The 288,358-nt window shown below is 38.0% G+C and overlaps 2 protein-coding genes across 5 annotated transcripts; one reads left to right on the top strand and one right to left on the bottom strand.

Annotated features, from left to right (window-relative positions):
- The first annotated feature begins 45,398 nt into the window (after window positions 1-45,398).
- On the top strand, window positions 45,399-59,159 carry LOC306878284 (catenin beta-1). 4 transcript variants are annotated; one of them, XM_079430533.1, is made up of 17 exons: window positions 45,404-45,567; window positions 51,526-51,570; window positions 51,705-51,929; window positions 52,223-52,476; window positions 52,569-52,807; window positions 53,028-53,229; window positions 54,083-54,227; window positions 54,312-54,415; window positions 54,518-54,544; window positions 54,954-55,292; window positions 55,408-55,566; window positions 55,737-55,856; window positions 56,246-56,396; window positions 56,702-56,823; window positions 57,104-57,164; window positions 57,955-58,180; window positions 58,406-59,159. In XM_079430533.1, exons 2-16 carry the CDS (start codon window positions 51,558-51,560, stop codon window positions 58,161-58,163), a joined length of 2,370 nt encoding a protein of 789 aa, XP_079286659.1. In that variant the 5' UTR covers window positions 45,404-45,567; window positions 51,526-51,557; the 3' UTR covers window positions 58,164-58,180; window positions 58,406-59,159. The 4 variants fall into 4 exon arrangements, with proteins under 4 accessions (XP_079286660.1, XP_079286662.1, XP_079286659.1 ...); XM_079430534.1 differs by lacking the exon at window positions 54,518-54,544 and having other exon boundaries at window positions 45,399-45,567; XM_079430535.1 differs by lacking the exon at window positions 57,955-58,180 and having other exon boundaries at window positions 58,406-59,158.
- LOC306878283 (serine/threonine-protein kinase ULK4-like) lies at window positions 59,159-281,092 on the bottom strand. Its single transcript, XM_079430532.1, has 37 exons — window positions 280,676-281,092; window positions 280,442-280,579; window positions 280,226-280,325; window positions 279,739-279,878; window positions 278,585-278,753; window positions 278,352-278,453; window positions 278,166-278,249; window positions 278,005-278,080; window positions 277,568-277,672; window positions 276,090-276,187; window positions 275,497-275,566; window positions 274,672-274,738; window positions 272,789-272,896; window positions 272,588-272,648; window positions 272,221-272,414; window positions 269,842-269,888; window positions 268,864-268,942; window positions 258,577-258,684; window positions 249,517-249,600; window positions 218,811-218,972; window positions 217,714-217,896; window positions 211,475-211,602; window positions 191,989-192,122; window positions 191,472-191,593; window positions 184,127-184,183; window positions 182,949-183,000; window positions 182,551-182,645; window positions 179,414-179,465; window positions 174,634-174,814; window positions 173,106-173,198; window positions 161,081-161,129; window positions 147,427-147,532; window positions 130,861-131,027; window positions 119,951-120,043; window positions 97,406-97,591; window positions 65,474-65,559; window positions 59,159-59,428 (listed from the first exon to the last, which is right to left on the bottom strand). The coding sequence occupies exons 2-37, from the start codon at window positions 280,577-280,579 to the stop codon at window positions 59,320-59,322; spliced, it is 3,885 nt and encodes a 1,294-aa protein (XP_079286658.1). The 5' UTR covers window positions 280,676-281,092; the 3' UTR covers window positions 59,159-59,319.
- Between the last annotated feature and the right edge of the window lie 7,266 nt (window positions 281,093-288,358).

Below are 288,358 nucleotides of genomic sequence, written 5' to 3'. Positions count from 1 at the left end.
AGCTGAACATATATTTGTTTAATTAGTGACACTTAGCCTGCATGTTAAAATCGTTATTTGTATGTGGCAATTAACATTATTTTTTAAACCTTTATTTGGATATGGCAACATAATATCATGCTTTACAATATTTCTATGAATAAATCTCTGACAGAGACCCCTATCAGCCAATCACTGTGTGCATATTTAGTAAGAATGCTGACGTCGTCCATAGCAACAAGGTCAACCCCGCCCTTACTCTTAGCTTAAGACTTCTTTCTATTCCTTAGTAAAAGTTTGTCTCGGCAGCTTTGTGAATCGGTTTTAAGAGAAAACTCTTTGCTAAAAACTTTTAGTGCTATTTAGGAGAACTCTTAGTGGTGAGATAAAATATTTTGTGAATACGGGCCCTGGTTTGTAAATACTGTCATAATTTAGAAATTATAAATTGATCATTAATAAAGTATGAAAATAAAATTATTAAACATTATAGATATGCTCAAGAACAAAACATTTATAGCTGTATTTATAAACTGCTTACTAATGCCTATTAATGCTTGAACAATGCTTTATAAAGGATGAATTGACTATTTACTATTTACTTAGCTAATGATTCATAGTGTGCAGTTATTATAAAGTGTTACCAACTATTTTATTCCATTTATTGTAAATTATGCTTAAATCATTAGCTTTTTCAGTATATTAAAACCCTGGATGATTTGGGATCATAAAAGAGAAAATAATTTCAACTCGATGGGAGTGCTGCTGTATGATTCCATGCTAACGATCCATTGTAAATACAAGTGCAAATTACTGTAAAAGGGTTTTCCTTTGAGGAATAAGTCAAAATTACCTTTCTCTCAAAATCAATAACATGCCACAGTTTTCTAGAGAGATTAAATTTAATTTAGCCTGGAATATTCGATCAAGAAAAGAAAAAGTAATTTTCTGGCTGTAAGTGATTACATATAATGCTTGCTTTTTTATTCTATAAACTTGATAGAATGGATTTATATCTGCACAGAAATTATACGCAAAATACCTGCTTCAAGCAATACATTAAACAAGTACTGGAAGAAAATAGGAGAAGCAGCAATGTGGTTTACAAAAGTTAACTGTAATTTGGAGTTATTTCAAGCTATCAGAAAGCCAGAGAAGCTGAGAGAGAAGAGCCTAGCAGCTCTGTTCTTCTGTTGCACTGATATCTGAATAACTGTCTGCCATGCATAACAGTGGAGTGACAGAGGAAGGAAAATCACCTGTTTTGTTTTGCATAGATAACTTACACTCTGATAGAGCTGTCTTCATCTGACAGCTCAGCCTGACTGCAAATATCAAACGTCACCAGGGTCATTTCTCTCTCTGAAAGCAATTAGCCTCAGTCTGGTTCCAGCAGTACCCTCAGTATAAACTTGTTGTGCTTTGTGCTCTGTGACAGTTCAAACCAAACAGTGATATATTGTGTTAAAAATACTCAGAATCTATCTATCTATCTATCTATCTATCTATCTATCTATCTATCTATCTATCTATCTATCTATCTATCTGTCTGTTTAAAAACATGTCTGGCCATTTTTTCCCTTACGTTAAAAGTGAATGGATTATAAAGTTTCAAAATTATAAAGAACAATATAAGTGGTCAGTGACTCGCGTGCTATTCTAAATCTTCCAAAGCTGTGCAATGTGTTACAACAGACTGAAACTAGAATCTATTTGGATGCATAAATTACATGACCAGAGGTCCAAAAAAACAAAAAACTTCCAAATGCTTAGACCAGTAATAATCTATTGTTTAAAAGGCCATCATATAGACACATTGATCCAGTTATGAATACAAAAACATAATTTGCCCAAGCAAAAACTTTAGCTGGGGATCTTAAAATTGTAAATTATCCATTTGTTCATTTATTCAATTATTGGGGAGAACTACTGCTCAGCAGCATCTAGAGCAGATATATATCAGTAAAACAGCAGAGAGGGAACGGATTAGGCAGATACGAGATTCCATTGAGTGAAAGTCCTGACTCTTCTCTTCCTTTCAGTGCTCTATAGTTTCTGCTTAATGAAGCTTAGATATGTGTAGCTCAAACTCATTGAGTTTCCATTCATTCCTGGAGGCCAGTGCGTGTCCTTGCCTCTGACATTGAAAACTGAGTAGGCTTGCCGATTATAGACAAAGAACCGTTTCACAAAATGATAAGAGTTAGCATTGAGTAACATTTGTGGTGACAACTTGTGAAAGGGAGAATAAAAAGAAGTGAAATTCTGTTCTTATTGTGCTCAAGGTGATTAAAATTGTGAATTTAGATAATATGAGGAAATTTAAGGGCACCTTGCAGAAAAGTAAAGTAAACTGTTTAAATTAGATTAAAGGTGGTTCCATAGAAAATAGACATAACTTTATGGTCTATAATCAGGGATTCAAACAACTGGTGGGATGAGAACCCAAAAATTAGTTACAGATTTATTCGAACAGCAACAAATGTATCAAATTAAATTCAAATTAAATTGCTGTAAACACAATGTGTTTTTTGTTTTAAGAAACAAGTTTTACTTTTATAAAATAAATAATTTAGGTTTCTGTGTTTTTAGTCAGCACTCGATGTGCAATGTAAAATCAGAGTCCTGAAGCAAAACCAGTCGAAAATCACAGCTCTATAGCACCGACTCCAGTCCTCCCCCTCATATAAAATAAATATTTGTTAAACACACTCCTCCTCAAGCTCGTAAAATTTATAGAGAGGCTATGCAATGGCCTTGGCTCACTGACTACTGGATCAAGTTCATGTCAAGAAATTTAAATTTTCAAAACACTCCAAAGATGAACAACTCGCTCAGAAACATTTGTGGGTATACAAACATCGGCAGAGCTGGCCCATGGGGCTTGCTGCTCGAGGTATCCTGGGTCCAGGGTTCCGGGCTGCTTGACACGCAGGAGAGCGAATCACGGTAAGCTGCAGAGACGGGGAGAGGCGGAGGTCAGTTCATGCCTGTAGGCAAGCTCATTTGCATGCGTTTAGGGGCGGGACCTGATGGTGCTCTGTTGCAGGCACACTCAGCAGAACATAGTTTACATAATTGATGAAATATGATAATAATGCAAGCTGGCGTTGGCTTGGCAGGCTGGAGCAGCTCCCAAGGAGCTAGGCCTGGGCGAGCCTTAGGATGTGTGGCAGAGAGAAATGGAGAGAGTGTGAGAGATAGAGAGAGACAGAGATTGAAGCCTGGAGCAGAATTTTTTGGGAGGTCTTGTTTGTGGATTGACATTCCTCTAAAGACCACAGTGGCATCGCCAGTGGTGGCCTGGTTGCCTTTGTGTGGTTAGTATCATGAATATTTAACATACTGCTGTAAGGCACCCTGAGCCTTCAAGCTAATCTGAAGACTTATTTCTGTGGTAAACCAATAAAAATATACAACTGAAATTTTTGGTGTACACATACCATGTTCTTATATATAATATTTGATGCAAGTATGTATTTAGAGTACTACCGCATAAAATCACTTGGTAAATATTTTAGAATAGGGAACACTTATTCACTATTAACTACAACTTTTCCCTCAATAGATTCCTAATTTGCTGCTTATTAATAGTTAGTAAGGTAGTTGTTAAGTTTAGGTATCGGGTAGGATTAGGTATATAGAATAAGGTCATGTAGAATAAGCCATTTATGTGTGCTTAATTACTACTAATAAATGGATAATATTCTAGTAATATGCAACTAGTTAAGAGACCCTAAAATAAAGTGTTACCAATCGCTCTAACCCAAAATGCATTCATTATATTTTAGTTTGAAATGTTCCTATTACAATGTAATTACATATGCAATTACTACTGAACGAAATGTATTTAAAAGTGTATAAAGTACACGTATAAAGGTTTAATTATTAAAGTGTAATTACGTACTGAATGATATTTAACAACATCTACAGTACTTACTATAGAGTTAGAATTTACTTTAGGGTTAATTGCTTGTAATTATACACAGTTTACTGTATTTCTTCAGAAAGTACATGTAAGATATACAACAAGGAAGTGTTTCCTTGTTTTGTTGTGCTACATACAATTATAATATATAAATACTTTTTTCAGTGTCACTATATGATTAATATTGCTTTAAAACGTGTGGTTACTAGTACAACCTAAACGTCTATGATTAATACCATCCAAACCAAAAGACACCATTCAGTTATCATTATTTTCCTTTTCTAAACATCACACTTTAAGAAATTTGGTTGTCCCTTTAATCCATACTTTATGTAAAATGTAAAAATAAACTAAATGTATGCCGTCAACATAATATTTGCATACTGAATTGCATACTTTATAATATATATGTTATATATGTTTCTCCTAATATTCACCTTTACATTGTGTTGGGTTAATGTAAAGGCAAAGCGACACTAATGCAGAATTTAATTTATACAGAAGTAAAGTTGAAAACCTAAGCATAAATAAAACGTTAACACTATTCTTTGCCTCCATGCAAGCACTGGTATTTACTTCATGAAACTGAAATCTAGTTACTTTTGTTATTAATTATGTATAGCCACTGTTGGGGAAAGTTACTTTTAAAAGTAAAGCAATACAATATTGCATTACTGCCTAAAAAAGTAACTAATTGTGTTACTTAGTTGCTTTTTGCTTTTTAATATGTTACATTACTTGCATAACTTTTTCACATCTATGCTGGGCTTGTTTGTTTGTTTTTTAATATAAAAACATTCTATTTTTGGCAAATGTAAAAGCACCTTTACACCAAAAGTGAAAAGAGTAAAGAGCTAAAACAAACCATTCTGCTGTGCAGCCATTCTGGACTGCAGAAGAATAGGACGCAGGAGAAGAAAGTTCAACACTTACTTCACCAATGAAATACAAATGTGATGTTTAACAAAAGTCTTTTTTGCTTATTCGTACAGTTGAATAGGATCATCAAAGGTCAGAAGCAAAAATGGCATTGAAATGGAATTAAACACTTAAAAGATATTTGTGTTATTTAGCATATTTAATTATGCAGTAATTATTAGCATCATAGTAGTTCGCATTTCACTGTTTGTATTCATTTTGAGAAATACTGAATCTATTTTTGTGCAAGTGAGATGAGTAAATACATGATTTAAAAAGGAACTGGGATATGTTTCATGTAAATTACAAAGCAATGCATTACTTTACTAGTTAATTGGAAAAAAGTCATCTGATTCGATAACTCGAACTCGAGTTATTTGTAATGCGTTATTCCCAACATTGTGTATAACATAATAATACAGCAGAATTTTCTTATGGTACAATGCAATAAAAGAAAAATACTCTCTCTGGCTCTATTTCTTTCCATATCCCAGTGCCTTCATTTCTGAAACGCAACTGTTTACGGACAATTTCTCAGTCATTCCCACAGAGACACAAAGTCATGCAGTCTCGTTCTCTCTCCCCACGCACTAGGTCACGTTGTCTGCGCCCTGCTCTCTTCACACCCCAGCATATGTTGCAGCAGAGCCTGGATCAGTGCCACATGCTAGCCTGCTGCCCCAGCTCCTCTCCCTGCTCTCCGCCACCTGTGCTCCCTCCCTCAGCGCCTGGCTCCGGGCTCTCTGGCGCTGACACACACCTGTGACTGGGAATGATTCTCCAGCTGAAGCCTCTCCTCCACCTCCGAGCTGTCACTCATCCAACTCTTCCACAACACAAATTTTATAGACAACCCCCATGGAAACTCTAGACAATCTCCTCAAATTAAGCACATCAACCCACTCCTGTCAACTGATAGGAAATTCAGAACAGTGCTGAAGTAGGACAGCAGAGATTTATTTTCATTAGGATGTTTTCCAACTCACCCACATGTCGATCCAAACATGTTTGACTTTCTTTCTACTTCGGAACACAAAAGGAGATGTTTTGAAGAATGCCCATACTGCTTTTTTCCATATTTCACTATAAACTAGTTGTTTATTAGCGTGCATTTTTATTAGTACTTTTATAGCACATATTAATGCCTTGTTCTGCATGACCATATTTTAGATCCCTTAATCCTACCCCATACATAAACTTAACAATAACCGTACTAATGTAACGGTCAGTGGTTGTTGTCACAGAGGCACAAGACGAAGGTATAAACAAAAAAGTAATCTTTAATAAACAGCTTCAACACACTTAAGACACTATATTTACTCAAGGTCGGACAAACATAATGGCAAAACTGAGGACTTATAAAGGGGAGGAACAAACGAGGAAACAAGGTAATTAATAGAACACAGGTGATGACGATAATTAATTAACAGAACTAGGACACAAACTAAAGCAGGAAGAACCAAATAAGGAATAAACAGAACAAAACCAAAACTGACATATTACAGTATCTCCCCCCCCCCCCCCCCCCGGAAGGTGCGTCCCGCACCGTAACAGTAACATCGGGGAGGGGGGGCGGGCGTCCTGGAGGCTGGAGCAGGACCAGGATAGGATAGGGAAGCCTCCAGGACGGATCAGGAGCCTTGGGAGGCCATGGCAGGACTGGAAACCCGGGAGGCCATGGCGGATCAGGAGACACGGGAGGCCATGGCGGATCAGGAGACACGGGAGGCCATGGCGGATCTGGAGCCTTGGGAGGCCATGGCGGATCAGGAGACACGGGAGGCCATGGCGGATCAGGAGACACGGGAGGCCATGGCAGGACTGGAGACCCGGGAGGCCATGGCGGATCAGGAGCTTTGGGAGGCCATGGCAGGACTGGAGACCCGGGAGGCCATGGCGGATCAGGAAACACGGGAGGCCATGGCGGATCAGGGTCCTTGGGCGGCCTTGGCGGATTGGGGTGCTCCGTGGCCTTGGCCCTTGGCCTGGCCACACAGACTGAGACTATATGGCCCCCCCCCCCCCAAATTTATTTGGGAAAGTTCCCCTCTGGGGGCCACATTGGAGGAGAGGGTTCTTGAGGGCGCTCTGGAGGAGCGGACTCTTGGGGGCGCTCTGGAGGAGCGGACTCTTGTGGGCGCTCTGAAGGAGCGGGCACTTGAGGGCGCTCTGGAGGAGCGGGCGCTTGAGGGTGCTCTGGAGGAGCGGACGCTTGGGGGCGCTCTGGAGGAGCGGACTCTTGGGGGCGCTCTGGAGGAGCGGGCACTTGAGGGTGCTCTGGAGCAGCGGGCACTTGAGGGCGCTCTGGAGGCGCGGAGCTGGACGAAACCAGCGGAGACGAAGGAGAGCTGGACGGGACCAGCGTAGATGCAGGAGGGCGCTCTTGCAGCGCGGACACTTGAGGGCGCTCTTGCAGCGCGGACACTTGAGGGCGCACGGGAGGCGCGAAGCTGGATAGAACCAGCGGAGACGAAGGAGGGCTGGATGGGACCAGCGGAGACGCAGGGGGGCGCTCTTGCAGCGCAGACATTTGAGGGCGCTCTTGCAGCGCGGACACTTGAGGGTGCACGGGAGGCACGAAGCTGGATAGTACCAGCGGAGACGAAGGAGAGCTGGACGGGACCAGCGGAGATGCAGGAGGGCGCTCTTGCAGCGCGGACACTTGAGGGCGCACGGGAGGCGCGAAGCTGGATAGAACCAGCGGAGACGAAGGAGGGCTGGATGGGACCAGCGGAGACGCAGGAGGGTGCTCTGGCAGCACGGACACTTGGGGGCGCTCTTGCAGCGCGGATATTAGAGGGCGCGCTTGCCGCGCGGACATTAGAGGGCGCTCTTGCAGCGCGGACATTAGAGGGCGCTCTTGCAGCGCGGACATTAGAGGGCGCACGGGAGGTGCGGGGCTGGACGGGACCAGCGGGAAATCAGGTGGGCTGGACGGGACCATCATCGCCGTAAACGGCGCAACGTTCATCGCCTGTTGCGGCGGTTTCCACATCGCCGCGAGCGGAACATCCTTCGCCGTGGATAAGGCTCCGGCTCGGGGTCGGAGACTCTCCAGACACCGGATGATGGCTTCTCTCCAAGTGAGGTCGGAGGTGTCTGGGAGCTCTCGCTGCTGGTGGTGCGTGAGCCCGAGCTGGAGCAGCATCTTGAGGGTCCCATCTTCGAGTGAGCTGGTGAGGGCAAGAGGCGCAAAAGCCAACAAAAAACTCACTGGATCCTGGATGGCGTGGGCTAAATCAAAAAACTGTGCGAGTTCGCCCATCTTCTGTGTAGGTCCGATCTTCTGTAACGGTCAGTGGTTGTAGTCACAGAGGCACAAGACGAAGGTATAAACAAAAAAGGAATCTTTAATAAACAGCTTCAACACACTTAAGACACTATATTTACTCAAGATCGGACAAACATAATGGCAAAACTGAGGACTTATAAAGGGGAGGAACAAACGAGGAAACAAGGTAATTAATAGAACACAGGTGATGACGATAATTAATTAACAGAACTAGGACACAAACTAAAGCAGGAAGAACCAAATAAGGAAGAAACAGAACAAAACCAAAACTGACATATTACAACTAAAAGCAAATTGAGAATTTATTGAGGCAAAAGTCACAGTTAATGGTCCCCAAACTAAAACGTGACCCGCTAATTTTTTTAACTAGTCTAGTTTCAAAAATATTATGATTTTTGGACAATGTTCCAAATCCTCTTAAGTTATATGATGGTTTTATAATTTATTCATTGTAATTTGATTATTTATTTCTAAAAGTGCATTTTCAAACTTAGCACATTGCTGTGAATAAGTTTCTTTCTTATGGCTTAAAAGATGTGGAATGTACTGCACAATTGGGATGGACCACATTTATGATGCTTTTCATGGTGCTTTTTCATTCTCGGCCCACTTTATATTGAGTGTCTTCAGCAGTGACATGTACTTATTGGTACGTATTTCGCGTCTCGCTAAAAAGTGCACCCAGGTATATAAATTCCATGAGACCAAGTAGCGACCACCAACCTAGTCTCATGGCATTTACGTACCTGAGTGCACTTTTTAGCGAGACACGAAATACGTACCAATAACTACATATTACTGCAGTTTCAGTTTCCTAAAGAAACAAACACTGTAAAACTCCAATACCTTTTACTCCTTTTCACACAAATTTACAGAGTTTAGATAAATAAAGTGTATTTTTCGCACAATTACTTTAAGAATATCATGTTACGACTTCAAAACAATATTAATATGCTGGGAGATTTAAAAACTGATACTTTTGAATGTTAGCATCGCACATATCCAGCCTCATATCTATGGGTTTTCATACACGGAAAGTTTGTTCGGTAGCTCACGGAGTACGGAGCCGTACTTAGAAGGCGAGGAGCTCCAGTTCAAATCCTGTGTAACTACGGTTCGACAAAACAGTTCAAATCTGCATAAAAGGAAGTTGAAATGGCACGGTTGCATCAACAAATACGTTTTTATACCAGTTTTGCATTTGTTAACACTATCGGGTAGGTTTAGGGTTGGGTTTGGTGTAGGGCATATTTCCAACACGATAGAGCATTAACTTTTAGGGACAGACCCCGGATATTTCAATTCTGAACTGCTGCAGTACATACCTATATCAACATAATAAAAACATGCCAGGTTTCACGTATTTAACCTGTGTTTTAGCGTCACTCAGTGGACATTTCTCTTTGAAACTGCGGCGAAACGTGCAGTAAGGTACGTAAAACGGTGTCGCACAGAAAGTGCACAGAGGTACGTATTTTTATGAGACCAGGTTGGTAATTACAATATAGATCCTACTCCTACCTCTTAACCAACACTTAAACCTAACCATACCATGAAACCTGTCACTAACCTTACCCGTATCCCATCCGAATAGCAGTAATACAATACAACATGAGCACAATAAACACATTGTGCTATAACAATTTTTTTTTTTTTTTTTTTTTTGATTAAAGTACGTTAAACAAAAATGAGACCTTTTTCTTTTAGGAGCTTGAACGTTCCTGGCCATTATATGCTTTCATTGTATGACAAAGAGCAGCATGAACATTCTTCAAAACATATTCTTTGTCTAAAAAAGACAGTTATATGTGTTTGTAATAACATTAGGATGAATAAATTATGACATAATGTTTATTTTGGGGGAAACTTACAGTATACCTTAAGTTTCACTTAATATGATATTTTCAAAGACCAAAATAAAAAGACATCACATAAGCACATGTACAGTATATACAATATCTGAAGGTCAGGTTACAAAAAACATTTTTTTGTTAGGCAGCGCTACTGTGGAAAAACTGATCTTTTCTTCATCTTTAGATGAATACTCAAATCAATTGTAAGGTCAAGCTATAAGATCCAATTCAAAATTCAACAGAAGCACAGAGTTCTTCTGACAAGCAAGTGCTGTGAGATTTTGATTGTCAAGTCAGTTTTTTCCACTACAATCATGATCGTTCCATAGACAAGAGGAACGAAAGGACTTTGTGATAATCCTCAGTCACATTGACCCACAGGGACTGAAAGCGTGTTTGTGTAAGTATTCATCTCTTCCTTATAATTTCAGATGGTGCATTATCATTCACAGGACGTCATGAAGCTGGGGGAATGGGGATTAATGGGGACCTTATTGAACGACATCTTGATGAATTTACACGGTCTGAAAATACCTGCAAGCAATGATTCACTCTGATAACGTGCTCTAAGCAGAACAAGTTTTCAGATAACATCTGAACATTTAATGCCCTGGAATATTTTGAATGGGCAAATATCAAGAGACTATTATCACCAATAGCTGCTACTGAGAACCTTAACAGCCTTTGCATCAAACAAACATAAATGGCAATCTATTCTGTGTTTTGAACTACTAGAATTCCAGCAGATTATATGTTTATAGACAGGATTTAAGTACAACTGTAGGGGAAAAGTAAGAATAATCATTGTACTACCCAGAAGTTGTTTTTCAATTCATTTTAATTATACAAAATAGTGTGATTTAAAAAAATACAAATAAATAAAAAACTGCCAAACAAATTGTATTTCCTAAAACAGGTCATAACGAAGATGCTTTTTTTTTTTTAGATTAGATTCAACTTTATTGTCATTTATGCAGAGTACAAGTACAGAGCTAATGAAATGCAGTTAGCATCTAACCAGAAGTGCAAGAATATAGTGTTTTATATACATATAAGTGCAGAGTAAATGAAGATATGATTTACAGAATGTACAGTGGAATTGCTATATACAGTATTGTACAGTATTGAGCAGAGTATATACAGAATATAAATAGGAATGCAATGTAGGGATTGTATGTACATTATGAACAGAGCAATGTAGGATTATATACATTATGAACAGCAGAAACGTGAGAACAGTGGTAATAAATAAATACAGCTGGATGAGTGTGCAAAATATTGATAGGACAATGTATTCTATGCAAAATAGCAGTAGTGCAATATTTTATAGAAATATTTTACTGTGCTTTGTGTAGTAACAACTTTATACAGTTTATAGTGTGATAACTTGTACAGTCTGTGCAAAATAAGAGTAGTGCAAATGCATGTGTGTAAAGTACTGTGACCAGTGCAGTAATAAGCAGGTGCAGGTTAGATTGGTGGTGTGGCGTTCAGAAGTGTCACAGCCTCGGGGAAGAAGCTCTTCCTGAGCCTACTAGTGCGAGAGCGTAGGCACCTGTAACGCCTGCCGGATGGAAGGAGGGTGAAAAGTCCATGGTTAGGGTGAGAGGCATCCTTGATGATGTTTCTTGCCCTGCCCAGACAGCGCTTATAATAGATGTTCTCAATGGAAGTTAACTGGGTGCCGGTGATCCGTTGAGCAGTTTTCACCACCCGCTGGAGTGCTTTGCGGTCAGATGCGGAGCAATTGCTGTACCATACTGAGATGCAGTTCGTGAGTATGCTCTCAATGGTACAGCGGTAGAATTCCACAAGGATCCTGGGATTCAGGTGAACTTTCTTAAGGCTCCTTAAGAAGTAAAGGCGCTGCTGTGCCTTTTTGACCAGAGTAGAGGTGTTATGGGACCAGGTGAGGTCATCAGAGATGTGGATGCCAAGGAACTTGAAACTCGACACACGCTCCACTTCAGCTCCGTTGATGTAGATGGGTGTGTGTGCATGACTCCTAGTCCGCCTGAAGTCCACAATGATCTCCTTTGTCTTCTGGGTGTTTAGCTGTAGATTGTTGGTGGCACACCACACAGCCAGGTGCTGCACCTCATCCCTGTAGGCTGATTCATCGTCATCCTTGATCAGACCTACCACCGTGGTGTCATCTGCAAATTTAATTATGGTGTTGGAGCCATAAACAGGAACACAGTCATGGGTGAAGAGGGAGTACAGGAGAGGGCTCAGTACGCAGCCCTGTGGCACGCCGGTGTTCAGGGTGATGATGGAGGAGGAGAGGTTATCTAACTTGACGGAATGAGGTCTGTTAGTCAGAAAATCTAGAATCCAATTGCAGATGGGTGTGCTGATTCCAAGCTGGCTGAGCTTGGAGATCAGCTTGGAGGGGATTACTGTATTAAATGCAGAACTGAAGTCTATGAACAGCATTCTCACATGTGTGTTTTGACTGTCCAGGTGGGTGAGGGCAGAGTGAAGCGCTGTTGAGATGGCGTCCTCTGTTGACCTATTGTGGCGATAGGCAAATTGGAATGGGTCCAGTGTAGCAGGGAGACAGGATTTTAAGTGGGATGCAACCAGTTTCTCAAAACACTTGGCAATGATGGGGGTGAGTGCAACAGGACGGAAGTCGTTAGGGACCGAGGCAGTGGAATGTTTCGGTACTGGTACGATGGTGGAGGTTTTGAAGATAGTGGGGACAGTTGTTTGGGCCAGGGACAGATTGAAAATGTCCGTGAAGACCTCAGCTAGCTGCTCCGCACAGGCTTTAAGCACACGACCAGGTATTCCGTCAGGGCCAGCTGCCTTCCGTGCATTCACCTTGCACAGAGTGGAGTAAACATCTGATGTGGAGAGAGTGAGAGGCAGTTCACTGGGTTGATGCTCAGCTTTGAGTGAGATCTCCTTATTATTTTGATCAAAACGAGCATAAAAGTGATTGAGCTCATCTGGGAGGGAGGCAGAGCTGGAGGGGGGCACAGAGTTAGGTGGTTTGTAATCTGTGATAGATTGTATGCCTTGCCACATACGTCGGGGGTCTGAAGAATTGAAGTGTTCTTCAATCTTCTGTTTGTGTGTGAGTTTGGCCTGGCGGATACCCTTCCTCAGGTTGGCTCTGGCTGAGCTGTAAGCCTCCTGGTCTCCAGACCTGAAGGCTGCATCTCTTGCTTTGAGCAGGAGGCGAACCTCTCTGTTCATCCAGGGCTTCTGATTGGGGAAAATTTTTATTTTTTTGTGTGTGGTCACTCTGCTCACACAGCTGTTGATGTGCTCCATGACAGAGTTGGTATAAATGTCAATGTTAATCTGAGAGTTTGTGGTGGCCTGGACAGCAAACTCACTCCAGTCTGTGTGCTGGAATTTATGTGTGCTGGAATTTATCTAAAGCAACTTACATTGTATTCAATGTATACAGTCTATGCATTTTATATAGGCATTTGATGATCTTGGCATTGCAATTGCCAAAATGTTTTGCTTTTTTGAAAGTCGAACTGTAACTCGACACTTGTCAGGGTTATGATTAGTTTGTGTGTCTGGGTCTGTGTGCGTCTGTGTGTCTGTGTGTGTGTGTGTGTGTGTGTGTGTCTGTGTCTGTGTCTGTGTTTGTGTGTGTGTGTGTGTGTTTAAAGAGTTAGATTAAAAAAAAATGAAAAAGAAACTTTTAAAAGTATTACATAACAATCAGATTCCCAGAGAACAGCTTGTTCAAAGAATTAGCGTAATTGTTGCTAGATGTCATGTGTGCTTTTAGTTTATCAGGTCTTTTAATCTGGCCCTCTGCACATGTGGGCTGCAGGTTTGCGTGCAAACCAGGCAACCAGAGGTAGAACAACACTGATTGTCATCCTGCTGACTTCCACAAAAATCTGGGTTTCTTTAATATAAATAACAATTTTAAATCGGAAATGAATTTGAATGAAGATGACGTTGGAAGTTCTAAATGCACTAATAAATGGGCTTTTAGTTCATATCTGATTGCTTCGCAACCATCTATATGCTATTATACTCCTATACGTTTACAAAATTAATCTTTATCAGATATACAAATTGCATAGTCTTTCTCTTCCAGAAAAAAAGGACAGAAAATATTAATGACTCATTCTGCCATCCTATCATATGCACATTTTGACCAATCAAATGGTCTTTAGAATGAACATGTCTCCCTTTCTAATACTACTGGCCTTCAACATTGACAAGTAGCAAATCTTACTCTTTAGGCAGGCATTGATGAGGTTTTTTTATAGTATTTTTCTGTACATTTAACTTCTATAAATTAACATTATTTTTATCATATATGAGCATTCAAGTGAACTCAGTGAATTTAAGTCAAGTCAATATTATTTATATAGCGCTTTTAACAATGCAAATCGTGTCAAAGTAGCTTTACATCAGCTTGATATAAAGCTGGGTGGCTTTATATCGGGGAAATAGTTTGTCGAAATAGTGTCATTCTCCTCTGGCCAGACAAAATCAGCAGTTTAAATCTAGGCTAAAGCAGAATCAGATTGTGCAAAGGACTCATCTGGTTCCTGTGGTCTTGTCCTGATGGCCGTCTTGGAGACAGGGTCTTCACTGGGGAGCAGTCTCTGGGGTTCATCTAGGTGTCCTGGCTGTAGAGGTCATCTCTAGGTGCTGATTCACCATCTGATCTGGATACAGTCTGGATCTGGGTGGCTACGGTGACCTCGGAATAAGAAAGAAACAGACTAATATTAGCGTAGATGCAATTCAAGAAGAATTTTTCAATTTAAGAATGTACATCTTCAAGCTATTCAAAAGGTGAAGATCAACAAGATAAAAAGACTTTCCTTGTGAAAGGCACAGATGAGAGTCTGTAGAAACAGTGTCACCCCCCCCCCCCCCCCCCCCCCCCCTTGACTGGCATCATCTGCAGCAGTGACGTCCAAGTGAGTCATACTGAGACTCTGATAACATCCTGCAGCTCTCAGTATCAGTTCCATGCAGTGTGAAGTTCTTGAGTACCTTTCCATGAAGATTCTGTTTTCTCAGGCTGATAGGAGATAAGAGATAATCAGCATCTTTATTAAACTGTTGCAGTTCAAACGGATGGAAATCTGCACCATTGAACTTGAATTTTTGGTGCATGAATTCAAGTATTCAATTGGATTCAACACTTCCCAAAAACACCCCAAATTCAAGTTCAACCACAACCCTCAAAAACAACCACTGTCCTACTTAGGCTCTCCTAAGAGGCTCCTCTAATCCACTCTGATCACCTGAGCCCAACTGAATTCCACATTTTTACCTAAACACACCTGACTATTTCCCATGCACAAGCCTCCTCCATGTTTCCCTCATCGTTTGCTTCCATTGTTCATATAGTTTTTCCCCAAACAGGAATCTGACCCAGCTGAGACACTACGGATTTGGCATTGATTTAGATATTTTGTCCTTGAAGCCAACACTCACCTAGGGGCAAGCAAGGAAGGGCCTGTCTGGAGCGACCAGCCTCCATTAGTTGATCTGGCTCAACTAGTTGCAGATGAGGGACAGACTGGGCCTGAGGTGCTGTCAGAACCCATGTGTTAGCTAAACGAGTCTGACTTTTAACCCATCTGCTGAAATGACTGGGTATGTCCCTCAACGCGGGTGTGGTGTTTTGTGGCCAACATGTTGCCGCCACCTGGCCCTCTTTCTTAATCCATACAATCACACACACAAACATGTGAATGCAAACACTTTAGCTTTTATATCTTAACTTCTCTTTTAGAATAAATCAATCATGTATGTCTGTGAATTTTAATGCATTGGGCAATTAAAGAGTATTTTAATTTTAACTGTAAAAGACTGCAAAAAAATGCTAATGTAAAAACCTGTTAATTGGTTAACGTTAAGTTCCCTTACTGGTGAAAAAATTTAATAGAAAGCAGTGAAAAACAGCAAATTGGCACTCCCAGAATTTTCTGTGACAACCAGACAGTTGATGTTTTTTACTGAAAAATATGTTAGTTTTTTTTATCTTATCGGGATTTTATGTTACATCATATGTTGTTATAGTAACATTTATTGAATTATTTTAGTGTTGTGTATGCTACCGTGATGGTGTAGCAAATTAGCTCAATAGGGAAATGTATATAAAGAATTACAATTAATTATGATTAATTACAATTATTTATATCAGCTGCCAGTAATAACTGTAGCAGAATTAAATTGCCATCAACTAATCTGTTCATCCAGCAAACATTCAGTGTAAGTTCATATCAACTCTAAGAAAGGATATTTTAGTGGCCACAGAAAATACTTCCATACAGTATTAATGCATTAGAGCATGTAGTAAGGATCAAAAATTGTAAAGGGACATTAATTTGCAAGGCAAAATCAGAAACTCATGTAATTTGTGAGTTTTATTAACTAAACACTTAACACAAACTAGTCCAACAAACAAACAAACATACATACACTCACTCGTACATACAAAGGGGAGCTAAAGTGGATGAATGAAACCAGAGAATGCAGTTTTGGTTGAATGGAAAGTCAAGGCCTCAAGGCCTGGCGCAAAACTTAAGGGTTGCTGAGGAGTTAACATCCTCCTCATCCTCTTAGGATCTAAAAGAACTGCAAACTGGCAGGTGGGTCACTGATGTGAGAGCTTTATCTGCTATAGCGGTCACTCCTTTCGGGTGTCAAAGAGCCAATGGTGTCTTGAACTTTTGGAGGGAAAGTTTACAACTCTTTGTCTCTGAACATGGCAATTTGCAATTTTGCAAATATAAGTTATACAATTTAAGTTAAATCTGTAAAACATAAATGTTGTTGCCATATTTTTCATGGTAAAGTTTTTAGTTTTTTTCTAACTGTAAATTTCACAATTGTATTGCCTATAATTAATGGAAAAGAACAATAAGAATTGTCTTGAAACATTTTGTTATCATCTAATACTGGCTGCCACTGACAGCTGGCCTTGTAATTTTTGATGCAGAAAAGGGCTAAAAGGTTTTCAGTGTCCTGTGGCTGAATGTTAATTAAAATTCTCAAAGTATAATAATCTTATAATTATCTCTTCTACGCGGCCCTTGCTCATTTGAGCGGCTAGTGTAAATCCCACCACTGTAAACACGATCTTAATTTTCCTCCCAAAGGATTTCCTCTTTGGCACAAGTGCAGCTATATCATGTAGGATCCAAGAAAATGAATGAAGCCCCCTGGCACTGAATCTAGTTTATGAACAGTGTCTCATTTCAATTTAAAAAAAAAGTATTCTGAGTTACAACACCAAATGCGCTGTCACTTTTTCTCTTAATAACAGACAGATGGGAAATTCCTTCCACCGGACACTCAGTAGAACTGATTGTCAGCAAATAAACCTATTATGTGGTTTTTATTACATTAAGTTGTTTTTGAAAATATATTTTCAGTGCAAAAAAAACTGTCACCCTATGATATGTAGAATGAAATTAGCATGCTTCCTACGAAAAAACAAAACAAAAAAACTGTTAGCTATGCTCAGATCTGACCAAGAATAGCATTGCTCTGCCGTCTTTGTCAGCCTCCAGTGCTGAACCAGGCTTTCTGATGGACTCTTGGGGTCCGCAGTTTATTTTTCCACACAAAGGTCGAGAAAAGCCTGTAGTCCAACAGGCTAACTGCCAACAGGAGCTCCTGCAGGACTCCTGTATTTTCCACCCCAAATGGAGCACCATCACCAGGGCCCTGGCCCTCACCAACCCTGACATCTGTGTCCCTGCTGCTGCAGAGTTGCGGTTCCTGCGTCTGCATGTGGACGTGCAGTAAATGATGGGTTTGTGAAGAGCCGTGGCATTGACGGATGGTATGTGGCTAACCAAGCTCACATAATTACAGGACCAAACTGAGGCTCTGGGGCCCCGCCTGGCTTTCTGGGAAATTGAAGCGCAGATGGAGCTGTAGAAGAAACACCAGGAAAAAAGTGGCATGTGTAGCCCCAATCTACTGCCATTTGGAATGGTGCGTGCACCATGTGCACAGAACAGCCATTTTTAGATCATATTGAGTTAGCGTTTATGGAATTTGAAGAAGTCCTTCCCTCTTCTGACTCACTCAAGTGCTGAGTTGTTGCCAACAGGTCCAGGAGCCTCAGGGCAAGATAATCCTGCATAAAAGGTTCAATCAATGACGTAGATGGGTATAAGTAAACCTTTTTCAAAAATGATAGTCATCTTTGAGCATGCAAGGGATGTTTTTGGATCCCTCTGAATGTCTGACAGGTTTCGTTATATTGATTTATTTTGTGATGGTCATGAGTAATGAGTGCACCATTCACCACTTGCCTCAAATTAGCAGCACGTGCTCCCTCAACCTACAAACATCCTTCATCCCAGCTGATGTTCAATTTGTATTCCATTTTTCCAACACCTCAAGAATAAAAATGAACACTTCTTTCTAATGCGCAAGGCGAGGTTTTCCAGAGGAGCCTGCATCATTATAGAGAAGGGAAAGTTGCAGAGAATTCCATTCCTATTATGCGCTGATAATAATTCAGTGTTTCAAACATGAGCTCTCCTTAAAAAGTCACCTAAGTGTCTGAGCTCTAAAGATTGGAACAAAGGGAAGAATGTGGCAGCCCTGCGACTTGACACTGCACCCGACTTGCTCCAGTGAGTCATGTGCTTAAAGGGGGATTAGAGATAGAGACTGAACTTACTGTCTGCAGCATGGCAGACTGCTGGCATATAGACACCTTTTGTTTGTAATTCATCCACTTAGTTTTAAAGAATAATTGGAGAATCCTCAAAGAACACTGCTGCATCCTTAACTTTCACAAAATAAGAAAATAACAAAAATGTTACTTAATTCCATTTGCTGTAATTAACTTAACAGTTCTTTTTCATCTTTAGTAAAGACAAGTATATACTTTATAGGCATTGCTGTAAAAAATGGTGAGGGGGGTAAGGGGTGCCACTTTTTAGTCAAGGTGTTGTGTATGTATGGGGAAAGGAGACTATTTCCTAATTACATTTATTTCATGATGAAATTAGAAGACAGCATCTATAACAAAGGGCCATATAAAATTTAGACACAATTTACTTCTACTAAACACAACAAACTTGAGCATTATTATTATTATTATTATTATTATTTTATTATTATTATTATTTCACAGTCTAACCATCAAAAAAGGTTGGTCTTTTCATGGACTAGTTCCTGAAACTCAGATGGCATAATTTGAATTCATAACTTCATGGGACAAATCATTTATAATTTTTAGTTTGAAAGGCCATTTCTATTTTCCCAAGCCATCTCAAACTTGTCCTCAATCTAAACCTTTCCATCAATACAGTGTAATATTATGTCCTGTATTTTAAATGCACTTCTCAATCAAATGCAGCTTTATGTGATGGCCCTTTCTAAATATATACACACACCGTGGACAGTTTCGTAGATTAAGGGGGTGACATCATTCGTTTCAAGATACTGTTCCACACTGCATTCACAAAATTTTTTTTTTCAAAAATAGACATGAAAACAATGGTCTAATAAATTAGATTCCCTACTAATTACAGTGCATTCTTCTGTGGAGATTTCAAGTAACTGTAATAGCAACCTATGGAAAAGTGTGATTTTTTTCTCCCTCTGGTCTCAATATATATATATATAATAGAAAATTAATACATTATACAAAATTGTGAAAGGTGCTTCTTTGTATTAAAAATCATGCTGGGTGAATAGTGGGACATTAAAGCTTAATTATCTTTATCATTTGTGTTTTTGTGTGTATTTTCTACCATTAAGTTCATCCTAGATGACACAAAACTTCTGACATCATTCTTTTCATTCTTCTTTAGCGCTGATATCATTTCAGTGGGTGTGTCATATACTGAAATAAATAAAGAAATACATAAATACATACATACATACATATGTTAACTTCAACAATAATGCTACCAGCTGCAAAGCATTTTTAAGTTTTCTCCACATCGGTAGTTGTAGTTGTGCCCATTAATTTTTGACAGTTAGACTGGTTATTCATCCAAACTCATATTTTAAGTTAAATCAACCTTCCTTAGCAAGTACAGTGCCTTGCGAAAGTATTCATACCCCTTAATTTTTTTTCACGTTTTCTGTTGCTGCCTTATGTTAAACTGCTTTAAATTACTTTTTTCCACATCAATCTGCACTCCATACACTATAATGGTAAAGCAAAAAAAAAAAAAAGGTTTTTAACATCTTTGCAAATTTATTAAAAATAAAAAACTTAAATGATTCCATTGCATAAGTACTCATACCCTTATCTGGCACAGTTGGAATTTAGCTCAGGAGCATTCATATTGTCTGTAGGTGTTACTAGACTTTGAGTGAAGGTAACCTGTGGCAAATTCAATTGAATGTGTATGATTTGGAAAGGCACACGCGTCTTAATAAAAAGGTCCAACAGATGATAATGCATATCAGAGAAAAAAAAACAAGCCCTGGGGTCAAAAGAACAGTCTGTAGAGCTCAGAAACAGGTTTGCATCAAGCCACACATCTGAGGAAGAGTTCAGAAAAAAATTCTGCTTCATTGAAGGGTCACAGAAGCATGTAGTGTCTGTTACCCTTAATGGAAGAAGTTTGAAACAACCAGGATTCTTCTTAGAGCTGGTCTCCTGGCCAAACTGAGCAACTGATGGAGAATGGCTTTGGTTAGAGTGGTGACGAAGAACATGGTCACTCTAGTTGAGCTCCATGATCGTATATGCAGATAGGAGAAATCTACAGAAGGCAAGACCCAATCCTCTCTTCAGTGTAGACACATGAAAACACACTTAGAATTAGCAAAAAAGCAGGGTTGAAAAAAACTACTATTCTAACTTTAGGGAAAATTCTCCACAGTTGTAACACCTGGAACAAATAAATCTCCATTTTGATTAAGGTAATTAAAATGTGACCCCTTTGCTAAAATATGTAAAATATATATATCCATACAAAAGTGACCTCAAATTATACTTTTTTTTTTTTTTTTTTTGGTCATGACTTGATCTCACAATCAAAAATTGCCATGGTAACAAACATGTTTGAATAATGAATAATATAAAATGAAAAGAGAATCTACACTAAGACTATACAACAGACATACAGACATACATACTGAATAAAGACATTAAAATATTGAAGATTATTCAGGTTGCTTGAACACCATGAGGGTGATAAAGAGGTTGAATGAGGACATCTGCACAGCAGAGGTCATACTGGTCATCTCATTTGCACACTATAATTTACATACTGGCGAAAAAGTGTCTGATAAGAAAATGGAAAATTCACATTAATATTACTGTCTTGAAAAAAAATGAACACATTAAAAAACAAATTGCACCAGATAATACTAATAATTAGGAATAAGAAATAATGATCTTTGGTCTCTGTTTGGCTTATTGCAATAATCTCGGCAGCTTCTCAAATTAAATTAATTGTGTCACGAAACTATGTATTTATAACCATGTATAATAGAATGGAATTATTGTATTACGTATAATGTGAACACTAAAGGAATAGTTCACCCAAAAATGAACATTTACTGAAAATTTTAGTTTATTTCTTTGATTTGGAGAAATTAAGCATTAAATGTTCAGCTGAAAATATTTACCTTTTAAAAATATGAATTATTATTATTATTAAAAGTTATTTTTATTTTTTTCAAAGTGGTACTCAAATGACAATTTCCTGGTCCTTAAATATATTTTTATACATTCAGAACTGCAAATGGATGCATGTAAGGTTGTGTGCGGACAGGTGCTATAATGCATGGACCATAACAGCTCGTTGATTGCCCTGCAAATCAAGAATCTACTGGATGAGGCTGAATCTCATTGAATTAATCACAGGCTGGCGCAGGAGGTTCAAGCTTCAGAGCACATCACACTTCACTGACTGACTATTACAGAGGTATTCACTGTTTCAGGGTCATTGGGTTATTTAGGAACTGTGAGATGAGCGAGATTGAGTTGTCTTGATGGTCATATACCTTGCATGACAAATAGCTGGCAAGGGGTTCTCTCTCTTTAGACACCCTGCTGTGGAAATGTCCATACCCAATATCCAGGACTCAAGCTTTCATAAACAATATAATAAAAGGAATCCTTGTTTGTTGTACAGTATATTTAAGATCTGCTCTACTAAAAATAACAGTAGTTTAACAATAGTAGTTTAAACAGACATACGTTTTAAGTGCCTTAAACTATGTAGGCTACTAGCATTAAAATTAGACATTTGATATAAATGCACATATTGTGTACAAATTTCTGAAAATATTTCAACTAACCAAAACAAGCATCTTGAGAAGCACAACTTTGAAAGTAAAATTAAGAAATGTGCATTAACGCGATTTTACCAGTGTCGAGAGGTGTTGTCAGGCATGACATGATTTATTTATACTAATCATAATAAATATAGTTCATTAACATAGCTGAAGACTGCTTAGGGTTGCTAAGTAACATAGCAATCAATAATTATTCTAGAACTGGACATCCTAATTTCGATATTTCATGTGGATGATTCCATTAATGCTACATGGTTTTAATGTCTATGTAACGTGTCTAAAAGATATTTTACAACAGTTTTAAGCATATTTCATCCAACCAGATTATAGTCTTTGGTAACACTTTACAATTAGGTTATAATAGTTACATTAACTAACAATGAGTAACACATTTGTTACAGGACGTATCAATCTTTGTTAATAAAAAATAAGCTCAGGTCCATTAAATAATAGTAGTTTTTTGCACTTAAATTTACACTGAAACAAAAGACAAAAGTATCAACAGATTTTTTTTTTTTCTGTATTGTGACATATTTTAATGAAATGGATTGTCAAAAAAAATGTAGAGTGTTCAATGCATAAGTTGCTGATTGACTTGAGGCAGATCTGAATGCAAGCTTGCAGTCGATTGTAAGAAAGAGGAAGGGTTTAAGAGTACCCTCTAAAAAATGCTGGGTTAAATACAACCCAGCACTGGGTAAAGTATGGACAAACCCAGCGATTGGGTTGTTTTGACCCAGTGGTTTGGTTACTACCCAGAAGGTTGGGTTGAACATTTAACCCAAATGGTTGAAAACAACCCAATCGCTGGTTTTGTCCATATTTTACCCAGCGCTGGCCTGTATTTAACCCAGCAATTTTTGGAGTATACTAAATAACTTGAGAATCTGGCATACATTACCAGAAGATCAAGTTATGGCATTATAATTCACAATTAAATGGTCAAAACAAAAATGAAAAAAAAATGACATATGCATGGATAAACCATTCACAAGATTTATATTTTTTTTACAGTTAGAAATTTGTTTAATTGCCAAATTTAATGTATATACATATTTACTCTGAATGCCTAAAACAGAGTTTCTGCCTTTCTTAAAACATTTTGTGAGTTTTCACTTCCTAGATCTTAAAGTAATTTATTTGCTGGAGGCCTGTACAATGAAGAAAATATTCTTTTTCCAGCACTGACCTACTAACGACACAACTCTTTCATCTGTGGCTCTGCTAACATCCCTTAAATGGAAGGAACAGTGTGGTTCCAAATACATCACATTAGCTACATACTATAACATTACAGTATAGGCTCATTTTAAAAGATGCCTTCAGATCTTTCAGTGCAGGGTCAAACTAATGAAGGCCACTTTTTCCCAGAGCCGCATCTCAGTGTCAGAGACTGTCAGAGTTATATTCTGGCTGTGTGTGTGAGGTATGGAGGCAGACACTCGCACTGGTCCCCTGAGAAACCCCCTGAAAGAGCCTGCAGTCAGAGTCCCACCTGTCAGGGATGAGCTTTGGCATATCCGTGTGTGTGTGTGTGTGTGTGTGTGTGTGTGTGTGTGTGGTAGCGGATGTTGCGCAGGCTTCAAATTGGTCCCTGTGGTGGGAAGCACTGTGCTTTTCAATATCTTTCCCATGTTGTCTACTTCATGCTACAGCAAGATTTGACTGCCTTCACTCAGTGTACATCAAACTGTGAATGAACAGTGAAAATACTAGAAATACAGTTTGTCCTCTTTTAATGACAAATTTTGAATAAAATCTACCTGATTATGATACATGCATACAAACATATGTACATACATACATACATATATATATATGTGTGTGTGTGTGTGTGTGTGTGTGTTTATATATAATGAACATTGTCCTATCTGTAAATTTATTGAAAATGAATTTAGAATCCATTTTATGGTTGTATATTTTACATTTTTAAATTAGGTATTTTGCGGTGTCCTTGTTACACGTTACATATACTTATTATTATAATAAAAATAGGTTATGCATAATTACATGCAAGTAACCCTAAGCCAAACCCTAATCCTAACCCTAACCATACAGTAAGTACATGTAGTTGATTAATATCACTTCTTAAATGTATAATCACACTGTAAGAAGGACACCTTAAAATAAAGTGTAACCTGAAATTTATTTTCAGGGTGAAGAATTGTTACTTTTTGAAAAAGTTTGAAAATAATTATTAAAACTGTAGAGCCTTAAATTCAAACTTTTTTTTTTTTTTAACATAATGAAACCAACATGACAAAGAGTACATTTCTAAGAATCTTGCACATGTTTCAAATAAGATTTCTGACAGATTTTTTTCTTTTCATTATCATGGACACTCTTATATGGCATTGATCCATTTTCACAAAGCTCTAAGCTTGACCAATATTAATGTGAGCACTGTGAAAGTAAAAATGTGCAGGCCCAGTTCTGCCGTGATCTGTAAAATGCTTTTGTTGGAGTAATTTAAGTTTGCCAGGATAATCCAGTCACATTAAATCATATATAGACTTAGATAATAGCAGTTAATTTATTTGTTACCAACATAGCACAGCACATTTTAGATAATCAGACAAAGACTTTTAGTCTTTACTAATCACACTGATTTAAAACATTTTAATGATGACTTTAATAGCTAAAAGTGAAAATAAATTTAAATGTAACTGATAATTTTAGCTATGATAACAAAGCTCCCTCTTATCGTCACAGTAAATGCATTTCATAATCACTGCATTTACAGTCAGAGTGCCCCTTTTGTATGGAATGTTGGCAGGAGTCTATCAGCAGCTGGCTGATATGATACACAACAAAAGTCCAAGAGATCCTCAGACTAAGAATGGTGTGGCTGATGACTAACAGTCCCACTGACCTTGTTGTGCTTTAAATGGCAGTTTTGGTTGTCAGCACCTTCTTTCGGTCAGTTCCTCAATAGCCGACTAAAAAGAAATAGAGGCTCAATCCATGAAGGTAGAGAAAATAAAACAATTATGGACTGTTGCTTGTACTTCGGACAGTAGTAATTGAAAATTAGGACTGGCACTTTTGGGAACTGCGCTCCAGCTGTACAGACCTCAACAGTCTATCATTATCCCAGTCTCTGCCAAGCCACAAACACCAGATCCAGACTTGTCAACATGTCGTACTGCAGTTTTAAGGGAATTTAAGCAATGCCTTGAGCGTTTCCTGCTCCTCAGCTGGGTCAAGAGTTTGTCAGCAACCCGAGGACATCACAACATCTAATGATTCAGAGCGTTAAAACGCAAATGCGGATCAATGCAATCAAAACTCTTCGCTGCTTGCTTCACCATAAAAAAGGGGAAAATAAATCAATGTCCTAAATAATGAATAGGTATATTTTTAGCAGTAGAGTTACTGTGGTAGTTTATAATTACTGGGTCATTTCTGCTGGACGGTGCGTGGAATAAATTGGTCATACAACACGAACGTTACCAGTAAATCATTTGTTTGCAGATTCTAAAAGAACCTTGCCACAGTCTCATACATTTAAGCATCCTTGATTTAAACTTGATTGTTGCAGTAGGTCTTCCTGAGAAAAAAAAAAAAAAAAAAAAAAAAAAAAAATATATATATATATATATATATATATATATATAATTAAATGCATTCAATGCATTGCTATTTATGGCTTGGAAATTTGATTGTGCTTAAAAGTCTTAATGGCCTGTAGCTGCGGTATAATTGCAAATTGCCTTGCCAGTATATGCAGTACAATAATTTTCAGAAATTAAAATAATCAATAAAAAAGACTGCAAATAAAAACTGTTACAAGGACAAATAAACCAGCCTATAAAGCAAGCCACCGCCGCAATAACCCCAGTCACTTTGAAACATATCATACTACAGTCTTGGCATACACAATGAGCTGAGAAATACAGCAGACGTGTGTATATGAACAGATTATTTGTGGGGAAAAAAAAAACGTTTTGTTTTTGTTTTTCTAAATGGCAATGTTGAGTGCATTTTCAGTTTTTATTTTTATTTTCTAAACCTTATTTTAGTTTTTCATGGGAAAAGTGTGTGCATTCTATACAGAACTCAGTAAGGATATTATGCATGATGCAAACACATATAATCCAAATAATACATGAATTGCCTTGAGGCTAGACAATGATATTTACTATTTTGCTTGCTTTACAATAATGTACATCAAGAATCCTCATATCCTAGTATAAAGGCTCACGTTAAAATAATAAATGCTGAAATAATTCAAGAAATGTTTTCTAGAAGATTTTCTCAACAGTATAATACACCTTGGTGATATAACTTTGTGGTCTCAGTATATATTATTAGTTCCTTTGTTTCAAATATGTATAACAGACCAAACTCTCTCTCTCTCTCTCTCTCGTCCTCATACCTGTTTCTGATGCTTGTTTTTCTGGGCAGTCTGGAATTCTGTTAATGCAGAGAAAGAAGTCTCGGCTACAGGTCCGAAGTGCTGACAGCAGCACTGAAAGCCCCTGGAGAGAACTCACTGATCAAATTATTGAGTCCAGAGAGTCCTGCCAGAGTTCAACAATGACTCTTAATGCCTTTTTTTTTTCTCCACCTAAAGGTTATGGTCAAAGTGGAGTGAAAATGGAGTTAAATTTGGACACAAGACCAAATTTAATCATTATAGACACATCCTTTTGATGGATTTGATTTCAATCATATGTATTCTATCATATATATATATATATAATACCATTATGGTAAATAATTTATACTGTAAGGTTTTTATGTTGTTTTCTCTAGAAGAGGATTTGCACTCAAAATGATTTATTATTTTAGTATAATATTTGTTTAATCCCCATATATATGTCTGTCCATCCAGAATGTTGAAATAAATAGGTAATAAATTATATATTAACTTAATTTTCGAATTTCACTAGCTGCCTGCTTTCCTGCTAGAGGTGTTAAAAAAACATGGGAAAACAACTTAGTTTCCATCATTCAATTCTCCATAATCAGAAAGGCCCAAAGTGCATCTGAAGTGGTTAAAATGGAATATGATCACAGGACACGGCTAAATGCAGAACGGATTTCTGGCGCTGCAAAAAAAAAAATCGATCCGTCAGCCAAGAAGCGTGTGTACATACATGTTGAAAAATCAATGAGCAAATAAATAAACATAACAGCCAGAGAGCAGACAGACCATCACCTCCAAAAATCTGGAGATGTTTCAGAGAAGCTCAAAGAAAGAAAACAACAGGGGGTCAGTGGATGGAAAAAAGAGATAAATTTAATCTATGTCTTAAAAAAAAAACAACAACAATAAAAGAGAAATTCTTTGAAACAGGCCATCAAAGCCTTCCTTGTCAGAGGTGGGCGTTAATATCCAATTTGTATATTGAACTGTAAACTATGGTTTGTTGAGCTGTTTATTTACAGAACAGCTTCATTTAAAGTCAGAGTGTGGCTGCATTGTCCGGCGTTGCTGATTGTCATCGACAAGATGCTATGGATGAGTCAGTCTATTCAGACAATCAGAACTGCAGGATTAGTCGTGAGTTGAAGACTAGTGTCCAAGGAGACTGACAAAACATCAGCGTTCATCTAATCCTATAGTAATGGAGGTTATCAAAGCCACAAGCCCAAAACTACTGAAGACGGCCCCTCAGCTAAATCCATTTGCATGACATTACGCCTTCCTAACAATGAGCATTATGGCCGTATTGGTTTAAGTTTGCACAAGATCTCATGGAGCTTTACTAGCATTCACCGGGGGGGGAAAATGTCAGTACTAGTTGTTTTACGTCCTTTATAAAACTTGGGGATTTCAACAAGTTTATTCTGTAAAAAAAAAACAAATTATATTAATATACTTCATGACATCTGATGATTTAAAACACTTAACCCAAATTAATTTTATTTTATTTTATTATTTTTTGTCATTTCATTTTAAAAGTACAGTTTCATCTTTATTATTATTTAGGTTTAGATTAGTTCAATGCCAAACTACCTATTTAAAAGAATTTCATAAAAGTGGTCCCATTGTATATTAGGTGGGCTTAACTACTATGTACTTACATCAAAAAAATAAGTACAATATACTTACTGTGTTCACTTTTGCTGCTATTAAGGTGGGACAGGTTGGTGGTATGGGTAGGCTTAAGGGTGGGTTAAGGTGTAAGGAATGTGTCAACAGTGTAATTATAAATGCAGTTACAGAAATGAATTAAAGATTAAATTACATGCAGCTTTTAAAATATAAATACAATGTAAAAACACATATGTACACAATAAGTGAATTGTGTCAAATGATTAATTTAAATGCAAGTACATAGTAGTCAAGGCCAACTAATATAAAGTGGGATCACAAAAGTAAACTGTTTACTTGAAATTGCAAGTATTAATATATATAGCAAAACTGTTACATTAACTTAATCATTTCAGGAAACAAAATTAGCTATTTAATTGTCCTCTTCCTAGACTGTTTTGGCACATCAAACGCCCTTTTGAAGAAGATGTGATGTGCAATTTGTAAATATTATATATTAAAGTATAGTATAAAATAGGAAATAAAAAACTGCACCGAAGTACATCTCTGCTGTTTCATATTTTGCTGTTGTAGCTACCAGTCAGGGATTTGTCCAAATCAAGCTTCCTGTATCCGAAAGCGAACATGGCACCCAAAAACAGATAAATGTAGACAATGGTATGTGAGGAGCAGCATGTTCCCCCTGCTTTTTATCCATTTTTTTTAATCTCTGAATTTCTTCCCTGCTTCAAAGACCATACTGTGCACAGTTGGGGGGCTTCAAAGCTTCAAGTCCACAGAATTAGGGGAGAGAAAAGCAGCTTCTGCATTGCTGACGGCTCAGAAATATCACAAGGCAAGCAAGTAGAAAACCTAAATTTTCCTCTCCCTCTTAAGAAGAATGATGTGTTTCACCTGCATCATTTAAACTGAAGATATGGATGTGGTTTTCTCCTCTGGATGAGATTAAAGGTGGACATTTTTGACCGAGCCAGACCAGCTATGGCCTTTGTATGGCGCTTGTTGTGTCCTGTTCAACATTAAGTCAACTCTAGGTATGTTGGGTGAAAATGCTATCTTGTGATACTTCAACAGTCTTTGTCTCATAAAAGAAGTATTGTGCTAAAGCTAATAGAATTAGCATACAAGGTGGAATGAGTGTTTGGGTTTGTAATGAGGTCGCTGTGAGTGGAACAGAATGCGATAAATTGTATTTAGAGCGCTGGTGAAGGTTTTGTGTGCAGAGTGTGATGTTTTTACTTCAGATTGTTTCCAGATTTTAGAAAAAAAGTAAAAGTTCTTTAAGAACTTTAGCTAAAATTGCTACTTACCGATGTCTAAGGACTAACTTTAATCTAAAAAAGCTGGTGCAGGCAATTTCCGATTTCAGACATTATTGGTGTATCTAGCCAAGTTAGGTGGGGACCTGATTGTTCTCTCAGCTTGCATCTGTGCTTTCTCTAAAATTTAGTCCCCAGCGCCCTCAGCATTCTCCGAACCCCACCGCTCATAATTATGCATCACTGGTCACATTTGTTGGGGGAAAAATATTGTGACTGATGTAAAATAATTAGTGTGCTGTGAATGGGGCAGCTCGTTGCCAGTGCGGGATCAGTGCTGGCTAATGGGCTGTGAAAGGAGATTGCTACCTAGCTGCGTTGTGCCTTGCGCTACTAAATAATGCAGTATGTGCATGCACTGCACGATGGGCCGATCATACAGAGACGCTCCAGCACCCAATTATATTTTACCTGCCAAGGTGACACGCTAGCTAATGCTAATAGTACCTCATTACCTCCCCCCAACACAACCCCCCCCCCCCCCCCCGCTCCCCGCAAAAACTTTTTTTTTTGCATCAAGATTTGGTATTTACTATACTGAATCCTAATCAAGTGAGTTTGTCTCAGTTCGAAGACTGGTAGTGTATGAAAAAATAGCTTTCGTGTGTCAGCTGTCAGCATGTTTTGCTTGCGATACACTGTTTACTATTAGAGAAGCAGGAAATATTTTAGACATATGGTAACACTTTGATAAAATGTGTCATTGTTACACGTTACATATATATTTATAGTAAATTGTAAGTATAATTACAAGCAACTAACACTAAACATTAACCCTAAAACTATGTTTTAATTAATATTACTCAGTACTTGTGTGTAATTGCACTTTAACAAGGACACATTCAAATAAAGCGTTATCATTCACGGCAAGCGATTGTAAATTATAGACTACAAAATTCAATAAACGCAAGCTGAAATTGTATTCATATAGAAATGTATGTAAATTGTCTCTCTTCTACAAAATGTTATATAAAATGTGTTAAAATAAATATGTTGAATAAAATTTAATTACATGAAACTTGATAACAAATTGTTGTCATGTTTTAAATTTTATGTGCCCTGTTATTAAGCTACTTAAGCATAATTTCACAATTTCCACTTCTGATAAGTAAACTGACAGCCTGCCTACAAGTTGCATGTTAAACTATTTATATTTTTCCCTGTGGTCATTCTGTTCACTATCAGCATCCCTGCGGATACATCTATTTCCACCTTCATCCTCAATAACATCTTAGATATTCTATAGTCACAATCATTTATATGCATTGTATGGTTATTTGACATATACTGCTGAACGTATTGCAGTATACATTTCCTCACTGAACAAGAAACAGGCGTAAAAAATCTTCTTAACATCTCCCGCAAAAGGGTCTGAAACCGTGTCCTCAGAAGAAAAATGGCATCAAAATTTCAGAGTCCTGAAAAAAGAAAGAAAAGTAACAGTGCCAAAGGTTATCTGTTAAACAATAGGAAGAAAAGGACATAGGAGTTAAAAATAAAATAACTTTTTTGTTATGCCGCAGGTGTAAAGGAAAAATAAACAATCTAAAAAAGCAGATTTTGAATAAATAAAATTTTAAATATAAGAGAATCTGTTTTCTGCATAATAATAAAAACAATGGTGCCAACTGAAAAATAGAGTCATTTTTAAAGTCTCTGATTCAGAGGCCTGTTCTCACTTTTCAGTATAGATCAAATTTCCAGCTTCATATTTGTGTACACAGCAAATACGTTTAACCCCGGTTTGACACCCCACAACCATCCAATTAAAGCAGTACTTGATGGTCCATTCATCCGAAGTGCTTTATTCACACTTTCAATGATGAGGCTAGTGGTATAGTTCAATCTCGCCGTACGGCTCTCATCATATTACATACACTTAATTTTGCCTGAAATGGGCTTAATTTGTCACAGCAATCACAAATAAATGCTGGATCATTCCTACATTAACATTGGAGCTGTAATATGCAGTTAAAGTTTAAAATGCTTTTCAAGATCCAATTTTCAAATAAAACGCTCTGTCTTTATCACTGATTAAAGACAACACCTGACAAAGTGTCTGTTGTTCACCTTTGCTTATTAAACAGGAATAATTGTTAGAGAATTATTGTATTATATTTTAAACAATAGTTGGATGTGAATGATGACGTGCACTTTTCTTAAAACCTAATTAAGTTTTTTATTTTCCTTTTATAAAAATACTCCTTTTGGATTTCAAAATATATTTGCATCTATTATTATTAATGTTATGAAATTATATTCTTCCTAATGTTAGTAGAAAACTATTTTCCATGAACCTAAATCCATATGTCTGAAGGAAAACGCATCATTTAGGCAATTATTAAACTGTCAAAAATGTCAGATAACTGATAACAAGGATTTTTTTGCAAACACTAGACAGTGTAGTAAATGTTTACCGCAAGCATATACCTTGAGAATATATATTTGCTTGTAATGACTTTACTTACTGTGTAATTACAGTGTAATAAATACTGCAATTACCATAGATTATTGTTTTGAACACAATATTATAAGCATATAATTTTTTCTCATGTAGCCTATCTGCAGAGTCAATGCAGCTGTGTACAATCAGGGCTGACAGATTAATTACATCTATTTAATTAAAATCTAAATTTGCATATATCCACTGGACAGATACAGATGCTCTTCCTTAATTTAGGTTCCTGTAGTATTGCAGACCATAATGTATTTACTAGTACTAGTACTAGAAGCTGTAATTATATTCCAACATATATTGAAAAATTATAACTAGTGAAATTGTGATAAAATATGTATTGAACATCTTTCAGTCATTTATAAAGGTGCATCATGTTTAATACGTGATTTAATAAAATAGTTTAATAGTGCATAATGTGGAAACATAAAATATTTATTTTGCAAACCTATTAAATTCTAATAAGATATAAATACAATTATGTATTCTCTTTTATTTGCTCCATCTATTTACTCACTTAAAAAAAAGGAATTAATAAATAGGATACTTTGGAGGTGTCTCTATTTTAGTCACCACCCATTTCAAAGACATCATCTCACTTTTTAATATAATCCAAATATGACTTTGAGAGGCATCCTGTTTTTAAAAGTATACTTGAGCTTCATATGGTAAAGAAAAGCATTAAAGTTCACTCACATCCTACAATCACCGTGTTTCTGTTATACTGATCAGGCAGTTCTCTTGTGTTTCGACACTGATTCATGACCATCTGCTGTTTTCCTTATTTTTCCTGATAATCAAAAAATTAAAAACCTTAAAAATTAACCGTCGCCCAAATCTGTGTTAAATTGTGCCAAAGCTTATTGAACTGATAATAGCAGCGAGCGGGCTGGCTAAGAAACACACACACAGACACACACACAGACACACAGACACACACACAGACACACAGACACACACACAAACACGCACACACACACACACACACACACAGACATAGCAGATTACAGTCAGGGTGACCGGACTCAGGCATTCTAATGGTATTGATTGAAAACAGCAGGGGGTCCAGGGGCTGAGAGCATGAGATATTCACTCACCTGCAGTACAAAGTCACTCTCTCTCGCTTTCTCCTTTTCTCGTGTACACACACACACACACACGCGCGCACAAATCAAATCCCATTTGGGGCTGCTGTTAAACTAGCTCACTAAATTGGCCTGCAGCTCTCGGTCTAATACAGCAATAATGTCATACTGCGCTTGTTTACTCTGAATTTTAATTTTCTGTTTCGTTGCTTCTGGTTATTTATGTTTGCGTTATCACGTTCACTTTAAACTATTGATAAATTGGTGTCTCAGCTTTCATACATATAATTACTTCAGGTAACACACCGACCAAAAACACTGAACCAGGGAACATCTTGGAGAATTCCCACAGTCAGACATACTATAATATAAAATGATCATGCTTCATTAAAAAAAAAAAAAGGATTACAATTAAAAATGACCCTTGAAAAATGGCTTTCTGGCCCTTGATCTTCCAAGGTTGAGTTGCCCTGTATTTTCATTATTTAGTATATAAATATTTTTAGCTGACTAGAGTTCAAGTGAAAATTATTGACATATTTGAATGTGTTTGTAAAGTTTTTTGCTGTTGAACAGATTAATAGGAAATGCAATGATAGAAAATAGTCTTGCTATAATGTTGTTCAAATGACTTGAAATAGAAAAATCAAAAGTATATTAAAGTATTTTTGTATTAAAGACTCAAAAAGCAGACACAATCAATTCGTCAAGTCAATATTATTTGTATAGCTCTTTTAAACGATGCAAATTGTGTCAAAGCAGCTTTACATGGCTTGCTGTAAAGCTGGGTGGCTAATGGTTAGAGAGTTGGACTCTTAATCCAAAGGTTGCGGGTTCGAGTCTCGGGCCGGCAGGGATTGTAGGTGGGGGGAGTGAATGTCCAGCGCTCTCTCCACCCTCAAAACCACGACTGAGGTGCCCTTGAGCAAGGCACTGAACCCCCAACTGCTCCCCGGGTGCCGCAGCATAAATGGCTGCCCACTGCTCCGGGTGTGTGTTCACGGTGTGTGTGTGTTCACTGCTGTGTGTGTGTGTGTTCACTGCTGTGTGTGTGCACTTTGGATGGGCTAAATGCAGAGCACGAATTCCGAGTATGGGTCACCATACTTGGCCGTATGTCACTTCACTTCACTTTATATCAGCTTTACAGTATTTAGACGGGGAAATAGTTTGTCGAAATACTGTCATTCTCCTCTGGCCAGACGAAATCAGTCAGGATACAATCTGGATCCGGGTGGCTACGGTGACCTCAGAATAAGAAAGAAACAGACTGATATTAGCGTAGATGCCATTCTTCTTACGATGTAACAAGTACATCAGGTGTTTTGGGAAGTGTTCCCGGTTCCGGTTGACCTAATTAATGCAGCCTAACAATCCTTTAACGGATTTGAATTATAGAAATGCGATAGTGTATTATGTGTAAACCAGGTTAAAGAGATGGGTCTTTAATCTAGATTTAAGACAGAGTGTGTCTGCTTCCCGAACAGTGTTAGGTAGACTGTTCCAATTTTCCAATTCACAGTAATTCATTGTTCTTTTATTGATGAATCACAATCTAGTGCAGATAGCCATCTACAATCTGTACAATAATCGTCTTCAAACAGGCCTCTTACAGTTTGAATGAAATAAAATTTTTCAAATTGTATATTTTAAAATTTGCTCATCCATAATGATGTCTCCGTATGAGTAAATGCATTAAAATCTTCATCATCACGGTTATATTCATTTCCAATGCTTCGATGCATTTGTGTGATTATATGTGGAATCTCCCTGGAGTCTTCAGTGAACTGGAATTGCCGGAATTGCTGATGCTACCATTTCATAATAATATTGAAATGATTTGAATGATAGCGGTCACAGGGCACTCGTCTATGAGGATGAAATACTTGAGGTGTATGAGCATGTGCATATTACCAAAGATTCAACAGAACCATAATAGATGGGGAAAGAAGATGTCTACGACTGATTCATCTAAGTTATAAATAAAAATTCTCATCTATAAGTACCAAGGTGCTACACATAAGTAGGGTGAAGCCGGGGAGAGTTACTAAAATGTGACAATTAAATGTTGTATTTAATATCTGGAATTTCAAGTTCAATGCAAGTTAAGCTTTATTAAAATAATAATGCTGATTACCACACAAAAAAAAATGAATGAATGAATGAATGAATGAATGAATAAGGTTGATGAGGCACTTACAATGGAAGAGCTGATTTTGAAGCATTAATACACTGAAATGTGAAGCATATAATTTATAATAATAAAAAAAAACTTGCTGGACTGTTTAAACGTTTTGGGTCAAAATATATATATTTTTTATTGTATTGGAAAAAAGTCTGTATTATTCACCAAGGTTGATTAAAAATGCAGTATAAACTGTAATATTGTAAAATATTGTCACAATTTACTGCTTTTGTTTTTATTTATTTTATGAAAATGAATTTTATTTTACTTCTGTGATGTAAATCTAGATTTCCAGCAGTCATTACTCCAGGCTTCAGTGTCACGTGATCTTTCAGGAATCATTCTTATATGCTGATTTCCTGATTTTCGTATGGGAGTGTACATTAATTCTTCTGTCAAAACTTGTATTCTCTTTATTTTTACATTTGTTTTGTTTTATCTGTAGTTGTCAAATGTGATATAACTTAACACAGGAAAGATTACCAAGCTATTTTTGTTTCCAAACTAAAGTCATATCATGCATATTGTTTGCATCTAGAGGAATTTTAGAGGAAACATCTTTGAAATTTACAGACTGCATCCATTTACTTACATTTTAAGCACAGCACTGTAACCTTGATTTCTGCTTTTTACAAGCACTATATGTAAAATGATATTAAATACCAAATTTTTAGCCTGCTTTTGGCTCAGTGACTGTTAAATCTGCTGTGAATTAGTTGTGTGAATGTGTTTAGTGCTTGTGTGCTTGTTTTTGTTTTTTTAAAATAAAATAAACCTATCGCTAGGATGCACGTAGCGTATAGTTTTGCTCCCATGGATTGATCAAACTCTGCATCTGTGCATGGATGTTCATGTTTTCTAGCTTCTGCATGTGCCACTTGCTTGTAATTTGACATTGTGGATTTGTGTGTGAGTGAGTGTGCTTCTGAAAGTGCTCATGTGTCCATGTATGTGTATGCTTTGTGTGTGTGTATGGGGGAAGGGGGCTTAGTTAGAGTTCCTGGAGGCCTGGCTGGCCAGCTTCAGAAGCTCGGCCTCAGCCCAGCGCAACACAGCAGGGAGTCCTCTACAGAACCCAGGAACAAATGTCACCAGTTCTCAAACCCCCCAACCAACTAGACCTTCCCATCCTCCTAGCCGTCAACACACACACAACTGGTCTTATCAGGGCTTAGGGAGCAGGGAGAAACAGAGGCGTTCCACCCTGCAAGAAAAACACATGCAACAGAAGCAAGCAAACGCTTTTCTTCACAGCTGTTGAGTAGATAATTCTAGATTTTTAATTTAATTTGAAGACGATGCTGCTATAATGTTTATTGATGAGTGAATTCTCTCCCCTGTTTTGTTGCCAGCTTGTTATCGGTAAACAAGATGGTGGCAACAGGTACAAAGTGTCGTTCTGCTAAGCTGTTCTCGGTTAGGGATTCTTCAAAATAACCTCGGCCACTGGGGAAAATATGAAGTGAAGGAGAGAAAGGGTTTTGTTTTTCACTCTCAGTGCCTCTTGTTTTATGTCCACAGTGGAAAAAAACTCCAGCAGCTCTCTGCAGCACGAAGCCAATTAGGTTTTTCGCACAAGAGTGTCTTAATCAGTGGGGTAATTGGAGGCACCCTGCTGAGAATGAGGCTGGGCACAGAACAAGGTCTAAACCAACATATAATCAGACATATTGAGCTTCAAACTCTTCAGAGTGACAGAAACTGTCATTATGAAGAATTAACTGAGTGTTTGGCTAAACCTGCCGAAACAAAGTTACTTGGCATCATTAAAAACTATAAGGGATACTTAACAACCAACAGGGCTTTTTTTTTTTTTCGTGGTGCATTTTATTATAGCACTTATATGAAAAAAATAAATAAATAACAGGCTGGACATTTTAACAGCTTATATTATTCATTATGAGTAAATTATCCAGATTTTAGGGTTAGGGTTAAGGTTGGGGATAGACCACAACTGATTCATAAACATTTTTCTTTAATCACCAAGATTTTAACTTAATCTGTGTGGATCTAGGTAAATCTGCAGTACTGTTCAAAAGCCTGGAGTCAGTACGACATTTTTTATTTTTTTTAAAGAGAGAACTACAAAATAAAAACAGTTTTATTCAGACTAAATTGATCAGAAGTGACAGTAAAGAAATGTATAATGTTGCACAAATAAATGTTGTTCTTTTGCACTTTCTATTATCAAAGCATGCTGAAAAAAGGTCTTCACAAAAATATTAAACAGCACAACTGTTTTCAACTTAATAATACGAAATGTTTCTTTAGTGCCAAAACTACTTATATACCCCTCCGACTGTACTTCTCTGAATGTGGAGTCCATATTTCTGTCACTGTGCACTAATTCAGAATGTATTCTGCTCTACAGAATCACGAGAAATGCAGTGACAGAAAACAGTTTAGAATCTGATGGTACTGGAACTGATATTGTAGTTCCAGTATATTGGGATCATAATTGTAAAAATGTGTTTGTATTAAAGACCTAAAAGAACACCAGGCCCAAACACAATTTATTTACAGTAATTCATTGTTCTGTTATTGCTGCATCACAAGCCAGTCAATATGAGACCCTTCTTTAAATCCATCTTATACTGTTTGAACGAAATGAATTAAATGATTTATGATTTACAAATCTGGCACCCTTCATATTACACAAAACAAAAATAAATAACACATTGAATGTTTGTGAGGCAAACTTTGACATTCTAAAGTTCAAAAAGAGCATTCCATTCACACTCCCCAAGAAGTCTGTTGATGAAGGGTAAAGGTAATCATTGCTATGAGCACCATCATCAGGTTACTGAAGAGGAGAAGGTGAGAAAGGAAGACTTGGGGGTTTTCCCTCCTCCTTTCACTTGCGGGAGCTTGAACTCTTTTTAAGTCGGCCACCACACCGTGGCTAATGGCCCCCGCTGAGCCTGCTGTCTCACTCCCGGCATCAAGCCCATCGTCCCTAAATCAAACCATAGAAAATTGGGCTTAAAATATTGGGGAGAGGCCCCCCAAAAGAGACCCAAAAGCTGCATCTGTCACCGGCTTACATGAAAGTTGAGCTCACGAGGAGCCGTGGTCACATCGGTCCTCGCTCGCAGTAGATCTAAGATGAAAAAGGTTGATGCTTGTTCCTTTTTGGATTTGCTTGTACGGTGTTTTATAAAGCAGGATCTCGTGGACTGTTGGAGAAATAGGTGCCGTTCGATGCTTTGCCTGATGGATGTGACATGCTAGTGGTCTCGAGCGAGCTAAGACAGGTGAGCATCGTGTTCAAAATGATTCTGTTTTGTTGTATGAATTAGAATATCGCTGTCTGATCTCATTTGACTTGGTTTGAAAAGGTCAAAGGGTGTAAATATCATATTTTCTGCTCTATACCTTTGAGCATGTTACAAGCTTCCTCAAAGTTGAAGTGTCAACAAAACAGTCAGCATTTGCAATGCTAACAAGACTACATCATGTATTGTTCCAAAATTATATGTGTAAGCATTTTTCGGAGCACAGTCAGCTGGTGTGTGTGTGTGTGCCAGCAGAATCATATAGCTGGTGATGCAGAGGTGAGGATTCGGAACAATGCGGCTAGATCAGGACCAGCCTTCCTGCAAAACACACACACGCCATGTTCTTTTCCTATAAATACACATACACACACTTCACACACACAAGCAGCAGTCATTCCGCCAGTGCTGTCTGTATTCTGTCAGTCCGTCTGAAAAATGCATGTGACGCACGGCTGAAAAATTCAGGATATCCAGGCGCGATTCCAGTGGGCAGAATGCAAATCATTGTTAGGGATGCTGTAAACTTTGAGCTGGAGAACGAAGGAAGCATTGTGCATGTTGCAGAGGGGAGATGGAGGGCAGGGGGGTGCAGTGGGGGGTTCAGACTGACTGATGCAAGTGTGTCTGTCTGTCTGTGTGTGCAGGGAGTCATTCAGCTGCCGAGTATCACGGTTTTGTGCAAAAGGTATCATCCTGAACATCAGATGACAGGATTCTGATTGAACCGTTTCTGATGTGACCTTTGCAGGATCCGTGATTGTCTGTAAGGTGAAACAATAAGGAAGCACCAGGCAATGTCTGCTGAAACCCAACCAGAGACGGTGTCACTCAAATCTAAAATTATGTTCGAAAATCCAAACATAATTATAAGCCTTGTAAAAGTAGTCATTTAAAAAAATAATAATAATAATAATAAGAAAGCGATGTTAATTATCCATGCTGCTGAGGAAGACAGGATAGATGGATTTGTGGAATGGGTGGAGGGGGCTTTTATACAATAATAAAAGATGAGGGGGGGGGGGGGGGGGTATTTATACAAAGAGTAGGTTTTTCATTGTGTGAAAATATAAACACAGATGAGCTGTGTCTTTGATTTGTTCCTGCTTTTCACTCCACGCAGCAGGGATGCGCAGGCAGACGTGCCCTCTTTGCATTCGATGTAAATAGGTACCGTGGACGCCGCATGATGAGATTATATTCCGCCCGGTTCTCTCTCTTTGCTTTCTTTCTTTCACCCTCCCTCAAAGGACACATTTTTTCAGCACTATTATGTTTTTTAAGCTGGCTTTGATTCAGCCTTTTTCAGTGTTTTCCTCTGAATTCATGTGTTGCATGTTTTAGTTTCCTTGCAGATGATTGTGTTTTCAAATCAAGGCGTCTGATAATTGTTTTTAACCACTAGCCAAATAATTAATTTCAATTCAACTAAAAGAAAAGAATTTATCATTTGTAATGGAATTAAATCTTTTAAATAATCTATGAATAGAAGCTGTCTTGCGACATTCACTTTTAAACAATGTTGGTTCCATTTCTAAATTCATGGTGTTGTAGAAATAATGCTGTGCATTTTTATGTGGCTATTGTTTTTTATACTGTATGCATAAGGATATTCTCTATAAATACTAAATTTAGATCAGTTATTTTAATCATTAATATTTCATCCAGCATGATGCAATTCAAGGCCTATATCATCTTTAGATTCATTATATATAAATCAATATAATCATTATATATAAATACTATTTTTCTGCATCATACGCTGTCTAGTACAAGTCTAAACTCATGGACATCATAACACACCATGAGGCTTAATAGGCCACCAGGACGATAGAATTAGACGTCTCTGTCTCTACCATCGACACATCTACATCATGACTGAATCCTCTATTTGTCTAAAACAAAGTGCATAGTCACTTCTTTATATTCTGATATGTCTTCAAAGACGTATTCCCCCCCTTTTTAACTTCTGCAAACAAAGAAAGGATAAAAGGCTGATCTCGGCATAAGCAAGAGCAGGAAGAAAAGAGAAAATTGATGGAGATGTGTTCAGCGCTCTGATGTGTATTATACGCTTTTTAGGTGGTGTTTATTGATGTCATTACACTCTTCATCTTTTAACAGTTCTTTGATTTGTTTTGCTTTTGCTTCAGGGGAGATTAATAGAAAAAGAAAACAGTCGGTACTAATAAATGTTGCTGAGAAACAGCAAAAACAATTGACAGCATCATCATTATTTTCATCATGGACGACATTAATAATAACAGCAAAAATAGCAGGTTATTAAAATAGGTGAAATTTTACAGCAATTCTGTATTGTTTGAAATAATTCTGTATGTGTTGCTTGGCAATCTTTTAAAATATTAAACAGTGATAATAAACCGGAAAAAATATTTATTTTAAAACGGAATTTAAGCATTATGTTTTTGTTGTTGTTGTTATTATTTTACATTAACCAAGGCTTAATTTTTCATAGCCATTTATCACTAACCACAGCCAAATTGGCAGCATTGTGAGAATCTCATAATAATAATAAAGATGCTGACACAGAGAGTAAAATACAAAAGCAAAGTTAAGACTGAATTATTCTATATTAAGAATTAATCAAATGCCTCCATTTTTAACAACTGTTTCTTATAATAATAATAATAATAAATATAAATCTAATAAAAAAACAAGTAAACAAGGGGATTATAATAATAATTCTAATAGTGAAGACTTTTATATATTGAAAAGGCAAAATGTCAGCCCTCTTCTCTTGCTTTCTTTAACTCATTTTTGCTTTCCTTTTCAACATTTTCACATTTTTTCATGCAGAGGTATTTATTCAGTGCCCGGCTAAAATTCTGCAAGTTCTAATGCTGTGTTCACGAGGAGCTTTCCATTTTCAAATCATAATGCACTATACACCGCATTGATCTGGGGATCCCGAACTTTATTCGGTATTAGAGATTTCAAAAGCGCCAGTTGGAATAAAAGTGGAGGGTTGAATGTAATGGGGGTGGCAAAGCAAGTCTTTAGTGTGTTTTTGAACCTTACAATGAACCAGAACACAAAAGGGGCTGGTCCGCACACAGATATTGTTGCCTGTGCAACCTTACAAAGCGGAGAGCCTTTGAAGAGAATTTAGAGTCGGCGCGCTGAAAAGAAGCTTTGTATTTGTTGTGCATGAGAATACACTGAGATGTCTGAGGCTAGTTGGATATTTGGAGTGATTTAACAGTTAAACAGCAATGCCTATTAAGATGAAAAAGTTGTAGAGCGTTGCAATTTAATCAGGACTGAGGGAGGCTTTAATGCTGTTTGTTTTTGCTATTTGCTTGTATGTTTGTATTTATAATAAAATGAAGATTGTATTTTTTAATAAATAAAAAGATTGGTGTTAGTGAGCTTGTATTTTTTATTTTCACTGTGACTGTTTCACCGACTTTTGCTAATTTGCTGAAAGAATTTATGTAAATGCTTTCAAATTCGAAAATGTATATTCATTGTTTGAGCATCAAATATGGTATTTTGCCGTTAAAATGATCTGACAAGCGTAGTAGATGGGTCGGTGTTTTTATATGACCTTTCACCACAAAACAATATTGCAGAGATTGTTTTAGATTTCTCTTAAATTCCATTCTTAACTATTAAACATGTTTCCTAGATGTTGTTTTTAATATTAAATATTATTTTATTTATAAAAAAGGTTTTATTATTAAAAAATATATATTTCCTTTAAATTATGGTATATAAATATTTCTAAAGACAATATTGTGAGCTGTTTATTCAGGACAATTCCTCCACAAATTATACAATATAAAAAATATGTTTCAGAATAATAATGGTGATTTAAAACAGATGTGTGTTTACACGTAAGGCATGTTCTGTGATATGGATTATGCCTTTTTTATGTTTAATGCTCCTTCCAAACTGGACAAACCAACAAATATTGCCGAACAGGCTACCAGAAAATCATTTAAATTCACGTTTCTTCTTTTGGTAGCATTTCTATTCGTTTATTTTCCTATTTATTCAGTCATTGCAACAATTTGTGTTTTTAAAATGACTGATTTCATTTTTCAGTCCTGAATTATAAAAATCTGGTCCTAGTTGTCTAGTTGTACTTTCTACAACAATTATACTAAATATTTATAGTGATTTCTTAATTCTTAACAACTCTAAATTGAAAGTAGCCATGACGAATTATACAATAAAATAAAATGATCAAACCTATGCCTATAAATCTGCTTTTACATGGAAAGTTCATTATTCACCAAATCAGTTCAAATGATTTGAAAGGCACAGGAATTATATGTGACACTAATAAATCATTTAAAGTTTATAACAAGTTTCATAATTAACACAAGTAAATACAAATGCTATTGTCTCAACAAGATGTTTCCTGTGCTGTTGTAAGCATTGTTACCAGTGGTGAGCACTTTAACATCACTGTTGTGTTAATAATGTCATTAAAGTACCACAATTATATTTATTTATCTAAAAGCAAACTTTGGTCACATGAGTGACTGCAAAGACTTTTTTCTTCTCTTCCATGTCGGTACCGTGGACCCGGGCAGGATGTGGCTGGCTTCTGCCCAGCATTACTGTGACAGCCAGGATGTCGGTGCAGGACCTTCGGTGAAGTCGGGGTCATGGTAAACAATCATGCCAGCACACAAGTGGGTTTTAGCGCGCCCCTTTCATTCACGTGCAGAGAAAGGTGCCCCTCCCCTCAGCACACAGCTTCAATTCCTCCGGCTTCCCGAGGGAAAATACTGCCTTTCTCTAAATAAACCCACTATATCTCTCTCTCACACACACATACACACACTCCATTAGGAGAGCAAAGCTTCGCGGGACTTGACCTCGGCTCTCCTTTAGGTAAACCGGCACTCCTAGCTATACGCAAGACCTGTGACTTCTTTTCTCAGCTTGATCCTACTGGGAGAAGGCAGGAGATGCATATGTAATCCTGATGTGTGCGTATATGTGAAAGAGAAAGACTGAGGGAGTTCTTTTGTTCTTGGACCTTATTTATTGCATGCTGATTTTCCAATGTAAAGGAGCAAAGTGCAAAGTTGTCTCTTTTTTAAAATATGTATTAACAAAATAAAGTCAATCCCTCTGATGGAAGCTGGAGCAAGGGTTACATATGATTCAAGCTGGTTTATAAACAATAATAACTCATTTATGATATGTATACATCAACAGCCTCTTTCACTACGCTTACATCATGTGGAGACAGCATGAAGGAAGACATGCTATGTTACATGTTTTTTTTGTGAAAACGTGAATATTATAATTATAATATACATAAAATGTATGTTGAATTAATATAATATAATATATACAAATTTGATATAATTAGTCGTGACTCGTGACTATGATAAAGTAAAAACAGTGCATCTGCGCATGCAAAAATGTGTATTGTTAGTTCAGTATGAACAAATTACCAGCATATCTTTCTGCTGAGGAAAAAATAAATCAATGGATTGCATTGCATTGAAACAATAGCTCATGCATTCTTTTGAATTTAGAGAGAAAGAAAGCATAAATATATTATACTCTCAGTTATGGGTGTAGCAGATAATGTCAAATATTTGGTATTTTTTTAAGTATAGTTTTATTTCCACAGTTTAATCAATGAATAGTGCCATATTTAAATGCAAGCTTTAAACAGACTTCAGCATGCAAAAATGCAAAACAAAGTTGACATGCAAATATTGGACTAATATAAGATGTTTTGTTTACCTGTTCTGCTTTTAATGTCATTAGACTAAAGGAAAACCACTGGGCCAGTTTACGTACAGAAATAGAGTATAACAGACTTTAGGGGTCATCCCTTCATCTCACATATCTTGATTGCTGTACAAATGTATTACATAATTGTCTGTTGTTCATTTTTTAAGAGTTCGATAAGCTGAATACAGCGGTCCATACAAGGGTAGATCAATGACCAATGTTGCCATAAGGTATACAAAATACCAAAATGCCTTCAAAATGTTTTACTGTTACAATTAAAGATGATGTTTTAAACCATATACGGTTAAAGTGTGTTTTGGCACTGTTGTGTTTCCTCAGCCCCTCCTCTCTCTATTTTCCATGGGAACTCTGGGAAGAGTTGAGTTAAGAACCAGTCTGAACATGACAGCTTCACCATACACTCACACCAATTGTGTTTTGGATACATGCAAAATACGCACATTAAAGCACAATTATTAAATATGCATCGTCATTTCAGGGATTTAAAAGTCATACATTGAATATTTGGTTTTGTGAACCCCTCTGCAGCAGAGCTTTTCTAGTTTTAAATGATGGTAAATACAGCATACTATTAAACAGATGGTCATTTTAGCATGTATCAGTAAAATGTGTCAGCAGTTTGATGCAGTAGTTTTCCGATCCTCGCTGCATTGTTCTAAAGAGGAGAGGGATGGAAAAACTGCCTTTAAAACCTAAACGCCGAGCTCATATTAGTTTGCCAAAAGGTTCATTTATTTCCACAAAGAAATTGCATTTTTTTATTCATGATTTTAGTCTGGTTATCTTGTGGCGATGCTTCTCGTCAATACTACACAGACACACTCTTTATTGCGATAGTCATATAACTTAAATGAATAGGTGCGTCCCCTTTGCCGCACCACAGCCGTGCAGTTCTGGTATTCCTGCGCACGAATCCATATTCTCCCTAAATTATCTCACATTTCGCTCGTTTAGCTCGCAGCCATCTTTAACACTGCTGAATTTTATATCTGTTAAATTCTTGCACGGAAACCGCATTAGATTTCATTTCTGTAAAGATCCAGCGGCACGGGATCTAGTTTTCCGGCAGGCGGCAGGATATGGCAGGGGTAGGAGTTTTTATAATGGCTCGCGCACATATGGAGTGACGCCATCTTTCCCAGTGTGCTGCTGCGCGAGCGCGGAGTCCTCGCGCACACCTTCACTCTCAGCGCCGCGGGTCTTTTCCTCACATTTTCTCAACGGATTGTCGCCTTTTTTCGTGTTTAAGTACTGAAAAGCGAAAACGGAATATACAGCTTTTGACACAGGTGAGTGTTTTCACCGATAAAATGTGTGGTTCGTTCTGCAGCTGTGGGGAGAGAGGAGAGGAATCAGCCAGAGCACATATTACTGCAAAATCACGACCAAATTACTCTCACATTCACACATAAGTTATATAAACGCGGATTGGTTCGACTGTAATACTATAAGCGTTTTAATGAATCAGAAAAGGTGTCTTTAAAGCTCCGAGTTAAGACATGTTGTGTCTTTGGTGCTAGCTTGGTTAGCATTTTAGGGCTGGAAAAGTGTTTTGTGGAGACCGTGTAAAATCCTCCCCTAATTTAACTGAATATCTGCTTCCTTTTTACATCACCTCTGTGATTTCCTCTGTAAAATTCAACTGCTAAAGTTGGTTTAGTCTTACCGCAATCTCAAAGCTGTGTTTAAGTCGGTTGTGCGGTTGAAAGTTAGTCTGAATATGAACTAGCTAGCTGTCTTTTAACTGGTCCTTTAAGCTGCGTTTGCGCATTACTGAACTCGAGATGTTTTTAAGATGCTTGTTTTTGTGACTAACTCAAATCTGGTGGATATTAAGTTTGTGGTAACAGTTTTTGCTCAAATGCGTGGCACCTTGAGTTATAAACACTTATGATATTAGTAAAGTCATGCGCTGTAAATACTCTAAATATGACCCATATTTAAGTCTCCGTAAGAAACAAACAAAGGCATTTAAAGTGTTTGGTTGTCGAGAGGAAGTCGAGGAGGAGCTTGAGTGAAATCTGACTCTTGCTGGGGGTGGGGATCATGCATCACCCCCCAGCTCTTCTTAACAATACACCCAACTGACTTGAGCTTTACTTCAGTATGCATTGAGTGAAATTCTCAGTTGACTTTCCTGCAGTCTGTCTGACGATCTGTAAAAGTATGGGTTCATTTTTTTTCTTAAAGGGCCTGTTTTTTTTTTTTAGCAGCACAACTGGCAGTAGATTTGTTAATGATTCACGTGGCTTAAAAAGTAAACCAAACATATGTGCCTTTTGCTCCACCTCTGTCATGGAGTCTAACTGAAGGCAGTATGCATATCTTCCTCACTTTTTGTCTCATTTAGTTCCTTGTTGAACATCAGTGAACAACATACGCTGAGAAAATATTTTTGCTGCTGCTTCAATTTACTGAAAATGAGCATAATTGTATTGTGATTAGTCCAATTAATTAGGTGAAATTAAAGTTTACTTGATTCATTTGTGGTGGGACTACATGAATCATTTTGGTTGCATTAACTGAAACTGCATGGGTGGATTTTAAGTTCCCAGCATGCTTTGCATAAGACTCAATTGGGAGAGTAAATGTTAATTTATGCTTTGATTTAAAGGCAAAGCCCTGCTAGGGTTTAATGTTCTGTTTTGTTTTATATTCAAAATTCAGTATGTACTTGTTTACGTTTTAAATTGTACTTAAATGGGTTTTACTTCTATGCCTGAAATTTACTAGACACATTTAGAACACAAACTTTGAAGAAAGCAGTACATTTTACTTATTTTTGCAAAATGGACTATTCAAACTAAGAGTTAGTAAAATGCTTGTAATAGTTGTCAAACATTTATGGACATTTAATTTGACGGCTGTTTAGATAATCAAGAACTTTTACAAAACTTTTTGTTTTTTGTTTTCCTAATTGGTGTATGAATCCTCATTTTTCTTTACCTATGGTCTAACACCGTGTTCTGCTCTGTGTCTTCATGCCTAAACTTTCTAAATGGAAGCGTCTGAGGTAGTTATTTCAGTTGTACAGAGCGGCTACAGTATGTTTTTGGATCTGGGTGAGGTATATGAAGTCAGAATGCACTGTGTACGTGCACATGTGCGCAGACTGCTGCTGTTAGAGCATCTCTCATCACAATTGACACATTTGGAGCAGATGTGTAGTATAGGATATTCCTGGGAGCTAGCAACTAAGATCTTTTGAAATACTGCACACAATAGGCAGATCTCTGGAACTGAATGCGGGTGCTGAAATTGCTATCTAAGCTGCATGCCCCTGGTCACAACAGGCACTTAGCCCAAGCCATTTGGGTGGTATTTAAATTCACATGCTGTCCGAATGCCAAGGATTACAAACAAATGCCTCCGTCTTCTCAAGCCTCCACTCTGGTTTTAGATTTTTGTTAATGCAAAGTTTCATATAGACTTTGAAGTCTAATAGAGCTCCAGCTAGGAGGGTTGAAGTGACCAATGACACAAGAATGGTGGGTTTGGTCCAGGCTATTGTTTTGTGATGCAGACGTTAGCTTTTCCGAAGAACGCGGAGTCTGAAATTCTACATATGCGTAACAGATTTGTGTGCCAGGTTCCTAGTCAGATTCAGGCTTTGAGTAATGAGTGCTTATTTGCTGCTCATTTTTAGCAACCTCTCTGTTAGAGCTCTGTGCGGACTGTGAATCTTTCTTCCCCCACTTTTTCTACGTTCCAACTCCACCCATATTCCACCCAGTAGAATTCAGATTGGTTTCAGATGTGCATGTTGGCCAAGCAGTGAAAAACACATGCATGTGGTTATTAGGGCTGGGTTTTTTTCATGCCCAAGCCAGTCTGTCAGTGAAATAAAGAAACTAGTGGAGTTCAGCAAGAGTAAAATTCAGAAGAGCTCACCCAGAAGCTTTTCTCTTCATGATTGTATTCACACTGTCCATTCAGATGATTCTATAACCCAGCGATTGAGCTCTGGAAGGGAAAACCGATTGTCTAAATACATCCAGCATGACCTCATCAATGACCCAGACTAACCTGTAGTGGTTTGTTAGGACTTATTTCCATGCATCATCTCAACAGACTGTGCGCAAGAGAACTGTTTGCGTGTAGCATGTGTGTGGGATTTATTGGAGGCTGAGGCTCAGTTGGCACCTCACATTGCGTGCGAGAGCGAGCAGTAATACCGCAGGGGGGTTAAGGCCTGTATGCTGCTGGGTTTATCTCTCCAATTGACCCCAGATGTTGTGAACCGTAGACTGAGCGACTGGCTGACTGCTGTGAAACTATCAGCAGCCCCAGGCAGAGTGCCACAGCAACACTGTTTTACACATCCCCTTATCAAACACACTTTCCATGCTCTGCATTCACAATACTGACAGCTGCCTCCTAGAGGAACTGTCCTCGTTATTGGCAAAAATATATATATATATATATATATATATATATATATATATATATATATATATATATATATATAACATAAGAGCTGACCATGTCATTTTGACTTTTTATTTATTTATTTATTTATTTTTACGCAGAGCTGCACAGGACTGAGAGATTTTTGTAGGCTTTGGTGTGTCAGTTCCATTCTCCTCCTGGACCGGGGGTTTGTTTTGGCACCCGTGTTGGTCCAGGTGACACTTCCATTTGTAAAAACAGCATGGCCTGCTTTTTGGTTTCGTTCTTGAGCTGGGATGTAGTGATGCAGTGCTTTTTTTTTTTTTTTTTTTTTTTAACCGAACACTGAAAAATAAAGTTAATTTAGCAGAAAATTTAGTATAATTTAATTAATAACATGTATTTAATAATCAACAACTAAAAATGGAGTTCGAACATTTAAATTACACATTAGGCAGTGTTTATATAAATTTTTTGATTGATGTTTTTTTATATTTATTGTTGAACTAATATACAGTAAACGTGCTTTGACAGATGTATTGAAACATTAGCCTAAATAGTGAAGACATCAATAACAAGTTAAGTAAAAAAAAGTATTCTTATCCTTTCAACAGATCTTCTAATTTTCATTCGTTTATTTCATGCTATAAAAAGTAGTAAAGAGGAAGTGATGATCGGTTCAGGTGTGCTGCCAAACAACATGTATTGTGTGAATTTGTGAGATAACTGACAATTTGAAAACTTTACATTTTCATTTCAAAAGTAACAAAACCTAAAGCTTATTGCAATTTATTGAATGGTAGATGGACTACAAATAATGATCAGTGAAGTTTTGTTCACTCATCAACAGAAAACAGCCTAGCCTTAAATTTAGATTCTTGATATATATTCAAAGAATTGATGTTCGTTCATCAAAATGAAGATTGATTCAAATCAAGAAATCAATATTCAATGTAACAATCACCTGTTGTGGCTTATCTATTTTGTGTACATAAAGCAGACTCTGACACAAAGCACCTCGCTCAATTTCCGCCCTCCAAAACAATTTTGGCTGAAATGGGAAATATTTCAGTGCATCACTACTTTGTTGCCGTAGTGTTCAGTCTGTTGTATAATTATAGCTCTAAAATAGGATATACTGACTTGGTGTCTTTAGAGAGGCAAGCCCCATTATGACTGTGTAATTGAGGTTTATCCATAATAGACTGTGTGCAACACAACACACATCTGTATTCCAGTCTAGCCTAACTAATTCAGCTTCTGAACTTGAAGAGGCTGCTTTCGAGAGCCAAATCCTGACAAAAGTGCATGTGAGAATAGAGCCCAACGAACAGGAAAAGTTATTTTTCTCTGAATATTTGCCAAGACCTTGCTGCGTCATAAAGCTAAACCTCCTGTGGCGCTGTTCCACATGGACTAGCAGCTCCTGAACAGGAACAGCAAAATGTTGACAAGAGCTAGTCGAAATGTTCTACCGAGTGACCTTTCCACATGCTGCAACATGTTTGTGTTTTGTAAGAGCTGGTTGACTGAGAGGAACAGTATGTTTTGCTAACCAACACAATGGAGAGACATGGGCAGCCAGGTTTGGTCTCAAGGCTACATGTGAATGTTGGACGTCTCGGAGAGGGGTTGCATTCTGCCTGCTGACTTGGAGAGGGGTGTTGTATGTCTGAATAAAGGAGGTGGGCTTGGGGCTTGTGTTATGGTAATTTTGGAGGAGGCCTCACAAAAGGGAAGGAGACTGGGGCCCCCCAGACTGAGACACTGAATTCAATATTGCTTCGGTAGGTGTTAACTGCTGACGTTGATGGGCAATCGACAAAGAATGTCATGCGTATATTGACGCTGTTGTGATGGTGGGGTTTCTGGCTGAGCTCATTATAGAAGCTCATATAAACCTTTAGCACCTCTTTTACTAAAAACCCTCATGGCTTAGGGGTGAAGATGGAGGTTGGATGTTTGGAGTGGCACTAATAGCTCAAGCTTTATTATCATGCTTGTGATGGAGAGACTTTGTAAAATGCAGAAAAAGCTTCCCCAGGCTTTCTACGTAGATATTTTTACCAGAAGAACGTCATGTCATATGAGGCCTGATATATTCAGGGCTATTTTCAGTGGTCCAATGACACATTTGTTTTGAAATGCATATAAAAAATATTTTTTTTCACTGAACCTTCTTTTAAATAGATGCAAAAAATAAAACAAATAATTTGCAGAAATAGCAGGAAAACATACAACCGAGTTCAAACACTTTTTTGCTAGAAACAGCTGGTGTACATTTTGAAACAGATTTTAGTCAATTTATAGCATTCTTCTAACTGAGATTTTCAAGGCAGCAGGAATGTCACAAATTCTCACAAAAACTCATTTCAGCTGGGTGGAAAGTTACCTTGACATTTGTATTGTTTTAAATACTTAAATATAACTTTTTGTAATCAAATCTTTATTAATGTACCTTTTAGTGGATGTTTTAAAGAATAGATGGAGTGATGCCTACAACAACCCCCAAATTCCTGAATTATAACATAGACCTTTGATTTCCTGTAGTACTGTTTATTGTTCACCCCAAGCTCTTTCCGGGGAATATCATGAGGGACCTGGAGATAATAAGAGTGGCTGTGTGTAGTGTGGCACATCCTGCCTGACTCTTTCATCCCAGCTGCAGTCAGGTTAGGAGACAGAGAGCATTCAGGCCGAACACTGGGGCTTGTGTGTGCTGCACGCTGGACTTTGAGGAATGTTTGTGTGTGTGTGTGTGTGTGTGATAGAGACTGAGTTGAGTGCTATATGAGAACGAGAGAGAAAGTTGGCACCACGAATGTGAAATTAACCATTTTGCTGTGTTTGTTTTTCAGATTAGGAAGCTGTGCTTGGCTGTGAGAGAACCATGGCTACCCAATGTAAGTTATTTTACATGTTGTTATAGTAAAATATTTTTGCGAAGCAGAAATGTTCGAAGAGCTAAAATATTTAAAGTCTTGGCCTAAATACGATTTAGATATTTGATTCTCATTTTGCAATGTTTTATGTGCAGCTGACTTGATGGAGCTCGACATGGCCATGGAGCCAGATCGCAAGGCTGCGGTCAGCCATTGGCAGCAACAGTCTTACCTGGACTCAGGTATCCATTCTGGGGCCACAACCACTGCCCCATCCCTAAGCGGCAAGGGCAACCCAGAGGATGAGGATGTGGATAATCAGGTGCTGTATGAGTGGGAGCACGGCTTTAACCAGTCCTTTAACCCGGACCAGGTAGCAGGTGTGTGGTGATTTTGTTCTCCTGTTTTAAGAATCCATGGAAAGAATATGGAAAATTGAGAATTTAATTTACTTAATGCGAGGTTGGGTCAAAGAAGTAAACTGCAGTCACATTGGTTTATGTAAGACACAATGCTGAGACAATTTCTCATTGTTTTAGCTTGTTTGTATCTTTTCATTGTGGGATTAACAATCACCGTATTATATTCATAGACATAACTGATCTTTATATTCGTTTTTTGAATAACTGTGCATAAGACAGTTGCTTGATATAGTACTGTGGTTTCTCTGTAGACATCGATGGTCAGTACGCCATGACCAGAGCCCAGAGAGTCCGGGCGGCCATGTTCCCAGAGACTCTAGATGAGGGCATGCAGATACCCTCCACACAGTTCGACTCTTCCCACCCTACCAACGTCCAGCGCCTGGCCGAGCCTTCGCAGATGCTCAAACATGCTGTGGTCAACCTCATTAACTACCAGGACGATGCAGAGCTGGCCACCCGTGCCATTCCAGAACTCACCAAACTACTGAACGATGAGGATCAGGTCGGAACGAATGGACTGTCAAAAACAGCCAGTGCTGTGACACTGTCAGAGTGTGCTAATGTCTTGTTTTTTTTTCTTTCTATTTCCATCAGGTGGTGGTAAATAAGGCAGCTGTGATGGTGCACCAGCTCTCGAAGAAGGAGGCCTCTCGTCATGCCATCATGCGATCCCCACAGATGGTGTCGGCCATTGTGAGGACGATGCAGAACACTAATGATGTAGAAACAGCCCGCTGCACCTCCGGCACTCTGCACAATCTTTCCCACCACAGAGAAGGCCTGCTCTCCATCTTCAAATCAGGAGGCATCCCTGCCCTCGTCAAAATGCTAGGGTTGGTTCTCCTTCATGCTCTCTATTTTTAAACAGACAAATATCGACCATCATGCGGATGTATATCCTGTGAATCTTTTGAATCAGGGAAGTTGTAGTGAGTTTGTAATTCAAGGGCTAGCAGGCTGAGTCATACTTGAGAGTTGCTCTGTGTGCTTAAGCTTGAATCCCATTATTTATCCGTAGTTTGGGTCTAATTAATATTGCTGTGGTCTCTTCAGTTCCCCAGTGGACTCCGTACTGTTTTATGCCATTACGACTCTACACAACCTGCTACTGCACCAGGAAGGAGCCAAGATGGCTGTCCGTTTGGCCGGAGGCCTGCAGAAAATGGTGGCCTTGTTAAACAAAACAAATGTCAAATTCCTCGCCATCACGACTGACTGCCTTCAGATTCTGGCATACGGCAATCAGGAAAGCAAAGTAAGAAGCAAAAACTTCTCAAAGATAGGCACATCACAGCAGGGTTCTTGGCCAGATACACTCTTGTTTACAAATTGTATTTTTCAAAAATCTTGTCACTCATATCTAGCAGTGCTGCAACATACTGTATCTGCTATGTATAGAATTGAAGTGTTTTTGATTTTCACCTTGATGTTTTTCTTTGGCGCTGGATGTCTGACTATTATAGGGCTGTTTATTCAGATAAATATTGAGATTTAAAATAGTTTTTTAAAAGCTCTAGGTTTGCTCTGCTTGTTTGCAGAACTGCACAATTTGGCCAAACAAATTCAATTTGGCTTTAATAATAGTAACTAATATTTATAATGATATTTATTACTAATAGTAATAATATACAAAATATTTAAATCTTTCTTTTTTTATTGTTAAACAATCCAGCTTATTTTGGTGGGGAAAAGACTCATAGAGACCTTAAGGCTCCTCTTTTGTTGGCAACAGCTGGTTATAAGTGCTTTTCAGTTCAAATTTGAAAAGATTGTTGGTGCATGTTACCAAATGCAGGTTACAAGCGACCCAAATTCAGAGCAGATGCAGCATTTACTCTGAACCGAGAGACAGAGAACACTGGATCATGAGCTTGTGTGTAAATGTGAAACATGCAGTGCATATATTTAAATCAGTCATTGTGATTTCACAATCGCGCTAAGCTGTAATATTAGCTTATAGTACATTTGTATATTGCTGCGTTTACACAATGTCCTTGGTCTTTTATGCATAAAGTCACACTTGTTTGAGTAGTGCACTATTGATAGTATATTGCTAACCTTGGTAAACTCAAATAATTTGCTCTTTTTTTTTTTTTTTTTTTTTTCAGCTTATCATTCTGGCCAGCGGAGGCCCACAGGCTCTGGTCAACATCATGAGGACCTACACATATGAGAAACTGTTGTGGACCACCAGTCGAGTGCTCAAAGTGCTGTCAGTTTGCTCCAGCAACAAACCTGCCATCGTTGAGGCTGGTGAGTCCATTTAGCTTCAATTTAGTGGAAGGTGGGATATGATGGTTTAGGATGGTTTGACCATGAAAGCTGTGTTGTTTTCAGGTGGCATGCAAGCACTTGGCCTTCACCTCACAGACCCCAGTCAGCGACTGGTACAGAACTGCTTGTGGACTTTGAGGAATCTCTCAGACGCCGCCACCAAACAGGTACTGATCCATCAGTCTGTTTCACTCAGCTCTTGTACGCTGTCTTCTGTTCTTCCTACATGAGCCCTCTCTTTCTGTCTCCCCATTGTTTCCATGGAGAAGACGTCTTTAGCAGAAGTAGATGTGCAGGTAACAGTCATTCCTGCCTTTGTCTGTGACAGGGGTTAGGGGCTGTAGCCAGCTCTGACCCCACACAGTAAGGACATCAAATTGTGAAATAAAAAAAGTATCGATGGAGCATGAACGGATGCTACATTTGGTTGTAATGCCTGCGCTATGTGTACATTTCACCCAGCTGTTTTTGTGGCATCAGAATTCTTGAATTATCAAAACATTTCTGGAATGATTTTGTGTATTTAACCATTTACCCGCTCATGGTAGGCTTACAACCTCATGTAATATGTAGTAAAATGTTATGAATGGCTGTGACTGGTCGTGTGCGGGACAAAAAAATAAACCTGGATTGAGTTTGTCATGAATGCAAATTCTGGGTTGAATAAAGCAGCGCATCTCAACTCTGGATCTTTCTGTTCTACAGGAGGGCATGGAGGGGCTCTTGGGCACCCTGGTCCAGTTGCTCGGTTCAGATGACATCAACGTGGTGACGTGTGCTGCTGGAATCCTGTCCAACCTCACCTGCAACAACTACAAGAACAAGATGATGGTGTGCCAAGTGGGCGGCATAGAGGCCCTTGTGCGCACTGTACTTCGTGCCGGCGACAGAGAGGACATCACAGAGCCTGCTATCTGCGCTCTACGTCACCTCACATCCAGACATCAGGATGCAGAGATGGCCCAGAATGCAGTGCGGCTGCACTACGGGCTGCCTGTGGTGGTCAAATTACTCCACCCTCCCTCACATTGGCCTCTCATTAAGGTATGGAAGTGATATGAGATCATCACTCCTGTCTTTTAGTGGCTTTCATTGTGCATTTTCTTTTTTCATAAAGGTATATTTTACCACTTTTTTTAATGCCTGTGTCCTCTCCCAGGCCACAGTGGGGCTGATCCGTAACCTGGCACTGTGCCCTGCCAACCACGCCCCGCTCAGAGAGCAGGGTGCCATTCCCCGCCTGGTGCAGCTTCTGGTCAGGGCCCATCAGGACACTCAGAGACGCACCTCCATGGGTGGAACACAGCAGCAGTTTGTGGTGAGTCATGGTCACATGATCGTCTGGATTTCATGTCCGCTGAATTGTGCAATTTCACTATTCTGAAATTAAACCCTTATACCCACTTAATCCATATAAGCGCACAAGTTAAGGTGTCCAGTAATTTTCTCGCAGAATGGATAGGTGAATGAAGTTTTCATGTGTTTCAGGAGGGTGTTCGTATGGAGGAGATCGTGGAGGGCTGCACTGGAGCTCTGCACATTCTAGCAAGAGACATTCACAACAGAATCGTCATCAGAGGACTCAACACTATTCCACTGTTTGTTCAGGTCAGTCACTGAGAGCTCACATTATCTGTCTGTGTCTCCATTATGATGTTCGTTCTATTGTCTAATAGTCTATCTAGTTATCTTTTGCTTGGAGTTGTCTGGCTTTTGATCTAGTTTTGGTTTGTTTGTTCTGTTCTTTTATCTATAATTTGTTCTATCATTGTTCTATATTTCATTTGTTTGCTATATTATCGTTCTGTCTCTCTCTGTTCATTGTCTATTGTTTTGCTGTTTATTTTATATATGTATAGATTGTATGCTTGCTCGTTCAATATATGTATAGATTGTATGCGTTGCTTAGTTAAAGTTTGAACTAAGTTGGTATTATATTTGCAGCTACTGAACTTTTAGTTTGAGTCTGTCTGACGTGCCTCCGTCTTTCTCTGCAGTTGCTATATTCTCCTATCGAGAACATCCAGCGTGTAGCTGCAGGTGTGCTGTGTGAGCTGGCTCAGGATAAGGAGGCAGCCGAGGCCATCGAGGCAGAAGGAGCCACCGCTCCCCTCACAGAGCTCCTCCACTCCAGAAATGAGGGAGTTGGTGAGTGTATGCTCCCCCTCTTAATAAGCAGCACGTGTGTGCGAACACGACCACCATTATGCAGAAAGACATCAATTACATATAATGGCAGCACACTGTGTCACTGCCTCCCGATGTTTCAACAAAGTTTGAAGAAACAAGTTAAACTTCCATAGAATAAACAGAGAAGCAAGTGTTAAAACAAAACACGATGCAGATTTGTTTTCCCAGCTATGCATGGATTTCCACTGGAGGCAGTGGCTGGGGTGAGCAGGGTTGGCTTAAAAGTTTTCTCGGTCACTAACGTTGCTATCTCTCGCCCACAGCCACGTACGCTGCTGCAGTTCTGTTCCGCATGTCTGAGGATAAGCCCCAGGACTACAAGAAACGACTGTCTGTGGAGCTCACCAGCTCTCTGTTCAGAACTGAGCCCATGACCTGGAACGAGGTAAGGGGGCTCATCTCTACTAAATCCTGCAATCAACGCTGGCACAGAGCCCTGCTGTAGATTAAGCCTATAAATTCCCAGCGTATTACAGAACAGATGTGGGTGTTATATTTGTGAATTTACTGGGCAGGTGATTTTTTCTAACAAAGCATTATTGTTTTTATGAGCCTCAAGCACTCTGAAAGCATTAGTGGAACTGATTTAGTCCTGATATACTCAGAATGCAAGGCTGAAGTGAGCACTTCTCTTATGCATGTTTTTCTTGCGTGTCTGTTTTCAGACTGGAGATCTAGGGCTGGACATCGGTGCGCAGGGAGAGCCTCTGGGCTACAGGCAGGACGGTAAGTTAATAATTTTCATAAATGAGATCAGCTCTCAGCATCTGGGTGTGATGCTCACTAATCCACTGCTTCATCAGCCTTCACCCACCAAACCTAGAGACATGCCTGGGGCTTTCCATAAAAACAGGGCACTAAATGAGGCCTGGAACACTTAAAGGATTAGTGGGCCAAAAAAAAAAACACATTGTCTTTCACGGACCCCTCATGTTGTTCCATAACTCTAAAACTTTCTCAAGAAATTAGATGTTAAGCATAATCTGACAGTTTCAATCACCATTCACTTTAATTCTTGTCATTCTGCTTAACATATTTCATGGTTTATGGAAGAAATCAGTCATAGGAATTTGTAACATCATGAGCCTGAATGAATTTTCTTTTTTGGGATTCATCGCTTAAAAATATTCCCCCTGCCCTGATTTCAACAAATGGTCAGTAAAAGGTGCTTAACCATCAGTCTAAAGGTATAAATAATTTGGAAATAATTAAAATGACTAAATTGAACTTAATTTATATTTGGATTTGTTCATACCATAAATTTTGCATGTTTTTTGCCTCAATAGAGAGGTATTACATAGAAAAAGCTAGAAAAAAAAAAAAGCTCTAATAGGACACCGTATTCCTAGAATATGTCGGGTTCCAGTTGAGTTGGGTCAAACGCCTTTTGTTCTCTCTCTGGTCTTGTGGGTCTGAGGTTGTGTTATTTTGAGCTGCCCATTTAATATGCTTCCTCTAACGTACGTGTGTGTGTGTGTGTGTGTGTGTGCTCCCTCCACTTCCCATCGCCCTCCAGACCCAAGCTACCGCTCCTTCCACTCCGGAGGTTATGGGCAGGATCCCATGGGCATGGATCCCATGATGGAGCACGAGATGGGCGGGCACCACCCTGGCCCAGATTACCCCGTAGATGGCCTGCCCGACCTCGGCCACGCCCAGGACCTGATCGACGGCCTCCCGCCGGGCGACAGCAATCAGCTGGCCTGGTTCGATACCGATCTGTAAATACAATGACTTTTTAGGTGAGGCACCGAGATGCCCCGAACGCGCACTCGATCAGAATGGCCGGTTGTGTTTGATCTGTGCTGACCGCACCGTGTGTAGGAGATTTGAAAGGCTCGAGTAAAGCACGCCGGTAGCAGAACTAATCTGAGCTGCATCTGAATTGATTACAGTCCTGTATGTGTGTGTTTCTCCACTTGAATGGGATTCTAATCTGTTTGTCCCCTCTTTTCTCTCTGCTGCAGCTGTATCGTCTGATCTGAATGAACCTGCATTGTGATTTTGGCCTGTAGAGTTGCTGAGCGGGCTCAAGAGAGTGGGCTAGTTTCTCTGAAAGTGCCTGACACACTAATACAAGCTGAGTTTCCTATGGGAACACATGGAAGTAAAACTTTTGTTCTGGTCTCGGTCGGTCAGAATTTGGTGTGATTGACAGAAGAAAGCCCAAAAAGCAAATACTAAGATGGAATTTTCAACCTTAGCCTTGCCTGTACTTTTTATTACTTTTTATTTTTCAAAGGATATTTCAGTCTGTAATGGTACTTATCTAGCTTGCTTTATGATACTTGTCTTTTATTTTGCAGAACTTTGTATTCCTTTCGACTGTCTCTCTCTCTCTCTCATAGTGTTGAGTTATAGTGGGTAATGATCCATCAAGATTTTATCGAGTTTATGGTGTAGAACACTAATTAATCAGTTGAATTGTAATTCTTATCAAATGTAACATTGTGTAGCTTTTGTATAAAACCAAGAATTGGAGAAGTCCAAATATCAGCTCTCTTGCTTTAAAGAAATCACAAATGTTCCAAAGGGTTTGCAATCAGTTGGGGCCAGTTTTGATTTTTTTTTTCCCTTTTTTTTTCTTTCCCTGTCTTGATCTATTTTTTGATGGTAGCTTTAGAAAGGTTTTGAAAAGAACCCCTAATTATTGTAGCCTGCGATTGTTGGTTGGAGACTTGGTAATGACCTGGCTAAACAATAAAATGGACTTTAAATTTATCTAATTGTGGACATTTTTATTCTTGGAATACACTAAATGTGACTTTAAATTAGCTTAAGTAGTACAGTCATTCTAGAATTACAGAGTACATTTTACAACCACAAGAGTTCAATAATCTCTTGAGAAATGCCACTTACAAATCACAGTAACGGGTACACATTAAATACCAGGCGTGAAACTCTGTTCTGTGGATCGGAGTTCTGCCTGGGACCCGATGCCCTTCAGAATCTCTCCAGCTAATAATTCCACTGCCATGTCTGATTGGGACCTGGAAAAAAAGAAAAGTGGTTGGAATAATCTACATGTGGTTTTGTGTTCCAAAACGGAAACCATGGAGTTAATACCATTAATTCAGTAGTCACTAACAACTACACAATGCAAGTCTCAAGCTCATTGCCTTAAGATGGTAACCAGAAACCCTCGTCCGTCACAGTGGCTTATCTGGTGAGAACACTTGATTTTGCCTTGTCAGGTGTGTGTGTAAACAGTCCTGATGAGCGACAGTGTGTGAGAGAGTGACGCTCTGGGAAACAGGAGCCAAACAAACATCAAGCTGCTCCCCAAGCACACTCTCATCCATGTTTTCAACTCTGTGCAAATCAGTGTCCTCCATGTTGTTTTTTGACATTGGAAAACAAACTTTGCTGTTACTGTGAAAATTAATTCTAAGGTGGAAAAGCATGCAAGGCAACAATCTTCAGTATTCTAGCATGGACTAACCGTAAGCTGAAGGACATCGTGAAGAACTACATCAGCTTATGCTTGGAAATTGATACTATTAACCTGTATAGTGGGGCAAATAAGTATTTGATACACTGCGGATTTTTCAAGTTTTCCCACTTACAAAGAATGGAGAGATCTGTAATTTTCATCGTAGGTACACCTCAACTGTGAGAGACAGAATATAAAAAAAAAATCCAGAAAATCACATTGTATGATTTTTGAATAATTAATTTCCATTTTATTGCATGAAATAAGGATTTGATGCAATAGAAAAATAGAACTTAATATTTGGTACAGAAACCTTTGTTTACAATTACAGAGGTCAGACGTTTCCTGTAGTTCTTGACCAGGTTTGCGCACACTGCAGCAGGGATTTTGGCCCACTCCTCCATACAGGTCTTCTCCAGATCTTTCAGGTTTTGGGGCTGTCGCTGGGCAAAGCGGAGTTTCAGCTCCCTCCATAGATTTTCTATTGGGTTGAGATCTGGAGACTGGCTAGGCCACTCCAGGACCTTGAAATGCTTCTTACGGAGCCACTTCTTAGTTGCCCTTGCTGTGTATTTGGAGTCATTGTCATGCTGAAAGACCCAGCCACGACCCATCTTCAATGCTCTTACTGAGGGAAGGAGGTTGTTGGCCAAAATCTCGCGATACATGGCCCCATCCATCCTCCCCTCAATACGGTGCAGCCGTCCTGTCCCCTTTGCAGAAAAGCACCCCCAAAACATGTTTCCACCCCCATGCTTCACGGTTGGGATGTTGTTCTTGGGATCGTACTCATCCTTCTTCCTCCAAACACAGCAAGTGGAGTTTATACCAAAAAGTTCTATTTTGGTCTCATCTGACCACATGACCTTCTCCCATGCCTCCTCTGGATCATCCAGATGGTCTCTGGCAAACTTCAGACGGGCCTGGACATGTGCTGGCTTGAGCAGGGGTGCAGGATTTTAATCCATGACGGTGTAGTGTGTTACTAATGGTAACCGTTGAGACTGTGGTGCCAGCTCTCTTCAGGTCATTGACCAGGTCCTCCCGTGTAGTTCTAGGCTGATCCCTCCCTCGAGGTGAGATCTTCCATGGAGCCCCACTCCGAGGGAGATTGACAGTCATCTTGAATTTCTTCCATTTTCTAATAATTGCGCCAACAGTTGTTGCCTTCTCACCAAGCTGTATGCCTATTGTCCTGTAGCCCATCCCAGCCTTGTGCAGGTCTACAATTTTGTCCCTAGTGTCCTTAGACAGCTCTTTGGTCTTGCCCATAGTGGAGAGGTTGGAGTCTGATTGATTGAGTGTGTGAACAGGTGTCTTTTATACAGGTAACGAGTTCAAACAGGTGCAGTTAATACAGGTAATGAGTGAGGATAGGAGGGCTTCTTAAAGACAAATTAACAGGTCTGTGAGAGACAGAATTCTTGCTGGTTGGTAGGTGATCAAATACTTATTTCATGCAATAAAATGGAAGTTAATTATTTAAAAATCATACAATGTGATTTTCTGGATTTTTAAAAAATATTCTGTCTCTCACAGTTGAGGTGAACCTACGATGAAAATGACAGATCTCTCAATTCTTTGTAAGTGGGAAAACTTGAAAAATCGGCAGTGTATCAAAAACACATTTGCCCCGCTGTATATGAGATGGTGTTTTTGTACCAGAATTGAACTAGATTATTTAAATGCATTAAGCATGTAGTGCATTAGCTTATAGTCAAAAGTTATTCACAGTGGCTGTTTACTTCATGAATATGGTAATTAGAGAGCAGTGCCAAGCACAGACCTGCTTAAATAAGATAACAGCGCTATCCACATATATTATTGATGCAAACACTGTGAATTTCACCCTAAATTAATTACTAATTTAAAAACTTTAAATATTTCTCCAAATTAAAACTGAGAGGTAACCTGAACCTGAGCTAATTCAATTCCTTGAAGTGCCACTACTGAGCATGAATTATTTAAAAATCAAGTAGATATTTTTCTGAGGTGTATTTATCATTGTCTGTCCGATACGCCCTAAAGGAAGAAAACTAAAATTAGCAGAGTTCTGTTGAAACTAATGCTGCAGATTTTTTGCATTATATACAAATGTATTGCTCTACAACATGAAACCCACTCAACACATTTTACCAACATATTTAGAAATGTCATGTTTTGTGGAAAACATGCAGTTCCATTGCAAATTGAGTGGATCATGAAGTGAGTGTTCTATATTAGAAAGGGAGCGAGATCAGAATGTAAGTTTGCAATATATTTTGGACCAGAGACAATAAAAAAAAAAAAAAAAAAAAAATCAAGCCCCATTTCTTTAAGCGTCTAACTGCTGCTTGTTGATGAATTAAGCTCAGGACTAGCATTGTGTCTTAAGGAAAAGGGCAAAACCCAGTGCTAACCCTATTTACAATGTGTAGCCAAGGGTTAAAATTGGCTACCTGGGGTTAAAAAGACTAATATATCTCCATAAAGGAGTATTCCTGGTTAAATACAAGATAAAGGGTTAGTTTACCCAAAAATGAAAATTCTGTTACTGTTGTACCAAGCCTATAGAAACGCAAATTAAAACTTTAATAAAACCTGAGAGATTTCTGTCTCTCCATTGAAAGTGCTTAAAAAGGTTCATAAAGACATTGTTAAAGCAATCCAAATGAGTCAAGCAGTGTAATAAATGTCTTCTAAGGAGAGACACAATTTAATTTAGGCTTTTATTCACATAAATATTGATCAATGCATACACACAGAGCACATCAAATATGGTAAACGGAAGCTCAAATGTACTTGATGTGCGAGAACAACCCTCATTGGTTCTTGTGCATCAAGTAAGCAGAGTTTAAGCTTCCGTTTGTATTTAACATGCTCCATTTATGTGCACTGATCAGAGTTTATATTTGAATGCATTACATTCACAAACCTTTCTGGTAAAAGTTTTAGAGAATTGGGCTTTTAATGTAGGGCCAGAAACCTCTCAGATTTCCGCTCCAACCTGATCTCATGACGAAAATGTACCTGTGGGAACTTTTTCGAATAAGTACATATCACTGGAGTTTCCGAATGAACACTAGAGGTGAGCACTTGTAATCGTTTTCGTACACAGTTGATTACAGCTCCATGTTTCATTTTCCAGATGTGACAAGCTTGCTCGGTAGCTCAGCCAGCACAGAATTGGACTTACTATGCGGAATCCTTGTGTCTGAGTCCCATGAAAAACTCACAATGAAAGAGCTTAAAGATGAGCGATCGAAAAAAGAAAAGCTAAAACGGCATGCTTGCCCCAAAGCGTTTTTACATCACATTCGCTTTTGTCCATGCTATCGGGTAGGTTTTGGTGTAGTGCAGATGGTATGTTATTTTAAAACGTCACAAAGCATAAGAGTTATAGCGCCACTCAACGGACATTTCAAGTCCGAACTGCGGTGACGTACAAAACCAACATCACATAAAACGTATATCTGGGAGAAAAAAACGAACATATTTTTAGCGCCACTCAGTGAACATTTCACAACGTACATGCCACGAAACGTTCATGGCGCTACGTACAGTGCCTTGCGAAAGTATTCATACCGCTTAATTGTTTTCACATTTTGTTATGTTGCTGCCTTATGTTAAACTGCTTTAAGTTACTTAAATTTCACATCAATCTACACTCCATACACCATACTGACAAAGCAAAATCAGAATTGTCACAACTTTGTAAATTTTTTAAAAATAAAAAAACTCAAATAAGTACGTTGCATAAGTATTCATACCCTTAACTAAATATTTAGCTGAAGTACCTTTACAGCCTCAAGTCTTTTTTTTTGTTTGATGCGACAAGCTTTGCTCATTGCAATTATCTGCCATTTGTCTCCTCACCTCTTCACCTCTCAAGCTCTTTCAGGTTGGATGGGGGCAGACGCACATTTTCAGGTTTCTTCAGAAATATTTGGTTGGGTTCAAGTCCAGGCTGTGGCTGGGCCACTCAAAGACATGCAGAGCATTGTGTATAAGCCACTCTTGCTGTGTGCTTAGGGTCACTGTCCTGTTGGAAGGTAAACCTTCTGCTCAGTCTGAGGTTCCGAATGCTCTGGACTGGGTTTTCATTAAGGCTATCAATATGTTGGTGCATTGAGCTTTTCTTCTATTCTAATGAGTCCCTCAGTCCCTGCTGCTGAAAAACAGCCCCACAGCATGAGGCTGCTACCAGCACACTTTACTTTTGGGATAGTGCTCTGCAGGTGATGAGCAGAGCTGGTTCCCTTCAAACATGATGCTTAGAATTGAGGTTCATCAGACCAGAGAATCTTGTTTCTCAGAGTCTGAGGGTCCTTTAGGTGCTTTTTTGTAAATTCCAAGTGTGTTTTCTTTTGTCTTCACTGAGGAGAGGATTGATTTTGGCCACACCGCCATAAAGCCCAGATCGGTGGAGTGTTTCAGTTATGTTTGTCCTTCTGTAGATTTCTCCTATCTCCACATATGATCATGGAGCTCAAGTAGAATGACCATCAGGTCAAACCTGTTTCTGAGCTCTACAGATTGTTCTTTTGACCCCAGAGCTTGGCTTTTGCTCTGATATGCATTATCAGCTGTTGGATTAAGACGTGTGCTTTTCCAAATCATACCCATTCAATTGAATTTGCCACAGGTTACCTTCACTCAAAGTCTAGTAACACCTACAGCCAATATGAATGCTCCAGAGCTAAATTCCAGCTGTCCCAGATAAGGGTATGAGTACTTATGCAATGGAATTTATGCAAATAATTTTAATTTTAAAATTAAATTTTTGCTTTACCATTATAGTGTATGGAGTGTAGATTGATGTGGAAAAAAGCAATTTAAAGCAGTTTAACATAAGGCAGCAACATAAAACGTGAAAAAAAATTAAGGGGTATGAATAATTTTGCAAGGCACTGTATTTCGTGTCTTGCAAAAAATTCCCACAGGTACGTTTTCGTCATGAGATCAGGCTTGATTTCACTTAATTTGTGATTCAAAGGTGAATGAAAGTCTCAAGGTATTTTTTATTTATTTAAAAAAGCAAAAAACTACTTGATAAAACTCTTATGTGCATGTGTCAAACATTCTATCAAATACACTATTCTCTGAAAGGCCACGCATTCGGCTTTGAATGTATATTGTGAAAAGCACTATGTATATAAATTACACTTGAGGAAAGTGGAAATGTTTTGTGGTAACTAAAAATGTTGTTTGGGCATATCTTAAATCGCACCTGGAATACTCTTTTTAAACTTTATTCAAAGGGCCTCCAGAGCGGAGAGCATTCTGGTGTTGTCATCATTCAGTTATGCATTGTTTTCAATAATTCGTCTCTGCTTTGCCAAGAACCTAATATTGCTGAAGCTCTGCCTCCCAAGCTTGGCTGGGCAACTTCAAAGGGATTCCTTCTCATTTTAGCAGAAGGAAGAGGAGGGGGGTCCTGCCCCCAAAGGCAGCCACAATAGGCCTGTATCAATCAGAGGGTGAGGACTGAGCTCAAGGAAGCTCTCATCAGAGGCCTACGCCTCGGCCGGCAACATGAATGGATCAAAGATGAGGCGCGCACTAAGAGACTCGACCAGGGGCCTAGCGGTGCCAGATGAGGAGCCCGTGTCGATTCACTCACCTAGTAGGCAGCACCAGTTTCTGCAGCACGTGGACCAGGATCTGCCCTTCCGAAGATCCCCAACAGGAGCTGCCAACCGCACTCATCTGTATGGGAAGAAGATGAAATGTACCTTAGGAAACAGGCTCACAGAAGACACACTCTGGTACGATGTCAACCAGAATCAGCGTGAAACCTATTTAGTCACTTTAACGCGCTCCACGAGTTCGGCTCTATCATAACAGGCTGAAAATAGCATGAATTGTAACCCGTACGACACTCGAGTACTTTGCCGCTGATTTGACGTGTCTGTTTTTAGAATTGGCGGCTCTCCGCACTTCAGCGTGACAGAGCCCATTACAATGTCATCTCGATGGCGTCTCACAGATGAGATGCTTCATCTGAGTGAATGAGGGTCAGTGAAAGCCCCCTCTGATGAACAGCACAGGACAGATACTTCATCTATCTAAGAGCTCTCGGTGAATCCTACTCCTCACGCTGGCAGATGTACAACACACGCTGTGAAATCGGGAAGGCCGTTTGTAACTTTTTCCTTCATAACACACGTACTGCTACAAATCTACCTGCCATCTTTTGAAAGTAAAAATATATACTGTATGTGAAAAAAGTAACTAATAATAGACATCAGGAAAATGACTAGACCATAAAACTTTGTTAAATACAAGAACATATATATACATCTCATTTTAGTGTTTATTTTGGCGATTTCTTTCAAGGTTACTTTTAATGTTTTTTTTCTCCCCCCCCCAGCCATATACAGTGGAACAAAATACTGGTCTGCAGTACATCCTTTAGACAGGACAATTAAGATTTGTGAACTGCACACTGTAAGCAATGCTATCACAAAATGGTCAGGGATACATAGTGCAGGGATAAATGAATCATCACTCAGCACCACTCCAATAAACTCCTGTGGAGAATTTCATCCATTGAATGTCTAAAACCAAACAGTTAATAAAGAGATTATGAAAGAAATCCATATGAATGGAGTGGTTTATCCCAAGTCTTCTTTAACGCACATCAAAAAGGTTAACTGGAGCTCAACTGTAGCTTGAAGTGTGAGACCAACATGGTTCTTGCTTGTCAATCAAGTTTGAGCTTCAGTTTGTGTTTACCATATTTGATGTGCTCAATGTATCAAAGTTTATGTGAATAAAAGCATAAATTAAATTTGTTCATTATATAAAGTGATCATGTCTCTTCTGACCACTTGGAGTTTAATGCTTGATTTATATGAATTACTTTTACAATGTCATTATGAACTTTTTGGAGCATGAAAGTTTTGGTTACATGGACTTTCTTTGGAGGGACCGAAATCTCATTTGATTAAAAATCTCTTTACTGTTTTGAAGATGAATGAAAACATTTGGCATGACATGAGGGTGAGTAAATGTTTTATGTTTTGGGTGAACTAGCTTTAATTTATCAATTTAAAATCACATTTTCAGTTCAGTTAAACAATCTGGGTGTTTTTATTCATTATGTGTGTTCAGCTGAGGCTGTTATCCTAATTTAAATCCTAATAGTTTTATGCAAGATACATTTATATTACAAGAAATAATTGTTTTATTTCTTGTAATATAATGTGATATTTACATAAAAAAATGTAGTGCCCTTAAAAAGCTTCAAACTACTTTTTCTAGAGTAGCTTGACTTTAGTCTAACTTAGCAAGTGCCAACTGAGAGCATACATTACGATAGTTAAAGGGATACTTCACCCAAAAATGAAAAGTCTGTCATTAATTACCCTCATGTTGTTCCAAACCCGTAAGACCTTCATTCATCTTTGGAACACAAATTAAGATATTTTTGATGAAATCCGAGAGCTTTCTGACCCTTCAAAGACAGCAACTGCCACGTTCAAGACCCAGAAAGGTAGTAAGGACATTGTTAAAGTAGTCCATGTGACAACAGCGGTTGAGAATACTTTTTATGTAAGCAAAGAAAACTAAAATTATGACTTTATTCAACAATTCAACAAGAAGGTCTTATGGGTTTGGAACGGCTAATTAATGGCAGAATTTCATCAATTCAATTCAATTCCAATCAATTCAATAAATTTTTTGGGTGAACTAGCCCTTTAATCTGTTCCCAAAAACTAATTTGTTGAATATCGCCAAATGACATATTGGTGTTATTAAATGAAAATTGTTTCTAATTATGTACCAACTAATATAAAAGTATGAGGGACATAAATCGATCAGTTCATTGGGAGGTTTAGTAAAAAGGTAATTTTGGAAACTATGCAGGCCACAAAAGCTGCAATAAAGTCACTAAACAGAAGCGCATAGAGCTGAAACAGAACTATCATGTTCAGACACTACGCCGAAGTTCCTGAACAGACTGGGATCAACTGGCACTTCAGAAGTTTGTCTTATTCTGTGTTTATGTCTCACGCACTCTTTCATGCTGAGCCACATCTAAGCAAGGAGTCCACAGAGTGTGACGGCACGTTCAAAAAATGCTCCCTTCCAAAACAACCGGGCAAAACACAACAGCTTGTGCACAAAAGCACTGTCTCAAGAATGAATCTGGAAAAACTCCTATGACACTAAGGAACAGATCTGCTGATTTATTATTATTACTATTAATTTCAATAAGCTCTTGATGGAGAAATAGGGTTATACCCCCGAGTATGAAGAGGGGTCCGTAATAAGAAGGGTGGTGGGATCTTCATCACGTTTCTGAAGAGTCTGATGATGAGCTCTTTATCTCTGATGTCATCACCCTAGCCTGCCCGCCCACCTCAATATGCACCCGTTACTAGGCAACAGGGTTATGTACCCGGCTGAACACGCCATTTTATCCTTAGTTCATTTCCTTCCTCCCCAATACTCAAGGCATTACCTACTCACCCATTTATAATGGACGTATCCACATTTATGCTACATAATCACATGGTTTGGATGCCAACTGTTGTTAACTGACAGCTGCAGCTCTTCCAAGGGGCTTGACAGAGGGATACGTATATGATAAGTGTATATTTATTTGAACAATATTACAAAAGAATCATTCACCCAGTCATTAATTTATTTATACATGTGGCCACACATTTAGTTTCTAACATTAACACCTGGGGCCGGATTCACAAAACATTCTTTAAAAAAAAAAAGGTCTTAACTACCATTTTCTTTTTCTTTTTAAACTTAAGAAAAAAGTTTCTTGGTTATTTTATTGGGTTATTTCAATTGTTATATTTAAGCATTACAACAACACATAATAGTTGAGTTTTCTGAAGTGACAGCGATGACTGATAATGTAAACAAGGTCATGATTGTGTGTAACGCGACGTTTTACTGAATTCAAAATTCAGCAACAACCCTACAAAAACATGGACGCATTTACTGTAGTAGAACGAACACACATGCTGGAAGCATTCACTCGGAAGAGAGTGCAAAAACAGCACAAAAATGAAGCTTGAGACAGGCTCTTTAAAAGTAACTTTTCAAAAACGCAGCATTTTAAAAACGTGAAGCCGAGCCCAGTCAAGCTGGTCGTGACGAAAATGCTTATTATGATTATTAGGGTAACCTACAGAAACCCCAAAAAGACAATCCTTGAAGTGTAAGTTTATCAGTGCGTCTTCAGCCATGTATCGAGTCAGATAAAGACTGTCATTTTTTACTTAAGAAAAAAAAATTAAGATGTTCTTAAGAACTTTGTGGAATTTATCTTAAAGGTGTCATGTGATGCCCATTTTCCACAAGTTGATATTATTCTTTAGGGTCTTAATGAAAAGTCTGTACCTTTTTTACCCTGTCAAAAACAGCTCTTTTCAGAGCAAGCCGTATTGTGTCATTCTCCTTTAAATGTTAATGAGCTCTGCTGACCCTGATTAGCACATTATAAGGAAAGGCGATTTGCAAAGATTCATTTAAAAACCTTGTACTCACTTCTTCTGTAGGTGAAGCTGGATAACGAATGATTCGCGCGAACATAGACGCATTTAGGTAGATCGAGGGCACATTCCCTTCAGAACCAAACGTAATCCTCTTCAGCCGCTCAGATGACGGGAGTAAATGACGACTGCTATGTTCATTATTACATCCAACAACAAAACACCTCAATCTCTTAGTAGTCATTCTTGTCTAAATCTGCTCCGGCGGTGAAACAACTGATGACAGCTCACTCAGCACGGGTCTGAGGTAAGACACCAGTGCAGTCTGGGCTAAAATGCTACTGCCAATCAAACTATCGTGAGAGCGGCCTTCACCCGTGTGACGACTTGTAAAAGTGCATGTAGCATTATATGACCCCTTTAAGAAATTTCTTAAGGTTTTTGTGAATCCGGCTCCTGATGTTACAACCAGATGTTGAACTGAGTGAAGCTGGATGATGGTATTATCATCTAATGCAGAGCTGCATTACAGCTAAATTGCATCTTGCAACATCACTGGTGCTAACCTGAATTTAATCAACATTGAACTGCCTAGAGCTGAAAAACAACATTGCTGCCGTTTTTAGAACTGCCTATAGCTGAAATTAACTCATTTCAAATTCACATTGTTATTGAACTGAACTGAACCAACTGGAACTGAACTGAACTAAACACTGGCTTGCTTAGCATGTGTCTGATAGACAATACTGTAATAATTTATCAATATAACCACACTGACTCACACCATCGGATGAGAACAAAACTTGATGGCACTGCCAACACTGAACTGAATTAAAGGGATGGTTCACCCAAAAATGAAAACTCTTGTCATTAATTACTCAATCTTATGTTGTTCCAAACCCATAAGACCTTCATTCATCTTCGGAACACAAATGAAGGTATTTTTCATGAAATCCGAGAGCTTTCTGGCACAGAAAGGTAGTAAGGACATCATTAAAACAGTCCATGTGACATCACTGGTTCTATAGTAATAACGTTGACTTGATTTGACTATACTGTTATAAAAATCTAAATTATAAAATTTGTAAGTCACTTTGGATAAAAGCATCTGCTAAATGACTAAATAATGTAAATCTCACTTATTTACATTACAAGCTTTTAGAATACTTAGCAATATGTAGCATTTCACAAAAAATAGATTTTTTTCCCCCTATGAATATTATTATTATTTAATGACATGAGTCAAGTTAACTTTTTTTAACAGCTGTTTAAAATATATATATATTTTTGTGATTGTGATTATGCTTCTGTATTATTACTGTATACTGCAATCGCACGTTCTGGACTTTTTTTTCCATTTCCAGCTATTTTTCATCTATGTATGAAATTATTGTTTATTTACTTTTGTCATTGTGAAGCGTCTTTGAGCTTGGGAAAGGTGCCATTTAAATTAAACTTATTATTATTATTATCATTAATATTATATATGGTCTAGCCCTTTGCGACAAAAACTATTGTGCGCATATATGAATAATTTGCAGGCAGCACAAAAAGATGGCCAATGAGCTTTCTTCACTGTTGAGTTGATCAGCGTGTCTTCAAGCAAGAACCACCATATACTCAAAAGAAAAAAAAAAAGTGTTCTAAAGAAAATTGTGAATTTGTGAAGAATTGGAGAAACATTCTTACAAACTTATCTAAATATTTCATAATTTTAGTAAATTAGGCTCTGGCTTGTCAAATGTTTCAACATTGTGTAATGCTTTGAATAAAGCTTGTTTAAAAACAATTATAAAAAAATATGTATTTTCTTCTTGACTCTTAATATTCCTTTCTTTATACCACAAATGTTTTCCTCCTCCAGTCACAATTTATACCATTATCTTCAAGGCTTTATTATGTTTAATTATGATTTTTTTATATATAGTATAAACCAGCCGGAAACGAAGCTTTGTTCTGAGAAAATCTCTTCCTCCTGCCAGCAATTAATTTGAGAGAAGCCAGATGACTCACAAACAAGCTCTCCCTGGAAAGCCCTCAAATGTCCACCAGATAGTGGATGAGGAGAATGTTTCGGAACAGTCACCTAGAAGGAGCTACTTTAAATAGCTGCTGAAATTGTTTCTCAGCAGCTGATAGACTCACAGCTCCTCTGCGCAATTCATACGTGCCCAACATGCCCGGAGCAGTCTGACTCAATGCAAGACGTTATGTCGGCCTTCATTCCTCGGAGTTGGACACAGAATCTTGCAGCTCAGATGCAATGGGTTGCAGTGTGACATGAACAATGAAAGCTGACAAGATATATTGAGTGAAAGGCCGAGAAAGAGTAATCCAGACAAGGACAGTGGAAAAATATAACAAGATGGAGAGACGGAGGGAGTGAATCACGTTATGTGTGTGAGATCTAAACTCTACTGATGGCTTCAATCACTTCAGCTTTTTATGGCTGTCATCAACAGTCAGTCTGGTCTAAAGGGGTATTCAGTCTGATGGCAATATGCAGCCTGAAATAAAAACCATTAACTTTAACTTTCAAAAATTGTTTTAAAAAATTGTAAGGGTATTACATATAATAATATTAATACGTAATTTAAAGAAATAGTTTAATTTAGCTCAAAGGGAATCATTTATGATTTTATAGGGATTTGAACAGAATCAGTGTTACGGCGATTCACTGAACGAGCCGCATGACAAACTCTGCACTGGATATTAAAATCCCAAATATAGTGAAAACACTATTAAATAGCACAGTAACGAAATCGACAGATTAAGGCATTAACTTGTGAGCAGAAAACACAAGATACTTCTCTTTTCAATATAAATAAGAATTTATTTATATAAACCTAAGACATAAACTAATCTAACACATGAACACAAGCATTCACACATTCACACGTTGCAGAAAGAGAGAGAGTGAGGAAAGGATGAGTTTAAGAGAATGGAAATGTGAAATCCCAAGTTTACAGCAATATGTGCTATTGCATAGACCTGAACAACCATCAATCACTTATTTAACCCTCGCTTTGAGTTTCTCAATGAGGCTAAAATTTATATTAAATACACCAATTAGAACCTGTTAGAATCTGGAGGTGTGTGTTGCTTGCTTTGCCTGTGTAACGGGGTTGTGTCCTCGTTGCAGACAGGGGGTTCCCCGAAGTGTCTGATTGGCTGGAAGTTCAGTAGTCTTTGAAGTGATGTCTCTTGGGCGTGGAGTTGAAGTTTGGTTGACGTTTGAGTGCAGTCGGAACTGGACTTTGTAGCAAACGTACATTAGAACACGAAACTCCACGGAAAGAAAAGAAACTAAAGTAAAAGAATTGCTGAAATCAATTAATTATTAATTATTTATTGTGTATAATAATTAATTATTGTGAGTTGCTGAAATCGCGTTTGGTCTCGTACTGTATCGTGTATCTTGTCAGTGTGTGCACTTGCTTGGCCATTTGTAGTTGATAAACAGGAAAGTGGGTCCAGCTGAATTGAAATGATCATTTGTTGGTTTGGTATAATAAAGGTTATTATACCGCGGCAGCGGTCGCGGCAGTCGTCGTGTGAAGCCCTCTTAGTGTGAAGACCAAAGAGTGTAAAGACCATCGACTCTACCGTGCGACTCCACCGGGCAGGGACACCGCCAAGGGATAGTAGTAGCTTTTTATTTAATTTTTTCATTGATATGTTTATTATTGAAATGTTGTTGTTATATGCATGTGTTAATTTTATTTAATTTCTTTATTTTCTTAAATATGTGGGTAGATAGTATTTATAGAGTTGTAACTTTTTCGTTTTAGTTACTTTTTCTTATTTGTAAGTCGCTTTGGACAAAAGCGTCTGCTAAATGACAAAAGTAAAAAAGTAAAGAGTGTAAAGACCATCGACTCTACCGTGCGACTCCACCGGGCAGGGACACCGGCAAGGGATAGTAGTAGCTTTTTATTTAATTTTTTCATTGATATGTTTATTATTGAAATGTTGTTGTTATATGCATGTGTTAATTTTATTTAATTTCTTTATTTTCTTAAATATGTGGGTAGATAGTATTTATAGAGTTGTAACTTTTTCGTTTTAGTTACTTTTTCTTATTTGTAAGTCGCTTTGGACAAAAGCGTCTGCTAAATGACAAAAGTAAAAAAGTAAAGAGTGTAAAGACCATCGACTCTACCGTGCGACTCCACCGGGCAGGGACACCGGCAAGGGATAGTAGTAGCTTTTTATTTAATTTTTTCATTGATATGTTTATTATTGAAATGTTGTTGTTATATGCATGTGTTAATTTTATTTAATTTCTTTATTTTCTTAAATATGTGGGTAGATAGTATTTATAGAGTTGTAACTTTTTCGTTTTAGTTACTTTTTCTTATTTGTAAGTCGCTTTGGACAAAAGCGTCTGCTAAATGACAAAAGTAAAGTAAGTAAAAGTAAAAAGAATAACAATAATATGATGTAACGAGACTAAGTTGTTTTCCTTCTCGTTATGGCACGTGGGCCAGAGCACGCGGTGAGAGGGACGAGAGATAGAGAGTCAGAGAGTAAGAGAGTAAGTAAGAGAGGGGGAGGAGAAAGCGGACAAGAGTTTTAAACTCAGCTTTCAGACCCTCCCATCTGGATGTCTTGACCAATTAGATAGGCTATTATCTTAGCTAGGGTGTGTTCTTTACATCATAAATCAGCTTGTTATCAGTCACATGGTCCGAATTTTACAGGCTTTGGCGAAGTATACCTTTTTGAACATGATTTCATAATAAGACTATGATGCATTTGACAAAGAATTGATTGGAAGAAACATTCACAGCATGAATTTTCAAACTCATACATACTAAATATGCAATATTTATCTTTAAGGCTCGAGCTATTCAATAATGATTAAAAAGACATACATATTATTTGATTAAAACATGATATGTGGGTACAACATAAAAATGTCCTTTTAGGATGATTTTATGTGCATATAAGAAAGTCTTTGTGCAGTTCTAAGGAGAACGAAGGCATGTTCTTTAGACAAAGGAATGTTGGTTTGGACTGTCTTCTATGTGGAGACACTCCCCAGAGAGAGTCTGTAGTTCGTGATTTTCTATCATAGGTTTAGATGTGAACATCAGTCTTGATTACTTGCAACAAATTTGACAGTCTCCTTCTTGAATTGGAATTATCAATAAGTGTTTCTTTTTCTCAGTGTTGCAAGTTGTTTGGTGAAAGAGGCTCGCTGGTTAGGAGTCAGGAATCCGATTTATGGCGTCCTGTTCCTTAAGGCCTCTCTGCATTCCAGCTCCTCAGGTTTCAGTGTTCTGATGCATCTTAAAATTGTCTGATTCAGTCTCTGATATCCTACAAAATAGACTTTTAAATTTTACATTTAAAAAAGTACAAGTTAAGCTCAATTTACAACACTTGCCAACTTACAATGTAAATGAATGGGCCAAATTGTCCACATTAAATTATTCCTTGTTTCAAAAGGTAACCACAATTCATGTACAATATGAATGTTAACATGATTTTAATGTAAACAAATCACTTACTACCCTTTCTCTGTAAAGTTATATCAAATTTTACATTTAGTTGCCATGACAACACATCAACCCTAAAATTATTGTAAAAATAATTATTAAAAAACTGCCCCTTTCACTTCCATTATAAAGTTTTATGAAACATAATGTGTATATTAGGGATGCACCGATACTGGTTATCGGGCCCGATAAGAGCTCCTGTACTCGTACTCGTTAAAATGCCCCTATATCAAACGCAGATACCACACAGCATGTGATAAGTGCCATATTCAGACAAAGAAACACCGACAACAGAACAATAGGCAGCAGAATGGAGTTATTAGAGATTAAGGATGTCTACGAAGTATATGTATGCAATGAATTTAATGTTAAACATTCAGTATTAACGCCTGTAAGCGAGCTCGTCGAGTGAATATCCCTTTCTCACAGACATCACTGGATAGTTTGTAGTTCGTCGGATATGTCAAAAACAAGTAAGTAAAACAATGCGCATGTTACTTAACTTAAAGTTACTGAGGGAGGGAGGGAGGGAGGGAGGGAGGGAGGGAGAGAGAGAGAGAGAGAGAGAGAGAGAGAGAGCGCGCACACTTTCTGTTGTGTGATCTTTATTGAAGATTGATATATATATTTATTTAATATTATTTAATTTGACAGAAATGCTTCCAAGAAATGCAGGTAACTATGTTCATTATGCACACGTTCACTTTTAAGCTTTTTAATGCCTAATATTCTAAAAACGTCTCGGGTTACTCGCGTAACCCTTGTTCTCTGAATAGGGAATGAGATGCTGCGTAAACTAAGATGCTTTGGGAACGCCCCTGGAATCTTATAGAATCACGCCAATTCATTGGCTGATGGCGCGGATGCCGTCTTCGGCGTTCTTACGTTGCCTCCTTATACTGGCGAACGCGCCATCTGCTCCTCAGATTTCTCTGCCGAAAAGGCTCCTGCCGGCAGTGTGAGGAGCTTGGCAGCAGAACAAGGGTTACACAAGTAACCCGAGACGTTCTCTTTCATAGGTTCACTCAACGCTGCGTAAGCTAAGACGCTTTGGGAATGATATACCAAACACGCCAAGCTAAAAACGCTGCCCTATCTGGCCCGTTTACAAACTAGACAGCATACACGGCTGGTTCAAGCAGATAAAATCAGGGAACCCGGAGCCATGTCAAGATCCAAGTTATAGAACCTGATAAAAGTGTGCGGAGAGCACCATCCTGCTCCCCTAGAGGAAGCCACGCTCCTAGTAGAATATGCCCGAACGCTGAGAGGTGAAGACAGACCACGCACCTCATAAGCCAGTGAAATAGCGTCCCTCACTCAGTGAGAAATTCTGTGCTTCGATGTGGCAAGCCCACGGCGGCCAGCACCAAAACATACCAACAACTGGGGAGATTTCCTCCAATGGCTGGAGCGGTCCACATAGATCTTCAAAGCTCGGACAGGACAGAGCATGTGAAGCCTTTCATTCTCGCCTGAAGCAAAGGGAGGAGGATGGAAAGAGTGAAGAGTGAATACCAAATACTGTTCGGGAGGCAGACACACTCTGTCAGTTTCAATCTAGATTAAAGACACATTTCTTTAACCTGGCTTACACATAACACACTAATACACTTCTATTATTCAAATCCGTTAATGGATTGTTAGGCTGCATTAATTAGATCAACCGGAACCGGGAACACTCTCCATAACCCATGATGTACTCGTTACATCATAAGAAGAATGACATCTACGCTAATATTTGTCTGTTTCTATTGTGTTTCTCAGTCCGTGTCCGGACCAGATGGTGGATCGGCGCCGGGAGATGATGTATGTGGCCCTGATCGTCGGCGGAGGCCGGACACCTGGATAAGCCCCGGGGACATATCCCCAGTCACCATAGCCACCCGATCCGGTCCGTATCCAGCGCAGATGGTCACTGCAGTCACCAGATCCAGTCTGTATCCAGATCAGATGGTGGATCAGCAACCAGAGACGACCTCTACAGCCCTGAACATCAGCGGAGACCATGACACCGAGATGAGCGCCAGAGACAGATCCCCAGTGAGGACCCCGCCACTTAGACAGCCATCCGAAAAGACCACTGGAACCAGTTGAGCCCTTACAATCTGCCTTTGCTGCAGTTGGAATTGAACTGCTGGTTCGTTTGGCTAGAGGAGAACTGGCCCCCCGACTGAGCCTGGTTTCTCCCAAGGTTTTTTACTTACTTTTGGCATTTAGCAGACACTTTTGTCCAAAGCGACTTACAAATAAGAAAAAGTAACTAAAACTAAAAGTTTTTTTCTCTCCATTCTGTCACCGATGGAGTTTTGGTTCCTTGCCGCTGTCGCCTCTGGCTTGCTTAGTTGGGGACTCTTCATTTCCAGCGATATCGTCGACATGATTGCAAAGACACTATTTAAACTGAACTGAGCTGGATGATGACATCACTGGATTCAATAATGAAATGCCTTTAACTGAAAATCTTTTTTTAAATCTTTTCATTTTACATTATTGACACACTATTTTCCTTTTTTGATATTGTGCAGTTGCTTTGACACAATTTACATTGTTAAAAGCGCTATATAAATAAAGGTGACTTGACTTGACGTGTGACTTCCTAAGAGCGAAACAATGCGGATAAAACCTTGGGAACATAGCCAGACCTAGGCCGTAAGGTCACCTTGACCAAACCCGGGGTGAAGTCCATACACATCTCGCTGACAGAGAGAGCTTGCAAGTCCCTAACTCTTTTTAAAGACGTTAGCGCCAACAAAAGAGTAACCTTGAGAGTCAGAATCCGTACTGGAGCTGACTCTAAGGGCTCAAATGAGGCTAACATTAGACCCTCAAGGACGACAGATAAGTCCCAAGAAGGAACTCCCATGGGGCGTACTGGTCTCAGACGACGGACACCACGCATAAACGCAGAGACCATCCGATGTCTCCCCAGGGCAACCTCATCCAGCTCTCTCCGAGCGGTGATGGCCGCAACATAAACCCTTAAGGTGGTAGCAGCTGCCCCTGCTGCAAATTTCTCTTGCAGGAACTCTAGCACTGAACCAATAGGGCAGCCAACTGGGTCCACTGCGTGGGCTAAACACCAAGACTCAAAGACCTTTCCATTTGGAAGAGTACAGCTTCCTGGTGGAGGGGGCTCTGGCACTAGCGATAGTCTCCTGAACCTCAGCAGGAAGACCAGAAATCAAAACCAGATCTCAGGTTGAGGGTGCCAGATCTTGCCCTGAAGCTGAGAGAGCAGGTCCTGCCTGATCGGAATCTCCCAAGGGGGCCGATACAGAAGAGGAATCAGCTCCGAGAACCACGTCTGGGATGGCCAGAACGGGGCTATGAGTAGGAGATGGACACCGCTCTCCTTCACCCTGCACAGAACTGCCGGAATCAGCTTGACGGGTGGAAATGCGTACAACCTCATGTCCAGCCAAGGGTGAGCGAACGCATCTATGCCCAGAGGTGCCGGGGAACTCAGGGAGAACCAAAGCTGGCATTGGGATGACTCCTGCGACGCAAAGAGGTCCACTTCCGCTTAGCCGAACAAATCCCAAATCTGGGCTACCGTTTGACGGCTCAACATCCACTCCACCGACCTGAGCTTCTGTCTCGACAGAAAGTCGGCTGTGAGGTTCAAGACTCCCGGGACGTGAACCACTCTCAAGGAAAGGAACTTGTCATGAGCCCAAAGGAGGAGACGGCGTGCATGCCTGTTTAGGGTGCACGACCGTGAACCCCCTTGGCGATTTATATGGGATACTACCGTCATGTTGTCCGTCCTGACAATCACATGACACCCCCTGAGAGAGGGGAGAAAGTGAATCAGTGCCAAGAAGACGGCTCTCAGCTCCAGGCAGTTTATGTGCCAGGAGAGGAACCAAACTCTGCACGCCGGCCTGCCCTCGAAGACCGCGCCCCAGCCTGTCAGGGATGCGTCCGTCGTGACCATTTACCGACGGTGAATTGCCCCCATTCTGACTCCACTCTGGAGAAAAAGAGGGTCCCGCCATATTAAAAGGGTGCGAAAGCAACTGCGCGACACCCTTACTAGGCAAATGGCTGGTCCTGTGGAGCGGACCCTTGAAAGTTTCATCCACCAAAGGAAGGGCCTCATGTGGAGCAACCCCAGGGGCAGCACAGGGGAGGCTGCGGCCATAAGGCCTAAGATCCTGTGACAAGTGCTCAAGGAGACATGACGGTCTAGCCTGAAGTGGGCCAAACATGTATTGAGGCTGGAAATCCGGGCAGGAGCTAGACTGGCCTGCATTTGAACGGATTCCAAATTAACTGCCAAAAAGAGTTTGTTGAGAAGAGGAGAGAACACTCTTCTTGGTGTTCATTCTGAGGCCAAGGGCACGAATATGGCGGAGGACGATATCCCTGTGACGGCTCACTGACTCCCTGGAGTGGGCCAGAATGAGCCAATCGTGCAGGTAGTTGAGTACACGAATGCCCTGGAGCCTCAAAGGGGCCAGAGCAGCATCCATGCACTTTGTGAACGTCCTCGGTGCCAAAGCCAGGACAAAGGGAAGAACCCTGTATTGGTAAGCCTTCCCTCCAAAAATGAACCGAAGGAACTTCCTGTGCCGCCGAACGATCTGAATATGAAAATAGGCATCTTTCAGGTCGACAGTGACAAACCAGTCTCCCACTCGAATGTGAGACATAATAGTCTTCAATGTCAACATCTTGAACTTCCCTTTGCAAAGGGAGAGGGCCAGACGACACAGGTCTAGAATAGGTCGTAGACCGCCGTCCCTCTTTGGCACGAGAAAATAGCGACTGAAAAAGCCTCAGGGACTTCCTCTATTGCCCCCTTGAGGAGGAGGGAGGACAGTTCCTGCTGTAGCACAGAAGCCTTTGAGCCACTGCTTACTACTGTCAGGTGAACCCCGTCGAAGCGGAGGGGGGGTTGCGGCCAACTGTGTGGAGAACCCAAGGCGATACCCCTGGTAGACGCTCCCATTCGTGAAAGAAATGCGATAGAGGAAGCAGAGTGTTGTAGTCTTGAAGACATACCTGTGTTGGAGTGTCAAGAAAGTCTGGAGGGGGCGAAGTTGTCCACCAAGAAGGAAAGTCTTTGGCGTCCTCATTCAGGATGAGGGAGTCCACGGGGACTGATGTACCGGACTGAAAAGCGGCCGGTACGGGGCCTGTAGGCTGTGGGAGAGAACCGAACGTGTCTCCTATCATGCGAGCTGCGGGTGATGAAGGAACAGGTAGTAGGGGGAGAAAGCCAGATGCGTCACCCGACTGCCACACTGGAAGAGATTAAAGATGACCGTTTGCTGCACACCGAAACCTGATGGGCAGATGTGACAGATTTGAGTGAGGAGAGTGTGTTAGAGGCGGGCAGAAACGTTTGAACGGTCTGGCCCTGCCTCGTGAGGTTTCTGGGAAAACTCTCCTCAACCTTACTCGAGAGTCAGGAGTGACTAGATGGAGCTGAAGCGGCAGGCCTGTCGGGCCTCTTCAGATCAATCCGCCTGCAAGGTCACCGGTGGGGCAATGGTCGGCCGCGGGCTCCCCAGACCGTGGTCAGAGGGGGATGAGCCGGGGCGCTGCTCCTACTGGTGGTCTCCTTCCTGGGCAAGGAGCGCTCTCTAGACAAGGAAGAGGAGGGGGTGTTAGAATGGTCCCTCGTCCTCCTGGGCATAAACTGCCTGAGACTTGGCGGACCAAAACTTCTCCATTACAGAGCTGACTGCCTCTCTAAATAGTCCAGTTTGAGAAATGGGGGCGTCAAGGAGAAAAACTTTCTCTTTCTCACAAATCTCTGAGAGATTAAGCCATAGGTGGTGCTCTGCAGCTACCGAGCCTGCCATAGAGCGTCCTACAGCACGAGCAGTGTGTTTAGTGGCTCTCAGGGCCAAGTCCATGGCTTTACGGAGCTCTTTGACTGCCTCTGGAGTCAGGCCGTCACCCTCATCCATCTCTTTGAGGACATCCATCTGGTAGGCTTGGAGAATCCATGCGCACATGCTCAGGATAGAGAGGAAGAGAAAAGGCAAGGCCTGTCTGCTCGCTCTCCATCGCCTCGAGCTCCACATCCAAGCCCCAAGTCGTGGATTCGCGGAGGGCCTCAGTGGCCTCCGGTGCGAGACGGGGAAAAACGGATGACTCCCTCTCAAAAACCACGAGCCTAGTGCACAATGTGGACAAATTAGATGTTTCACATTTTCTTAAAATGGTTATTTCCTTATTCTGGTTTAGTGTACCAGTGGGAAATATTAATTAATGATTTACACACATTCCAGTAATAATCCAATGAGATTTTAGTATCAACACAAAGTCCTACAACAAATGATATAGCTTCCACAGAGCTCTGATATCAACATCGAGTCAGTGTGGGATTACAAGAAGAGACAGAAGCAACTGAGACGGCCTAAATCCATAGAACAACTGTAGCAATATCTCCAAGAAGAACCTACCTGCTCTAACTAGCTTAAAAACTGCAAAAGTGTATCTAGGTGAACCTAGCAAGTCTGCCACTCAACTAGAAAATGAATAATAAAAAAAAAAAAAACATCCGCTCAACTCTGTGCAAAAAGACATGTACAATAATTAAGAAACACACTTTATCACGATCCAGTCGCTACCAACCCTGAACTTAGGATGAGCCTTCTGACAGAGAAAGATTTTTAACATTGATAAGAAAACATCACGAAAACAAACATTTTCTCTTCAACTCCCTCCTCCGAACCTAAACAAGCTCTGTTGCGCATTTAATATGCAAGCAGTTTCCTAGTTTCCCCACTTCAAAGGCTGACATGGAACAGTACACCCAAGTCCTTGTAATTACCAACTGAATTAACATGCCTATTAGCATATTAGTATAACAGATTCTCAGATGGGGTCTTAAGGGAGACTCCAATGTTCCTTACACTTGCACGCTCAAGTGCACGACCCGACATTCTGTTAAGAGGACAAGATGAGAGGATGTGGAGATGAACCCAATCAATCCACAACCTACGAACATGTGCCACACACAAAAACACACACTTTCATCGGTGGCTGCATAATCATGTAAGATGAACAGATGAGCTTTAATACAATTATGCACATTGTCTTCAGATAATACCTCTCGTCAGACCTGACAGAAAAAAATAATGGTGACTATGAGTAGATAAACAGTTTGAGGCGGTTTTGAATAATGCGTGGGTAAGCAGAATGGGTATCATCTGCTAAAAGCACATTCTGAATGTATGGCTGTGCTGTGAGACAGGAAGCAAATGTTGTTTGAAACAGCGTGGAAGAAAAAAAGCATGCTGAATATAATTCAAACTACGTTTTCTTCTGGTTTGTAATGTGCAGGTTCAGTATTCCCTTAAAAATGTACTGTGGTAAATCTACTATACTGTGTACTTCGCTATGCACTACGATACTGAATGATTACCATATTCATGCACCATATTATTTACAAGGTAATCCAAGGTACTTCAAAGAAAAATGTCTTGTGTCATGGTACTTTGTGTATATTCTCTAGCTTTTTTCCGTTACACTTACATTTATTTATCTAGAAGAACATAAGTTGAGAACAAGTGTCAAAGTACAAGTTCCAAAATTGCTCAGAAAAGTACAAGCCATAATAGAGTTGCATTTGCTACAGTGTTTTTGTACTGACTTCAGCTAAACGTGTAGCTGTTCAGTACAAAGATTTCTTTCTGACATCAGAAATTATTATGTGGACTACAGAGGAGAACAGTAGAAGAAATCATGATGACTCGAAGGCTACAGGCAATTACATAAAGTTTATTTTCTTCAGTCAGACTTCAGTTCTGTTAGGGTATAAAAACCCAGCAGATGAGGTGAAGGCAAGAAAGAGAGAGAGAAAAAAATCTGGCTCTTACAACACTTCAGAATATGACACTTTACGTGCAATTTATGACTTAGATAAGTATTCATCACTTAGATGAGTATTAGCTGTCCTGAATAAGTCAAACAATTTGAAAAATCATTAGCACAAATGGTATGGGTACAGTTTTAGTGTTGTAATTACCATTAGTTGTAAAAGAGCAGTAAATACTGAAGTATTGAGGTCTGCATCTCTGACTGTAGATTTGTTCTACTGGTGTCATGACATTTAAAGAACTTTTTTTTTTTTTTTTTTTTTTTTTTTTTTTTTTTTTTTTTTTTTTTTTGCCTGTCAGTAACACAGATAACACATGACAGTACGTATGTGTAGTTATGCTATCATCATTCACAGCCTTTTTTTTTTTTTTTTTTTTATATTATTTATTTTTTATTAATTAATTAAATTAAAAGAACTTAATGACATTTCTAGACCTGCTGATGTCTGAGACTGAATGCTGTTCTTGAACAGAAACACCGGGGAGAATGGCTAAACTTAGTGTGATTTCAATGTTAACCTGCATGTTTCAAGATCCTAATAGTCAGAGAAACCTTGTAGAAAATGGCAGAAATGCAAGTAAGAAACTTCCTAGTTCACCTCGCTAGAAGAAAGTATTTTCAGTCCTGTGCTAAATTCTTCAAAATGAAACAGGTTTTGCTTGCTTGCAGAGATTACATTTTTAAATGTGAATGTGAATGAATGGTCAATTGTGACTCTAAGCAATCCACAAAGCTCTGATTTTGATTAGTCTTTGAACCTATTGCAATCTATTGGCCCTAACTCTTGTTGATTAACTTTCTCTAACATTACCCATCCACGTAATATGCTGATCAGTCATAGTCTCTGCTGACTCATAAACAGCATGCACCGCACTCTGGTCACTCAGAACATACTGTTCTCATTCTGAACCAATGTTTTGTGTGGCCTAGGCGTGAAATGGAGCCCTCTTCCTCTTTAGCCTTTGTACTGTTCTTTGAAAGCCCCTTCATCGTGTGCTGGATCTATTTCTGATATTATAGTGGCAATTAGTGAGGTCTTTGATGGCTTGATAAAAATGAGCATGCATAGATTTTACAGCGCTGCAATTAATGAATACTAATTTAAAGGCCTTTGTTGATGGCCGGGGTGAGAGATGGATGAGTGAGCTTGATTTTTCTTGCTTTAATTGAAAGCCTTTGTCACTTGCCCACTCGCGTGTGAATAAGTGCTCTCTGTCACTCTCAAAAAAGGAGAACAATGTAAATTAATTTGCATCATTTGCATAAATATAAAGCTTTTTTGCATAGGTGGTGAAAGGAGTCGGATTCATAAAACAACCAACTGTCACTCACAAGTTTGTTTGATTGAATAATCCACGCTCGCACTGGTTTATGTCAAACCGGCTCCCGAACATCCAATAGGATGAAAGAGTGATGAACCTAAGACCGCAGAGCGTCGACCTGTCTTGCTGTATGGTGCGAGAAGCGGAAGGAAAGAGTGATGATTGAAAGGATGTGTGTAGAATATGTCATTCATTTGGAGTCTTGTACCTCTTAATGGAACTAGTGTGTTACAGCCTTATAAGAATGCTCAGAATCTAGGTCAATCCATTATCAATTTGACAAATTCAAAGACCAAATTTTGTAGAGAATACAGTTTGTAAAGTTTTTAATACAGTAGATTAGCTTAATTTACTAGGTGGTCTCAGCCTCAGATGGCACATTCACACACCACCCACATTCCTTTCACTGACTGCCTAATGAACATTGTACACAAAATTTGAAAGCGCTTTGTGTTCACAAGGTACCAAGGTGATATTATGAACACTTTTGAGGAAATACCACATTTTGATTTACCAAAGTTAGTGGAATCAAGTCACTAGCATCAGATAAGCTTTGTTTTGAGAAGCTTAGTACTAGAATAAACATGCACATGTCTTTCCAGTGTTCTCTCTGATACTTCCAATCCATTGTTTGTATGCATTCAGTGCAATATTTGACTTCAGATAAACCCATTCCTAAACAACCTATGTATGGTTGGTCGCATTACACATCAGTCAGTCTGTCTTTTCCCGACTACGTGGGACTTGGCCAGAATAAACTGCACTTGTGTTGTTGGAATAAGGTCTGGCTAGGTGACACAACATATTAGGTTTCATGGTCCATCCATTCTCCAAACTGCTTGTCCTCTGTAGAGTCGCAGGGATGCTGGAGCCTATCCCAGCATATCGGCCTGAAAGCAGGGAAGCATTATGCATGTATGGTGGTTCCATTATATAACATCGAATTTGACATTGCTATCAATGTGATAACTTGTCCTATCGTTGGCTTTCACCCCACTAAAGATGAAGTCGGTAAGTCCTGGCTGTTGATCAAGGATCTTTGCTATTTGTACTCTAATATTTTTACCACAACAAAACACTGTCACTATGGGAAAGACTACCCAAAACTCCACAAAAAGACACCTGAGCTGGCACTGAGCGAAACCTCACGCATTAAAAACTTTTTTATGCAACTGTGCAGCATGCAGCGTGCCAGCACTCAAATCCCAATGCGTGTGCTGTTTCTGGAACTGATAATTGTGTTAGATAATGCAGATCCATGCTGATAACAGGAAGCTGAAGAGCATTGTTTTTTTTTGTTTTTTTTGCTGCAGACACCATGCAGAGCAGATAGTACAGATGGGATAGAGGACAGATAAAAATGGATAGAGAGAAGGGGAGAGATAGAGAAAGAATACATTTTGTCTTGGCTTTGCTGTGGTGGTGGAAATGGAACATGACATTGTCAATGCTCTACCCTACATTGCCAAAGTAGGACAAGGTCAGTGAGGAACAATAATACAATTGTTGTCATCCATGGTAACACATTAATATTATACTAGAGGAAGATCTGGGGATTCTCTGTAACAGCTGCATGAGCTTTACATTGACATTATATTGATTTAGTAGGCAATTTTATCCAAAGTTTACCAGAATATTACAACGTTCAGTCGTAAACTCCAGTCATGAATTTGATATAGGTAGCTTGATGTGGATAGCCAGTGGAGTGTGACATGGACAGTCTTTGAATGACTGAAGACTTGACATGCTGATTAACTAACCATTGTTTCTGATCAAGAAAGCCATCTTATATGTCATTGCAGGATTCCAGCCTAGGAGCTTTAAATATGGCCAAGTGAAGCAGTGCATTTCAAGAAGAGGAGGGGGCCCAAAACTGAACCCTGAGGCACCCCGGTGGTTAGGTGATGTAACTTGGACACCCTTCACCTTCAGGAAACCTTGAAAGATCTGCCTGTGGGGTAGGGCAGGTTTAACATAAACATGAAGGGCATAACAGCCCCACTAGTAATATATAAAGCATTGCAGGAATTCTCCAATAATTGCACAGGAGAATTCTGTCAATCACAGAAAAGTCACTCCTTCTTCCTGTTCCTAACCTCATTGACAATTCAGCTCACACCTTCGTCTGTGACCAGCAGTGCGGTACCTAGCCCTGATGGTTCATCTTTCGAAAACAAGTTTTGCCCATGGAGGAGTGTGCAAATGTGTGTTTGCGAGCGCAGGCCGGTGGCCCGAGGCACCATACCTGGGTCAATACTCTTTCATGCTGCAGCTGGGCTGAGCGACGAGGCCATTGTTGCTACTGTCATGCTGTGAAGGGTTCCAGTCTGCAGGGGTGGCCACAGCAGAGCTAATGAGCACGCCTCTGAGTCCCAGGAGTGGGAGCTTGCCGTGCAAGAAGTGTGTGCATGTGTTTGTGTGTGAGCGAGCGTCTGCTAGCACCACTGTCCTGCTCCTTCCTCTGCATTATTCATGCACTCAATACACACTGCCACATTCTGCTATCCTGAGAGCATCGTGTGATGTGTATCTCAGGGAATGTCTCACTACCTCCGTCCCTTCTCCGTCTCTCGCTGTCTCCTAGTTTGCCCCTTTCGTTGTCACCGACGAATCGGTGAACTGATTGAGAATGTAGAACAGCAGTCACACTTGTGTCCTTGTGGTCCAGGGCTTACCACAGCGGGGAAGGTGAGAATCATAATGATGAGAATTATGTTTTTTTGGGGCTTTTTGCCATTTTATATTGACAGGATAGTGGAGAGACGACACGAAACGGAATCTGCAAATTATGCAGATTCGAATGTGTACTGGCCACAGGAGAACCATGGTCTAATACAGTGGTTCTCAAATCCAGTCCTGGCGGCCCCCTGCTCTACACATTTTGCATGTCTCCCTGGCTTAACACACCTGACTGAGATCATCAGCTCGTTAGGAGAGAGATCCATGAACTGAACTAATGAGCTGATGATCTCAATCAGGTGTGTTAAGTCAGGGAGACATGCAAAATGTGCAGAGCAGGGGGCCCCCAGGACTAGAATTGAGAACCACTGGTCTAATATGATGGAGCATGCAACCTAACTGCTAGGTCACGGCTCAAGGGAGAATCCTTTTTAAAAGGCAACATATTTTTGGTCCATAAATCCAGGGAAAAAAAATCTTCTCAACAACTGAGATAACATTTGTGCCTGTATCACAAGCACTATAGTAATAATGATGCTTCCCTTTCCATCCACCGCTAATCAGGACTTTGTGCTTAATGAAACTAATTGGCTATAATGCAGGAAGTCAGGGAAAGTCTAAATGAAAAGACTCAAACTCCTACAGATTCACAAATAAAGCAGCAATATCAAAAAGCAGGAGGTTATGGAGGAACAAACAGTGTCGTTTGCCTGTGAGAAGGAAGCTAATTACTCATGCTCAATGTGGATCAGAGCAGTGCAGTATTCTCTAGAGACTAAATCATTAGGTAGAATCAGACATGACAATAAAATACTACGCATACGGCAACACATCAGAGGGATACCAGGAAAGAGTATGTGTGTGTGTGTGTAAGAAACGCACGAAGGGTGATTTATCGCCAGTAGTCTCGGAAGGCTGACAGCGGATGAGGGCAGTAATGTGACCAGGTCATTTCATTCCATTAGCACTTCGGTTACAGAGCCCATGTGTAATTAGGACAGGGACAGCAAGTCATGAATCAAAGAGGACGATTTAAAACACACAAACAACAGATATGCTTCAGTGCATACAAACGCGCGCACACACAAATCCCCAGGGATGCTGATTGAGAATGTAGAACAGCAGTCAGACTTGTGTCCTTGTGGTCCAGGGCTTACCACAGTAGCGGGCCGCCAGGACTGGATTTGAGAACCAATGTATTAGACCATGGTTCTCCTGTGGCCAGTACACATTCGAATCTGCATAATTTGCAGATTCCGTTTCGTGTCGTCTCTCCCCTATCCTGTCAATATAAAATGGCAAAAAGCATTGATTGAAAAGAAAAAAAAACACGATTCTTATCATTATGATTCTCGCACAAATCCCCAGGGATGCTGACCCCATACACCGCCCCCCACCCCCCAGTGATGCATGTCTCATAATTGTCTTCGTAACCAGCCTTTCAGTCGCGAATGGACTTGAGATTGACAAGCATCCTTGCAAAGCCTTAGTTTGGATGGGGTTAGTTTTCCCTGAGGATATTAAGCACATTTGTTTTTTGTCACAAGTGTACTTTTTGATTTCACTCCTGCCCGAATCAAGCATATCTGCACTGCTCTAAGACAATCTTGGTAAGAGTAATAGAAAAAAAATTCAGAATGTTTTCCAGCAACGTTTTCCTCTGAGAAAACTAATCCCATCTGAACAGAAATATCTGTGATTGCGGTATTGTTTTTTTCTCTCTCTCTCAAAGCATTTCTTCACTGAGTTCGACCTTTGTCGAATAATGTAACTAAAGTTAATTTTCTTGTGCTGCCTGGTGTACTTTTATTACAGATACAGACCTTTTTGTCAGTTTTCTGGGGAAAATAAAAATTTAAGTACGGTTTAAAGTACTGCTTGCACCTCATCTGATGCAAGAAAAATACATATATTAATAAAGAGGGTCTAAGAACGGCCATTATCTTAATTACATATGTACATATTATTATAAATGTATGTATCACATATATATGTTTTTTTTACACGATGTGCTCATAAAACCACATCCAGACAATATTTTTTGTTAAAAAGTAAAGAAATTCTGGACCCACTCTATATGAAATGTCTTTAACTAGTATGTACGAACATTTCAACATGAATAAGTAATGCATTTATTGTCTACATACAAGCTTTTACCTAAGAACATAGAAGTTAAATAAAGATAATATAAATCAGAACATGAAATTACTCATCCTAAATTGTAAATAACCAGTTAAGGCTAACTAGAGATGGACATGAGTACTCTGAAGTGCAATCAAATGATCAATCATAGCAACACAATTATTGTAGTGACCATTTCAATGTAATTTTTAATATTAAAATTAAATTTTAATATTATATGATTAACTGACCATTCGCAAAGAGCTTGATTGACAGGCGATCTGACCAATCATAACGCCAAATCCGCCAGCTTGCCTGACAAACAAATCCGACAAGAGAGGCGATTAACTTCGGAGGACTTAAAGTTGAAAAATGGTGTGTATTGACATCTTTCAGTGGTTGAAATAAAATGTATTATGTTCATTCATGTTTATTTAGCTTTAAGTAAATATGAAAAGATGATCGGTTCACGTGTGCCGCTTGAACTGAGGCAATACAGTGATCTGTCACAACAAAACAGTATTCATTGCTTGAATTTCTTAAAAAAAGACAACATTTTAAAACTGAGGCCTCGTTTCATACCAGAAGTAACCTGCTCTGTCTTGTCTGTCGGTGTGTTGTCAGTTTCCTCTTTGCTCCACAATGAATTTTTACTGCATGACAACATGGTGTGTAGTGTGAAAGCGGCATGGCTTGTCGGATATAACACTAAGGAGGTGGGTTTTTTGCGAAGGGGCCAATTACGGTGTCATTTTGGGTGGTTCCTTGCAATCCTTACAAGTGTTGGGATAACAACTGTAGACACACTGTATACAGTGACTTTCAGTTTGGGACAGCAATGGACCTGTTTTTGCGTTCAAAAATCACAACTGATGGAATGGATTGCAACAGAATGTATCTTGAGATGTGTTTTTATATATTAAACTATTTTAAATTATTTTTCCACTTAAATGCGAAAGATGGTGAGAAATGAATAAACATGAAGGTTCAATGCGATATCTGTACACAGTCCAGTAATAAGCAAATTGGGTTGGATGGTACTTGCTCCATCGGCCTTCATCTTGAGGTCCACAAAATCAGCAATTCATTAATTAGTTGAGTACTCAAGTAGTCATAATGACCAAATTACGCATAATGCAACTAATTGGCTATAATGCAGGAAGTCAGGGAAAGTCTAAATGAAAAGACTCAAACTCCTACAGATTCACAAATAAAGCAGCAATATCAAAAAGCAGGAGGCCATCAGTGGGAATGATGAAGCAGCCAGAATCTTTTCGGAGTGTACTCTATGATCAATAGAGAAGCACCAGTCAATCTCATGCTTTGTTAAACATATAGTGTATGAGACACTATACATATAGGTTTAAGTGCTTACAAACACACAGTCCTCCTTACCACAGAATAACAAAACAAACAAAAAACATTATTTACATCTCCCTCTAAATCCAGGATGAGAGATACAGAGACAGGTGGAGACAGTAAGAAACAGACAGATAAAAAGAGAGAGCGTTAAAACAACCGAAGTGTTGTGATCTGGCTCGATGACACTAATGAGGCCTATAATAGCTCGTGATGGAGGGAGAAGATCCTGGGGGGCAGAAATGGGGGTGGATGATCAACGAAGAGAGAGAGAGAGAGAGAAAGTGAGGCTTCCACACAAGCATATAAAGCGCTGAAGCACACATTACACATTGAGGATGATGAACTAAGGGAAAAAAAACAAGTTTGGTGATTACACAAAGAGAGAAAGGGAAAGAAAGATTGGAAAAAGTAGATGGGTGTGACAGATCAGTAGAACACTTAAGGTTGTTCAGAATAAAAAGTAATCTGTGTAGACAACATTCTGGGAGACGGCAGTCTTTTTAACTAGCCAATCAAATTTACATTATGATAATGAAGTGGGAAAGCACTTTCTAAATGTAGTCTGATTACACGAAATACATTTTCTGCTGTTCATTGTTGTTTAATCAGGGATGGCGTGGTATTAGAAAATACAAAAAATGAAGATACCATCAACATTTATTCAAATTCCAGTCATATAAGTTTTTTTAAACCTGTATTATTATTATTATGTATTTGGCAGGCAAAAATGTCCATTGTTTATTGTCAATAGTATGAAATGAAATGTATGAAACACAGCTCACAAGGAAGTCACTTGCAAATCAAGCAGCTTTCTGTGGGTCATATGCAGCAAATTCGTGTGACCGGTTTGAACAAGTTTTATATATTTTTTTATTTATTCCTTTATTTAACCAGGGGGGTCATATTGAGACTGTAGTCTGTTTTTCAAATGGTCCCTGGCCAAGAAAGGCAACACTTAAAAATAGAAATAGAGAAAGAGAAACCTCATCTACAACAAACAAAGCATACCACATTATACAATAACATAACAGCACCACAAAAACCATACCACAACACCTAACAAGCACAAAAATTAAATACAACAAACAAAATATAACACAAATATATCATAACCATACAACAAGCAATATAAGAAGCCACAAGCAGAATACAAAAACAAAACAGTAACCTATATACAATCACACTTATATCTGAAGGTTTCTGTGACATATAATTTAAAATCATCAAGTGTGATAAAAGTGCTTCGCTCCCACTGTTTCTGCAGAGCATTCCAGGTTGAAGGGGCATTATAACAGAAGGCAATTTTACCAAATTCAGATTTTACAGCAGGTATAGTAAAAAGAATGCTATTTTTAGACCTAAGATTGTACCCGTTGTTTTCTACAAAAGAGGAGACTGATAAATAAGAGGGCAATAATCCTATCACTGCCTTATAAATACAAATAAGCCAGTGATGCTGTCTATGAATTGAAAGTGGAGGCCAACCTGATAAACTGTATAAACTACAGTGATGTGTAGAATACTCAGCCTTAATAACAAAGCGTAAGGCAGAATGGTAAACAGAATCCAGTGAGTGTAATACAGACTTTGCTGCATGCATATAAAGAATATCTCCATAGTCTACAACAGACAAAAAGGTCGCAGCAACAAGTTCCTTTCTCACTTTTAAATTAAAACAAGCCTTATTTCTATAATAAAAACTTAATTTAACTCATCTTTTTTTCTCAAGTTGTCTACATGGGGTTTAAATGAGAGCTTTTCATCTAATAAAAAACCCAAGTAATTATAATATGATACTCTCTCAATTTCCTGGTCATATAAAGTGACAATTTGAGGCAAATCCTGTACGTAACTAAAGTGAGTAAATAACATAAATTTAGTCTTTTTAGAAGTTGTGAAATCTGTGTGTGGGGGTGTGGGGGTCGTTGACCCTCAAGCAAAATTCCCAATCGCATCGACTCCCAATGTGGATTAAAGTGGATTAAAATGTTAAAAATGTCGCTGCACCTTTACACAAGAAAATACTTTACAGGATGTCCAAGCTGCTCTTTGAAAGTGTAGGGATGGGGGCTGTTGAGCTCCAAAGTACATTTAAACATGGTGCTTAAAGATAGGTTGATATCAAATGTTTCTGTCACATTATCATTGCGGTCACACCTGACATTTGAATGTACACAAATGTGAATACGATTTAAGGAACTGTTGTACAGGGAAAGTCTTTCAGCAAATAACGACATCTCAGTCTTCTCCTGACATAAAACTATTTTCAGAAGCTTTTTGTATATTTTGGAGCTTGTCTAATTCTATTTTTGTTGTATGGAAAAGATACAGTTTTTGACATTTTGTAAAGCATTTTCAAAAAAAGTGCTTGATATACTCTATAGACAGAAATATTATTAAAAAGTTACTAAAAAGCTCAACAGTGTTGAAATGCTTCTTGAGTACTTGGCATATTAGAATGATTTCTGAAGGATCATGAGTAATAGTTGCTGAAAATTCAGTTTTGACATCACATGCATAAATTACATTATAAAATATATTCAAATCTAAATTGTAACAATATTTAACAAAATTACTGTTTTACCGTGCTTTTGATCAAATGGTAACACTTTATAATAGGGAACACTTATTCACCATTAATTACGACTTTTCCCTCAATAAATTCCTAATTTGCTGCTTATTAATAGTTAGTAAGGTAGTTGTTAAGTTTAGGTATTGGGTAGGTTTAGGGTTACAGAATATGGTCATGCAGAATATGTGCTTTATACGTACTAATAAACAACAAATAAGCAACAAGCTAATAGTGAGAATGTGTCCCTATACTAAAGTGTTACCGAAACGCCTTTCAAAAATATTTTAAACCAACCCCAAACTTTTAAACAGTACAGTACACTGACTTTATATATTAGCCAAAAATCCCCCTGGAGCAAATTAAATCTTTTTTAAGGTATGTGACCTGTGAGATATCAGCCCTGGGCCACCGCTCCTAAAATCATAATCATATTTAAGATCTTTGTTAATGTCCTCATCCACAAACAAAAGTGTGCTGGAAGCAGATGGAATGAAAGCAGAAATCGTGTATTTAATTGCTGTCATGGAGTTCATCCTCCTGTAAAACTGTAGTTGTGTGAGAGTGAGACGCTGTGCTGAAGTCTGTCTGACACTGTCATTCCAACAGAGACCAGTAACACAAGCTTAACTAAAGAATATTGCTTTTTCTGTCTAGACTGTATTTCACATCTGAAGCTAAGAGCAGCTTGAGGTTTGTTTGCATTCTGAGAAACAGATCAGGTTCTTATCAGGTGGGGAAAAATTGATGCAATCAAAGAAGGATGATACCAACATGACAGACAAACACATTTGCCAGTGTGGCAACACTCCAGTGCATTGATTGTTTTATAAACTTTGTCAGCGTTTCCACAAATTTCGACCATTTAATTTCCATTCGTTTTTTCTTTCAGTATTTATTCATTCTTATTCATTTCAATTAGCTTCCAAATGTTATTTACATAAAACAATAGGGTAACACTTTATTTTAGGGTCTCTTAACTAGTTGCTTATTAGCATGCATATTACTAATAGTAATTAAGCACATATTAATGCCTTATTCTACAGCCCTAATCCTACCCAATACCTAAAACTTAACAACTACCGAACATTGTATAGCTTTAGTTACAAACTAGCTAGTAGTTACTTAAGCCTCTAGTGTGGACTTAACTAATTTATAGCAGTGGTCTGGAGAATCTATATTATATATTTATTTCAAAACTTCTCATTAGGTGCCATATTTTTTACTCAGACTTGAGATCAGGTGTTATTTTATCAAAATCACATTGTAAGGGGCTTTAAGAGGAACACATCATGGATTCATCTATCTTCTTTTGAGCATTTACATTTGCATTTGACAGAGACTTTTATGCAAACATACATATTATCAGTTTATCAGCTTTCCCTGGGAATAAAACTCAAGAACTAAGAGTTTGATGTACTATGTAAACGTAAGATTCAAAGATGCAAAGTCCTCTTAGAACATGTAAAGGACAACTCAGCTGTAAGGTTGTTCTGATATCATCATGGCTTTGACATTTTGATCAACAACTTGGTTCAGGTTAGTTGAATACAGATGTTCTGAAGGTACAGCAGTAAAGTGAATCCTAAATTCTGCATTTCCAAAAACAAGAAATCTGTCCACACTGAAAATGGTGTGTGATGCCACAAATAAAAACATTTCTAAAACTTAAAGGGATAGTTCACCCCAAAAATAAACATTTGACCTTATCTATTTACCCTCATGTTGTAAGAACTTAGGAATTACTGGTGCAAACCTACTCAGGAGCAGGTTTTGAGACTTCAGACCTGTGTTAGTTTTCTTCTTCTTAGTCGTCTTTTTCTGTCATGAAACATTTTCCATCATTTTTAATATACCAAAAACCTACCTTTTCTAACCACTCCTACACCATTGCTCTGATTTTCATGAAAATTAAATAGTAGATCTTCAGACCATCTTGACAAAAGTTTATGCAATTCAAGCTGAGTAGTCAAACTTGCAAATCAATTAGACGAAGAGCACGCCAATCTTCACAACACTTTAGCTTATTCAAACCAAATTTTGTGCATGTTATGACAACAATGACCTGAGGGTATACGAGTTTTGGCAGTGTGCCACATATTGGTCAATATATATGAAAAATTTACATTTTTGCTACATTTTGTCACCTACTCTCAATAATTGATAAGCAATTACATCAGATTAAAAGTGATTATATTTATGGATTTTCAACCATTTTGCCTAAAGACATGAACAAATATCTTTAATTACTCATTTTTGCAGGTGGTCTGATGTTCCCCGCCATGCTTGCTTAGCTCCTCATTTTGCAAATAATTGCTTCGTGCAGCTTTATTTATTTATTTATTATTATTGTTTTTGTTGTTCAGTGCCATTTCTAAGAACTAATTAGAACCAATTGGTATAGTTGAAGTCATTCTTTACATATAATTGTAAATAAATCAAACTCAGATGGGAAAAGTCAATTGCATTCTTTTTATGGTGAAATTTAATTATCATTGAAGCTCAACAAGCAAATTAACTCAAAGGAAACACTGTAATTTATAGAAATGTTCCAGTGTAAATTCTCTGATATTTCCAGGTTTTCCATGACAGTAGGAACTCTGGTTGCCATAACTTTGCTGTTTCGGCCAAAAAAATAAGGGAGAGCAATTTCAACTACAGAAGCTCATAGGAATCTGTGTTTATTTTTCATATGAGTGCTTGAGTGTCCCTGAAGTGTCAGTTTGAGTTTGTGGCTGGGCAGTGTGTGAGTGACTTGTTTGGATGAGGTCACTCTCTACTCTCTGGAGTCTGTCAAAGCCAACAGCTCCTCTCCAAATATCTGCAGTGTTTGAGCACAGATGAAGTCATCAGAACACTGATGACTCAACCACAGGCTGGGCAAGGGGCACATATTATAAACACACGCATATTCCCATTATGCAGAAGATACCTATATATTTGCACACAGTACCAAATCCACAAGTTTTAGAACAACAAATTTTCCAACAAACATGCCTATCCAGAGCCTATGCCACTATAAGAAAGAATAGCCTTTTCAGTAACTCGGAGAGTGACTACAACACTCAATACTCATGCATGGTCATGATAAGAATGAGTTTAAATAAATATGATACCCCCCCCCCCCCCCCCACATGATTGTAAAGCGCTTTGGGTGTACAGCAATACACAATAAAGCACTATATAAATGCATCATTCATTCATATAAAATAGTATTTTCTAAACAGTTTGAGGTCTGGGTTAAAAGGTTTTATTCTAACCACTGGGAATTGGTTGGTCTCTACATGATAAGAAATTGGGTTGAAAAAGCGTGCATAGTAACGTCAGCCGATATGGAAAGATATTTTTTAAAGTCAAAGCAAATTATTCGATTTTTATGAAAGTTCATTTGCAAAGTTTTCTTTGGAATAACGTGCACTGATGAATCATTCGTGATAAAATCAGGAAAATATAAAGACATCAGGAAGTATTTATAAAGAAAGTAAATAGAGTCAATTTTGGGTTCGTGTTGACTTTGTACAGTGCAAATGAAATAATCACATCTTGACATGATTATGGAAATCTCTGCCTTGCAAATGATAAAATAAATGTTACTCGTTAATAGATGCAAACTGTGGAAAACATGGATAATGACAGGGATTAATCCTGATTGAGAAATCAGTCTCTCTCACGGTCTCGCCCATCATAAATAAATTGAATGATCAATGACACGCTGACTTTCACACAATCAGTGCTAGTGTGATGAATGTAAACATCCCTGCTGTGTTATTTTCATCCAGACAGATGATTTATTTTTTGTCCTTGCTGATGTTGGACAGTCCCCCTAATCAACAAATACATGCAGATGAGAGGATCAGGACAGGGTTAGAACTGAATTAAACAGCCTGTTTTTGCTATATTATCTTTAAAGCCTTAGTACATTTATGATATTGGATATATCTAATATTAATATCTAATATTGCATAAAAATGAAAAGAGTGAGGAAATCAACAGTCATGAGGGTCTAGATGCTGTCCTCCTCATTCCGCATGGCTGTAGCCAACCATTCAATGACCCAGAAGGCCACACTGCACAGGAAACACAGTTCATGCCCTTCTACCACACAGACTATCCAATATTAAAGAGAGGGTTCGATTTGCCAAACACGGGCACATCACATATTGAGCTGACAGCACCAGAATTTAAAATAAATAAATAAAAAAATAAAATCCCAGCTTGTTCTTCCTAGACTGTCACACACAGAAAGTTCAGCTCAAAAACAGTTTTCCTTCATATCTGATATCCTATTACGCTTTTATAGTATTCCTTTTACTCTTTAGAGCTGAATTGGTGCATTAATAAATATCAACATTATTAAAATAAATTACAAAAAATAGATATGGTTTATTAATAAATAGTAACATTAATAAATAAAATCTGAAAATAACAAACTAAATATTATTTTGTATTAGTATGTTAAATAACTTTGTATTTTGTTTAGTGCAAACATATAGCTACTTAATATATGCTTAAAAATGGTTAAGCAATTTAGCATCACATTTAAAATCAGATCTGGTTTCCCACTTTTCCCCCACATTCAATACAGGAAGAATGTAGTCTTCTTTTACTGCAGCGTATTATGAATTGTTCATACTGCATTCATAATATACAGTTCAGGTACGTGCTGGTCTCAGATCAGCATTTGCATGCACTTACCAAGCGTTTTAGCACGCGGAGCAGCAGTTTTTGCTGTCTGGGCTCAGTGTGCGTCTGCAGTGCGTGTGCCAGGCTGAGCAGCTCCTCTGGCTGCAGGCGGTCCGCACCTTCTCCTCCGTACAGCTGAGCCAGCAGAGACACACAGTGACTGGCCTCCTCATACACCTCACTGTCATTACACGCCAGCTGTGGGAGAACACAGAGATCTGAACATTTACCCAGGAACAACTAAAATAAAACAAACTATATTTCATACAAAGTATACAAAAAATATTTATCCACAGCAGATTTAGTGAGAAAATCTTTGTCAATCTTAGTAAAATTGTCAATATTCTATATAACATCTATATAACAGTCCGAAAGAACAAGCTGAATTATTGAACAGCTGAGTTGCAGCCAAACTCTCACTTCATGCAGATATTTCTAGGAATTTTAAATTGCTCTTCTATTGCTTTTGGGAAATATGAAACTACATCCTTCATAAGTCTCAGCACTACAAATCTGTTTGTCTATGTATGGTCAATAGCAGTGGTCTGGAGAATCTATATTATATATTTATTTCAAAAGTTCTCATTAGGTGCCATATTTTTTACTCAGACTTGAGATCAGGTGTTAGTTTGTGAAAATCACATTGTAAGGGGCTTTAGGAGGAACACATCATGGATTTATCTAGCTTCTTTTGAGCATTTACATTTGACAGAGACTTTTATGCAAATATACATATCAGTTTATCAGCTTTCCCTGGGAATAAAACTCAAGAACCAAGAGTTTGATGTACTATGTAGACGTAAGATTCAAAGATACAAAGTGCTCTTAGAACATGTAAAGGACAACTCAGCTGTAAGGTTGTTCTGATATCATCATGGCTTTGACATTTTGATCAACAACTTGGTTCAGGTTAGTTGAATACAGATGTTCTGAAGGTACAGCAGTAAAGTGAATCCTAAATTCTGCATTTCCAAAAACAAGAAGTCTGTCCACACTGAAAATGGTGTGTGATGCCACAAATACAATGACTTTCTTATGTGGAACAAAAAAGATTTTAGGCAGAATAAGTGATCATTTTCTTTTACTGCAAACTGTTTTCTATACAGCGACAGTTAATGCTGAAATTGAGGCTGTCATTCTGCCTAACATCACCTTTTTTGTCCCAGAGAAGAAAGGAAGTCATACATCAACTTCTGATAGGTAGAAGATGAATAATGACAGAATGTTCATTTTTTGAACATTGAAATATCCCTTTGTAAACCTGCATAGTATACTTGTATTTCCAACCAGTGAGAGTCCACTGTGGGCAGAACACGCAGCATTATAACACAAAAACTGAAACCTTCTGCTCGCTGTCCATGATAATTGTGGCTGGTTAGGACTAGTGGTTGACCAATATGGATTTTCTGATGTGCAATGCTGATACCTTAGAGAGCAAGGCGGTCAATACCAAGCTGATGTAGGCCTATATGATATCACACTAAATAACACATGCATAACAACTGACCCTTCGCAAATACCCTTTAGGTATTAAAAAAATAAAATTTTGTGGCTCTTTAATGTGTTGTGACAGATCGCTGCAGTGCCTCAGTTTAAGCAGCACATGAACCGATCATCTCTTTCTCTTAGTTATAGCATGAAGTAAACATGAATGAACACCAGAAGGTATCGTTTCGACTGCAGAAAGATGTCAATACACACCATTTTTCAAGTTCAAGTCCATCAACGTTAATCTACTCTCCTGTCTGGTTTGTGTGTCAGGCAAAAATGGCAGATTCAGCGTTATGACTGGTCAGATCACCTGTCAATCAAACTTCCTGCGAAGGGTCAATAAATTTATATTTAACATAATATTTACAATTATTTCAACAAAGACAATAAATTAAAGAAGGTGGAGGGGGTTCAGGCACTGGGTTCTTAGTTTAAATAAAACTCTTGCTTGACTTATGGGCCAAACAGAAACCTATCAGCCGATAATGAAAAAGTGCAAAATATCAGCTGATAATATAAGCCATGGTGATAAATATTGGTCGACCACTAGTTACACTAGGACATGTGTAAGAGTGAGATGGAGGGTGGGAAATGTTAATCTAAATTATGACTAATATAATAAGTGGAGTTCAGAGAAAGAAAAAAAAATACAATACATCTTTAAGAAAAGAGTACAAGTGTAGTGCCGTGGTTCTCAGCCTTTTTGACTCGAAGCCCCCCTTTACTGGCTTTTTCTGTGGCATTTCTGAATTACGATGATGCTTCTTGTTTGGAAACCTTTTAATTAACAGAAACTGCCAGTGTTAATATATTAAATTTAACGAACTACTATTAATTTTGTGATTCCAGAAAATTGTGACTCTGTATGATCTTCAATAGAAACTACACACAATTTGTTCCTATGACCATCCTATGGCCTTCTTGGAAGTTTGCTGAGGCCCCCCAGTGGGGGGAAGGCCCTAGTTTGAGAAGAAGACTTAAATCAATATAATTACTGACTGCTTATTCACATGACAATGTCTAAACATACACATTATGCATTTTGTCAGCAAAATTTTTATAAAATGTTTTTGTTTGTTTTGTATTGTTTAGTACAGTTACAACTAATTATTGGATTGCATTAGTCTAAAAAGACTGTCAAAAGTCATTAAAATCTAAGTAAACACAGCTTTTGCAATAACGGACGCGATCATGCATAGAGTCCATTAGAATCGTAATTGACGATCGATGATCTTTACTTTTCTCATCCCTAACCAAACCCAAATTAACTGGAATTACAATATGCCGATTTCCCATATTGGCAGTGATGTAATCGCAGAGGAGAGCTGAAAAGTCAAAACAGGAAGAGTTATGGTCTCATCCTCAGAGATTGTGGAGACTGCAGTAACAGGCTTAACATGTCCATCAGGGGAGCAGCATGGAGTTTGAGTCCTCAACCCAGACCATAACAATCCCCACTCAGCCTAAGTCTGAGATAAAGACAAAAAGCGACACACAAGGGCCGTGGGGATTTTCTCTGCCGCTCATTTCGGCCCTCAAAGCCCTGTGTGGCCGGCTCAGGGATTCCAGCCTCTTTTCGGCACTGATCTGTAACTGCCCTCTGCCATAAAGGCATAATCCCAAGAGACTCTGAGGCAAGGGCCAGCCGCGCCTAATCCCACCCCTCTTTGTGATTTCGCCGGCCACTGTAGAATGGAGTGCGGAGCTTTAGGAGGCCACACAATACTCCCAAAGAGCGCCGCCCCTTCCCCGGCCCAAAGAGAGGTTGACCGGAGGGAGATCCCCGGCGTTGAAAGGCCTTTGGTGTGCATCCACGGGCTCCGTGGCTCCGGTATTGTTCACATGCCAACGCGGAGTCAGAGCAGAACAAGAGTTAACACCTGCTTAGACGGCCTCCCAAATCCACCCTGTTTACTTAGCAGGGCTTGTAGATGCATCAGGGAAATCAGGCTGAGGAGTCTAATGGGACTTTGGGCTGAAAAGCACACAGGAATCAGGGAGATTAGGGAGTGTTAATGCCACTGTGGGCTGAGAAAGGATGATTGGAAGAGAGAAAGAAAGAATGAGAAGAGGAGGAGAACCGAAGCCTGTGGGGACGTGTAACGCGTAGGGCCTCTCGTGACCTCCGCATGTACTCAGGCACAAAACTGGGCCTGTGCATTTGAGGCGATCGATATTTCCCACCGCCTCATGTGCCTCTGCCTTTGGAACAAACAACACTGCAAATTACATTTTTCAAACCATGTGTTGCTTCAAACTGTGAACTCAGCCGCCATGTAAACAGACTGCAGGGAAGATCATGTGTGATTGTTTGCGGGCAAACTCAGAATATTTACCACCAAAAACGAAAAGTGTGTGGAGTAAACGCATGAAACGGCTTTTATATTGAGCGGAGACTTTGAGGTGACACATTTCCCTTTTGGATGAACTATTTAAAATGCAGTGTATCCCTAGCACACATAGGCAATCTGTTCAACTGATCCTTGGGCACCATTCGCCCTTGACAACAAACTAGCATAATGTCCCATCCTGGTGACCTGCTTCCACATATATGCATATGTGTGCACATACACAAGTCAATCAATGCTGTGTGTCCCACTTCTATGGCTGTGGTTTTTGTAGGTATTTTATTAAATAAATATAAAGCTATATTTTAAATAGCAGTGCCCTATCTTGGTTTAAAAACCCAAGGTCAATGGGAGAGTGAAGCCGTTTATTTAGTAACCTTTGGGAGTAATTTTAACCAAACACTATATGTATCACTTGCGCAGTGGTTTAAATATTCTAGCCTAAATTACATATATTTGTAGGATGTCCTGTTTAAGCTGCCTGCTTTAATGATACAACGACATTATGAAGAATAGAAGCACTATTCATAAATTCAAATCATTTATCATGTTGCAGGACCTGATGGCTTTTGAGTTTGAGATTACAGATGAGGTATTCTGTGACAGAACTAGTATTTCTGTTCAGTCTTCTGCCTTGAACACTTTGTTTTTTTTTTCTCTCTATGTTGAATGTGTATAAAAAAAAAAAAATGCAGAATTTGTCAGAATTAATTTAAATAATGTGAAATGTGTTTTTAGGAATAAGAAGTCTTTTTGATAGCATTGTTAATTTAGACTAAATGTTTAATGCATAGGACTGTGGATGTATAGAATGTTATGAATAATATGTTCTGCTGAATGATGAAATTCTGTGGAAATCTTTCTGCACAATTCTGCAGGCGGGTAGTTGACATTAAATTTCAAGCAGTGTCCTGCAATGTGACGTACTTCATTTGAAACTATAAAAAAAAAAAAAAAAAAAAAAAAAAAAAAAAAAAACTTTTATTCTTTAAATACTTGCACTGTGAAAAAAAATATATACTGTATATTACTCTCAACGCAGCATTATTTGAACTGCATAAAAGCTAAAATGTATGTAATGTATGTAATACAGCACCTTAAATTTATTTTATATATGCATATCAATTTTCTTCTAAAATCTTGATTTGCAAAATGAATGATGATTCAATTGCCTGCGACACAGTTATGATGTTGTTCATTAAAAACGCAGCTGGCATTTATTAACCAACGTTGCCGTATGATGAGATGACTGAAATCCTGCTGGCATCATCGGTTTTGTTTATCTTACATCTTCACTGTAACTGTTAAAAAATGAGGGATCATGATGAAAAATGCACTCAGCTGCTTCTGACGACTTGATAGAGAAGAAATGATGAGTTAGTATATATAGTGCCCTCCATAAGTATTTGAACAGTAAAGACAAAATTGCTCTGTTGGCTGTGGAGTCAAGACATTTGCAAATATGATTAAAAGATGAATATGAGACAAAACTACAGAATGTCACATTTTGTTATTTTTCAACACATATATGTTTTACCAAATAAAAAGAACAGCACGTTTAGAGTTCATCCCACTCATTGATGTGAGCATAAGTATTGGGACAGTTGAACATAAGGCAGATATAAAAGATTAAAAGCTATTATTTAGTTGCAGATCACAGCACAGCAGTGAGTCTGTGACCCATAGACATCACCAGACTCTTGGTCTCATCCTTTGAAATACTTTTCCCAGCCTTTAATGCAGCCAATTCCAATTGTTGTTTGTTTTGGGGAGTTTCTGCCTTTACTCTCCTCTCCAGCTGGTGAAATTTATGTTCAATCGGATTTAAATCTGGAGATTGACTTGGGCAATATAAGACTTTCCATTTCTTTTCCCTTATAAATTCCTTGACTGAACTGGCAGGGTGTTTTGGGTCATTGTCCTGATGCAATATGAAGCACTTCCCAATGAATCTGGTGGCATTTTCTTGAATATTGGTAGGCAAGATGGGTTTCTACCCTTCCAAATTCATTCTGCTACTGTCATCATACATTAAGTCATCAGTAAAGTTGAGAGGGCCTGTTCCAGAGGCAGCCATGCATGCCCATGACACGACACCACCTCCACCATGCTTTACAGATGAGGCTGTATGCTTGGGATCATTGCAGTTCCCTTTTATCTCCACATTTTTGCTTTCCCATCACTTAGATAAAGGTTCAGCTTTGTCTCATCGATCCATAAACACAGTCATAAACTCTTCTGGCTCACCTTTGTGCTTTTTTGCAAACTCTAATCTTGCCTTTCTATTTTTGGTGCTGGTCAGAGGTTTGCATCTTGCTGTGTAGCATCTGTAATTCTGTGTCAAAGTCTCCTGAGGACAGTAAATTGTCAGAGCATCACCCCAGCTTTCTGGAAGTTGTTGGTGATTTTACAGACATGTTTTTTAGGATTCATTTTCACAGCTTTTATGATTTGTCTGTCATCAACTACTGTTGTTTTCTCAGCCGATCAGGTCGTTGTTGGATGCTGGTGTCTCTGGTGGTTTCCAAACCCCTGATTTCTCCATGCCCTTTGTTTTTGCTAGAGCTCTAACTGACTTCCTCTTTTCTTTTAGCATCCAAATTGCTTGCTTTTCTCTCAAAGTCAGCTCCCTCGTCTTCATCCTGGTTTGTGTGTGTCATCATCGCATGCAAGATTCAGAATGCAGAAGTAATGGATATAACTGATACGACACATTCCCTGCTTTTAATATCTCAAGAATTAATGCAACAGGAGACAGCTGATCACTTAGAAAGACCTGTGAGGCAACTGTTCCAATACTTGTGCTCACATCAGATAGGGGGATGAAACTCTAAACGTGCTGAACTTCTTAGCTGGGAAAGGGAAGGGAAAGGAAAAAAGGAAAGGGAAGTGGTGTGTGGCCAAGTATGGTCACCCATACTCGGAATTTGTGCTCTGCATTTAACCCATCCAAGTGTACACACAGTAGTGAACATACACCCGGAGCAGTGGGCAGCCAATACTGTGGCGCCCGGGGAGCAGTTGGGGGTTCGGTGCCTTGCTCAAGGGTCTCACCTCAGTCGTGGTATTGAGGGTGGAGAGAGTGTTGGTTATTCACTCCCCGACCTACAATCCCTGCCAGACCTGAGACTCGTCCCACGACCTTCAGGTTACAAGTCCAACTCTCTATCCATTAGGCCACGACTGCCTAATCTATGTGTTGAATCACCCAATAATAAAATGTGGCATTCTGTAGTTTTGTCTCATATTCATCTTTTAATCATATTTGTAAATGTCTCGACTCCACAGCCAACAGAGCATATATATATATATGTAATATAGTGAGCAGCCAATGTGTGCTATTTTTTTTACTGTCCACTATGTAATTTATAGGGAGTGAAGCAGCGCACAGTTCTGAAAATGTCTGACTCCCTGGGCAGTGTATCTAGGGAGTAGATGGAAACATACCCATGGTTTTTCATCTTCAGCTATTCCAGAATGTACATGACACTGTGATATGTTTATATTTGCATATTTTCCCAAACAGGTTCACCAGAGACCACTGGTCAAACAACACAGCACTTGTTGAGCTAATGTTGGTTTTGGGCTCATACAGAGCTTTCATAGTGTCACAGAGCAAAAGGCCACATTTATTCACAAAACACTGTGTTTTGTATCCAAATAATATCTAGATATTTATAGACTAACTGCATTGACTTCCAATTCGTCTCTAGTGTGATTAAATAGAGATCATACCACACTTACCTATGAAAAATGCCAATCGCCACTTATTACATGAGGTTGCATTAACTGAAGCATGACAAATTTCTACCATTTCAGGGGTTTCCTGTCAGTAAAAAAATGGTAAAAGGGATTGAAACTGAAGAAAAAGTCTTAAAGTGCTCTCTTTGGGGAGGTAAATGATAGAAACAAGATTTCAAGTGCAAATTATTTGATTTTGGATATTGTTGATTAAATCAGGTGAGCACATTTCAAAAGTGGATTTTCTTACTACTTAATTACATATTTATTACATTTAACTTGCATTTGCATTTATAGCTTCAATAAATCCATTTTAGACCATATCGAGATCATCTTGGGTAAATTTATACCTGGCTTTTTAATGTGGTCATAAAACATTAAGAACAGTGTCATGACTGATTTTAGATACCGCACAAATATACAGGTTTAAAAACCCTTTTCACAGCAGAATTATATGTTAGTTTTAGTGTGTAACAATGTGTCTGTCAGCTTTTCCTGGCACAGTGGGCAGAATCAGCTTGAATTCTGCCTTGAGGGTCATGTGGGCACAGCTTGCCACTCAAACGCACACACACACACACATAGAGAGAGAGAGAGAGAAGAGAGAGAGCCTGGATGCATGTCTGAGGGTTACAGAGTTGAGTGGAGAGTGTTGGTGGGGAGCTGGTCTCTGGTCTTTCTGCCATCTGTGAGAATTTTATGCCACAGTGCATCACTACGCCAACCACTTTCATTTCACTTGCTCTCTCTATCTTCAATAGATGGGATTGTCAGTGTAGTCTCATCTAGACGTGTCAGCTGAAAGCCTCTATCAGACATGAGTCATATACAGTGTGCAATATATGAAACTACAACAATGGAATACGAAATACAACAAAGCCTTCCACACAACCTAATACTGAACTGCATTTCTGTTTATTGCATCTGCCACAAACACCCAAACCCTCTTTTCAAAGGCAGTACAGAGTCTTCATCTACGGCTGGCTGTCCTAATACGCTTTCATGAGTGAAAGATACAAAACCTTGGCAAACACACAAAATTCACTGGCAATGAAATTCAATCTATCTCTCTATCAATTTGAGGCTTCCATGAAACGAATGAGAGGCAAATCTCTCTTTTCAATTATGAATGTCTCACTCGTCTGGATTGATTATTTTTGAAATGGATGCTCCATTATTCATTATGGGGATCGGTTAATGACACGTGAAAATGCGATGGAGAGCAGAGGGTGTGTAAAAACGGCCCTTATGCACTTACTATAGTCCAATAATGAATTTCACATCACAGATTCTTTATTATATATCATGAAATTACTGTTGAACACATTGGAATCAATCTAATGCAAATTGTTATTAAAATTACATTATTACTTGTAGAATGGTTTCATCAGGCATGATTTTATATCTTTATATCTATTTCTTTACTATAAACCACTGCATTGTCCGCATATCATCAGCACTCTAAAAATAAAGGTTCCAATTAAAGCCAAGAAGGGTTTTCAGTCTGACATTGTGTCAACCCTGGAACCTCGCATAGACCAGTCTGCTGTAAGTGTAAGACTAGAGCTCAGCAAGCAGTGAAATGGGAGAATAATGTATCCCACTGACTTCTGTAATGTAACAAATGATGTATATCTGAAATGTAACTGATATGTACACACTATAGCTAAATTTGGTCAATTCACTTGCACTGCTTAATGTGGTTCTGTACACACACAGTTCAGTAACTCACAGGAGTAACAACCGCATTCTATAACTAAATTGACTTCCAAAAAATACAGATAGTGAAAAATGCATTTGCATTTACAGAACCAAACAACTAGTTGTTAATGTTGTATTTAAACACGTATTAGAGTTGTGGTGCAAGAAATTACATGAAAGGAGGTATGTCTTGACTCAATGTTGCCAGATCTTGCCATAACAAAAAACAGCAAATCAGAGCAAACTTCAAGTTATATAAGCATTATATAATCATATAATAAACTTAAACCCAAACACGTTATTTTGGAAATAAGCCACATTCCAAAATGTTGCAACCTACAACCTGTATACTTTATTATTTCCATAAAATGGATTGCTTTATGAGCCTATAAAATAATAAGCCCAAAGCCTAATAAGCCTAGTTTATAGTAAGCGGACATAGCAACGCATAACAAAACATGATGGTTCTGTCAATGGTGATTTATTTAAAATCACCAAACACAAGTTTTTAGTTGATGTAATATTACTTTGGTCAAAAATAGGGGATACCAAATGTGCAAGATGGTAAAACTGTCTGTTCCGTATACACACAAAACTGTAATTTAGGGGATTTACTTCCGTGGCACGCACAAAAATGACTGCATAAACAAACCCATGTTATGAAGCTTAAGAGTGAATGAGCAAAGAGGAGAATTAAAAGGATAAGGTAGGCAGGTGTGATATCCACTGGTACAATGTGGCAAAGTTTAAGTCAAGTGCTTTGGTGTACCTCCGTATGTGGTATCCAAGATTTGTTGGAAATATGTGACTGGGTACAAATGTATACATTTAGCGGCAAATTGTCACTGACAAGGATGTCTTACCTTAGACTCGCCCTGAGTGAGCTGAGAGCTGTCCGTCATTGTGTTGACTCCAGTGCAGGGGAAGACAAGAATGTCTCTGAATAAGCAATTGAGGTGTTTTGTTGTTGGATGTAATAATGAATTTAGTAGTCGTCATTTACTCCCGACATCTTAGCCGCTGAAGACACAGTAGATTAACGTTACTTTTGATTTTGAAGGGAATGCGCAGATCACCGATCTGCCTAAATGCGTTCATGTTCGCGCAAATCATTTGTGATCCAGCTTCATCTACAGAAGAAGTGAGTATAAGAGTTTTTTATGAATATTTGTAAATCGCCTTTCCTAATAGGTGCTAGTTAGCAAGTTTCACGACATGGACTAAAAAAAATAGCTTGCTGAAAACAGATCTGATTTTGACAGGGTAAAAAGGGTGTTTTTTACACTACCACTGAGAAATTTTAACCAAAGTATGTTATAGGCTTTTCATTAATACCCTAAAAAATCATTTCAACTTGTGGGCATCCGATGAACCCTTTAACCCTCCAAGCGCCAAAGTCGCAAAATTGCGACAAAACGTCATACTTCATGAAATAGACTGTAGTTCCTAATATGGTGCAATATCTCATTTGTATTCCCTACCATTAGATGGAAGACATGCAGTACTTCGATTCTAGACCAAACTTGTTTGAGGAAATAGCAAAGCAATGAGCTATCGTGTCATTGATGCGGAAGCAATTCAGTTCATAGCGTGTGAGTAAATTGTGAGATTTGTGAGAGAAAATCGCCAAATGGCTAATAAAAAGTTGTTCCGTGAGGATGTGTTGCAAATGTTATTCGCCGATTCTGACTCTGAAGGGGAATATTTGCCTTTTGGAAATGATGATCGGCCGTCTAATGATCACGTTTCTCCCGGTACATCTTTTCTGGGCATAGTGCCATTTTTCTGATCGTGCACGCTCAAAGGGCTGCCGGCAGACAAAGTACAGCAGTCAGTGTGGGGTAGGTCTGTGCGCTGTGCCATGTAATGAGAGGTACCATACTCTCAAGAACTATAAACTGTGTCACCTAGATACCTGATTAGGCAGATAGCTGGTCAACTGATCAACACATAGGCACATGTATTTTACTATGGCACAGTAATATGGGGTGGTGATGGCGCAGTGGATAAGACACATGCCTTTGGTGTGAGAGACCCGGGTTCGAATCCACTGTGAGACACCAATGTGTACCTGAGCAAGACACTTAACCCCTAGTTGCTCCAGAGGCGTGCGACCTCTGACATATATAGCAATTGTAAGTCGCTTTGGATAAAAGCGTCAGCTAAATGAATAAATGTAAATGTAATATAGTAATAATTTACTACTTTCTCCTGTTTTACTGTTGATTTCCTCTTTTCCTGATCATTTGGAATGAGGATAAAAAGACAAAAACAAACAAACATGCAAGTTCAAACATCAATTCAATATCTACTATTTCCTGAATATTATGAAATTCAAGAGGGCTGTCCCCTGATGACATCATAATATGCAAATTAGATGAGTATATTTACACCCCACATAAACTTTCGGTCATGCCCAACATTTTTCTAATTTACTATCTCTATCTTTAAGCCCTTTCAAGCCACAAGCTTTTGAAATGTTGATGTCAAAATCCAGCATTTTTTCCAAAAAATCCCTGGCGCCTAAAGGGTTAAATGTGATTGTGGCAATGTATTATTACATTGTTATATGTATCACAGCAGTTTGGAAATGTAATGTGGCACTAAAAGGTCAATGCTCTATAAAATTATTATTTTGAGGCTTTGCGCTCTTTTGTAGAGTGTCGTAACTTGTGTTTCAAGAGACCTGTACTCCAGCCCTCCACATTACAAGTGCAATGCTGTACCATATGCACTACAGGGCAAGTATAGATTGTCTGAAAAAAAAAAAAAAAAAAAAAAAAAATTTATATATATATATATATATATATATATATATATATATATATATATATATATATATATATATATATATATATATATATATATATATATATTGTCAATCGATTAAAAAAAATGACTAATTAAATCGCACAATTTTTCTGAAATTAATCGCGATTAATCCCACCTAACAAACTTTTTAAATATACTTTTATATTGCAATAATTTCACATTTAATCTTCAAATTAATGTAGAAACAACATAAAGACAGTATATTTTTAATATTTGTTTTAATGGCATCATTTTTTATTACTGAAGGCCAATATCACTGATACCAATACTAGGGTAGAGTGGGGGAAAACGCCCCCTTTAAGGATTAAAAGTTTTTTTCTGTGAAGCAAAAGTTAAATGTGTTCAGAAAAGTTTTCAAAGTTCAGAGTTTATGTTATTAGATTTTTTTTTTAAATTGCTCCCCAGTCTGATGAAGCAATTTGTTTTAAACCTTTACAGCAAGATACAGGAAGATTTATCTTAAAAGTACAGGAAGATTTATCTTAAAATTAAAAAAAGAATATTGAAAAAAATAAAATAAAATATTAGCTGATGCTAACTGGCTAGTTAATTAGCTCCCTGATGCTAACTTGAGGTAATATTTAAATATAAAATTTGATGGAACAACAAAGGATTTGATGTTCAGAACAGAATAACTACAGTAATTGCCCATTGCCCCTGGGGGCATTTTACCCCACAGACTGTTTGAGAAAAAAATTATGTCACTCTGAAAATATAATTATATTTTTATTAAATAACATGTACTCCCTATCAACAGGCCCTAATGTTCTCATATCATATATAACTGTGATGTTCTACAAAACAAGTTACTAAGGTGGAATGCGTGTCTGAAACGTCTCCTGTTTGATGTGCTCGTAAAGACGTTCTGTGACTAAATAAATGCACTTCTTAGCAAGAAAATAAAGACAGAGGTAGCAGTTGTGAGTGAGGTGGCCAACACTAGCCCCGCCCCTGCGTGAACGGCGTTAATTATTTTGAACGCGTTAAACTGGAAAAAATTAATCGCCTGCGTCAATGCACTAATTTTGACCGAACTAATATATATATATATATATATATATATATATATATATATATATATATATATATATATATATATATATAAATATACATATACACACACACGTGTAAAAGTGTGTTGAGGACATAATATAGTATTGTTCGAGGAAATGCGCAAAAATAAGACTTTATTAATCAATTATTTGCGATTATAGCTGGAAGCTGCAGTGAAATACTGTATATGCACTGGTAAGTTTTTTGTAGTTTTGCAGAAAATGTAGGTAGAGTCTTTCCAACGAGCCTAGGTTGGGTTTCGGTGATCTGATCACAAAGTGTTTTAGCATCTTAGGGCCTATGGGTTCGTTACAAGAAAAACCATTGCTGAAGACAAAGTCTTGATTTTTAAAAGTGAATATGCTCTGGTGATGGATGGATGATGATTCCAATCAGTATTTCAGTTTGGCACCTCCAGATTGTTCTGTGAACTTCAGGTGAAGGTAGCTTGCAGGAATGGAGAAAACATTTTTGGTCCCTACGTTTCATAAATGTTTAACGCTATAGACTTATAATGTCCCATAGTGGAGGACAAGAACACTGAGAACCAGATTTATTTGACAGATTTAAGTTAGGGATTTGAAAAACAACATTTTCAAAACAGAGTCGGTAGACTGTCTGAATGACTAGTCTGTCTAAGTAAGCCTTGTATGTCCGAGTTGTACCATAGGAGTAAGTTTGTAGGGACTTGGGTTTGAACCTGGCTTGGCTCATGCCCCTGATGTGTTCCCCCTCTGTCTCCCTAGACTTTCCTGCCAGTTCTCTAGTGTCCCATTTAATAAAAATAAAAAGGCAGCTCTGTATAAGTAGCCTCTGATGTGTTTCTGAGCAACATCTGGATGTTATTCAAAGTCCCTCAATAGAGATATTCAAATTAATAGGCTAAATAACCTTTTATTGCACAAATAAATATTATAGACCAGTGGATTATGCATTATAATGCACTATCCGAAGGATTTTTCTGATACTTCATAAATAAATACTACTTTTTAAGATATTACACATTACAATAAATTAACTGCTTGCATGTAACTACTGAGGATGCGCTTGGTTTTTAAGAACAATGTTAAAAGACAAATGATAATGATTTGCTCAATTTGAGCTTGTAAGAATTTAATTCCAAATAGATAAACAACGTGACCCTGGACCACGAAGCTAGTCATAAGGATATTTCTTTTTTTTTAAATTGAGATTTATACATCATCTGAAAGCTGAATAAATACGTTTTCTATTGACGTATGTTTTGTTACGATAGGACAATATTTGGCCGAGATACAGCTATTTGAAAATCTGGAATCTGAGGGTGCAAAAAAATCTAAATATTGAGAAAATCGCCTTTAGAGTTGACCAAATGAAGTTCTTAGCAATGCATATTACTAATCAAGAATTAAGTTAATACATTTACGGTAGGAAAATTTTTGCAAATTTAAAAAAAATTTGCAAAGAAAAAAAAAAGAAAAATCTAAAATTTTGACCCATGCAATGTATTGTTGGCTATTGCTACAAATATACCTGTGTTACTTACGACTGGTTTTGTGGTCCAGAGTCACATATATTAAAGTTATACTACAGGGCCGTTGAATACTTGAATCTGATTGGCTGACGGATGTTCTAAGGTGTGCAATTATTTTCAGGGAAACGCACGGCGAATGTAGTTTCAGGTAGGTCTTGACCGCTTTACATGACCATATCAATTTGCCAAATGATTTCTGTTATTTCAAAGGTCTTACAAGAGCAAAATAACCAAAACCCACAACGACACTGGCAAAACAAATGAATATAGTAAACAAAAGGATAAAAACGACAGATCTTGTCCATGTTTTTGCCACAAAATTACGTTTTATTAAGTGCGGAAAGCACATAGCCTACTGTCTCTCTCCCGCTCTCTCTCTCCCTCACAGACAGTTTGCACACACCTTAACATAAGCGCTAATGTAGTTAGCGCTACTCTGACCATTTTATCAGTAACAGGGCTTGACATTAAGCATTCTCATGTGGCTGTCCTTTGGACAAGTAAATTTGTCATTTACTTGTCCGAGTATAAAAGTTAGTTGCCCGGAGTTATAAATTTAGTTATAAATATAATTATTTATTGTAGTTATATAAAACATAGTATATAGTGTTTATAGAGTATACACTCACCTAAAGGATTATTAGGAACACCTGTTCAATTTCTCATTAATGCAATTATCTAATCAACCAATCACATGGCAGTTGCTTCAATGCATTTAGGGGTGTGGTCCTGGTCAAGACAATCTCCTGAACTCCAAACTGAATGTCAGAATGGGAAAGAAAGGTGATTTAAGCAATTTTGAGCGTGGCATGGTTGTTGGTGCCAGACGGGCCGGTCTGAGTATTTCACAATCTGCTCAGTTACTGGGATTTTCACGCACAACCATTTCTAGGGTTTACAAAGAATGGTGTGAAAAGGGAAAAACATCCAGTATGCGGCAGTCCTGTGGGCGAAAATGCCTTGTTGATGCTAGAGGTCAGAGGAGAATGGGCCGACTGATTCAAGCTGATAGAAGAGCAACTTTGACTGAAATAAGCACTCGTTACAACCGAGGTATGCAGCAAAGCATTTGTGAAGCCACAACACGCACAACCTTGAGGCGGATGGGCTACAACAGCAGAAGACCCCACCGGGTACCACTCATCTCCACTACAAATAGGAAAAAGAAGTGAAGTGACATTCAGCCAAGTATGGTGACCCATACTCGGAATTCGTGCTCTGCATTTAACCCATCCATCGTGCACACACACAGCAGTGAACACACACACACCGTGAACATACACCCAGAGCAGTGGCCAGCCATTTTATGCTACAGCGGGGAGCAGTTGGGTGTTCGGTGCCTTGCTCAAGGGCACCTCAGTCGTGGTATTGAGGGTGGAGAGGGCGCTGGACATTCACTCCCCCCACCTACAATTCCTGCCAGCCGGAGACTCGAACTCGCAACCTTCGGATTACAAGTCCGACTCTAACCATTAGGCCACAACTTCCCCGAGGCTACAAGACTTCCCCGTGACGTATTGTCAAGTATGGCTACAATTTGCACAAGCTCACCAAAATTGGACGGTTGAAGACTGGAAAAATGTTGCCTGGTCTGATGAGTCTCGATTTCTGTTGAGCCATTCAGATGGTAGAGTCAGAATTTGGCGTAAACAGAATGGGAACATGGATCCATCATGCCTTGTTACCACTTTGCAGGCTGGTGGTGGTGGTGTAATGGTGTGGGGGATGTTTTCTTGGCACACTTTAGGCCCCTTAGTGCCAATTGGGCATCGTTTAAATGCCACGGCCTACCTGAGCATTGTTTCTGACCATGTCCATCCCTTTATGACCACCATGTACCCATGATGGCTACTTCCAGCAGGATAATGCACCATGTCACAAAGCTCGAATCATTTCAAATTGGTTTCTTGAACATGACAATGAGTTCACTGTACTAAAATGGCCCCCACAGTCACCAGATCTCAACCCAATAGAGCATCTTTGGGATGTGGTGGAACGGGAGCTTCGTGCCCTGGATGTGCATCCCACAAATCTCCATCAACTGCAAGATGCTATCCTATCAATATGGGCCAACATTTCTAAAGAATGCTTTCAGCACCTTGTTGAATAAATGCCACGTAGAATTAAGGCAGTTCTGAAGGCGAAAGGGGGTCAAATACAGTATTAGTATGGTGTTCCTAATAATCCTTTAGGTGAGTGTATATGCAGTAGATTTTGTGAGCATTTAGTTTTAGTTAGATTTTCTTTTTAAATAAAATAGTAAACAAAAGTCGTGACGTATTGTCAAGTATGGTGACCCATACTCGAAATTGGTGCTCTGCGTTTAACCCATCCAAGTGCACACACACAGCAGTGAGTAGTGAACAAATGCACACACACACACACACACACACACACACACACACTGTGAACACACATCCGGAGCAGTGGGCAGCCATGCTGCGGCGCCCGGGGAGCAATTGGGGGTTCGGTGCCTTGCTCAAGGGCACCTCAGTCGTGGTATTGAGGGTGGAGAGAGCACTGTACATTCACTCCCCCCACCTACAATCCCTGCCGGCCGGGGACTCGAACCCGCAACCTCTCGATTACGAGTCCGACTCTCTAACCATTAGACCACGACTCCCCCCTCCTCCCCGACTAATAAAGTGTGATAATACTTAGGGCTGTAACGATTCACCGATATGGATCGATATAACGTCTGAAGATACGATGCATTGATGCCACGCATAAAATATCGATATCTGTAGCATAAATAGGCACCTTTATTTTGGCACTGTCCACATTTTCACATAAATGTCCGTCTATGCATTACCGCCAATGCGTGCATTCTTGTTCAAACTCACATATCAGGACTCTATATAAGGACTGCCCGAAGGCACAAGGCGAGCATAAAAGACACTCGGGATTGATGGCGGAACAGAAGAGCGCTGTGTGAGAAGTTTTCTGCACACACATCTGAAGCACACGCACAGAGACAGCCGTGTCTACACCGTGAGAATACTAAATTGAGCTCTCTTCTGCTTTTTTGTGCATGGATGAATAAATGCAGACAAAATTACACCAAAATGCGCGTATGGCGAATATCCTAGTAAACACACTCGGTTAGGCATATGTCTTAATGTAAACAGTTGAGAAAGAAAACGCATGTGTATCAGTATGTTAAATCCGTGCTTTCATTCTTAAAGTGAAAGCAAACTACACAGATTTCTTTTAGACTGAGCTGAAAAACCGGAAAAGTGCTGTTTATTGAAATTGTGTCTTTGTTCTATTGTATTTATTTTCTGTTATTGCTTGTAATTTGGTTATGTAGAAAATATGTTTTATCATTGAGCCCATAGTAGCAGCCAGAATCGATTTTCCAATTGTTTATTTCCTTAATTATAAAAAAAAAAAAAAAAAAGTGTAGGCCTATTTTTTGTTGTTGTTGTGAATGTCCCAACTGAGGTACAGGATGTGAAAATTTCAGATAAATGTTCACGTTATATATTTTGGTTGCATTTGTGAGTTTAAATAGCATTTAATATAATAGGCATATAATATCATTAAATTGTATTTAAATGGGTATATAATATCATAATATCGATATTTCAATCCATATACTCCTGGATCGAATCATAATCATATAGTCAAATTTTTTGAGGTATCGGCAAATATCGTATCGCTGGGTATGAGAATCGATATCGTATCGTGACGATCCATCCGATTTACACCCCTAATAATACTATTATATTTTAAATTAAAAAGGGAGTATTAAATACAAATACAATTATTTTATAGTAAAGTTAAAAACTAAATGCTAATATTTAATTATTTTATATATGAATTTTCATCATTTTTAAACTTAAAATTGAAATGTTTTAATTAGTTAAATTTAATCAGTCAATTACTATAAGACATTTGGGCTGTTACCAAAAAAATTAAATCAGTATCAACAAAATTCATCTTTGCAATGCAGAGGAAAAACAGAAGCTGCATCTGAAGTGGAATAGATATATTTACCCACTGTTTAATGCAGCTCTGAAGGACATGGAATGCTTTAACCTGCAGTTACAAATGAATAAATAATGTTTTGATACATAAAACATTAATACTGATATTTGAAATTGTTAAAAATAACAAAAATACTGTAAATGTGAAATTAAAACCACCCGTAGGTGGCATCAAGTCACTGTTAATAAGTGAGTCACTGCGACTGAACCGAAACATTTAAATGGTTGATTCATTCAGGAACGAAGCGCCGTCATGTTGCTCAGAGACACAAAACAGTGCTGTGGCTGTGTTTGGAATTATTTCTGTTGGCAAAATAGAGCAAAAACAAGAAATATGGTGTCTAAAACGTAAGTCTCTTAATATTAATTTCTTGTTTATTGAACTGCTATAAAATCACAATTATAATCATGCTGATTTTTGGAGAAAAAAAACCTAAAAACAAAAAAAAACGGCGCTCGATCTTCGTGTGATATTAACAATATGTATTTATATAAATATATACATATTCTGCCCCCATATCTTGAATTTTCTGATCATTCTTCATGCATTTTAATACTGAATCATGAAGTGAAAGAATGCACCCGCACGTGCACTAGTCCAGGGGTTTTCAACCTGTGGGGGGCGCGAGCATCAATTAATTCAGAGATATTGCCTTGAAGATTTATGAATACGAGCTTTCAAATCGTTAGCCATCCGCTAGGGGGCAATCTGACTCCCGCTGTTAGGCGACAGTGAGAATGGTGTAAAATTATTTACGGTTCATTTTTGAGGCATCCACTAGGGGGCAATCTGATTAGTCCCGCAGCTAATTATCAGGCAGCTGTGAGAGCAGAGTTGGTGCGATCGAGTTCGAGAAAAAGCAAGTAACGTTAAAAAAAAATAATGGACCGGTGGCTTTTTAAGATTAATACCAGTGAAAGTAAAAGGGGTGAACCATCTGACAAAAAAGAAGAGGAGTGCCCGTCTGAAACATCACGAATTCAAACTGATGACGAACCCTCCACGTCAACGACGGGGACCTCCACACAGAGAGGATTAACTGCAAAAACCAAAGGCCTGTGTGCATCAAAGCGACGGAAGTATGATGAACAGTACATAAAATACGGATTCACGGGCATCACAATTAATAACGAACCACGTCCACAGTGTGTTGTATGTTCAGAGGTGCTTGCAAACGACAGTTTGAAACCTGTGAAACTGATACGTCACTTACAAACCAAACATCCAATGTTAAAAGATAAACCGGTTGACTTTTTTCGCCGTAAAGAATCAGCATTAACAGGTCAAAAACAAACTATGACCAGCCAAACCACTCTGCCAGTAAAAGCGCTTACTGCTTCATATGAGGTGGCGCATTTAGTTGCCAAGGCCAAAAAGCCTCATACAATTGCAGAGAGCCTCATTCGTCCAGCAGCAATGGCCATCTGTAGAACTATGTTTGGAGATAAGTATGCAAGTGACATTGAACAAATTCCACTATCGGACAACACCATAAGCCGGCGTATCAGTGAAATGGCAACTGATGTCAAATGTCAGCTAATTGAAAGAATAAAGAATGGAATTTTTTTTTCATTGCAATTAGATGAGTCGACAGACATCTCAAACTCCTCCCAACTACTTGCATTTGTCCGCTACCGTCATGAGAGAAAATTGCTTGAGGATCTGCTATTTTGCTCATCAATGGAAAAAACATGCACAGGAAGAGATATCTTTGAAAAACTCAGTGGTAAACTGAATGAACTTGGGCTTTGTTGGGACAACTGTGTCGGCGTGTGCACAGACGGAGCGGGATCAATGTTAGGGAAAAATAAAGGACTCGCTGCTTTGGTTCGTGAAGTAGCTCCGCACGTTCGTTTCACCCACTGTATGATTCACAGAGAGGCCCTTGCAGCAAAAACTCTTCCTGCAGAGTTGAACGCAGTGCTTCAAACAGCAACACAAATTGTAAATTTCATAAAAACTCGGCCCACAAAATCAAGACTGTTTGGCCTGTTGTGCAAAGAAATGGGGTCGGAATATGAATCGTTACTTTTGCACACGGAGGTAAGATGGCTCTCCAGAGGGAAAGTGCTGCAGCGGATATTTTCATTGCGTGACGAACTGAGGATTTTTCTGCTTGATTATGGATCTTCTTTTGCAAATTATTTTACTGATGCTAAGTGGCTCACAGATCTTGCATACCTGTCTGACATTTTTGATAGACTTAATACCCTTAATTTGTCTCTTCAGGGCCCGAATTCAAACCTACTAACAATGTCCGATAAAATTGTGGGGTTTGTGAAGAAACTGGAGCGATGGCGGGGACAGGTTGATGGGGGAAATTTAGACATGTTCCCGACCTTGGATGAATTTCTCACGGAAAATGAGCTTAACTGGGATGTTACAAAAAAAGAAATCACTTTCCATCTGCAAGCCCTGTCTGCACATTTCAATAAGTACTTTCCTGAGCAGCATAGTTGGAACCGGTACGACTGGGTTCATAACCCCTTCATCGAAAGCACAGTGAATCTGTCATCAAATCAGCAGGATGTCCTTCTGGACCTTTCAAGTGACCGTACTGTGAAGACACTGTTCGACTCATCCACACTGTCAGAATTCTGGCTGGCAGTGGAGACGGAATACGCTGAACTTTCAAGACTTGCAATTGATGTACTCTTGCCTTTTGCCTCAACCTGGCTCTGCGAAGCAGCATTTTCTGTATATACGTACATCAAAAGCAAGCATCGCTCACGCTTATTGGCAGTGGAGGATGATTTACGGTTAGCCGTAAATCATTAGGGAATACAACCACGGATTAGCATGTTGTGCTCTCAGAAACAGGCTCAGCCATCACACTGAATCAGGTAAGATGGTTATATGTCTATGTTTCTTAATGCTACGCACTCGAAACGCAGCAAATAATATGTGAATGATGTTCGCACACTTTGGGCTCGCGGGAAGGGAGGGGGGGCGCGAGTGAAATTAGACAAACTTGGGGGGGCACTAGTCTAACCTACGTTACTATTTACGTAATGTATGCGTCATTCCGTAGGTGTGCTTTGTTTGATTCTTGCAATATACTAAATACACTCAATATACTCGACGTCAAATCACACATTGTTAAAACAACAATTACAATATTCTCGCAAACGAGGCGAGGCTATATCAGAAATAAAGGCAATTATTATTGTTTTTGGTATTGACATTTTCAAGTTACTTGTCCGATTGGGCAAGTAAATTTCTCTTTCACCTGCCCGTCCAAAACATTCACTTGTTCCGGACAAGCGTTAATGTCGAGCCCTGAGTAATATAGTTTAAGAACTTAAAAACTACATGACTTCTCACAACGGCGCTGTTCGTGAAGAAAATGAACTTAAAATCTCACTATAACTGGAGACATTGCTGCCGAACACTATTGAGAGACCCACAGACTCACAGGGGTAACATTAATCTCTCTCTCTCTCTCTCTCTCTCTCTCTCTCTCTCTCTCATAACTTAGTTATTAACTGTTATTAACTGCATTAGTCTGCTATCAACAGCTCAAGCCTCCGTTACTAGCTTTAAATTGACGTTTTGGAATTAGCAACGGAGGCGTTGGATGAGATGCGGAAGAAATAATCCTACTCACAATAGCGATTTAAGTAGAAAAACCGGACGAATGCCTTGAAATATATCATCTGATCGATGAGGTGTGGCAACCGTAGTATAAGCGGAATAATTGACTTCGGTCCGTTGAATTATTAGAAAAATAATGCACATTTTTTTGTAAGAAAAAAAAAAAAAGTCACAAGTTGACCTCTAGTAGACTATCCTGGCCCACCTGTAATTTGTGTAAAAGGATTGGCTAAACACAAAACAGTTGGAAAATTAGAATGGACAGTAGCACACATACACAACAGACTGACTGACCAGCTGAATGAGGAGGTTGTTTAGGTCTGTCAGCGGCTTGTTTATGAGCAGTAGTTCCTCTGCAGCCTCAGTGTCTTCATTACTGTCTGATCTCTACAAAAAAAGAGAAAGAGAGAGAGCATTATTAGATCGAGAAGAAAAAACAAGAGGGAGAAAGCAGGGGAAGCGAATGGAAGAAAATGAGGACAGTCAGTCATTGGGGGGATGCTTAGTGAAGAGAACTCAAGACCCAACGCAGCAGAGGATTGAGCGTCTGAGAGATTCCTGCTCATGTAATCATCACAGGAAGTACAGTAGCTTGAAGCTAGTGCTATTTTTAACAGAGACGGTCCTCAGAGGTGCTGGGGTCTCTGCACACTGCCCAGCTCTGCTGCCAGAATGGAACAATGCGTACAGATCGCTGTCTACCAACAGCCACAACATCTTACTCTTTAGTAACAGCTGTCAGAGAGAGACAACAAAAAATAGACAACAGCAAAAATGCATAAGAAATGCAAACTTTGTTACCCCTCAGCCATCAGTGAGAGCAGCCGTGCAGCGAGTCTGGTTCAAAAGTTCACGCCGCTGTCTCCAGCTGTCTTATTCTGGCTAATATTTCAGTGAATGTGAGTGTCTGGGATCCTCATGCAGATTGACAGACCAGGGCAATGAGATTACAGCAAGCCTTCGCTTAATAGGACTGCAGCTTTTCACAATTAAACTCCCTTCACTCATTTCAAATATTAATGATGGAGCTCGGGCTGACATCGTGAGAGAAACCGTGAACGCAAGAGGGAAGGACAGTAAGCGCAGTGGGAAAAGTGCTCGGGAATGTCTCGCTAATCATTATCACCCAAATGAATTTGGGTTGCGTGGACACATTTTAATAAGCTTTGCATTTCTCTCTTTCTGTCGTTGTCTTTTTTTTTTTCTCTCGGAGAACTGAATTCCATTACACGCTCCTTTTTTGCAATGTCCGTGCATAAATATGTATGGAAGGACGCTGAGTGAAAGACAAAGGCCTTGGGTGGATAATGAGGTTTGAGGAGGAACTGACAGGGGAGCGACTTCCTGTGAGTCCTGTGTGCCACATATCTGACTTTAAAGCACTGTTTACCACGGGTCTGCTGAAGCACACCGGTAAAAATAGCACCGGGAACTATTAGACGTCAAAGTGCTGGAAATTGAACACGAATGCTCGCACACGCGCACGCTCGGTAACTCTGACAAAGATGTCCGCGGCGAGTAATTACGGGTAAAAGGTGTGGTGGATCCACTCGGAGTGAGTGGCTGGATGTATGCTGTATCTGCATAGCAGTTGTCATTGCATAACAATCTAATCATCAGTGAGGAGAGGATCCAGACACGAACCCCCTAAAAGCATGCCTACGGCGACAGTAGCAGGCAAGCGCTCCCTGAGGACGGGGGGGGCTGCGGGGTGTAGGGAAAGGAGGGAAGAGAGAGAGAAATGAGGAGAACAGCTCAAGAAATGAGGGCGACAGAGTGAGAAATGTTTACAAACAAGAGGATGGGACGGCGAGGGTGAGAGAGGGGAAATTAAATATGAATGTATAACTACTGGAACGAGAAAAATAGGATGAGAGGATTAACAGCAGACTTTGACATGAGAAACGAGAAAGACCAAGAAAAAATTAAGATCTCTAAAAATTATATTACTATTTATTTTCATTTGTATTTTTATTTTCTTGATTTTCTTGAAATCATTGAAATTGATTTTCTGAAAAGTCTGTATCACACTCCGACACTGGACAAAATGGAGATATAAATGCAGATGCAATTTTTTTTTTTTTATTGTAGATGTAAAGATTTTTAGTCTGAATTTGGACAGAAGCAGAAAATAGAGGAACAAAGCATTCAACATTTCTCAAGATATTCACTAGAGTATTTAGAGGCAATTTTTTAAATTGTGTTATTTTCTTTATTACACTTTATTAAATTTTCTTGATTATTGCAAGAAACAATATCTTTTGACAATTTTCTGTTGTAGTATAGAGTTGCCATATGTTAATGCCTCAAAAATGTACTGTTATTTTTCAAGAAGAAGAAGCAAAAAAAATAAATAAAAATAATAAATAAATAAATAAATAAAACACAACTCGCTACTTGGCCACAGTATTCTACTAGTTGCTGGAAGACTAGTATACCATCCTGACCCATCTATCATTGGCAGAAATGGTTAAAGGCAAAACAGATGGAAAATTAGTATGGAAAATTATATTGGCATTTTCCCAGGTGGAGACACTAGCAATAGTGTTTAAAGGAATAATCTGAGTTGAAAACAAGTTCAGCTCTATATTATTTTCCCTGTGGTACAAAGTTAAAAGGATAGTTCACCTTCAGTTGGTCCCCATTGACTTCCATAGTATGGGAAAAAGAAAGAAAGAAAGAAAGAAAGAAAGAAAGAAAGAAAGAAAGAAAGAAAGAAAGAAAGAAAGAAAAAACAACACTATGCAAGCCAATGGGGACCAACTGAAGGTGAACTATACCTTTAACTATCACAGTCAAAAACAGTCTATGATAAAAAAAAAACATCACTTGTTACATAACTTACATCAGTGGTTACATTTGTAAAGTATAAGGGTGCCAGACAGTAAATATAGAGAAATATTAAATATATTAATACATTTGTAAAGGTGTAAAGGACCTTGTAAAGTTTTATCCAATCTTACAACTTCTTTGTCTTGATGACATAATGGCAGTAGTCCTATGCACAATGCTATTAGAGAGCTACATGGGGCTAGAACGGTTTAGCAATGTATGAATATATATATTGCATTATCAACATAATTCCTGTTGGTGGAGTTATATGTGATAAGGTTTTACTGAGTAATTTATACATGCGTTTAAAAAAAACATCCTTCATATTTTGACCTATTGTACCCTCAGTTTACGTCCTTTGTAAGTGCTGCAGTAAAGAGTGACAGCACTATATTCATTTCTCTGAGGGACAGCAAGTTATTCAGACTTTTGAATATCAGCATAAAGACCACTTTGCAAATTATTCAGGTTAAATAAACAGTAGCTTCCCAAGCTACTCATTGTTAAATAACAGTTAAGCGGTACATTTGAAATAGCTACATTAAAAAATATTTAAGGGGGCATTATTTTGATAACACTTTAGCATTGGGACCAATTCTCACTATTAACTAGTTGCTTTTTTTGCATGCCTATTAATAAAATATTAGTACTAATAAAGCACATATTCTGCATGACCATATTCTACATTTCTATTCCTACCCAATACCTAAACGTAAAAACTAGCTTACTATCAATAAGCAGCAAATTAGGAGTTTGATGCAAAAGTCGTAGTGAATGGTTTGTTAATAGCAAGAATTGGACCTTAAAATAAAGTCACAGTAAAAACAAATCAAGCAAGTCAAGTCAAGTCTTGATAAAGGTCAAGTCAAGTCACAGTATCCAACAGGAACAAATATATTTTTGCCACACGACCTTATTCATTTTTCCTCAGAAATGGACTTTAATTATACATTTTAAATAATAATGTTTTAAATATAACATTTTGAAAATAGGCAAAATACTACTTTGTATACCGATAAGTCTGTAATTGAGAAAATATGGATAAAAATACAAGATAAAAATATGTACCTCCTATTTATGTTATATTGAGTTTGACCATCCTAGGAGACAGATAATATTTAACAGATGTTTGAAAATTATTTTGCACTAAATATCTCCAGCAAAGCCTGGGATTCAGTCTGGGAGCACGCTAAAGAATTTCAGTGAGTAACAAAACATGCTATTCAATTTAAAATAATATTCTGACTACAACTCACCCCTTATATCAGAAATAAAATGGACCCAAAATTTTCATCGGCTATTTGGACTGTTTCTTTCACTTTGCATGATTGCCTACATTGTTCTTGGAAAATATTGTCATTGTGGCTTAAAACAAGAAGCCTGCTGTTAATGTTTATGTATCTTCCCCTGTAACTTATCGATTTCTTTGATTTTATTTTAATAAGAACTAAATTGACAGCTGTGCATTTAAGGTCTGCCTAAGCTTTTTGTTTTTGTTTTCTGTTTGTTCTGTTGGGGAAAAAATGTATAAAAAAAATGGAATATAGAAATTATATGATAGACCTACTCCATGACATTAATGCCGCCAGTAAGTGGTGGCAAATCACTGCTTTATCACAGAAGCGTTCATTGAACTGATTCATTCAAAACAGTTGATTCGTTCATGAACAAGCAAGAATGGGCCACTGAATCACTTAACCGATTCGTTCAAATTAAAGTTTGACGTCGTTAATTACAAACATGAGATTGATCATTTATAATCACTATAATTTAATGACAGACCTAAGCTGAATTTTAAGACCAATGCTGTTTTCAACTAACGAACAAGCTTACATACCTTTCCTTTATGAAGTGGTAACGTCCTGGCTTTGCAAATGCTTACAGTTTCGAAGTGTTAATCCAAACACCTCGGGATATTCTCTTGCTCCCTGTTTTGGCACGCTGTGTTCCTGTGCTCGTGCAGTGTCATGAACTGCGCAGAATCGGATCACTTCTGCCGCTGGTTCAGTGGCTTGCGTTTTGCTTAACAAATTAATGTCGCAATGATTTATAATAATAATTAGAATTGTTATAAAGTCAAGTCCTGCCGAGTCATGAAGGTCAAGTCAAGTCTAGTCTCAAATCACTGGATCTCAAGTCCAATTCAAATCAAGCCATTTTCTTTATTTAGCCAAGCAAGTCATAAGTCCTTAAATCAAGTCAAGTCATGTGACTCGAGTGCTTACTACATGTGACCTCTGCTTACTATATGGTTAGGGTTAGGATTTTGTTTAGGGTTACTTGCAGGTAATTATGCATAATTTATTGTTATTATAATAGTATGTATATGTAACGTGTAAAAAGGACACTTTAAAATAAAGTGTTACGAATTATATTTCATTGTTAGTTCATGTGATTAACTAATATTAACAAATATAACCTTATTGTAAAGTGTTACTTTGATCCAGTTCAAATAAATTGTTTTCTATTTGAATACACACTCACCTAAAGGATTATTAGGAACACCATACTAATACTGTGTTTGACCCCCTTTCGCCTTCAGAACTGCATTAATTCTACGTGGCATTGATTCAACAAGGTGCTGAAAGCATTCTTTATAAATGTTGGCCCATATTGATAGGATAGCATCTTGCAGTTGATGGAGATTTGTGGGATGCACATCCAGGGCACGAAGCTCCCGTTCCACCACATCCCAAAGATGCTCTATTGGGTTGAGATCTGGTGACTGTGGGGGCCATTTTAGTACAGTGAACTCATTGTCATGTTCAAGAAACCAATTTGAAATGATTCGAGCTTTGTGACATGGTGCATTATACTGCTGGAAGTAGCCATCAGAGGATGGGTACATGGTGGTCATAAAGGGATGGACATGGTCAGAAACAATGCTCAGGTAGGCCGTGGCATTTAAACGATGCCCAATTGGCACTAAGGGGCCTAAAGTGTGCCAAGAAAACATCCCCCACACCATTACACCACCACCACCAGCCTGCACAGTGGTAACAAGGCATGATGGATCCATGTTCTCATTCTGTTTATGCCAAATTCTGACCCTACCATCTGAATGTCTCAACAGAAATCGAGACTCATCAGACCAGGCAACATTTTTCCAGTCTTCAACCGTCCAATTTTGGTGAGCTCGTGCAAATTGTAGCCTCTTTTTCCTATTTGTAGTGGAGATGAGTGGTACCCGGTGGGGTCTTCTGCTGTTGTAGCCCATTCGCCTCAAGGTTGTGCGTGTTGTGGCTTCACAAATGCTTTGCTGCATACCTCGGTTGTAACGAGTGGTTATTTCAGTCAAAGTTGCTCTTCTATCAGCTTGAATCAGTCGGCCCGTTCTCCTCTGACCTCTAGCATCAACAAGGCATTTTCGCCCACAGGACTGCCGCATACTGGATGTTTTTCCCTTTTCACAACATTCTTTATAAACCCTAGAAATGGTTGTGCGTGAAAATCCCAGTAACTGAGCAGATTGTGAAATACTCAGACCGGCCCGTCTGGCACCAACAACCATGCCATGCTCAAAATTGCTTAAATCACCTTTCTTTCCCTTTCTGACATTCAGTTTGGAGTTCAGGAGATTGTCTTGACCAGGACCACACCCCTAAATGCATTGAAGCAACTGCCATGTGATTGGTTGATTAGATAATTGCATTAATGAGAAATTGAACAGGTGTTCCTAATAATCCTTTAGGTGAGTGTATTTATTGATATGATAGCAAAACTGAATATTAAGCATCATTACTCACATGATCGCATTAAATTAATCATTCTAATATGCTGAATTGGTGCTCAAGAAATATTATCATCATCATCAGTGTTAAAAACAGTTGTGCTGCTTAATATTTTGTGGAAACAGAGTTTATTTTATAGGATTCTTCAGTGAAAAAAAAAAAAACTGAATTTTTTACAAATAGAAATCCTTTGTAACATTATAAATGCCTTTAACTGTCACTTTTGATCCATTAAATTTAACGTCTTTACTGAAGTATATATATATTTGGCCCCAAAATTTGGAATGACAGCATCATATCAAGCCAATCTTTATTATATCTGCACAAACAATTTCAGTAAAATTTATTTTTCTAAACTTCCAAATGCTATATGATAGCGTGGACAGTTTAGGAGAGTATTTTGGTTTTTGCTCATTAGAGAAGCTAAATAATTACTCTGCTCATTCGACCGTAAAGCTGCATGTGAAATATAAACAACAGCAATGTAGACTTTTGTCATGCTATATTGCTACATTTTGGAAAAATAGTTGGTAATTGGAAAAAGCTACAGTGTTTGCTACCAAGTGTATCAAACAAAAGTCTCTTTTTCCTCTCTCTTAAAAATACATTTCACAGATTCAATAACACAAACCCTATGATCTTTGCCAAGTGTCATTTTTGTGTGCAATATGCATCAGATGGGCAGTGAAAGGTCCATGGACGGCACATCAGAGGCTGAGACTACAGTTTGATTTTACAGCCTTTTTCACAAACAGCCATATTCATAAATTAAAAAAATTGAAATCAGAGACAGAACTACAGAGTAGGAAGGATAGAGGCCAATAAGGAATATGACAGAGAAATACTGTCCTCCCAATTACAGAGAAATCATTTTAACAATAACCTATGCCAAGACAGACAAATTCCCCACTACACTCACGCTATAAAAATTGACAAATACCATATCTAGCTAAAACTCCATAAAGAACTTTTCCTGTCACAACAAGACACCTTCCTATGTGGCATATATATATATATATATTGCACCGCCAGAGCCCCCCACTACAGTGAAAACATGTTTCATATACTGGAAAAAGAGACATGCCATTTCCAGGCTCAGGGAAATGTGCTTGTTTGTGGGGATCTGAATGCAAGAACGGGATTATGGTTTGACTTCACGGACCCACAGGGAAGTAAATATATTAATAAATAAGATGTCCTGTATAAATAACATTAAGCATGATAAGCATGAAAATACTGTCAATAAGAATGGGAAAATCTGTGTCTGTACTTGTCAGCTGTCATATGAAGGGACACATTCAGGTGAATAATACAGTATTTATAACAGAGATCCCTCATTTCTCAGAGCATTCTTATAAAAACAAAATACTGTATATATCAAAAGGACAAACAAACATTAGCAAACACTTTGGTACAATCAATCAATAACAGCAAAGATGCATAATTCCCTGGATACCTATAATTACATTCAAGGTGTTAGTCTGTGAAAAATATAAATTAAATATGTAAAGGAACTTAAAAAATAAAACAAATTAACATAAAAGCAAACAAACAAACATTGAAATAGAAAAAAAGTACATGAAATACCTTTATGAAAGATGGTGTGAAGGGGGAAAACTACAGCCTAATAAGTCATTGCATACTGAAAGTGGATGTGGAATTAAAACAGCAACAAAACAACAAAACACTTTTCTCAGGATAGTGAAATGAATGTTACAGCTATTCAATATGTACATCTGTATGTGCAATCAATGAACAAGGTGGAACCACACTTCACACAACACCAAATCAAACAGCTGCTCTGCACAGATAGATCTGCTGTCTTACACTGAACAGGATTTACAATGAATACCACCAGTCAACTCCAACATAACAACAACCATGACCTTCTAGAAAAGATCCACATCCCAGAAAACACTACACATATTCACATTAGGAACTAACCACATACCACACTCATCACACTACTATAATCTAGTACTAAAAATCAATTTCACAGGAAACTATAACTCTGCAGTAAATATACTGAGAACTAACAGCCGCAGGGCCCTGTATGCCATAAAACGAAAATGCCCTTTAGAAACTCCTGTTTGAGTTTGGCCAGACAAATTAGAATCTGCAGTTTTGCCCGTTGCCCTTTATGCCAGTGGGACGTGGAGTGCAGTAACTGAAAAATCTGAAAATGAGACAAATGTCTAATTGTAAGGCAAATTTGATAAAATACCCAATGAATACACCAAATACAACATGCAAATATTCCATAACTATAAAGATATAAAACAGGAATCAATCACAGTGAATCAGTGAATTTTATAGGCATTGTCTATTGTCATAAGCGTAGTGATTATAGAGACCACACGGAAGACACTTTCAAACCAAGCAACTTCAACGAGGTGAATTCACATGACCAAAAAGAAAAATAACTTTTTTGTCCTCACCTGAAATTCCTCACTGTGCAGATGCAGAATAAATATTATTATTAATTCTTAATGAAATATTTTAATAATAAAAATACTGTCCATAAATGACGCAACTCACTCTATAGCTCTATACCAATAGATATTGTGCATTCAAATTGCATTCATACTACACATGCTTGACAATACTTTATTCATACACAGGAAAACTTCTTTAACAGTCACAAAGTTCTTTGTCAAATGTAGAATACTCAGACAGTGAGTGATTTCAGATGCAGCAGAGAAAAGCCACAGGAAAGCACAGCTGAGGGACCAGAAAAAGGAAGATATGCAAACTCGGTAACACTTTAGAATAGGGAACACTTGTTCACTATTAACTACAACTTTTCCCTCAATAAATTCCTAATTTGCTGCTTATTAATAGTTAGTAAGGTAGTTGTTAAGTTTAGGTATTGGGTAGGATTAGGGATGTAGAATAAGGCCATGTAGAATAAAGCATTAATATGTGCTTTATTACTACTAATAAATGGCTAATATTATAGTAATATGCAACTAGTTAAGAGACCCTAAAATAAAGTGTTACCGCAAACTCTACCCAAAAGTTATTCTTAGAAAGTTGCAAATTGTATGTTAAACGTTCTGTATCTATCTGCAAAGATCGTTTTCACATGATCTGAGGAAAATGTGGGAAGTAAAGATTCAGAGTAGAATATACTTTACAGTAGATCTACATGAGTTTGTTTTTGTTTAGAAAAGGTACTAGTGTACTAATGTAATGCATTTTAAAATAGTGGTCGACCGATATTGGTTTTTTGACAGCCGATGCCGATATCTTGGAAAGCAGAGTGGCCGATGGCCGATATAATTTGATTTATTTGAATTAATATTTAAGAAATTTTAAATAATTTGAAAATGGATTAAAAAATAAATGTGTAAAATAAACACACTTATACTTCAGATGACAAAGTATTTTTCACAAATAAATAAATATTCAATACAAATATAATTAAAAAGGAAGTAAACGCTGTAACCAACAGGGCACTGACTATTCTAGGATGTTTGTGTGCATTGGGAATCATATATATATATATATATATATATATATATATATATATATATATATATATATATATATTCCAAATAAAGCCAAGGTAACACTCATTTTACAAAAAGAACACAGTGAAAATTACATGAATATGGCAGTGGGCAAATGCATAAAGCGCAGCATAATTTGAAATCATGAGTTTAATATTTGTCGATCACGGGTCTCCAGTGAAGCTCTCCTCCTGTCCACATTCAATTCGCACGGACCGACCGTCACGCAGATCACATGCGATCATGCAGGTTACAAATGCACACTTCGCAAGATCTCACACTCCGACTAAGTTCGCAAGGTTTGTGAATTTAAATGTTCATTAGTCATTCAAAGATTTGTTTAAATGATATAAATGCGTATTTGCTGAATGCTGACGGCAAACGAGAAAGTATTAGGCTATAATGTTTGTCTTTCTATTACAAAAAATATAAAAGCAATCGTTATAATAATTTTGTATACATTTTTATTCCTTTGTTTAGCCGTTCTATCTGATTACTTGACAGATTTATACCCGTAGACAGAACTGTTAATGACAACAGCGAACAAGAGGGAGAATGTGAGCATTCTGTGCTCAGGCACTGCTGTTCTCAGTGTGTAACATTAAAATAAAAGTCTCGCCTCGAATGCATCGGCCATACAGGAAAACTTATCGGGCGATACCGATATTTGAAAAATGCCAAATATCGGCTGATATATCTATATACTATATATATTTATAGTATAAATTGTATAAATTGCATTTTATCAAATGCATTATGCATATACCTATGACGAACTGACATCGCCAACTACCTGGCAAGCACAATACAGAGTTTTTGTGGATCTGTGTGAACAGGGATTGTTGTTGTCTTTTCTTATTACTATATTTAGACCAAAATGAGACAGAGCTACCCTTTAACATAATACACAGGCATCAGGGAAACATTCTTTCACAAAATTATAAATAATTTATAAACTCTATATATTCTTTTTATATTTTTATTTAACTTACATCAGTTGTTTTGCACTAAAGTTTGTCTTTGCACTACTTTCTTGGATGCAACACATCAGCAAATGCTTTGACTATACAAATGTAAAATTACTTGTACATTTGCTAGCAAATCAAAAGTAAAATAGAGAGAATGTTACCTGCAGGGCCTGTCGGACTACAGACGAAAGGTTTTTGAGCAGGCAGTGGATGATGTCCAGCAGACAGAGGAGCAGAGAAGAGCAGCTCTTCAGCCCTGAGTGCATTTCTCTCTCCAGATACACACCAGAGACTTCCAAAAAGACATTACACACCACCTCAATCACACCTGAGAAGAGATAAATGCAAACAAAATCATTCTTCTATACATCCATCTGCTATGATTGTCCATCTGATGGACACAAACATAACCCATCTGACTTAATATATCTGCTAATTGAGTAAACAACTGCCTGTCTTTTGCACATTACATTACACTCAATATACTGTTTGAAATGGTCATAGTTACATACAGTAATGAAGCATAAAGTATCAAGATTTTCAGTTTATGGGGTCATATGATGCTTTTTAAAGATCAATCCATTCAGCGGTTACTACAGTCAAACTCTCTTCAAGAGCGCACAGTAACTGAGGTTTAAAACTGTTAAAAGAAAAGGCTTAATAAACTAACGCACAGATTTAATACACTACGCATCAATATCTTTTCCCTTTGTACTTTGAACTTTTCTGTGCGGACTCGGAGGGCTGCGCAGTCTGCGCGCTTTGACTCCGTACTGCTTCAAGCGCATCACTCTGCGCATGAGATGCGCATAAGTGCTTTGTGCCGCTCTGCATTGGAGTCTTTCGTATGATAATACTTTTGCCCAATGAAAGATTATTAATAGTCTGTCTTGTTCTGTCCTATCTATCATATGTTGCTGCCTTCATTACTGTGCTATAGATTTAAAAGAAATGTCTTTCAATTTTATAGTAGCCTATATATTTATATATAAATGTATTTTCTTGTTTTTTCATGAATGCATTTACAACAATACAAAGAGCACCAGTGTACCATTTTACCAGATTTTACCAGATTTAGTCCTACACTTATTAACTTTTATTTGTAAATAAAACCTAGTGAAACATTTTTATAAAATGATTGTGCACCCATGATTTTTCTAGAGTATCTTTTACTGCTGAATTATCCACTAACCTAGTTTATAATAGTATTTTTGTCATAGAATATGATTATATATATTTTTTCATTTGTTATTTTTCATTAACATTAAATTATCGATATGTAATAGATTGTGTTTAACACACAAAAAAGTGACGATCAGGTCAACACAGAAGTATAGAAATATCGGTATCGGCAGATAATCATTGCATCCCTAATTGTAATATGTTGCACAACTAAAGTTTCATTCGGTAACCATATATTTATGGGGTAGCTGTGATGGTTGGTTTGTATATCCACAAAATATACTTTGTATACTTTGTAAATATGCAAACGACTAAAGTTTAACACTGATCAGTTTATTCCTGATTTTATTTTTGTTCCACATGTCTGGCAGGAAAAAACTAACAACAAAAAAACTACTAAGTCTGTTGAGCCATAAATGCAAACACAGACCCCAAGCACCTGGGATTCAGTTATCAAAGTTTATTTTGGGCATTCAAATAAAGTACTTAAATCCTCATAAATGAGACTACATTCTGCTTCAAATCCAAAGCCACATGATTCAGGTCCAAATGACCTTTCAAATGAAAATGCAGTCTAACCTAAACTTGCATCAAATATGATGCGATTTCAAGTTTTCCTTTCTCTTTGGAGTGTTACAAGCTGTTTGTGCATAGATAAGATCCCTGAAGTTGCAAAGACTAAAGTCTCAAAACCAAAGAGATATTCTTTATTAAAGTTAAGTCTTGGCCACACCCACCTAAAACGGCTCATTCAAACACGCCCTCACATGTCTACGTCACGGTGTGGGAAGATTTGCAAAAATGTATACACAAAGAAAGGGGGCGTGATTTTTATTCTCGCTGTAGTATTGTTGCTGCTGCCGGCGCCATGTCCTGCAGACGCTGTGTTTCGTTGTGAAAGCAAAGGACTTTGTTTGGGCTTCCAAAAGAGGACACAACTAGAATTCAGTGGTTAAGTTGTATTTACAACAGTGTTCCAGAACAGTTCAACCCATATATTAGAGTAAATGCAGCGCATTTTACGGAGGACTATTTCCTGAACCTTGGGAGAGAGTAGCCTACAAAGTTGGGTTGCACAAAGGCTGTTTCTATAAAGTGGGGCAATTCCATCTTTGCAAGGACAGTCTGGCGCTTCTGACTCACAGAGTGTAAGTACGTATTCTTATTTAAAGAATTTGCTACTGACGATTCAAACGCAAGTTTTGAGCAGTGTAGAGTAGTGCTTGTTGTTTGTCGTTTCTCCGATCACAAACGCAGACATGGCAATGTTTATGTGGCGCGATGCAACGCAACGCATAAAAAGACAGTACAAGTCATTATAATCAGTAATTATGTCCCCACTGGATACAACAAATGCCTCGTTTATAATGGGTTTTATTGTTTTTGTGTCATCGCATCGGGACACCGCATCACAATACGGTAAGGGCGTAACATTTCTGTCTCACGCTTGAGGTATTCGGCCAATCACAACACACTGGATAGCTGGCCAATCAGAGCACGCTTCGCTTCTCAGAACGATGAGCTTTGGAAAAATCCCGCATTTCAGAAAGGCGGCGCATAGAGGAGCAACAATAATATACTTTATGTGGAAAATAATGCGTTTTTTGAACCTTAAACCGCATAAACATTGCATTAACCAAATACACTAAATAATGTTATTTTTAGCAACGTCACAATTATGAAGTATGTTGAGAAGCAGTAATAGGTCCTGAGTGTTCATGGTAGTTGTTCTGCGAGGAAATGCCTTCAGTCCATAACTCTGTGGAGTTGCTGAAAGTTTGGTTTAAGTCGGTGTGCCTGAATAAAGGATCGTGAAACACGCAATCAACCCAGTTTATAAGAGTGGCCACGGGAGACTCTTGTTTCCTCTTCTACTCTATGTCTGAGTCTGAGTCACAGTTTGAAGAAGAGCACGAAGTTCCTTTATGCATGCATGATGAGTAATCGGCTTGGTTTAACGACGTAGCAGTCTGTGCAAGCGACCAGATTTTTGCATGTGTGACTTAATTTTGTGTTCGGTCTCACTGGCGTGACCACCGCATTGTTCAACTCATAAGCGCTGCCATATCTGTTGCATATGCAAAACATCAAACGGCAAATGAAACTGAAAGCCTAACCAAACCGCACTACTCCTTTGAACTGCACAGTGTTTAGAGTGCAGAGCCTGATTTATACTCACCGCATCAGCAGGAGCATGAAGGTGCGTGCAGCAAAAATGACGCGAATATTGAGGAAACGATGGATGGTTTTCATGCTAAAGTAAATTAAAAGACCACTTCTTAAACCAGAGAAGGTGAACATGCTGGTATTCTTGTGGGAAAAAATACATGCAAGCACTGTCACCGACAGCAAGTTTAGTTTTATTGTCATTCCGCTACATGTGGGGACATGCAGTGGAACGAAATGTCGTGTCTCGCAGGACCACGGTGCTACATAAATACAAACATACAACAATGAAGTTAAAAAAAAACACTATAAACCTATACACTACTAACAGATTTAACTATAAGTATACTATATATAAGTATTTACCCTATACAAACTAAAAGAATGAAGGATAAAAAATACAACTATACGAATGCTTCACATAAATATTACCCTATACAAACTAAAAAATAGAAGATAAAAAATACAAACTATACGAATGCTTCACAAATACTGTACATGTGCAAAGAGAGACATTTGAGTCAGCAGCTGGTTGGGGAACAGTGCAGGATGTTATCTTTGCTGTTTACCTCACGTTATGCTATAAATTTTTTTATTTTTTTTTATTTTATTCCTCAGTGTTTGCTAAACTTTCTGTAATTTATTAGAATATGGTGTATGCCATGCCTCATCTTATTCGTTTTTGGCAATAAAGGTTTTGTAAGCTAGTTTGTCATTGCATATTACTGTTTTACAGTTGTGCTTTTTAATTAAGAATTACAATGAATCCATCTTTTGCGTTAGTCTTAAAAAGTGAAACGTGCATAGATGTATGTAAGCAAATCAGACAATTATCTTTTTTTGTAAAACGTGACAAGATCGCAAATTCGAAAGCAAAAGCATCCGAAGCCTGCAGCTTATAACATAGCAAAAGAGGAACTCCTGTTCACAAAAATCATTAAAATAATTCTACTGATGAAAAAGTACAGGTTGAATGTTAACCACTTTCATTTCCATATAACTATAAACTATTATAAAAGTTCATCAGGATGCACTGATTAATCCCATGTTGTAAAAAAAGAAAAAAAAAAAAAAGAAAAGACAACCAAATCATGTGCTCGAGTTCTGCATTTTCCTGTTATTAAGAAGGAGTAAGGGGTAATTGTCCTCCAAAACCATCAGGAATCACTGCTGAGAACAAATAATTTGCCGGTACAAGACTTCTTGCGTGATGAATGAGTTGATGAATTAGTCATTTCTTTATGTACAAACTGATTAAAATAATCTTAAACTTATGGGATTGTTTCGCATCAAACACAATACAACTTTAAGCAAACGGTGTATTCAATAGTATCTAAATGAATTCTAATTCTATTTTTATACAATAAAAATAAAACATACTTCTATTAAAAAGCCTTCTTGGACAAACAATGCAAAAAACAAAAACAATGCATTGTTTTCCCTCAAAGCGTCAAAAAGCACCTGATGCAGGGCTCTACAATTACTTTTCTTTTTAGGAGAGCTTGTGCTCCTAATTAAAAAAAAAAATTAGGAGCATGGTCAAAAATTTTGGAGCACCTTCAAACCAATAATAAAAAATTTACCTTCCCATTACGAGGTGATATTTTACTCCTTAAAGTGATTACAGGGAATTTTGTTTTTACCTTTGTAATGGCATTTTTCTAACTTTATTAAAAGTATGTCATCTTTTATATCAAATTCAAAAAAATATATTAATATGCTTTTTATCATTTCTAAGTAAAACAACAGAATAAAAACAAGTAGAATAAGAAGTAGAATAATCAAATTAAATCAGTATTTAAGGCTTAGAGGTTGCATAAGTGCAATTAAATTCATGTTGAGGTTAATGTTTAAAATATACAATTTTGAATGTAGAAATATTAAATGATTTAAATAACAGAAAAGATACTTTAAAAATTTAACTAAAACTTAATTGATTCGTTCGAACGCTGATTCATTGAGGAATTAAGTACGTGACTGTCTTTATGAATGGGTAATTGAATCATTGGCTCACTAGATTCATTTAAAAACGCAGTTCATTCATAAATGAAACAGCTGTGTTTGAATGGAGATGCGCTGGGACTTTGTTTGAAACTATTTTCTTTGATGAAATAGAGCAAAATAAAGCAATAGTGTTGTAGTCAGACAATATAAGTAACTTAATATTAACTTCTTGTTTAATGAACTGTTGTATTAAATCAATATCACATTTGCAAACTCCCTTAATAATCATTAAAAGCTGTCCCTCATCTTAGTTCATCGCGATCTCACAAAACTCCATTATAATCAATGAAGCTCCTTACACTGCACAATGAATCTCTTATTTACACTCCGTCTACACTCTTTTTGTTATAATGAGAGAATGCGAAAGTACGTAGGTACGTTAGAAACCTTTAAAACTCCCTCAGCACAAATACAAAAATGCTGACAAAAATATTTCAGTCGCACTGGTGCTCCTAAATATTTTTTCATAGTCGCACGCAGTAGTTTTCAAATGCGACTGAAATGGTCGCACTGTAGAGCCCTGACCTGATGGGAGTTTGAACTTCACATCAAACTGCTTCTGTTTCACACAAATGCTGGCACAGATGTGCCTGTTCGGCAAGAGTTGCCATGAAGCCGTGCATCTTCGGAAACAGAGCTGCGCGGAAAGTTACAAAAAAATGCCGTGCACACCGCCACGCAAAATGAGGTCGCGCGCACTCAAAGCGAACTTCCGCCAACACCGCAATGACGTCATATTTGCCGCGTCATATTGGACAAAGTAGAGTATAAATCAGCCTTAAAGGCCTCCTGTAGAGAATCGATGCTATTTTGTAAGAAAAATATCCATATTTAAAATGTTATAAACACTTTTCTCTCACTTCCGCTAACAGTCATATGCAGAAGCCGTTCTGGGCGGATGATGTAGGACGTATGCACAGCACATCGATGTAAAAACGCATAGGAAAAAAAAAAAAACACCCCCCTACTGCCGTTCTAAAGCTTGAAAGAGCAAGGATCATTTTTAATACAACTCTGAATGGATTTGTCTGAAAGAAGAAAGTCATATAGGCCTACACTTTAAGATAAGAGAAAGGGTTTTTCTTCTTAAGATAAAACTTGTGTACACATGTTCACTCTATACGGGGTGCAAAAAAAAAGAAAAACATGAGGCATTTAAAATGCAATTTTAAGTGGTCGTCAAGCTGGTTGAAACAAATATTGTGTGCTTTTTATGATTATTACGGTATTATGCAATGGGAAGAAATCTTGAAGTATTTCTTCATAGAGTTTATGAATGAGATTTCAGCAAGAACTGCCATATTAAATCAGACACATTTAAAACAGTTATTTTCTTCTTTAAAAAAAAGAGGTTCTTAAGAACATATTTGAGAGTTTTTCAAGAATTCCACTTAGGAAATTCTAGGATTTAACCCTTGATTCCCTTATTATTGTTCTTTTGCACTTTAATCAATTTAAACATTTGTTTATACATTTTTAATTTAAATGTTTATTTTGTTATATAAAAACGTTATTAAATGTGTTAAGAGAATAAAACTTAAGCTCTGCAACCTAATTCAATACTAAAAAGCTTTAGCAATTATCGTGATATGACCATTAAAAACATGCCACCTGAGAACACCTTCTATCAGGTGATCAATATATCCAAACACACACAGAAGGACCTACTTCTCTATACTGAGGAAAGCACACAGTCCACGCTAAATATAGAGGATACTATCAATTCACAGCATTGTTTCTCCCTGGGGACTACAAACTCAACACAAACAACACTAAAAAGCTGAAGTGCCCACTTGGAACACAGACAATTTCCAGTTCCAGTGTATTGGGAAAGGCAAGAGAAAGCAAGTGTGTGTTGTGTGTGTGTGTGTGTGTGTGTGTGTGTGCTGAGTCTTCCAGTCCCAGCAGTAATAATCAGGAGGAGTTGAGTAAGACCTGAGGCTATCACGCTGTTTATCTGAGATTAGTGCTGCAGTTATCGGAGGTGAAGGACCCACGCATGTAATTCGCTGCTTGACAAATTATGCAAGATGAATACAACGGCAATGCCATCAACAATACAAATCCACTGCCGAACGAAGAAAACACAGCCAAGGCTGTCACCTTTAATACAGGGGAAATACAGATGAAACTGGAACTGCAACCTAGAACGTTCACAATTTAGGTGAATTATCATAAATGCACACGGTGCAAAAATTACTTCTGAAATTTGTATGTAAATATATTGAAGTGAAATGCATACGCAGGTCCTAAAAGAGCTGTGAGCAGTATTTCAGTGCTGTCTCAAACATAGAGAGCTTCTTGCCAGACACTGAATATTTATGCTTACAGCTGTACAGTTAAATTTATGTAACTTAGTTTCTTTTGGTACCGAATTTATTGCTATTACTTCCAGTAAAATGAGTCATGCAAATACGACTTTGGGATATGGATGTTTTTCCGCCTCCACGAGCAAAGCGAAAACAAACAAGTCAGCAGTTCACGTTTTACGAGGAAATTCTTCTTTCTCTCACTCGTACGGCAGTCAGAAAGCAGATATGTGACACAAAAGTCAGGGGTATATACCTGAATGTTTACAATAAGCCACACGTTTGAGTGTTAAAATGCCTCAGTGCCAACTGGACATTTTACATTTCTTAAGAAATTGACTATGCTGTCAGCAGCATGAGTAACACATGAACCACTTTACAATAAGGTCCCATTTGTTAACAAACTACTAAAGAGCAATACATTACTACTAAACAACTACCTTACTATCAATAAGCAGCAAATGAGGAGTTTGAGGGAAAACTCTTCTCTAATTCTAAACTGTTACCGTATTTTTCATTGTTAGTTCATGTTAACTAATATGGTTAATTAGTTTTGACAAAACGACCTAATTGTAAAGTGTTATCTGATACAATACACTACATTTTATTGAAGAACATGTTTGCATCTGTTAATTTTAATTGAAGGACAAAACTGGATAATCTTTATCCTTTTTGTTCTATTATTGTTTTCCAGGTTTAACAGGTATAACAATCTCTCATGAGACTGCATGTCCTTATCAATTGAGAAAACACTTACCGCATACCTATGACATTTCAATCTGTGGAATTGCATACAGTAGTTGAGAGATGCATTCATGGATTGCGAGTGTTTGTGTTCTATAAACACACAGTCTCCAACACAAACACGATCCATTCATAATTTGAGTGTAAACAGCCTTAGAGCTCTTTGACGTAACCAATGAAACTGCTTATCCACCTTATTTTTAACATAAGAGTGGGTGTGGCCATTTTTTACCTTGAATGTGCAAGGAGTCATGTGCTTTCAGTTATTTCACCTGCACAAAAACAGTCCGTTATGCCAACTGGTATCTGTTGTCAAATTATTTAAATTTGTTATTTTAATCATACTAGTTTGTGGAATAAATAGTTCACTACCCTTTGTTATTGTTTAAGTTATTCACCCATAGTGGCTAATGAATCGGAAGTCTTGCACATTTGCACATTTACATGTACATCTGAAAATAAAATCGTGAAAAAGTAAATTTTTTCTTGTAACATTTCAAAAAGTGAAACTTTCATATATTTTAGATTGATTACATGTAAAGTAAAATATTTAAAAAGTTTTTTGTTTTAATTTTGATGATTAGAGCTTACAGCTCATGAAAGTCAAAAATCAGTATCTCAAAATATTAGAATATTTACATTTGAGCTTCAATTAATGATCATCCCTACAGAATAAATTCTGGGTATCTCTTGTTCTTTGAAACCACAATAATGGGGAAGACTGCTGACTTGGCAATGATCCAGAAGACGAACACTGATGCCCTCCACAAAGAGGGTAAGTCACAGAGGGTCATTACTTAAAGGTGTGGCTGTTCACAGAGTGCTGTATCAAAGCATATTAAATGCAAAGTTGACTGGAAGGAAGAATTTGGGTAGGAAAAGGTGCACAAGCAACAGGGATGACCGCAAGCTTGAGAATACTGTCAAGCAAAGCTGATTCAAACACTTGGGAGAGCTTCACAAGGAGTGGACTGAAGCTGGAGTCAGTGCATCAAGAGTCACCACGCTCAGACGTCTTCAGGAAAAGGGCTACCAAGCCACTTCTGAACCATAGACATCGTCAGAAGCGTCTTACCTGGGCTGTGGAGAAAAAGAACTGGACTGTTGCTCATAGTCCTCTTTTCAGATGAAAGTAAATTTTGCATTTCATTTGGAAATCAAGGTCCCAGAGTCTGGAGGAAGAGTGGGAAGGCACAGAATCCATGTTGCTTGAAGTCCAGTGTGAAGTTTCCACAGTCAGTGATGATTTGGGCTGCCATGTCATCTGCTGGTGTTGGTCCACTGTGTTTTCTGAAGTCCACAGTCAACGCAGCCATCTACCAGGAAATTTTAGAGCACTTCATGCTTCCTTCTGCTGACAAGCTTTATGGAGATGCTGATTTCATTTTCCAGCAGGACTTGGCACCTGCCCACACTGCCAAAAGTACCAAAAGCTGGTTCAATGACCATGGTGTTACTGTGCTTGATTGTCAAGAGGAAGATGAGAGACACCAGACCCAACAATGCAGATGACCTGAAGGCCGCTATCAAAGCAACCTGGGCTTCCATTACACCTGAGCAGTGCCACAGGCTGATTGCCTCCATGCCACGCCGCATTGATGCAGTAATTCACGCAAAAGAAGGCCCAACCAACTATTGAGTGCATAGAAATGAACATACTTTTCAGAAGCCTGACATTTCTGTTTAAAATATCATTTTTTTATTGATCTTATGTAATATTCAAATTTTCTGAGACACTGAATTTTGGGGTTTCATTATCTGTAAGCCATAATCATCAAAATTTCAAGAAATAAAGGCTTGAAATATTTCACTCCATGTGTAATGCATCTATATAATATATGGGTTTCACTTTCTGAAATGAGTGACAAAAAATATTGACCTTTTTCAAGATATTCAAATTTTTGGAGATGTACCTGTAAATAGCTTCAAAATGGATTGAAAAACAAGACTGATATAAACGACGCAAAATAACAGTCTCAGATGTTACACTTAAACATAAAAGATTCTTCATCGCCATTGGTGGTTCCATGAAGAACCTTTAAAATCCATGGACCAATTCTATATGCAAAAGGTTCTTTATAGTGGAAAAGGGTTCTTTAGGTTATTAAAATATTGTTCAGACTAAGAAAGAAAAAATGGTTATTTTAGAAACTGATCACTGAACAACGCTTTCAGAAATCAAAAATGGTTCTTCTATGACATCACTGCGAAAAAACACAGCTGGAACCTTTATTTTTTAAGAGTGTATGCAAACAAAAGCAAACAGCAACACATTATTTTGCATTAAATAGTGCTCACAGGATATGTATGTATTTTTATTGTTACTCAGGAGCACGGAACGAGGAGACGCGGAGATCAGCTTCAAATGTAACAGTCTTTAATGACTCAAAAGGCAAGGTACATATGCAGACACAAAAGGATGACATTCAAGTGAGCTTTCAAAAACGTATAATTTGGTTTCGTGCAATGGTAAATTACAGCATGCATTTATGGAAACCTCTGGTGCTTTCAACTCAGAGTGAAATAAAACAGACGACCAGAAACCATTGTTGTGGTGCTAGCAAGAAAAAAAACATGCGATGGATGCTATTTACACTAAGTGCAAATAGCTATAGAACCTATTTACACTTAAAATAGCAGGATTTTCTGCTATTTATACTACTTATTGCAAATAGTGGCAATTTTCTGCATTTCAGTATTGTAGTACATTATAAAACAGTACGCAATAATAATGTATTCAGTGTAAATTATAATTTTAATTCAAATTATTAAATGGATGCCACATTATTGGAACAATAAAGCCCTCCCTACCTACCCTAACCAATACTTTATTTAGAATTTTTTTATTATTTCTTTCCTTCCTTCCTTCATTTTTTTTTTTTTTAAATAAATGCCTTTGCAATGTGATATGAGATTTGAAAAGGAAGAAAAAAAGTTTGGCAAAAGGCGGATTCGAACTCGGGTTGATCGCATCAAAAAGTATGTGCTTTCCCATCTACGCCACTGGAGCTCATGTCTGACAAGCGTCTTTTGTAGTGTTGACTACCCCAATCACACATTGGTGGGTGGATTTCGGAGGGCTATTTGCACTTAGTCCTAAAGGGATAGTCCACCCAAAACTAAACTCTGTCATCATTTACTCTCCTTTTTGTCATTCCACACCCTGTATGACTTTCTTTCATCTGGAGAACACAAAAGATATTTTCAAGAACATTGCCTAAAACTAAACAGTTTCGGTTACATATATTGTATGGACAAAAAATACAATTGAAGTAATTGTGAACTAAAACTATTTGGTTATCAACATTCTTCAAAATATATCTTATGGTCAGCAGATAAAAATAATTGCTATCCTTTTAAATAGAAGTATGGTCTCCTACTTTCTAGTAGCTTATAATACTAAAAACTAACTAATTTTTCAAAAGGTTAGGTTGACTAGTTTAACTACTTGAAATTATGACTAACTTGGCAAGCTACAGTTTCAAGGTAGTTTCTGAACACTGACCACTCTTGTTTTCCACACCCTCTCTGTTGGTTTCTTCCTCTTACTTATTCCTTCTTCTGTTATCTTTCACCCCAACAAATCTCACCAATTATAAAACTCATCTTGCTTTTCTCACTCTTTCCTCATCTCAATCAACCCCCAACCCAACTCACATTTTCTCGTTTTTTTCTTTTGACACTCCCTCCTTCACTTCTTGTGTCTGCGTCCCGTGCCCATGCTCTCTAGCTCACACCTAAAAGAACCAATTACAGCATTTTCCCTCTTCTAGAGCAGAGCAGGGCCGAGGTGACTGGCATTAGCAAGATAGCGCTAATTGTGGAGGTTATATTTAGTGCTGGGTCAGAGCTCTCCAAGAGGAGGAGTGCTGATAACGATGCTGGCTGTATGAGGTGGCTTGTAGATGACCCTGTGCTGTAAAAAAAACAGGTGCGGATGGCAGGGTTTGTTGTGTCTGACTCCAGCCTGCAGTAGCCTGAACCGCTTAGACAGAAGAAGAGGTCCATGAGGGGTTGTTGTGATATGGGGAAGCGTGCTGTGCACAGATCTACCAGAAAACAAGCCATTACAGGCTTCTACTTATCTAGATGGCTTGGGATGTGTGTGTGTGTGTGTGTGTTCATGGTCAGCTTCACTACAGTGGATAGACAGGAAGTAACTTGTAAAAACACGTCTTTATGTGAAAAATACAAATGGAATATCCAGACATAAAATATCCAGACTATACCCCTCACCCCCATAAAGAAATAAAGAATGAATGAATCATAATAAATGCATAAATGGCTGATGTTTTACATGGCAGATCTCATTCCTTTGAACATATGACATTGACATTTGTCAAGAGAGAGTTCTTAATGGCTCACATGAACCTGATTTGAATGGTCAACTTGTGCATGCCAGGTTTTAACACAAAAAACAAAAATAAATAAATAAATAATTGTAAATTTTTAGTTTTTTCTGTATTCGTATAAATTGCTTCTTTAGATGATACTACTGAATATTTATTATTTACATATTTAAATGCACTATTTTTGCGTTATTACTTGTGTAATGTACTTTAACTGATTTTTATTTCATAACTTTTTTTTTCTTCTGTTGAAAGTTGTGTGTGTGTGTGTGTGGGGGGGGGGGGGGGGTAATCAGATACACTGAAATAAGGCTTGTTTATAAATTTGAAGGTTGCTCAATATCAAAATGCCATTTTTTACAACTACTGTACATATTATTTAAGAGTGCTTACAACAAGCTTAGTCTTGACTTAAGAACAAATGTTGCAACTAGAGGTGTGCGATATGACGATTTTTGATCGTGGACGATAAAAATGTCGCCACGATCTGCTTTTGAAGAAATATCATAGTATCGTGCTACAGCACACATTATGTCAAATACAGTTCAGGCCTCCGTCTCTATATACTGTACAACACGACATACAGCAGTAGAGTTACTCTGACAGGACACTGCACTTATTCGCGATCGCAAAAGTACATCATTTGCATACAAGCCTTGCTGGTTAAATGTTTAATTCACGCGCTGGTCTGACGTGCGCTTTTTCTGAGTGCATTCACCTGAAGCACGCGCACTAAAACGCCTGTCTAACAGCGTCTGATTACTCAACTAACTTATCTTTTGCGCTAATATTGTCAAAACACACAAGGTTTATATACAGACTCAGTTGGTTATCTCTAAAATGAAAGTAAATAGTTAAGAGAGAAACGGACGCGTGCCTGTATATTAGATGCGTGCAGCTCTTAAAGGGACAGGACACTAAACATGCTGTCGACTGTCATTAAAGGGATAGTTCACCCTAAAATTTAATTTCTGTCATTATTTACTCACTCACATGTTGTCCCATACCTCTATTAATTTCTTGTGCTGAACCCAAAAGAAGATATTTTGAAGAATGAGGGTAAGCAAACAGTTGCTGGTCCACATTGACTTTGATAGCAGGAAAGAAAAATCCTATGGAAGTCACTGAGGGCCAGAAACTGTTTGGTTTTCCACCTTCTTCAAAATAGCATTTATGTTCAGCAGAAGAAAGAAACTCATTCAGGTTTAAAACAACTTTTGAGTAAATGATGGTATAAAAATACAACATTATGACAGAATTGACAGACAGATGACAGAATATTTATTTTTGGGGGAACTATTTATTTAACGTTAACAAAACAACAAAACGCAAAGAGAAAAATCACTCACTATTCTTGACTGAAAAACTTTAATACAGTTGCTTTAGGAATCAGTCTATCTAGTGTTTTATTTTTATACTTGTTCAATTTCATTGAATGCTCTGCTAAATACACCTATTGTACCTGAAAATAAAGCACTGTTTGTTTTATTTGTATATTATGTGTATATGTAATGTGTATCTTTGTTCTTATTTTTTAATACGAAAGATAAAATAATGACAAAGATTTTTATCTTCGCCCACTTTGGCCTAAATATCTGCCATGTCTTTTTTTTTTTTTGTTACCTTGAAAGGCTTTGTCTTTCTAGTTTGGCTGTAATGCTCAGACAACTTGTAAAACCAAAATAGTAAAACCAGCATGACAAAGAATCGTGATAAAATCGTGAATCGTGATATAAAAAAAAAAAAAAGAAAAAAAAAGTCATATGATATTTTTCCCATATCGCCCACCCCTAGTTGCAACCAAATGATGTGCAGAGTTGGTTACAAACCTGATTAGTACCCTGATTGGCTCTATCTCTCTCTCCTCTCCACCTGTAGCTGGTGTGTGGTGAGCGCACTGGCACCGTTGTGCTGTGGCTTCCGTCGCATCATCCAAGTGGATGCTGCACACTGCTGGTGGTTGAGGAGAGACCCCTATATGACTGTAAAGCACTTTGGGTGTACAACAATACACAATAAAGCGCTATATAAATGCCTAATTCATTCATACATTCAGTAGTCACTAAGAAAATTTGGTGCGATAAACATTTTAATTTGAATGAACAGCTGTTAATACGTCTGTTCAGACCAGCATCAACATTCACACACACATTTATTATTATTTTTTTTTTTAATAGCTTCTTTTGGTGTTCTAATCTTTTTTCCATTGCACTGTGAAAAAGGCCAACCAATAAGATCCATACATTTGGTAACATGCCCAGAGCTGCTGCTGTTATACAAAATGATGTTTTTGTGACACTAACAAACAGACAGTTTTGCTAAGCTACAATAGACAGGGTCTAGAACTGGCTCTTCTGCCTCTGTACTCTTGTATTTGGTGTTGTCTGATAAAAACCAAAGCAAATACAAACATCTGAATGGCTTTTGAAAGCATGCAAATACCGTTTGCGTTCCTTTTTTCACCAATGCAATTGAGTGTCAGAAATGGAAAGGTACACACCGCTGCCTTTGTGTAGCACTCTATTTCTGCTCTTCCATAAGTGAATTTGCACTTTTGTTCAGCCCATCTACCATTTTTTGCACATGAACAGACAAATCACATACGAAAACCGGATTTTTAGGCCGAACATTTGTGTTGGAGTGAATAGGCCTCAAGGCCATACGAACGGCTGATACAACCCTTCCTCAGTTCTGCGTATATACCAAGAAGAGCCACAAGTTTCTAAGCAGCAACAATGAGATGTTTAATGAAAATGTCATTCTAAATATGTATGATTGACTTTTCGTCTGCTAAATACAAGAATGATGGTAACTAAACTAACTCACAAATGAGTAAATTATAATTTTAAGGTGGACCATCTCTTTAAGTACTTTAAGTACTAAACCACAGTATTTCTCAAAAAATTCATAATTTGATTTTTGGATCTAATCATGCAGTTGTAGTCCTAATTCTAACCCTAAAGTCTGATTGGTTGAGAGTTTTTATTTTTTAAAAGACCAATAAAGATGTAGATCCAAGAATATGTTTTACTTGGTAAAAACAAATCAAGATTACCAGCTCCAGCTACCACTCTATTCCTATAATGCGTGCTAAGAACGTGTTACTTAATGCAGTCAATGTGAATCTCACCTTCTCTAGAACCGCATGTGTACATAAGTGTGAACCGACGCTCTTTTTACCACGGTTCCCCCTCTTCACAGCGTGTTGAATGTGGAGTGTGTGTGTGAATCTGACTCATCTCCTTTCGTAAAAAACAAACACACACACAAACGTACACCCACGCACACCTCAGTGTCCATCTCGCCCTATGGTGCGGCGAAGACAGGCAAGCGGGTCCAAAACTGTCAACATGAGTCAGGCTATAGGAATCCATTACTCAATAATTCAGCACAGAGAGCTGAAAGCGTCATGGTGAGACTGGGCATTCACACGGCAGGCTGGGGGGGGGGGGGGAACAGCCTTGCATGGGCATGAACAGAGAGGCAACAGACAGCAACTTGTGCAGATGAGAGAATGAGTGAGAGGCTGCCCAGTAGCTGGGTAGATAGCGACAGATGAAAACAGGAGGCAAGGGGAGGCTTTTTTAGATGCCCAAGCCTGGACGGTGGGTGATGTGAGGGCTAGATGTACACTAAGTAGATGCGGGCTACAGGGCCGCCACACAAGAGTCCACGCTGATAAAAGCAGCAGTATCTGGTGGAAGCCCTTAAAAAGGCAGCTGAACGCCCCCTCCCCCTCCATCAGAGTCACACACAAGAGTCAGACAGCGAGATGAGAGCAATAAGGGTCTGGTAATGGAATGAAAACACTCCAAAACAAAACAAGGGCAGCTCTCTGAATGCAGGCCCTTTTCATGTGCGTGGCAGTGTCTGGGTGAAAAGACTGTGTGGGTTTGTGTTCTGGTTCAAGAGACAGGCTAGAAACCGGAGGGCCGATATATATCAAAGCGAGCGATGTTCAGATGCACTGCACCTTGCTGGTAGAACGGTCGGAAGTCTGTGCCCTTCTGTCCAATCAGATTACAGAGGAGAGCCATGGCGTTCTGCATCGTGCTGCCGACTGTGTTATTCTGGTGCTCCTGAAAAAAAAAAACAGAAATAGTCTTATTAAAAATATCTAAAATCAATATCAAAGGAAAAAAAAAGTTTGAAAGCACCACGTTCAAAGCTGGGTGTAAATTAGTGGATATTACTGTGACTAAGCATAATTTGAAATCTACGCAGCCTGAATCGTTTATTACTGGATCACAGGTGTGTTTCATGTTTATAAACAAGTGGTTCTAAACCAGGGGGCTGCGGGCCCACTAGGGAGCCTCAGCAAACTTCCAGGCGGGCCCCAGTAAGTCTTAATATTATTTAAATTTAGTTATATTAGCATAATCTTATTTAAAATGATAAAAGATGTACCTTATTAAAAAGACATCATTCTTTTAAGTTTTTTTTTTTACAGAAGAAACTGAGGTACATACCAGCTAACGAGGGATTTTGAATATAGTCTCAGACAAACAGGGACCTTAACCACTGTTCTTAAAAATCAGTGTGGGTTAATTACAAATAAAGCATAAAATTCTACTTGGAAGGAGAGATCATATAGTGACCAGGGGCCAGTTGCATAAGCTTAGCGTCTATGTAAAGACTGTGTCTGAAGTACAAGTTTGACGAAGTTGCAGTTAGCAAAGGAGTAATCCATCTTATTTTTGCATTTAACTCAAGACTAATCTACAATTTCATTTAACTGAATTTAAAATATTATGGCCAGTTTCAAAGAAATAAAATTAGATGGCTAAATTGTAAGACCAGTCTAAACCCTTTATGCAACTGGCCCCAGAATGGCATTTAGACTTGGGAGAGCAGCATTGGATGTAATGCATTACAAAGTAATCAGTGACAGTAAATTAATTATCTTTCTAAAAGGGTTAAATGGGATAAGACATGTTTTTGTACATTATATAATGGTGCAAATTCCAGTTAGTTGTCTACCAGAAACCTACTAAATCACCTTGATTTACTTCAAAACTCTCCTCCAATAACATTTGGATTTGAAAGGAAAACTCCTACAAATGCATATGTAATAAGGTCATCCTCAAAAATAACTGTCCATGCCTTCTCATCACTAATTTTTCACTGCATGCCTTTAGTAAATCCTGACAGTAGTTTTTAATTTCAAAAGAGGGTTAGTGCTGACAATCACAACTATATAGTCCCTATAAGGTTACAGACACTGACTTTCAATTATTTTGAATAATCACTTCTTAATTGGGTTATGCATTTTCAAAATATTATATAAATAATTTAAAACATGTATTCCGATTATATATTTTTAGTGCGATAAAGGGTTAAACCATGCTTTATGCTCACTGGTGCTTAATAATAGCTGAAGTTTAGATTTTTTCAGTGAATGTGAGCTATGTAAACCTCGCTCATTCAAGATGTGCATTTATTGAATGGATGGATCAAGAACGTGTGTCGAAAATGCATTTTTCAGTTCAGCTGAATGATAAAGTATAACATAACTGGATATTGTTAGTATTAATATCATCAAAATCTAATAAAATAATATTAAACATAATTATTAACAATAATGGTTACACTTTATTTATTTTTAGACCACTTCACACATTCTACTAAATAAAGGTAAGCAACTACATGACAACTTACTCTCATTAGTAGACTGGTTAAGGTTAGTAGAATAAGTTGACATGGACTTGCAAAGTTTATAGTAAACAGAATCAAAATTGACTATGACTTTAAAAGTGTTGGCAGATTTTAAGCAGTATTAATACTTGAATGACTGGCAGTTAACATGTAGTTGCAAAGTTACTTATAATCAGCAAAATGTCTTCAAAATATTGATATTAACTCTTGTAAAGAAAATATGCTACCCAAGGCTGTGCAGCACAGTTATTTAATCAAAGTTAGTAATTTTGGCATTTTACTCCATGTTGTGCAAAACAACTCCCATTAACCACGGTATTATCACTGTATCACAAGCCTTTTTGTTGCTTATTGCTGTAATATAAGGCAGTAAATCCGTTCCAGTAAGACAAACACTGCCTGCTAAAAAACCGGCAACAAGAAAAAGTGCAGATCATCAATTCCACTTTTGTGTAGCGTCTACTATTTTCAAGAGTGGAGAGTGAACCTAACCAGAGAGGGCAGAGGTGTTATCAGATAGAGAGAGCCAAGCCTCTGCCCTTTGCATCTCTCCCACAGGGCAGACACCCGAGGCTGGGTGAGGCCAACAGGGGGAGCTGGGTAAGACCGGAGGTGTCGGGACGATGTTGTCTGGGTCTTTCGACTCTAGGGTCAAAGACACTGTCTAATCCTGCAGCGAGCTCAGGTCCAGGGGCCGATTAAAAACATGATAAACAGACAAAGAAGAGCAGAAAGAAGGCAGAAGAAGGAAAAAAATCGATGGGGGTTTTAATTAGAGGTCTGAGTGAGGCTTGGGAGAGAAAGAGAGAGAGAAAGAGAGATAAAGAGAGAGAGAGAGGGGTCTGGCCAACTCTACTGGCTGACAGACAGATAGAGAAGGGTATGTCTGTCTCAGGGGAATCTCTGCGCCCCTCCACAGGCTGTGCAAGAATTTTCAAGGCCTGGAATCATTACGTTTTCCGCTTGATTTCCGCACGGAGCCTCGGGAGAGGTGGAGTGGAGGGGTCGTGCATTCATCAGGAACCTTCAGTCCAAACATAAATATAGCACACACACATGCAAACTGCAGGAGAGACAGTGAGGAAGCATTTAATATTGGGTCAGTGCTGAATATAGCTTGTTAACAAAACCAGCATTGATGTCACAGAGTTAAGTGAAACGATCATCCTTATCTTCTAATTACACAAGGCAGAATTGGATGTTTTACCACAGATTTTTCACGTCATCATTAAGGCTCCTATACGCTAAGTGAAATTGAAGCAGGAATAGGTGTGACCTCTTTTTGAACAAAAAAAAGACCAAAAAGAAGGTCTTTTGGAGTTTGTTTAGAGAGTTTGAAAACAACTTGCCAAAGCAAACTTTCCAGAAATTTCACTTTGGCATGCTGGTAAGCAACTTTGAACTAAAATTACTTTGTTGACATGGAATTCTTCTCTGGTTCATTTCTTCTGTTCAGTCTGTCGAGGTCAGACATCAGTTGAAAAAACGAACACACTGGAAATCTGCTTTATAGAGGAAATTGAAGTTGTAATTCAAATTGAACGTGACACTTTTAATGTGTACTACAGCATAAGCAGTCTATTGTATATAAATAAACATGACGCGACTTGACTTGAGTGCCAAATTGCATATCTGGTGCAAACATATGCACATCGCTATGATCAGATGCTTTCTTAACCGTTTTATCAACACTGACATTTCTGTTGTGTGTTAAACATGCACACAGCACTTATTTACATATTCATCTAAATGCGGCTCTCAACAGGGTGGGCGTTGTTGAGATGTTCTCAAACAGAATATTGCTGCTCGGGTAAAAACAATTATAAAAAATACAGCAATAAACTTAATTTTACCCCAAAGCACTGGGGTCTTTACCATTCACTCACATCTCAATGGTAGTTGGTCAGCTGGAATCAAGGGTGCTGCAGTCCGATTATTATGAACCAATCACGTGGGGCCTCATTTATAACTGTTGCGTATGCATAAAACCTGCCCCGAAAGAGGCGTGCGCCACTTCCTAAGCAAATGATGGGATTTATAAAAACAAACTTGACTTAAACTTGAATAAAGTTATTACGCAGAAGTTAAACCAAAATTAGCCTATATGAATTTAGACAAAATTTGTAGTGGATGTGAGAACAAGAACATTGATCAATGATGTGCACTTCGACATTATGGCGGACACCGCTGGATTTGGTGTTGGGACGGTCCATTGTCCGGTTTGAATAGGTTCAATACAACCACAGCTGCACAGAGGTGTTGATGTCGTGTGAAGGTATCTCCACAACATTATGAAAAATACCACTGTATTTGAAGGATACAATTTGAAGAAAACTAAGATTTGCAAGGTTCCATTTATTGTCAGTGACAACTGTTTTTACACTGCAATAAATATAGGCTATATAGGCTAATATATGTTTCCACTAAAAATAGCTAAAATATGTTCACCTTTTCAGCAAAACTGCATAAATTTAATTTGATTTGAATTGTTTAAAACGCCAGTATTAAAGAATGTGATCAACTCGATTCTAAAATATTTATCTGATAAATATTTTAAAGTTTTGGTTTTATGGATATTTTGATATATTTATTCTAAAACATAACAAGGATATTGAATGATTTTTAGCAATAAAAATAAATGTATAGCACAAATGGCATTTATAGTCCGTATCTCATATTTCCTTAATGTCTTGTACCTTTGACGGTGTTAAACATGGTGTCACGTGGATGGAAATATGCATGGCAATGATATGCAGATGAGGTTATGCATAGTAAAACTAGGCGTTGTAAGCTCCATATATGGTAATTTCGGGGAGGAGACGGGGTGGAGTTAAACGTAGCCACAAGCTTCCCCTGACTGGGATTTATAAAGGGATTTTTGCACAGGTTCTGGCGTATGCATGCTTTTATAAATCTGAAAACTTTTGTGCATATGCAAAATCTAGCTTTTGTGGGTACGTACATTTTTAGGATGAACTCTACGTGGAGTTTTATAAATGAGACCCCAGAGCTGTAAATGTCATATGACTAATGACTTTGGAAGTGCATCAAAATGACATGACAATGCTGGACTTGGAACACAACTATCCTGAGGTGTAACTAATTTTAAGGATATAGGGATCTAGGGATTTATTTGTGTACATTGTTATTTATTAATTTTTTTAATTCATGCACCCTCATAATCTTTAATCAAAAACATTTCAATCAACATCCTCTATCCCTTACAGCAGTATTTATTCTCAAATGACTTGTGCACCGACATTACGGCGGGACAACAGGTATTGGCGCATATAACATTTGTTTTAGGTTCAAAAACATATCTGTGATCCGTTGCTAGAACTTATTGACTTATTGATTGATTGATTCAAAAATGCTTTTTACTGCCAGCTGGTATAATTACAAAATCTATCAGTGGAGGCTAATGGGGCCACGCTAGCCAGTAAAACCTTGACCCCTTGCCCATATCTGAATTTGGAACAGGATCAGCATTCCATCCAGCATTTACATCAAATTATTATTCCTATAGCTATGCATTAACGTGGTAGTTGTCCCTCTGAACAGTTTCCAACAACTAGAAAAACCTCAGTGACCTTGCTAATCCCATTTTATACATTAAATAAAATATTTACATTTTCATAATTTTATTTAATATTTTAATTAACTTAAGAGGTATAACAAATGGTTTTAAAATTCTTCTCTTGATAAACCATATTAAAGGGGAAATATTCAGAACACTGTCCTTACATTTCTTTTACTACAACAGCCTCCTTTTATTTCTGCTCCTTAGATTGACAAGAACAGCTAAAAGCTTTCAGTGCACTTTTCTTGCTCAGAAAGTGTGGCTGTGAGCACATCTCGGCTCTCAAGAACATTAATGGTTTCTTTTTCCTGTCCGATCTATACAGACAGGTCACATTCAACAGAAAGTCATGGGAGTAAAACTAAGGTAAGCAGTGTTGGAGTAATTCATTAAAGGTTTCTCTCAGTGATACCATACAATGACACTACCTGAAAGGGTTCTTTCTTTAAATTGCTCATGGCTGCCTTGATATTTAATTGCCTCGAGTAAAGAGTAAAGATGGCACGTTATTTTAAATAAACTGGATTTTACAGTTTCAAGGAAAAACTGCACAAGACTTTCTGTTTGAGTTTTAAAATTGCAAACTGATTCCTAGCATAATCTTGGAAGAGCTGAATGGGCTGGATATACGTTAAACAACTGAGCCTTTGTCATCAGTATTACTCTTTTTTTTTTTCGACCAATAAGGCGCTTTGGGATTTGGGCTACACCGAGAAGACTCGCTTCAGCACATTAACACAATTCAAATGTTCGGTAAGCGGTAATCCTTTCACTTGTTATAGCAAACAGGCCCAAACCTCTGTGCGGAGGGCAGATTGTGTAACTGGAAGGGCAGCAGTATTGAGGGATTGGGATTAAAGGGGATGTGAGGCTGTAGCTAACGTCTCACTAGCTCGCTGAGATGGCCAAAGAAGTCAGACAAACCTCTCTCTCTCCTTGTTCATTAGTGATCTCTTGTTCATTAGAGTCGTCGGCTTCCTTTCATGTCCTCTCAGGGCTCATGAGGATGAATGGATCGCATCTGAATTACACTGAGACTCACAGACCGGGCTGCTCTCTGATTGGAGCAGTTAAAACAAGTTCAGTTTGGCCTATCTATCCTATATTTTTGAGTCTCTTATGCTCACAAAGACTGCATTTATTTGATTAAAATGCAAAACAAGCAACCCTGAAAGATTGGGATATATGATTACAATTTAAATTAACTGTTCACAATTTTAATATATTTTAAAATACAATTCAGCAATGGCAATACCAAATTTTGGGGAATTCAAGAAACATGTCTTATTACTACGACAGCTGAAAACGGTGGTGCTGCTTAATATTTTATACTTTTTTGTGGAAACCTTGATAATTGTTTTCTCCCCCCCCCCCAGATTCCTCTATGCATAGAACGACTAAAAACAAAATAACCTCAAACCTTTGAATGGTTGTGTAGGTAGAAGCTAGCGGTGGGTGATATAGCAAAAATAATCACGATTTTTTTTAATCACGATTTCATGATTCTATCACGATTCTTTATCATGTTGGTTTTACTATTTTGTCAGAGCAGTGCAGCCAAACTAATTTCCCTATTATAAAGACAAATCCTTTCAAGGTAACAAAATATAAAAAAGAATGGTGGATATTTAGGCCAAAGTGGGCGAAGATGAAAATCTTTGTAATTTTATCTTTGTTATTAAAAACTAAGAACAAAGATACACATTAAAAATACACATAATATACAAATAAAACAAACAGTGTTTAATTTTCAGGTACAATAGGCAAATTTAGCAGGAGCATTCAAGAAAGGATTGAATCAATACAGATTGATTCCTATTAAAGTAACTATTATTTTTTTCATTCAAGAGTAGTGAGTAATTTTTTTCTCTTTGTGTTTTAACATTAAAGAATAAAAATTCTGTCATCTGTCTGTCAATTCTGTCATAGTGTTTTATATTTATACCATTATTTACTCACTCAATCAGTTTTAAACTTGAATGAGTTTCTTTCTTCAGCTGAACATACATGCTATTTTGAAGAACGTGGAAAACCAAACAGTTGCTGTTTTTATCGTCCACGATCAAAAATATTGCATATCGCACACCCCTAGTAGAAGCCATTGTTTTAAGTGACTAAAGGCTGTGCTATAGCATGAATATAGTCACAACTAAATGAAATGCAGCCATTCAGATGTGAATCTTGCCTAACATTGACCTTTAGTCATGACTATTCTCAATAAAAGCATTGGTCTTTCACATGGTACTGTAGTATAATAGTCTACATCTCATTTATCACAAGACATATTCATATCATAATATCCTACTTCACTTAAAAAAAAAAAAAAAAAAACCTTATCCCAGGTATGAGAACTAGTAACACTAATACCTGATTTAATAATCACAACTAATGATCTTGTAATCGGTAATGGCCAGAATTTTATCTCAGTGCATCCTTACCAAATAGTTAATAAATTATCTACTGAAGTGGAGCTAAAATTTTATGAATTTATCAATATGAAAATGTGCACACTTGAATGATCTTCTCCTGCTGTTTGATTGAAACTCCTGCCAGACATCAGAAACTGACCAAATAAAACAGGACTTAACTGCCTCACTACTGCTGAGGGAATTTCCAAAGCAAACACTGTAACTGTGAGAAAAAAGACTAGCACAAATTAACATTACAGGTCTGATATGAGCCCACCTCGTCGATACAGAAAACTTCAGGAAATGTGATTACAGACCACAGGTCAGTGCATAAGAGAAAGAAAACGAGTAGATGAAGATAACCGATGTGCAATCAGTCTAAATAAAAATAATCTGTAGAGCGTGGATACTGAATGTTCTGACTGACAATATGGTAAAAAGGTGCGCCACTGATTTGGACTTTTAGATGCAATATTGTATTCAAGTTTTTCTGCATAATGTTTGACTTTAATTTTTACGTGCTAATAATATTGGTAACACTTTACAATAATGTTCCATTTGTTTCCATTAATTTCATTAGTTAGCAAGAACAAACAATGAAAAATACAGCATTTCTTAACCTTTGTTAACCTTAATTTCAGCATTTACTAATACATTATTAAAATCAAAAGTTATATCCGTTAATATTTTTTTTATGTACCTGATCTAACATAAGAACAGCTGTATTTTTATTAAGTAGTTATCAAAGTGACATTTTGACAGGGCTCCAGACTGCGACCATTTTTTCTGCCTGTGTGACAATTTTGTGTGCGATGTTCAATTTATAAGCGCTGCCATTTCTGTTGCATATGTGAAACATCAAACGGCAAACGAAACTGAAAGCATAACAAAACCGTGCTATTCGTTTGAACTGCGCAGCGCTTCGAGTGTAGAGCCTGGTTTATACTCGCCGTGTCAGCAGGAGCGCAAAGGTGCATGCAGCAAAAATGACGCAAATATTGAGGAAACGACAGATGGTTTTCATGCGAAAGTAAAGTAAAAGAGAAGGTGAACATGCTGGTATTCTTGTGGGGGAAAAAACATGCAATCACTGTCACCAACGGCAAGTTTAGTTTTACTTTTTGTTTTAATTTTGAAAAGTTTGTTATCTTTGCTGTTTGCTCACGCTACTCTATGAAGGCTCTCTTTTATTTATTTTTTTATTTGATTCCTCTGTGTTTGCTAAACGTTCTGTAATTTCTTAGTCCGTATACACTCACCCGCTGCTTTATTAGGTACACCTGTTCAATTGCTTGGTAACACAAATTGCTAATCAGCCAATTACATGGCAGCAACTCAATGCATTTAGGTATCTAGATGTGGTGAAGACGACTTGCTGAAGTTCTAACCGAGCATCAGAATGGGGAAGAAAGGGGATTTAAGTGACTTTGAACGTGGAATGGTTTATGGTTCTAGACGGGCTGGTCTAAGAATTTCAAAAACTGCTGATCTACTGGGATTTTCACACACAACCATCTCTAGGGTTTACAGAGAATGGTCTGAAAAAGAGAAAATATCCATTGAGCGGCAGTTGTGTGGACGAAAATGCCTTGTTGATGTCAGAGGAGAATGGGCAGACTGGTTAGAGATGATAGAAAGGCAATAGTAACTCAAATAACCACTCGTCACAGCCAAGGCATGCAGAATACCATCTCTAAACGTACAACTCGTCAAACCCTGAAGCAGATGGGCTACAGCAGCAGAAGACCACACCGGGTGCCGCTCCTGTCAGCTAAGAACAGGAAACAGAGGCTACAATTCTCACAGGCTCACCAAAATTGGACAATAGAAGATTTGAAAAACGTTGCCTGGTCTGATGAGTCTCGATTTCTGCTGCGACATTCAGATGGTAGGGTCAGAATTTGGCGTAAACAACATGAAAGCATGGATTCATCCTGCCTTGTCTCAACGGTTCAGGCTGCTGGTGGTGGTGTAATGTGTGGGGGATATTGTCTTGGCACACTTTGGGCTCCTTAGTACTAATTGAGCATCGTTTAAATGACACAGCCTACCCGAGTATTGTTGCTGACCATGTCCATCCCTTTATGATTACAGTGTACCCTTCTTCTGATGGCTACTTCCAGCAGGATAATGCACCATGTCACAAAGCTCAAATCGTCTCAGACTGGTTTCTTGAACATGACAATGAGTTCACTTTACTCAAATGGCCTCCACAGTCACCAGATCTCAATCCAGTAGAGCACCTTTGGGATGTGGTGGAACGGGAGATTAGCATCATGGATGTGCAGCCGACAAATCTGCAGCAACTGTGTGATGCTATCATGTCAATATGGACCAAAATATCTGAGGAATGTTTCCAACACCTTTCTGAATCTATGCCACGAAGAATTAAGGCAGTTCTGAAGGCAAAAGGGGGTCCAACCCAGTACTTGCAAGGTGTACCTAATAAAGTGGCAAGTGAGTGAATAATACAGCATGTGGTGTATGCCGTGCCTCATCTTATTTGTTTTTGTTAAAGGTGCCATAGAATGCATTGATACAATATTTTTAATTGTTCTCTGATATCTACATAGAAGGTATGTGGCTTAGGTAAGGGCAAAAATTCTCCAGAAACAGTTTTACATGTCCATTTACCACCCTAGGATTTCTCCCTAGAATGAAACGGTCTGTTATTGGCTTATGTGGACGGGTCATGAATAATAATGTTGAGCTCTGCTCTGACTGGCTGTTTCAGAGTGTGGCTCATTTCAGTAGATCACAGGAAGGAAACACAGGGAAAATATATATTTCAATACTTTCTCGTGCAATTATATTGTTGGGTAATTATACTGTAAATAAAATGTGGGCATCAGGGAGCCTGGGCATTGAAACTGTTTTCAAATGCACAATCGCATTTTTCTTTCACTTTTGATATTCGCGATCGCATGTATTCTGTTTATACTATGGAGCGGCAGTACTTACCACACATTTTACAAGATCAGATGCTTTTCAGTGGTGGTCAGGATCTGTAAATCATTTGCCATCATCCTCAGTCATCTCTCCTTACTCTGTTTATGTGGTAAGTGAAATCTTATGTACTGTAATGTAACAGGCTACCGCTAGCAAGGAGCTAACCATGTCCCTTTAGTGGCTCGTGTTATTTTATTAGAACGCGTTATTTGCTTTCTGTGCCTTTCTGAATACAGACACCAACCCATCCCTGCACAGCCTGGAACATAACATTTATTTCCATGAACTGCCATTTTCGCTGTTGTCCTCGCTTGTTTCTTCACAATATCTGCAGAACTTCTGATGGTTCGGCTGGCCTAGAACATGGCCAGGTATATGCAAATGTTGGGGGCGCAACTATTAGTGATCCCGACTGTAACGTCACAGTCGGTGTTATGTTCTGATTCGCCTATTTTTCAGTGGTTTTTTTTATTCACAAGATTAACATAAGGAGGAAACAATGGTGTCTGAGGCTCACTGTATGTCATTTCAATGTACAGAACTCTTATTATTCAACTATGCCAAGGTAAATTCAGTTTTCCATTCTATGGCACCTTTAATAAATGTTTTGTAAACTAGTTAGTCATTGTATTTTACTGTTTTATTGTAGTTGTGCTTTTTAATTAAGAATAACAATGAATCCATCTTTTGTTTTAGTCTTAAAAGGTGTGTAGATGTAAGAAAAACAAACAATTATCTTTTCTTTTAAAACGTGACACCAAGATTGCGAATTGGAAAAGCGAAAGCATCCGTAGCCCAGCTTATATCACAGCAAATGAGGAACTCCCTTTCACAAAATTCAAATCACAAATAATTCTACTGATGAAAAAGAACGGGTTGAATGTTAAACACTTTCATTTCCATATAACTCTAAACTATTATAAAAGTTCATCAGCATGCATTGATTAATCCCATGTTGCAGCACAAAAAAAAAAGCAAACAAATTATGTGCTCATGCGACCAACTGAGCAAGGTTTTTGGTGGATTAACTTCGGCACAGATGTGCGTTAACAAAGTAAATAGTGTCAATTTTGATTTCATGAGGGCTTTAACTATTGGGGCCTTATTGTAAAATGTTGCGTTCACTTTTTGTCTTTCTATAATTTTTGCGTATATAATGCCCTATAATCCAATACTTAGACTGAGTTTTATTCGGTTAGCTTGGCTGATGGAAAAGTATATCCTTTGGAAAATTAAATTACATTCCATCAGACACTCTGGGATTATGGCTTACATTAACCTTGAAAAGTGGTTTTAATGTAATGGTAATTTTTCACTTCAGGTAATGGGAACGTCAAAGGTTCAATCATGGGATACTTCTTGAAAATCTGTTGGCTCTGGATTGCTGCTGGGCAGCTCAACGATGACCATTTACCAAAGCTTCAAAAAATTATAAGAACTTTTTTTTTATTAATCTAAAGCATGTTTTTTGCTCAGCTCTGCCGTTCACTTTGGCCTGCTGGAAAGAAGTATGTATGTGTGTTTGTGAGTTTTCGAGGAGGTGGGGTGTATTGACTGTTAACAGTCGATGTAGGGTCCACTCTATTGAGAATGTAACCTGCTGTTGAAAAGGCCTCACATCCACACTCCATTAACTCTGCAACCCAATTACACATTGCACTCTGATAGGTCAAACCCCCACTGCCTCATTTACATAATAACTCAATGGATACTGGGATGGGAACATGCTCAAAGGGAAAGGTCTGGCTGTTATACACAAACATATGCACACACCATGTCTAAGGAAAATTGCCAGTATTTGGTTTTTTTTTACTATTAAATATTTTACCATGTTTTGTTAATGGATTTGGCCATCCAAAAATGAAATCTGTCATCATTTACTTACCATCATGTTTTTCCAAACCTGGAATCTACATTTTTTTCTGAAATCAAAGACATCTTGTATCACCCCAATTGCTTTTATATAGTTGAATTTAATGTAATGTCCTTAAACATTTGCCTTTGCTGACAGCCATAGTGTGTATCTTTAGCTGAATATTCATTCGTTCCTTGTGTGAAAATTTGAATGTTTATTAATACTGTATAACATTTTTAGTGTAAATTAAATAATGTAAAATACACAATCATTACAACATCATAATGACCCTAAACTTTTGATAGGTAGTTTTATTCATGGAAAGTGATTTATTTATTTGAAATTTTATTGTTACATATAATTACATTTTTTAAACATCAAAATAAACTGTTTCAGAAATATCTATTTATTTGTAAATCTGAAATGTAATTAACAGTTTTATTCTGGAATTAATACATTAATAATATTTTTTTTTGGTTTGTGTTTTACATTTTCAGGAAACTCCTATTCATCCATTTTGTGACAGATGGAAATTAAGTCAATACTTTGTAAAAATTGTCCCTTCCATCGAAGCGCTGTAATTTCATTAGCACTCAGATTCTAAAATGACACGTCAAAATGCCATTTCTGGTTTCTGTGAAGGGAATGCAGTGAAGATTTTTTTTTTTTTTTTTTAAAGCAAAATATTACCAAATAATGTTACAATTGTCTTTCTATTTCTCATAAAAAACTATCATATGTCTTAGAAGACTGCAGCACACAAGCCACAAGAAATACACTGTGAACTGTGATAATAAGGAAAATAACTATGTGAAGATGCTTCCAAATGAATGAATGAATGAATGAATACATACATATACAGCATAAAGGTTTAGAATAGGAAATGGGAGTCAGTAAATGATGACAGAAGTTCATTTTTGAGCGAATCATGCCTTTAAATGACCAAAATAGTGAAGGTCCCTCTAGGACCGATAAAATTCTACCAATCTATTCCTTTTTAAAAACTTTGATGCATTTCTGCAACACAAATTTCTCCAATATAGTGTTTTCTGATTTCCATAAAGCTCATCATTTTCTGGTAATTCCATTGCTTACCGAAGTCAGAGCAGAAAACCCAAGGCATTAAATGAACCAAGTAAACAGAGAGTGAGGAAACCAGAAGGCTCAGAAGCACACTTACCTCAATGACTTGAAAGATAGCAGGCAGGAGACGGCTCTCTCTAACAAGCCTGTTGGGGGAAGCACACACACACACAAATACACACGTTTAGCTTGTGACACACACATTTACTTCATGGCACTAGGCCCACATTCCATCTTCATTAGTGTGACACTTGTGCATGCATTTGGGTTTTGGCACTGAACAGGACCGCTGAGGTGTGAACGCTCAATCGTGCCAAGATCAGTCAGCTGGGAAAATGACCTTTGACTAATCCAGTGATGAGTGAAAAAGAAAGAGATAGCATGCCGCTGAAAGGATGAAAGAATGATGGCGGGAGAAAGTCGGATGGAAAACACACAGTGTATTAAGAATGAGAAATAGAGGACCCGTGTATACAAACCTAGAGAGCTGCCTACCCAAAAAGCATTTTTGGGAATCACAGAACAAGATTATTAGATTATAATGTTCAAAAATGCTGTCAGGAGGGAGGCTCCAATAGGCTCAAATGTTTAAACATGCTTATGATGCCCAAAAACCTGTGGTTGCCAGAAATGAACCGTAACTGTACAGTGATACTGTTTCAGGCATCATGGGATGTCGTATTGATGCTTGCATGTTTCACAAATTTCATTAAGCGATATAATGTTAATATACAATGTTACTTTTTTATTTTTAAAATGGACTGATAACAGCCATAAATAATAAGATATGGTTGTAAAATAGAAAGCCACAAGATGAATCAAGGTGACTGTAAATGGTCTGTCCACACAAAGACGAAAAAAATAATAATAATCAAGGTAACATATGACACTAACAAAGATAACTAAATAGCAGAAAATGTAACACGGAAGACCTAAGGTAAGGAGCTAACCTAAGATAACAAAAAAACAAAAATAAATAATAAGTTTAGTGTTTCCCACTCTAATGACATGGTAGTTACTGTTTTTCACAAAACCATACATTTGACAGTATTCAATTACATATAATATGATGTTCAACCATTTATAGTTTTTGAAACTGAATCAAATGCATTCTGAATCTGAATCAAATGATACTGTCAAGAGGGACAGTTCAGATCATTTGATTTTAATAATTAAACATACCTATGATGCCCAAAAATGCTGTTTATGAAGGCAGTTCACTTGTTGAAACAAACATTCAAATGTGACTATTTTTGATGTGTCTAAAAAGACTGTCTAGGCCGTTTACAAGGTCTGAATATTGGAACACATCTCAAAAATGCTATGTAGGCAGTTCAAGTTCACATTGTATGAAATATACGTTTGCACGGTACTATAATGGCCAAACATGCTGTGTAGGTGGGCAACTCATTTGAATCAAATGTTTGAAAGTGTGTGGTTACTAAAATGCACTTCTTTAGTTCAGTAAATCTAATATTCAAATACGCTTACAGCTATAAAATGCTGACTAGGTAAGCAGTTCACTAAAGTTTAAATAGAATGTACATACGTGTCTATATGATGCATGAAACTGCTGACATGGTAAACAGCTCACTTGGTTTGTATGTAATTATGATGTCCAAAACCGCTGACTGTGCTGGCTACTCACTAGACTCGCATCGTTTGAATGGAACAGTCAAAAACGTCTCGTTAGACAGTCCATTTGGTCTGAATGTAATGTCCCAAATGCTGTCTAGGTAGGCAACTCACAAGGTTTTGAAACAGACAGAAAATGCTCCAGACAGCCTGGCTCAGAGGAATAATGGAGGCCTTTATTGAAAATGACTCGTCGTGCTCTCTTATTTTTTAAGGTCTTTGATTCACAGCCAATTACCTTATGGAAAAGGTGAGTAGAGTAGAATGCCACAATAGGACAGACAGATAAAATGAAATTAGCTGAAGGGTCACATTTGGAATACTTACTGTGTGCCCTTCCCAGTCAATACAGTGATATATGACACAGCGCTATAGAGTTATTTGGCCATTCTCCCCTGAGTGTGTCCTCTATGGAGGATATGGTTTCTTTGAGTGAGAAAGAGTGAGAACTGCCCAGAACCTGAGATAAGGTGAATGCAGAGGTCTATAGGAGTAAATCTCCCACTAACTTGCTGAATTCCTGTTATATGAACCCAAAGCCACAGGTAGAGAAAGAATGATCCTCTTTGTGCCTGAAAGTCAGCACAGCTCAAAACCTGGGATTTAGAGAGTTTTAGGTTAAAAACAAGGTTTACTGCGCCAAAATAATTGAAGGAATTGGGCAAAAATTATCAACACAACCAGAAACAGGAATAGCAATGATCTTTTGATAGTCAAAGAACTAATGAAATTAGCTTTGCATTTATTTAATCAAAAAAATAAATAAATACAAATAGTTTTGTGATAATCTAACATGCAGAAGTATGAACGACCCCTTACTAAACAAAAGTCATTAAAAGAAAAATGACCCCCAAACGTTTGAACAATATGCTAGCTAGTGTACTCCTAAATATTAGGTTACATCCTTGTTATTATTAATAATATTTTTTATTAATTATCCTTTTTAAATATATAATAACATCATTAAATAATAAAATGAAAGAATACAGATAATTTTGTCAAATCTCAAAAAGAATATCTATTTATATACCATAAATTATAATGTTGCAAATTACTAGCAATTTTAGTTTTCAGTATTTTATTTAGCGAAAACTGTATAGAATTTCAATACTATCCGCTATAACGCATTTTTCTGTACTGGCCTGAATTTGAACCATGAATTTGTTCATGGTTATGGCATAAACTCAAGGTTATTACTTATTAACTAAGTTAACTAAAGGGTTGATATATTTTGTCTCAGAAACCATTTGTCAATTTTACTATTATTACCGATACGGAATGTGGTAAATATAGAAAAGCTGAACTAGAACTTGCATCTTTCATATACGCAACAGAACTGGACGTTTCTATCAGTGTGCATAAACCATTAAGCCTCGGCTCAGAGACAGTGACTTTGTACCAAAGAAACTATTCAATATACCAGGAATAGATTACCTGTAGCAAAAAACATTAATTCATTGACGATAACATCATGAAATATACAGTCACTCACGGTACACGGAGTCCATTGACAGAACAGTGACGCACATCGAGCAATCAGTACACTCAAGTGTGCACCTTTCTGCAGTCTCTTTATTCAGAACAGTCAATGATCTCTCATCTGTCTGCGCTCTGCTTCCTAACAAACATCATTACCCCTACAATTACCAACAAAACACAAGAGCCAATACAAAACACACACACTCTCTGGGTACAACGGAGTAAGCAGGCATAATGAATAGGACCATTTTATCATGACACAACAGAGAGAGGGAGAGAGACGGTGGCCTTTTCTCACTGAAGGGCTTATTCGTGTCCGGTATGTGCTCCATTAGGTCTTTAATAGGCAAGCAGCCCGGTGACTAGGATCACTCATCCATCTTTCTGAATGACGGCCGTTTGCAGAGGTAAATGGGGTCAACTGGGTGGGTGAGAAAATACTGAGCTTTTCACTTACACAGCTTTCAGACCAATCAGGTTATCGGCCCACTTACACAGTCCTCAGGCAAAGTAGCAGGTGTCTAGAGGCACAGTTTTTCTCCACTTGGATAAAGTGATCGTGGTCCACATAGTAATGGACTGTGTGTGAGGTTATGAGTAACTGTCATGCAATCTGTCAAGAACATGCCGGGATCACCCCCCCACCCCCCCCCCCCCCCCAAAAAAAGTTGTCTTTTATTATATTTTTTTAAGCCATGAAAATTATATTTCCACTACATTTTGAATGATATATTGTGTTGGATAGCATTGAGTAAAAAATGCCATTCTTTCTAATCATCAACATGACATGATCCAAATTTTTCTAATAAAACGTCAAAATGAAAACTCTTGCTAAGGTTAATTTCATAGTTAGCATTTTATGCATTAAATCAAATAAATAGTATTGACACCTTTTTACATAACTTGAAAAACAATACAAATATTTGGTTAATTTGATTAGATATTTACCTTAATTTATATTCATTTTCTTCACACATAATGTCTCATATTTCTAAAGCAGGCTTTTCACTTTACACCTTTATACTTTTGCCTAAACAGTAAACAAGTACACTAACAGAATGTTGTAGGAAATGATGTCACAGCAGAGGGGCAGGGTACTCTAGCAATTATTTTCATGCAAAAATGTCAAAATATGTTGTTAATAAATGTTATTTATTTATAGGTCATTCTATTTAGTTATTATTAATACATTATTTTACCATAGTTTTACTCATGGGATAATTCATATTTCCATGATGTATTTGAATAAAATAATATTAAAAGTCTGAGATAAAAACAATATAAGGATAAAACAAAATCTATACATAATGGGCATTTGAAAATATAAATATAAATTACAAATGCATGACATCTCTTTGGGAAAAAATGGAAATTACATGAAAAAATAAGACTGGGTATATTACATATGCCAACTGGCGTGAAAATGTGCCTAATTGCCATGTTAACATCACATTGCAAAGAAAAAACAAAACAAAACAAAAAAAGTTAATGGTTCTAAAAACAAGCTTCAGTTGTTTATGCGCAATAAATCAGATTTTTCTTTAGATTTGGTGGTGAAATGTGACATGGGGATGTTTCGTCCTTACAGTACTCTGGTCTGCAGGGAATTAACCAGCCAGCCTGGTCTGTCAACTCAGGACAGATATTATCCATACTAAAAACGAAGCTGATGTAATTGGCGATGTTGACAAATTTGTCACAAAAATCAACATCCTATCAGCAGAGATAAGGTTTGGTCCAGCCATTACTGGCATCTCAAATCTCAATCCTACATCTTGTCTCGAAAAAATGAGGCATGTGGGTCTAAACTCACAAAACAATGAATGCCTCAACTTTTCGTTGACAACTAAGAGTGATTTTAATGGTTCTAAGTAGCATTTTCACAGAAACGGGAAGTGGCGAGTCTTTGCATCTGATCTCCAATCGGTCAGTAAGGAGAACTTCTGCCATGCAGTCCTCATTTCCCCCTCACTCTTTCAGAATGACATGCAAAAGCCATGACATTTACTGGTGCCATCAGCACACTGAGCCGTCGTAGGGTGCGATTTCTCCCTGGCCCACCTCTTGAGATTTCTGTTGTTCTGGTGTACTAACAAATAGATCCATTACATAGATTTCAGACACAGCAACCATCCATCTGTCCATCTCTGTCTCATCCGTTCAGTGGATGTTCAATGTTGTCAGGGGCCAGTGTTTGTAGCCCGAACAACTGCTATGCCCACACATGCTTTCAGTCCTGAGCCGCCCACATAAACAGTGCTGAAAGAATAATAGCCAGTCACACATACAAACAAATCGTGACACTTCCACATGCCTGAGCACCATGGACACAGACAGCTCCCACACACCGCACGTCCTGTCCAATATCCCACTAGCAGAGGGTGTCACCCTTCACAGCAGCAGCAGCAAAGACACCTCCACTAGTGCAGAAAGACACCACCTCATCTACACAAGCAAACGACATAATACTAGGGCAAAAATAATAATAATGATAATAAAAACAAAAGACTGCAACCATTTGACCTGTATCAGAATCAGAATTAGCTTTATTGCCAGGTATGTTTACACATACGAGGAATTTGTTTTTGTGACAGTAGCTCCACAGTGCGACAATGACAGCGACAGGACAGGATACGGATAATAAAAGAATAATGTACAAATATACAAAATGGACAATATGCAAAATAGCACAAACACAATATACAAAATAGACAATTCAGTATGTACAGGTATGTTAGGTGCAAATTTGAAATGTATTAAGTATGTGTGTTAAATAAAAAATAAAAAAGTATTGATAGTGTTGTGTGTTTCATGTTTATTGTTAAGAGTTAATATGTTCATGAGAACTCTGTAGCGTCGACCAGATGGTAACAGTTCAAGGAAGGAGTGTGCTTGATGTGAGGGGTCCAGAGTGATTTTACCAGCCCTTTTGCTCACTCTGGATAAGTACAGTTCTTGGAGAGTGGGGAGGGTTGTACCAATGATTCGCTCGGCAGTCCGGACTACCCTCTGTAGTCTTCTGAGGTCAGATTTGGTAGCTGAGCTGAACCAGACAGTTATTGAAGTGCAGAGGACGGATTCAATGATGGCAGAGTAGAAATGTTTCAGCAGCTCCTGTGGCAGGTTGAACTTCCTCAGCTGGCGAGGTTGTGCTGGGCCTTTTTGACAATAGAGTCGATGTGAATGTCCCACTTCAGGCCCTGAGAGATTGTGCTGAATGACTCCACTGCAGTTACAGTGCTGTTCATGATGGTGAGTGGGGGGAGAGCAGGGGGGTTTCTCCTGAAGTCCACGATCATCTCCACAGTTTTGAGCGTGTTGAGCTCCAGGTTGTTAAGACTGCACCAGACAGCCAGCTCCTTAACCTCCTGTCTGTAAGCAGACTTGTCACCGTCCTGGATGAGGCCGATCAGTGTGGTGTCATCTGCAAACTTCAGGAGCTTGACAGAGGGGTCTTTAGCTGTGCAGTCATTGGTGTAGAGGGAGAAGAGCAGTGGGGAGAGAACACAGCCCTGAGGAGCTCCAGTGCTGATTGTACAGGTGCTGGATATGCATTTTCCCAGCCTCACTAGCTGCTGCCTGTCTGTCAGGAAGCTGTTGATCCACTGACAGACAGCGGTGGGGACAGAGAGCTGAGTTAGTTTGGGCAGTAGGAGGTTTGGAATGATAGTGTTAAAGGCCGAGCTGAAGTCCACAAACAGGATCCTCACATAAGATTTAATTTGTTCCAGTGCTGTAAATAATTTGGAAACTTAAAAAAACCAAAAAACTGCATTTGCTGGTGTGTTTTGGATCATTGTCCTGCTGCAGAACCCAAGTTCGCTTCAGATTGAGGTCACGAACAGATGGCTGGACATTGTCCTTCAGGATTTTTTGGTAGACAGCTGAATTCATGGTTCCATTTATCACAGCAAGTCTTCCAGGTCCTGAAGCAGCAAAACAGCCCCAGACCATCACACCACCATATTTTACTGTTGGTATGATGTTCTTTTTCTGAAATGCTGTGTTACTTTTACGCCAGATGTAATGGGACACACACCTTCCAAAAAGTTCAACTTTTGGATCATCAAGATGTTTTCTGGCAAATCTGAGACGAGCCTTTATGTTCTTTTTGCTCAGCAGCGGTTTTCGTCTTGGAACTCTGCCATGCAGGCCATTTTTGCCCAGTCTCTTTCTTATGGTGGAGTCATGAACACGGACCTTAACTGAGGCAAGTGAGGCCTGCAGTTCTTTAGATGTTGTTGTGGGATCTTTTGTGACCTCTTGGATGAGTCGTTGCTGCGCTCTTGGGGTAATTTTGGTCAGCCGGCCACTCCTGGGAAGGTTCACCACTGTTTCATGTTTTCGCCATTTGTGGATAATGGCTCTCACTGTTGTTCGCTGGAGTCCCAAAGCTTTAGAAATGGCTTTATAACCTTTTCCAGACTGATAGATCTCAATTACTTTCTCATTTGTTCCTGAATTTCTTTGGATCTCAACATGATGTGTAGCTTTTGAGGATCTTTTGGTCTACTTCACTTTGTCAGGCAGGTCCTATTTAAGTGATTTCTTGATTGTGAACAGGTGTGGCAGTAATCAGGCCTGGGTGTGGCTAGAGAAACTGAACTCAGGTGTGAACTCAGGCAAACACTTTTTCACACAGGGCCATATGGGTTTGGATTTTGTTTTCCCTTCATAAAAAAAACACCTTCATTTAAAAACTGCATGTTGTGTTTACTTGTGTTATGTTTGATTAATATTTAAATTAGTTTGATGATCTGAAATATTAAAGTGTGACAAACATGCAAAAAAATAAAAAATCAGGAAGGGGGCCAACACTTTTTCACACCACTGTATCTGCGTAAATCTCGTATATCACTGTTTCGGTTTCTCTTTTAAAATTATGAATATTTACTATTGATAGCTGCTGACAGACAGTTGATTCCTCTCACGCAGGTGCAGAATGCACGTGTTAGTTTGCAGTCGGCTGTAGTCTGTGTGGTGTGTTCAAACACGGCTTTTTGGTCTGACGTTGCTGACGCGAGACGACAACACCATCAGCTTTCGTCGTCGCTAGTTCTTTGAAGTCGGCTTGGCCTTTACATCTCGCAATTCTGGCTTTTTTTCCCCTCAGAATTGTGATATTAAATTGCAGTTCTGACTTTTTTATCAGTATTGCGTGATATAAACTTGCAATTCTGAGAAATAAATTTCCAACTCTGAGAAATAACACACAATAGCGAGTTAAGTCAGAATTGTGAGATATAAACTAGCAATTCTGAGAACATATCAATCTTCCCGCCCCAAGAATCAGACTTTATAACTCACAATTGTGAATTCATGTCTCACAATTCTGAGAAAAAAAAAAAGTCAGAATTGCAAGACATAAACTTGCATTTGCGAGTAAAAAGTCAGAATTGCAAGACATAAACTTGCATTTGCGAGTAAAAAGTCAGAATTGTAAGTTCTCACAATTCTGACTTTATTTCTAAGAATTGTGAATTTATATCTCGCAATTCAGACTTTACAATGCCCGCAATTCTGACTTCGTAACTCGCAATTGCGAGTTTATATCTGTTTCTATATCTGCATTTTGGCAGATAATAGATACTGCTTGCCTGTTGCATGGTGTAAATGGATATTTAGTGGTTTTTTTACAACATAAAACAACTGCAGTGGAATCTCGACCCTAACAAAATAAAGTCAGATGAAGATGCTGATGCTTGACGACTCCAGACCCAGACAATCTCATAAAGGTGATCCGCAGGATGCTCGATGTAGCAGCTCAGTGTTTTACATTTATGGCAGGAAAAGGACCATTTACATCCAAATGTAATTTAATGCACACAAAACAAAACCTAGAAATAGATTTCAGAATATAAACTGCTTAATCTGCCATTTTTTTACTAAGATTTACCGTTACAAAATGTTTGTGTGCCTGCTTTTGTGAGTTTAACTTGAATCCCCTGTTCAACAGACATCTGTTTTAAAGCAGTGGGTAATTCACTCGTTGATTTGCTTAAAGTCTACTTTGCTTATATTCTGCTTATAACATGTTTATAGTGGATTTTGATGTGTTTATTGATAGCAAAGCAAAATTAGACAACACAGCCTTTACAAGTAAATCTCAAGCATGCAATGTATCTCACGCGCTTACTGGGTAATCATAGTAAAAATGGTACACAGAGTGTGAATTTGTACGTTTACTACAGAAATGCTAAAATGTATTTAAAGGTAATCTATTAAACTATGGCTGTCAAATGCGGCTTTACCGAGCTCAAGTAAGGCTCTGGCCCGAGCAGATATAAACCAAACGCTATTGGCTATTTTAAAAAGGGGGCGAGGCTGCTCGATATGTCCGGCCCTGTCTTCCTGTTTCAGTTGAAATTACATCACCACATAGAATAATGCTGCGTGTCTCAAAGCACTTCAGGGGACCTTTAAAAGTTTAACTGACCAAACTGAATGGCTTGGTTTGGCCCTCTAAGCTCAAACGTCAAGCTACGCCTATGGAAAATATTTACATTCACTGTGTAAATTTCTATGACTTTTTAAGATCTCAATTATTGCAATGATTTCTCCAGCCCTGGAAAGCACAATTTGAACATTTTCCGTTATTTCCAGGCTTCAGTGACTATGGAATGCCTGCACATTAATCCATTTATATTAAACTTTTTTGAAGAGGTCAGAGGTGAGGCCTGGCAAGTAATGCACAGGCTCCAACATGAGGTGGGAACCTGAGCAATGAACATAGTCTGGCTTGAGTCATTCCTTAAATCCCTTCCTCCAACTTTTCCCAATTGTTTCCTGTCAGCTCTTCACTGTTAATGAAATAAAGAATAGCGTAAGCTAATTCTGTGTAGTTTCGATGGCCTGATCAATCTGTTGCAGCCAATCACATGCTCCCTCACTCATTGAAAGGACTAAATAGTCACTTTAATTTTAGTCAATCAGACCATCAGTGAGACACATTTTCTCCTTCAGCTGAGACAGAGCCCATTAAGAGTTTTAACTAAACATACTGTTAAGAAACTAGTTCATTATCTCCTGCCTGAGCAATAGCCAATGTGCTCTAGACATAAATTCTTAATACTGATAAAATTAACACTTTAGAGAAGCCGTTCAGCACCACTCTCTTAACAGCACATATATTTGCTTTCGTCTGCAAAGCCAAGAGTGGCCAAAGGTTCTCGATAATTGGAAAGTTTGAACTACTATCACAACCGATAATAAAAGAACGCCAATGCTTGCACAGAACCCACTAATGTCCCTCATTTGAAATCTCATTTCGCCTGGAACCCATCAAGAGAAGGTCTGCGTTTTTTAGGACTTTATCAAGCGCTGGCAAACGCAATTTAATTTCACTATTGTGAGTGGAAATAGCTTTTTGCAGGCGGGGGATGAGGGTGGGTGGGGGTTCGGCGACTGACGAACGTTTTCCGATTGGTGACATCAATTTGAATAGTTCAACCATGTGGCTGCAGCTCTATCAGCACCAAGAAAGACAATGTGCAGGAGGCCAGCAGGAGCCATTAGAGAAACAGCGGGGGGATGAGGATGAGATAAGAAACACACACACTCTCCCTCACCTGTGCACCCAGACACTCATTACAGCCCACAGAGAGAAGTGGTAAGAACAGGGCAGGAAATGAAAGACAAAAGAGACGAAAATTTGAGAAAATCAGAGGAGGACTGTGTATGTATCAGCCATTATATATGTAAGCTACTATTCCAAACAAAGCTAAGATCCACAAGAGAGACAGATTTAGAGCCTTCAAATCAGAAATTATCTCATAGATTGACTCCAGGAAGGTTGCAGTTCTGGAAAATGATGGTGCTGGAGACTAAATGGTTCCTGATGGTTTCTCACCTAATTCTTCACATTAATTCTTAATTATTTTGCAGTTAATGCGTCTTTTCTTCTCCACCTGTTTTTTCTGACCGTGCTGACCCAATGAGCATTTTGCTGCCCAATGGTCATGCCTTAACTAATTCTATTATTGCATTAGTAATGCATCCTTCTCATGGGCATTTAATATTTTTTTTTACTTTTATTCTTGAGTTCAATCTCTTTTTTGGCTGATTTTATCTGTAAAAGAAAACCTGCCTAATAATTCTGCACACCTGACATAAGCAGTTTTTGACTTTCAGCCTTCATGGACAATTATATATCACTTATAAATGATAAAATACAAAATCAATAGTAGTTATTAAGATTAATGTGGTTTGGAATTGGTAACATTTTCTTGGAAAAAAGAAATATTACCAGAATATCAACTTGCCTAATAATTCTGCACACACTGTATATACACACTGTATACACACACACACACACACACATATACACATACATATATATACATATATATATATATATATATATATATATATATATATATATATATATATATATATATATATATATATATATATATATATATATATATATATATATATGAGAAACTATGCGCGGCATCTCTGAAGTTCATTACAGCTCGGCATGACCTACTTTAACAATTTCAGGATCAATAATCTAATAAGGTCGAGTTCAGAAAGAAATGAAATGCCTCAAGACAGCCTTCTGCCTTGTATTGCTGGTAATATTAGAAGTTTATTTTTTCAAAACTTTTCCTGCAAAAATTCTTAGTATACTGTTCTGTAAGAATACATTATTAGTTAGTATTATTAATTAAAGGACAAGCTGTTGTCTTGTGGTTAGATTACGGGATTCAAAGTAAACCAGATCGTACCACTGCCCACTGGAAAGAGCAAGAGAGAGAGAAAAAGTGTACTATACGAGTAACAGCATGGTTGCTATCATTCTATATCGCATCACCCATTTATAGAATAAGATGTGTGAGGGGCTCATCTTGAGGGTTACACAAAAAAGAGGGGGATTTGGTGTACCTGTGCAACCTGTTGAATTAAGGAGGTGTGTTTTACTTAATAACGAAAAAGGGCATAAAATGGCAAAAATCCACCACAGTAATGCAGGGATAGCTGTGTACGTGGAGAGTGTTATTGGTTACCTGCTGATGGGTGAGCTGTGCTCCGTGAGGGACACCAGAAGTTTGAGAGCATACACCGGTACAGGATCTGGCTCCAGAAGCAGAGTCTCATACCTGCAGAGAAAATCCGCATTAAACAAAAGCTATGCAAAACAGTAGGATACAAGTTAATTCATGACAAGTCATTAAAGAGGTTATCAACCATTGTACCTTTTATACATCGTTGATGCATTCTCTAGGAATTGAAAAAGTCCCCTTAGGATTTCTGGACTGAACTCAATGTGACTTTTCATAAAAATGGCATTGATAATTGTTTGTTGTGCAGTGAAATCTCACTAAACAAAAATAAACCATCAGTGTGTATTTTAAATGTTAAATATTTTTTTATTAATTAATGTTTTGACAATTTAACAACAACAGTATATTTTAGTTGTTCATTCGAAATATTAATTGCCAGTAAAATACAGTAATACAATTATTTAAATACTCTCACGAAAACGTATGCATTTATATAATTAGTAGTGTCACTGATTATGTACCGTTTATTTTTTTTAATTACTATTTCATCTTTTGGAAATGTAAAATTATAACATTGTCTATTATTGTAATGTTGCTTTTGCAGTTTTTTACGGTTGCATTCAGTCAAAATAATAAAGTCAACATCTAGTAAAATAACTATTTACTACTTAACATTTGCCCCAATCTATATGATATTCGATAAAACATATTGTACTTTAATATCTCATTAAACCTTTAGCCTATAAACGTTAATTTCATCAAACATGAAAGGATCGCTCACGTAGATGCATCTATCTTGTCTCGATTGGAAAACAGGTTGAAAAGACAAATATATTTGTTGTTATAATGAATGGATGATTTGGAAAGATAACTTGCCACTCTTTTTTTTCTGGAACAATTGCAGAAATAAGACAAAAATGTCACAAATAATTAAGGGATTATTTGAATTTGCATTAGTTAAACCCCGGAAGGACTGTCTGAAACCATGAGCTATAGGAACACTATACCTTTAAGACTTATATTTGAATATTATCTCAATTATGATTGGTTTATCTTTTTAAAAGTGAAATGAGTAAAAACTGATTAATGCTGATTTTGGATTTCTGCATTATTATTCAGAATCACTTTTCATTTGAACCTAATTATTTTTAGCATCATCCAGAATAGAGTCCACTTTAGAAAAGTAAGTAAATTATGGTTGTTTTCTACCCTAAAATGATATTCTAACACATGCCTGAGCCATTTGAATTAAGAACGCAATGAGCGACAACAAGACATTTTGTCAATGACTTGGTTTCTATTTGTGTAACACTTAATAATATCACTGGTCCAAAACCATGCTGTACAGCATGAAATATCTCCTTATTGGCAGCTATTGTGTGCATTCAGTGTGCACAGATAAATTGCTTGTTGCTGGAAGCTTCGCATCACATCATGACTGGTTAGGACACAATCTCAGTTTCAATAAATAGAGAGGATGGAGGAGTAAACTGAGAGAGCAGAATATAGGTAAGTGAGTGGTGAGTCTTACTGTGGCAGCAGGGCCTCAGAGATGAGCATTAGCAAGCGAGTGTTGGAGGAGATGCCTTCACCTTCCCACTCTGCCTCTCGTTCTCTCCCTCCATCTCTCTCTCTCTCCTCCACCTCGTCTTGGCTCAGCAGCAGCAGCGTGATCTCTGACAGCACACGCAAACTCACAATACGCCATTCCACTGGGACACACACAGCAGAAGGGTTAGATATATACTTGGAGATATATATATATATATATATATATATATATATATATATATATATACACATATACATATATACATACACACACACACACATATACATATATACATATATACATACACACACACACACACACACACACACACACACACACAGATGGACAAATATAAATGTAAATCATAGCTCTTACTCAAAGATAAAAGATGTTTATGTTTCTCATGATCTTAAAAAACTTTTTTTCTAACAGTTTACACTTTAATGCTTTAAATATGTAGGCAAATGCAAAATGTGCCGATCAATACATTTATTCACACAAATATAAGCAAACAATTATTAATACTTGTGTTATTATTAATAACTTTTGGAAGACATAAAAAAAAAAACTTGTTTAGACACATGACATCACTGATTCGATCAAATACCAACAGATAAAAAAAAATCAAAAAGTGACCAAATTGTGTCCAATGTGTATTAGAGAAAAACATTTATTCATTATGATATTTCCCCCCATGTTTCACCATTTTTATCACTCTGTTTGCCATATTTCTCATAGCGAGTGTCATGGTGGATGCCCAAATCCACTATAATTTAAAAATATTACTGTTTTTGTGCCACAGAATGTAGTTTTAAGAGTTTTTAGGCAATAATGTATTTGTTTAAACTTCAAATATGCGGTTTGTTAATAAAAAAATAATTAGAAAATTTGATGACATGTCTACAAGAGGCTGCTATAAACGATATAATTTTTCACCATTACAGATGTGCGTTAAAGATTATTAAACAGTATAGTGTTATGGTTGGGAGAAAAAAAAAACATGCTTGTGAGTACAAAATGGTTACAAAATAATATTTAGTTGCTTGTAGTGTTTCACTAAAGTTTCAAAATGAAATAAGCATGACTGTGGCAACGTTTTTTTTTTTGGTTGTTATACGTATTACAGCAGTTCAGAAATGAAATGTCTGGTGAGTGGCGCTAAAAACGTTGCATTTGAAATGAACGTACTGCCAACACTAAACTCTACTAGGGGTGTCCCCACCTAAGGATTTTCATAGTCGAATCGGAGTTTTCGAATCTTGCCGATAGTCGACTGATAGTCGAATCATATGTTTGGGGGGCGGGGGGGGCAAAATACATTACCAAGAGTCAAGTCAGACATTCGACATTCAGAATTACTGACGTTAATATACAAAAAAATGTTTTATGTTTTGATTAAAAGATAGTTAACATTAAACGTCAGTGAAACCCTAAAATTTGTTGCAATAGTGCTCTCATTATAACGTTATGTATATGACTGTAGTTATTAATGTTCTGCATTTCTGTTTTGAGCTGAGCACGCTGAAGATGACCAGTAGAATGAACCACTTGATAGCAGGTTTTTAAATGAATGGGATTTAACTCCTTTATCACATAGAATATGCTTCATTATTTATACAACATAACGTTAATATTACGACTTATAGTGTAACGTGGTGAACAAGACGTGAGACGTGCGGATCCATGTGCAAACTTTTAATTATAAACACAGTCAGTAGACAGGCAGGGTCAAACACAAATGGCACGGGAAAGACACAAGAGAGATCCTAGGGCAAGCGTGGGTCGGCGACCGGCGAACAATATCCAATAGGGCAAGGCAGAGAGATAATCCAGGTACACGAGCAGTAGTCCAAGAGGGGTACAAACAGAGTCCAAAGGGGAAGGCAAAGGGTTAATCCAGGAAACACGGGCAGAAAACAGGAAACGAGACTATAAACAAAACAAACTAAACTTAGACTTACAAAACATAGAATGGCTCGGTAGGGCAGCTAACACTTGGAGAGTGTTATACGCAGGACCAGACTCAGAGCTAGACATACACACAGAAAGGTTAACAGAAAACACAGGACAATACTAGGCAGAGAGGAAGAGGAAAGAGGTGCATTTTTTTAAAACCACTAATTTGATTTATCAAGAAACTCGGTGCATAAAATAAGCTCCAAAATGGAAAAATAGACTATATTAGCGAACAATAGTGTTGGATAGAGCTATTTCTCCCGCTCACTGGAACGCACGCAAAAGCTGAAAGACAGGACCAATCAATCACAGACAGCGTTAGCTGCTGACGCATGGCTCAGTCAAAGTGTTTGTTCAAATAGAGCTGCGTCCCAAAAGCATCAGAAGCATATAGATCCTAAGAAACCATTGCCACATTATTACATTACATTAAATATCATTATTACTATATATAAAATTAATTCTGAAAAATGCATCACGATTTATACACAAATATGAAGCACCAATAATAATCAGAAATGTTTCCTGAGCAGCAAATGATATTAGATTTATTTCTGAAGGATTATGTGACACTGAAGACTGGAATGATGATGCTGAAAATTCAGCTTTGATCACAGATGCATTTTAAATTACATTTTTAAAATAGGCCTACATTAAAATACAAAATATTTATTTTAATGGTTATATTTCACAATATTGCTGTTTTTACTGTATTTTTGTTCAAATAAGTGCAGCCTTGGTGAGCATGAGACTTATTTAAAAAATATTACAAAATCTTACTAACCCCAAACTTTTGTGTACATGTAATATTTATTTTAAATAGGCTAGTTTGTGTAAGTAAATTTAAACTGTTGTTAAAAGTTCAAATGGATTCTGTTATGTTCTGTAATTGCTGTTAATAAATCTGTCAGAAAAAAAAATATGCTAAAGTTTCACTTTTAGGAGTACAGCATTCTAGCAGCCTTTTAAAAAAATTAACCATGGTTTTATTACAGTAACCACAGTTTACCACAGTATTTGTAGTAAAACTGTAGTAACCACAAATTTACCATGGTAATAATAATACATTTTAGTACTTACTATATGTAACACCATGTTTATTTTTCATGAGGTACCCTCAAAGGTAATGAGGTTTTGAGGTTACTGCCCCAGTGAAGGGCTAAAATACAATTTTAGTATCTCTCATTTCTGACAGTATAAACAAAAAAGGCCTGTGAAATGTAAAAAAAAACAAAAAAACATGGCTTTAAAATCTAATATTAAGTGAGTATAATTACTTATTATATTCGTTTAATCATTTAAAAGATAATTTTAGTTTACAGATATCGATATCGGTATCGATATCGGCAATACCGGGCTTGAACATATCGGTATCGGATCGAAAATAAAATAAGAGGTATCGCCCATCCCTAAATTGTAGTTCAGTGTGCCGTGTGGTGTGAGAGTCAATATGATGGAGAGGCGACCTCTGGTGCTATCGGTTGGAAGGCCACAGACCGGATTCGTGACATATAGGCTATCTGCACAAAATCCCCTGAATGCAGAAGTGAACGTGTCTGCACGGCTCTGAATAAACTCCTTTTGTGGACGCGTTCTTCACGCAACAACGTTCAGAAACACAGCAACTAAACTAAAAAATTCAGTGTTTTATTATAATAGTGTTCTCATTATAATTTTGTGTATATGGCAGTCCCAGTCATAGTTATTAATATTCTGCATTGTTGTTTGTACTGCTCGCGCTGCGCGCTGAAGAAATAACCACCGTATGAAGCACTGTACTGCAACGCAACTCAACCAAATGCATCTTATACAAGATAATATATACACGATATATATAAAACGGCTGAAATGTTTTGAAATCACTGCACCCTACCTGATCGAAAAAATCCGGTCTTTCACTCTGCCTGTGTCAGTCTTGTTAAACTTTTAAATCCCTGCCGCCAAGATGCTCCTCTGTTGGTCACGGATTATGGAAAGCGAAACTGTAGGGGTGGTTGGAATTATTCACGCACGTTAAAATATTTATTCAAAGCTTCTTTCTTTTCAGATTCTTATTTACAGCATTATCTTAATAGGCTGTATATTAACTTATTGGGAGAAAACCGGTAGTTCTGTGTGAAATCAGACATTGAGCACCCCCATATAGCCAAAATGGCATAATCATAACACCTCTGCGAATATTCGACTGTGAGATTGGTAGTCAAATCAGGCTCCTATCGAAGCATCGAATCGCCTACTAGTCGGGGTCACCCCTAAACTCTACCTTAAACTTAAACGAGATAAAAACGCATTTACCGAAGGAACCAAGCCTTGTGTTTCAATCGTATCTGAGCGCTCCACATCACGAGTGCAATGCTGCACCAGGTGAGCTACCGTGCAAGCTTACTACTGCATGTTAGTCAAGCCTATGCTAACTTAGTTAGTTGTTGTTGTTTTACTGCCACTGTTTCAATGGAAACTGCAATGAAATTTATGTTTAAGTTTTTGCAGTTTTGCAAAAATGCAGACAGAGTAACATATTTCCAATAAGACTGGGTTTTATATAAAACGTTATCCACTGTTGGACATTGTTAGTTGACAAAAAAATAGTGAGAATGTGAAATGGTTTCTATGAGCGTCTAAGTCCACAGGACCCAAGAAACCCAATTTGTTTGCTTCCATTTGTGCCATTTCATAGTTTTGATGACGTTACTATTATTCAAAAATGTAGACAATAGTAATAAAAAGGAATGAATAATGTGTCAAACCTTGACTGGTAGTGTATAATTGTCTTTGCTTATTTGCAGCTGAAGTGTGTTCTCACCGTTCTTACTGAAGGCCAGAGACGCCAGCGGTGGTACAATCAAATCCACAACCTTGGGGAAACAAAGAGAGAAGTCTATATTACTCGACAAGTGAGAAATCTCACCTATATGTGCTTAGTCTCACCAGACCCCACACACGGCGTGAGTGAAAGTGAAACAGCTGGAAGCAAAAGACTGAGAGAGTGCTCTGAACCGCTCCAATTTGCATAGAAATGTGATGTCAGCTCTGCCCTTTGATCATAGAAAGTGTGTTCCAACAAAAGCCCTTACGCCAGCTCTTTTGAAAATTAGAATCAGGTTTTACGATTATTACCAACTACAATCAGCAGCATGGCAGCAAATGTTGCGCACAGGTGTCTTAATGTGGATGGCTGTGGGCATCTCTCAAACAAAGGATTTCACTCTCTCTGACTCTTAAGTGAAAAGAACACCAAAGAAACATATTGTAAAGGTTATCTATGAATTTTTCTCTTCTTCTGTCTCTATTGTAAGACACCAAGCTTTTTTCTCTGAGCTGCAAGTATTGCACAGCTGCTATGCTAAACCCGCGGCACATCTTTGATCTCTTGCCCGCACCTTATGAGACGTTTGTCGTGAATGTCAGTGTAATGGTAATTCTTTCTCTGTAGCTTAGTTGAGGTATGTTTGAACACTTAGAATCAAACTTTGTGAGCTGTCTACCCAGACAGCCATTATATGGGTCAATGAGGAATAAAAGTGTCCTTGATAAAGTAAAGGAATACCTTTTAAAAATCTAGTTAAACACACATGCGCAGAGTTCTTAGAAATGCACTTTTTCTATTCATGTTGATTTCATATGGTTTCAAAAAACAAAAAAACATTTACATTCAAAAAGTAAAAATTTAATGAAAATGTCAAACAAATCTTTGATTTTGACCACAACTTTGATTTTCCAGACTATTCTTTAAAATATAATTAATAAGCAGTGATGTGTTACAACAACAAGGTTTTCTTTTCAAAAATGTCATTGTTTTTAATTATTTGTTTTTTGTTTTCATTATGTTAGGTTATAGTATCTCCCAGACTATATTTATGCCCCACCCAAAAAAAACACACACAGAGCATATTCAAGTTGCTGTTTGTACAAACTGCATTTTTAAATGTACATTACCTTTCAAAATTCTTCTGTAAGAAAACATTGTTCAACAAGATTTTTTAAAATGCTTTAAAAGAAACTGCATTTATTTGGCTGCATTTAAACGGCTGCATTTATTTGATTAAAAATAAGCAAAATGAGTAATTTTAGTAAAATCATTAATTATAATATAAACAATATTGTTAAATCGTATTCATTTTAAGATTCTTTGATTAATAAAAGTTCAAAAGGCAGAATTTATTTGAAATATAAATCTTTTGCATCATTATAAATGTCTTTACTGTCAATTTTCATCAAATTAATGCATCTTTGCCCCCACAAATAATAAGCACTTTCTCAGAGCAAGCCATTCACAGATTCTGGGCAAAGTGACGTAACTTTGCAAAGGCCCCTCCCACGACGGTTGATGGACACTGCCATTTTAGCACACACCTGCCCTGAGTGAGCTGTAAACAGTCTGCCATTGTTTCGAAGCGATTGATGTGTTCTGTTGTTGAATGTAATAATGAACATAGCAGTCCTCATTTACTCCCAACACCTGAGCCGCTGAAGACTCAGTGGATTACTTTTGTTTTTGAAGGGAATGTGCCCCAATAAATGCGATTATGTTTGTCCGAATCATTTTACATCAGACTGCTTTGTAAATGAGGGTCAGTACAAAGCAGGTTTTGCTAAAAAGTTGTTCCTGAAGGATGATTCAAAATAATTTTCAAAATAATGTGCTAGATATCAACTTCCATGACAAATGCGGCTAAAGTTGACAGTCTCAGAGAACATTGTTGTGTCGTCATTTCTATTTAGAACCTTCTCAGTATAATTCATAAGCACACTTTTATAATGAACATTGCATTAAGGTGGTTGTCTTATTACAAACAGTGTACGTTTTCTGTAACGATAACATGGTAACACTACATGAAGGTTACCTTTGTAGAGGGTTTATAAAGTTGTTTGTTAATGACTAATAAGTCATTTACAAATGTATTTTAAATCATTTTTGAGAAGTTATAACTGCATGAATAAGAATGGTGAATTTAAAGCAAAAACGGAAGAGAGGGGCAGGGTGATCAGTGCTCATTAGCATTTAAAGGGACACGCACCGAAACGGGTCGCTGTGAACAGAGCTGTTTTTGACAAGGTAAAGAGGGTGTTATTTTACACTAATACCTCGCTGAAGGCCCTATGAAGACCGTAAAGAATTACACCAACTTGTGGAAAATGGGCATCCGATGTCTCCTTTAAGAACAGTTTACTGAAAGGTTCTTTGGGGTATCCAAAACAGTTCTTCTATGGCATTACCCCCTTTATGAACAACCTTTGTGTCTATAACCCTTAAGAATAGCAGTTTCAATAAACTATAGTCCTTAACATGCTATATGGAGTGAGTGTGTGTGTGTGTGTGTTCTGAGAGTGAAGAATGGGATTTAATGACTCCTGGCGAACTGTAATTAAGGTGCCTTCTTCTATTATAGAGTATCAGAGAGTCTGTGTCCTCTTAACGCTTTCTGATGCATCAGTCCTACAGAACACACGTCAATACTCATTACAAAAGCCTCACACGCAGAGAGATATACACACAAACACACTCCCTTCACTCCTGAGTGATTTCCTGCTGCCGAGAGGTTTGTGAGAATAATAGTGCTGGGCAGAGGGGAGCCGTGATCTCAGTTGTAGCTCCGTCAGGCGTGAGGATGTGAGATCTGAGATGTGAATTTGGCCCTTGCTGCTCTGATACACAGCTTGATATATTGTGTTTGTGAGCCTGTCCTTATCGAGGGGAAGTTTTACTGTCTGCATGGGGTCAAATAGAGAGTTTAGAGACTAACTTTGCCAGAATATTTTTTTATCAACACCTTGCGCACACTTTTGTTGGAAGACAGAGTTGTGAAATCAGTGCAATTCTCCCATAGCACACTTCAACAAAATGTAGCTAAATGCTGTTGGAAAGATGCTTAAATAATTTATAAATAATTGTGAGAGACTAAATTAAAATCATTACATCAAAGATCGGCATATACTCACAATGCAGTGATAGAGGCTGAGAAGAGTGGGATGTTGAGAAATGGCCTCCACTGCAGATAGTGTGTTTCCAATTAGTTCCTCAGATGCTGCTTGACCTGTTAATTGTGTAAGAAATGCTCATAGAAAGCAGAAAGGTAGGTATCTCACTTTTGAACAATTAATTTTCAGCTAATGACTGAAAAACAAATATTACACTGAAAAACATCAATAATTTAACTACATTGAAAACATATGAAAACAACGTCTGAAAAATTGGAACTAAATTACATTAGAGCCATATATCAAAGTGTCTTGAACACTAAATAATGTAGTTCATGCAAGACTGGTTTAAAATAAAAAGCACAGAAAGAGTTTGTGAAAACCTTAGAACAATAAAACTGCAAACAATAAAAACTTACCTATAGCACTTCCCAAACTTGTCTCATTAGAGTCAATGGAGGTTATGTGATTCTTTCCAAAGAGAAAAGAGATATCAAAATGACACATTTTAATATCATTCATTAATTTTCACTAAGTGAGTTATGAAGAAAAACTACCACTTTTTGAACATGTAACAGCGTAATTAAATAGCCAATGTCAAAACAGATTCTAATATTTATAGACCGGATGACTGATATGTCTAATAAAATTTAATAAGGCATGTACACAAAATTGCTGAATTTAAAGAAAAACTTGAATAATAATAGAAGAAAACACGAAAATAAAATAAAATAAAGAAAATACAATACATGCAGACTTTTGGAATCATAAAGATTTGCCATCACAAGAAAAAAAAAAGCATTTTAATACATACATGCGTACATACACTATATTGCCAAAAGTATTGGGACACCACATTCTAATGAACAGGTTTGACTACTTTAATAAGTAATTTCCAGGAGTACAAATCTTAATGTTTAAGCATATAATGATATTCTAGGGTACAAATCTTAATGTTTAAGCATCAATGACTACAACAATCAATGACCAAACACCAGTGACTTGAACATATGGGTACAGTATCTTTGTTGCCACAGTTTTGGAAGTGTCTTATTCTGTTCTAAAGAAGGGGGTGTCCCAATACTTTTGTCCATATAGTGTATGTTTAAGTCATTGGTATTTGGCGATGGATTTTCGCTCAAGGTCTGCATTTAAAGTCACACCAGAGGTGTTCAGCTGGGTTTCTGCAGACCAGTCAAGTTCTTCCACACTGACTGAATGAATTATTTATTTTTGAACCCTGCCTTATACACAGAGGCAGTGTCATGTCAGAATAGAAAAGGGTCCTGTCCAAACTGTTGCTATAAAATTAGAAGCACACAATTCCCTAGAATATCATTATATGCTTAATCATTAAGACTTCTACTCATGGAAATTACTAAAGTAGTCAAACCTGTTCATTAGAAGGGGGTGACCCAATACTTTTGGCAATATAGTGTACATACATACATAAAACCATTTGTTATTTGAAATTGTAATATTTCACAGAACAAATCATACTAACCCCAACGTTTTGAACAGCAGTGCATGTGTGTATAGCAAATGGCTTAAAAAAGAATTTAAAAGACATTTTAATCTATAAAACTGAGAGACTCACCAGCAGTTTTCCAAATTTGATGAAAAAGGCCTCAGTCACCACCTGCGGTCGGAAGATCTGTCAAAGCAAACAGACACAGTCATGAAGGGATTTACTCTAAAAGACACTTCACCAACTTACAACACTGTTCAACATTGCTATTCACTACCCTTGAGTCTTATTCCTTTTGAGTTCCACCAAAAACTGTCAGTCTTCACTTGAGCTTTAGCGGTTACAGTTGTCTTGAACACAGCCGAATGTATGCTGCAGATTTCTTTCATCGTACTGCAAAATCGGCAGTCTTGGATCTATTAATGCATCATGCTCTCAAACGGCCGATAAATTGCCTTTGCAATGAATCTTCTGGCAGGTTCAGAATTTTTAGGCCGTATTTCTGCGCTCTAGATGCTCAACGCTGTCAATCGTGACTAAAATCCCAGCTACGAAGCACATCGTACAGTCTGACATAAGAACGTTAATGTCACTGAGGAATGTCACCGTTAAAGTCTGCCGTGGGCTTTACCCAAGATCTCATCCGGGATGCGTCGTACCGTACAATCTGACAAGCAGCGATTGTAGAGGACAGCAAAAATCACAAAATGTTCATCCGGTTTAAGAGAAAATGTTATAAAGCTCTGCTGCTCTGTCAGAGGACATTTTTCCCCATCATGCACCAATTCGACTAAGCAGCAGAAGATGTGGTATTCGAGTGTGTTCCATTTACAATGTCACCCTGGGATGTGATCCTCCTCTCTGGAGGACTTCAGTGCTGGTGTGAGAATGAGGGGCTTCATGTTTGTGCTGTAGGACTGTAATGATGTGAGGTCAGAGGTCATAGCCCTGGACAGCGAGGTATTGAACTCTTATCCACTCTCGCCTCTGAGAAACACGTTGGAACTGACCTCTGCGCAGACCCCTGTGACTGATGAGTGCTGTGAGTGTCAGCATAGTGTGTTGGTTGTCAGTGAAGCAACAGGCCAGAGAGACAGATGAGACCACAGAGAAGCCTCATCACATGAATGTATGTATGGATGCACAAACACACAGGCATGCTCTCACATTACAAGAGCACGACGCCTCTCAGAATCACACAGCAGCTGAAGAGATCAGGCACACGGGGCTCAAGGGCATAAGAGGCCAGTGAAGTCTCAAAGATGCAGACCAACCTGCTACTGGGAAGACAACCAGCTATGCCCTGCAGCATTTTTCTTAATATCAGAACACACATACACACTGGATTTGTGTAGACAGACTTGACTATAGGCATCAAGTCTAGCCCACACTGCAGCTTATTCTAGCCAAGAACCGCCCACTTAGGCAGGAAGGGGTCGACTGACTGACAAAAGTTTGGACATGTTATTTTTTACTTATTTTAAGAAACATTTAAAATAACAGTAAAGCCACCACAACTGTGAAATAACACAAATGTAAGCGCATGCATTATTCAGTGACAAAAAATGTCAATTTTAATTAGGGGTGTGCGATATCACGATTTTTGTTTGTGGACGATTAAAATGTCTTCACGATCTGCTTTCGAAGAAATATCGAAGTATCGTGGTACAGCGTACATTCTATCAGTTGCAGTTGTGGCATCTAAACATACAGACAATGCACTTCACAAATCACAAAAGTACATTATTTACATGTGCTTTAAATCTTGCCGGTTAAACTTGCCGGTTTAATTTGCGTGCTGGTTTGACATGCGTTTTTTCTGAGCACTTAAAGTGTGCACACTGAAAAACCCACCTGGTTACAGGACTAAGTTATCTTTCACATCTGATTGTGCAAATACCATCAAAAACACAAAGTTGCACATACAAATACAGTTGGTTATGTCTAAAGTGATAGTAAACAGTTGAGAGAAAAACAGATGTGTGCAGGTCTTAAAGTGACAGCAGACTAATAATACTAAACATGCTGCTGCTTGTCATTAAAGGGATAATTTACTCAAAAACGACAATTCCGTCATTATTTATTCACTCATGTTGTCTCAAACCTGTATTCATTTATTTCTTGTGCTGAACACAAAAGAAGATATTTTCAAAAATGTGGGTAACCAAACAGTTGCAGGTCCCCATTGACTTGCTATGGAATGCTATGGAAGTCACTGGGGACCAGCAACTATTTGTTTACCTACATTCTTAAAAATAACTTTTATGTTCAACAGAAGAAAGATACTCATTTAGGTTTAAAACAGCTTGAAAGCGACAACTTGCGAAATAGTAAAACCGACATGACAAAGAATCAGGATAAAATTGTGAATCGTGATTTTCCAGAAAAAAAATATATATAATAATAATTTGATATTTTTGCCATATCGCCCACCATGAATTTAAATAAACTTATATCCATGTCATATTGTACCTTCTTCAAATCAGCCACCCTGAAATGATCCTTCAGATTTTTTTTTTTCAGACTTTTCAGTTTCTTTCAAAAATTTTACTGACCCCAAAAATTTGATCTGTAAAGAAAGTGAGCATATTAAATATTAAAGTAAAATCAAAAGTTTTCCGAGATCATGAGAAAATGAATAGCCACAGTTCATTTCAGAGGAGTTTTTTTTTTAGTGTATAGTTCTTCCTCTGAAGCTTTACTGAAACAGCCTGGCTACCTTGTCTCCTAGAAATTTCATCAGCCATTAAGATCGGACATTTGGACAAATTTTGCTAAATTTGCAGGTGGCCAGCAAATGTCTGTGGGTGATCTGTGGATGTGCTGTCTGAGGCTGGCACTACACCAACACAACTCACTGTGAGGACCATTAAAGCAGACAGACACAAACAATCAAAAGAACTGCCTATTACCCCTCTAAGCCGCCCACTGCAGCTCTGTGTTAATGGACATCAGTGTATCCTCCTTAGATGAGTTAATGACAGTGGAACTATCAGACAGACAGCTCTATCAGCACCGACCCCTTCAAATGAGACGACTCAATCTGCCACTGAGTCTCCATGGCAAATCCTGGCCAAATGTAAAAGTGTATTTAATCAGCAGAGAGACTCATCAACTGTGCGCACTGACAAGCATCTTTCTCTGAGAACACCAGATCCCTTCATATTAATTTTGGCGTGACTGAGTGTGTCAGAAGTAAATCCAATTTTGCACTGTTTTGCAACTGGTAATAATCTGTGTGTATGTATGTGTGTGGGTGTGTGTGTATTGAAGCTGCACCGGAAAGCTCCCTAATAGATCATTTCATTCTGACACAGACAGTGATTATACTCAGCGCATGACAGGCAGGTATGGCACATCCATTCTTTATTTTCTGTTCAGATGAAGACATTTAATAAAGTGAGAGGTGGATGGGAGTCTGGAAAGTCTATTTTTAGTTAGTTGTAAGATGTAAGATGTAGACATGTAATGATTTACACATTTACTCTATTCAAACATTATCTATCACAATACCTCTCTATACATCAAAAACGAACAACATTTTTTTTTGTCCCTATGACAATTATATCTGAATATAGTAGGCGAAAAACAATGTGAAAGAGTATTATGACTGAATTCAGTTTTCATAAAATAGCAGGCAAAAGCAACCCGGATAATCTACTTTTTAGGCAAGATTCTGAAGTGAACATCCTATGGGCACTTTGCTATCCCATGAGGCCAAAGGAGAGGAGTTGTGAATGGCAACTGCCATTATAGGTCACATGATAATGACAACATGATAAATGTAGTATGCCCAGATTATATTACACATTATTTTTTATATAAAACAGACTTTAACGGTTGCTAAGTAATTACTTGTTAAAATGAATTAGTTCGAAAGTATGTGATTTTGGAGCAAGCCATAGACATCCTTTAGCTGCATTTTTTTAATAATATTTGTGATAAACATTTTCAATATTATTTAAAATTGATTTCCAGGGTCATTATTATGGAATTGATTTCCAGGGGCATTATTAATTGTATGTGTTGACTTTAATGTCAAATACTTAAATTTAACCTTCTGGGGTCTGAGATGACTTTAGGGCCCTTGAGATGTTTTGACATGCCCTGGCATTTGTGCTTATTTCAGCTACTTATAACATACTACTGGCCAACTTGTATTTCTTTTGTGTTCAGCACAAACTGTGCTACAATAATATGTGAGCCAGATTGATGTAGATATTTGCATTTTTTAGAAAAAAAAAAGATTATGCATGGTTAGTAAGTTTTGGGGGAAAGATTTAGCTGAATTAAGGCCATAAAAACACACACTGAATACTTCTGAATACGAAGTATTGGTAAATTATTATTTGAAGTATTAAAACCATGGTTAATTTCCTGTTGCCATGGCTACAAGCACAATGATTTTTGGTTTTATTCATGTTAAAACCATGGCTAATTTTCGTAAGGGAACATGGAAACCCAGAGAGAATATTAGATGCGTTGGTGGAGGTAAAATTATTTCCGACATTAAAACACGGCAACAGCCAAAAAAGTTGCAGGATTATGAAGTGATGCACGGGCTTCATTTTCACTTTTTTCTTTCCTTATCTCGGCGCCGGATTGCTGATGTCTTTTCACGGGCATAGTTGTCCATCAATTATGATCATTTACATTCGGCCACAAACATGAGGTGCGAGTGGTCATGGGCACGGATGCGGGAATGGCGTGCCAAGTTTTTTTTTTTTGGAGCAACTGGGATGGTGCCCCCCTGGGAGTTGGTGCCCTACGCAAACTGCATACTCTGCGTATAGGGAGCAGCGGTACTGTGTAAATATCACATATTCACGCGAGCATTTCCATTTTTGCGTAAAGGCCCGTCCTGACAGTCTGTTTTAAGTTTAATTTTTTTTTAACTGAATGTGCGTCGGCGCGTGCACTCGCGTCAGACAGACGGAACACAGAAAGGGAGACAATTAATATTCAGTGCAAAACCATTAATTGTGCTGAAATATCTGTTGTTGTACGTTAAATTAAGGTTTAAAAGTCAACATGTAGTGCACGTATTTTACGAGTAGGAACTGTAATAGGGATAATTGTCTGAATATAAATATCAGACGCTTCATAGGCGCCTTTTAAAGGATAAAGAAATGACAGTAAAGACGACTAAACTAGGCTATATTCACTAGCCTATACACAGTGCTTAAATTTTAAAATAAATTTATGTAAGGTTTTAAACAAATTATGTAAGGTTTGTGCCACTGCTGCTCTATATTGGTGATTACCAAATTTTTTTTTTTTGTTAGCTTTCTGTATTGGTTAGTCCTTCAATATGCATAAGCTCTTTAGTAACAGTAGGCTATTTCTAATGCTATAATTATTGCTGTTATCTAAGAAAGAAAAGCAGAAAAAAAGTCAAGCGTTTTATAGTTTTTTTTTTCTTTCAGACACCCAATTACAGTCAAAAAGTACATAAACAATACCAGCAAGAATGCAAGCTGTAATGAAAGACATAAGAGGCCATTTTTGTTATTATTTGAATAAATACTATTTAGTTGTTTGTTTGTTATTTTCCCAATAAATTACATTTTTATATTCAAATAATTTTTTTATATTTAAATAATTTCTAAAATATTTGTGTTTTCTCTTTATTATGACAGGTGGCCTAATAAATTAAGCACTGTATGTTTTCAAAGCATTCAGTTGGCACGTTTGTTTGAAGGACATTGGATAGAATGTGGAAGTGTTTTTTTGGCAATAAAAAAAAAAAGAAAACTGGGCTTTTTTTTATCCGATTAATCGGGGAAAAATAATGGGCCAACTAATCGATTAGCAAAATAATCGTTAGTTGCAGTCCTAGAACGCACTGTTTATTTTCTTTATTTTTTAAAAGCACATTGTTTTGTTGTTATTATGACTATTCACAAATAAAATTAGACCCTTTGCAGTTTCAAACAATACCTTATTCTTATCTGTACGATCAAAATTCATGGAGTATTTTTAGTTCTTTTCGCGGTCATAAAGAAAATAAGAGACAGACCGCACCAGTGCAGGCTTCGACCCCAGGGGGTTAACCAGTTACTTCAATCAATAGGATACTTTCAACTGTTACCAATAACAATAAACTGTTTAAAATTGTATATAAATGTATATAATACATGTAACTCAGGAACTCATTACAGGCTAGGGCGGTGATATGTCAAAAATTATTATTGCTGATAATTGCTCTTGACATTGTAATAATGACTATTAATGGTGATTAATAGAATACGTAAAACTTTTTTGTGTTTGGGGAAACATCACATCATATTCTGGCTACACAGACAAATGTGTCAGTCCACGGCATTAGTTTAATCTAGCACAAGTTATGCAAAAACTCATATAAATCACTGAAGCCGCAAAATCAATCTCTTACTTGCATCTTTTCTGTACTTTGTTGCTTAAAGGGATACTCCACCCCAAAATGCAAATTTTGTCATTAATCAATTACCCCCATGAGAGAATAAATATTGAATAAATGTCATTATTTTTATTTTCTTTGCGTACAAAAAGTATTTTCATCGCTTCATAAAATTGAATGGCAGATGGACTATTTTGACGATGTTTTGTCAGTGAGCACACACACTCACCAAAACGACTAATCTAAACGACTCCGATTGGCCATTGAATTCATAAACTCAAAAGCACATGACTGGTTATAATGCTCAATACTGCAAAAAACATGTAAAAAGAAATCTGATGCAATGTGCGTAAATCTAAATGCAATTCCATAAATTAACACAATTGATTCCTTTAACATTTACTTTTATTTGCGGCAGGCCTGCCCCTGTGGCATGCCCCAAGTCCCAGTTAAAGGGTTAGTTCACTCAAAAGTTCTGTCACTAATTACTAACCCTCATGTTGTTCCAAACCCGTAAAACCTTCGTTCATCTTCAGAACACAAATTAAGATATTTTTGATATTTTAGCTTGGTATTTAGATATGTTGGCTTGAACGAGGCAGTACCCTTGCTGTCTATGGAGGATCAGAGAGCTCTTGGATTTCATCAAAAATATCTTAATTTATGTTCTGAAGATGAATGAAGGTCTTAAAGGTTTGGAACGAAATGAGGATGATTAATTAAATGACAGAATTTTAATTTTTGAGTGAACTATCCCCTTAATTTCTGACCCTGGAAGGAACAGTGTGACTAACTGGTATTTGGATGTTCCAGGTGGATGTTCTGATCTGACCAAAAGGGTACTTGGCATGAACAGACTGTGAATCGTTGCTATTCACCTTATCTTTAATATAATACTGTGTGCAGCCATTTGTATCTTGAACATTCAAGGCTTCCAGTGTCATCTGCTGCTTGTGAAATAAGTTATTATCTATTGCACAACAAGGTAGGTCCCCAGAATGTTTTTTTCCTCAAGTTGTATCATCCTTGTGGAAATAGAAACCCAAAATAACTAGCAAAAAGGTAAATATAGCAAGACCTGACACAGACACACACCTGTGAGGTGAGCAGATGCAGCACCACAGCCATCATGGGGAGGCTCTGCTTCAGCTGACGGGACTGCGTAGGAGAGGGGTGCTTCCTTCCCACAATGCTGCCCAACACGGACAGGATGTCATCTACAGAGAGCCCACATAAACAGAAGCAGTGAGAAATCAGCCAATCACAAACAATCCGTCATGATCAGTCTGGGTAGGTGGCCGGGGGCGTGAGCAGGTGCGTCTCTGTGTTGGGACGAAACCCGCAGGAAGAACTGAACCGGTTTGAACTGGTTTCATGGGGGAGAGGTGGTGTGTAGAGGCACTGATTCACAAATGAAAAAGGAGGAACAGGTCGATACCTGAGAGCCTGCTCACATATTCAATCAGAAAGGTAATTAAAGAGAGCCCAATCAAATTCAATGTTAATTTTCATTGCCCCTGCTTTGTTTTCCCCATTTCACTCTGTTCCTTCTGAAGTGAATTCTTTGCATTCCCTTTTCCCATCTTTTTTGGGTGTATTGTGATTGATTTACCCAGGATGGCTGGCAATTCGTGCACGGTGTGACGGATGAAGAGGGTCAGGCATTTTGACAGGTATTCATTGCCGCTTTGTTGCTCCTTTCCTGGCGTGGCCTTTCGGACGTCTCTTTCAATGTACATCACCAGCCTGAGAGAAGGGTTGGCAAAACATTATTATTCATCTGCAGACACCCAGACCAAACAGAGAAAGAGAGAGAGAGAGAGAGAGAGAGAGAGAGAGAGAGAGAGAGAGAGAGAGAGAGAGAGAGAGGCAGATCTGAAACACACAGTGGGAAGAGGATAGATGCTTTTAATAAATTACACTCAACAGCTGGAGGGGTGACAGAATGGAGATGAAATGGTGTTGATCCTGAAACAATATCAGGAAGGGAATGCGGTCTGTCTGCCTGGCTAAAAGACCAGAGAAAAACAAGATGCATCTGGCAAGGAATTGAATTTGAAGTGTATAAGGTACGAAAATTGGAGGCTGAATTAGAGATGAATGAATGTGACTTGATTCAAACATGCAAACCGACATATTAGGATTGATTAATGGGGTTGGTGTTCTCTTAGTAAAACCTTGGATCAGATCTCCTGGGATTCTGGGAAAATTGCCTTGGATCTTACATTATGATACCAGCACAATCCCAGGGGCATGAAGAAATAGATGTTCTTTTTATGGATGTTTTTGTACTTTTATAATAATAACAAAAAAACTGTGAACTAAAAGTGAACTAATTATGGATTTTTTTTTCTTCTTCTCGCCACAGTGTAATTTCAGCCACATCTGAAACCATGTTTTGTGTTTTGATAGCATTCTGTTTTACAAATGACAATGATACAAAAAAAAATTGAAATATTTATTTTTCTTGGACAAATCCTTTGCTAAATTTAATTTCATGGATAGCATTTTACATTAATATATACAATTAAACATTTATTATGTATTTATTTATCAATCATGACAAAATCGTTAACAAAATGTGACAAAATGTACCGCCTGATATGACAATATAAACTGTATATATATATATATATATACAGTTACAGTTGTATATATATATACACACATATACACAGTTTATATTGTCATATCAGGCGGTACATTTCAGGCGGTACATGTATATGTATACTGTGTATATACAGTGGGTACGGAAAGTATTCAGACCCCCTTAAATTTTTCACTCTTTGTTGTATTGCAGCCATTTGCTAAAATCATTTAAGTTCATTTTTTTCCCTCATTAATGTACACACAGCTCCCCATATTGACAGAAAAACACAGAAATTGACATTTTTGCAGATTTATTAAAAAAGAAAAACTGAAATAATCACATGGTCCTAAGTATTCAGACCCTTTGCTCAGTATTTAGTAGAAGCACCCTTTTGATCTAATACAGCCATGAGTCTTTTTGGGAAAGATGCAACAAGTTTTTCACACCTGGATTTGGGGATCCTCTGCCATTCCTCCTTGCAGATCCTCTCCAGTTCTGTCAGGTTGGATGGTAAACGTTGGTGGACAGCCATTTTTAGGTCTCTCCAGAGATGCTCAATTGGTTTAAGTCAGGGCTCTGGCTGGGCCATTCAAGAACAGTCACAGAGTTGTTGTGAAGCCACTCCTTCGTTATTTTAGCTGTGTGCTTAGGGTCATTGTCTTGTTGGAAGGTAAACCTTCGGCCCAGTCTGAGGTCCTGAGCACTCTGGAGAAGGTTTTTGTCCACGATATCCCTGTACTTGGCCGCATTCATCTTTCCCTCGATTGCAACCAGTCGTCCTGTCCCTGCAGCTGAAAAACACCCCCGTGCCTGGTTTTCTCCACACATACCGCTTAGAATTAAGGCCAAAAAGTTCTATCTTGGTCTCATCAGACCAGAGAATCTTCAGGTGTTTTTTATCAAACTCCATGCGGGCTTTCATGTGTCTTGCACTGAGGAGAGGCTTCCGTCGGGCCACTCTGCCATAAAGCCCCGACTGGTGGAGGGCTGCAGTGATGGATGACTTTCTACAACTTTCTCCCATCTCCCGACTGCATCTCTGGAGCTCAGCCACAGTGATCTTTAGGTTCTTCTTTACCTCTCTCACCAAGGCTCTTCTCCCCCGATAGCTCAGTTTGGCCGGATGGCCAGCTCTAAGAAGGGTTCTGGTCGTCCCAAACGTCATCCATTTAAGGATTATGGAGGCCACTGTGCTTTTAGGAACCTTAAGTGCAGCAGAATTTTTTTTGTAACCTTGGCCAGATCTGTGCCTTGCCACAATTCTGTCCCTGAGCTCTTCAGGCAGTTCCTTTGACCTCATGATTCTCATTTGCTCTGACATGCACTGTGAGCTGTAAGGTCTTATATAGACAGGTGCGTGGCTTTCCTAATCAAGTCCAGTCAGTATAATCAAACACAGCTGGACTCAAATTAAGGTGTAGAACCATCTCAAGGATGATCCGAAGAAATGGACAGCACCGGAGTTAAATATATGAGTGTCACAGCAAAGGGTCTGAATACTTAGGACCATGTGATATTTCAGTTTTTCTTTTTTAATAAATCTGCAAAAATGTCAACAATTCTGTGTTTTTCTGTCAATATGGGGTGCTGTGTGTACATTAATGAGGAAAAAAAAAAATTAACTTAAATGATTTTAGCAAATTGCTGCAATATGTGCAATAATAAAGAGTGAAAAATTTAAGGGGGTCTGAATACTTTCCGTACCCACTGTGTGTGTGTGTGTGTATATATATATATATATATCTCTCATATATAATTAATGAAATGGTTTCAGTGACACAAAACAGGCTCATATGTGCACATAGTATTATTGTATACTGTGATTGTATATTTATCTTTACATTTTAATAAACAATGCTTTATTTAACATGACAATTACTGGTGTATACGAGCACAAAAAATGTGTATACATACTCTTCAGTTGGCATACACATAAGGATACTTTCATGTCAGTTTTTGCCTTTATGCTGCAACTCAATTTTACATAGTATTTAGGATCAAATCTGATCATGCGTGTGTTTTATAAATGAAGTCCTGGTCTGTGACTATGGTAAAACAATAAAACCTAACACAATAAAAATGCATTAATTTGACAAATAAGATGTATTATTCAATTAAATGGGATTGTCATGAGATGAATATTATAAAATCACTTAAATGACTGAATTACTTAAATTACTTAAGTCCATATTAATTAGAAAAGTAATAGCACTCCTCTCCAAAAAACTACATGATTTGATGTATAATTCATGTTTGCAGCACAAGCTGTGTAGAAACAAGTTAAACATTTAGGATTTGTAAGAGGCTTGTTCAAATCCATAAACTTAAGAATGAGCAACAGTAATAGTGACGCTTGCCTTAGCAAGCACCATAAATTCAATTTTAACACTTGGCATTAGAATGTCAATGACAAAAGAGTATCTCAACACAAGACAATTTATTCAGCCTCACCTCTAGTGTCTCAAAACTAATCAATTCACTACAAACAACAGATGCGTCTCGTGAGAGAAGTAGCTAACATGTAATATTCATGATATTGTTATGTATGTCATGGACACAGTGAAGAACATGAATAAGAAAAGAGATGATATAGCTTGGGTAGAAGTGAGGACCAGGCCAATTTCAAGAACTGCTGATCACTGCAGTAGCTATCTTCTCTGATTTATAAACCACATTAAAGAAATAGAGAACAAAAAAAACTGTGGTGTCATTATTTATTTCATTATTATCTTAAAGGATCAAACAGTCATAATTGACTTCAAATCTCTTCTTTTTCATACCTTTGCATTGTCGCATATTCAAACTTGACTAGACATTGTGAGAATCTACAGCAGTTTTTGGCAAGATTTTCAGTGAATAAAGACTTACATTTAGATTTGTTCCTCATGCAAACTATCATATGACTTGCACATAAAGGTCACATAAGCAAAACTTCAGTGTGAAACAAACAATCAAACAAACTTCATGCCAAAGTGGTGAATTCACATGACCAATTTGAACATGAGCAAAATCTGCATTTATGCTGGTCTCTTTTGCCCTCTCAAATTTGCAGATTTCACAAAACAACGGTAAATGTGACCGCACATTTACAGTAAGTGACATAGGTTATATTCATTTTTTATTTGTAATGCATTTATTTATTTATTTGTCATTTAGCTGGCCCTTTCCCCCCCCAAAAAAAAACAAACAAGTTTGGTATGCATCTTGGTTCTGAAGTCACAGTTCGGTCCATTTTTGGTACAGCAGGGAGAAAAACTAAACCTAAAATTAATTTTTTTTTATTAAACAGCGGCTTACTTAAATTGTGGCTACATGTGTATGCATTCAATTGTATTTACAATTTTCTCATCAAAGAGAGACAAAATTGCATTTACTGTTTGAATTTCCTGATAAAATGGAAATTATTTGAAAGATGACACTTTGTCTCTTACCAAAAGTAACAAAACATGAATTATTGGACAAGAGGTGTAATGTATGTCTTGTAAAGTTTTATTCAAGCATGAACCGAAACAGAACAGGCTAAAAGATCAATATTGGGATATTCAGAATCATTATAGATTCGCTAAAATGACGATATATAAAACTAGGAGTTTCAAACTGAGTTCCACATGTGGTTAAAACAACGCTTTATTTTTTTTTGGCACATACCGAACCAAAAAACCCATAAGTTGGGTCAACATCAAGTCTATCCAGATACACTGTGTACTCGTTAAATTAATTGCAGGATCTAAGATGTTCCAAGATCATTCAATCACTATTCTTACACTAAAAAGATGAAGCTCTGCCAACAGTGCAGATATGTCTTTAAAAACAGTTTGTCAAGAGCAACGTCTCCTCTCCTCTAAGTGAGAGAAATGAGATTGTGAGAGGGTGAGATCCACAGCACCAGAAGTGACAGCCCGTCTCTGCCCTCAAACCCATGCTAATTAAGAAACACTGTTAATTAACTTGTTTGAAACCAGCACTGCACACTTCTATACAATCAGTGCCTCAACATTTCCCCGCGAGTCAGTTCCTCCCAGCCCCTCATAACACACACAAGCATGCAAACTGGTACACACAAATAAACACACACACGTACGTTTCTGCTGAGGCGCGTCTCTCAAATTAGACACGGATGAAAAAGCAAACAGTGAGAAAATTGCACAGAGCCCAGCAGTGTGGGAAGGAAATGCACCCAGCAATTATACCAGAGGCTGAAAGTAAGTTTGAACAGAGGACTAGAGGGAACACACTGGATTAAACTCCAATGAGAGAGCAATCGCCTACTTAACTAGCACGCTCAACAAAGAGGAGAACTGGGACCTGGATGCAAACCTGGCAAATACATACTGTATTAAAGTAGCACTGGCTAAACAAATAAAAGCATACGCTAAAATGAGCATTACAAACATTTAACAGCGCTTGTTTAGATGACCAAAACTCAATAATGAAAGATTTTATCTTTCCTTTGAATTAGTTGCTCAGTGACTTGACTCTATTAAATTGTAATTGGCTCTGAAATTAACACAGGAGTTCTCTGCTCAGGAATATTATTGGTAAAACCCTTCCGAGAATAGTCGATATAGAAAGTGCCAACCAAACTAAAAGCTTTAAACACCTCGATATCCAGTAAACAGAAATGTGAGACTTTACAATCTAAAGCAGTACAATAGCAGTCAAAATACTTAATTATATTGAATCATTTCAATGAAAACAGTAAAATGGATCATATTCATTTATATTCTATTAAAGTCCATTTATAAAGGTTTTAAGCAGTTGAATAATTTTATGACCATTTCCATAAATACTGATTGATTGATTGATTTGATTGATGTTTTGAAGAACTGTCTGTAAACACTTCCAAAATTAGTAACACTGCTTGTTCATGAGTTGCAAGTTCTCTGATGAGTCCAAAAAATTTAACACTGATCACCCACTCTCCCAGTGGCCTTAGTTCTTGGAAAAGTGACAAGTGTTCTTTACAGCTTGTATGAGAAATTTGCAAATTTACTTAAAACCCTATGAATCAGAGATATACGATCTTGGTATGAAATTAGAGTATAAAATACCACAAACTAGACTAAAACTAGACCAAAATGGAAAAGCCATAGGTTGTAAACTAAGGACAACCTATGAATCGGTTTCTCGTAGGTCCACTTATGGTAGCAATAACTTGAAGTAATCACCTTCTGTATGAATTTATCGGTCTCTTTCTTGGTTCTGGAAGAATTTGGCCCATTTTTCTTAACAACGCTGCTCCAGTTTATTGAGGATTGTGGGCATTTGTTTATGCACAGTTTATGCTCAAACAACTTAACTTCCGGTCTATGTTTGTTTATCGGTCAGGTTAGTGGCTATGGCGCCAACTACAAATGCAGTTAAAGTCAAAGTACCACTAGAGCGATTCGAAAGCATGCTCTACAGCTCTCATGGTACTTTGATGTCACACACGATCGGTCTGAGCAGTGCAGCTTCAAGTCAAACACAACTATTCTAGATGTTTGTTATTGATTGATTCTTTGCGGAAGTCTACCGGAAGTTAAGTTTGGGCCACAAAAGCACGTATTCACAGTAATGTTTGTAGTTGTTTAAACCATCTATAAGGGAGAATTAAATCTGTTATGACATATTCAATGCTTTATGGGATTGCGTGGTCACCTAAATTAAAAAGTAGCTCACTCTGTGGAGTCGAATTGTGAGCAAACGAGTTTACATTCATTCTCAAAGTCTAAGAAACATGTGGACAGCATTTCTTTCCCCCATTAATGGTAAACTGATATTGTGATAAATATTGATATTGCGTGATATGGAAAGAAAATAGAATAAAAATAAATAAAAAAATATTTTGGGGCAATTTCACCCAGCCCAAATTATTATTCTTAAAAAATAAATAAAATTGGCATCACTGGCATGTGAACGTGGGTGGAATGTATTCTTTTAGTTTAATTCAGAAAGTAGAGCAAGTTAAGAAAAAGTTATTTTTTGTGTGTGTTTTTATAGCATGTCGATCCCTTATTTCAAAAGATCAAGGATTATTTGATTCCTTGTGTTATGGCTATTTTCAAGTATTCTCAGCAAATAAATGATCACTGATGCAAGGATTGCAAACAATATGTCTCACCATTTCACAATCAGTTTTTAGAAATTAAGCAAAATAATATACAAATGGAAGAGTGTGGGCTACATTCCCAATCGTACCTGGCATTGAGCTCATCTGCAGAGAATGCTGTTTGTTCTTAGATTAGACTGATTGAGCTTGACGGCTGTGTAGGTGACCTCCATTGATTCTATGTGATGTGTGTTTCAGTGTGTTGAAAAGCTGCAGCCCAACAAATTGTTACCTTGAGAGAGAAATATAAAGTCATTGGAGCTTATGGCTGAATAGGATGGGCCAATGCTTGTTTGTTTTCTATTTGTATAAACATGTATTAAAACGTTAATATTTATGAGCACCATTTAAATATGAGCACTATAATAACTTGCCTTATCAAGCACCACTAACTAATTCAGAACACTAATCACCACCACCATCAAAATTGACAACTTGTACATTTTAAATACAAAGACAACATCTTTCTGAGTGACACCAGCAAAAAGAAACACAAAGAACATCAAAACTAGGAAAAGCAAATGATTGCTTTGAATGTCGTTTGTGCTGTAATCTACCACAGCGTTCCAGTTTTCATTTTCTCTTCAGCCAAGTCTTTCTTCCAGGGTCAAGCAGAACAGAGCTACATTCTTAATTGACAGCAGCTTTAAAGCAAAGCTCATCTCTTAGAATCTTGGGAGTAATATGAAGAGAGAGCATTTTCAGGTGTGTAATTCATTTCATTGAGCTTTGAGTTCAAATGAATCATTCTTATACTTCTCAGTGTTAATAAAAGTGATGGTTATAAAACCACACAGCCTAGGCTATGCAAACAGTTATTAGACACCATATTTATTTTCCATTTCAATAATCTAACAAAGGGTGCTTTGACATCTGTAGTTCGGTTCATTTGGTCCAATCCAAATGCAGAAAATTATACATTGTAGCCATTTTTAGCCGTTTTGGTTCCTTTTCACACCACACTGTTTGCTCTGGTCCGAACCAGCTGAAAAGAGCCAAAATTCAGTCACGTGACAACATCCGCTTCACTTGTTGGCTAGATGTGTCTTTGAACGCATTCCCTAAACTGCTTTTCGATTGGTCAGAAAGAGCGTGCGGGAAAATTCCAACGGTGCTCCCGGAAATAAACAAAGACGGGAGTAAAATGCAGCAGACAGCACACCGCTATTTTGAGGCTCCGCACCTCCTCACAACCCCAAGTTTGTCCGCGACCTGCCATGCTAAACTGCAAACTGTCAACAAACACTTCCTCATCCCATAATGCACAGCTCAGCTGACTACGGCAGCTGGTTTAGTCCGAAAATGCGCAGTTTTTTTTGCAGTTGGGTCTGTTTGAGGTCGGATCGCGTTCTCACCACAAACTAACCACTCCAGGGTTCGTTTGAAAGCGTGCCGAGACCACCTCTTCAAGGAGGTCTTGGTACGCTTGTTTGGTCCGCTTTTGGTGCGCACCCGAGTGCGACTGCTGCTTTCTCACCTGCCCAAACGAACCTCACCAAGAGGGAAAACGAACTCTAGTGCGATTCAACCGAACTAAATGAGGCAGCTGTGAAAGCACCCATAATTTGCGTCCAACTTTAACAGAAGCAGAAGCTGTACTTTACTTTTGCTAAAGACATCCCAACTCAAACTTCTGCATGCCTCCTAAATCCTCTACTGAAGCGGTTACCCTTCACTAAACCCCACCATAAAATGCAACACAAGCTTTCAAAGTGAAATTTCCAGTGAGTGGTGAACATTTTCAATTGTGAAGTGAAGTGATGTGACATACTGCCAAGTATGGTGACCCATACTCAGAATTCGTGCTCTGCATTTATCCCATCCAAAGTGCACACACACAGCAGTGAACACACACACATTCACTCCCCCCACCTACAATCCCTGCCGGCCTGAGACTCGAACCTGCAACCTTTGGATTACGAGTCCGAATCTCTAACCATTAGGCCACGACTTCCCCAATTGTGGAATTCCTGAACAATTGTGTACAATTGTTCAGTTTTCCAGAAACAGGTGAATGTGAATTTAGCAACATTTTATTACTTTGGTTGTTGCATGTATTGCAGCAGTTCAGAAACGAAACCCCACCCTAAACCTAACCGGTAGTGTTAACAAAAGCAAATGTGAGATAAAAAACACATTTGCTGAAGTAGCCATGCCATTTTAGCTTGTTTTTACAATCATCATGACATCAATTATCATGACTCATGTTTCACGGGACCAGAATGCTCCATATTGAGAGTGCAATGCTGTACCGGGTGAGCTACAGAGCAAGCTTACTACATCGGAAAAGTTCATACAAATGGAACTGGTTGTGTGATGTAAATGTCAAGATGTATTCGTTTAAAATGTATTAGTAAAAGTGTTTTGAGGTCTTAACATAGTCATGTGAAAGGAACCACATGAAAATAAATTGATAATATTTTGTGTGAACAGAAATAAAAATAGTTGGTGTTTTACTGCCACTAGTGTTAATTTCAGCTGAATACTGCAGTGAATTGTACGCATAGCTGTGTTTTTAGAGTTTTAGAGGTTTCCAAAGAGCCTAAGTTGTTCAAAAGTTACTGACATATCCTACCACAGCAACTTTTCTGTCCACTACATTGTCTGACAAGCTGTTACTCTTGCCTATTATAATGCTGCCTTCAAGTCCTCTTGGGAAATTCCTTCTTATTAGCTAGGTCAATTGATATTAATCAATGTGCGTTCAGCTCAAGTAAATATTAACAAAGAATTAATTGAGTAAGATTGAGATTGAGATTGAGCAAATATATATTATGGTCCCAGCATACCAGATCCAAGAACTACGGATATTTTGGTTCATAACCCCTTTTCTGAGGATTAATAGAAAGTGACTTACAATTCTTTAGTTTTTATTTTATTTATTTATTTTTTCAATTTAACACTTAAGAACAGCTCACATACAGTATTATCATCACAATATAAACACAATATAAACACAATTGAGGCGTCTCTCTACCATCATTTGCATTTCCTTTTATTTATTTTTTTCCTGAGTAATTTCATGTTTTGGCCAATGAGCAATCTTTGCCACAAATCTAAAATACACAAGAATGATATTTCATCTCAAGAGCACCCCCCCATATAGAGCACTCTGAGGGTCCTCACAAAATTGAACACACCTCCATTTACTGACAGGAGAGAGGCAATAATGACAACCTTGGTATTTACAAGTGCACCAATGCCTCAGAGTTCTGTTGCTGCCAGACTGGATTAGCCTATAATAAATTTCCTCCTCCCAAAAGGCTATCATTTTCCCTCTCTCAGAATGAATTGTTGTCGGATGTCAGGGATATTCAGCGCTCGTAGGTGAGGAGGCACGTGGGAGAAAATGAAAATCCAGAGACATGAGCATGATTTACAAAACCATTTATTCCGAGATGTTAGGATCAAGCAGCCCTTTATTAGTCGGACACGGCGAGCTGGCCGCTACATTACCTGAGGAAGAATAGAAATGAGGAAAGGGAACAGTGACTTTCACAAATTACATTTACCGGGCGCCAGGACTGCTGTGCGCAGATGGGTCTACATGCATACGGTTATAATTGGAATCCTACGCAAGATTGTTTTTTGACTGAATGCCTGGGAACAACAGGAGTGACAGGGTAACATTTTATTCCCTAGCGGTTCTTTGTTATCCTGACAGTTTGAGCTGTAATGCAATGATTTGTGAACCGGCTCTTATAGACCCACAGAATGGGGTCATATATTAGGTCTTTTTCTGCTCTGAGGCAACATTTTCAACTTATCAGTGAATTATCAAACCCTTGATTATATGAATTAGGTGTGTCAGAGCACAGACAGACCTCCTTTGAGAACTGATGAGGGTCTCTGGGAGCAGCTTTAGATCTACAGAAAATAGATCAGATTTTCTGATTAATGGAATCAAATTTAAAGAGTGGGCAGCACGAGGCGGAGATGCAAGAGAACAGCTCCAGCTAAACCAAGGACACTCAAATTTCCTTTACCAGCAGCCAGTCAATAAAATAACCTGGTAAGACTATCAATATTTCATTTTAGGCCGTTTGTTTAATGTACAGTAACCAACAACCAGAGTACTGCCTTAGATCAGCCCCAACTCAACAGTCGCAAATGCTTTAAAACAGACCCTTTCAATTGTAGTTAAGGTGAATTTAAACATGCAAATCTATTAAAAATGCATTAAAAATAGATATACTCTGCCAGTTTGTCCAATGAGTAACCATCCTGCTGAAATCTCTCCAAGTTGCCTGGGATATCACAACGAACATTCAAAGAATCCTTGGGCCGCAGCTAAGGTCAGTGTATATGACTCTAACCTCAGGAAAAATTGGATCCATGGCAGACTAGCAAGGAAGACTCAAGCAAACACTAAAACCTGTCTCAGGTTTGCAGCAGGATGATCCTCAACAGTTCTGGAACAATGTCTTGCAGACAGAAGAATTGAAAAGCGAATGTTTTGGGAATGCTTTTCTGCATCACGACCTTGGATGCCTTGTCGTAGCTGAAAAACCATCAATTCTGCTGTGTAGCAGAGAATGTTAAAACATCCATCTGTAAATTCTAGCTGAGGCACAAGCTGGATCATGCAGCAAGACAATATCCCACAACATAAAAGCCAGGACCTAAAACATGCAGTTCATGTTCGCAAGCCCACAAATATCACTGAGCTGAAGCAGTTCTATGAGGAGGAGTGGGTCAAAATTCCTCCACAGTGTGTAACTGGTGAAACTGTTTATTTGCAGTTATTGTTGCTAATGGCAGTGTATACAGATGGAAACACTAGTTGTTTAGTCAACATTAAACTTATATTGTTTTTCCAAAAGCTATGTTCAAATTTCTCCCAAATAATACATTTTTTATTTATATATTTTGACTTAGAAGAAAACAGTTTTGTATACGCCATGTCAAAATTGCATATAAAGTTAAGCTTGCTTATAGACTTGTAATACTACCAGTTATGGGGGACGATAATGGAATGACATTTTACACAAGTGTGAAGGGGATTATAAACAAAAATTACTTGACCAGAACAGATCATAGATCAATATACCGACAAACAGAATGCCCTTAAATAATGTATATTTGCCAGTACACATGTACTTTTCATACACCTTCTGGAAGTTTGTTAGACTAGTTGGTTATTTATATACTTTTGTCCAATACTTTTGTCCATAGAGTTAGAAACATAGGTTGCAGTTAGCAACTTACAGTGTAAACAACTTAGACTTACAACTTATGCATACACTATAATCGGAAGCCATATTCATCCGAAAGTCTGATTATGTGAAGACTCCTCATTATTAACATACCAGCATACCTTACACTTACAATTTCAGGATGATTAACTATATTTTCATTTTATAAAATTGGGTCCCACTTTATATTAGGTGGCCTTAACTACTATGTACTTACATTAAAAAATAAGTACCATGTACTTATTGTGGTCATATCGTATTTAAAAACACTTTTGCTGCTATTGAGGTGGGATATGGTTAAGGTTAGTGACGTCTGGTAGTACGGGTAGGTTTAAGGGTGGGTTAAGATGTAAGGAATGGGTTAACAGTGTAATTATAAATGTAATTACAGAAATTAATTACAGATGTAATTACATATAGGTATTTTTAAATATGTATGTACAATGTAAAAACATGTATGTACACAATAAGTACATTGTATCAAATTATTAATTTCAATGTAAGTACATAGTAGTTAAGGCCACCTAATATAAAGTGGGACCTAAAATTGTTCTTGGGAGATTTCTTAGAAACGTTTCCAAATAACACTTCCAACCACAATAACCACTGTCTAGCCAACCATAATTATGCTATTGAAATATTTGCATACTGAACTGAATTAGTCATCTTTCTTACATTCATTTTTGTTCCTCCTTCAATTTGTACAATGCAGTACAGTGAGAAGCCACCATTAAGATTTCAAATAAACTATAATTAGTGTAAATGTCAATAGTAGTAAATGGTAAGCTAACTAAAACATTAATAAAGTGCATTTGCATTTACTGTCACTCAGTCAAATTTCACAGTCAGTTTTGCTCGAGTTCCCCACACAGATGTTGCTTGGGTTTCAGTTGGTCATCCAAATTGGCCATGTTAACCAACAGAAATTAACTTCGTTTGAAAGTGACTTCGTGCATCACTACACTATTGACAATGGGTCTTTCTTGCCTGGGAAATTTTTCAAGTTTAACAGCACCTTTACCAAGCAAGAGCTAGAATAAAACGTTTTGGGTAAGCTGTTACCACCTAAAATTACCCAGAACAACCCAGAAAACCATTGACAACCCAGCATTTTATCCTCAACTGTAAAAATGAATTAGACATAATCCATAAAACAGATCCAAATCATAAATATTTCATTGTGACGCTCAAAGGAAGCACAATAAATCTGAAAAATAAAACTCAGATGGATGTTATGGACATCCCACAAACACATTGTTAAGAGTTTAATGGCATTAGAATTATCAGTTAACCGCAGTAGCGGTTAGTAGTTATCACCACTGTAATAAAACCATTTTCTACAATGCAGATATTCTGCAAAGTTCATTTCTGCATCCTCTAAAATGAAACATTCTTATCTCAACGTTCAAATTAAAAACTCCAGTGGAGCTCCAACCCCTCCTCCATCAGAAACCTCCAGAGGACCAATCCTAGAACAGAGACATCTCCTCACTACCTCTGAGCTCTGATGCCGTCTCATTGAGTTAAAAACATCCCCTTATCTGGAAGCTGGGAGAACTCCATGTGTCTGCTCAGACCAGAGAGGGGCTGGGCACAACGTGTCCGGTTTGACACGTCTGAGGCAGGCTGCAGCACTCATCTGACATGGCAGCATGCAGCAGAAGCTGCACAGTTAATTAGAGAAGTGTTTACGAGAACAGCGAGGAAACGCTCTCACTCTGGGAGATGGAACGCTGGGTCAGTTCTGACACACTCCACTGCTTGGACTCGGAGGTACATGGAGAAAATGAGGAAGAGAGAGAGATGAGGAGAGAGAGAGTGCAAGAAGAGAGAGCACATCTTGTTCCTGGGCTTGTTGCAGAGGAAATGCTAGTGATGACAGACATCCTGTGTTTGTAAGACAGTGATGAGGCCAATTAGGAGTTTCAGCTGTTCAAGACTGGCTTCAAATTAAATATAGATGAATTAGGAGAACATGATTAAAGAAAATGACCGGTTGTATTCTGAAGATGTACATGCAAAAGGAATAATGAGATCAGTTACAAGATCCAGTCTTCTTATGTAAGATTCAATGAAAGAAAAAGTAACGGTTTTAAATGGTCGGCCTGTTTCTGTCATTGGTTTCGCAGTTAGAGGTCAAGCCAATCTGCTGCAAAGCCAAAAGGATCTGGATTAAGGAAACCAATTTCCAGAGTTTGTATTGCAGATTTTTTGTTGTTTGTTTGTTTTTGGTAATGCAATGGAGGAGGCACTCTATAGTGCTATTTTTTGTCAAAAGTGGGGGGGTTAGTTTTAGCGACAGACACCAAACTCGATACATATATTGTTCTCATAAAGCCGGACAACTTTCTAATCTAATTTTCTTTAAACCTGTAAATGCTTTATAACATTTCTAAACAGTCCTCACTTTAGATGAGCTCACACAAATAGATGGCTGGCAACTGCTAAATGTTTTATAACTACCTGACTTACAGCAGCAATATGTGTTAATAAAGCATTTATTAACACATTGAGCAATTATTATGATGTGCCTAAATAATAAGATTTATAAATGCACATTTAAATAAGTTTATTAATCATTTACTTGCACTTTCTAAATGATCTTATGAACCACTGACAACTCCTAAATAACTGGTTTGTAAATAACGTAATTTAGAAATGTTAAATTGATCATTAATAAAGTATGAAAATACAATTATTAAACATTATATATGATCAAGAACAAAACATTTATAGCTGTATTTATAAAATGCTTACTAATGCCTATTAATGCTTGAACAATGCTTTATAAAGGATGGATTGCCTATTTACTAATACTTAGCTAATGATTCATAGTGTGCAGTTATTATAAAGTGTTACCAGATTATATTTGTAAGGATCATTATTGCGGTTTCCATAGACATCAGCCTGTATTTTACAATCTATAAATGTATGGTTTTGCTAGTACTTGTGTATTTAAATGTCTGAAACCTAAAATAAGCATTATATGGCTGAAAACACTGAATAGCTGTGATAATATGACAAGCGCTCACGCGTCTGATCTGGCTCTGCAACAGCCAACACGCGAAAGCAGATTTGTATTCAGAAGTTGATGACGTGAACGTTCTAATCACACCGGTGTGATCGTATGCGTCAAAAGGTTAAAGACAACAAAAGAGGACCGCTTGGGCAACCACTAACTCTTGTCTCTGTCTCTCTCATTCACTGTCAAGAGAGTATTACATACATACATACATATATATATATATATATATATATATATATATATATATATATATATATATATATAGTGTGACAAACGTCCCGAGCGCCTATCAGCGTCGCTCTGGCAACAGAGGAGGAGCACCTGCACACAATCACCGCGGGCTGGTCGGCTACACCTGAAGCTCGCCACGGGAGAGCTTTATAAGCAGACCAGGCAACCACGACGGTGAGCAACGACTCCAATGGTGGAAACTCTAACCGTGTGTCTCTCTTGCTTTCTTAGACAGCAGTGGCTAACCGACCAGCCCGACACCTCACTCACCGAAGCGGCACGGATCACGGAGGAACGGGGCACAGGACGGATCACTCATCACGGGACAAGGACACGGACCTCATCGGCCCTTCCACCCTTTCTTTGGCACCAATTCTTCAATAAAAACACCCTCCGGGGATTTTTCTTCAGCCCCCCTTGTCGTGTGATTCTTCAGCCCGCCACAATATATATATATATATATATATATACACATACATGTATGCAAGTGAAATTACAGCATGCAGTGAGTTTTCAGTTTACTTCATATTACTGCACTGGTCCGCTCCAGAAATTTTTACAGTACATGCTCTACCGGCTAACACTGACATGAATCAGACAGGTAGACTGGCAGATGGTGACGAGCAATCATAATGCTTGTCATCATGTTTAACAACCTTTCACAGCATCTGCAGTAAACAGAAAAATGCTCCTAAAGTTGATCTTCAACTATCTTCAACCAATAGCACTTTTCTACTAATCCTATCTGAGGAATTAACATTGGCAGCAGAGAGAGATTAGAAGGATGAGAGAATAATAATCATCTATTTCATGCTGCATCTAGAGGCAGCTCTCCCCTTTTATATGCTCATCTATAATCTATCACCTCTGAATTTATTGTATATGCAACTTTTTGTTATCAACAACACAAACAAAAAAAATCTCATAGGGTTGGGCAATATGGTAAAAATCTCACTTTTTATTCAGAACATTTGATTTATGATTTCGATTTCAATGTTTTAAACTAGTCTAAAAACTGAACTACATCTTAATTCAAATAACATTAATTTAGGATTAGTAAAGTTATGGTCCTTCACAGAGCGTGCTCACAAGTGAGTGGTTAATCTGGTGAGCCATCATGCAGTCAGACCATTTTATTCTAGTGTCACTTTGTTCTGTAGTCTGATATCATTGACGTTTTGTCAACATGTCTAATTGTAATGTTTATTATTTTTATTCAAAACCGCAATAATAATAATAATAATAATAATAATAATAATAAGGATAAAATCATGGAAAAACAATACATTCAAATTGTTCATGGTCCTTGTTCATGATGTTTTAAAAAGGTAGATATTAGTGCCTTAATGCTCATACGACATACCTCAATCAATATGTTTGTTCACGTATTGTTTTTTTGGTCACTTGATAAGAGTTTGGGTTCCTTGCCACTGTTGACTTTTGGCTTGTTTAGATGGGGTCTGAAAGACATCTGTTTTACAACTGAATTGCATGTTGACTTGAGCTGAATAATAAACAACATTTCTGCCTTTTGTAAAACTGCTTATAACTGAATTGAACTCAAAAATCAAAATTGATACATTTCAGTTACATAGTGCTGCACAATACTTGTTAAATGCTTAATTATAATTATTTTGCTCAAAAAATATAAATCATTATTGCGCTTACACATAAGTGTATGTCTCAATAGAGATCACTAAACTTTTTCCGTAATGTAGAGGTTGCCAGGTCGGGAAGATTAAGTAAACCACTGGGCAGAAAATGTATTGATTTAAACCTTGTCTACACCGGACACGATCAGTATGATGCAACATGACTAATAGTGTTGTCACGGTACCTAGGTTTCAGTTGATTTTGGTACCATAGCAAAATCCATTTAATTCTATTAATATTTATAAATAAATACATTAAAACATTAGCATGTAGCCTTCAAATATAGTTCAATTAAGTGAACATTGTTTTAAAAATATAGTAATAAAATAACAAAGAAATACATTACAGGTAACAAAACAAGTGGCCAGTCTATTTCATATGGTTATCATAATTTAACACAGTTGTCACTCCTGAAACTTTGCAGGGTGCACTTAGCATGAAAAATGTAATCTTTATTCAAATTATGAATGGGTTACACATAGAAAGTGAGCAAAGATGCTCCCTTACAATCAGTGAAGCTAATATCACTCCAGTTCAGCCACAGCACAAGCTCACTGACCAAGTGAAAACTCTGCCTGTACAATGAATATTTTATTTACATTGTGTTTCAAACTCTGCCAAATCTGACTTGCATGCCTCTGATTGGCTATTGCGTTCACATGCTCAGCAAACATATCAGCGCTGTAAAAACAGGTTGTAAATTGAAACCTTTGATGCTCCTCAAAGGCCACGTACACACTGCAAGTTTCAGGAGTGACAACCACATTTAAATGCGGGAGTGAATCCCCTAAATTATAGTTTGATGTGTGTACGGAACAGAAGTCACTGCATTTGTAACCATAGCAACATTTAGCCGTTTATCATTTTCCATTTTTTGGATAAAGTCTCTTTTTGTCCGTCGATTTTAACTAAGCTACCGCTGATAGACGACGTGCTGTGTTTTGTTTATGCCCGGGAGGCTGCTTTAGAGCACTGTCTTGCAGTGTTGCCATGTCCTCATATTTACAAGCGCTTTTAGGCATGTTATTTGGTCTTAGCTTATAAAGCTTGTCATTAAATACATCATTAACAACTAGTTGTTCAGTTCGGTTCTGTACACACTGTATAGAATTTCTGTAAATGCGGTTGTCACTACCTATATTTTTCGGGAGTTAATGCGGTTGTCGAATGAGATTGTCACTCCCATATTTTAGTGAATTATGTGTGTGCCGAACGCGATTAAGCAGTAAAAGGTGAACTGACAACCGAATTTAGCTGCAGTGTGTACGTGGCCACAGACACTCACACAAATATTGGAGCGTTTGGAAGCAGCCAGTTGTCAGCGGGTTTGTATTCGGTACTACTAGCACTGTGGAAAGACCGGTATCATTACGTTTTTAAAATGTAAGTATTTACATGGTACCAAGATTCAAGATTTTTATTTGTCACCTACACAATTATACAGAGTATAACCAGCAGTGAAATTTAGGTAAACTTCCAGTCTGACAATACTAGTGACTAAATAAAAAAAAAATTTAAATAATTTTTATAGACAGTGATTCTGTCTACACTGGAAAAAACGTGACTTGAGCAACAAATCCCTGACAGTAAACCAATGCCTCAATCTATTTATGACATACTGACATAAAGGACAAATGATTCACTGTGAAGCTGCTTTGACACAATCCGTACTTCATAAAGCACTATAGAAATAAAGGTGACCTTAAAGTAGTAATATGTACCCCTTGGGGTAAAAAATGGCACAAAGATGTCCTCCTGAGGGCACTGGCCCAGTGACAAGCTGTTGTACCCCAAAGTTACTTTCAATGGGACAGAGATGTTTAAGCTATTATGAATGATGTGTGGAATCTACTGCGCTTCCTGCTGAGTTTTGTGAAACTTTTGCAGTCATAACATACAAAAAAGTCACTGAAATTACAAAACAGCTACTGTCCAGTGGAGCAACAGACCCACTGGAGTTCCCTTCCTCTCATGCATCTCTCTACCAACCATTTATGAAACATATATGATATTGATTTAGTCCATGTGTTTCCATACCTCCATCTCCCAAACAGTCTCTTTCTGATTCATATGTGGAATGTATTGTAGTGTGGTAGTGTGGTTTATAATGTGTTTCTACTTGGATACGAGGCACAAGAGGAACATCTATCCTTCTTTTTCCTTTGTGCCCGTGTCTTTGTTTACCGTTCCGTGTATATTTGGCTCTTAACGCTATTGAGGAACAGAAGCATTTCACCGGATCTATACTGTGTGCGCTCTGTCGATGCATCCTGCACAGTTGGTTGATGGGATTTCATTGTGTAGAGTGTTTACCTGGAGTTACAGCAGTGCAGAAGCATCTCTCTGTTGTTCATAAGGACCTGCAGAAGAACGAGGAAGGCCTTGGCACGGATGACTGAAGACGGACTCTCCAGAGAGCGGATTATCTTCATAACAAAGTCCTGCAAAGAGGCGTTCAAGCCGTTAGCGCAGTCTTGTTAGCACACATGCATCATTTAAAGAGACCAGAAGGTCTCTGGACATTTAATGTGGCATAAGCCCCAATTGTCTGACAGTAATTTGACAGGTCCTATCACTTTCACAGCGAGGTGCTGGAGGGGATAGAAAAGGCCCCCAAAATGCACTTGATATAAAACAGAGGTTAATAAGCTAATGAGTTCCACAGCATTTAGTGGGCAGCAAATCAGGAGGAACTGATTAACTTTCACTATCAGCATAATTGGGGGGGGGACTGTCAAAAGCAAAACAATCCGAAACATTTAACTACAGCTCGAGAAGATTAACTACAGCTCGAGAAGGGGAGTTAATTAATTTCAAACGCACCTACTGTACTCTCGGCATGGATCGTAATTACATCAACAGTATTCCAAGCTGCACTCCGAGATTGAGGCAGTTCCTTACCCAATTAGCCCAGTCGCTCGGTGCTTCATTGAAATTTAAATTCTATGCTAGACAATGTATGAATAAACACGCCGCGTTCTGGACTTCTATTCGTCAGGGGAATTAAGCTGAGAAATCCACAGCAGTTTATAATTGGTCCGGAGGTGATCCAGTAAGTTTTAGGTACTCAAAAGATTTTTTTTTTTTCCTGATATTCAGACTCAAATTGGAAATTTACATGCAAATGAATACAGGTCAAAGAAAATTAGCATTGTTAATCTGAGAGGGCCTTGAAGGCAGTATACAGTGGCATTTAAATCAATTTCAACAGCCCATTTTCCGATTGATTACTGCCTCAGATAAATAGCAAAACAGAGTCGTACAATGTTTCGTTCATTCTTTACACACTCCGTGGGCTGCATTGCTTCACGGGCTGCTGGCTAAATCTAGGAGAAACAGACGTTTCAGCAAGTTTTTGAAAAGAGGTTAGAAAACCTTTGAAATTTGAACTTTTTAAAATAATTGTATGGGGAAAGAACTGCTTGCAAAGATGATTCCTTATGAAGACTAGACATTATCTTGTTGAGGTAGTTTGATTAAATGTAGGAAGAAAAAAAAAAGTACACTACCACTCTTTTTTGAGAAACAAACACTTTCTCTTCTTTCAAAAGATTTGCATTTACAACTGTCTTTCAAAAGATTTGCATCTGCACAACTGTTTTCAACTTAAGAAATGTTTCTTGAGCAATCAATATTAGAATGATTTATGAAGGATCGTGTGACACTGAATATTGAAATAACGGCTGCTGAAAATTCAGCTTTGCCATCAGAGAAGAAAAAAAAAAAACTTAAGTTAAAACATTAAAATAGTCTTATATTAAATACATTAAAATAGTAATATACAGTTTCGGAATGTAGTTTTCACTGTATTTTAATACAATTAATAGATATTATATTATATATGCATATAATATTATAAATAAATAAATAAATAAATCTTTCTGACCCCAAACTTTTGAATGACAGTGTGGAACAATAGTGACAGAAATTACAGTACACTCTTTAACTTTAAGTAACGAAATTTGTTCAACCTCCATATATTAAAAATTAAAATAAAACAGTATCACTATAGTTATGAGTAAACACTATGCAATTAATTAAATTAAAAATACATATTGCTCAATTAATTTGAAACTTTTGAAAAACCATGGACCAAAGTAAAAAAAAAAAAAAAAAAAGTGAAAAAAGCCAAAGTTCTACCTCCAAAAGTCAAGGTTTAAAAAAAACAAAAACCTCTTCTGCCAGTCTTTCTGCAGGTGTTACTAACAAAAGAAAGAATGCTGAGTGACAGTGAGGCACAGCGGCTGTCAACGCAGCTGCTTCAGAACACTGTATAGTTGCTGAGATTAACATTAAAAATGGTCCGATCTCAAAGTTGTTGACCGATGAAGTGCTGCCAGTACTAAGAACGATACAGGCTGTCAATAACGCAACACATAGAGAGAGATGGCACAGGATGTACAAAGCGTGTGTGCCAAACTGAAAGAAATCAAAAACTTATTGGCAGAACTTGTTTAAAAAATAAATATCTAAATAAATAAAAAATACTGCACTATATGCATCATTTCCTTCACATCGGACATTGAAATTCTAAACTGTTGTTACACTTGCATCCCTGTTGGCAGAGTTATGGTCAAACATAAGACCTGAATTCAGACATACAGTCTGAAAAGAACTGCAATGCCTAACGAGTTAAAAGTACCATAATGCTTTACATACTGTACACAGCAGTACATACTGTACTGACCCGTTCTATCACAAGTCTAGTAAAGGAGACTAGGGGCAATTGTAATGCTCTACATGTTATAGGTATATATTATTTTGTTTTATACTATTACAATACCATTTCTATTGTTTTTCTTTTGGTGTTTTTGGATGTCTAATATGTTGCAAACATGGATTTTATCTCAAGGTTGTTGGTTATGAACTACAAAACATGAATCATAGATGCCAACAGTGTTGCTGGTATCTACTATACAAGATTTCATCATGGTTAATTTTTGTACATTTTTTATAAACTTCCTGGCCTATTCAATATAATAAAGTGAAAGAGAACCGGGGGCTCTTTCAAAAATTCTTGCACTTATGTTACAAGTCATCTGAAAACTGATGGTACTGTAGCTTTGTTTAATGAAGAAACCAAAACTTTTACTGAATATTAACTGATAATCTTTCACTCCAGTGGCTTGCCTGTATTACTTAAATTCAAGAACCAGATCAGTCAGATTAAAAACAAATCTTTCAAAACTTTTTTTTTTTTTTTTATGAACTGGATGTACTATTTACTGGAAAGATCTAACTCAAAAAGACGATTCATTCACAAATCAGATATTTCAGACCACACAATCAGACTACATTTCTTACATACTTAAAAGGTGCCAAGATTTTCAATAAATAATGTCGGTCTGTTCATCACACAAATATATCACATAAGACGCTTCATAGGACTGCATAAACCCAGAGACAAGTTTTGGAACTACTGATTTATATTTTGTCATTTTGAAGCTTGAAACCTCATTATACTGAAAAAGTGACAAGGACACATCACTGAAGAAATAAATGTATAATTCTGCGTTCCACAGAAGAAAGCAAGTCATACAGGTTTGGACAACATGAGGCTGAGTTAACGACAAAATATACATTTTGGATGATCTACTGATCATAAAATGTTATAAATAATTTGATCAAAGAACCTTGTTGAAGATGTCAACAGACCTATATTTTAGTAAAATATATTTAGTCATTTCCAACCTTTACAATATTACAAGGATAAGGGAGAGAAATATGGTAAGAATGAAAATAAAAATGTTGTTGAGGAAAAGAGTGCAGAGGAATAATAGTCAGCATAGGGCTGGGCGATATGGCCTAAGAAAAAAATTCCAGATTTTTTTTACCAAAAATCCGATTTACGATTTAAATCGATTTTTTCCCCCCTACTTAAAATCAAAGAAATTGTTCAAAACAAGTTTTAACTTCATTTTGTTTTGATTTTCCCTTCTGGGATTTAATCTGTATTTCGCCCTTGGGGTTAAAGTGCAATCAGAAACAACAAGCCAAAAAGACAAGATGGCAGGCCCTGCCATAGTAAAAAGTGAGTATGCAACTTAACATAATGTAACATAACATAAAATGATGTGACCCTTTTTGATAAGTTTTCTTTAAACACAAGCTTTAACATCTTGCTATTCAGTAGATAGGAGGTAGTTCTGATAAAGTGTAAACAAAACATTCAACAACATTAAATATCAGTGACTGTTTTTGTGGGACGATGACAAATGGTTTGCAGATCCTCAGGCCCACTGACAAACATCTGATCTTGTAAAATGTGTGGTAAGTACTGCCGCTCCATAGTATAAACAGTACATGCGATCGCGAATCTGGTGAAACTACATTTACATTTTTACATTTACATTTTTACATTTTTATCCAAAGCGACTTACATTACATTCAAGTTACAGTTTTTTACATTTACATAGCTCTTGCTTTCCCTGGGAATCGAACCCATGATCTTGGCGTTGCTAGCGCCATGCTCTACTATTTGAGCTACAGGAAAGCCTAAACTAAAAAAACTATCGTGCATTCAAAAGCAGTTTCAATGCCAGGCGTAATCCCTGATGCCCGCAATTTTATATACAATCAGGGCTCTACGCTTACTTTTCTTTTTAGGAGCGCGTCAAATCAATAATAAAAAACCCATTACGAGGTGATATTTGACTCCTTAAAGTGATTTACAGGGAATTTAGTTTTTACCTTTGTAATGGCATTTTTCTAACTTTATTACAAGTATGTTATCTTTTATGTCAAATTAAAAAAATATATATGAATAAGCTTTTTATCATTTCTAATTAAAACAACAGAATAAAAACAAGTAGAATAAGAAGTAGAATAAGATACCAATCAAATGAAATCAGTATTTAAGGAATAAATTTGTACTACAGGAGGTGGCACAGAAGAACACACAAGTGGCTTGTATGTGTATTTTGAGATGTTTAATATGGCTCAGAGGTTGCATAAGTGCAATTAAATTCATAAATTCATGTTGAGGTTAATGTTTTAAATATACAATTTTGAATGTAGAAATATTAAGGGCCGGTTTCACAGACAGGGCTTAGACTAAACCAGAATTAGGCCATAGTTCAATTAGGACTTTTAAGTACTTTTTATAAACATGCCTTAGAAAAAAAACATTACTGGTGTGCATCTTGAGACAAAACAAAGGCACTGATATGTTTTAAGATCAATCAGTGCAAGTTTATTTCAGTTGAAACAGCTCAGAATTACATTTTAGTCTGGGACTAATCTTAAGCCTTGTCTGTGAAACCGGGGGTCAATGATTTAAATAACAGAAAAGATACTTAAAAAATTAATTAAAACCACCAGTAGGTGGCGGTATGTCACTGATTTTATCACTGAATCATTCATTTAATTGATTCGTTCGAATGCTGATTCATTCAGGAATGAAGTACGTGACTGTCTTTATGAATGGGTAATTGAATCATTGACTCACTAGATTCGTTTAAACACGCAGTTCATTCATAAACGAAACAGCTGTGTTTGAATGGAGATGCGCTGGGACTTTGTTTGAAACTTTGCATGCGCCGGCCGCTTCAAATGGAGGATACTTTGAAAGGCTGCGCGTTCGCGTACAAAAACGAAGTTAGGCCTTTAACATCATGATGTCAAACCCTATATGGCAAACGCACGTGGGGAGGGCTGAGCTCATTCGGAACTACTGGAGCTCAGAGGGGAGCGTCGGTGGATGTTAAAAAGAAAACCGATTTTCATTCAAACAAATCGACGTAAACTACACATTCAAGTTAATCGATAAAATCGATTTATCGCCCAGCCCTAAGTCAGCAACAGAAAAACAGAGTGGTAGAGAGCAGTGCAAGAGCAAGTGCTGTCATAAACGCACTCGCAATGCAACAAGGTGTGTAAAATCTGAGCAGTGTCCTTTGGGTTTCTTTGAACAGGAAGTACAAAACACCATGTTCTCAGGGCAATTGCACGGATGCTCCTCTGCTCCAAACTTAACTCAAAGAAATCTCACCTAGGACTTCACATGCTAGAATTGCTGTGTGCAACTGAATTGTAGGCAACACAGCACACGTGTCCTTTCCTGTTTTCCTACTGATATGCTTCTCAACTATTTTTAACAATCTCATTAAAAGTGCAAGGAAAGAGTGCAAAAAAAGTTTTCTGAGGCGCGTAATGAGTGCTGAACTGCCGCTGAACCGCTGGAGATCTAGTCTCCGAAAACGTTGAAGCAAATTTTCGAATCTTTATTAACAAACTGCATCTTTTAAGTCCAAGCAAGCACATTCTCACCTAAAAAATCCTTAAAACTGCATTCCGTGACACAGAACAGTATTATTTTTAAATTATAGTGGATTTGGGCGTCCGCCATGACACTAGATCGACAAAACGTAGATAGGCTCGGCTAGAACAAGCGGAGTGATACAACATTGTGAAAGGGCATTCCTGTACCGATACCAGTACAATATATCACGGTTCTCAACCAATCAGATTTGAGAAACAGAACAAACTGTTGTATAAATATATATATACACGTGTGTGTGTGTGTGTGTGTGTTTGCACGTAACTGTACATACCCTGTCCTGTACCAGTCTGTGGGAATGTGCTCCTGACGCCAACATGGCAGCGAACATAGTAAGCATGTGTTGCTGGACACGGCTGATGCCTGACACCAGACAACTGAGGATGCTGGGTAATCCCACCTTGTCAATCACACTTTGGAAGGCCCCCGCAGATTGGCGTGTTATTTTACACAGAGCCTGGAAGGGCAGATAAACGTAAGAAAGGTGGGTGGAGGTGGGTTGAATACAGAATGTTTAATACTGCTGCTTTTTGTTACATAATATTTCATATGTATTTATATAGAGGAACATAAATGTCATCAAAAGTTAAATACCATTGTAGAGATGAGGTTATTTAAAAAAAACATGCCCAAAAGTTGATAATTCTTGTAACAAACCATTATAAAACAAGATTCATGAATATAGCCGCAAATGACAATCAACGGGTGTAATAACCAATAATTCACGTGGGCATTAATTATTACATTACACAACTACCATGTATGTTTTATTACATTACACAACTACCAAATTTTCTGTGATTTTACTACAATGACTACTATTTTGAATCTTCACATACAACTTATAGGCCAAGTAGTCAGTATAGTCCAAACCCAACAATATTTTGGCCCATATTTGCTGCACAATAATAATGATTCAAAAATGCTGTAATAACTTATGACAGGTTTTTAATTGCATCGTCCGAATTGAGCAGAATTGCAAAATTCCTGTCCTGAAGGGCAACTGGTCAAAATGAATGGGCAACCCCCTCTATATAACCCCTTCAATATATAATTGACTTATATATTCATAGCACTCTGACAAAACTTTTATGGAAAATAATTTAAATTCTAGACTGTACAGTTGTGAAAACATAAATGGCCTTATTATAGCGCCACCTAGTGTCAGACCAGGACCTGACAATAAGAACTGCCCTGAAATATGCCCAGTTGATGGAATTGTCATTGGTTCAATGGGAAAAATAAAAATGATGAAAAAGGAAATCTTTGGTGCTTGGATCATTGCATTTGCACTGCAACAGTACGCAGAGTTTAACTTTGTGTTGAAACACCCTGTTAAAGTGATGAGAATTACGTGCGTTTAATACTCACAGATATAGCGCTGACCCTGAGTGCATCCACTGTGGAGTGTGTGAACAGATACCAGAGTGCAGGTCCCACCTCTGCAGTGATGAATCCCTGGGCGTATTGACACTCTCGGCTGCACACGTTCTCTATGGTTTTGGCAGCCATGTGGTTCACCACCAACTCCTCCTGAGAAACATGAATCCCCATAATTCATTAAAATCCAGTTATGGCTTAAAACAATATACACAAAATTAGCTTGAGTCTGCCAACGTTCAATGTATTACTAAGCATCTGATGTGCCCCAAATGACTGAAAAATGTCACATTTTATATATTACACCCACTATAAAAGTAAAACGTAACTTACTAACTAAATAAACACTTTACTTTACTTTAGTCACACTTTAGTTTAGGGACTAATTCTCTCTATTAACTAGTTGTTTATTAGCATACAGTGGGGAAATATATATATATTTCATCCCTTGCTGATTTTGTACTTTTGCCCACAGACAAAGAAACAATCAGTCTATAATTTTAATGGTAGGTTTATTTTAACAGTGAGAGACAGAACAACACATTTTTTTTTAGAAAAACACATTTTAAAAAAAGCATTCCTCCTCCTCCAAACACAGCGAGTTGAGTTGATGCCAAAGAGCTGGATTTTGGTCTCATCTGACCACAACACTTTCACCCATCTCCTCTGAGTCACTGGCAAACTTCAGAATGGCCTTTACATGTGCTTTCTTGAGCAGGGGTACCTTGCAGGCGCTGATTTCAGTCCTTCACGGCTTAGGCTCCGTTTACACTAGTGGGTTTTCGTTTTAAAACGGCGTTTTAGAATGAAAACAATCAATGTTTACACTGGCGTTTCCGCTGCGTTTCAGAAACGATCTCCATTTACACCGCACAACCGAAAACGCATGTCACATGACCATTCATGCAGGTACAACCATAGATTTGTATAGGTAGATTCCCTATTATTATTTAGATTGCGGACGCGTCTGCGTGCTTGGAACGGTCGAATGGGGAATCTACCCATACATATCTATGGGTACAATAACGAGCATGATGTTAGTGTTTACACGGTTGTCAAGGATACGCAGTGCAAAAGTGGGCAGCCACACCATCATTTTCAAAAGTCTCCATTTTGGTCCGTTTACACTGAAACGCAACCCCGGAGTTTTCAAACTAAAACGGGGACTGCAGTGTTTTCAAAAGTCTCCGTTTTCGACCTTGAAAACGTCGGCGTAGTGTAAACGATACGTGTATCTAGCCGTAGCAAAAGTTACCAATTGTTTTCTTGGTGACTATGGTCCCAGCTGCCTTGAGATCATTGAAAAGATCCTCTTGTGTAGTTCTGGGCTGATTCCTCACCATTCTCATGATCATTGAAACTCTAAGATGTGAGATCTTGCGTGGAGCCCCAGTCCGAGGGAGATTGACAGTTATTTTGTGTTTCTTCCACTTGTGAATAATCACACCAACTGCTGTCACCTTCTCACCAAGGTGCCTGGCGACAGTCTTGTAGCCCATTCCAGCCTTGTGTAGGTCTACAATCTTGTCCCTGACATCCTTGGACAGCTCTTTGGTCTTGGCCATGGTGGAGAGTTTGGAATCTGATTGATCGATTGCTTCTGTGGACAGATACAGGTAACAAGCTAAGCGAGTGCTCCTAATCTCAGCTCGTTACCTGTATAAAAGACACCTGGGAGCCAGAAATCTTGCTAATTGATAGGGAATCAAATACTTTTTTGACTCATTAAAATGCAAATCAATTTATAACTTTTTTTGAAATGTATGTTTTTCTGGATTTTTTTTGTTGTTATTCTATCTCTCACTGTTCAAATAAACCTACCATTAAAATTATAGACTGATCATTTCTTTGTCAGTGGGCAAACGTACAAAATCAGCAGGTGATCAAATAATTTTTTTCCCCCACTGTCTATATTAGCATTTTGGCTGTTTATTAGTACTTATAAAGTACGTATGCATTATTCTACATGACGCTTAATTCTGCCCCACACCTAAACATAACAACTACCTTACTAACTATAAATAAGCAGGAAATTAGAAGTTTACTGAGTCATAGTTAGTTAGTCAACAGTGAGAATTGGTCCCCAAACTACTTTATTACTACTAACTACTACTAACACTTTATTTTAGGGCCTCTTAACTAGTTGCTTATTAGCATGCATATTACTAGAATATTAGCCATTTATTAGTACTAATTAAGCACATATTTATGCCTTATTCTACATTCCTAATCCTACCCAATACCTAAACTTAACAACTACCTTACTAACTATTAATAAGCAACAAATTAGGAATTTATTGAGGGAAAAGTCTTAGTTAATAGTGAATGAGTGTTCCCTATTCTAAAGTGTTACCGAAATTACAAATTAGTAGCAAGTGACAATGAAGTAAACACAAACTTTTAAAGTAGAATGGCTGAAATAGCATTTTCTTGTAAAACATATTCCACTGATCTTTCTAATTCAACTTCATAATCTTTAAATCAAAATGTAATAAACTTGCTCCACCTCCAAAACAACTTTCCTGTTTGGTTGATGTTACGAGGACCTCCTAGTTTTCAACTATTTCCCTATATGCAAGACAAATTTCAGACCCGTCTGACAATAAAGTGCTATCATATCATATAATATCATTTCCACCTCCACCATTCTATTTTGTAACACCCACTTTTCACAATCCAAACATTTACCAATGACCAAAAATAAAGCCTCAAACATCAGATTACATAAGTAAAGTATATTGGGTGGCTAACAGTATTGCATGCAGATTTAAACACAATTGTTCTCTGAAAAACGTGTACGTTTTAGTGAATTAAAAGTACAGGCTGCCGCATTAAGCATTACACTCAAAGACACGCGTTCTTGAATTCATTTGTAAGTGGGACACACAGACCTTTACAAATTTCACGCACTTACATCATGACCTAATAGTCCCTCAACACCCTCAGAATTTGAGTGAAATAATTTCCTTAAATTTCACACCACAGCAAATCTCGCTTGCAGATAACGAAGGGCAATACGTAGAGATTTCGCTGGCTGTGTTTTTATGTATTTGGACCCCTGTCCTTGAGCGTGTCTCTCTGCAACCGTATCTGGTGGAAATTAAACATTTAACAGCATTCAACAAACGGCAGGCACGCAGAGTCGAGTGAGGAAAATAGCAAATGGAGAGGTTGGGCATATCTTAGAGGCGCAGTTACACTGTGCACTGCTGCTATGCAATATGGATGCCTTCATTGTAATGTAGTTCCTAGACCCCCATCTCAAAGCTAAAAGAAAGTTCAGCTTAGTCCATGGAAGCGGTGCATTAATACACATACTGTATCTTGGAGGCAAAAAGTAGAAAGAACTCTCAAGTAGAATATTCTGACGCAACACAAATAACATAGCAGCTACTCCAGAGTCCCTGGCCCTATCTTATCTCTTTGTGCTGGAGTTTGGTGGTCTGGCTTCGTGGAGGCTTTAGGTAATGAACTAGAGCTGGCACTCGCTGGAGCAGGGGAAATGACTGACAGCTGCTACAGGGCGCAAGAGGTGGGGAGGCGCGGGGGGTGCTGAGCGCTTTCTTTTTTCTCTTTTAGCACAAGCCTTGTCAAAAAGGCATAGAAAATGAAACTAAAATCCACCAGCCTGAGGTTTCTCAATAAGAATTTAAATTCAACAGGACAAATACGCTCCGTTGTAGGCAAGTTTGCGCTTTTTCAAATATACACAGCTAGTCTATTTCCACTGAGGTCTGAATAAGATGCTTTAGGGATCATCTGACTGCGGTCGAGGGGAGGGTGTTTTGTAGACTGCCCTGACTAGACACACTAGAAATTACCCAAAACTAAATACAGCACATTTCTCATTCGTCTACATGCGCGCACACATTTACGCTCTCGTTGTGACCTAGGGCCTCATTTATAAAATTCTCAGTAGATTTCATCCTAAAAGTGTACGTAGGCACAAAAGCTCAATTTGTATGCCGGAACCTGCTCAAAAATCCCTTTATAAATCCCAGTCAGGGGAAGATTGTGCGTACGTACATCTCCACCCCGACTCCTCCCCGAAATCCCCATATATGGAACTTAAAAGGCCTAGTTTACTATGCATAACCTCATTTGCATATTCTTTTACACTGGCTATTTTTAGTGCAAACAGATAGGCCTACATTTATTGCAGTGTAAATACAATTGTCTGACTCGGTGAGTCACTGACGTATTTTAAAAATTAAACGTGCAAATCTCCACCATTCACCATGGAGTTAACATAACTACAGGAACAACTTGTGGCAGAAATGGTCTAAATGATTTTTAAGTGTTTCACAACTTTTCCCAGCACTTTGCTCATCCTTCATAGGTTGCCTCCATTTATAAAACTAAAAGTTTCATAATGTAGGCAAGCAAACACTTAATTATTAAAAATAAAAAGGACATTAAACCACTATATGGCTGCAGAGACTTATAGGCGTATTAGCTTATATATATATATATATATATACACATATATATATATATATATATATATATATATATATATATATATATATATATATATATATATATATACACACATATATATATATATATATATATGTTTTATTTATCAAATTATATTTAGAATTATGACAGTAATAAAAGTTAATTTTATCTGCATCTCAACTACCCAGACAGCACAAGTAAATCTGTAAGCCGTCTGCTAAAGATCTGGGAAACATCTGCCTTGTAATCTGATAAACGTTTCAGAAGCAGTTTTACATGCATTCTGACAGGAAACGCCTTAGAGACGTATTGCAGATGAGCAAACACCCTAAAAAATACGTCTTGCATATGTAAATGCAGACATCAAATAAACATCTCCGAGGTGTACATGTGTGATTACAGCAAAATCAGTCATTTTAGGCCGCAAAAATCAGAAAAAAGTCCCATGAAATCCTGGAGGGACTGAAATATATCTAAATTCATAAAGCCTAATTTTTGTTTAACTTTTGCATAATGACTATGTAATTTCAGTGCATGCTTATTTACATTATGCGAGTGGTATATTTCATGTAAATGTGTATATCGAAAAGAAAACAGAGTTTAAAATAATTGTTTACTTCATAAATTTTCTCACTCCTGGAAAAAAGTTTGTATGCATGGGTCAGAGTTTGCGTGGAGGTGCGCAAATTTTCCCATCAAGTTTGTTTTTATAAATCCCACCTTTTGCGTAGGAAGTGGCGTACGCCTGTTTCAGGGCAGGTTTTGTGCGTACGCAACGGTTATAAATTAGTCCCCAGGCCAAGCAGACAGCACCATCCAGAGCAACTCCATTACCTGACCACCCAAGGCTCTAGTCATTAACTATGTTTCCATCCATGTATTTTTAGGCGAATTTTGGGATATCGCAGGAAAAAAAAAAATGCTGGCTGCAAATGCCAAGATGCACATAAATGTATGCATTCAAATGAGTTCATCCAATAAGAAGAGATGTGAATAAACTTTGATGGAAACATTTATTGAATTTGTCAATGCATACCAAAAAAGTCAGTCCATCATCAAAATGATTTTGTATAGACCTTATATAACCCCGCCCCTTTTCAGCACTCATTGTCTTCTGTCTTCTGTTTGTATTCCCACAGCGTGAAGGTAAGTTCGTATGAATTTATGAATGAACCTCTCGTTTTAAAATCTTCCTGGTCTGCTGACATTTGTTATGACATCTACTTCGAACATTACAATTGCACATGAATTCTCCAATAAATAAATCCACTTCACCAGCTAATTACTCTTCAACAGGGATGTTATAGAGCTACTGCAAAAACGGAAGTTCAAAGACATTCCAAAGATGACTGCACACCTGTTTCTCTGATGCATAAGATCTATAAATCACCTCCCATAACCGTCTCAAACGATTGCATTCCCAAACATCAGGTATCCTACTGCAAAATAACATGACAACCCTTATATTGCATTTTGTCTGCGCGCTCTTCATTTATTATGTAGGAGAAAAGAGCTGCAGGCTTCCCCGGTTGCAGCAACTTCCATTTTTATTATTGATACTTTATGCCAGTTTCCCATTAAGTGACAATTTTATTTTCTTTACAAATTAAAGAATCACTCAATAGCAACTGATTGATGAACAAATCATCATAGAAGTTGTGCTAAAATGTCTAAGTTACATATACTAGGGTGTTTTCTAGTAGTCCCAGTATCGCTACTAAGGCTGTACTCACACTATGCATGATTGATCTGCGTTTGTCCCCCCTCCCCACTCCCATTGCACTTTATGCTAGGGGCCGGAGCATGCTTATGCTGCCTTCACATGCTATCGGTATTGTCGGAAATATGAGTTTCCTAATCAGAAAGTCGTATTTACTACTTACTTTATTTACTACTAGATTATTTTGATACTCGAGTTTCCGATTTAGGCAGCCCATAAACTTTAAACATGTTGAAGGGGACAACGATCGCTGCTGTCAATGCTATTCTTTATTCTTCTTTTTTATTTTTAAACAAAAACTACATCACCTTGTCTTGTTGTTAAAGTAGTGTCTATTTATATATATATATATGCATTTGAAGCATATTGCATGTATTATAAACAGTGAAATAAGCATGTATTTGACCGAAATTCCAGAATCGTATCAAGCGTGGTTAATGTTTATCAATCAATGTAATATTACATTTGACTATTTACGTCAACAAATCACTTGAATGCAACGAGCTCGCAATCATGACTTCATAAGTGGGGAAATAGGAAGTTTCCCATAGCATGAGAAGGCACAGTGGAGTTATTTGACATTTGAACATTTAAAAAAAAAAAGTAACAGTTACTTTCCCTGGTAATTAGTTTCTTTTATAATGATGCAACTCAGTTACTGTTTGTGAGAAGTAACTAGTAATATAACTAATTACTTTTTTAAAGTAACGTGCCCAACACTGCATACAATACAATGATTTATTACTTGACTTTGTTGAATAATACAGAATATAAAAAGCTTTAAAAAAAATAATCGCATATTAAATCGCAATATTGGTTTAAAAAAAAAAATCTCAATTCGTTTATTTTCCAAAATCGTTCAGCCCTAGGTCCACCTCTTTCAACCGAGCGAGGGACGGGCACGGTTCAAAACGCCTAGTGCAGGGATCTCCAACCCTGCTCCTGGAGAGCTACCATCCTGCAGACTTCAGTTCCAACCCTGCTGCAACCCACTTGTCTGTATTTATCAAGTAGACAACTAATCAAGGTGTTCAGGGCTACTTGATAATTACAGACAAGTGGGTTGCAGCAGGGTTGGAACTGAAATCTGCAGGATGGTAGCTCTCCAGGAGGAGGGTTGGAGACCCCTGGCCTAGTGTGAGTACACCCTAAGATAGAGATCCGCATTCCTGAATAAAACGCGGTAGCGGTCCGTAACTTACGGGGAAGTCGTGGCCTAATGGTTAGAGAGTTGGACTCGTAATCCAAAGGTTGCGGGTTCGAGTCTCGGGCCGGCAGGGATTGTAGGTGGGGGAGTGAATGTCCAGCGCTCTCTCCACCCTTAATACCACGACTGAGGTGCCCTTGAGCAAGGCACCGAACCCCCAACTGCTCCCCGGGCGCCGCAGCATAAATGGCTGCCCACTGCTCCGGGTGTGTGTGTGTTCACTGCTGTGTGTGTGCACGTTGGATGGGTTAAATGCAGAGCACGAATTCCGAGTATGGGTCACCATACTTGGTAGTATGTCACTTCACTCAACTCTGCTGTAATTTGATAGGGAGCAGGCGTTCTAACAATATCCCGTTCCCGACGTCCTTTCAGAACAGCATATCTGCACTTTATACCAGACGCATATCTGCACTTTATACCAGACGCGAATGAAGCGTTAAGCGTGAGTGATTTACATGTTAAGTTAATGCAAAGATGCGAATAGACATCCTGCGGCGCGATTCGCGCGAATGACGCGGCACGAATTGAGCGTTATCATGTTCCACGAATCGCGGAAGTTGAAAAATCTGAACTTTGGAGGATATTCGCGCCCGCATTAACCAATCAGGAGCTTGCTCTAGTAGTGACGTGATTATATACCACGTCACTACTAGAGCAAGCCCTTGAGCACCTCAGTCGTGGTGGTGCCCTTGAGCACCTTGTATGTCACTTCACTTAAGTGTCTAATTTTTTTGTGTACACTCAGGATTACAAGAAAACTTTGTGGTTTTGGAGAAAAAAAAAATGAAAACAAACAGGATGCGCTCTCGGTCTTCTCCGTCTCTGCTTTTAGAAACACGTCCCTAAAATGAACTGTAACTCAACAAATACTCAACACAGAGACATGAGACTTATATCTATAGAAAGCTTGAAGTGTCTGCGAAAAGTCTTATCGAAAACAATATAATATTCCAATAATAAAATATTCTGTGATAAAGTAATCCATATGAAACCAACACGATGTTCAGTCGGTCCCGTCTAACTCACTATTTCGAATGCGATCCCGCCCCCTCGCGGCACGCGCCATTCACATGTATATAACCACGTGAGCCGCGCACGCATGGAGACGCCCAACATAAACAAAAGAGTCAGGAGGACGCCCATCGCAGCTATACTGTTCGTATCGCGTTGAGTAAAGGCTGGATTTCCCTCAAAATAAGAACAAGAATTCATCCAGAAGAGGAGATCGATCTGATGAGTAAGTAATGTTTCTTTTTTGCATTAGTTAACGTGTTATTGTGACACAAACTTGAACACGTTTAGTTGGGTTTTCCCCAAACGACAACATGATGAATGCTACGCATCTAAGAATGTTTAGAAGAATGTTTAATGTTCACACATATATTTAATAGCATGCTAAACAATAATAATTAGTTTCTCAGATATAAAATATCCTTTTTTTATAGTACAAAGTACATCCTTTTGTAGTACAAAGCATGCGTGAGTCTATGGCTGCATAATCATAACATAGGCTACTATAAAATCATACATACTAGGCTATATGACTACAAAATCATAGTTGTTTTTTTTCTAAACAATAATAATTAGTTTATCAGATATAAAATGCATTTTTTGTTTACGATAGTACAAAGCATGTGTGAGTCTATAAAACCTATATGCTCCTGATATTAACATGCTCACAAATGTTTTTGGTGGTTTGTATTTTATTGAATCAGATACCTGAAGAACAGATGAATCCTGCTGACTTTCTTCAAACTGTTTTCCTCTGAGAGCGCTGTGCCAACATCAGATGTTCAACTGCACTGATATTCTATATCCATGGAAAGAAGCAGAAACAATTAAATAACACACATATATATCAGGTATGATTTGCTAGTTTCACTTGTTGAACAGAATCTGTTGCAGGAATGACTCAAAGTCTGTTCACATCTCTGCAGTTAGATCAGTGTGCACAATAATGTGTCTTTGACCTTCATTATGTATGTTTTGATTATACTGTGTTGTAAATAATATACAAATAATAATAATAATAATAAAAAAAAAAAACATTTTTTCAATCTCCTCACATTCTCTCTTACCTGCCTCAATGTCACAGTCACACTGATGGGACAAAAATGTTTTTTTACTTCAAAATTATGTGAAAATCATTCTGTTTACTTCTTCACAGAAAACAATATATTGATTTAAATGTTTAAAGACATGTTTTGTGATCAAAAGCCTATATGCGAGAGAGAGGCAATGGCCTTGAATATTAAGTGATTCTCACCTGAGAGACAAAGGGCCCTCCCCTAATGTCCCATCAGTGTGACTGTGACTTTGAGGCAGGTAAGACAGAATGTGAGGAGATTGAAAAACAATTTCTTTTTTTTTTATTATTATTTGTATTTTATTTACAACAGTATCATCAAAACATACATAATGAAGGTCAAAGACACATTATTGTGCACACTGATCTAACCACACAGATGTGAACTAATTCCTGCAATAGATTCTGTTCAACAAGTGAAACAAGTCTGTCATACCTGATATTTACGTGTGTTATTTAAGTATTTCTGCTTATTTCCATGGATTCAAGAAGAAAAATCAGTAGTCAAGGAGCTTGTTTTACCATAGAATATCAGTGTAGTTGAACATCTGATGTTGGTACAGCGCTCTCAGAGGAAAACAGTTTGAAGAAAGTCATCAGGATTCATCTGTGGTTCAGGTACCAGTTTCAATAAAGTACAAACAACCAAAAAAAAAAAAATAATAAAATTATGAGCATGTTAATATCAGGAGCATCTTATAGGAGCATTGTACTTATATATATATATGTTTTATAGACTCACGCATGCTTTGTACTATCGTAAACAAAATATATATATATATATATATATATATATATATATATATATATATATATATATATATATATATATATATATATATCTGAGAAACTAATTATTGTTTAGCACCTTATTAAAATCTATTTTTGAACAGAGTAGGCTATTAATAATAAACATGTTCTAAACATACTTGGACTCGTATTCATCATGTTACAGTGTACACTCATATTACTTTTATTGTTTTATATAGAGCATGAAAACATCATTGCGCCGTAAGAAATTTAAATACAATGAATTGCCTATCATATTCAAAATGTTTTACTCAATTTCAAACATTGTAGTCTGGAATTATAGTTTTGGAAAAACCCAACTATGATTTTGTAGTCATATAGCCTAGTATGTATCATTTTATAGTAGCCTATGTTATGATTCTGTATAGACTCACGCATGCTTTGTACTATAAAACGATGTACTTTGTACTATAAAAAAAGGAGAAACTAATTATTATTGTTTAGCATGCTATTAAATATATTTGTGACCATTAAACATTCTTAGATGCGTAGCATTCATCATGTTATCGTTTGGGTTATAACTAATGCAAAAAAGAAACATTACTTACTCATCAGATCGATCTCCTCTTCTGGATGAATTCTTGTTCTTATTTTGAGGGAAATCCAGCCTTTACGCAGAGTGTCTTCCAGAAACGAACAGTAGCCGCGGTGAACAATCTCCTCACTCTTTGTTTGTGTTGGGCGTCTCGATGAGCGCGTCTCACGTTTAAATTAATTTAAAAGTAGCCACTTCAAACTTTCTATAGATATAACTCCCATGTCTGTGTGTTGAGTTTTCGCTGAGTTACAGTTCATTTCAGTGACGTGTTTCAAAAAGCAGTTTGCGGAGACAGAAAAGAAAGAGCGCACCCAGTTTTTTTTTTCCAAAACAACAAAAAAAATACACTTATTAAATAAAGCTATTTAAAGGCATTGTTCATTTGAAAGGTTTCCACTACAAATACCATTACAAACATTACAAACCATCAACTTTTAACCATTAAAAAATGGTTTTCTGTAGTGTGTTTTAAGACATATTCCATTAGGATTTATTGGTTTTAACAAGCTTAAGAAACCTTTCAGATTTTCAGTGATGGTTTTATACTTATTTTTTTTGTTTTCTTCAGTAGGACATAAGCCTATAGGGGCAGTTAGACAGTGGTATTTTGGCTGCTGTGTGTCACATGACAAGCATGAGAACATCCACATATGGCCTTCATCAACAGCTGCTTCCGCTTGCGCCACCTGCAGGTGAGCGGCTGACATCAGCTGGAGATCATGTATCGGTGCTCTACTGCTATTCCTGCGGGTCCCGGATGTGCAACGCTGAATTTTCTGCCGAATTTTAACCACTGAATTTGTGGCAGCGAATTTGGAAAGTTAAATAAAATGACCAAAATTTGCCTGTCGAATATTATACATCATATTTTTAAACAGATTGAATATTTTGGAAGTGAATTCTGGAAGGTGAATATGAATTATTGAATTTTTAATTATGAAAATATGTGTGAATTATTTTGAATGGAAATATTCACAGCTTAAATAAACAACTATGTTAAATTTCAGGACCTAAAAATGCAAGCCCTGGAAATGCAAGGCATTAAAATGCAAGCACTGTTAAATTGCAATGCATCTTTTTTTTCGATTTGTGGAATTCAGCATGCTTTATGTTTCAAAAACTATTGTCATTATTCTGCTTCCATATTTATGCAACTGCCACCTGAGGGGCCGGTTGCATAAACTGTTTAGACTAGTCCTAAAAAGTTAGTCATCTATTTTTTTTTTCTTCAATAACTTTAATTCAGTTACAAAATAGATTGGTCTAATCTGAATATGAACAGTAATACTGATTACCCCTTGTCTATTGCTAGTTGGTGAAATTAGTTCCTAAAACATGGTCTTAACGTAGTGACTATGTTCATGCAACTGGCCCCAGAACACCCTAGCAACCACCTAACAACAATCCATATCACCCTAGCAACCAAATAGCAACTACCTAGTAACCACATATAACAGCCACACTCAGCAACTACACTGAATCTAAATTGCTTAAACCTCAAGACTTTCAGACAATATAAAACAACATCAGATTAGGCTGCAAATGCACAGATGCGTTTTGATCCATTAAAAATTTGGTAACACTTTAGAATAGGGAACACTTATTCACTATTAACTATGACTTTTCCCTCAATAAACTCCTAATTTCATGTAGAATAAGGCATTAATATGTGCTTAATTACTACTAATACATGGCAAATTTTCTAGTAATATGCATGCTAATAAGCAACTAGTTAAGAGACCATAAAATAAAGTTTTGCCAAAAATTCTGTTTACATTTATTCAGCTACACAAATGCAAGCACATTTAGAAGTGCAGATATAGCCATGATATAGCGTAAGTGCATATGTACATACAAAAAAAAAAATAATAATAATAAAATAAAAAATAAAAAATAAAATAACTGGAATGGTTATTTCTTATTTAACTTTTTTCACCAGTACATTTGACATCTCTAGTGAACATATAAATGACTTGTCGCTTGAAACCTGTCGCACCAATCCCAGTTAAGACACAGCGTAAGCCAGATACCCTGCCCAAATGGTGCCGCTCATATATGCCATGTGCTCTGCCTGACTAAGCTGATTTGATGCACACAAGACTTATTCCAGTATATGTTTATATATAAACTAGCAGCTGCCTCCAAAACCCACACAATGTCAGACTTACAGGGGCTATAAGGTGAGGACAGCTTCTCACCAGAGATCTGTCCTCCAATCTCTGCCTCATTCTCTCTCTCACACCTCTGCTGAGCTTCCCAGCTCGATTCTTGCCTCGGGCCATACTCAAGCCAAACTTTACTGAATTTATGTATTTCTCCCAAATTCTCTCTCGCAACATCAGCAGTCAGTAACTCGATACGGTAACAGGAGGTCAAACCTAAACTAGTCCACATTTGTGAAAAAGTCGATGCACACCGAAACAAAAACTGGAGATGGAGTGTTAAAAAGTTTAACAGCTTCGAAGCCAGTGATATTACGTAATTCCTTTAAAACAGATTTACTGTCCTAAATGCAGGAGAGTTTAGACTCTTCCAATGTATCATTAACACAACTACAGTATTTAATTTTTTTTGAAGAAGAAGAACTGGACTGAAGGTTACATGTGCAAAACCCACTTACACTACAGACATTTTTATCAGGGGTCTGAGAGCAGTTTGCATGAATTATGACAGTATATATCACTCCAAGCAAACTTTAAAGTTATCCAAGACTCTCAAAGGTCTTCCTTTAGTGTTCTGCGCAAATGACGCCTCATGGTTTATGTCACAATAAGTTACAAGAAAAAAAAAAAAAATTGTATTCTCAGGGCTCCAGACTGTGACTAAAACGGTCACATCTGCACCCAAAATTTGTGAGTGATTTATTTTTTATTTTTTTCTGAGATCACCACTGGTGACTATCTACTGTAAATGTACGTTATGATTTAAAAATGTGCATGTAAATTATTTTTTTTTTCCTGCCTGTTTTGCAATCATATCTTTTGTTATGTTGACGTAATAAACTGAGACAATGTGCATCAAAATGTTTGTGGAAAGTATTTTTAAACACCAGCGTTAACGGCACACCTGCTAATGAAAAAGTAGATCCAGTTGTGGTAACATGCGCCACAGTTCAAGTGGCAGGTGAACCCATCATATCTTTTTATTGAGTAGCACGAAATAAACATGAATGGACATCAAAAGGTACAGTGCCCTCCACTAATATTGGCACCCTTGATAAATATGAGCAAAGGCGGCTGTGAAAATAAGGCTACGTCCACACAAAGCCAGATTTCTCCCTATCCGATCTTTTTTTTTGCCTCAAATTCTGTAAACACGGAGTCGTCTCAGGAAATATCTGCGTACACACGGAATCACTAAAACCGACTGAAAACGATGTAGTACACATGCCAGACCAATATGTGGCGCTGTAATTCTGCCACAGAGATACACAAAAAACAGAGAAGAAGACTTGGACCGTGTGCGTAAACCTTGCACGCTGAATACAAACTAACACACAAAGCAGAAGATTTTGCTTTAATAAAGTTAATGAGCTCAGTGGGTTCTGCAGCACGAACACAGGCACGTAGTCTGACATTGTTGTTGTTGTTGTTGTCGCTATTATGTGACGTAGCGGTGTCTGATTATGGGCGAGACGTGGGCTGATGACGTCATCGTTTCAGAAAATATACGGATTCGCCGTCCACACCAAAACGTGAAAACGGCATTTTCAAATTTATCCACCCTGGGACCCGGTTTCAAAAATGATCGGTTTCACTCTTCGAAAACGCCGGATTCGTGTGGACGAAACGCCTATATGGTAAAATTTATCCTTTTGATCTTTCACTCAAAAAATTCTAACCTATCATTGAAGTAAAACAATTGAAAGTTGGGAGAAAATCTCATGATTAAATAAATGTTTTTCTCCAATGAATGTTGGCCACAATTATTGGCACCCCTAGAAATTCTCATGAGTAAAATATCTCTGAAGTATATTCCCATTCACATTTTCTCCAATGAATGTTGGCCACAATTATTGGCACCCCTAGAAATTCTCATGAGTAAAATATCTCTGAAGTATATTCCCATTCACATTTTTTAGCAACACCAGGGTGACTAGGAGCATTATATTGTCCAGCCATGACTTCCAGTTCCACAGGATTATAAATATGAGGAAGACAAAGGCCAAATTCCCTTCATCATCCATCACAAGGAGTAAAACCTAAGAATATAGTTCTGATGTGCAGAACAAGATTGTTGACCATAACAAAATAGAAAGTGGCTGTAAGAAAAGAGTTAAAGCATTGAAAATCCCCATTTCCACCATCAGGGTAATAATTAAGAGGTTCCAATCAACTAAAGATGTTAAAAATCTGCCTGGAAGAGGATGTGTCTATATCGTCCTAATGCACGGTGAGGAGGACAGTTTGAGTGGTCAAAGACTCTCCAAGGAACACAGCTGGAGAATTGTAGAGATTAGTTGAGTCTTGGGGTCAGAAACCAAAAAAAAAAAATAAAAAAAAAAAAAACTCTCAAACATGCTCTAAATCAGGGGTCTTCAACCTTTTTTACACCACGGACCGGTTACGGTTTTGAAAAATTTTTGCGGCCCTGGGGGGGGGTTGGGTCTTGTTGTTGTGGATGGTCTTTAAAACAGGTCTATTCATTTATACTGTTATCTGCACGTTGAAGTATATTCATCTCTTGTCTCTTAGAGAATATGTCCTGTTAATGCAGAGTTAGAAAACTCCATCAGTTTTTTTTACTTTCACTTTCTGTATGCCTGAAGTTTGCACGTTGCTTTTGTGATATCAATTGGCTCGCCTTCATGGTTAAATATTTCCAGTATTGCGACGTAACTGCTGTGCTGTCTGAAACACATGAATGCCGTGCTGTCTGAAACACATCTCTATAAATTGTGCGCGCTTCGGGTGTGTGTGAGAACAGCGCGCAAGTAACGAATTGAGTTGTGTTTCGTTTCTTCTTCTTGTGGTTTTAAATAGCTTGAACGTGTAAATTGGCAAATTAATCTGCGAATCACAGGCCGAACGGTGGGGTCTGGACCTGGTCCGTATATCACAGATCATCTGTTTAAAGCCCTAGCCATGACAGATCAGAGTAATCTTTTATTTACTAATTTAACATGAAATCGTCAAATTGCTACTCGATATCAAATCGCATAGATTGAAAATACTAGAATAATTAGAAAAGTCATTTACGCACAATAAATAACAGAGCGTCATATCTATACACATTTTCCCCAGAACTTTCTCGCGACCCGGTAGGAATTCTTCCACGGCCCGGTAGTGGGTCGCGACCCAGTGGTTGGGGACCTCTGCTCTACATCACCACATGTTGTTCGGGAGGGTTTCAAGGAAAATTCTCCTCACTCATCCAAAAACAAACTCCAGCATATTCAGTTGTCAGACACGACTGAAACTTCAAATGGCACTGGCTTCTATGGTCAAATGAAACTGAAAAAATAGCTTTTTGGCAGCAAACCCACCAGATGAGTTTAGTACAAACAAGGCTAAAACGTACCCCATGTCCACAGTTAAATATACTGCTGGATCTTTAATGTTGTGGGCCTGTTTTTCTGCCAGAGGTCCTGAACATCTTGCTCAGGTGCATGGCATTATGGATTCTATCAAATATCAACAGATAAAAAATCAAAACCTGACTGCCTCTGTTAGAAATCTTATAATGGGCCGTGTTTGGATCTTCCACCAGGACAACAATCTAAAACAAACATCAAAATAAACAACAATGGGTCACTGAGCACAAAATTAATCTTTTACCATGGCTGTCCCTGTCCTCTGACCTGAACCCTACATAAAATGAGTGGAATACTTGTGGCCATTAATGTTTTAGTGATTTGCCGCGCACGCTTACGTTCAAAAACCGGCTGCGCGGTGGCATCAGTACAGACCAGTAGGCTATAGCCTATAGTTACAAAAATGGAGGCGAACAGCCAGCTGATTTTATTTATTTATTAAATCGATTCTTGGACATTTCAGATCGATTCTGAATCGTTGCAAATGAGAATCTAGATTTTTCTGTGAATTGATTTTTTGGCACACCCCTAACACATACCCTATTATTCAGTCGAGTCGGTTTCTGTTTAGTCACAGTATACATCACTTTTAGAAAGAATGATAATTTCTATAAGTTTACATAAAAAAAAAAAATACGACCCGAGTAGCAGAAGGAGCTCCGGAACAAAAACCATTATTATATATTTATGACATACGCGGAGCGTAGAAGAGACTTAATTAACAAATGCATGATTGTGATAGAGAATGAAAGGCTGACGTCTTATCTCTTCAAGCTGTCGTATTTACCATGTTTACTATGGTAACGTTAATGGCTAGCGTGCATTGTTTTGTTTTGTTTTTTGCATCGCTTATTGTATGGTGATAATAATCCACATCGGATCTCAAACAGTTATTTCAAACACTCGCTGCTGTCTGAAAGTAAGTTTTGAGCTAAAATTATTTGAAAAAGTCTTGGTGTTATAGCGGCTAACTTTATGAAATTATCCGCAGCACTGACGCTCTCCAGATGCGGAGAAAATCCGCCTTTGTTCATAACAACTCCTCTAGCCCGAGCTGGCCCGCTTTGGCTCAAGGTTTTCGTCGGACCAAAAAACCCTGGCCATTGGCCCTGAGAAAGCACCGACGAGGCACGATCAAGCCCCGGAAGTGACAGTGGAAACGTGACTGGCCCTGGCACGCACTATAGCACGCCCGCTTTTGGCCCGACTGTGGAAACGCGGCTAATGAGATTTTACCCCCACTTTCAATTGTTTTACTTCAATGATAGGTTGGAATTTTGTGAATTTTAATGAAAAATAAAAATAAACAATGCAGATTTATTTTCACAGCTGCCTTTGCTCATATTTATCAAGGGTGGCAATATTAGTGGAGGGCACTGTATATGTGACCCTGGACCACAAAATCAGTCATAAGTAGCACGCTTACATTTGTATCAATAGCCAAAAATACACTGTATGGGTCAAACTGATAACTTTTTATTTTATGCCAAAAATCATTAGGATATTAAGTAAAGATCATGTTCCATGAAGATATTTTGTAAATTTCCTACTGTAAAGAAATCAAAACTTAATTTTTGATTAGTAATGCATCGCTACGGACTTCATTTGGACAACTTTAAAGGCAATTTCTCAATATTTAGATTTTTTTTGCACCCTCAGATTCCAGATTTTCAAATTGTTCCATCTCGGCCAAATATTGCCCTAACAAACCATACATCAATGGAAAGCTTATTCATTCAGCTTTCATATGATGCAATGATCATTTCATATGATGATCATATGATTTCAAATTTTACCCTTATGACTGGTTTTGTGGTCCAGGGTCACATATTATAAGGTACAGTACAACTTGCTGAAATGTCTCATGTAATCACTCATTCAGTGTTTCAAACTGAGGAAAATGTTTACAGCTTGTAAACAATGCCATGTATCAATACATTTACCTAAGAATAACCATGATAAGCTCTGTATAATGGAACAGTTCACTGATGGAACTGATAATCTGAATGAGAGAGAGAGAGAGAGAGAGAGAGAGAGAGAGAGAGAGATGTAGAGCAGAGTCTTGTGCAGAGCAGGGGGACACGAGGAACAGGATTAAGAACTGCTGCTTTAGAACATTGATTTTGAAACTTGTGAATCCATTTGAATCATTAGAAGACAGAACCGCGATTCATATATGAATAGATTGTTTCGTGCAACCCTAGTTTTGACGGCATGGCAACAACTCCTGGCTGTGATGTGTGGACTGGATCCATGGGACCTGGGCTGGGTCAGCAGCGGCTGGCGGGCTTGAGTCAGCGGCAGGCTTGGAAGAGCCGCGGACGGCGGCGTCGATCTCCCGTGAACGGCGGGCTTGGGTGAGACACAGACGGCGGCAGACTTGAGGGACTCGCGGCGATCCCGCCGAACTCCCACGCCGACTTGCAGTGGGCTAAGGCGGGATGACGATCGGCGACTTCCATGCCGCGGGACAGACAGAACAAACAGGAACAAATAAAAACTTTTCAAAAAACGAACAAAACAAAACGAGGTGAAGGGGCGCCGCTTACAGTTACGGTCTGGTCTTCTGTTACGGTGCACACAGCAAGGATGACGAGGAACACGAGATGAGGATGTAAACTCAAATAACAGTCTTTATCGATTACAAACAAGGCAAGGAAAGACAAGGCAAGGTAGACACAGACAGGAACACCGGGGAGTAACGAGTAGACCAGACCAAAGTCTAACTGAACAGACAGGACTATAAATACACAGGATAATCATAGATGAGACAAACACAGCTGGACAAGAATTTACTGATAATTACACTTAACAAGGAAAGGAAACAAACCAAATATGGAAACATGTGGGCGGGAGACAAGACACACGACACAAGGCTGACAATGTTCTTGCTGCCGACTGTGTGCTTAATATTAATCAAACAACAAAAGAACGACAAAATCACTCACTGCTCTTAACAGAAGGTCTTTTGTAGCTTTAATAAGAAACAAAGGAAGTGTAATTCTTACAGTGAAGACTATGCTGTTTTATTTTACATTTGATTATTCAATTTCTATAGTAGGCTGTTAACTGAATGCTTTAGACTTGCATTAATTTTTTTTTTTTTTTTTTTTTTTTTTTTTATATGGCCCAATAATAATCACGGTCATAATTTTTGTCATAGTCGAGCAGCCCTACTGTAAATATAAATAGTTTTGAAGATGAAAGTACATTTTCAAGAGAACTGGCTTCTTTTTCACTCAGAAAATGTTATTATCCAACAGGTAAAAAACTCGCTAAACTAATAATGGTGCGGACAAGCTGAAATGTAATAGTCAGGGTTAGGGGTTTGTTCAAATAATATACAGCAGGTATGAGAAATACTAATTGTGATGACTGCTGTAGCAAGAACCAATAATTATTTCCATCTCAACCCTGAGTGTCAGTGGCATTTTGCGACCATCTGGGAAGCCATTAAAGGGGTATATTTATGTAAAATTATGCTGATTGAGCTCTTTTTAAAAAAAATAATGAACATTTTTCGTAATGGAGTACAGGTGTTTTTTACAGCTAAATACACATTCGAGCCTACTTTGGATTTCTGTGTGTGTGTGTTTGTGAGAGACAGAGATTACGTAAAGATTACAGAGGTCATCTCTGTGTGGATCCTTCTAACAACGCGAGAGTCTGTTTGAAGGAGCGGCACACCTGGTCCTGAATAAAGGCCTATGTAAATTGCCTGAGCCAGACAGGCCTTTCATTAGTGTGATCTCACTGTTTGAGCTCTTTCTCTCTCTCTCTCTCTCTCAGCATCAATCCATTCGGTCCCAGGCATATACATTCTTTTATTCCAGCTAATCTGCTCTCTCCTAATCAAAAAGCTGGTAAAGACACAGAAGATGGAAGAAGCTCAGTGAAGTCAACGTGAAGTAGCATTCACATATTGCTTCCATAATGTGACACAAATTGTTTTATTACAATCTATATAAAAAGTTCATATATAAGAACAATTTTACAAAACTGCTCCATCGCTTATTCGTATTTGAAAAACATCAAGTGGTGCAACCAAGGTCATCTCTGTGCGGATCCTTCTAACAACAGTGCATTTAACAAGCAGAAATTATATTCAGAGAGGCCTAAGCAAACCATTATAACCATTTTGTATGGCCAATATATACAGGGTAGTTCAGGCAGTGAAATATCTTGTGGCGCAACTCCCCAAAAACATAATGATAGTTACAAATTAGTAATTAATTTATAAAAAATTATATATACTAATTTCTAATACAAAAATAAAAATAAATACAATAATAAATACTAGGATTTGTACACCCACAAGTATTCAATTGTTTTTCTCCATAAATTTTATTATATATATATATATATATGACTGACAAATAAATGATCAGTCTATAATTTTAATTGTAGGTTTATTTGAACAGTGAGAGACAGAATAACTACAAAAAAAAAAATCAAGAAAAAACGCACATTTCAAAAAAAGCTATAAATTGATTTGCATTTTAATGAGTGAAATAAGTATTTGATTCCCCTATCAATCAGCAAGATGTCTGGCTCCCAGGTGTCCTTTATACAGTTAACAAGCTGAGATTAGGAGCACTCGCTTAGCTTGTTATCTATATAAAAGACATCTGTCCACAGAAGCAATCAATCAGATTCCAAACTCTCCACCATGGCCAAGACCAAAGAGCTGTCCAAGGATGTCAGGGACAAGACTGAAGACTTACACAAGGCTGGAATGGGCTACAAGACCATCACCAACAGCTTGGTGAGAAGGTGACAACCGCTGGTGTGATTACTCGCAAATGGAAGAAACACAATAATTTCCCTCGGTCTGGGGCTCCATGCAAGATCTCACCTCTTGGAGTTTCAACGATCATGAGAACGGTGAGGAATCAGCCCAGACCTACACGGGAGGATCTTGTCATTAGGGCCTTTCGCACTGCTTTAGTTCCAGAACTAAAAGTACAGTACTAAAGTACTGGGACGATTGTGCGCAAACTATTTCCCAGTACCATTTAAAGGGTTGCATTCGCACCGACAGTGGGTACTAAGAAGTGACGTTAGCCGGTCGATAGCGACGTCATTTGTACGCGGCGGCGTTCAACAACGTAAACAAAGAAGAACAACGTTAACAACAGGAGGATTGAGGATGCTGTGATCGGAGCTGTTTTTTTGTCGTGTCTCGCGGGTTTCACAATAATGGACATGGAATTTCGACATATACGTCAAGCGATTGAAAGAACGGAAAGGAGGACTAAGATGGAATGCTGCCTATGACCCCCCAAAAAAACATCCCACCGTCAAATATGGAGGTGAAAACATTATGCTTTGGGGGTGTCTTTCTGCTAAGGGGACAGGACAACTGCACCGCTTCAAAGGGACGATGGACGGGGCCATGTACCATCAGGGCCAGGGCATTGAAGCTAGCCAGGGCATTGAAAACGGGTCATGGATGGGTATTCCAGCATGACAACGACCCAAAACACATGGCCAAGGCAACAAAGGAGTGGCTCAAGAAGAAGCACATTAACTCCCTGGGGTCGAAGCCCACACTGGTGCGGTCTGTCTCATATTTTCTTTATGACCACGAAAATAACTAAAAATACTAAGTCAGTTTTGATCGTACAGATACAAATAAGGTATCGTTTGAAACTGAAAAGGGTCTACTTTTATTTGTGTATATTCATAATAGCAACAAAATATTGTGCTTTTGTAATAAAGAAAATAAACCGGGTGCGTTCTCTGCCGGCTCTGTCTCTGTAACCTCTCTTCACAGACACATAAATAAAACAACATGAATCTCTGTGAATACTTGCCTCAAAGACATGAGAAATGTATGAATTTAAAAGTAGACATTTCAAGCTTTCTATAAAGTAAGGCACATCCAAAACAAATATTCTCTGTTAAAGTAATCCGTATGAAACCAACGCGATGTCCAGTTTTCCTGTCTCAACTCATTAAATCTAATGCGGTCACGCCCACACGCTGATCGTGCTTTTCAGATTCTAAACAGCCACGTCATCCGTAAACAAATGTGAAGAGTTCATCCCAGCTACAACGCGATGCGTCGCCCAGCTGGATCCAGCGGAGGATATCACTCTGATGAGTAGCCTAAGATTACTTGCATCTGTTGTTACTGTGTTATTGTTACATACACACTTTACTAGTTAGACTTTTCCCAAACTGACTACATGTATGAAATCAAGTGAAACATTTTGAAATGTGTGTAATTTCATTGTCTAAACAAACATCCTGGGGTTGGGAGACATTTAATGTTTTATTACATTTAAAACCACAATATATAAAAGTAGTAGGAGTGTTAACACTATGAATGAATATTTGGCACAGAGGTGTGTAATAGTTCAAGTCTCAGTGTTCAGATCAGTAACCTGTTTTGCTTGATAAATGGAACCATGAATTCAGCTGTCTACCAAAAAATCCTGAAAGACAATGTCTGGCCATCTGTTTGTGACCTCAGGCTGAAGTGAACTTGGGTTCTGCAGCAGGACAATGATCCAAAACATACCAGCAAATCCACCTCTGAATGGCTGAAGAAAAACAAAATGAAGACGTTGGAGTGGCCTAGTCAAAGTCCTGACCTGAATCCTATTGAGATGCTGTGGCATGACCTTAAAAAGGCAGTTCATGCTCGAAAACCCTCCAATGTGGCTGAGTTACAACAATTCTGCCAAGATGAGTGGGCCAAAATTCCTCCACAGCGCTGTAACAGACTCATTGCAAGTTATCGCAAACACTTGATTGCAGTTGTTCCTTAGCTGCTAAGGGTGGCCCAACCAGTTATTAGGTTTAGGGGGCAAGCACTTTTTCACACAGGGCCATGTGGGTTTGGATTTTGTTTTCCCTTCATAATAAAAAAAACTTCATTCAAAAACTGCATGTTGTGTTTACTTGTGTTATCTTTGATTAATATTTAAATTTGTTTGATGATCTCAAACATTAAAGTGTGACAAACATGCAAAAAAATAAAAAATCAGGAAGGGGCCAACACTTTTTCACACCACTGTATGTTATATGTCCCTGCTGCTTATCCACCCCCTCCACCACTCTAATATTCCTCAATGCATTAGTCAGTGTTTGGTCATTTAGCTGTGCCGTACCATATTTCCATATTTCTCCACTTTGGTTTCGGTTTCATCCAAGCTCTCCTGTGATGACTCCTTCTCAGAAGCAGTCTCAGTCTCTTCTGGAGTCTGAACTGGAAAACAACATTTGGTCATATATTTTACATCCTGACTGCCTTGGGCAGTGTCTCCCCTATGTTTGAATTTACCTTTAGGCCTTTGGGTCTCCCTCATCTTTTTACCCAGTATATCTTGCCACAAGTCATGAAATATTGGGCAGTCACTGCCAATGAGCACACTTACTGGCAATATATCCACTAATCCGGCCTTTACATCACATTTCCCTTTGGTGGTGATGAGGGTTAGTGCAATTGTTGGATATTTGAGAGTGTCCCCATGCACACAAGACACCGGAAAGGTATTTTCTTGAGAGATCTCTGCTGGATTAACTAATGACTTATGGACCAAGGTAATCATGCTCCCTGAGTCTAATAAGGCCTCCACATCCTGGCTATTTATTGTCACAGGGCTGGGAAGTTTGTGGCTCCCATCAATGCAGCAAAGAGATTAGTCTGATGACTCCCTGAAGAATCTGCTGTGGGCATGGGTTCATCTGGTTTGTCACACTGCCAAGAAATATGACCAAGTTCCCCACATTTGTAACATGTTCTCAGGCTGTAGTCTAACAATGATTTTTGTTGTTCATAGGGACTACTATTTGCCTTCCTCTGGCTAAGCCACTGTGTCAGGTGGCCTTTGGGACTCTTCCTTGTCTGTGGATGAGAATTAACTTGTGTCCGGTAACTTAACATATTTACATTAGCTTGATATCTTTCAACTGCTTCTATTAACTCCTCTGACGTTACTGGATTGCTCTGACTATCTACTTTTTTTGCTTCTTATGGAAGGGCTCTTAAATACTTATCTACCAACACCTTCTCAACAACTACTGCTGCTGGGTTCTTTTCAGGTTCTAGCCATTCCTTCGTCAATCGCATCAGTTCATGAAATTGTGCACGTGGAGGTTGATCTTTTTGAAAACCCCATTCATGTACTCACTGGGCCATTCCAAATGTTGTTAGACCATTTCTAATGAGGATTTCTTTTTTCAAGCTATCATAGTCATTTGGAGTCGTAGGGTCTAAATCTAAAAAAGCTTTTTGTGGTTCACCTGATAAAAATGGTGCTAACATCCTAGCCCACTGTTCTTTTGGCCACTTCTCTCTATGTGCAGTTGTCTCAAAAGCATACCGGTATGCCTCCACAACATCGGTGACCCCCATTTTGGGAATGAAGTTACTAGCCCTGACTTTGTTGATCTCTTGGCTCATTCTTAAATGAAGCTCCTTTGCTTTCAACTCATTTGCACGTCTTTGTTCTTCTACTAATGCAGCATTAGTTTGTTGTTGGATTTGGTTAGTTTCTAGAATTGCTTTTAACAACTCCTTCATCGTAGTGTTGTGGTCTTTTGTACTTAACTTAGCAAAGTTCACCATCAGGTCTTCCCAATCCCCGCTGGACATCAGCACTCACATCATTGGAACTGCATTCTCCATCATATGTGGCATTGTGAGAGGTAGGGTATCATCAAAGTGTGGGTTGCTTCACAAATTGAGTCCAGGCTGAGGTCAAGTTACAAGTTTCTTTTCTTTTAATCATCAACTCCAAAAGCCAAAAGTTACAACAGAGGAAAACCTTCTCCAGCTTCTCTCCACATTCACGCACAAGAAGAATGAAAGTACCTATGTTCCCAGCTCATCATCAGCTTTTTTCCTTCACTCCCAAAAGCTGTGCCTCCCCCGCAGAGGAACATGGTAACTGTAGTTCGCGACCAGGTGGCCATCTTGGTTTGCAGTCCCCATGCTGCAGCCATCTAGATGGCACATACCTTCCCTCTATGACACAACCTCTCACGATGCCAAGTGTTATCAGACTTTAGACAGACTGAACCGTGTTGGTTTCACATGGATTACTTGATCACAGAATGTTTGTTTTCTTAAAAGAACACTTCAAGCTTTCTATAAATATAACTCTCATGTCTGTGTGATGTGTTGAGAATTCGCCGAGTTACAGTTAATTTTAGTGACGCATAAAAGCAGTTCGCGGAGACAGAGAAGACAGAGTGTGTACCCTGTTTGTTTTCTTTTTTCAAAAAGTACAAACGATTTGTTGTTCTTGTGCGTGTACACAAATAAAAGTAGAAACTTAACAGTTTCGATTGATTTATTGCTCTTATCAGTACGATCAAAACTGAAAGTGTAATTTAAAGTTCTTTTCAGCTGAATGTGATCAGCAGGGATCAAAAAAAAAAAAAATTCCCCACTGTGCGTGCGTGTGTGTCTATGTATGTATGTATGTATGCATGCATGCATGCATGCATGTATGTATGTATGTATGTATGTATATATAAATAAATATATATATATATATATATATATATATATATATATATATTATTTTTTTTTAGGGCTGTCAATCGATTAAAATTTTTAATTGCATGATTGCCATGAGTTAACTCGTGATAAATGTTTTTAATACTCTAATCAACATGGGCATGGACAAATATGGATACTTTATGCAAATGTATGTTTATTATTATTGAAACCATAGTCAACAGAGCATGAAGAGCAGATATGTTTTAAAAGGTCATAGATGTTTTTTCAAAGAACATGTTCATGTCTATTAGACACATGAAAAAAGAAGTACCAGGTTCCCATTACTTCTCTTTATTTGCACTGAGCAATTTACTTACACAAACCTGTTTACATTTTTGCAGACAGGGCACTTCTTCTGAACATGCAAAATGTACATTTATTATTTATTATTAGATTTGTTTGCCTCTCTGTGCCCACATACTGTATTTTTATGCAGCTAAATTCTCAAAACTGTTTTCATTGGTATATTTTACTGTTTCTGTTGTCAGACAACGGAATGAATATGAAATAGTGACTGAAAAGTGACCCATTAAGACTAGGCTACATAACCAGCTCTCCTTTCAAAGATGTTAATCTGCACAAAAATCCTGATAATCGAGCCGTCGTCTGATAAAATCAAATACACATAAGATAATGACAATAGCTGTGCTGTGATTACGGCTATACTTGCATGTAAAATTAGAGAAGCAACAGAGAGAGAAAGAGAGAGGTGTGCGCACGCGCTGGGACAGCAAAACCTCGAGCTCGCGCGGCAGTACCAGCGAGCCTCAGAAAATAAGTTTAAATAAGGTTTGGGCAAACCCTAAAGATTTGTCGCAAGGTGCTTTTTTTGAAGGGGGGGGGGGGGGGGTTCGCTAAAGGGGTCTACTAAGTTGGCAACACTGTACATCTCCATTTCTCCAACTATGGGCTAGGCCACAGGTCATACAGAAAACGTGCACTGCATTAATCGCGCGTCAATAAAATTAGTACCGTTAAGATGAATTTGCATTAACGCGTTATTAGCACGTTAACTTTGACAGCACTAATATATACACTCACCTAAAGGATTATTAGGAACACCATACTAATACTGTGTTTGACCCCCTTTCGCCTTCAGAACTGCCTTAATTCTACGTGGCATTGATTCAACAAGGTGCTGAAAGCATTCTTTAGAAATGTTGGCCCATATTGATAGGATAGCATCTTGCAGTTGATGGAGATTTGTGGGATGCACATCCAGGGCACGAAGCTCCCGTTCCACCACATCCCAAAGATGCTCTATTGGGTTGAGATCTGGTGACTGTGGGGGCCATTTTAGTACAGTGAACTCATTGTCATGTTCAAGAAACCAATTTGAAATGATTCGAGCTTTGTGACATGGTGCATTATCCTGCTGGAAGTAGCCATCAGAGGATGGGTACATGGTGGTCATAAAGGGATGGACATGGTCAGAAACAATGCTCAGGTAGGCCGTGGCATTTAAACAATTCCCAATTGGCACTAAGGGGCCTAAAGTGTGTCAAGAAAACATCCCCCACACCATTACACCACCACCACCAGCCTGCACAGTTTTAACAAGGCATGATGGATCCATGTTCTCATTCTGTTTACGCCAAATTCTGACTCTAGCATCTGAATGTCTCAACAGAAATCGAGACTCATCAGACCAGGCAACATTTTTCCAGTCTTCAACCGTCCAATTTTGGTGAGCTCGTGCAAATTGTAGCCTCTTTTTCCTATTTGTAGTGGAGATGAGTGGTACCCGGTGGGGTCTTCTGCTGTTGTAGCCCATCCGCCTCAAGGTTGTGCGTGTTGTGGCTTCACAAATGCTTTGCTGCATACCTTGGTTGTAACGAGTGGTTATTTCAGTCAAAGTTGCTCTTCTATCAGCTTGAATCAGTCGGCCCATTCTCCTCTGACCTCTAGCATCAACAAGGCATTTTCACCCACAGGACTGCCGCATACTGGATGTTTTTCCCTTTTCACACCATTCTTTGTAAACCCTAGAAATGGTTGTGCGTGAAAATCCCAGTAACTGAGCAGATTGTGAAATACTCAGACCAGCCCGTCTGGCACCAACAACCATGCCACGCTCAAAATTGCTTAAAATCACCTTTCTTTTTCTAGTTCAGGAGATTGTCTTGGCCAGGACCACACCCCTAAATGCATTGAAGCAACTGCCATGTGATTGGTTGATTAGATAATTGCATTAATGAGAAATTGAACAGGTGTTCCTAATAATCCTTTAGGTGAGTGTACATTATATATATATATATATATATATATATATATATATATATATATATATATATATAGCTCTAAAAAGGTGCTATAGAAATAAAATACATACTTATTTTCCTACTGGTTAACATTAAACAGATATATGCACTACCTTTAAAAACGTTGCAATATAAAACCTAACAGTCAAGTTTACTAAATAAAACCATTTAATTTCAGTCAAATACTACTGAAAGTTCATTGCACTTCATAGAAAAATTTATGTGAACTAACTGATTAAGCATAACTAAAATGGAATGTGATATAGCAAATAAAATTTTTGTTTTTGTGCAAGATTATTACAGGGGGAGTAATGGTCGCTAAAAATGTAGCTTTGCCATCACAGGAATAAATGAATTAGGTTTTTTGTTTGTTTGTTTGTTTGTTTGTAAGTTTTTTATCAAATATGTGCAGACTTAGTAAGCAATGGTAGTGTATGTGCAGAACGGAAAGTTGTTTCACAGGCCTTTTTGCTGAAAAATTCTATTTTTACAAAAGACAAACATGTGGAAATATTTGAATAATGTGCACAATGAATCCCACACAATATGACCAGCAACGTGCACTATTAAAGTAAACAGTTTTCATTTAATGTAGAACTTAAACTGAGCTTTTCCAGAAGAAGAAGAAAAATCCAAATCACATATAGTAGAACATCGATTGCCTTTGGTAACAAAGTTGCGTAGCCTTCGCGATCAACACACACTCCATGATACCAGTCCCCAGGGTAATGCATATCGAATGGCTGTTCGTGACCGATTCAGCAGAGTGTCTTTGCTAAACGCTAAGAGAGAGCATGTGTGGAGCGGCCGAGCGTGTTTGATTATGGAGTGACGGAGATCAGAGGCAAAAACACATTGGTATAAACTGCATCACAGATATTCAGAGTCATAGAAGGGTCAGCGTGCACTATAGAGGCATTACAGGCAGAGCCAATAGGGAGGGGATGGAATATGCACAGTATGTGTGTGTGTGTGTAATAAATATTTAATGGAAGAGTAGTGTGATGCCCAGTTGCAGCCCAAGGCTCTGCTACACGCCACTTACAGTGAGCACAACCCTTTCATCATCCATGCACATGGAATCGCACACACACACAATCGTGCACGGCTCTTCCAGCTGCAGTCTGACCTGAAAACCTGTCTGCATGCTGCTCTAGCTGTCTTTCTGAATTAAGAGCACTCTCACTCTCGATTGAGCACACAATATTATCTGGCTAGCTCTGCTACTCTCATCTTCTCTGTGCGCGTTATGCACTTCTTACCCTCCCCCAACCTTCTCCCATCACCACCTCCTGGCCTTTTTTCTCCTTCTCTCCCTCTAATTCCCCATCCCTCCCTCTCTGATGTCTTGTTTCCTGAGCTCAGCTCTCTCTGAATCAGCAGAGGTTCTCAAGCAGGTCAGCACAGCGAGGCATTACAATTACTGCTTACATCAGCCTCAAAACACACGCAGATTTATTACTGTGCTCGCATGGCGCTAATGTTGGGGAATCGGTGGAATTGAATTAGCCCCCGTTTTTTTCATGGCTTTCCAGAAGATGTGGCGTTAATGTTTGCGGAGTGTAATTAGTGAGGCAGCATCGGGGAGGCACGCCGGCATCTGGCCGTTGCCTTGGCTCCAATCGTGTCGCTGTCAGTCTAGACCTGCTTTGGAGAGAGTGATCAACTGCACAGCCTGGTGGCAGTGCTGCTGGGAAGAAAAGGAGAGAGGGAGAGAGAGATGGGGAGTAACAGTGTTGGAGGGCCAGCTCCCTCTCTGATTACTGAGCTTATTACTACGAGGAACTAGACTTGCTTATAAGCAGTGTATCCCACAATAGAGGTGCATTTTTCTTTCTCTCCTGTTCTTCTCTGTCTCTGCTTAATGTTGCTAAGTGTTGCTCTGATACTGATATCCTGATTGTTGCTGATTTTTTTTTTTATGTTACACTGGACAGACGATAAATTGATGATTTTATATTATTTGCCAATCGTTGGCAGCTGACCAGCCAGAAGACAGCAGAACAGCTACACAAACTTTAATTTATCACGCCCAACTTTTTCCTTCCAGGCGATACTTTCTTTCCGCAGTGAAGACCAGGGGTTGTAGGCAACACAAGCTGTAGCTCCTAAATTCTCTTCTTAATGGCAGATCTTCCCCTGCTAATAAAGGAATAATGCGGGAGCATGTATGGTGTTCGGTCCCCTGTGGAAGAGAAGCTCTCAGCACTCACAATAAACACAGTCTGTTCAGACTAGAGATGATCAGTTTGATGTCTGTCTCCATGCAGATGGTTCCATTCTTAAACAATGCAGGCCAGCGTGGTTAATTGTTACTGAGACGACCGGAGGAGCGGTTACGTGAGCATTTCTGCTGCAGGTGAGTGAGTGTTTTTGTGTGACAGGACTGACTGACGAGCGAGCGAGTGAGCGCCCTTGACTCGCGGCAGGCGAATAATGCCTATAAGGGCTGGGGGAGGTTCGTTATCAGACAGATCCCCCCACCCCCATGCGCACATATTCACTCACACAGTCGTGCGCACACTTACACACACTCTGTGAGGACAGAGTAGCAGTCTTACCCCTTCCCGAAGGCACCTCATTAACACGGTGTAGGCGGCAGCAGGAACGACCCACAATCCTCCTGGGCGCTCTTTCTTCTCTTCCTGCAGGGGAAGGAAAGAGAGTATGTGTGTGTGTGAGTGAGAGAGAAAGAGAGCACTATTACCGAGACTCATTGGGGGAACAATTAAAAGCAGCAAAATGCAGCAACCATCATAATGAGGCTAAATAAATAAAGTCCTGTGACGGAATAGAAGACGACAGGCTCGCTGGCTCGGGCAGGTACAGGAAACACAGCTGAAGTTATAAGCAATGATCGTGTCAATTAGAGGGAAAAGCGGGGAACGCTGCGAAGCAACATCCTCCTCTCATTTAACTTCTAATGCATGCGTTCAGCACAGCACTGAGACTGATCGTCAACATCAACAGCAGATCGTGAGCAAGACCTTCCTACAAGTCAAGGCCTGATTTGGATTTCTGTTTATATGTAGCTGCATTATGCAATGTGCAGTAGGCTGTTATTAATTCGAAAATATATATATTTTTTTGGCTAACTGATGATTCTGGAAGCCCGTTTCCACCACTGTATTAAAAAAAAAACAACTTTTTCTTTTCTTTTTTTTCACAGAACTGCGAGATATAAACTCGCAATTGCGAGTTATTGAGTCAGAATTGGGAGATATAAAACTCACAATTCTAACTTTTTTTCTCAGAATTGCGTGATATAAACTCACAATTGCGAGTTAAAAACTCACAATTCTGAGAAAAAAAAAAGTCTAGTTTTGGGGGGGGGGGGGGACTGATATGTGCGACTATGTCTCACAATTGCGAGTTTATATCACGCAATTCTGAGAAAAAAACAAATTCTGAATTGTGAGATAAAAAGTCGCAATTACTTTTTTATTTTTTATTTAGTGGCGGAAACGGGCTTCCATAGATGATAACTTAATAAAAAGGTAGAAATTCTATTATGACAAACTGGGCTTGAAAATTCTCCAAGTAAAAAATGTAAATACATGTGCATTGTGCAAACAGCTTTATAATTCAAAACAGTGATTCTAATTTATTAATGCATCACTGTAAATATTAATAACTTTCAGTTCATTTGTGATAATGGCGCAAAATGTGTGCACAGTAAAATTAATGTGAGCTTGAAAGTAAAACTTTTTATCTCCAAGCTTGATAAATCTACAAACTATATATATATATATATATATATATATATATATATATATATATATATATATATATATATATATATATATATATATACACACACATACATCATATTGCATTTTAAACTATATTTATATAAAATTTATACATGAACTCATAGCTACATTTTACCATACCTGGTATTTTGTTGCAGTTTATGCAATAAAGCACTTTATGGTCAATCGAGCAATTCTAAGGACTTAATTTCTTTTTCTCCCCCAGATTAGAAGCACCTCTTGCAATAAGCTGATGCCCATGAGTGAGAACCTCAGTGGGCAAACTGTTCTTACAGAGAACTTCCCAAACTTTTTCTAGGGCCGTTAAAACTGATTATCATGGAATAGCAGCAGAAAAAGGGGAAACCTCCACCCCCCAGTGGCTGATAAAATAATTTGGGAAGCAGGAATCATTCTGTGAAAACGTACTCGGTTACTAACGTAACCTCGGTTCCCTTAGATACGGGAACGAGTACTGCGTCGCTAGACGCTATGGGGAAAAACTCCTTTTTCTCCGAGGACTGAAGACTTTTTCAATCACGCAGTGTGACTGCACGGCCATTGGTTCGTGCAGTAATAAAAAACGAACCAATGGCTCGTCAGTGGTACTGCACGAGCCTATGGCGGCAAAGCCCGCCAGAGCCCGCCAGAAGGGGCAGGGTCATCTGGCTATATAAGCGGGCGCTTCGCCATAGGAAAACAGGCCAATTCGACTGAAGCGACGACCTGAGTCGTGCAGCTGCATGGCATGGCATAGTACGCAGTACTCGTTCCCGTATCTAAGGGAACCGAGGTTACGTTAGTAACCGAGTACGTTCCCTGTCGATACTACACTCGTACTGCGTCGCTAGACGCTATGGGGAACAAATACAATCCCGCCATGCCATGAAGAGAAACGACAACCGTAAAACTGGCCTTGAGCAGTAAGGCTCAGAAGGACCAATTATGAGCAGGAAGCATCCTGCAGGAGGCATGAGGACCGAACTCTTCAGAGGTCAGTCCAGCCTAGAAATCGTTTCAACGGTCATAAGTACAGCCTCAGCACCAGGAATGGGGCCAAGAGCGTTCTTGGAGAATCAGGCAATGCCTGAGGGGACCGCTTTAAGACAGGTGTGTGCCATCTAAGCAGAGAGAACCCTAGCCTGTAAGGCCGGGACATCCAAGCTATAGAACCTGGCAAATGTGGACAGCGAGGCCCAGCCGGCCGCTGCACAAATGTCTGCCATAGACACACCACTAGACCACGCCCAAGAAGAGGTCACGCCTCTTGTGGAATGAGCTCTCACTCCAATGGGGCTCTGGAGGCCCAGGGAGGAGTATGCTAGTGCGATAGCGTCAACTAACCATCGAGATATTCTGTGCTTTGTGACCGGAGACCCCTTGGTGCGGCCGCCAAAGCAGACAAAGAGTTGTTCCGTCTGCCTAAATGGCGTGGAACGCTCGATGTACATTCTCAATGCCCTGACTGGGCAGAGAAGGTTGAGCTCTTGGTCCTCCTCAGAAGAGGGGAGCGCAGAGAGCGTAATAACCTGGGCTCTAAACGGAGTGTAGAGCGCCTTAGGAACATAGCCGTGTTTTGGTTTTAGGACGACCTTAGAGTCGTTAGGCCCAAACTCAAGACAGGCAGGGTTTACAGAGAGAGCCTGCAAGTCACCTACTCGCTTTACCGATGCTAGCGCTAGTAGCAGAGCGGTTTTGAGCGACAGTGTTTTTAAGCTTGCAGATTGTAGTGGTTCAAAAGGAGGGCCCTTAAGGGCTCTCAGGACCGTGGGCAGGTCCCATGCAGGGACTATGAGGGGTCGGGGCGGATTGAGCCTCCGAGATCCCTTCAGAAAACGGACAACCAGGTTGTTCCGGCCCACCGACTGTCCGGCTATAGGAGCGTGAGAGGCTGCTATAGCTGCCACGTAGACTTTGAGCGTGGAAGGGGCGCGGCCCTTATCCAGCAGCTCCTGTAGATATGACAATATCACTGATATGTCACATGTTGTCATGTCTTTACCGCGGGCTTGACACCAGGCGGAGAAAACCGACCATTTAGAGGCGTAGAGGATATTTCTTCTCTGAGGTAACTGGGAGGGGAGAAAGACGAGAGCAGGGGAGGCAGGGCCAACTTCGTTAAAGTAGTACAACCGCGAGCGCAGCAAGGACAGCTTAATAGTGAAAATAGCGCGAGCAGATCAAAGAGCTGCAAGAGGCGCTAATCCTTAGTGCAAACACACCGGCAGATCAAAGCGCTGTGTGCAGAGTAAAACACGCGGGGCTATGCCAGCGCGCAAAAATCACTCGAGCCTGATCTGTATAAATGGATTGTGCCACTCAGTGCGATGAGGAGCGCTGATCCTCGCGTGTTTAACACACTCCGGCAGATTAAAGTGAGCACACGAGATAAACTGACGTGCAATCACTCAAGCCTGATCGCTCCGCTCCGCGAGTTAAGTGTTCCTTCCTCCGAGGTGTCTGGGAGAAGAGGAACATGAAAGCGGGGTAGGCAGTGGCGCCTTATAGTGAGCGAATCAGGGGCGGCTTTCGCGAAAGCAGTCTGTTTGTGAGGGAGCAGCTTTAGCGACTCACACGCACACGCAAAGCTGTTCAAAGATAGCTTTCTACTCCGGTCCGCCCAAGAGGATATAGCCGCTCATGTAACAAGGGGCGGTGATTCTCACGTGTAAAAACACTGGCGGATCAGAGCGCTGCGGTAAGAGTGAGCACGCGGGCTCTTGAGCCGGCGTGGGATCACTCAAAACCGGTTACTTAGCCCTGTGGCCCTATCGTTTCATTCTCCGAGCTTGCTGAGAGAGAAGAAACGGAAGAGCGGAGCTGCCTTGCTAGAAGGCCAGCGAGTGGAGAAGAGCGAGACTCATACTCGAGTGAGCATTCTGTCTCAATGAACGCGCAGTCTGTGTGGGCGTTGCCCACAGAGGCAAAGCGCTCACTGCCCTTCTGCATCGTGCAGAATTCCCTGTGCGAGCCACACTCGCAGTGCGACATTTGCAACAACGTCGCTTGAAATTTGCTCTTTCAGAGAAATTTGATTTTAGACTCACCGGATGGCCGCAGGGGACGAGGCTGGCATCTGCACAGGTCGCTAGAGCGGCTCGAAGAGCAGGCAGAGCAGCGAGAAGGTGCAGAGGAAAAGGCAGCCTCTATATCCGCAGCGAGGCGTTTCTACGGCGAGCATCTTCCAGTCTCGAGTGTCAGCGAAGGGATGATCGTCGTCGCTGAAGGAGAATTGATCTGTTTTCCTATGGCGAAGCGCCCGCTTATATAGCCAGATGACCCCGCCCCTTCTGGCGGGCTCTGCCGCCATAGGCTCGTGCAGTACCACTGACGAGCCATTGGTTAGTTTTTTATTACTGCACGAACCAATGGCCGTGCAGTCACACTGCGTGATTGAAAAAGTCTTCAGTCCTCGGAGAAAAAGGAGTTTTTCCCCATAGCGTCTAGCGACGCAGTACGGGTGTAGTATCGACAGGGAACTAGCGTCATCTTATTGGTCTCTCTTTGCATGCTGTATGCTTCGTACAGGTTAATAAAGAAATAATTAACATTGACTTCTGATAAATCTGAAAAAATTGTTTGTTTGATAATGATGTAAACCAAACTTTAAAATGCATAATTTATCTTGCATTAGACAATAAAATATCGAATCACGTAGGGCTGCAGCGTGCATTTCTACGGTCCTCGATGTTTACTCTCCTTTGAACGCAAACAGGCAGAGAAACTTGATTATGGGATCATCTTCAAAGCCCCGTTGTCTCCGACTGAGATAATGCTTTACAATAAAATGCTTTTAGTTAACATTAATGCATTAACTAACATTAACAATGACCGATACATTTGTTACAATATTTATTAATCTTTGTCAAAAATACAACCGTTCATTGTTTTGTTAGTTCACGAATGTTAACAGTTACGACTTTCATTTTAATAATGTATTAGTAAATGTTGAAATTATAATGTTAATCAATGCTTTATTAGTATTGTGTATTAAAACTTTGTGCTGTATTTTATGTTGGCAATTTAACATACAGTTTTCAGATGAAACATTTAACAGTAATTGCAAAAGTGGAAAAATCAGTTCAATGAAAATAATCACTTGTTTGCAGATTGCACTTGGTTTTTATTGTAGCTTACCGTAAATTTTTGACTATATTATTTATAGCTGTGCACACTATACTATATATAACATCTGAAATGGAATACTACAAACAGAGGGTGAACAATGTTAAAGAACAAATACACTATAATTGTGTTTTACTGAAAGACAGACTGAAGAACAATGAAAGCTAGTGTGTGTACGCTTCCGTGGCTTATCTCGTATCATGCCCATTCATTATGTCACAGACAGCACAGCCACAGTTTTCCACCTGGACCATTATTGACATTCATAGCGTCAACACATCTATTGCTCGCATTACACTAGAACTGAGGAGTGGAGAAAAGTCATTAGATAAAGCCAATCAAGGCCACAGTGCCCCTCACCCTCCCCCTGAGCTCAGAGCTAATGTGATCAATAAAAGCTGTGTGTGCTGTTGTACTCATGACCCTGAAAAACACAACCGTACAGGAGATTAGGGTGACCAGACTTCGACAACACAGGACAAATTTCGGTGAAAGGAGTCTAAAAAAAACGTGCCCTGGAAAACAGGCCATCTCCTCACACCGGTTGTAATGAGGTAAAATGGTGCTGTGATGAGCCATTTATGGACTCCACAGGCTGTGCTTCATTATACCTTAGGACCTCATTCACAGGCTGCTGTACATGTGCGATGCTGAAAATCCCCCAACAAAGCACTGTGGTATAGCTGGCAAATGCAGTGTTACCGTGACAGTAGAGGTAACATGAGTAAATGCAAATAAAAAGTGTACGGTTTTTAGCAGTGATCTTTAGAGTACTAAAATTCTGTCAAAGGTTGCACCAGACTGCATCGGTTATGAGGTGGTCCTCATGTTGAGGTTAATGAGGTCTGAGAGGTTGTGTGAATCTCTCCTCATAAGGGAGCTTTTTAAATGTCATGGAATACTCAGAGGACAAATATTGCCTGTAAGACATTTATGAGAAGCAAATTGAGCTGTATGAAATTTCAGGCCATTGAACATACTGATCTGTTCTTGAGATCATGTCTAGTCCCCCTAGAAGCCAAAGTGGAAGTTGTGAGCTGATCAATAATTACGTCAATATAATAGACAGTCTGCTTTATTTTTCCCCTCCCCAATTTCAAGCCGTCACTAATTGGACTCATGTGAATATTGATATGATATGCTAGTTATACTGTAGGTGATTCTTTAATTAGAGGAACTCTTGTGTCTACTAGGATAATTTTCCCCGTTTAAGCAATAACAGATTTTAAATAATAGATAACAACAACAACCTATCCAGACTTGACATACAACATTATTTAACATACAAAATGTTATATTGAGATATTTTTCCTACAGAAAACAAACTGACTGATTGATTGATTGATTGATTGATTGATAATTAGTTGCGTTCAATCTGTATGTTTACAATTGTCTCAAATATTCAAAGAAAGTTGATTTTTTTGTTAGAATGGAAATATTCTTAGGGAAGCACATCTCTGCAGGTAAGTTAGAGAATCAGAAATGTAAGTAATTTGATATTATGATTTGGGGTTTGTTAGGTGTCATTAAGGGTGGGCGATATGGGAAAAATATCACGATTCACGATTTTATCAAGATTCTTTGTCATGTTAGTTTTACTATTTTGGTTTTACAAGTTGTCTGAGCATTACAGCCAAACTAGAAAGACAAATGCATGGCAGATATTTAGGCCAAAGTGGGCGAAGATAAAAAATCTTTGGCATTATTTTATCTTTCTTATTAAAAAATAAGAACAAAGATACACATTACAAATACACATAATATACAAATAAAACAAACAGTGCTTTATTTTCAGGTACAATAGGTGTATTTAGCAGAGCATTCAATGAGATTGAATGAACAAATATAAAAATAAAACACTAGATAGACTGATTCCTAAAGCAACTGTATTAAAGATTTTCAGTCAAGAATAGTGAGTGATTTTTCTCTTTGCGTTTTGTTGTTTGTTAACATTAAATAAATAGTTCCCCCAAAAATAGATATTCTGTCATCTGTCTGTCAATTCTGTCATAATGTTTTATTTTTATACCATAATTTACTCAAAAGTTGTTTTAAACCTGAATGAGTTTCTTCTGCTGAAAATAAATGCTATTTTGAAGAAGGTGGAAAACCAAACAGTTTCTGGTCCTCAGTGACTTCCATAGGATTTTTCTTTCCTAATATCAAATTCAATGTGGACCAGCAACTGTTTGGTTACCCTCATTCCTCAAAATATCTTCTTTTGGGTTCAGCACAAGAAATTAATAGAGGTATGGGACAACATGTGAGTGAGTAAATAATGACAGAAATTAAATTTTAGGGTGAACTATCCCTTTAATGACAGTCGACAGCATGTTTCGTGTCCTGTCCCTTTAAGAGCTGCACGCATCTAATATACAGGCACGCATCTGTTTCTCTCTTAACTATTTACTTTTATTTTAGAGATAACCAACTCAGTCTGTATGTAAACCTTGTGAGTTTTGACAATATTAGCGCAAAAGATAAGTTAGTTGAGTAATCAGGCGCTGTTAGACAGGCGTTTTAGTGCGCATGCTTCAGGTGAATGCACTCAGAAAAAGCGCACGTCAGACCAGTGCGCGAATTAAACATTTAACCAGCAAGGCTTGTATGCAAATGATGTACTTTTGCGATCGCGAATAAGTGCAGTGTCCTGTCAGAGTAACTCTACTGCTGGATGTCGTGTTGTACAGTAGAGACGGAGGCGCCAGAACTGTATTTGACAATGTGCGCTGTAGCACAATACTACGATATTTCTTCAAAAGCAGATCGTGGCGACATTTTTATCATCTACGATCAAAAATCGTCATATCGCACACCCCTAGGTGTCATTACAATACTGAAGAATTTTTAGTAATTTAATAATTATTAAACTATTAACTCTGCATCCAGTATATGACCCAATGCCCACTGCATGTCACAGCAGTTTTCTTTTTTGCTTTTTTTTTCTGGTTGACAGGTGAAAGTCAACCAATGGGAGGCACATATGCAAACTGTTGTAATTCCTACACCGTTCACCTGATTTGGATGTAAATACCCTCAAATTAAAGCTGACAGTCTGCAGTTAAAGCACATCTTGTTCGTTTCATTTGAAATCCATTGTGGTGGTGTATAGAGCCAAAAATGTTAGAATTGTGTCGATGTCCCAATATTTATGGACCTGACTGTATATCTATATCTATATATATATATCTATATATATATTAACACTTGTTAATTGTATAATAAATAAAAAAGCTAAAGCAAAAAAGGCCTCTAACACGAGCTTGCTCTATTCTTTTTCTATTATATCCGTTTTCTTTTTATTTATTATATAAAAAAAATAAAAAATAAACCTTGCAACGTGTACTGTATTAAGTTAAATGAGACTTGTTATAGCACTTGCATATCATTGCTCTTTTGTTGGTTTTGATTGCTTCCATTGTCCTCATTTGTAAGTCGATTTTGGATAAAAGCGTCTGCTAAATGACTAAATGTAAATGTCTCACCGTATGCATCTACAAATTGAAAACCGCAATTGCAAATACATTTTGCAATTCCTTTTGAATATTGTCCAAAATATCATTCCATATATGCTAGAAATTCCAAGGCTTATCCGTTTAAAAAAAGGTGCCATTTCATCACACAATATTTATAATTCACACCATCATACATTATACAGTACCAAACATCACTATTAAATAAATTATTTTATTATCCATCTAATATATTTCAATATTTCAAATGTTTTTCCATTTAATTTCATACCTGTGTAGCAATGAGGTAGAGCAGCTCCCCCAGGGGTGGAATCAAGCATTGTTTCAATTTGCTGCTCCTGAAGTTGTCTCGGATCAGTTCTGTGAACATGGCCACTGCCTGAGGAAAAAAACAAAACACAAAAGTTTTATTTATAAACACTCTCAATTAATTAAATGTACAGTTCACCCAAAATTCACCTTCACAAGTAAGCACACTTGAGCTATGATTTATCATATTAGATGAGCTCTATGTATGGGCGCTGATCAACGTTTCCATGTAAATAAAATCTCTATAAATCACACAAAAATGCAACTGTCTCTCTTGAATTTTTGAAAGGGTGAACATTTTGGTTGTGTGGACTTTCAATGGACAGACAAAAACTGTCTGTTGATTAAAAACATCATTTGTATTCCAACGATTAAAGAAAAAATGTTTTTAATATGACATCGGGTTCAAGTTTAGTAGGTTTTCCAGCTTTTTTTTTTTATTTTATTTTATTTTTTTAAACAGGTTTCATCCACAGATCTCTGGCGCTAAGCATTAGATGAGTAAGTATATATGCTTCTCTCTCTGCAGTCGTTTTCTTAGTAGGGTGCTATGCAAATGCCCTATGTAGCATTTTTGGCCCTGTGACGGTTAAAGTCTCATAAGTGATGACTTTGCAGGGAACAGATGTTTGCGGTTGCGTTTGATGAGTCTTGGCAGCGAGAGTCGTGCAGTGGTGATTCCTGTTACACAGGAAGAAGCAAACAAGGCTAAGCTGTCTTATTCAGCTACGCAAAGTAATTCCTGCTCTAGAACGTATCATTATCATCAACAAACACACACACAAATTCCCTTCTAGAGCATGCTGCTATTATCCACACACACATAAACATGCTATCCAGCTTTAGAAAACAATTATCTTCGACACTCACTCACACACACACATAGCATTGTGTGCCAAGCTGGGTTCTCGAAGGTTTAGGCGGTACAGAGGTGACAAGCTGGAGAAGACTGTGGAGCAATGCTCTAGCCTAAAATCAGGTATAGGTTTTTAAGCTAAGAATCCAGAAACGCAAGACTTGAGAGATTGGGCCGAACCCTACCTGAGGTCTAGCTGGCTCATTATCAAAGATAAGTATTAGACATAATTAATGCTGCACTGTGTCACCGGAAAGCAATCTTATCCTTAATACAAACAAAGCTAATCCAAAACTCTCTCTCCCTTAGTTGTATGTGTTTAATCTCCTTGTTCTAGTCATGATTTGCACTTTAATAGGGTTTTATGTTGAAGGAACAGCTGTCGCTGTGTATATATCTGCAGTCCATTAGCTCTGATCAACTTTATGGTAAAACGCCTCTGTTTGATGTCACTAATGTCACTTTGTCGTGCCATGCATATTCATTAATACATCTCATTAGGATGTTTGATATTTTCAGGAGTAAAATGATGTGATATTCAGAAATAATATTTTCTTTTTGCAGCATCTCATATAGTATATTTTTTATCTATCAGTAACACTTTATTTTAGGGTCTCTTAACTAGTTGCTTATTAGCATGCATATTACTAGAATATTAGCCATTTATTAGTAGTAATTAAGAACATATTAATGCTTTATTCTACATGACCTTATTCTACATCCGTAATCCTACCCGATACCTAAACTTAATAACTACCTTACTAACTATTAATAAGCAGTAAATTGGTAATTTCCTGAGGGAAAAGTCGTAGTTAGTGAATAAGTGTTCCCTATTCTAAAGTGTTACTGATCTATCCATCTCTCTCAATCTTTTGAATGACAGTGTATGTTCTAATTTCATATGTATAATATACACATTTCCACAGCAAAGCAATTCAATATTATTCTTTGTAGACATTTTTTTTTCAATGTTAACCTGACTACCATGTTTAAGTGTTGCGCTTGAACCCCAAAAAACAGAGGCAATGCACAACATTCACATTACAAGCTAATTTTTCTCAACAATATGCATCAAGTATTCAGTTACGCACTGTGAAAGTATACTCGGACAAACATATTAAGACTGTGGCTTAAAAAAAAGGAAAAAAGCAGCACTGTAGCTCAATTACAACTGTGCTGGTAAACCAATTTTATTGAGAGCATTCAATTAAATATATGTTACCTACGAGTCAATTCTGTATACACCTGAGTGAATACGTATTTATTTTGATCTTAAATGACTTCAGACCTAAAGGCTTAGGTTTACATGTTTGAAATGAGTTTTGTAGACAAACATAAGTCTATAATGAACTATTGAAACTGATTTATGAACCATTGAAGAGAAAGCAGTGAAGTTGTTTGAAAGAATGTCGAGTGTGTGCAGTTTTCTTAAGCAGCAGTTCTAAACCTTTTTGAATTTAGGCCTCCACAACCATTTAAGACCCCATGATTTTTCCAGTTGTACATGATTTTGTATAAAAATTAGGTTTCCTCATATATCCAGATTTTTTTCGAAAGTGTTGGAATTCTGCTTCTCCTTAAAGACAAAAAAGATAGCTAAAATTCTCAGCACTACTGTATAATATATTATAGATATTAATGTATTTCTAAGATATTACAGAATAATATTAATTTATTTATTGGTTTGTTTGTGATGCCTCCTACAGTAGGCCTCAGACCCCTGGTTAAGATTAAAAAAAAAAAAATTCCTGTTTTGGTCACGACATAATTTCCATACTTAAATTTGTGTTATTTAATCACGTGATGGTTTATTATATTATATTAATTTGAGTTGTTGCTCTGAATTGTGGAAGTATTCTGCGTGGCAAAATAAAGACAGTACCATAAGAAAAAATAAAAATAAAAAAAGTGACAAAATAAAATGTCAATTGATATAAATCTAAATCTCTGTTGGATAAAATGTCTTGACTTCAGTAATGACTTCTATATTATTATGTAAACTTAATACAGTAAGTTTATAAAGACTAGAAGATCTACCCTTGAATAAGAGAATCACATACTGCAATCTCTTTGTATAGTGTTCGGTTTATTTAGTGAGTACCTCAACATCAGTTAAAAGTGCCCATATGAAGAAACTATCAACGTTAATCTGAATCAACATCCACTGAAGTGCGCAAATGTGCGTTTACACGATTCCCATTTCATTTCAATCAGTTTTGGAAATCTGCCTAATATTGTAAATGTAATGTCTGCGTAATTGAATGAGTGGAGAATTTTATCAGCCAGCATATTTTCTCCCTTCAACAAACTAAAAAGTGAAAGGGAAAAAAAGGGAAATCACTTAATCATTAAGAGTCTGTCTGGACATATTTAAAATTCATATCCCTAGCAACAATATCGACAGCGCAAGACAAAGGACACAATAAGTGGGGAGTTACCATGAGATGCAGATCTGATCAACTGAAGCTCAGAGAATCGATATTAATCCCTGAGTCAGTCAGACAAATGCAGTCAAACTGTGTCTTAGACGTCCAGCCGGCAGAGCGAGGGAGAAACAGAGTGCCCTTGATACTCTCTCGCTAGTTTCCAATCACACCGATACTCTTGTGTGCCACTTAAAATTCAACTCTGAAATATTCACTCCCTCCGGCACAAGGCACTGCAGATGGCGATGCCTTTATGCACTGACAGAATCTGGATTTTTAATACATTTCCCTATGAAATATATATGGCAGAAGTAAGTTTAAAATGACTTTTCAGAAAATGGTTTACCATCAAATAAATAAAGTGAAAAAAAAAAAAAAAAATCAAACCGACCCATCCCTGTGGTACCTCCTTCAGATGGCTCCGCTGTAATTCTTAGCAGTATGTAATGGGATTGGTCAGGGGAAACACTGTCAGGCTCTTCTGAGAGTAACTGTGAATTTAGGCTAGGGGCACGGGGGATTGCTGGTGCCAAGGACAATGATTAATTTACCACTTCATTAGACTAGTGCGCTCAAGTATTCATGGCGAACAGACACTGAGGGTTTCAGGGAGGATTAGAGAGCTAACCGAACGTCTGAGGGAGGAGGACCAAGTGTTTTAAAGGGGTTGTAGAAAGAGAAAGAACTCAAAAATGTAAAGCATAGGAAACTTTCTCTGAGAGGAGACTTTTCTGCTCTACCTGTAATTCTGTAATTTCCTTCCTCCTGCATCAAGCCCCTGTGCAACATTTCTATTTATAGAGACTTTTATCGTTGCCATGACGACGAATTAGCCCAAGTTTCTTTTAGTTGATGGATGCTGCCTATGGGTGAAACTTACCTAAGAGGATCCACTTATTGCAAACCTTCCAGCTTGCACAAACAACACTCATTACAGCTCAAAATCCATATTGTGGCTTATTTTATAATACATTTCTCAAGAAATAATGTGCAATTAAGGCTGGAATACACTACACGACTTTGGTCAACTGCAAGTTGTGGCAACAGTTTCACAGAAAATCACTTGTATAACAAGCAGACTCTAATTTTGCCAGCATTTACTTAGGCTCAATACACAGATCCAATCTTTTGACATATCTGATTTTGTGTCTCACCTGCTTACATTCACTTAAGACACGGCCTGTATACAGTATCCGCATTCACATTAATTTCTGCCCAAGCTAGAATGATTCCATTGGTGAAGGCTTTCAGCAACATGGTTAACCTTCGGGTTTAGAAATTTCATACAGTTTACATCAGGTGGTTCTTTGACTTTAATGAACACCAGATGTGATTATGCCAATTATACAATGATCTGTTGTCAGCATGGACAATTTACAGGTGCATCTCAAAAAATTTGAATATCGTGAAAAACTGAATTTTTTTTGGAACTTATTTCAAAAAGTGAAAGTTTCATATATATTTTAGATTCATTAAATGTAAAGTAAGACATTTCAAAAGTTTTTTTGTGTTTTAATTTTGACGATTAGAGCTTACAGCTCATGAAAGTAAAAATCCAGTATCTCAAAATATTAGAATATTGCCCAAGATCAATCAAAAAAAGGATTTGCAAAGCAGAAAAGTTCAAGTTCTTTAAAGTATGTTCATTTATGTACTCAATACTTTGTCGGGGCTCCTTTAGCACAAACTCCAGCATCAGTGAGGAATGGCATGGAAGCGATCAGCCTGTGGCTCTGCTGAGGCACTATTGAGCCTTCAGCTCTTCTGGATTGTTGGATCGACTGTTTCTCATCTTTCTCTTGAAAATATCCCGTAGATTCCATATGGGGTTCAGGTCAGGCATGTTAGCTGGCCAATCAAGCACAGTAATATCATGGTCAGCAAACCACTTGGAAGTGCTTTTGGCACTGTGGGCAGGTGCTAAAGTCCTGCTGGAAAAGCAAATCAGTATCTCCATAAAGCTTGTCAGCAGATGGAAGCATAAAGTGCTCCAAAATCTCCTGGTAGACGACTGAGCAGCAGTCCAGTTCTTTTTCTCCTTAGCCCAGGTAAGATGCTTCTGACGTTGTCTCTGGTTCAGAAGTGGCTTGGTAGCCCTTTTCCTGAAGACATCTGAGCGTGGTGACTCTTGATGCACTAACTCCAGCTTCAATCCACTCCTTGTGAAGCTCTCCCAAGTGTTTGAATCTGCTTTGCTTGACAGTATTCTCAAGCTTGCGGTCATCCCTGTTGCTTGTGCACCTATTCCTACCCTATTTCTTCCTTCCAGTCAACTTTGCATTTAATATGCTTTGATTCAGCACTCTGTAAACAGCCACACCTTTCAGTAATGACCCTCTGTGACTTACCCTCTTTGTGGAGGGTGTCAATGATTGTCTTCAGGACCATTGCCAAGTCAGCAGTCTTCCCCATTATTGTGGTTTCAAAGAACAAGAGATACCCTGAATTTATACTGTAGAGATGGTCGTTTAATGAAACTCAAATATAAATATTCTAATATATTGAGATACTGGATTTTGACTTTCATGAGCTGTAAGCTCTAATCATAAAAATTTTAACAAAAAAACTTTTGAAATGTCCTGAATGTAAAATATATCTGAAAGTTTCACTTTTTGAAATGTTACAAAAAATGAAGTTTTTCACGATATTCTATTTTTTTTAGATGCACCTGTAAAGTTGTTGTTTACTGTAAGTTTGCAGCAAAAAATTGAAAGGATATAAAAATATATATATTTTACCTACATGTCATTAGATTGAGAATTCTGAGATTAAATAAAGTAGAGCAGCAAAATTACATTTATCTGAATTAATTATATTTCAAAAACAGTGACATTAACACCATGGGAAGCCATTTTAAAATAAATAAAAAAAATAAAACAATTCACAGAGGGCAGCATGTCAAAACAAGTTTCTGTGCTCCTGATTGTTTCTGTGTGCAACCATAAGGAATAATGTACGCTCAGCCAGTTGTTATTGCAGAATAAACCCTGACAGAGGGTTTACCCTGAAGCGGTGATCAGGGTTGTATCATCCTGAAGGGGTACATTTTGGGATAACACCTACATAAATGTGCATTATCCCACTTATTACACAGCTATTTCCTGCATAAGTAAATAATTGGACAAAATATTGATTCGAGTTGAAATATTTCATTATTTCAACAAAAAGCTTACTGGAAGAAAAAAATAGTTCCTAGCAAGTGTCTTTTAGCCAAGCCGAATGAACAAACACTAGACAAACATTTAATGGCTACAGTACAATCATACCACTTATTACTCAACTTTCCAGTACATAAATAATTATGGGGACATAAGATAATGATTTGAAATTAAACTTTTCAAATCTCAACTGTTTATCTTCAAACAATTGTCCTGGCAATAAGATGAACAGCAACGATAGTACAGTATTATTAATACTGAAGCTATAGTATAGTTAAAACTATAACAGGACACAAGATGGCAGCAGCTGAGATTGTATGAAATGAGAGCACAAGTATGTGATGTGATAAAAGAGACATGAAAGAAGTGCCAACTTATGATACCCGGATGAGCGGTGTGTTATTCAGCATTGCTACTGACGATGGTTGTTATCAAGCAGTAAGACATCTCAGAATGGCCAGTCATGACAATTAAAATCAAGCATTCCAGAGAGAATGAAGCATACATTTTTCACCTAAATAAAAGGATAATACATAATACAACAAAATACGTTGAAAAAACAAGAAAAGTTATCTATGTGGGTAAATGTCGCCGTCATATGCATCAGGCATGTGATTGGCTAAGGACAAAAAAGCAGGAAAATATACTAAGACAACCCCCCCCCCACGCCGATCAAACTGGTGGCGGATCTATATGGATAGTAAAGTAGGACCCATAACAACTTCTTTGAACAAAAAAAATACATTTTAATTTATTTAACATGCAACTTTTTTTGTACAGTATGACATAACTTATTTGGTGGATGTGTAACAGTGGGAATCAAAAGCAAGTGTCTTGTCCACTGCTCCATCACCACCTCTCTCTATAACAACAACCATGAGGCACACACACGCGGTCTCTTGCTCTCTCTCACCTCTGTCATTCACGCGCTACGCGGTTTGGAGAACAGTCTCTGTCTCGCGGGCGCACTCACTCCCTCGCTCTAGGGGGGAGTGAATGTCCAGCGCTCTCTCCACCCTCAATACCACGACTGAGGTGCCCTTGAGCAAGGCACTGAACCCCCAACTGCTCCCCGGGCGCCGCAGCATAAATGGCTGCCCACTGCTCCGGGTGTGTGTGTGTGTGTGTTCACTGCTGTGTGTGTGCACGTTGGATGGGTTAAATGCAGAGCACAAATTCCGAGTATGGGTCACCATACTTGGCAGTATGTCACTTCACTTCTCTATACTTCTAATTCTTAAAAAACAAAAACAAAACTAGCTTTTCTAATCTTTTTGCATTTCATCTGTTTTCTTTTTATTCATTATAAAATTAACAAAGGCAAAAAAGGTCTCTAACACTAGCTTGCTCTATTCTTTTTCTAAAAAAAACAAAAAAAACCTTGCTACATGTACTGCGCTAAGCTAACTGAGACTTCTCATAGCACTTGCATATCATTGCTCTTTTGTTGATTTTGATTGCTTCCATTGTCCTCATTTGTAAGTCACTTTGGATAAATGACTAAATGTAAATATATCAAAGCAAAATAAAAGAGCTATACAAACTGTTAATACGTTGTAGTGCTGGGTGGTAGGATGACCCCCACAAAGCCCCCACCCCCTGTATATTCTTCTTTACTTGACAGGGCTTAATATTATAAACATAAAATATAACCATTGCATAAAAACAAATGTACTATTTATAAAAATTTACTGATGAAACATTAACAATTTTCTTTTCATTGGCAATGTGGTGCACAACAGATGCTTAGGCTGGTTAAATTTTAAACATGGATGCAAAAATTGAGAAATTGTTTGATATTCCTTATTAATATTACTTTGAGAAGTTCATTCTACCACACAATATAGCAATATATTTCTGTCATAATTTCTGTCAAAGTTAAAACGAACTTTTATTTTGGCGGATTGTAGTGAAGAGCTTTGAGTTTGCGTGTGTATCTGACGATAGTTTTCTCAGTGAAATGGAGATATCTTGGTGCAGTGACTCGGATGAAGTTCATGTCCTCATATAGTGAGACGGCCGAGTGTCATGCGTACTTGAGTATGTAGTAGTTGACACTGCGGCGCTCATTCACAGAGACGTGCAGAACACGCAGATGTCAGGATAAAGGTTTTTTTCGCTTTACAGACAATCGTGACTTTATACTTTGTTGGCCTTTGATTTTTTTTTTTTTTCTCCATCTCTGCACCGCTATGTCACGGCATTTGAAAAATACACCACCCAGCACTAATACGTTCTCATTTAGGGTGTATTAAGAGAAAACAGTTTTCCTAACTTTACAACACAATAAGTAAATATTACTTTAAATAAAACTTAGCAACAGAACTTTGCTTTCGATTGTTCCAGTGCCGTCTGTCGCCTCAAGTAATCGACGGAGTGCTGACAGGATTTACAGAACATCATTCCCCCATCCTCATAAAAGTCATTACCAAATTCTTTTGCTCTGTCCCGTGCCGTAATTTTTGCATTTTTTGATGTTTTTTCAACTCTTACGCGGTTAGTTTTATTTTGGACATTTTATATGTGATATTGTTCATACGCTGCACTCTCACATACGTCACGTCAAACAGCGCAACTTCAAACGCGTGTATACTTGACGGTTACCATGGTGACGGCTGTGAGATGCCCCCCCCCCCTCCTTTTTTTTTTTTTTTTTTACAGATCTGCATGATTCACATAGGTCACATTTTCAGGTCGGAAAATCCGGAATTCCGGATTAATCCGGAAAAATCACATCCCTGATGCATGCTTTGACTTACTGTTAGTCCGATGTCCAGATATCAGATATGTATCGGGTTTAGGCATTTAGAGATTTTTATATGTGTGCAAATCTTATTTTTTTTAACAGTAACAGCAGCCTTTGATATTTTGGGCAGATTTTAGAACACTCTTTTCATATGTAATGTGTCCCCTAGCACTAAGGTGTAGGTTTATGTTTGAAACAACCTGAAAATCTGTAGCATGTAATCCTCAGTCATTTAGTGTATGAGCCCAGTTTTCTTCTGTACCCATTTACAAAATCAGTGTATGATGCCTAGTGTTTTAAAATCTGTCGTGTAGTGTATTCCAGGCTTTAGCTCAATATATTATCTAGTAAGGCCTCTGGAGTGGAGAAGAACCATAAGAAAGCAGCTCTGCTTTTCTTTCGCCAAAGAGAAGCACTGAAAGAAATCGCCACGACAGGATCGGCCGCTCAGACACAGAACCCCCGTAGAGCACCGGGGAGAGAGTCCATCACCCGGAGCACTTCTTCAATACCGACCCACTGAGCCCAGAAGAGCGAGAAATAAGAACCCGTCGAGAAAAGCTGCAAAGTTTAAGCCTGTATTGTGTGACACGCTGAAAATTGCTAGATTACGACGGACGGCCATTTTGTGCCGCTGTCCACACGGAGTCTGGGTGGTACTGCGAAATGAAGAAAGAGGTATGGAAGCTCGTAGCGGAATGGAAGACAAATGTGTTTAATCAAGGATTGGGGTGGAAGAATTTGTTTACGATTAACCACAATGCATCTGTGCAGAGGTTTGATGATTAGTGAAAGCTTTTATAACCCTGTCTGGATGAGATTTTCGCCTTTGTATTTGTAAAGGCTGAGATAGAGATGTAAAAAGCTAATTTCACCTGGCTTTTACTGGATTTCAAGTGCTTTGGATTGAGAGCAGAGAATTATTTTTGTTTAGTATTTTCTCCTCTGAGTGGAAGCTGAGAATAAGCAAATACAGAGATGCTACAGTGACACCTGCTGGTGTCAAAAATGTTGGTTTTAATGTTAAAATGTCCATCTTTAAACACAGACACACAAGTCTCACCTCTGTGACAGGAACGTCGTCTCTGAGCTCTGTGCAGTGGGAGGCCATCAGTCCAATCACTCGCATCACTTTGCTCCTTCTAAAACACAAATTTGAACAATTAAATGGCTCTCATGCAGCTGTTTGTTTTATTAAAGCTGTTCTGTTTTGTTCAAATCTGACATTATTTAAAGATAATGACATTTTGTTCCATCTTATATGCTATCTTTCTTTCTTTGATGTCTACTTTCTTACTCTTAAATCTTTCTTTCTTAGTAATTGGTGGTAGTAAATATATAAAAAAAACACTTACAACTTAGTTTAGCAATCTTAAACGGTATAAATTTATTGACTATACTAAATTACTGTTATCTAAATTATTAATACATTTAAATTCACTAATATTCAAAATTTTGTGGTTATGTATATGCTGTTGTTTTTCCAAATACATTTCTATTCATCTAAATATATAGAAAATCATACCGAAACCAAACTTTTAAACAGTATTGTATATAATTATACCACCACTGCAACACACACCCTGTGGTAAAATCACTGTAACGCACAACCTCCTGTGGCATTCTGCTTTATTTTACTATTTTTTGCAATACCGTCTAACCACACCAACATCGCAGTCTTAAATGAGCAGTGTTTAATTCTGGTTTTCACTACTAAACTACTTTCAAACTAAAATTGTTCTGTCCGTTACTTGGTGACTGTAGTGTGGAGATAGAGGCTATAATCCTGTGAGGGGCCAGAGAGACACATGCCTATCATTCCTTCCACTCAGAGCCAAAGGGACTGAGAGGAGAGAGACAGGCACTACATTTCTCCAAGCAGACACTCCAAGACCGGCGCCATTAGAGTCATCCGAGAATACTACACTATAGTTATGATCCAGTAAATGTATGAAGTGAATTTTGGACAGCTAATGTATTTGATTGATTAAGTGAAATCAAAAAAAAAAAAAAAGATATACAGAGGAATTGTAACACTTACATATCCCAGTTCGGAGCATGTCGCATCTGTTGAACCAGCACAGGGAACTATGTTAAAAAGAGATGGAGAAAAAAATGTTTCACATTGTGAGATTTTCTATATATATATATATATATATATATATATATATATATATATATATATATATATATATATATATATATATATATATGTCATTAAATCAGCCTTTTTTGGACTCTTAACAACACGATTTCATATATGTCACCAGTCAGGACAATCCCTAGTAAAGAGCTGGGTGAGTGCTTGTGTGCCATTATTCAATTAGTGTTGTCATCACATCAAGAAATTATTTTCTGACTCCAAAATAATTGGTCACATGGCATTTACAGCTCAGATGATTGGCTCCAGAAAAAAAAAAACTATATCCGGAATACTCAATTGCCACAGAGATGAATGGAAACGCTACTGGTGGTGAGACACCTGGTGGCCAGAGGAGGAATGTACTGGTGTAGGGAAGGGGAAGTGGTGTGTGGCCAAGTATGGTGACCCAAACTCGGAATTTGTGCTCTGCATTTAACCCATCCAAGTGTACACACAGTAGTGAACATACACCCGGAGCAGTGGGCAGCCAATGCTGCGGCGCCCGGGGAGCAGTTGGGGGTCCGGTGCCTTGCTCAAGGGTCTCACCTCAGTCGTGGTATTGAGGGTGGAGAGAGTGTTGGTTATTTACTCCCCCACCTACAATCCCTGCCGGACCTGAGACTCGAACCCACAACCTTCGGGTTACAAGTCATTAGGCCACGACTGCCCAAGCTACTGTTGCAAAAAGTGGTACTTAAATTATACAGTTACATTCAAATTATACTTCAAATCCAAAAGAGAATTTTTACTTATCTGAATTAACATTGGCTTAAAATTTCAGTATAAATACAGAACCTTTAGGTACCATTGAAACCCCACACGTTCTGAATTTATTAAGTTCCACTGATTAGTTTCCATTCACGAAACCTAAGGAAGAGGAAGCTCATTTTCAGACAGAGGCGACGACGGCAGCAGACACCCATTCCTCAGCGGACACACTATTGTTCAACTTCCCTCATTAGATGACCTACACTTTCAACCGCTCTATAATATTGCAAAAGAAATGTGAGATTTGCACTGCATGGAATTGTTGCAGATTAAAAAGTCATCTTAGTCTATTTTTAATACCTTTTTATACATGAAGTTTATTTAAAATATATGATGAATGTGCAAATGAAGATTTATGTCTTTCCATTGAATGTCCATGCCTCCAAAATGACCAAAAGTTCAGAAAGATTCAAATGAAGCACATTTAATCCAAGTCTTCTGAAGAAACAATCACTGTAGATGATAAACAGATTTAATGGCATGAAGGGGGAAGAAATCTCTAAGGTTTAATTAAAAATATTGTCATTTGTGTTTTGAAGATGAATTAATGTTTGGAATTGGAATTAATGTAGAGGTGAAACATCATTACACAGAAGAACATTCGACTATTACATTATAGCAAAAGATGCAAGCTAAAATAGATCAGAAAAAAGTAAGTCTCATAACTCTCAAAATAAGTAATCAAAACTGCAGTTAATACAGTATTTCCTTATATTAATACACTTCATTTCCAGCGATATCGGCGACCTGATTGCAAAGACACTATTTAAACTGAACTGAGCTGGATGATGGCATCACTGAATTCAATAATGATATGACTTTAACTCAAAATCTTTTTTTTTTTTTATCTTTTCATTTTACATTATTGACACCTTTTTTGATATTGTGCAGTTGCTTTGACACAATATACATTGTAAAAAGCGCTATATAAATAAAGGTGACTTGACTATTTATACAGTATTGTTCCAGTGATTGTATTGTTGCTAGGCTGAATCTAGATAATTACAATTAAATTCAAATCGTTATTGCAAGTCTTTATTAATTATTTATTCAGTAATTATTTGTGTCCTCAGCAGCACCATTAGTCAGCTAATCATTGTCACAAAGTAAACCCCTTTAGTGTGACAAAAGATACAGTCAAACCAAAAATTATTCAGATATAATTTGATATTTTTGTTACTAGTGGGTGCGGACACTATAGTTCATTTATGTAAGTGAGGATAACAAAAAGTAAACTGTGACATTATACCCAAACATTCTTCATACAGTGGACTACCAGTAAAAAATATTCAGACACTTTGATCTGACCATGTTTTGCTTAAGTGTTTTTTTTTTTCTTTAATTGCTAATGCGACCTTTTTACACCACAGACAGAACAAAACTTGTGATAACGTGAGAAATGCTGAAGGTGTCTGAATAAATTTTGGTTTGACTGTATACATGATACCTGGTCATCCATGGTTTTTGTGAAAATGTACATTAATAGCTTGTGTGTCACATGTGTCTTACCAGCTGGGAGTGTATGAGGCGTGTGGCAGTCTCTCTGTGGTTACAGACAGTGCACAGGTAACAGAGCAGGTTAAGTTTAGCGCGTGGAGCTGTGGCATTGGCTGATCCGGCCCGGTCTACTGACTCCAGAACAGCACACACCTGTTGCAGGAACTGAGACCAGTCCTCTGAGTTCAGACAGGACAACCGTTCAGCTAAGAGAGAGAATTTAAGTCAAAAAGATAAAAAGATAATGCTCCTTCTAGGATAGTAATCCAGTCACAATGGTGTCAGTAAGCTTAAAACCTAACAATCTTAAAAACTGGATCAGTACGATTCATGAAAAAATAGCTTTCATTTTAGGTGATCAAAAAAACACTAGCTTTACCTGTGTGTGCTGGTACGCAAAGCGTTTTGGGGTCAAAACGAACTGGAGACGTCTTTAAAATCTAAAAACAGGGCAGCAAACTATCATCAGTGTTGGTTAGAACATTTTCATGTTTACTCTAGAATATGGACAAAGTTTAGACAATAAGTCCCTCAGACATGGCAATGTGGCAGTGTGTTTGCATCCTCAAGGTCTCTTTACCTTTGGGTTATCCATAATGGGAGTCACTGTAAGCTCACCGTCTGTGTATAAAAGGGATTTAATGCAGGCATTCATGTCACTCTGCTCCTCCACCATAACACTAGATTCCTACGGAGCACACAAACAAAATACTCCTTTCATTTATTTAACACTGGTGTCATAACTTCAGCAAAACCTGCACCACCATGAGCAATCATTTCAGAGCAAGTTTATCCAATCCTGATCCTGGAGGGACACCTTCATGCAGAAATTAGCTCCAACCTGCTCCAGTACATCTGCCTGGTCTATTGGACTTCTTAGTAATCCTTAAATGGTTCAGGTGCACTTAATTATGGTTAAAGCTAATGCTGCTTTCCAAACAACTCGAAATTAGGATTTTTCCCACTTCCTACTTGGAAATAACATCTAAATCACTGCTTAAAGTCGGGTATCTGACCTGTGAACTCAGCGCTAAACTAAACTAAATCTTCTTACGTTAAATATGAAAATAAGCAATTTTGTAACGTGATAAGTAAGGGATAATCATTTAAAATCCTTTAATGCACAACTAGCCGTTGATTATTCCATGGTCATTTGCCAAGTTATAGACAAGTTAGAACTAGTATTGCTCTTTGCAGGGCAATATTTGACCAAATGGGTAAAAATGACAGCTATATTCATCAGTCACGGTTTGTTAGGTTTAGCATTCTGCCTGCTTCAAATCAGACACAGATGAAATAGTGCGGTAGACCACATTTATTTGAATGAATTATAGCATGTATTATATAATTATAGCAAGTTGTGTGTAGCCTACCTGCTTGCTGCATCTGCGCGTATCTCTCTACAAACAACTAGGCTACTTATAATATAACTTATAATATACTGTAACGAGCTAGTATCTCTGTTTTATTGTATTAATAAAAAACACGGGGAAGCGTTGAAAACAAGTTTATGTGTGTGTGCAGCGCAATCTACGATCTCCGACCTCTCTCTCTCAGTGTGTGCGAGCGAGTGATGCATGTAATAATAGCGCATTAATATGGAACGGTGATTAAACTGACTTGGAACTACCTGTGCATTAAACGGTTTTACTGCATACCTGCCAGCCAATCAGAATCGAGTATTCAGACAGACCATGGAATAAGTGATAATATACACATCTAATATAAACAAATTACATTTATTTTCATATTAAAATCACTCGGTTTAGCACCCTTAAATAAGACAATTTATATTAATTAAATTAATATAATTTACTTTATATTAAATGTACTTGGAGGTATTATATACACAACTATATTCGATTCTATTCATTTACACAAGTTAATGTCATCACTTCAAATTTCTCTACTATGCGCAGTTGGGTCTTTGTCTGTGATGACATTTCAGGATGTTCCAAATCAACACATTTTGTCAGGTGAAGTGAACTTCAACAGATAGCTCATGCGCAGAGAATACAGAGCAGTGCACACTGTGTAGGGGACCCTGTCAGTGTGTGGATAATGACGTAGTGACATATTGTAATGTTGAATATGTCCAGTAGATGGTGCAGTAGTTTAACAAAAGAGACACTTTTTGGCCACACAGTCATGTAGAGAGGTCACAAAAACATTTCACAAAAAAGAGTGTTAGGATTTGAATAAGTATTTGGGCACTTTCCGGTTGTTGATGTGATAAAATACACCTGTGGTTACCATAACTATGGGACTATTTTGTTAAAAGTCATTGCAACTTTGTCTTAGAATACTAAAGTCAGTTTTGAGTAAAGCTAAAATCATTGTTATTTAGATGCTACTTGGTTTGATACTTTGTTATAATGGAATGAAAATTATACTGTTTTAAGTGTGGTTTAAGGGTCCAAATACATTTTTGGGACGACTGTATGGTTTTGTTCGTGAACTCACTTGAATTTCAGAGCCTTTGTCTTCTGTCTGTCGAGCTGTATTGCTTGTTCTGGGAGTTGGTCTGGAGCTGTTCAGAGATACAAAAACTACTGAAATACATTGGAATATCCTCATACTAGCATTGAACACCCCTCATGACATATCACATGACCAAAAGTCTACACACACTTAACTGAATTTGTTTCTTGTGATTTTAAAACTTTCATCTAATTGCTTGGAGGTAGTTTTGTACACAAATGTAAATTGTGCCAACATATACATTTCTTCACAAAACTAAAATTGAATTTTATTTAAACATTTTAATGGGCGAGTTGGAACAGATAGTGGTGGAAAAACAGCCAACAATTGTCCAGCATACAAATAAATATTTATCTTTTTTTTTTTTTTTATTAAAAAAAGTTTTTATTTGTTTAACATTTTTAGACAGCATAATTCCCATACAGCAGATTTTACCATTACTATAAAGTATAGAAATCAGTAATTACTAAAAAAAAAAAAAAAACAATAAATAAAAAAAAAATACAAAGAGAGAGAGAGAGAGAGAGAGAGAGAGAGAGAGAGAGAGAGAGAGAGAGAGAGAGAGAGAGAGAGAGAGAGAGAGAGAGAGAGAGAGAGAGAGAGAGAGAGAGAGAGAGAGAGAGAGAGAGAGAGAGAGAGAGAGAGAGAGAGAGAGAGAGAGAGTGTAGGAGTCCAAATGTTTGACTGGCAGTGTACATTAAGAGAAAAAACATGTCCAAAGATCCATATCCACATGTATTAAAGTGCTGAAATGTGTGTGAGATCAAATATATATAAATTAAGACACAGGAGAGTGAGTTGAGGTACCTGAGGAGGAAAATCGCCTCTCTGGTGTCAATGTCCAGCGCAGACTTTGGTCTAAACTCTATGACGTTATCTATGATGCAAAAACATCACAAAAAAAAAGGTCTGAAAGAGGCATCATGACAAAAACATGCTCCTAAAACAAAGAAAGCAAGCTAAGCAAAATCAAGAGTAACAAATCAAGACCCAATTAATCTACTATAATACTTCTACTATTCTGAATGAAGCCCCTTTTGACAGATTAAGTTTTAACATGATGTACAGTACACAAGTGTTTCAGTTGATTCACAGTTACATAAGCTCACTCTTCTGTCATATATTCCCCTCTGATAATATGCAATGGAGGTATTAACCAGCAGCAATCTAATCCCTAAGTGTACGGATGTGTGTGTGTGTGTGCGTGTGTGATTTAATACTGAACATACATATCATTTGTACAGCCAGGCAAACGGAACATGAATACACAGGCTCACACGTGTACGTGCTTTGTGGCCACACGTGCACAGAGCATGAACATAAAATCCACAGGCCCTTTGAGGGCACACGAAGTGTAGCAATGGAGCATGACGTGCTGACTCTCATGTCTCCTGCATTACCTAATGTGAAGGACTTGCTGAGGTTTGGGCTGGCAGGGTCAGCAGGTGCTATCTGGGCTTCCTCAGCCGTCTGAGAAGACACAGGAGCCAAATGCAGGCTGAAAAAAAAAAAAAAAAAAAACAATTTGAGAAGACATTTAATCATAGTAAACAGCGCATCTTGATATAAATATATGGGTCATATTTCTCCCCCAAAATTAAAAGAAAAGAAATAAGCATTTATTTTGCATACAATCGTAGCAGATATACTTTTGTTCTCTTTCTTTCATTTTACAAAATAAATATTATGTACTAAACATACCCAAGATGGCAAAGCAGACTTTTCAGCAGTATTCACCGTCTTTAGTGCCACATGATCCTTCAGAAATCTTTCTAATATGTAGATTTGCTGCTCAACTGTATGTTTTTTAGGATTCCAACATAAATAAGTTCGAAAAACAGCATTTACTTGATTTTAAAAATAATTTGTTGTTTTTTTGTAAAAGTAACTCTTCACTGTTACTTATGATTAGTGCTGTCAAACGATTAATCGCATCCAAAATAAAAGTTTTTGTTTACATAATGAGCGTATACTGTGTATATTTACTATGTATATTTAAATACAAACACATGTATACTGCATATACACATAATAAACAAACAGTACACATATACATAATTATGTAAACAAAATATTTTATTTTGGATGCGATTAATCACGATTAATCGTTTGACAGCACTACTTATGATCAATTTAATGTGCCCTTATTTAATGTCTCGTTTAATGTCTTGTTCTGTACAAGTAAAATTATCATAATGATCATAATCCTTCCAAAACGAAAGTCGGCCTCATTCTTTAAATATGCAGGTCAAATAACAATGCTCTTTGTCTTGGCCCACTCACAGCAGCTGACACCGGCTCAGAACACAATCACAGCCCAACGTCAGCACCACTCCACACTTACAGACTTCATCAGATACGCTGGAGCTTTTCAGTGTACTATATTCAACCAATTTGCTTTGTTTTACAACATCTACATACACAAATTAATGTCATCATTTCCTGACCTACATTGATCACATGATCAATAACGTCTGCCTCTTCACAGTTAATAGCAATTAAAATAACAAATGTGTGTGCATAACTGTCCTGGAGTCATAAAACAAACGACTCCAGAACAAATGAAACAGATGTGATCTGTTCCCAGTGGAGGAAGCGCCAATACCATCGAGGAAGCTTTTTAGAACCTGCATTTATTGTGTTTTCTAGGGTGGGACAAAGGCTTATTGTGTAAGGCATTGTGCTGAACACACAGGCAGTGTATGAAGTATGCAATAGGGCCGTTTGCCCACTCACTGCATCAGTACTAGACTGAGAGCATCTGTAAACAAGATCATCTATAGAGATATATACAAACACCAGACTCTTTAAGGGCTTTCGACATGGGCCACAAGGTCAGGAGCACCAAAACTGATATTTGGATGTTTGTCAAATATACCTGGATATCAGTGAGACATCATCCTGCTCTTTTCCCATAGTGATGTTTGTCTCTGAAAATGCTTCCCTCCAGAACGAATGCGATAATAATAGGTCCCGGCTTAACCTACAGATGACAGTAATATAGGAGATTCACAGATGAAGCTACAGTGCTAATGTAATGTGACAGGTTCAATAGTGTGGAAGTAATGAATGCTTTTATTGCAGGTCATATCATTCATGGTCTCTGAGCAAAAGTCTGAGACTATGAATTGCATAATTGATTTGAAATTAAAGAACTGAAAAGAGGTGTCAGTCAATCTCATATTCGTAAGTAATGAGTAAAGTGATTATCATTCAAAAAGAGAAATAACAGTCTCCCGACTACAATCAAGAAAAAATATATTGGATTAACACTTCCTTTACTATGAGAAGAGACGGAGTAAAATAATGTTTTACCTTTTCACAGGGTCTTTCTGAAGTAAACCCATTACTAGGTTCTCAAACTCTGGACTGGGCTGTGAGAAAGCAGGTTCTTAAAAAGAAAATATGTTATTAAATGTTTAAAAAAAAAAGAACACTTAAAAGCAGTATAATATCTTTAAACTGAGGTGCCGAACCTTTTTGTCTTAGGGGTGGAGGATCTTCATTTAAAATGAGATCAACTAGACCAGTCATACTTTCAGAGACAAAGGGTGGTTTTCCTAGGAAACAAAAAAGAAAATGAGACAGAGAACCAAAAATTAAAAATTAAAAATGAATCTAACCAGAAAGTAAAAGCTATGGATTAAAATGAAATGTGTAACCTGTGAACATCTCATATAGGATGCAGCCTAATGCCCACAGGTCACTGCAGACGCTGGTGTCTGCTCCTCTCAAGACCTCAGGAGCACAATACACAGGAGAACCTGCCAAAGCAACATCTTATGACAAACCGTACAAGTGCACAGTTCAGACATTACAGCCTATTTGAAACCTTAATAGAAGATCTGCATCATATTAAATAAATGATTGATAGAAAATAATTAATCTTGCTAACCTTTCATTCCGTTCTTGATGTTTCGCGGAGAGATAATGTTTTCTTTGCCATCTCCAGCGCCCATCTCCTCTGCCATCACGAGAGAGAAGAACTCCTCCAGAATTTCTCCTTGAGCTTTGGCCAGGCAGAAATTAGAGTACTTCAGAGTTCCCGGTCCATCCAATAAAATCTGTGTGAATATACAGTGACATTAGCATAAATTAAAGGCAAAAATAAGAAGACTAAAAGCATAATCGAACCTTGTCCTCACATGTAGTTTAGTGTTTGTTTAAATAACAATGAGTAGTTATTTTATTTATATAGCACTTTTGCAACCTTAAGATTGCTTGTAGACAAACAAACACAAGAAAACCAAACAAAAATTAAAAACAAACATTTTAATAAATGACAGGACAAAGGAAAATAGCAAGAAGGCAAAGTGGTACATACTAAAGGACTAAAGTATAGAACAGCGTAAAAATTTGGTATCATGAAGTCTATGACTTTAATGGGTAGAAAATAGTCTAAAGGCCTGTTCATACCAAGGACGATAACTATAGAGGTTACTACAAAGATAAAGATATTAGCATCCACACCAGCGGACGATCGTCTGTTTATTCTATGTGCATTCTTGTCTGCCGCTTTAAATTCTTGAGCTCCTTATATAAGGATTGATTCTGATTGGGTGTCAATGTTTGTAGCGTTCATCAGCGGGAACTCTGCTATTCGTTAATATTGAGAACGATTTTTACAACTATATCGTTATAGTTATAAAAGTGTGGTGTCCTTGATGTGAACGGGCTACAAGTCAGCATAACACAGAAGTTTCCACCATATTTTCTTCACAGTTATGGTTTAAATGAGTGAATTGGATTCTCAAAATAAAGGATCAGGATTTTAATGATTTTGTCCATCAGGAATTGATTGAATTATTGTTGTTTGCTAATTTCTGCAATCTAATGTGAGTGACAGGTTGCTGGAGGGAGGGGAGGGAGGGATTGTTGTCAAATCCGTGTGCTGGTGCATAAAGTTATATTGAATAAACAATATAAAAATTAAAAAAAAGCAGCAGCCCACTGTTAAACTCTGTTTAGGATGTAATGTGACACTGTACATACACTGGTTCAGGATGACCATATTTGTGATGGATCACCTAACAGGTGTGATACTTATACCTTAGCAGGTGTGAGATCCGAGACAACAATGCCAGAGTCGTGGATGTATTTAAGACCTTTCATCAGGTCAATGGCAAACTCTCGCACTACTTCCTCAGACAGGAATTCATCTTGAGCGATAAGTGCTGCCAGGGATCCACCTAACAAAAAAAAAATGTAAATTGCAACAAAGATAAAGCCAAACAAAAAGATCAAAACATAAGCATTAGATTTCAACACCTAAAAAGCAAGACAGGGGATTAAAGCAGACTTAGTGCACAGATAAATGTTTAGGGATCTTTGTAGTAATAGTTTGAATTTATAGTATTTTTGTAATTGTCTTCAGTTTTTTTTTTATTATTTTTTTCTTTCAGTTTTGGTCACATCAAGTGAAACTAAATTAAAATGAACAATGTTCCTTTAGTTTGTTTTCTATAGTTTACTCCAGTTTGCTTGCATTTATACTACTATAATTTATGTATGCTACTATAACGACCCTGGATCTCACCTGTGCACATCTCCACCACCAGCCACAGATGGTTGCTGGTCTCATACCATTCGTAAAAATACACCACATTGTCGTGCTTAATGTCATGAGCAAGTCTCACCTGTGGAGATAATGAGACATGTATCAAACACAGGAGTACCGTGTAAGGTAAAGACTTTAAAGAACATGCAAAACATTGCTCAAAACAAACATCTTAACAGCTGTGCTTGTACACACATGGTTAGTGAGTTCGGGTCTCTTGGATTTGTCACTGCAGATGATGGCCACGAAATGTATGCTGCCTTTCCTTCTGCCCTTATACACCACAGATCTGCTACCCCTCCCGATCTCTTCATACAAAATAAAGTTCTCCATCTATGCAGTGATGAAAAGCGTGGACATTAAAGCCAAAACAAGCATCTGAAACGCATTCCAGTTTTGAAATGTATTTAGTCAGATGCAGGAACCCACCTGAGACTCACGTGAGATGATTGAGAGCTCCAACGTAAACTACTAACACAACTTCCTGACCATACGGACAGCGGAACGGTTCAATATTACATATACGGATCGATTAACATCATATTTAAAACATCTAAACAATATATTGGGCTTAAATACGGGGTAATTGTCGTTTGCATAAGTTTCCTTTCGCGCGGTAGACAACTGACAAACGGACACAAGATCAGAAGCGAAACCAACTCGAGTGAGGGGAAGTCACCTCAACCCTAAAAACAAAGCGTTTGGCAATTTTAATTACAATTGTATAATATAAATGCATTTTTACATAAAACGTATATTGAAATGTTAAATATGTAAAAATATAATATCCACATGCCATTTTCTCGTCTATTTTAAACTTTGCAGTATCCATACACCCCTACTATTGGACGGTCCCTCGTTGCTAGGATACAGAAGAGGACGCATTGTTGTGTTTAAGGTTCCACTGAGCATGCGCACCCAGAGCACCAGCCATTGGTTGAATACACCTGCTTCTTTATTTTTAATGTTGTTGCATTGTTGTATTTTATTAATTAGTTTAATATAATGTAATCATATATTTTAAAATTCGTTTTGGATACTGAGAAAGGAATGTGTGTACAGTATAATAATATTATGAAAGTTTATTTGATTTTATTATTTAGTCTTCAACATGTTTTAAGTAGTGAAAGAGTTTCAAAAGCAACAGTGAGGATGAGGGAGTGGCGTCAAGCTCAGAGAGAGAGAGAGAGAGAGAGAGAGAGAGAGAGAGAGAGAGAGAGAGAGAGAGAGAGAGTAAAGTCTGGGGCGGAGATCGTGATACCGGCTTTTCGGATGAGATTCTGGGCATCATAACGTCCTTAGCATTAGGAAAAACACATGTTCTTTATTTGTCCTTCTTTCGCTTGATCTTCGTTGAGGTGAATTACAGATGCTCAGATCTCCTAAAGAACAGAGATACCAAACTGAGCAGGATCGCTGTGCTACTGTTCACACAGCAGGTCTTTTGAAAAGGAGCCGGCTGGCTTTGTTTTCGGATAATTACGAAATAAAGTCAACTACGTCGTAAAAAGTATATCTGTTAAATAGCCTACCGAATCATTTGGTTGAAATCTAGCTGGTTTAGAAAAACTAGGATTGTCTTCAACGACTTTAACGACTTTTCAAGTAAACCTGCATCTGATCTGGACTATTCACTTTGGCTTAGAGGACAACCTTCATCTTATGGTAGGATATCATGCATCATATATCCTACACGAACACTTTGATAAATATGGTTAGCCATTGCAAATGGCCAACATTGTGTATTAAGGCTCTCCAGTAGCCTACACCTCCTGGCTGTGTCCCAAAATCTAGTGAGCTGCCTAGCTAGCCAGCTGCCTGGAACTTGCCTAACGATGGCCAAATGTGCTGTACTTGTTTATGAACCCAGCTCATTTAGGTTTTTTGACACATCCTGAACTTTAGCCCCAGTTTCACAGACAAGGCTTAAGCCTAGTCCTTGACTAGAATGTAAGCCCGAGCTGTTTCAACTGAAAGAAACTTGCACTAACTGATCTTAAAATATATCAGTGCCTTTTGCCTCAAGATGTTTAGAACAATTACTTAAATGTCCAAATTAATCCTGGTTTAGGCTGAACCCTGTTTGTGAAACTAGACCTAGATGTTGCTATGCTGGTCCAGGCCTGGGTTGTTAGCTTCTTTTTGAGGGACTTTTAGGGCACCTTTTTGAAAAACTTAAAAAAAGAAAAGAAACACTGTAGGCTGCCTTATATTTTTCCTCTCAGTAGAGAAACAATGATCCTATTACTTGACTTCAAGCCAAACTACAAACTTCAGCAAGCAACTTTTAATAAGCTCATGCTACAACCCAGGCAGATTATAGAATCTAATTTCTTAATACTTTTAAGATTTGATTTCATTCATGTTACAGCAACCCATGGTGAAACTGTTACCTTATTTGACCTTTCCAGTAAATGAGTGACAAGCAATACTTGTCCTCCATTTGTCTATACTTTTAAGTTCCGAGCCCAAATTTGATTTTAAGAATATATTAAGCCTCATCAGATGGAAAACATGCACTTCTAATACTAAAATTAGTTGTTCTAGGTAGTGTAGTGAAGAAAATGACAGTGATACCCTATACAAGCAGATGGAATAAAGTTCATGACCCCTTCGTCCTACTATTTTGGTGATGATATCACACAAGTCATGTGCCCATCAAGAGGACCATGTTACTGCCCATGCTAAAATAAACATGATGAAATGTAAGACGTGAAACGCTATTTTACATATCCCAATGGACTCTTATAAGTATATTACCGTAAATATAAATATTTCCAAAGCTACTGTTCAATAACATGCTGCTTAAGTTTATTTCCAAGTCAGTGATCCAAAACCTGATGTCATTGTGTAGGAATTCCCAATGCTATCTCACGATGAATTATTACGTATTTTACGAGGTGGCTAATTTGTACGACCTCAATTGTACGATTTTGTACGATTTGTCAGTGACGGGTAGGTTTAGGGGCGGGGTTAGGTGTAGGTCATTCGTACAAATTCATACGAATCGGCAATGTGTAAAATATGTACGATTTAGCAAAAATCGTTTGAATTTGAACGAGTGAGGTCGTACGAATTAGCCACCTCGTAAAATATGTACAAATTGCAGTGAGATCAGGTTAGAATTCCACTGATTTACAATGTTAACAGCTGAATATGTAGTGAATAATTGACAAAAACATAAGTGTTCTGTCTCATAAAACATCGCTACTTTCACAGCTGAGTGTATCCCAAAGTTCTGCTGATTTCAGATCAGATTTAATCTATCTCATGCATACTAAACTTCAGAATATCTTTGCTTATGCACTGCTCCTGTACACTGCGTTGTATGGAGGATCATGTAGAAACCTGAAGTGAAACAGAAAGTGCATGATTCTTATCCTATCACAGATTGCGTTATTGCCTAATTTTTATTGCATCATATGCATATAAGAATTTCTCCCTTTGTTTCATAGTCGTATGAATCGCAGACAGCTGGATCTTCCCTAGAGACCAAGAAAGCATCTGTAGAGAGACATATGAGTGCATGCTGTCCTCCAGGGTTGTTTGTTTCTGCTTGTGTGGTTTGCTTTCATGAGCACGTGTGCTTGAAATCATGCTGTAACAGCCGAGATAGTGTGTTACGCTCAGTCATATGTCCTTTCTCATAGAGGTCAAGCGCTCTTTCACTTACCATAACTGTAGCTTCCTGGGTAGTGTGTCAGCTCGCACTTGATTGATCTTTCTATAACTTATTTGTATTTCTGGTATAGGAATGTTTTCTTTGCTCTTGTCTCTTCTGACTTGGTTTTATTTATTTATTTATTTTACGATGATGTTATTAAAGTAAGTACTTTTGAGTGACGTGTACATTTGCAATGCACCAATATTCAAATTCTAGTGGCCAATTGGACAACAAATACTTTGTTTTGACCAATAACAAATAAATGTTAAAGGGATCCTATTATGCTTTTTCACTTTTTGAATTTTAGTCAGTGTGTATGTTAGGGCACGAATGTTTCGCACGGGCTTGCGTTTCCAGTCTGACGCATTTGCATGCGTATGAATGGAAGTCAATTGAACGAAAAGTGACCGCTCCTTAAATCTGTGGGACTATGGTATAAATAAATGAGAGTTCATTTGCAAAAACCGATAACTCCATTTTTATTTATTTTTTCTTTTTTTCATTGCATTCCAAGTAATATCAATCAAACTGTAGCTGGGTTGTTTTGATTAAGTAATAATAAGTTAAACAAATACAGGTAATTTACAAAATTAAAGTTCATTAAAAGTATGTTTTTTTTTTTGCATATTAAAAGTTTGTTTTATAGCAAAAGCAGATAACTCCACATTTCATGTTTCAGAGTTAAACAAAAACACTCGTTTAATCTTTGTAATCTCCTCAGATGACAATGTAGATGCCTGACAAAGGTTGGTGTTGTTGTGATCATAGATTTATGGATGTGATTACACGCAATACACGGAGCTTTTCCCTCACCGTTGCGCTGCTTTTGCAAGGTTCCACGAAAACGTTTCAGCCTTTATTTTCCTCTTACACCCTGAAGAAGAGATCACAGGTTCCTGAAGTTCGTTGAAATGATCCATCCTCGATCACTTTTAGTCAGCTTTGGCGAAACTCTTCTCAGCTAGCACACGTCTTTTCAAAGTGAAAGTAGCCTTGTCACCTGACCTGAATACAGCGCGCTGATTTGCTAAAATGGACTTATCGGCTTCTGTTCAAAAACAACAAGGGCGCTTCTGCAGTAAAACGTTAACTCGCGATGCCTTTAAAGTGGAAAATACCTGCTTTTTTGACTAAATGTGTTTAGGGTTCAGATCGCGCTATACGTGGAGAATAATGAGCTGCAATCAGCTCATTTTTTCTGAAAGTGGCGTTTATCGGTTTTTGCAAATGAACTGTATAACAGTTTCACTGCAATTCATGTTATAATGTTAGAGTTAAAGAACAATAAACATAATACATATTACCGTTGCACTTATCTGTACATAGTACATGTTGACATCCTATCTAAAACATGATTTAGCCAAAAAAAACAACAACAATTACGACTTTAATATTTCTTGTATTATCAAGACTTGTATTACCACTTCAATATGTCTTGTATATCCGTGCGTGCAAAGGTTCTGCGCGATCCTCTTGTTCAATATTCTCAAGGTCTGAATTGATATAGCAATATTGGCTTGCTGCTTTGGCAAGGGGCGGGACAATACTGAAACGCCATCTAAGCTGTTCGTTAATCACAACGCACCGGGACAGCTAACCAATCACAACACATTTCATTTTTCAAAGGTTTCATCTTGCCAGGCTGGGAAGTAAGGTATTGTAATAATGTGAATTATGTGAAAAATAATGCGACCAAGCATGAGAGCATGTTCTACTACACCCCCAAAACAAAATCAAGACTTTGTAAAAGAGCATAATAGGACCCCTTTAAATGTTACAATTTTGTGCAATTTGGAATAAATCTATTTACAAATGAGACCCCAAGAAAGTCAGTTTATATGCTACATGTCAATTTAGTCAAGACAACAATGTGAAAAATTGATATTTATTTTGAAGTTTGCTAAGATTACATTTGTTTTTAAATATTGACTTTAAGTGAGCATTAAATGTTGGCAAAAGGTGATCTAAATGTAAAAATAGGATAAATGCATGTGCAATTAAATATCCAATATTTGTTGTTAACTGAAATAAAAAATCGAATATCTCCAGATCTGTATATCAATATATCATATGTAAATGACATTATAGTCCATGGCATGTATTGAAATACCATGTTACTGCAACAGTACTGTTTATTTCGTTGTTGATTTCGTCTATGATTCCCAGATTACGAGATATTTTAAAATGATCCATAACCTATTTGGTAGATAAACGGCTATTTTTTATTTTTTTTTATAATGAGCTGCTTTTTAATAATATAAGCAATGTAAGTGATCGCCTAGGTAATGCCCCTGTCTGCTCAGACAGCATTGAGAGGTGAAAGGCCACAGCCTTTAAATGCACTCAATTGATTTGTCTTAAAGAGTTTATCTGGATGCTGATTGTTTTCTTGATTGCAGTCTCATGAAGGGCATGTTACCCCTGAAGAAACTCTGCTCTTTCTCATTATGAATCTCAATCTAGAGGGAACTGAGCTTCCAGAGTCACTCGGTGTGCACTTAGACCTCCTCCACTATCTGTTGTATATCTGCCATCTGTGTTGACCACGCGATAAAATGCAGGATATTGGATTTGGGTTAGTATGTGTAATCTTCTTATATTTGTTGCTTTTCAAACATGTTGGGGTCCGTTTTAGGTTTCAGCATCACAATTTGTCTGATGGTAGTTATCATAAAAATGATAACTTACCATAACATCCGCACACTTATGCACCAGACCTCGGTTTGATGGAATTTGTGCTTTATCAAAGCTGCTAGCTAATGCAAGGTACAAGTAATAGAAGTAAACAAGGTCATAGCAACGCGGCACAAATACAGTCATGTGCTATTAATAGAGCTTACTTCCTGTTCCTGTTCTTGTTCCGTTACTTCTCAGATGATTTGAAGACTTTTAACTTAACTTTTGAATGGTAGTCTACATGAGTTCACCTCATTGTAATTTCTTATTTTAAAATCATTATGTTCCTCTCATAGGGTCTTTTGGTTTCTAAGACATTATGACACATTTTGGAAATCTAATCAGTATTTCTGGGTAATTATCTTTTATATGTCCTTTAATCACACAGATTAAACTAAAGAGAGATTTCAAATAGAGGGATGTTCACAGATGATAATAGATCCATTAGATCGGTGAGACCGTAGAGATACGTGCAGAATAAATCAGGAATTTGTTTAGTCAAGTATCCAACTGAGGTCCCTTGGTCTCCTAGCAACCGTAATCCAATCGGAATATTTTTTTTTTTTCTGTAATAACATGAGGCCTCCTCATGTTTGCTTTGTCTGTCCTGTTATGAATCTGTCCAGATCTGTGTTAAACGGACTGGATGGGCTGTTGTTTCTACTGTATCTAATGAGCTTTACTCATGTTTTCCAAAGATTCGCTTTTGTGCTGTGGATTCTTTCCCAATCACAGAAACCCGGCAAAAATGACCTAACACAGAGTTCACGCCATCCTCCCTCTCTCTCTAAAACAGATGGGAAATACAAGGCCTGAGTGGAAGCCAACAAAGGCTCAAGAGGAGAGCTGAATTTTGCAAATATTTTCCACATCATTTGCTTGTTGAACCAGCATGCTTGGTAAATTAAGTGGTAAAATGACAAGTTAAGGCAGCAAGGAGGGGAATTATTGTGATGGAGGTTAAGAAGCTACAGTGAGCCTTATCTATTTATCTTAAAGAGTGCTCCTTTGTGTCAAGTGAGAGGGTGTGGAGGGGGTAGGGCTTTAGCCCCTGCCCTGTGGCCTCCCGCATGGTCCCTGCTTTTTAAGACTGCTTTGAGACTGCTTGTCCAAGACAGAGTTCGAGTATTAAGGTTAGGCTCTCTCTCACTTTTTAAACTTTGTTGGAGCATTTATAGCATTATGGATAAAAGAACAGCTGATTCTGCTGTGAACTGAGTAGTCTCTTTATTAATAGTTTATGGACATCTTTCTGCACATGGCTGGTGGATAATGTGTTGTTAGTCACATGATATTCCCGAAACAGCCTTTTAGTTTGTCTGTCGAGCAGATTATTGATTCCTGCTTAAGTTTCAGTTAAATTGATGAAAATTTAATATTGTTGCGTTATACGATAAATCTCATAAACCCATCAAGAACATGTCCATGTTATTAATATGTTTATAATATAGTTTTCAAACACAATTAAGCACCTCTTACCAAATCATTACTCATTTTTAATTAAAAAAAAATGCATCTGTAGGCCATGGTAGTAATTTCAATCATTGATTTATTTTATCAAGTTTTATTTCATTTATTAATAAAAAGAAAATCTTTGTGTCCAGATAGGCTAATATTTATACATTACTATATAGAAAGTAAAGTTACAATGCAAAACATCTTTATAATCCTAAAAACTGGTATAATTTTATTTATTCAATATATTTTTAAATAATTTAATATATTTTAAATGTTTAGGGTGAAATATTTGATAATTATTTATCAATTTAATT

This window comes from Barbus barbus (assembly GCF_936440315.1).
Source record: "Barbus barbus genome assembly, chromosome: 12".
Lineage (NCBI taxonomy): Eukaryota > Metazoa > Chordata > Actinopteri > Cypriniformes > Cyprinidae > Barbus > Barbus barbus.
The sequence above is the reverse complement of the archived record's forward strand: the minus strand, read 5'-3'. Positions and strand labels throughout refer to the sequence as shown.

Coding starts and splice junctions, on each gene's coding strand:
- LOC306878283 (XM_079430532.1), bottom strand. CDS start 280,579: ATGGAGAACTTTATTTTGTATGAAGAGATCGGGAGGGGTAGCAGATCT. Junction 211,603..217,713: donor ACAGACTGGTACAGGACAGG/GTATGTACAGTT, acceptor GCCTCTTTGCAG/GACTTTGTTATGAAGATAAT. Junction 65,560..97,405: donor TCCGCGTGCTAAAACGCTTG/GTAAGTGCATGC, acceptor CTTCCCATACAG/ATGAGTGCGGTTGGCAGCTC.
- LOC306878284 (XM_079430533.1), top strand. Junction 53,230..54,082: donor ACGGCAATCAGGAAAGCAAA/GTAAGAAGCAAA, acceptor TTTTTTTTTCAG/CTTATCATTCTGGCCAGCGG. Junction 54,228..54,311: donor ACCTGCCATCGTTGAGGCTG/GTGAGTCCATTT, acceptor TGTTGTTTTCAG/GTGGCATGCAAGCACTTGGC.